At 46.1% G+C, this 288,358-nt stretch overlaps 2 protein-coding genes across 2 annotated transcripts; both read left to right on the top strand.

Annotated features, from left to right (window-relative positions):
* The first annotated feature begins 76,942 nt into the window (after nt 1-76,942).
* SLC4A11 (solute carrier family 4 member 11) lies at nt 76,943-215,666 on the top strand. The gene is made up of 19 exons (XM_063136068.1): nt 76,943-76,961; nt 77,175-77,327; nt 97,013-97,056; nt 109,275-109,506; nt 115,803-115,884; nt 143,439-143,562; nt 146,141-146,347; nt 157,890-157,974; nt 174,268-174,393; nt 178,000-178,113; nt 183,739-183,871; nt 186,789-186,862; nt 192,017-192,233; nt 194,862-194,968; nt 198,311-198,479; nt 205,430-205,603; nt 210,352-210,547; nt 213,493-213,662; nt 215,574-215,666. The coding sequence occupies exons 1-19, from the start codon at nt 76,943-76,945 to the stop codon at nt 215,635-215,637; spliced, it is 2,490 nt and encodes an 829-aa protein (XP_062992138.1). The 3' UTR covers nt 215,638-215,666.
* A 46,521-nt stretch (nt 215,667-262,187) lies between these two features.
* On the top strand, nt 262,188-270,483 carry LOC134404619 (5-hydroxytryptamine receptor 7-like). Its single transcript, XM_063135394.1, is given in 2 exon segments — nt 262,188-262,696; nt 269,712-270,483. Coding segments are annotated over 2 exon segments (1,281 nt in total).
* The last annotated feature ends 17,875 nt before the right edge of the window (nt 270,484-288,358 follow it).

Consider the following 288,358-nt stretch of genomic DNA (forward strand, 5'->3'; position numbering starts at 1 on the left):
GAACTTTTTGTAGATTTGGTTGGTTTGGTGCATAATGCACCTCAGACACACTGTGAACATGTGGTTTTTAAAATCCTTTCTTTCCTTTTGGTGGTGCAAGTTAACACATATTTAAATTATCTCATGCTAAACCTTCTTTCTTTCCTTCCACTTTCTTCTCCTTCCCCCATGATCAGCTACAAACACACACACACACACACACACACACAAACACACAGACGCACACACGTTAAGAGTCAAAACTTCTTTTGAGGTGCTGAAATGCACACACAGAGAAAAAAATCTGAGACACACACGCCTTGTTAAGAGTTAAAGTTGCTCTTATTTATTTATTTATTACACTTATATACCGCCCCCATAGCCAGGGCTCTCTGGGCGGTTTACAGAAATTCTAAAATTAAGATAAAAATGAGTATACAAAATTTAAAATTCTAAAACGCAGAACATACACACATAAAACATTAAAAACCGTTAAAACTAAGCATGTGGGTGATTAAGATGTGCCGCCATATGCCTGGGCAAAGAGGAAAGTCTTATCCTGGTTGTGCTTTTTATATTGTATTTTGTATTTGTGCTTTTAACCTGTTGGTTGTTTTATTATGGTTTTAATTTTTGTGAACCGCCCAGAGAGCTTCGGCTATTGGGCGGTATAAAATAAATAAATAAAATAATAATAATAAAAAAAACCTGGTGCCGGAAAGATAGCAGCGTTGGCACCAAGCGAGCCTCATCAGGGAGATCATTCCACAGTCTGGGGGGCACCACCGAAAAGGCCCTGTCCCTCGTTGCCACACTCCAAGCCTCTCTCGGAGTAGGCACCCGGAGGAGGAACTTAGATGTTGAACATAGTGACCGGGTATATTCACGTCGGGAGAGGTGTTCCGTCGGGTATTGTGGTCCCAAGCCGTGGTGCTGCACTTCTATCAAACCTCTTTTAAACACACACACACACACACACACACACACACACACACACACACACACACACTTTTCTATGCATCCCAGTGCACCTATACTTCCACTATTGACTTTGAATATGTGATTATCTGGAACTTTCTCACTGTTGATGTATGATTTCCCCCAAATGGGGGAGGAACAGACTGTTTGGGGGTGGGATGAGAGTTCTGGAGGAAAATGGGTGGCTGGAGAGGCAAAAAAGGAGTCCCAAAGCCAATGGAAAATGCAGTTTGGAATGGGATGGAATATCAGGGGAAAGGGAGGAAAAGAGAATAATTGGAATATGGATCACTTAGAAGGAAAATAGAAGACAGTGCAAATTCCCTCTCCTTATCTGCTGACTTGTGAAGTGATGGGGAGCTTTGCTGAGCATCTTTGGGAAGGAAGGGAGAAAGAGGGGAAGGAAAGGGGGGGGGTCTCTTGTGAGCAGAAAGGGTGGAAGAGGACCTCTGCTGTCCCTCCCTGCACCTGAGTAATTCATGGATCTGAGTTACTGTTTTTGTTGAGTTGCTGATTTAAAAATCAAAATAAAGTAAGTCTTTCTTTTAAGATTACTCTGGGGGAAAATGGATTTTTAGGGGAAGAAAGAGGACAATGGGCTCTTCTTTCTTTGCTGAAGTAAGGAAAAGATGGGAGTTGATGGGTACATATCTCTGGCTTTCACAGGTCCAAGTGAGCAAGACAGCTGGAGGGTCTTTGCTGATTGGCTTAAACAAAGGTGACAAAAGAGTCAAGTAGGCATTCCTGCTTACACAATATTGGGTTTTCAGCGTAAAAGGAATTGAATTCTTTATTTTCCTTTCAATTTTGGCTTAAACAGAAAGGTTTAGAAATCAACGAAGTATTTCATGGTGAGGCTTCTCTGTTCGTTTACTCATTGCAAGCAGAAAGCTAGCACAGCAGAGACTAAAGGTTTGGCATAGTCCTCTACGATGTGTTTGTTTTTACTTGCAAGAAGGATTTTGTCGTGTGTGTGTGTGTGTGTGTGTGTGTGTGTGTGTGTGTGTATTCCGAGCCGTGGCCGCACATGGAGATGATGCCTTAGTCTGTAATATTTTGGACCAGGGATAGGCAACTTGGTGCCCTCCACATGTTTTGAAGTACAACTCCCATAATTTGGCTCAGCAATACTACAAACGAGAAGGATCTTGGAATTGTTGTAGATCGCAAGCTGAATAAGAGCCAACAGTGCGATATGGCTGCAAGAAAGGCCAATGCTATTTTGGGCTGCATTAATAGAAGTATAGCTTCCAAATCACGTGAGGTACTGGTTCCTCTCTATTCGGCCCTGGTTAGGCATCATCTAGAGTATTGCGTCCAGTTCTGGGCTCCACAATTCAAGAAGGACGCAGACAAGCTGGAGCGTGTTCAGAAGAGGGCAACCAGGATGATCAGGGGTCTGGAAACAAAGCTCTATGAAGAGAGACTGAAAGAACTGGGCAGGTTTAGCCTGCAGAAGAGAAGATTGAGGGGAGACAGGATAGCCCTCTTCAAATACTTGAAAGGTTGTCACGCAGAGGAGGGCCAGGATCTCTTCTCGATCCTCCCAGAGTGCAGGATACGGAATAACGGGCTCAAGTGACAGGAAGCCAGATTCTGGCTGGACATCAGGAAAAACTTCCTGACCGTTAGAGCAGTACGACAATGGAACCAGTTACCTAGGGAGGTTGTGGGCTCTCTCACACTAAAGGCCTTCAAGAGGCAGCTGGACAACCCTCTGTCAGGGATGCTTTAGGGTAGATTCCTGCATTGAGCAGGGGGTTGGACTCGATGGCCTTGTAGGCCCCTTCCAACTCTGCTGTTCTATGATTCTATGAATTTCTGCTCATTGGCCATGCTGGCTGGGGCTAATGGGAGTTGTAATCCAAAACCAGTCCATCAAATGTTAATTTCAGATACACTGAATGTCTTACTTGTTCTTTAGTTCAGTGATTTTAACATAAAGGTATTATGTAGAACAAATTTGTCTTAATTGTGAGCTGTGGAACCAGACATGTGACCAAGGCCACGTCCCCTTGGGGACTGGACATGTCGTAGTGGGCACGCCTCCTTGAGTGTCGGCTATGTTGTCCTCCTTTTTGGTTTCCAAAATATGGTCACCCTATCCAAAGTTCTTTTCTGAAGAAAATACTGGCTTTATCTATCGGCAGTCTTTCTACCCATTCCCGTGCAGAAACGGGCTGGCCTTCAGTTTGGACTAGATTACAAGTCCATCTTCTTAAATTTTGTAACGGAATGTTAACTTCCCCATCTTCACATTTGGCCTGTGAAGTTTATGACTCTCCCTTAAATTCTCAGACGAGAGCAACCGCATTATGGACACTTGCTAGAGGACTTGATTGTCAACTGACTAAGGCCTTAGCTAGACCAGCCTTTATCCCGGGGCGAACCCTGGGATCATCCCTGTGTGTCCAGATGATGCACAAGGGATCCCGGGATCAGGGAGGGATCATCTCTCCCTGGCCCCAGGATACAGCCCTACACTTGGGGCCTTTTTCCATGGTCCTGGGCTGAGCCCAGGACCGTGGAAGGTGTGGCCTGTTGCCACGGCTTGAGCGCTGCACCCATCGGGGGTATGGTTGAGCGGATCAGGGAAAGTAGTTTAAATTAAAAAAAACACCTTACCTTTGCGCATGAGTGTTCGTGCGCTCCGTCCCCTTTACAAATTTTTTTAAAAATGGCGGGCGCGACACCTCTCTTCCTGAGGTCATCACACCTTACATGTAAACAAGGGCGAGATCTCACGTTAATCGCAACGTGGGATCACCCCTCCTCCATCCAGGATTATTCGGTAGGTCTAGCTAAGGCCTAAGATCCAGAATATCTGGATCTTAGTTAAAGCTTTTCATGTTTGGAAAAGATTTTCCAATTGATAGGCTAATCATCCACGCTTCTAGATTTTCAAGATTGTATCCATGTATCCTCAGAAAGCATTGATTGGACTCGATGGCCTTCCAACTCTACTATTCTATGATTCTATAATTATTTGGATCTTATTTATTATTATTATTATTATTATTATTATTATTATTATTATTTATATAGCACCATCAATGTACATGGTGCTGTACAGAGTAAAACAGTAAATAGCAAAACCCTGCCGCATAGGCTTACAATCTAATAAAATCATAGTAAAACAATAAGGAGGGGAAGAGAATGCAAACAGGTACAGGGTAGGGTAAGCAGGCACAGGGTAGGGTAAAACTAACAGTAGAAAGTAACAGTAGAAAGTAACAGCTGCACGCAGGAATGTTTTTTTTCTGAATTAAGATTTAATGTTGTTCCCTCTTAGAAGGGAACTTTCTTAGAAGGCTGTTACAAGCATTTATCGTTGGATCAGCATTCTTGTGAGTTTTGTAAAACTGTTATCCAAGATGTTGTCCATTATGATACCCAATATCCTCTTTATAAGGATCCATGTGAAAAATACCTGTCAGGTTGAGGAAGAATGCTGTTAAACCTAGTGAATTTATGTTTTCGGTTTTTTGATAATGAAAATTATGCTGCCTTGAATGTTTCCTTTTTGGCAGCCAGGAAATTGAGAGCTAAATGTGTTGCTCAACTCTGCTTGTTCTTTCTGTTTTTTTTTATGGCTTATAGCTAAACAATAAAAGTATTACTTACTATATAATTCACTTAAGAGTCTCGCTACCACAAGATAGGATGATTGCTGCTAGCATAGATGGCTTTAAAAGGAACATTGGACAAACTGATGCAGTAGGATAATGACAGATTTATCATTGGCTATTAGTACGGAGGAACGGCTATCATGCCTAGCTTATGGACTTCCCAGTGGGGCATCTGGTTGCCGCTGGGGAAAAGTGGATGCAGGACTGGATAGTCCTTTGGTCTGATCCAGCAGGGCTCTTCTTCTTATGTCAAACCTCTGTATCAAAAGCAGAATAAAAAGGTAATAAAACATCTGGGTTACTGCCGATACCACACTGGTAACAAAATTATTGTTTTGATGCCGTTTTGCTGCAGTGAGAGCAAAGGCAGTTGTTTTTCTGTAACTCCCTTATCGTTGTTAACAAGTAGATATTCTATCTTGCTGGTTTGCCCAATATTCATGGCTCCCAGGTGGTCAGGGAAGAAATGTACCCTATGCCTTTGGAAACAGAGAGGAACCAAAGATACATTTCAAGTGGGAAGTGTCCCCTAGGTTATGCAGAACGTATTCTCGCACAAAGCTCCAAAGAATGGCCAGATGTAAGCAATTCCCATCGTAATAGCAGTCTGGCAGGAAAAAATATGCATATGCGGAACTCTGGTTGCTTCCCTTGGAGCTTTGGAACTCTTCTAATAGGCAGAGTGTTGCAACCGTTGCCTCTGATCTCATGAAACCCATTATGAGAACATGTCGTTCCCATTTTATAGATGAGGGCCTGTGGGTGATAGCAGCTGGTCCAACGTTGTGATTGAGGGCCCTTTTACCCATTGGATCCCCACCCCAATGCATGTCTGCACCCGTGTCAGCTATTTGATACACTTATCATGCTTGCAAGTCCCGTGTGGTTGTTGCTGACTCACTGCCATCCTAGCTTCTAGCCTCAGTGGACACAGTGGCCCTTTTCACTTTGTTTCATAGGAAACAAAGCCCTATGAAGAGAGACTGAAAGAACTGGGCAGGTTTAGCCTGGAGAAGAGAAGATGGAGGGGAGACATGATAGCACTCTTCAAAGACTTAAAAGGTTGTCACACAGAGGAGGGCCAGGATCTCTTATCGATCCTCCCAGAGTGCAGGACACGGAATAACGGGCTCAAGTTAAAGGAAGCCAGATTCTGGCTGGACATCAGGAAAAACTTCCTGACCGTTAGAGCAGTACGACAATGGAACCAGTGACCTAGGGAGGTTGTGGGCTCTCTCACACTAAAGGCCTTCAAGAGCCAGCTGGACAACCCTCTGTCAGGGATGCTTTAGGGTGGATTTCTGCATTGAGCAGGGGATTGGACTCGATGGCCTTGTTGGCCCCTTCCAACTCTGCAATTCTATGATTCTATGACATATTCTCATTGTGAGGTATTTTGGTAGTTATTAGATGCATCTTTTGTTCACGTAATCGCTTCATCTTTTGCCATACAGTCTTAATGAATTCAATAAAATTCTATGATCCTACACCTAAGGATTATCCCAGGCAAATGGAGGGATGATCCCTGCCTGTTCCCGGGATCCCCTGTGTGTCATTTGGATGCACAGGAACGATCCCAGGGAAAAAGGCAGGTGTAGAAATGTCCAATGAGATTTACTTCTGAGTTAGCCTGCATACAACATCATAGCTACTCCCCTTGTAAGCAGTGAATTGATCTTGTGGATGGAAAACTCTGTTCAGAAGACACACTAAGCCATGGTTAGGCCACTAACACTTTTGCAGCAAATGGGTAATGAGCATGTTTAAACCATGGTTATGTAGCTGCAATAGTTAGGAAGGGTTCCCACGACACGCTAAGCCATAATGTTTAGCTCAAAATGCTTAACCACCATGGCTTCGGGTCTTGTCTGAACAGGGTCAGTATGTTTCCAGAGTATACCATTGTGGAAAACCATTCTGAGGAATGCAAATGCTGCACCCATCCTGAAGGAAGCCACTTTGAGACCAAGACTCTGAAGCGTCTCCAGTCTTTTCTCACCCTTGGAACAAGAATAGGCAGAAGATGGGTAGTGGCCCACTGCATGGCTGGTGTGTGCTGGTGGGCTTCTTGCAGAGGGCTGAGCTGGGCTGGGCCATGGTCTGATCCAGCAAAGCTCTTTGTCGGAACGTAGGAAGCTGCCTTATACTGAGGCCAAACACCTGTCTGCAGAAGGTCCCAAGCAAGTCCAGGTAGGACTAGGAAGGCATCCTACCTGAAATCCTGGAGAACTGCTGTTGCTGGCTGCCAGTCAGTGTCAACAGCACTAGGTTTGATGGACCAAAGGTCTGACTTGGTATTTATTTATTTATCTACAATATTTATATTCCGCTTCCCATTCAAAATTTCAGAGCGGTGTACAAGATAAAATAAATAAAATGATAAAATAAAATAACACATTAAAATAGGTTTTTTAAAAGGTCAAATGCAAAGTGAACCGTGGCTGGTCATCAAGGGAAGGCTTCCTGGAACAATGTTTTCAGGAGACGGTGGAAGGAATACAAAGTTGGCGCCTGCCTGACCTCCAGAGGCAGGGAATTCCATAGGAGGGGGGCCACCACGCTGAAGGCTCTTCCCCTGGTGGACTCCAATCGGAGGATGGGTCTATGTGGAACCACCAGGAGCAGGTCCTCGGATGACCTCAGTGACCAGGCAAGTTGGTAGGGGAGAAGGCGCTCTCTCAGGTATCCTGGTCCCAAGTTGTTTAGGGCTTTGTACACAAGTACCAGAACCTTAAACCTGGCCCAGCAGCGAATAGGCAGCCAGTGCAGTTCCCTCAGCAGAGGAGTTACATGCTGGAAAGGGGCAGCTCCAGGCAGCAGCCGAGCTGCAGCATTCTGCACTAGCTCCACCTTCTGGAGCAGAGCATGAGGTAGCTTCCTGTGTCTCTTTGACTTGCAGTAGCTATCTAGGGTTTCAAGGCAGGGGGTCTTTCTCAGCCTGACTTGGAGATGCCAGCTTTTGCCAGAGATTGAATCTGGGATCTTAAGAACATAAGAAGAGCCCTACTGGATCAGACTAAGGGCTTGTCTAATCCATATTTCTGTTCACACAGTAGCCAACCAGCTGCCCATGGGAAACCCACAAGCAGGACTTGAGTGGAACCGTACCCTTCCGCCCAAAGTAATTTGGTGTCATCAGCAAACTTGGCAACTTCACTGCTCGTTCCTAATTCCAGATCATTTATTAGGAAGTTGAAAAGCATTGGTCCTAATTCAGATCCTTGGGCCCACGCTATTCACACACCCGATTGAGAAAATGGACCATTGATTCCTACTCTCTGCTTTCTGTTCTTTAACCAGTTACTGACCCATAAGAGGACCTCTCCTCTTATTCCATGACTGCTAAGTTTGCTCAGGAGTCTTTGCTGAGGGACTTTGTCGAAAGCCTTTTGGAAGTCCAAGAAAACAGTGTCTACAGGATCACTCTTGCCCACACGTTTACTGAAACTCTCAAACAGCTCTAAAAAGTTAGTGAAACGGGACTTACCTTTGCGGAAGCCATGAAGATTCCTTTTTCGAAGAGGTTGTCCTTCTATATACTTATTAATTTTATCTTTAATAATACTTTCAACCAATTTACTTGGAACAGACATTAATCTAACTGGCCTGTAATTGTCTGGATCCCTCTTTAAAAAGTAGTGTTACAATGGCCATTCTCAAGTTCTCTGGTACAAAGCCTGTTCTTAGGGAGATCTTACATATTTTTGTTATAAAATTAACAATTTCATATTTGAGTTCTTTAAGGACTCTAGGATGGACACCATCTGGGCCCTGGTGAATTATTTGCTGATAATTTGTCAATGAGGCTGAGAACTTAATCTTTTGTCCCCGCTATTTGCCCCAGTTCCTCTTCCTGAAAACATCAGTTCTGGCACAAGTATCTGTTCTATATCTTCTGCAGTGAAGTTCAATGAGAAGAATTCATTCAGTTTCTCTTCAATCTCCTTGTCCTCCTTCAGTACTCTGTTAACACCATTGTCACCCAACGGTCCAACTGCCTCCCTAGCTGGTTTTCTGCCTCTGGAGCAATTAAAGAATTCTTTTTTTGCTAGCCTTGATGATGTTAGTGATAGGCGCCTTGAATTTATTTATTTTTTGCATCTACTACTGACTGCTTGCATTGCCTTTGTGCTCTCCTTTGCTTTCCTCATTTGGGCAAGACTTCCATTTTCTGAAGGAAGCCCCCTTTTCTCTAATAGCTTCCTTGACCCTGCTCATTAATCATACAGGTGAGTTCTTTGGACTTCGTGCTACCTCTCCTAACCTGTGGTGTACATTCTAGCTGAACTTCTATTATTGTGGTTTTGAGTAACCTCCAAGCATTTTGAAGGGATTTAACCATCTTGACTCTAACGTTCAACTTCTTTTTCACCAGTTCCCTCATTTTAGAGAAGTTTCCTCTTTTGAAGTCAAGTGTGACTTCCTTGCCAATTTTTCCACTTAAATATATATTAACAGAACATAAGAAGAGCCCTTCTGGATCAAACCAAGGGTCCATCTAGTGCAGCATTCTATGCACACAGCGGTCAACCAGCTGCCCACAGGAATCAGAATCATAGAATAGGAGAGTTGGAAGGGGCCTATAAAGCCATCTAGTCCAACCCCCCAAAAGCAGGGCATGAGTACAACAGTTGCCCACCCATGTTCCCTAGCAATTGGTGTACTTAGGCATACTGGTGATAGCACATAGCCATCAGGACTAGTAGCCATTGATAGCCTTCTCTTCCCATTGATAGCCTTCTCTTCTGACCCCCTTTTAAAACCATCGCCACATCTGTGAAAGTGAATTCCATCGTTTGACTATGTGCTCTGTGAAGAAGCCCTTTTAACGTGCAAAACATCTGCTCCGCCACTAAGGGATGGCCTCTCTTTCATGTGTTCTCACCCTGTTGTTGTTTTTAAAGCAAGGGTCTGCCACCCCTTCGGATCATTCAGTGTCCATCCATTTTGAGATTCGGCGCTCCACTGTGGTTGCTCAGCCTTCCTCAACCTGGTGCCCTCCAAAGACGTGTTGGGTATAACCCCCAACTCTGGGCCATGGCAGCTGGGGATGGTGGGATTTGCAGCCCACCAGCTTGGGGGAGTCTGAGCTGAAAAGTACCGGGCAGCCAATCCTCCGCGTGTCTACTCAGAAGCAAGCCTTACTTCTGAGTAGACACACAGAGGGTCGGCTGAGCTGAGCGGGTGCCGCGCTGCAGCCTGAGCAAGGCAGAGCCTCGACGGGGTGTGTGGGGGGGGGGGAAGAGACCAGCCCGGTGTTGCGCCGCGCAATTGCTGCCCCCGCGGAAAGCGCCCCCACGTGGCCCGGGGCAGAGCAGCAGCAGTTGAGGCGGGGGCGTCCAGGAGGGGCCCCTTTCGCCGCCGCCGCGGCTCTCCTCCGCCTCCCCGGGGAAGCGCGCTAGGACCGGCGCGGGAGGGCGCGCGGGAGGTGTGTCGCTGGGGCGCCGTCCCTTCCCCCTTTTCCCCCGGGCCGATGCGCGGCCGCGCTCACTCCGGGCTGCGCTCCTCCTCCCGACGGAGACGAGGAGCCGCCGCCGCCGCCGCCGCCAGCGCAATGGTGTGAAGCGCGCAGCCCGGGCAGAGCGGCGGCAATGATGGCGACCACGGCGAGGCGCGTCTTCCACCTCCAGCCATGCGGTGAGCGCGCTGGGGCCGGAGTGGGTGGGTGGGCGCTGCGCGCAGGGACGGCAGCCGGCCAAGCGACCCCTGCGCCCGGCCGGGTCCCCCGCCAGCTGCCGCCGGAGCGTTTGGAGCTCTCCGGAGACGCCCCGAGGGCGCACCGGGCTGCCCGTGCGCCGCTTCTCTCACCCCAGCCGCCCAACCTCGCGCGGGTTCCGGCTTCCTTCCTGGCTGCCTTCCTCCCCCCCTCCCCCCACGCTTAAAAAAGTAACCAAGCCTGAAGTTTCTTTCTCTCTCTCCCCCCCACCCTCTCTCCTTCCCTCCCCCCCCCCGGGCTTCCCCGTCTGCCTTTTTGGGTAGCTGCGCGGCTTGTTTACAGCTCCGTTGCCGCTCCTAAGTTTGTAAGCAAGCGGGACGGGAGGCGATCGCGTTTGCAAAGGAAAGAGAAGCCGAGATGATGCGTGGAGGGTGTGTGTGTGCGCGCGCGAGTGGAATCTGACGCGAGTGGGGGCCCATCTCACGTAAACAACCAGAGTGGGAGGCAGCTCCGCGGTCCCCGGCGTTTTCCCGGGGCTGGAGCCCGCGCGCGCCGGCTGCGGTTGGGGAGACTGACCCACGCGAAAAAGGGGCCGCCTTTTCTCGGCAAGGCGCAGCTCCCCGGAAAAAAAGTCGCGAGTGGGATGCAAGCGCGCTTTCTCTCTCTCGTAAGGGATCCGAGGTTGCAAACTGGGATGCTGCAACATATTTATTTATTATTTTATTTAAAGCATTTTTATAGCGCCACCTCACCATTTCTGGCATCGAGGCGCTTTACAACAACATATAAAACAATTCCATTAAAAATACTGGGCTTTTTATCTGTTTTCAGTTAATGCGCTCTCTCTCTCTCTCGCTCTCTCTCTCGCTCTCTCTCTGTTGTTTTGGCAACATCCGCCAGTATTTTCTGCACTTGGTGCTTAAAGGCCCCCCCCCCCTCGCCTTCCAGCCCTGCACAGGCTCCTTTTGCAAGCAGGCGGCCGATCCATTTCGAATTGTTTGCAAGCGGTCAAGAGAGAGAGGGGTGGCCGCGTGTTGCGCAAGGCGGCTTGTTTTGGGGCTATTAAAGCGGTTATCAGCACTTCCTTAAGTCCCTCTCGTCTGTTTTGTTTTGCTGGGTTCCTCCCCCCCACCCCTTTCCTTTTTCTTAGAAGCACAACGACAAGGGCATAATGCAGTGGAGGGAGTTCTCCAGCGCTCGCCTAGGCTTCTGCGCCCTGCACAAATCCCATCCCCTGCCCTGCCGGGGACTTCATTCCAGCCTCTTTGGTTCTCTTGAGCAAAAGGAGCTGTAGGCGGCAGAGCGACTCGGTGGCAAACTGGCAAACTTTGACAGCAACAAACCATTTCTCGAGTCTTGAGCACCTGTGCTGATGAACAATGCATGCCGCGCAAAGGGTTACCTTAATTTTAGGAGGTCCTTTCCAAACCCCCTCCCCCCAAAAGTATCTGTTCTCTTTATCGTCTTTAAAAGAATCCTTGCACTGACATCGCTTCTGTATCAGCATCCTTGTTTCTGGTATCGTGGGGGACTTCTGGGATTATCCAAATGAGCACCAGTGGAGCGTTTGAATGACGACTCCGAGGGCATCATATGATGTTTTCTGCGTCTCGTCCTTTGTGGGACTCCAGGTGGGCTCTTCAGCACCTGTGATTTGCTCCAGACCAGTTTGCGATTTCGTCCTCCCACTATGTGTTCAGGCTGCAGATGGGACAGGCCAGAGAGCACCTGCTTTACATACAAGAGGTCATCTCCACTTAAAAGGTGATGATGAGCAGGACTGGGCAGAGGGCGGAGGTGGTGGTGGCAGTTGGCATGGGCCTACGATTTTTTAGGGGGGCTACTCCAAGTCCCCCTGGTAAAGTAGAGGCAGAGGGGGACCCTTTGGTAAAGATTTGTTACAATGTAGCTCAGTGAGTGAGCAGTACCGACTCCATTTTGAGACAGCCAAAAAGCAGAATATGAATGAGTGATATCTTTGCCCGGAGGCAAAGGTGGGAGATAAAATTAAGCAGAATATGAATGAGTGATATCGAGTAATACTTAATGAGTAGTTTGAAATGGGGCCTACATTGCCCGACCTTGGATACTTCTGCCAATCAGAGACCAGATTCTCATAGTCAGGGAAGGGAGGGGGGAATAAGCCATAAGCCATGGTGGTTTATTTCCCAGCTGCACATTTCAATAATTACCCTCGCCAGCGGAGAGGGTCAGGTGTTGCCATGGTTAACCAGCTGCCAGAAACTATGGGCTGATTTAGGGTTCTGGGCTGGCTTGTAAAATCCCCCCAGCATGCGCAATGGGGGAAATGACCCACCGTGGCTTGTTTCCCCCTCTGTGATCGTCTGAACAGGCCCAGGCAACGCCAGAAAAACAACCTGGCTTGGTTTATAAAGCAGCTTCCTATGTTCTTGTGCACTTCTTTAAGTTTATTTAACTCTTGCTGGGCTTTAACTTCTTTTCATTCAGGGAAAGGAGTTAAAATGGATGTGGGGAAGGAGTACGTACGCCTCCTCTTCCAACATGTTGTATTTTTAATAAGACCTGTTGCCGGAACAGGACTCTCTTTGCCACATCCTAGGGTGCCTTGCTGACCCCAAGGGCGCAACTGTTTCCTTTCTAGGAGTCAAACTCTATGGCATCTGCTTCCTTTAGACGTGGGGGGGGGGCGCACAGGCCGTGAGAGAGTCCCACAAGACGAAAACAAAGACGAGAAGACCTTTAGGGTACTCAGTCCTGTTGCTGTGCATCTATCCTGCACCACCAGTGTGAGTGCTGTATACAGCAGCCTCCCCTAACCTAATGCCCTCCAGAAGTGTTGGAGTGCAAGTCCCATCATTCCCAGCCAGCATCTGGAGGGCACCAGGTTGTGGGAGGCTGCTGCAGAAGCAGCACTGCAATACACATCTTTTCCGTGTTCCTTCCATTCACAAAATCTGCTTTTAAGATGTTATTATTGAGAAAATTGTTGCTTCCGTGGTGGCATTGACAGTACAGTTGGATTTAGTTTCAGAGTGTGAAGATTGCTAAGTTTTTGGAGCTAGAGCTCCTAGCAGAACAGCAGATTAAAGTATGTGATCTTTTATAAGTCCAAAATCAGTAGTCCAAAATCTGTATTGGTGTAATACCTTTATGAGGCCAACCAAAATATCTCAAGAAAACGTGCAGGCTTTTGAGATCTCCAGATCTCTTCATCAGGTAAGGCATTGTACAAACCGTTTTGCTGTCCTCACTTGCAGTCATGAGGAGTTTTAGGTATTAGGCACTTTCCCCAATATTACCATTTCCACAAGAGTAACCCAGTCTACACAAATTGCCTGGTCTGTAGTACAAAATTTAAAAACTTCACATCTGTCAGTGCTTCTGGGAATATGTTTCAGACAAGCATGGGATGTGGGGACAACGGTAAATGTTCACTTTCAGACATGCAGTTTTTACTTTTTAAACAAAAGGGGCTTGCTGCCAGTCCATCTTCCTTTACTCCAAAACATAGAATCATAGAATAGTAGAGTTGGAAGGGGCCCATGAGGCCATTTAGTCCAACCCCCTGCTCAATGCAGAAATCTACCTTGAAGCATCCATGACAGATGGCTGTCCAGCTGCCTCTTGAATGCCTCTAGTGTGGGAGGGCCCACCATCTCCCTAGGTCATTGGTTCCATTGTCGTACTGCTCTAACAGACAGGGTTTTTCCTGATGTCCAGCTGGAATCTGACTTCGAGCCCATGATTCTGTGTCTTGCACTCTGGGATGATCGAGGAGATCCTGGCCCTCCTCTGTGTGACAACCTTTCAAGTCCTTGAAGAGTGCTATCATGTCTCCCCTCAGTCTTCTCTTCTCCAGGCTAAAGATGCCCAGTCTCTCCTCATAGGGCTTTGTTTCCAGACCCCTGATCATCCTGGTTGCCCTCCTCTGAACACGCTCCAGCTTGTCTGCATCCTTCTTGAAGTGTGGAGCCTAGAACTGGACACAATACTCTAGATGAGGTCTAACCAGGGCCGAATAGAGGGGAACCAGTACCTCGTGCGATTTGGAAGCTGTACTTCTATTAGTGCAGCCCAAAATAGCATTTGCTTTTTTTGCAGCCACATCAAACTGTTGGCTCATATTCAGCTTGTGATCTACAACAATTCCAAGTTTTTTTTCACTGGTAGTATTGCAATATTAAAGTGCCTCAAAGGCTTGGCGCCATTCAAAAAGGATGGAGATTGTTTGCTAGTGGAACTGAAGGGGCGTAGCTTTTCCCCTCTCCCAATAATTATGCACAAGAAGCAGATTAACACACCGCCCTCTTCCCTGCAGGACCCATCCCTTTTATATCTAAAGGTCATGCTCCTTTTATGCCCTTTTCTTTAGAACAAATGTGCTTGTGACGTTCAGAGGACTCACCAGGTTCGTCTGTTGCAGCGAAACCAACAAAGAAACTTGTGGGGCCTAAAAGCTTAACAAATGTATTCTGGCACAAGCGTTTGTGGACTGTAGCCCCCTTCATCAGATGAATGGAGTCTTATGGGCTTCCCATTGTCACTTTTAGGGAATGGACACATTTGTATGCGTGCAACTGACCAGCAGGATATTCTGTGAAATTGATGTGTTGCCTGCATGGCTCTCTTTGCCACCCTCCAGGCTGCAGAGAACATCAGAAGCGCCCTGATGCTGGATCAGACTGAGGGTCTATCTAGTCCAGCACTCTGTTCACACAGTGGCCAACCAGCCATCGGCCAGGGATGGAGGTTGTGGGTTCTCCATCTCTGGGGGATTTTAAGAAGAGGCTGGACTGCCACCATTCATGGATGGTTTATTGCAGAAGGTTGGACTAGATGATTCTTGTGGTACCTTCCAACTCCAAATTCTATGATTCTAAAGCAGGACAGGGTAGAACAGCATCCATCCCACCCATGTGCCCCAGCAATGAGTGCACACAGGCTTACTGCCTCGGATACTGGAGGTAGCAGGGCTAGTAGCCATGGATAGCTTTCTTCTCCAGGAATTTATCCAACCCCCGTTTTAAAGCCATCCCAATTGGTGGCCATCACTACATCTTGTGGTTGTGAGTTCCATAATTTAGCTATGCGTTGTGTGAAGAAGTGCTTCTTTTATTGTCCTGAATCTCCCACCAATCAGCTTCAAGGGGTTTTAGTATTGTGGGAGAGGGAGAAAAATGTCTCCCTATCCACATTCTCTACACCATGCATAATTTTGTACACCTCTATCATGTCTCCCCTTAGCCCCCTTTATTCCAAGCTGAACAACCCCAGCTGTTGTAACCTTCCCTCGTAGGGGAGAGGCTCCAGCCCCTTGATTATTTATTTATTTATTTATTGCACTTATATACCGCTCCCATAGCCAGGGCTCTCTGGGCGGTTTACAGAAATTCTAAAATTAAGATTAAAATGAGTATACAAAATTTAAAATTTCTAAAACACAGAACATACACACATAAAGCATTAAAAACCGTTAAAAAACTAAAACGTGGGTAATTAAGATGTGCCACCATATGCCTGGGCAAAGAGGAAAGTCTTAACCTGGTGCCGGAAAGATAGCATTGGCGCCAGGCGAGCCTCGTCAGGGAGATCGTTCCATAGTCTGGGGGCCACCACCGAAAATGCCCTCTCCCTCGTTGCCACACTCCGAGCCTCTCTCGGAGTAGGCACCCAGAGGAGAACCCTAGATGTTGAACGTAGTGACCGGGTGTATTCACGTCGGGAGAGGCGTTCTGTCAGGTATTGTGGTCCCAAGCTGTGTAAGGCTTTATAGGTCAAAACCAGCACCTTGAATTGGTCTCGGAAACATACAGGCAGCCAGTGCAAGCGGACCAGAGCAGGTGTTATATGGTCGAACCTTCTGGTTTCCGAAATCAATCTGGCCACTGCATTTTGCATGAGCTGCAGCTTCCGAACCGTCTTCAAAGGCAGCCCTACGTGGAGTGCATTGCAGTAATCTAACTTGGAGGTTACCAGAGCATGGGCAACTGAAGCCAGGTTATCCCGGTCCAGATAGGGGCGTAGCTGGGCCACCAACCGGAGTTTGTAGAAGGCACTCCGTGCCACTGAGGTCACCTGAGCCTCAAGTGACCATGATGGATCTAAAAGAACCCCCAAGCTACGAACCTGCTCCTTCAGGGTGAGTGCAACCCCATCCAGAACCGGTAGAACACCCCCCCCCATCCTGTCAGCGGAATCATTTTAGTTGTCCGTTTCTGCCCTTTACCCAGCTCCATAATATCTTTTTTTTTAGGTGTGGTGACCACCATGGCTACACTTCCTCTTCTCCTTTGGTGATTTTGTTCTGGCAATCCTATTCGTGATTAGCAGCTGGCAATCTTTGAAAAATATCACTCCTGCTTTCTAGGGCAGCTCCGATTCGAATCTTTAACATGCTAATAAAGCAAAATCAGTTTCGTTCCAAAGCCATATACGGTTTTGCAAGGCGTAGAGATGAAAACAAACCTAGTCGATTGAAGATGAGGGCAAAAATAAGCCGTGGCATGGTCCAAGCAACCTTTATTATTATTATTATTATTATTTATTTATATAGCACCATCAATGTACATGGTGCTGTACAGATAACACAGTAAATAGCAAGTAAATACACAGTAAATATACCTGTGTAATAATCATCAGTGGAAAGCTTCGAATTGACAATCAAGACTACAGAGCACTTACAATATACAATACATTACACATTTAAAAATACAGTAAAAAAAAAAGTGCTTCACAAGCTTGATTGCTTTGGCCAGACGCGTTTCGACTCGGAAGTCTTCTTCAATGGCCAGTCACACGGCTGATCCACAGTCAGAGAAATAACTGCAAAGCAGGGACTGACTGAAGAATTTCCAGGCGTAAAGGATAAAATATACCGTATTTCTTCAATTCTAAGACACACTTTTCCCCCATGTAAACATCTCTAAAAACGGGGTGCGTCTTAGAATCGCGGGTGCATTTATTATTTCTTAGAATCAAAGCCTTTTTTCTGTTGGTACTGAAATTAGTGTGCGTCTTACAATCGATGGCGTCTTAGAATCGAAGGTATTATTATTTATTATTATTTATTTAAAATATTTATATCCCGCCCTATATCACTAAGATCTCAGGGTGGCGTACAGATTAAAAACATACAGTATAAAACAATAAATATACACAGTTAAAAACAAATTAAACCATGATCCAAGTTAAAACAATATATAATTTAAAAAGCAATAGATGCAGTTAAAACAGTTAAGACAATGTGCCAGTGAGTTTAACCATCAAAGGCTTTGTTAAAAAGCCATGTTTTTACTTGGCGTCGAAATGCAGTCAATGTTGGTGCCAATCGGGTCTCCAAGGGGAGGGCATTCCACAGTCGGGGTGCCACCACAGAGAAGGCCCTCTCCCTTGTCCCATCATAACGTATATGTTGCATTGGTGCAGCCTTCCTCAACCTGGGGCGCTCCAGATGTGTTGGACTGCATCTCCCAGAATGCCCCAGCCAGCTGGCTGGGGCATTCTGGGAGTTGTAGTCCAACACATCTGGAGCCCCCCAGGTTGAGGAAGGCTGCATTGGTGGGATGCGGAGAAGGGCTCCTCCAACAGATCTAAGGTCTTGGGCAGGCATATATAAGGAGAGGCGCTCTCTCAAGTATCGAGGTCCCAAGCCGTTGAGGGCTCCTTGAATTCCGACCGGAAGCGTATAGGCAGCCAGTGCAGTTCCTTTAAAACCGGTCACTCCCCTCCAATTGCAGGTCAAGGGTAATAGCTTTTCAGCTACCCTGGACTTGCAATTGGAGGGGAGTGACATATGTTTTATCCTTTACACCTGGAAATTCTTCAGTCAGCCCCTGGTTTGCACTTATTTCTCTGACTGTGGATCAGCCGTGTGACTGGCCATTGAAGAAGACTTCCGAGTCGAAACGCGTCTGGCCAAGGCAATCAAAGCTTGTGAAGCACTTTTTTTTTACCGTATTTTTAAATGTGTAACGTATTGTATATTGTAAGTGCTCTATAGTCTTGATTGTTTATTTATTATTATTATTATTATTATTATTATTTATTTATTTATTTATTTATTTATTTATATAGCACCATCAATGTACATGGTGCTGTACAGAGTAAAACAGTAAATAGCAAGACCCTGCCGCACAGGCTTACAATCTAATAAAATTTCATCTTATTTTACTATAAAATTTTGTTGAAATCCATCACCTTAACCTCTTTGGTTTTCTAGTATACTGTTTATGGTTAAGGCCAACACCTGTTTTTTTGTGCAAGCTTCTAATTGAACCTAGGGGTTTTTTTGAGGGGGGGGATGGTTTGCATAATTAACTGGTGAGTAACACATCCACAGACCCGTGGCATGCCAATAAAACTGCATTATCTGACATGGTTATGACTTTGTGTTTTTGTACAGTGCGAGATAAAAATCTTTGCATATTTTTGCATATAGCAAAATGTCTTGTTCTTGTCACTTGCAAAAGTGATGTGTGAGGCTGTTCCTTAGATCCATATGCCCGGAGCAACCAAGGAGGAGGGAATGCAGCATACCGCTTGAAAAGTTCTGCGGCATAAGGGCAGATCTATACTTGTCTAACTTTTGTTTTCTTCTTCTTTTCTGTCTTTCATAATTGCAAAATAGTGGTTGCAAATGTTTGAAATCTTCGGGTAGTGAAGTAAACCCGATGTGTTTGAGCAGGATTAATGGCTAGTAGTATTCCGCAAATAGCACATTTCAAAACAAGCGTCTTTCTGATTCAATGAACACCTTTTAGAGGGGGTCATTTCCTTGTACAGGAATCAGTTGCAAGAGGAAGAAAACAAGAACTCTCTTCTCTTGCTGTTGTCTTAACGCCTTCGTTCCAAATTAACTTGTCCACCCTTTAATTAAAGGCATCAGCGAGGTGTGCCCCATAATATAATTTGGATGGTTGCATACGCAGTCACGCATTAGCTGAAGTTACTCTTTTTCTAAACTTTAGTTTTCCAGTCTATGAAATGGGAATAATGGGAATAATCAACTCCCAAATATAGTTCGCTCCATGCAGATGGTGAGAAGATTGGGACCTTTTTTGAGTTTGCCAGGAGTCTCCGGCCTTGAATGAGACATATGTCCCTCTGCTACAAGGAAGTGTCTTCATTTCAGACTCTGCCCACTTTCAGTTCTGCAAATGCAACTGGTTTTAGTTCTGTCTGACAGTAGAAGCTTGACGTGATGGTGATATTGTCTTGCTGGTTATTCCTGAAGCTCCTGGAACTGTCTGCAATTGTTTTGGGCTGTGTATGTGGCTAGTGTCACTTGTGAGTTAGCTTATGCCAACTGCCTCAGTGTTCATTGAAGGCTTTGACCCTGTTCAGACGACACACTATGCCACAGTGGTTAAGCATTTTGAGTTAAACATTACAGCTTAGTGTGTCTTGTGAACTATTCCTAACCATGGTGGCTACATAACCACGGCTTAAACACACTCACTAACCATTTCCTGCAAAAGGACTAGCGGCCTAACCATGGTTTAGTGTGTCATTTGAAAAGGCCCACTTTGTAAATAAAGAACACTTTTTCAGAATGGATGTAGCCTATGTTGTATTACAGAAGACTGAGTTGTCAGAAAAAGGGTTGCTTGGCCGCTTCTTTTACATCTAGGTTGTTATGAAATAAGGAATGTGAGTTGGCTTTTGAAGTTGGAAATTGCTGGTTGGGCAGCTGCTAATCCTTACATGGCTTGGGACCACAGTACCTGATGGAACGCCTCTCCCGACATGAACCTACCCGTACACTACGCTCAACATCTAAGGTCCTCCACCGGGTGCCTACTCCGAGGAAAGCTCTGAGGATGGCAGCAAGGGAGAGGGCCTTTTCATTGGTGGCCCCTCAATTATGGAATGATCTCCCCAACGAGGCTTACCTGGCACCAACATTGTTATCTTTTCGGCGCCAGGTGAAGACTTTCCTCCCAGGCATTTAACAGCATAGGCTGAGTTTTTTAACTGACCCCCAGAATAGTTGTTTTTAAATGGACATTGTCTGTTTTTGTTTGTATTTTATGCTTTTTATGGTTTTAAATTTTGTATATTTCTTTTTAATGTTCATTGTTTTTAACTTTTGTAAACCTCCCAGAGAGCTTCGGCTATGGGGCGATATATAAATGTAATAAAAGGTTGTTTTATTTATCGTTCCGTTTAGGGGTATCGTTCCGTTTAGGGGGGATTCTGACTTAGAGGCGTTCAGTCATAATCCCACAGATGGTAGCTTCGCCCCATTGGCTCCTCAGCCAAGCACATACACCAAATGTCTGAACCTGCGGTTCTGTGTGACAACTTAAAAGGTTGTCACACAGAGGAGAGCCAGGATCTCTTCTCGATCCTCCCAGAGTGCAAGACACGTAATAACGGGCTCAAGTTAAAGGAAACCAGATTCCAGCTGGACATCAGGAAAAACTTCCTGACTGTTAGAGCAGTACGACAATGGAATCAGTTACCTAGGGAGGTTGTGGGCTCTCCCACATTAGAGGCATTCAAGAGGCAGCTGGACAGCCATCTGTCAGGGATGCTTTAGGGTGGATTCCTGCATTGAGCAGGGGGTTGGACTCATTGGCCTTGTAGGCCCCTTCCAACTCTGCTATTCTATGATTCATCATCATCTTTTTTTTTTTTTTTTTTTTTTATAATAATTTTTATTCATTTTCAACACTATATAAACATAGATAAACATTTCCAAAATATAACTGAAACAAACACAATAAGAAAAAAAAATACATCAAATATCTGCTGCATACATATTGAATAATTGTTGAGTACAAATATCAAAAACTATTACATATGCCTTATCACACTACAACATCTTCATTCATCATCATCATCATCATCATCATCATCATCATCATCATAATATAGATAATAACAATAATCCCTTAAGGGTGCTTTAAGGAAATGGGCATGGCAGAGACAGTGCAGTGGGTTTTCCTTCCGGATTATGGCTTGGAATTATTTATTTATTTATTTATGTGTTACATTTTTATAACGCCCAATAGCCGAAGCGCTCTGGGCGATTCACAAAAATTAAAACCATAATAAAATAACCAACAGGTTAAAAGCACAATTACAAAATACAGTATAAAAAGCACAACCAGGATAAAACCACACAGCAAAATTGATATAAGATTAAAATACAGAGTTAGAACAGTAAAGTTTAAATTTAAGTTAAAATTAAGTGTTAAAATACTGAGAGAATAAAAAGGTCTTCAGCTGGCGACGAAAGCAGTACAGTGTAGGCGCCAGGTGAACAGACGGGGCTTGCAAAATGACAGGTTTGTGTCAATGAGTTTATCTGTTTTTAAAATGTTTAAAGCCATGTTCAGAAAACATTGTCTTTGAGACGTTCTCCTCAGCAGCATCTTCTTGGACCAGGCTTCCACAACCTGGTGCCTTCTGGATCTGTTGGAATACAACTCCGTTGTCCCAGACCTGAATGGCCAGGTTGAGGAGGGCTGTTCTCAGAAGATGCACAACAGGTTCTTGCATCAGCTGGTTTTTAGTGACCAGGATTAAGCTGTCTATGGTGACAGAAGTGGGCAGGGTTTGTGGATTGAAAATAATAATCTTGTTAGCGTAGTTGGGCTCTACATGGGGTGCTTAAAAGGAAAAGGCGTTATGCTTTTAATGAGCCCAAGCTGTCACAATAGGAAGGTGTAGAATCTACTTGAAATTTCTACTTGAAGCTTTGGAATCAGTTGGGTTTGAGATCTGTGCTTTTAAAATATGGGATGCCTGTCAGCTTGAATAAAGGAAGACATTGGGATTTTAACTGGGAAAAGATCAAAGGCTCATCTTTCTTGGCTGGTGCTGCTGTTCTCTTTAAGCGTTGGTATTCACTTTGATCCTACAGAAATCCCGGTATGTATGCAGAAAAATGTTATTAGTAAAGTTACGGGAGTGGAAAGCTATTTGTAGTGTGTGCACCCCAGTTCTGAGAGAGGAGCAGTTCCAGGGTTTTCTCTGGGGTTCAGCTTCCTTAGAAGGAGGTCACTGGAGGCTTAGGGCACTTCTGTGATATAAGGTTTGTTTTCACACATATTCCGACTGGGACTGATACCAACAGATGTCTAGAGGAGGTGGCCATAGTGCCATAGGACTCCTTCTAGAGTCAAATCAGTTCTATACCTAATCTTCAGATCTAGTTCTAGCACATCAGAGAATAAAGTCCCTGCTTCAGGTGGTCTAAAATCCTCACCCTCCAGTGTAGGGTCCTACTGTAGAATGGTTAAATTTAGCATTTTCCAGTAATGCCCCCTCCCTTCCACCACAAAAGTAGACTTGTTGAGCGTAACAAAAATCCCCAAATATTGTAATGCCTTTATTAGGTCCAACAAAAGATCACAGAAATTGTGCAAGCTTTTGTGGCAGTGTTTTTAATAAACAAAGGCCACTCACAAAACACTTTTTGGTGATAACGCCAACGTCCTAGCATTGGCAAGTTAATTAACACAAGTAGTGTGATTAAAAAGCAATGACACACCTTTATCCCAGTCCAAGCCGATGTTGATAGAATCGAACCTCTTGATGCACCATAATTCAGCTGTCTTCCATTGAATTTCCTTTGTTCAAGGATGGCTGGTTCCACAAGATCACTTGTAGAGCGGCCTGCTAGTTTGAAATCTCCCCCTCTGTTTTATTGAATATTGCCATTTCTGATGTCAGATTCATGCCCATTTATTCTGGGAATCTTATGCATATCACACACAGCAAAACGCACTGTCCAAGTTATTCCTGGAAGAGATTGGAGTGCTGTTGCTGCTTCAGTATTGAAAGATGCCTTAATCGATTCCTGGCACAGGAAGAGAGGATTTGGCCTTACCCTGCATGGCTTTTTCTTCTTTGCATATGCTCAGAAGCGTTCAGATACGGGTTGGAGAAGTGGTACTTTCAGATGCTGGTAGGAAAGCATAGCTAAGTGTTTGCTTCCTCCTCTACTCTTGAATCAAGAGCCTTGCGACATAGAATGCTCACGGCAGGTGAAAGGATCCAGCATGCGTTAAGAGTCCCCCAGCCGGTTTCTGAAATGTATTCCTTCGTCTGGACTACTATCCAGACCTTTCCTACATTCGCATGTATGCCTATTCCAGTCTCTGCTTGCCAGGTGGGGTCTACTTAGCATCTTGGCTTCAGTTGCGCAGAACGGGAAGAATGGCAGATGCCTGCTTGGCTTGGAGCCGCGAAATCTATCCAGTATTGCTGGCTGGTTAGAGGCTTAAAAGCACTTTACAGCATCTAAACGCACCCTAATTAATAACACAAGATATTTATTTTAAAAACACAAGACTCCCGCTGGCCGAAAGCCAATCTAAATTCACCTTTGCAGGTCGGGCTAGGATGGTAAATAAATCTGCTGATAAATAAGTTAAAAAACGGATCTGCGGCCAAGCATAATTTGGAAAGGATATGCAAGATTGACCAGGATGGCTGGGTTTAAGGTGAGCCTTTCCGGTAGATTTATGGTGCCCTCCTATGGTTTGCTTACATTGGCTTCCTCCCAGCCTGGGTTCCTCCAGATGTGTTGGATTACAACCCCCATCAGCCTCAGCTAGGAATAGCTGGGAAGACCATAGCAGAAAAGGCTTAGCTCACACATGGGGCTGAGATGGGCGGTTTACGGAACAAGCAGGCCAGCAGGGTCCACATAAACGTTGCGCTGTGGAGGGCTGTCCTAGGAAGCCCGTTTGCCCGAGACTGGTCTCTTTGTAAGGAGAAAGCAGTACTCATCGCCTTCTTCGTGGTATGTATTTGTCCATATCTACGTGTTGGAATTGTGGGAGCAGGCACGACAGCAGCCTGGCAGATAGGATGAGTTTGTAAGGTCACATTAGTGTCCCCTGCCAACTCTTCAAGACAAATGGCGCTTGCTTGGAGTTCCCAACCAGCTGCAACATTCTGACTTTACTCTCTTCGTTGGCTTCCTTGGACCTTTGAGTCAAGCCTTCACCCAAGTGTGCTCAGTAGCTTGCAGCCACCAGTCATCAAATGCGGTTTAAGCGAGTATCTTCTAGTTTGTAGTGCCCCTTAAAGAAACATCTGTGAGTCCTCCCTCTCTCTTTTCATGACACAAAACACTGGCCGGGTTCGCACATGTTGTGGTTTGTTGAATCCTGGCTTGTTCACCATGAACTCCTCAGAAAGAGAAGCTATGGTTTGTCATTGGAATATGAACTCTGGGTGTGTTTCAACCATGGGTTGTTCTTATGTGTGAATGCAGAACAGTGGGTTGTTTCGCCAACTACAGAGGTGGCAGGCAAGAGTGGTTAAAAAACCAACCACCACCCAGATTCTCTATGTGTCAGTGTTATGATGTTGCAAAGGCGTTTGAGATAGAGGGAGGGAGTGGGCGAAGGAGGAGGGAAACAAACAACCTTGGGATTGAGAAAACAATCCACAGTTTGTTCACTCATCTGCCAGACAGACTACGGGTTAAATAAACCATGGGTTAGTGTTATGTGTGAACCCAGTCTCTGATGTCAGTCTCCTCCTTGGCTATCTCTGCAACTTCAAGTCCAATTTCTACCCAAGTGTGCTCAGTAGCTTGCAGCTAACTGCAAGTCATAGAATCATAGAATAGTAGAGGTGGAAGGGGCCTATAAGGCCATTAAGTCCAACCTCCTTGAACAAAAGCCATTGAACAAGTATCTTCTAGATCAGTGGTTCCCAAACATTTTCAGGTCACCACCCCCTTGGTTCCACAAACTCATGGCCAGTGCCCCCTAACCTACACTATAAAAATCATTATTCAGAATAGCCGTTTTCAACAACCCACGAAGGAAGATAATAACGATAAAATTCAAAACAGTAACAATTAATTGAATATTTATTCAAAATCCGAAGCACCCGCCCCAGGCTTGCCGAGGGAGGGAGGGAGGGAAAAGAGAGCGAACGCCTCTGTTTTGCAGCCGGCGTGGCAGGGCACACCAAGCAGGGTATGTCTCTTCATTAGCGTTTTGGTGCTTTTGAAACACTTCAATTCACCGTTAAAAGGACTCTTCTTAAACGGTATTAATACATTTATTTATTTATTTATTTATTACATTTCTATACCGCCCAATAGCCGGAGCTCTCTGGGCGGTTCACATGTGTGGATTCTTCCCCTATATGGCTTGGGACCAAACTACCTTCTCCCATAAAAATGTCCCTGGGTTTTAAGACCTTCTGGAGAGGCGCTTCTCGGAAAAGACCACCTTGAGTGCCCCCCTGCTGCCCCTTTGCCTCTTAGCGTCCCCCCGCCGCCCCCTTGCCTCTTAACGCCCCCCTATCCAATCCCACAGCCCCCAAGGGGGTGGTACCGCCCACTTTGGGAACCACTTTTCTAGATGTAAGAGCCCATTAAAGAAACGTCTTTAGCGACCAGCTCTCCCTGGGCTTCTCAGTAGCTGTCTCTTTCCTGAATACAACACAACAACGGTTTGCCCTGTGTAGCTCTGTTCCTCGCTAAGCTTGTGCCTAGTCAACCAACCACCAAGCTGTGTTCTCTCTGGCACTCTGGTGGCACAATGCCCCTTGCCCCCACAACCCCCTCACCACTTCCAGCAGGCTCCCTTGCCCCACGTGCAATCTTGGAAGGAAAGGTAGAAGTTGCACCATAGATGTTAGCAGCTGCCACGAACAGCAGGCGCCTAGGATGGGAGTCCTGGAGCGGCACTGGCTGATCGGTTAATTTTTAATTCATCGCCTGCTGTTCTGCCCAATGCGGCGGCCGATAAAATACAGATTGGAAACGAAATCTTAATTAAAACAACGAAAAACAAATGAATTAAAAGGAACACAACAGTAGAAGAAATCCTCAGCACCCACTCCCTTAAACAACCCTCTGCCAACAAACAGGAAGGCTGTCTGAATAAAAGTCTTTGCTTGCCAGTGTAAGGACGACAGAGAGGGGGCCCAGCCTAGCCTCTTTCGGTGAAGAGTTCCAGATCCTGGGAGCAGCCACTGAGAAGGCCCTGCTTTTATGGCTCTGGGTTGGGGGGAAAAGCGTTGATACCGCATGTCTGGGTGGCAGCAAAGAGCTGCAAAACGACGCTGCGATGGTTTTCTGCCCTGCAGACGGCGGGCTGGAACCAAATTTTGTGTTTTCCAGAGTGGAAATCCCACTGGAGCAGCCTGTGTTAAAATGGTGATTGCAGTTACTGTGTTCTACAGTGTAGAAAGAAGCAGCGGCTCTCGGTGACTTTGTTTATCATCGTAGCAGAACTCCCCTTTGGAAGAAACAGGTCTTGGGGGTGGGTCCATGCGTCTATTAAAAAAGATTCTTCTGCAGGAGAAGACTGATGGTCTCTCATCTTTTGGCAAATGCATTGCAACCTGTTGTACCTCCAGTTGTGTTCGACTACGACTCCCATGTTGATGACCATGTGGCTGGGAGTGATGGTGGCTGTATTTATTTCGCTGTCTTATTACCAGTTTTTTAAATATCGCTTTCCTGCCCACCAGGGCCCTCGAAATGATGTAAGGTAAATCCAATGCATTTGGAGGGCGCTAATTTGGAGAAGACCGACGTAAACCCAGCGGGGTGAAGTTGTTGTTGCTGCTTTGTCATTTCTCCTGGAACCGTTGGCTCCATGCTGGGTTGCAAGCTGAGAAAAACGTTCTATAATTCATATTAAAAAAGGTCTCATCTCATCTCGCCTTTCTAGACAAAATGCTCGCTCCAGACTGCTTAGGATATCTGAGCCGAGCCAGTAACAGAAGAACAGAAATATAAGCACAGAATAAATGGGCAAAAATAAAGATGGCAGAAACAGAAGAGTGCAAAGAGACCTGGATGGGAGCAGAAGAAGGCTATTTAAAAAACACAAAAAAACACAAACGCCTTCCGGGATAGTTCCACTTTCGGTGTCAGTCCTCAGTGGCCGGGGTATGGAATCTGGGAGTTGTAGTCCAAATGCTTTGGATGTCAACTTGCATCTGCACCAGCCAGCATGAACAACGATGAGTAGGGATATTCATTGCCTGGAAATCTGCCCCTTTTTTGGGCTCACCAGATTGCCCTGGCGCCCCTGACTTGCATTTTCCAGCCAAGCGGGGTATTTCCCCCAAACTCCAGGGGCTTTTCTTAGGTTTTTTTAAATGATATTTGCGCAAATTGCAGCTGAAACATGCATAATTTGCGCAAACCGAGGCCTCAGTCTGCACGAATTACAGCCGTACTTTGTGCATTTTGTGCAAATTTGTGTGAATTTCACCCATAATTAGTGCAGCCTTACAAATGTAGGAAATCTGCTAGCTGGCCTGACATGCAGCAGTCCAAATCACAGCAGCTAGCAGAGGGTTGAATAAAGTCGGGGGGGGGGGGGGGGAGCCGACGAAAACCCATTGAGCTCCACCGCCCCTGGACGAATGTCTTCAATTTCTGTATATGGGAGTTGTAGTCACAAGATCTGGAAGGCACTAGGTTGCCTACCCCTTTTCTATGGGGCGAGTGTTTCGTAATCTGGTTGCCCTGATGAAAACGCCCATTGTGTTTGAAAAAGCAGGACAACTAACCCAGCCTGTATCCAGCTCCTGTATCTTTGCTTCCCCAAAATATGGCTCACTTCGGATAACACGTTAGTCAACGTAGTGTGAAAACGCAACTCAATGGTTGAGTTTTTAGGGGTCGCTCACTGCACAACGTGTTCTAACTCCACTGTTGTGTGACTGTGGGCTACCGTGGAGTTGAGTAAAATCCATTGCGACGTTTGATTGACAGATCCTTTGCCCTCTCTCCTCCCCCAGTCCTCCTGATGGTATCCCATCAGCCACAACTGTGAAAAAACAATCCCGGCGGCTCTCCTAGAGCTGCACTTGCTCCTTTGGCTGCTCTTGCCAAGGAACTCTGTAGCCAGTGGAAAAAGTCAACTCAGTGCATCGGGAAACTCCATGGAGCCATCCACACAATGCAACGGTTGTGCAGGAACTCTCCTCTGCGCAGCGTGGATATTCTGCGTGGAGTGTTCCCCCCCCCAAAAAAAAACCCAGCATGGGGTGGAGTTTTCCTGCCAGACAACACATTTCTCAACGGTGGTGTAAAAACTCCACCGTGGAGTTCTAAAACCACCGTTGAGGAACGTGTTGCCTGAACTGAGCCTATGCATGTAGTTTATCTGTACACAGCCCTTCCTTTAGGAAGCTCAAAGCAGTGCTGACACAGCCCTGCGTAGCTTCAGTATCCAGAGCAATTAGGCAATTTATTGGACTTCTGCGAATAAGGAACTTCTCGAGCAAGGAAATGGACTTGCTTCCTTCCTTCAGTCCGTAATTGGTATCTCAAGCTTTGGGTTTTAGCCCAGAATTTATTATGGTGGTAAAATCACTGGGAGGTAGTTGACCCTTGTCATTTTTAACACTGGACAAGTGGGACCTGCAACAAATTGTTGCAGCATGGAGTGGTCCTGTTCAGCCGTCTTCCAGGACGCGCTATGCCATTCCTTCTCCACATTTTTTCGCTCTCCCCCCTACAATCAGTTCGCATTCTATGCTCTGTTCTCATTTGGCAATTTTCCCCCTCGAGTTTTTGTACTTCTGCAAATGTTGGCTGATAGGTGTGTGGACGGTGCCACTTTGCTCCATGAGGATCCACAATTACATCATGAGTTTGCTGTTGGTATAGAGCAGGGGTGCAGAGCCTCAAGCCTGGGGACCAATTTAGCACACCGGGGGCCCCCAATCTGACCCTTTTCGATCAGAGCAAGCGCCTTTCTTCCCACACCTGCACAGCCTGATGGCACCAGGATGCACACCAGCGGTGCATGGGGGCCAGTGCCCTGCCCTGGTTGCCCAACAGGCAGGGCAGTTGCTAAAAAAATAACTAATCCCCCCACCCCCAGCTACCAGGCTTCACAGGTAGAACCCGGAGTTTCCATTTAACTGGCATGCCTGAGAATAGCTTTCTACCTAGCTTTTTTGCCTAATGCTGGGGTGCAAAAAGTAACGTAGCTCGTGGATCACATGCGGCCCACTGAGGCAATTCTAGTGGACACCCTGCATTTGCTGCTGCTGCTGAAGAAAATGGAAGCAGCACTGCCTGGAGTTTCCCTAGCTAGTGCTGGCAAGAAAAAACCCTGCCCTTATTTGCGATCTCTATTGAGACATCGAAGATAAGGAAGGGGTTTCCTCGCTACCGCTTGCTAGGGAATCCGTTCCCTTATCGCTGATCTCTCAGCCGAAATTGGACATAAGGAAGTTGTGTTTGTCTATGTTCAGCTTCCTGGTCTTACTCCATTATTATTATTATTATTATTATTATTATTATTATTATTATTATTATTACTACTACTACTACTACTGCTATAATATTACTAGCTGTACCCGGCGTAACATACACCGTTGTAGCATATTATTATTATTATTATTATTATTATTATTATTATTATTATTATTATTATTTATTTATTTATTTATATAGCACCATCTATGTACATGGTGCTGTACATAGTAAAACAGTAAATAGCAAGACCCTGCCGCATAGGCTTACATTCTATTAAAATCATAGTAATTAATTAAAGTTTATTAATTCAATATCATCGCGGGGGTGCGGGCTGCTTGGAGGCCGCCGATACAGCGCCGTCTGGCAGACCTGGGGGGCAGGGAGGTCGGGGGGAGGGGGAGCAGGTGTCCCCCTCTCCCCGGGGTTCTTGTCAGCCTTGGGCCGCCTGCCCAGCTCGCATGAGATTAGGCCGGGGCCTCGGCTTGCAGCAGGCGAGCGGCCTCTCACCCAGCCACCAAGGGCCCCGGCCGCGCCTCGCTCATGGTCCGGACTGTGGCGCTGCCCCCTTCATAGTGGTGGTGGTGGGGAAGGGAGCGAAGAAGCAGAAAGGGGGGTGGCATTACCTTGGAAATCCGGGAGGAGTCAGGCGAGGGGCTTAGCAACCTGTATCAGCTGACGTTACACGTTTTTACTGTTGCTTAGCAACCTGTATCAGCTGAAGCCTGTACGGAAACATACCTAAGCATTTTATATATAGATGATGATGATTATGATGATGATGATTTATATCCCACCTTTTGTCAAGGCGGCATTACAAAATTTAAAACCTATACATTTAAAACCTATACAGAGAGATATACAAAAGTTAAAACCATATTAAACATATTCCAATATTAAAACATTTAAAATGACAATTTTAAAAGTCCTTGGCACGGACGGAGGTCCAGATCATTCACCATTCAGCACTTGGGGCAAAAAAAAGGCGGCACATCCCTCGTCTAATCCTTTGGGGTTTCTGGAAGAGGCATGCTGAGGACCAAAGATGCCAGGATTGAAGGCAAAACGTCCTTGCCTTGTGGCTTTCTGTTACTGGCCTTCTTGGTGTGGCTTACCTTCTCTTCATACAGATATGTACAGAAATGCCTGCCTTCCCCCAGCGTTGCTGGTCTGTCTTCACACATGCCTACGTTAAGCTGGACTCTGGAGGAAGCACACTGCTTTTGCCCATGGTGGGGGGCTTAATGAGACATTTTTCTCCCTTTCTCATAATACTGGAACCCAATGGGGTCCTCCCATGGAGCTGTTTGGTGGGAGATCTGGGAGAGATAAAAGGAAGTCCTTGACACAGCGCATAGTTAAATTATGGAACTCACTACCACAAGATGTGGTGACGGCCACCAACTTGGATGGCTTTAAAAGGGGGTTGGATAAATTCCTGCAGGAGAAGGCTATCAAGGGCTACTAGCCCTGATGGTTGTGTGCTATCTCCAGTATCTGTGGCAGTAAGCCTGTGTGCACCAGTTGCTGGGGTACATGGGTGGGAAGGTGCTGTTGCACCATGTCCTGCTTTGTTGGTCCCTGGTTGACAGCTGGTTGATCACTTTGTGAACAGAGTGCAGGACTAGATGGACCCTTGGTCTGATCCAGCATGGCTCATCTTACGGAGGAGGGCAACCAGGATGATCAGGGGTCTGGAAACAAAGCCCTATGAAGAGAGACTGAAAGAACTGGGCATGTTGAGCCTGGAGAAGAGAAGATTGAGAGGAGACATGAGAGCACTCTTCAAATACTTAAAAGGTTGTCACACAGAGGAGAGCCAGGATCTCTTCTCCATCCTCCCAGAGTGCAGGACACGGAATAACGGGCTCAAGTGACAGGAAGCCAGATTGGGCTGGACGTCAGGAAAAACTTTCTGACTGTTAGAGCAGTACAACAATGGAACCAGTTACCTAGGGAGGTTGTGGGCTCTCCCACACTAGAGGCCTTCAAGAGGCAGCTGGACAGCCATCTGTCAGGGATGCTTTAGGGTAGATTCCTGCACTGAGCAGGGGGTTGGACTCGATGGCCTTATAGGTCCCTTCCAATTCTACTATTCTATGATTCTATGTTCTTATGAAGCCCTGCCATCCAAATTAGCTTCTAATTGCTTGTGGCTTTTTGAGGAAGATGTAGTGGAATGTAGCACAGGTGACTTTCGAACCTGATGCCCCAGTTTTGGAAGTGGTTGTGACTTCCAAAGTTATACATCATGTTGGGGTGCTGGGCGGGAAGAAAGGAGAAAACAACCAAGCAAGAAGCCAGTCTGCATTGGAGGAGAACTGTTATTTCGACTCCTCTGAATAACATACCTTGGTTATACAGAGAGAAGCTGTCAAAACCTCCTAATTGCTAACATTTTGCCCTTTTTAAGGTTCACACCCGCAACATCTTAAATAGCTAACATCCATATTTGAAATGAGTGTACAGTTAAAGTAAACACAGGATCCTTTGATCGTCTTGTAAGTCATGATTTGTCAAGGGCGGTAAGCAATGATTCCTATCTGGTTAACGTTTGTAACTAGCGCTGTGCCAAAAATTTCTCCTGCATTTTCCCCTTTCCATTCTCATTCAATTTGATAGAAAAGGGATTGCTTTCGAAAAGAATTGCGAAGGAGAAGAAAATTTTGGGGTACTCCTCATGGGTTGAGTTCTAGGTTCTTGCGTTGACCTTACTTATGAGGTGGCCGAGGGGTGTGTGTGTGTGTGTGTGTGTGTGAGGTGTCCTGTCTTTCAGTGTACAATCATATCTCTGGCAGCCTGTAGTCTCCTCAGCTTCCTGTACTTTAATGAAAGTCCAGGGACAGACATTATGAGGTAATTTCTCCCATGGGCCTTTTTCATGCCAGGAAGTGCAGGCAGCCTGGGTGGCTGCAGAACAATGGACAGATATATGGTCGAAAGATTGCACACACACACATACACACAACACCCTCAGCCACCTCGCAGTGATCAGGTGTGCTCAAAAACACTCCCCAAATCAATTCGAAATGAATGAGGCAGAACATTGAAGCCTCTTTCACGGGGTAAGAAAACTTTCAGGAAATTGGAAGACAGATTTGGAGCTGGACACTACGTTGACTTCCTCAACCAGCATTGTCGAGAATGCAGAATTGGGGCTAGCCGATGCGGTTGCAACTTGCAGTGCAACAACCCCCCCCCCCAAAAAAAAAACCTTTAGGAAAAATGAAAGAAGCACTGACCCCTCCCTGGGAGAAACTGTTGGGAGAATTTCTTCTCCCGCTGGAGAAATTTGTTGAAATTGTTCGCCCAGTTTCTCTGTCTACAAATAGGGTGGGGAATTTTGAGAGGGTGTTTGTGCATAACTCTGTTTATAACACAGCTATGCAAGAAATCTATCTGATCTATATCTATTCATCTATCCACATACATATATAGCATATATATCTTAGTTTGGAATTTGGGGTTTCGTATCATAGAATTATAGAATAGTAGAGTTGGAAGGGGCCTATAAGGCCATTGAGTCCAACCCCCTGCTCAATGCAGGAATCCACCCTAAAGCATCCCTGACAGAAGGTTGTCCAGCTGCCTCTTGAAGGCCTCTAGTGTGGGAGAGCCCACAACCTCTCTAGGTAACTGATTCCATTGTCGTACTGCTCTAACAGTCAGGAAGTTTTTCCTGATGTCCAGCTGGAATCTGGCTTCCTTTAACTTGAGCGCATGATTCCGTGTCCTGCACTGGGAGGATCGAGAAGAGATCCTGGCCCTCCTCTGTGTGACAACCTTTTAAGCATTTGAAGAGTGCTATCATGTCTCCCCTCAATCTTCTCTTCTCCAGGCTAAACCTGCCCAGTTCTTTCAGTCTCTCTTCATAGGGCTTTGTTTCCAGACCCCTGATCATCCTGGTTGCCCTCCTCTGAACACGCTCCAGCTTGTCTGCGTCCTTCTTGAATTGTGGAGCCCAGAACTGTACGCTATACTCTAGATGAGGCCTAACCAGGGCCGAATAGAGGGGAACCAGTACCTCACACGATTTGGAAGCTATAATTCTATTAATTAGGGTGACCATATGAAAAAGAGGACGGGGCTCCTATATCTTTAACAGTTGTATTGAAAAGGAAATTTCAGCAGGTGTCATTTGTATATATGGAGAACCTGGTGAAATTTCTTCTTCATCACACCAGTTAAAGCTGCAGGTGCCCTGCCCTCTTTTAAAACTTGTCACTCTAGTATAGCTCCTGCACCTTTAACTGTGGTGATGAAGAGGGAATTTCCCCAGGTTCCCCCCATATACAAATGACACCTGCTGAAATTCCCTTTTCTATGCAACTGTTAAAGATACAGGCGCCCTGTCCTCCTTTACATATGGTCACCCTACTATTAATGCAGCCCAAAATAGCATTTGCCTTTCTTGCAGCCGTATCACAAGCTGAATATGAGCCAACAGTGCGATATGGCTGCAAGAAAGGCAAATGCTATTTTGGGCTGCATTAATAGAAGTATAGCTTCCAAATCACGTGAGGTCCTGGTTCCTCTCTTTTCGGCCCTGGTTAGGGGTTTTGTTTTGTTTTTGGCTTTGATGCTTGGCTGTGGGTGACTTTTGTGAAATTACGTTAAAACAGCGGTTCTCAACCTATGGGTCGGGACCCCTTTGGGGGTCGAATGACCCTTTCACAGGGGTCGCCTAAGACCATCGGAAAACACATATTTCCGATGGTTTAGGAAACTGTATTGACTGAACTATGTCATGTATCATCTTTTGTATTATTAAAGCTATTGTTATGTATTATTTTCATTAGCAAACTATTCCATGACAATGGATCATGTAGAGAAGAACGAAAATAATTTTATGGTTGGGGGTCACCACAACATGAGGAACTGTATTAAAGGGTCGCAGCGTTAGGAAGGTTGAGAACCACTGTGTTAAAACAAGCGCTGACTTCTCAAAAACGTGATCTTCTTTGGGGCTGGGCCCCAGCACCAGCTTTCTGTTCTCAGGATGTAGCTCACCGGCACAAGAGTTCCTTGAGCATGCGCGGAGAGCCTTGCCCGCTCTATTATTTATTTATTTATTATTTATTTAGAGTATTTTTATCCTGCACCTCAGCCAAAAGGCTCTCGGAGCGGCTTACAATGTATCAATAAAGAAGACAGTCCCTACCCTCAGGCTTACATTCTAAAAAAGACATGACACACAAGGAAAAGTGGATGGGGAGGGAAGAGGGAGAAAATAAAAAGAAATTAAGGAGACTGCTTAGGCTGGTGGGAAGGCCCTTCTCCGTCCTCTCATCTCCCAATGGAGGGGCAAACCAACAGCTCCTTCTTCCCCAAAAGGTGAAGATGTTAGCCCTGTAGGGGAGGGGTCCAACTGAAGTAGGCTCTGATGGTGCCTGCCTGCTCCAGTCTCCCTCGCATCTTCTTCCCCACAGGATGAAGATGGCAGTTAGCCCTGGGGGGTGGGGGGGAGGTCCAACTGAAGCAGGCTCTGATGGTGCCTGCTTGCTCCAGTCAGAGAGGGCTTGTGGGGCTGCGTGCATGAGTGTGAGAGAGACCTCAGACAATCTGGGCCGGGCTTGTCCTCATGAGACATTGGAGCAGCTGGGGATGATGGGAGTTGCAGTCCAACACCTCGGGAGGGTGCCCGGCTGAGGAAGGCTGTTCTTGGGTCTTGTCAGCTTTATTCGTGCATCCTGAAGAGTGGCTGGAGGCGAGCGGTCCTTAACTTTGCAAGCTGCATCCGCATCGCAAGGTTTTCACCGGGCTGAATTCGCCCTGGGCGGCTCAGAGCTTCCCTCCAGTCTGCGAGATGGTTCCTCATGCGCCGAGTGTGTGTTAGTGGCTCGCTGACCAGGAGGCGTAGCGCTGTGTTTTCCTCCGCTGCGTTGCGCCGCTCGTTACGCGATGCACAGGGCTTTTGGGAACGCGAGCCGGCTGTCCTCGTCTTCAGCACACGGGGGGCTTCTGTGTGTGCTTTGAGTTGTAATGTACCAGGGTCAGGGGCCTTTTGGAGCAGCTCCGCCCCTCCATCCTCTTCTGTCGGCGCTGCTGTGTTCTCCTCCGGTCGGTGTGATCTCTCTCCTTTCGGCGTTTTGCCTCCCTGCTGCAAGATTTCTCTAGGAGCCCCCAGCTCCCTTGATCCAAGGCATCCAGCGAAAAGCGCAGGGTCACTTTAACTGTTCTCTTCCCCCCTCCCTTTCCTATATACCAGCAGCGGCAAAATAATGTTCAGCCACGGTGGAGCTCAGAGGCGGTACGGAGAGACAGGGCGAGAGGCAAGGAGAGAGATCCCAGGTTTCTGGACTGAGTGAACAACCATGCCGGGGAATGCAGATTGGCTTGGAGTCAGCTCAGCGAACCCCCGGGCATCAACCGGCTTCCTCGCTTTCTGAGCCCCTCTTGATCCAGAAGTTAGTCCTTCCTCCCTCTGCCTGCAACTGGAATTGAAGGCTGCCTTTTCTCCAATCTGGCGGGGTCGTCCTCTGTCCCCACCCTTTTTTGACTCGCCAATGGGAAGCGAGGGGTGGCGGTGGGAAGGTACCCCGGCTCGATTGATAGTCATATTGAAGCCGCCACCGAGACCACAAGCGACTGCTTCGCTTGGCCACCTGAGTGCGAACTGGCACCAGAGGAACAAGTGCTGTTCGCTTTAGGGAAAGCCAGCCGGCAAAACACATCTGGTGCTCCCTTTGAAAGCATCTCCCTTTAAAGTTGCAGCCTCGGTAAGTGATACATACATACATACATACATATATATTTAATAATCGCAGTCCCATCTCTGATTCGGGCACCGCTGTTGCTGGGCGATGGTTTTCGACAGCGAATGTCAGGCGCTGGTAATCTGGCCGCTTTGTAAATATTTAATCTCAAAAAGTAAGACGATACTTCGTTGGGCTTTTCGTTTGGCCCTTGCTCCTTTAATAATGAAGCATCTGGGGTTGCCTGTCTGTGTGTGTGTGTGTGTGCATGTGTGTAGGATTTTGGGGTGCGCCATGGAAAAGAACATGTATTTAGGTCATTAAATAGTTGCCGAACGGAGTGCAGTGTGTGTGTGTTTGTGGCAGGAAGAGAAAGTGTTTCTGCTAATACATTTGAACAGCCTGCCACACAGATTTTTTTGCACGCTGTTGAGGCTGCCCACGACGGCGTGGAAAATAAACTATCTATTATGGGATTAATTGATGGACAGCTGCATGTAAGGTGCCAGTCTTAGGGCCATGTAGCTGCCCCCGTGGCTCCACAGCTGTGCAAGCCATCTAATGAGTCTGCACAGGGAACGTAGGCGGAGGAAGAAAACGCTGAACTACCTGGCTGGGTTTTCTTTTTGCTGGAAAGGTATAGAGCTTTGAGTTGGCGCACAGGGAGGTAGATGCCAGCCCCGAGGCTTACCTGTCTGCCTGGCAGAACCTAAATGCCAACATATCCCACACCTGTTCTAGAATAGTTCAAAATTCCTTCTTGAGATCCATGACATGAGGGTCTGTGTGCATTCAGGCATATATTTCTGTGTATATGAATCTCTCTCTATGTATTTATCTGACCTGATGGATCGGTTTCCATCACTGCTGCCGTATCCCATTTCTTGGGCTGTGCTGAAGTTCCAGAGATCTTCCTCCTCCTTTTTGTCATATTTTCTCTCCTAAAACTGCATCAATCATTAACAGCTGTTCAGACGTCAATTGTTAGGGGACTGTTCTACTTTTTGTTACATTTAAAATAATAATGATTTTTTAAAAACAATCCTCCTCCTCCTCTGTTCCCATGTTTCTTGCCAGTACGAGGGAATGGCCTCTTTGAGAATAATATCTATTCCTCCCCCAGGTATGAAGCACAGTGAAGATGCTTTAAGGTAGATTCCTGCAATGAGCAGGGGGTTGGACTAGATGGCCTTGTAGGACCCTTCGAACTCTACTAGTCTATGATTCTATAATGCTCCAGCAGCCTATCCTGATGGGGTCTGTTGATTTAGCTCTACAGCAGCACCATTGCTGGGTGTTAATCCTCCCTAAATTCCCATTAATCAAACTCTATTCCCTCCAACCCCCAGGCTTTGTAGTTTACTTCTTCAGCCCAAGTTAAAATAGCGACAAGTTTGGACCAGGTATTCTGCCCTTTTCTTTTTCCCTTTGGGTTTATGCCTCCCACCTCCTGCTTAAGCGTTCCAGGGGCATATAGGAGGCCGCAGCTCATCAATAGACACCTTTACATGGAAAAGGTCTCAGGATTGATCTCCAGCATCTCCACGTAGGGATAGAAAAGACCCTTGCCTAAAACGCTGGAGAGTCATTGCTGCCACTCAGCATCTACAAGAGATGGGCCAAGGGTCTGACTCAATATAAAGTAGCATTTTACGTTCCTAGTTTTTAATCTCCTACCCTTAGAGCAACACTGGGGTGTGTGAGTGTGTGTGTTTGGTCCAAAATTTAATATGATGTGTTTTTGATTGATTGATTGATTGATTGGTTGCATTTCTATACCGCCCAAGGACCGAAACGCTCTGGACGGTTCACAAAAATTCGAACCATCAAATACAATCCACAGTATAAAACAAACCCCAATATGATACCACAATATAAAAGCCCAACTGGGAGAAAAACTGAGCAGCAATGCATATTTATACCGTTTTAAAATAGAGATTTAAAATGGCAAAGTTAAAAGGTTAAAATGATAAGCTGCTAGAATACTGGGAAAATAAAAAGGTATTCACCTGGCATTGAAAAGAGCATAACGTCGGTGCCAGGCGAACCTCTTTAGGGAGCTCATTCCACAGCCGGGGTGCCACAGCAGAGAAGGCCCTCCTCCTGGTAGCCACCTGCCTCACTTCCTTTAACAGGGGCTCACGAAGAAGGACCCCTAAAGATGATCTTAGGGTCCGGGCAGTGAAGTTTGTCAGCTGTTTTAAATTCTTGATTGTTTTTGTTTGAGCCAGCCATTTCCAACTCGGTGCCTATGTATTGGACTACAACTCCCAGTTTGGGGATGATGGAAGTTTCGGTCCAACACATTTGGAAGGCGCCAGCTTGAGGAAGGTTGATTTTGAGAGAACCTATTGCCGTGGTGTGACAAGCCCCATACCATCTAGAAGTCCTGGTGTCAGAGTGAAGTTCTCCAACGGTCGTGGCACGCTCTTGTGATTTTATTTATTTATTTATTTATTTATTTGCATACCACCTTCTTCAAGATAGAGTTTGCGGTGGAGTTACAAGGTGAAGGGAGCGCAGTCAGCAGAACGGATCATAGGATGACTGTATTTGGGGGCGAGACGTTCCCGTCACGGTGTTCCTGGATGATCCTGTGCAATTTTGAGGACAGTGTTGGTGAAGTTTCCCATGATTTTAAAAATACGAAAACGTTTAGGGCTGGAATGGTCTTTGATTGCTGATGCTCATTCTGTTCTGTTCAGCAGAGCGTCGTTAGAAGGTGAATCATATTCAGAGTATAATTTACAATTTACTTTGCCCTTAAATTTGCAAGCTCTTGTGGGGCCCTTACATAATCCTCCTTGGGCATCACCAGTTAGCGAGCTGATATTATTCCCATTTTCTAGCCAGAACACTGAGGTTAAAGAAGATGACCTAAATGTAGCTTGTTCACAGAGATCTTTTCGTCTGTGGATTCTATCCCAGATCTCCAAAGCTTCACCTCTTAATCTGGGGAGTACTTTAGGCTTAATTTGCCAATGTCGGATTTTATGATGCTCCTTCCCTGCTGCTTGTCTGGGATTATAATGTGAGCATCATAAGGGAAAGACCTGGAGATTCCTTTGGAATTGTGATGGCTGGAGCCACGTTTTAAAGCACACACACACACACACACACACACACACACAGAGAGAGATACAGAGAAGATTAAGGTGGCTGAAAGAATCATGCAATATGAGCCCATTAGGACCTAACTAAATATGGCTCAGTTTTGAATTTTTTATATGGACGATTATACGAAAGATTAGAACGTCTTGCAAGGGTTCATCTAGCGTAGTATTCCATCCTGGTCCACTTGTTTACTTCGAGCCATCAGAAATATACTAACCCTAACCATGATTTGTCAAGGCTAATGCCCACGAGCAGATGTATTTTCCAGTAATCTTCCCTTTCAAAAAATAAATAAAAAAGGAGAAGGTGACCAGTGTTTTCCCATTTACTGGACACATGCTAACTAACGCCTGCCTGTCTGTCAGCTAAACCCCGAAATGTCATTGTTCCCTGACTCTTCTTCCTTTCCTGATCAGCTTAACAAACACTTCTGTTGTTGTGCACAAAACTCTTCGCTGCAAAAAAAAAAAAAAAAAAAAAGTGCAGGAAGTGTGTGTCTGGGGGCATAGTTCCTCCCTCCGGAGTGGTGGGAAGGGGCGGGCGGTTTTTGCTTCTCCGTGACACCTGTAAGGGAAAGCTGGCCAAGGGTATGAAACTGGAGGGGGCGAAGAGAGAAAACAAACCCCCCAAACCCACTGCATCCTGCTGATTTTGACAGCTGCCGGGCCCGCCGGGTGATCAGAGCATTCCTCTGTAGGCTCACCTCTGGGAAGGCTGCCTTGTATGTTGATCCCTTTGGACGGCTTAAACTGTGGTACCGGTTTCCTACACCCCTCCAAAGCCCTGGGGTCTCCGTATGCGTTTCCTGGCTTGCTTATTATGGTGCTGCTTACGAGCATCCCTGGTGCTCGGCAGCTTCTGTTAGTGGGTTTCAGTGGCATCTATTGGTACGATCGCAAGGAAATTAAAAGCAGCGGCTTTGACTCTAGACACGGCTGATCTCCCCACCAGTGTGTGGGCGGACGCTCGCCTGCAAACGCTCAGCCGTCGGCGTGCTGCCTGGGATACGCCTCCTCCTCCTGAAGCCCCCACCCTGGCTTCCCGTCGCTGCCAAAGAGGATGAGATTAATTTTGCGGTCTGCGTCGTCACTAGTTCCTATAGTGGCCTTTAATTTGTTCGGCAGCCTTTCACTGTGTTCAGCCTCACAACCCCAAGGTGAAGGATGCCTTTTAATGTTCTAGTTGTCCTGATGAGGAACGGGGGGGACGAGGTAGCTGAGAGAGCTCCGGCTATTGGGCGGTATAGAAATGTAATAAATAAATAAATAAATATAGCGTGGCGTTCAAGGCGCTGCAAAAGGCCGGGGGCTGGACGTGCGTACAGCGGTGAACGCGTTGGACGCAATGGAAGCTTGAGCCAAATCCTCTAAACTGAGCCTACAAGGACAACAATCGCTTTGTGCCAGAGATTTCGAAACGTGCAATCCGAGGGCCAAATTCCATTTCGGAGACGCTCTTGGGGGCCACATTCCAGTGGTGGGCAAAAGGGGGTGGAGCCAAAGGCCTGTTTTGGCTTAAAGCCTTTACTGCTAAGCAGTTCACATCTGCTTGGCCACTGGAATAAATGGATGTCAGCGTAGAATGGGCCTTTGGTATGACCTATTTATTGGTTTATTTATTGCATTTCTATACTACCCATTAGCTGAAGCTCTCTGATCTAGCAGGCCTCTTCCTATGTTATTCTGAAGTATTCACTTCCCTGGTTTTGTGAGTCTGGTCTACTTTGGTGTCACTTCAACCCTTGCTTTCTTTTCATGTACCATGTGATTCCTCTGCTGAGGGAACTGCACTGGCTGCTTAATCGCTACTGGGCCAGGTTTAAGGTTCTTGTACTTGTGTACAAAGCCCTAAACAACTTGGGACCAAGATACCTGAGAGAGCACCTTCTCCCCTACCAACCTGCCTGGTCACTGAGGTCATCTGAGGGCCTGCTCCTGGTGGTTCCACATAGATCCATCCTCCGATTGGAATCCACCAGGAGAAGAGCCTTCAGCGTGGTGGCCCCCCTCCTGTGGAATTCCCTGCCTCTGGAGGTCAGGCAGGCGCCAACTTTGTATTCCTTTTGGCGCCTCCTGAAAACATCATTATTCTAGGAAGCCTTCCCTTAATCACCAGCCGTGATTCACTGTACATTTTGCGTCTTTTAAAATCTATTTTAAAAGTGTTTTATTCTGTTTTTATTTGCATCTTTTATACCGCTCCGAAATTTTCAATGGGGAGCAGTATATAAATATTATAAATAGATAAAGACGGAAGCCCTGTGGGTGAGTGGTTCCCGAGTCCGGGAGACAGGCTCATTGCCTGTTCCGAGGGCGATTTATCTAGGATTGCTGCCTCTTGCCGCCTTCAATTTGTATGGACCATTGGCATAAGCCTAAAATGGCTTTATGTTTGGTGCGCTTTCCTTTTCTGCTCCCTGGTACGTCTTTCTTTGTGATTTTTCACCAGACATCTGCAGGAAGCCTCTACCCTCCCTTCACTCTGAAAGCTGAACATCTTTTTTTCTGTTTTTGTTGCAATAAGAACTGAGTATTTATGCTTCCCGTTGGTCCCTTACATACGCACCTTTCAGCGCCCTCTTCCCTGTGAGGCTGCCCTTCTCTGCTGAGCCTCTGTCCACGGACACGGAAAAAGCTGGTTCCGTTCTTCCGCTCCTGCGGGTTTCGTTTGCAGACGTACAACAGCTGTTGTCATCAACTTCCTTCGGGGTGCCAGCTTTCTCTGTGACAAAAGCAAAGCATAAAGCGACCAGAATGATACTTTCTAATGGGTCCAGCTGGTGGCTTTTGGGGTGTAGCTTCTTTATTTGGGTCTGTGTGTGTGTGTTTAAAAAAGAGGTTGTTTTTGCCGTGTAGATGATAGTTAAATGTCTTGAGTCTGTTGCTCTTTGGAACAAAAGAACAGGAGACCTTTGCTGAAGATCTGAATTACATTGCAGGTGTTTTAAGCCTTGTGGCCCTCCGGAGGTAAAAATAGCAAGCGAAAGAGCCATTTTTTTTTACTTGGCATGGTTTGTTTTGCTCCATACTTAATGGCACCTGTTCCCCAAATAGGATAAGTGGCAATTCTTGTGCTCTGTTGGTGAAACTAGTTTACGTCAGAGAGCTCAGTGGTGCTGACCGCTAAACAAATTCCACGCAAGACAAAAGCTTTCAACTAGCTTCTTTTTTTTTATTGGCTCCCCCTTTTTGAGTCAGTAGGAAGCCAGATTTGACTCTGGGTGGCCCATTAAGACAGCCCTCCCCCAAGCTGGTGGCCTCCAGATGGGCTGGATGACCTCTTCCAACATTCCTAGCCAGCATGGCCCCATGATAGGAGTTATGGTAGAGGACACCAGCTTAGGCAGGGCTAAAAAGTCGAACAATGCTTGAAAGTCTGGTGAGGACTGCCATGACAGTTCCCAATGGCCAAGGCAATGAAAGGGAGAGTGATACTGTAATAACCATGGAACTGGATAGTTAGCAGAAGTTCTGTCTTGACACTGGTGGTAATCTAGATTTTGTAACATTTAACTATGTTTGGATCGTCCAGAACCATGTTAGGCAACCTGCTGGCTTCTAGGTGCTTTGGATTACAACTTTCACCAGGCCAAACCAGCAAGGCCAATGGCCAGTGTTTATTTATTTATTTATTATTTTATTTATTGCACTTATATACCGCTCCCATAACCAGGGCTCTCTGGGCGGTTTACAGAAATTCTAAAATTAAGATAAAAACGAGTATACAAAATTTAAAATTCTAAAAACACAAGAACATACACACATAAAGCATTAAAAACCGTTAAAAAACTAAAAGTGTGAGTGATTAAGATGTGCCGCCATATGCCTGGGCAAAGAGGAAAGTCTTAACCTGGTGCCGGAAAGATAGCAGCGTTGGTGCCAGGCGAGCCTCGTCAGGGAGATCGTTCCATAGTCTGGGGGCCACCACCGAAAAGGCCCTGTCCCTCGTTGCCACACTCCGAGCCTCTCTCGGAGTAGGCACCCGGAGGAGGACCTTAGATGTTGAATGTAGTGACCGGGTATATTCACGTCGGGAGAGGCGTTCCATTTATGGGAGTTGTAGTCCCAAATATCTGGCGGGCCTTGGATCGCCGACCCCTACTTTAAGAATTTTTGTATTGAATCACTTGGTTGTCCTTGTTGAAGATTAAGTCGGGCTTTTGTAGCTGTCCTGTAGCACTTCTAGGGTGTTGTTTTGAGTGTTTGTCTTCATTTTGTTACGGTACTTCAACCTTCTTTTCTACCTGGCTTGGCACTACCCCAAGGTGTGGTAGCAGGTGTTGTCTTTCGCTGTGCAGTACCTACACCTGTAGAAGGTGCCAGTCAAGGCAGTGTTGATGTTCTTCTCAGGGAAGCCTCAATGTAATTTTGATACAGGGGTTGTCTTTGGAAGGGAGCTAATTCCACTTCCTTTATTTGTGTGTGTGTGGGGGGGGGGGGGAATACCAGCCAGTTTTTGAATTCCTAATCCTGATAGTTTGGGGAGATTGGATATTTGATTTTGGGGGCTATTTCTTACCTTCAGTCGGTGTCTCTTAAGCTTCTGTTGGAAGTGGGCTTGGAGTGTTGATGTTTCCGCATATGTCTGGTCTGACATCTGCTACAGAGGAGGAAGCGCTCAACACCTAATACTCCTCTTGGCTATAGACCACCTCCAGTATCAGAGGCAGGATGCCTATGTGCCCAGTTGCTGGAGAACATGGGGTTGGAGGGTACTGTTGCACACATGTTCTGCTTATGGGTTTCCTGTGTGCAACCACTGGCTGGCTCTTGTGAGAACAGAATGCCGGACTAGATGGATCCTTGGCCTAATCCAGCAGGGCTCTTTTCATGTTTTTTTATGTTCTTACACATCCTGACCAGAGCCCTAATTCCTAAGATAGTCTTCAGTGCTGCGAATTCCTGGAATAAACTGGGTTGCTTAAATACATGATCCCATGTAGATGTTGGTGATGTTAAGCCACTATCCCTGGATCGTGAGTAGAAGAAGTTGCTACATATGTCAGCAGGAAGCTTCATCCTCAGAAGAGGAGGATTCATTTGCATTTGGTGTGAAATATAGATTAGCCATAGAGATTTAGCAGCTCAAAGTCTTTGTGCTGTCTTAAAAAGGGTCCCTCTCACTCTGAACGGCCAATTTTGGGTGACTCTCAACTTCAGTTTCCCGAAGCCAACCCCCAGACCAGCGCTTCGTCCCTCTCCCAAGCTTCACAGTTGTTTACTCCGAGTGAGTTTGGGGTTGGACTCCAGAAGAATCACTGGCCTTGTTTTGCTTGGACATCGAGGCCTTCATCGTTGTAGAATGACTGCAGGATGTCAAGTGAGTATTGGCATTCATGCCTTCCCGGGAATAACTGAGGATAAACTTGTCGTTTACAAGGGATGTTCCCTTTGGTGCTTTATAGGGAAAGCCTTTTCTTAGTGTCTCAAGCACGGTGAGAATCAGGACTGTGGCAAGGTTAAAGAGCAGAGGAGGCATGCTGGAAGGTGTGCTTTCTTTTCCCCCTTGCTGGGAACAGGGCTATTCTTTGTCTTGATCCGGATGTTTTTATAAGAGTCGGCCCCATTTTTCCTAGCACTTGCCCGAGTTATGTGATATTGGGAGACAAAGAAGACAAAGAAGTCTCTTTAGAAGCATCGAATTTGGAGTTGGAAGGTACCACAAGGATCATCTAGTTCAACCCTCTGCAATAAACCATCCATGAGAGGTGGCAGTCCAGCCTCTTATAGAATCATAGAATCATAGAACAGCAGAGTTGGAAGGGGCCTACAAGGCCATCGAGTCCAACCCCCTGCTCAATGCAGGAATCCACCCTAAAGCATCCCTGACAGAGGGTTGTCCAGCTGCCTCTTGAAGGCCTCTAGTGTGGGAGAGCCCACAACCTCCCTAGGTAACTGATTCCATTGACGTACTACTCTAACAGTCAGGAAGTTTTTCCTGATGTCCAGCTGGAATCTGGCTTCCTTTAACTTGACCCCGTTATTCCGTGTCTTCTTAAAATCCTCCAGAGATGGAGAACCCACAACCTCCATCCCTGGCCGATGGCTGGTTGGCCACTGTGTCTGATCCAGCATCAGGGCACTTATGTTCTCTGCAGCCCAGAGGGTGGCAAAGAGAGCCATGCAGGCAACACATCAATTTCACAGAATATCCTGCTGGTCAGTTGCACGCATACAAATGTGTCTATTCCCTAAAATGGGAAGCCCATAAGACTCCATTCAAGGGGGCTACAGTCCACAAACGCTTGTGCCAGAATACATTTGTTAAGCTTTTAGGCCCCACAAGTTTCTTTGTTGGTTTCGCTGCAACAGACGAACCTGGTGAGTCCTCTGAAGGTCACAAGCACATTTGTTCTAAAGAAAAGGGCATAGAAGGAGCATGACCTTTAGATATAAAAGGGATGGGTCCTGCAGGGAAGAGGGCGGTGTGTTAATCTGCTTCTTGTGCATAATTATTGGGAGAGGGGAAAAGCTACGCCCCTTCAGTTCCACTAGGTCTCTTTGATGATGTTGTCATGCATCTTCATATTTTCAGAGCAGTCAGTTGCTGCAATGAAGCTTTATTGCAGACCATTAATAAACCTTGGTGAATTCAGTCCCTTGCTAGTGGTTGGGCGACTAATCTTTTCCATTTTGGCAGATGTATGAAGACGGAATGGGAGTTTGGTGTGTGTTCTCTCAGACCTGGGACAACATTAGTCAACAGCTTTTTTGGACATGGTTCCCAGAGATGTGTATGTGTGCAAATAACTGAGCTTGTCAAACAAGGCACAGCAGAGGAGGTAGCTGGGATTCTGGTCCAGCTGCTGGATTGTCGTTCTCACAGTCGCAACCTTTTCCTTGGCGGTGATCTTAAAGCTACCGCCAATGGGAAGAGTAGATGGAACATGGTTGTTGGGTACGCCAGCCATGGAGACCTTTGACTCATGGTCAGTGGCGTTCACAGGGTCAACTTGTATAGTCATCAGTGGTGTTAATCTGGTAATTACTGGGACAAAAATTTCTAATAATAATAATAATAATAATAATAATAATAATAATATATTTATTTATTTATTTGTTACCCGTCTCTCCCTCCAGATCGAGGCAGGGTACAACATAAATGCAAATGCCATAAAATACATGTAATTAAAACATTTAAAACTAATACATTATTAAAAGCAGCACATTATTAAAAGGCATCTTAAAATTCAACTGGGTAGGCCTGCCAGAAGAGATCAGTCTTTATAGCTTTCTTAAAATCCGGAAGACTGTTAAGTTGACGAATCTCTCCTGGCAGGTCATTCCATAATCTGGGAGCGGCATTGGAAAAAGTCCTCTGAGTACTAGTTGTCAGCCTTGTTTTTGTTAAGTGGAGTAAATTCTTCCCAGAGGACCTGAGTGTGCGGGGCGGATTGTACGGAAGAAGGCGATCCCGCAGAACCCACAGCTCTGGGGCCGTTCATGATGTCACATGGGTAATGTCATGCTGAATATGAACTTGGAGGACAGCCTCCAAGGATCAGTAGATTCCTGTATAATGATACCTACACGTGCATGTGTATGTGTGAATATGTACCTAGCAACTTTCTACAACGCTTAAGTTATGTGAATAAATGGGCTCCACAACATATTTGTTAGATTTTTTTTAAGGTGCACCTGGTCCCTTTGTCATTTCACCAAATATCTTCAACTGCAAGCATCCCTTCATTCCGTGCTCCCCCCTGGTTGTCAGCTGCCTTGACCACGTCAGCCATCTGATAGAAGTTCTCTTCTCTTTAGAGATTCCTTCTGCTCCTACTTCCCCTGTCCCCCGTTGTCCTAGTCAGCTCAGAATGTGTTTCCTACCCCCATTTCATTGGCATTTAGGCAGGCGAGGATCCCTCCATTCTGTACTTCATTGAGTGGGATTTCTGAAGCATTTCTTCCAAAGCCTCTTCATTTCCTTTTATGTCTACGACCGACATGCCCGCAGGGGTTTAGCTTGTAGTAGTTTTCAAATCTCTGTTCCCTCCTGCCTTATAGCGTGTTCTCTTTTCTCTTGCAGCTTTCTCTCGTCATAAGATGTGTCTGGGTTTTTTTTTGGGGGGGGTATCTTCTGAATGTAGAACACAGATATGGTGGCAGTGGGCTTCAGGTTCCTGTCTCACTCTTAGTAATTCGGTTACAGCCTTCTCTTGGTTCAGTTTTAGGGTCATCCTTGAAAGTGGTGCTAACCAGAGATTGGCTTCTAAGGAATCCTCTATGCCCACTGCTGCTGTGATAGCTTGTTTGGTTGAACAGGAGTAGTGACAGCAGATGGGAGAGGCATTGATCAGATTTTCAGCATGCAATTACCAGGGCAGTTTACAAAAGTCGATGGGATATAAAAATACCCTAAAAGAGTGGTTTCCAATTGGGGGTCCGTGGACCCCAGGGGTCCGTGGCACCATTCACATATTCACCATTCATTTCTGGAGTCCATTTACAACGAATTCCTACCAGAAGTAAAATATTACATCACTGAGCACCTGCGACTAGCTTCAGAGATTACTTCCCTGCACCTAATCCTGAAAACTCATGGAGAAGGAATCCTTTTAAATGTGGTGATGTACAACTAACAACTCTATGTGCGGAAGAGCGAGATGCACTTATTGACGTGACTTGTGGTGGTTCATTGAAATCATTTTTCAAAGAATATAGATCGGACCAATTCTGGGTGAAGGTTTTTCCTGATTATAAGAAGTTAGGTGAAAAAGCTTTGAAACATCTAATTCCCTTTTATTCCACCTATCTTTGTGAACAAACATTTTCGACATTTTGTTATATAAAGAACAAGCATAGAAATCTGCTCGATGTTGATCCAGATTTGAGATTAAAAGTAGGAAATATTGAACCGGATGTGGAAGGGATTGTTCGGGACAAAAAGAGGCATGATTTCTCCCATCACATTTAGGTTTAATAGCTGTTAGGCATGTCATAATTTGTTCAATTGCAAACTAGACATTAGTAAAATTGAATTCGTCTTTATATTCCTAACTAAATCATTGTCATTTTTGCGTGGTAATATCACAAATATCACAAATTTTATGGTCTTTATTTTAGTATACCTAAAATCCTTTGCTTATTAGGGGCTACCCCTTATTTTCTCCCTAAAATTGCTTCGCGCAGGTAACTGCCATGGAGATAACAATTTTTTCAAAAGTAGGGGGTCCTTGGCTTGGCATTTGAAAAACAAAGGGTCCGCAGTACTTCGCTAATTGGGAACCACTATCAGCAACCTCATAAAAACAGCAGAGGAACAACAGCAGTACAGACCCAAGATAAAAATGGATTCAGGGAGGGGATGTTCTGGAGTCAGGACATACATACATATGTGGTGGTCTTGACCTAAGGTGAGTGGGTTTTTTTTTGGGGGGGGGGGAAGTGTTCCAGGAGATCAGTTTGATAACTGGACAATGGGTCCACCCATCTTCTCATTTAGCTCTGTTCAATTTATATAGGGGACTTGATGCCAAGCTCTTAAATAAGGAATTAATAAGCCACCTATTACTGGTGGCTACATGGTTGATAGGTAAACATTGGAAGGATGGCAAAGGCCTTACGATTGAAAACTGGTTTCAAAGCGTTTGGCAGATTGCCCTCTTAGAAAAGCTGACGCAAAAAAATGAGGAAAGTAAGAGGACAACAAAATGAAGATACATTTGAGGGGGTATGGTGGAAATTTATTAATTATGCGAATAAAGAAGGTGGGAGAACACCCCCACTGGCATACTTAGGAACCAGTTCCCTAGGGAGGTTGTGGGCTCTCCCACACTAGAGGCCTTCAAGAGGCAGCTGGACAACCATCTGTCAGGGATGCTTTAGGGTGGATTCCTGCATCGAGCAGGGGGTTGGACTCGATGGCCTTGGAGGCCCCTTCCAACTCTGCTATTCTATGATTCTATGATTCTAAATATTGAAAACATAGGTGGATGGGTACTGAGATTTAGTTCCGGAGGGGCCTAAATTAAATTGAATTGAATTGAATTTAAATGGAATTAAATTAAATCAATCAATGTTAAACACCTTATATCCAAGCTTGAATAAATGAATAAATAAGTAGATATATTTGTATGAACTCTGAATGTACGTTGGGGATGTATTATTTGACCCTTGTAACAGGAACTATGAAACAATAAAAAGAGGGGGGAAATGTATTTGGATGGTAAAACCCTGGGAAAATCAAATGATTTTAACTCTCTCCTTGGGAGAGAGTTCCACAGAGAAGGAGCATGAAAACAGAGGAAGCCTGATCCCCAATTTTCTGGGATGCTGTCAAGATTGCCTTCTGGGTCCCCAGCTCAGATGCTGTGAGGGTCCCTGAGGGGGCAGCGGTATTTTGGAGAGAGATATGCCACCAGCCTTCCCTGGGCAAGTATCAGTGCTGAAGCAACCTTGAGAAGTCTAGACTATTTTTTTGGTTTATTTAAAGTAATTTATATCTAGTCTCCCCCCCAAATAAAGTTCAAGTAGCTAACAAAGTGAGGAGGAGATTGGAAGCTTTAATTTTTAATTAAGTTTACTGCCGCATTCTATCCAAAACCAGACAAACCATGGTTAGTCTTAACTGTGGTTTGCTGGAAAATGCCAACTCCAAACTATAGCTGTTGTTTCAATAAACCATAGTTAAGACTAGCCACAGTTTATTATTGTTATTATTATTATTATTATTATTATTATTATTATTATTATTATTATTTATTTATTTATATAGCACCATCAATGTACAGTTTATGTTTCAGATGTGACATTAAAGTATGGTTCATTGAAGCCAAAGTTTCCAATTTCGTTCTCACGACTGTACCAGAGAAAGAGAAGGAACACATGGACCTGAGGCTTGTTCACATAACACTAAGCCATAGTTTAGTGTTACATCCAAATGCAGGCATTGTTTTAGCATCTTAATTTATTTTTTTATACGCTCTGTTGTATATTTTAGTGTTGTTGTTTTAGTGTTTGGGAATTTAAATTGCATTGCAAACTGCCTGGGAAGGGATGTTTTTGAAGGGCAGTACGTAAATGCTTTAGGTAAGCAATCAAACAATTCATAAAATATCCAGAAATGCAATTAAAGCTACAAACTCAAAGAGATGGCACATGGTCTAGGTCTTTGCTTGAAGGCAGTCTCTCTGGGGAGAAGAATTTTGCAGCAAAAATGGGTGGCTAGAAAGATAATCGCATTGCAAACGTAGGAGGAACAGAACAAGCGACGTGTTGAGAAATATGAGGGCAGTAGAGGCTGGTGGCCCCGAGATCGGCGGGGTGGTGAATCTCTTCCGGGCTTCAGTCAGAACCCCAAAGGAGTTATCCAAGGTTCCAACACAAGCTGAATCCCTATTCCCTGATCAGATTCTTCAGGCATTCTTCCTTGTCTTGCAAGGATCAGGCTCCCCTGGCTGGGAAAAACGGCTTCCTATCCGTTTTTGTTGGGTTTTTCTGCTTGCTCTTGCGCGGAGTGATGCTGCATAATATAAGGAGCTCTGACCTACTTTGTGAGTTTATATAGCACTGCTCATTTCTCATTAAGGGTGTCTTCTCTCTCTCTCTCTCTCTCTCTCTCTCCCCCCCCCCCCGTCCCCTTGTTTCTGTCCATTCTTCCAATGGCCAAAGGAGCAAAAGTGGGTTATGGCTTGAAGTTTTGTGATAAAGGTGTAGTGACATTGATGTTTGGCACCGGGGAGAATATTCTCATTGAACCTTTCAAGAGAATCCAGAATAGAATAAAACTATGATCATTCACATGAGTGTAGTGAGTGGGATTGTGATGGACAGCTCGATGGAAATATGTCCGCCCAGTGTGCGGCCGCTGTAAAGAAGGCAAACTCCATGTTAGGCATTATAAGAAAAGGAATTGAGAATAAAACGGCCAGTATCGTACTGCCCTTATACAAATCTATGGTGCGACCACACTTAGAATACTGTGTGCAGTTCTGGTCACCACACCTGGAAAAAGATATTATAGAGCTGGAAAAAGGGCAGGAAAGGGCAACTGAAATGATCAAGGTGCTGGAACATCTCCCCTATGAGGGAAGGTGACAACAGCTGGGATGGTTTCGCTTGTAGAAGTGGAGGCTGTGGGGGACATGATAGAAGTGTACAAAATTATGCATGGTATGGAGAATGTGGATACGGGGACATTTTTCTCCCTCTCTCAAAATACTAGAACCCAGTGGGGACATCCCATGAAGCTGATTGGTGTGAGATCCAAGACAAATAAAAGGAAGGACTTCTTCACACAGCGCATAGTTAAATTATGGAACTCACTACCACAAGATGTAGTGATGGCCACCAATTTGGATGGCTTTAAAAGGAGGTTGGATAAATTCCTGGAGGAAGAGGCTATCAATGGCTACTAGCCCTGATGGTTGTGTGCTATCTCCAGTATTCGAGGCAGTGAGCCTGTGTGCACCAGTTGCTGGGGAACATGGGTGGGAGGGTGCTGTTGCACCATGTCCTGCTTTGTTGGTCCCTGGTTGACAGCTGGTTGGCCACTGTGTGAACAGAGTGCTAGAGTAGATGGACCCTTGGTCTGATCCAGCATGACACTTCTTACGTTCTTAGGTTAGGCCTATGGTATTCCTAGCAGAGGTGGTGGAGTGGGTCTCTTTTCATGTGCTCAAGGATCAACCTCTCTCCAGTATGTACAGACTGTTCCGCTCTCTCCAATGAACTGTGGCAAAATCATCTTTGTAGGAGTCTGGATTTACTTCCTTTTGCTATGCGTTCGTATTACTTGTTCTTTAAATTGGTCTGATCCAGCATCAGGGCTCTTAGAATCATAGAATAGCAGAGTTGGAAGGGGCCCACAAGGCCATCGAGTCCAACCCCCTGCTCAATGCAGGAATCCACCCTAAAGCATCCCTGACAGAGGGTTGTCCAGCTGCCTCTTGAAGGCCTTCTTATGTTCTCTATCCTGTCTCCCCTCAGCCTCCTTTTTTCCAAGCTAAACGATCCCAGCTGTTGTAACCTGCCCTCATAAGGGAGATGCTCCAGCCCCTTCATCATTTTCCCTTTGCCTTTTTCTGCACCCTACGTTATTATTCTATGCTCTTATCCTCTTGCTGATTTTAAACCTTGCCTGCCACTTGCTGGGGAACATGGGTGGGAGGGTGCTGTTGCCCCATGTCCTGCTTTGTTGATCCCTGGCAGATGGCTGTTTGGCCACTGTGTGGACAGAGTGCTGGACTAGATAGACCCTTGGTCTCATCCAGCATCAGGGCACTTCTTAGCTACAGGCAAATATACAGTGATATCCTGACTCCTGGAAAAGCCAATGCCATTTTTCTGTTCTTCACAGCAATTACCGGGTTCCTGAGTAGTTCATGGTTATTTCCCCCTCATTATGCTAAGAAGTGGTCAGTGTTTGGGGGGAACTGAAGGGGTTAACCGTGACCAATTTTGGAGGAATTTGATGGCTGTAAAACATTCTGGTTATCAGAATGAAAAGGTGTGTGGTGTACAAATAATAACACGGGGGGTGGGGGGAAAGGGGGGCATCGCCTAAAGGGTGCCCCTGAAATGGAATGCTTTTGATCAAGTATTCAGGGAAAGCCAGGTTGTCTTTTAAAGTCAGAGTTATTGCAAAGCTCAAGGGAGTTCATTACCTTTTCTTTTTAATATCAAGTTGAAATTGGCTGGCAGAGTGATCGGGCTGCATGTTCTGAGGAATTTAATAACAGAATGTTGTTTCATGCAAATGTGAACATGTTAAGAATCTCAGAAATGAAGAGAGAGAGAGATGTAGCATCCTTCTAGTTTCACTCAGCTGCACTTGACCTCTTTACCTGGATGGGGTCAGGGTTTAAAGATGTTCCTGTGAAGCATCCTTCACGGGTTTGGTCCAACAAGCCTACCGTGTTCTGTTTTCTTCCTGAGCTTATGACTCCTGAACTGCAACATGCATGATCTCAGCATGTTGAACTCTCAGCGTGCATGATGCCACTAAACACTTGCAAAAGGCTCTGTTCTTGTAACCATCTTTGGAATGCTTCATATGTGGAATCCTTTGCGCTCCCATTCTGGGAACAGTTACAACTAGAAAGGAGGTCTGTGTGTAGACACAGGGGCATGTTAAACAACATCTCTTCTCGATCCTCCCAGAGTGCAGGACACGGAATAACGGGCTCCAGTTAAAGGAAGCCATGATTCCAGCTGGACATCAGGAAAAACTGTTAGAGCAGTACAACAATGGAATCATTTACCTAGGGAGGTGGTGGGCTCTCCCACACTGGAGGCCTTCAAGGCAGCTGGACAACCCTCTGTCAGGGATGCTTTAGGGTGGATTCCTGCATTGAGCAGGGGGTTGGACTCGATGGCCTTATAGGCCCCTTCCAACTCTGCTACTCTATGATTCTATGATTCAACTGGGAGGGATTTCCCGGCCAATGGATGCTCAGTTCCGCAAGTTTGGTGTGATGCATGTGTCATCTCCTGAACATGTGACTTACTGGTTTTGGTTGGATTTCCGGTGTTGGTTCTGGGGAGTGTCCCAACGGCATCTCAGCGCCGAGAGTAAATAGTAGGGATGGATGGACTCACCCACCACGTAAGCTAATTTGGGGCCCAGTGAGTGCCCAATGAAGCCATGAGGCAGCCTTCCCTCATCTGGATCCTACATTGTGCGCAATTGTGGCCACTCTGGAATTTGAGTATTTCACAAGTTGTGTAAATGGCTTTGGAAATAGGCAATTTCTGGAGCTGCCATTTTTGTGCTTGGTGGGGACTCCAGATGGGGGTAGATGGTTGTTGGGTGGTCACCGATCCGTGGGGAGTTCAAAGAGTGGGCCCGCAAATGTGCCATGGCCAAATGAGTGTGGTTTGAGAGGGGGCGGGAGTGGACAGAGTCCCTTGGACTCCCAGACCCTGCCAGGCACCCATGACATCCCAGCTAATTAGGGATGTATGAAAACTTTGTTTCAGTTCACAAATCATCAGACCTTGTCCCATTCGAGAAAGTGAATGCGAACAGGAGCACAGGTTGTGTTTTTTTTGAGGGGGAAAGCTAGTATTTTCTGGAACTTGCCGTCACGTTTGAATAGTTTGTTTTGCTCTTTGAAAACTACATTTTCATTCTAGTCAGTGTGGGGGAAATTGTATGGTTTTGAAAGCGCAAAGAAATGGGCACGTTCCCCGTTCGAAATGAAAAGAAAAATAAAGTCACAAACAAAACTCGGACCAAGGCAAACCAAGCTTCGAAGGGGAGATCGGAAGATCTCACGAGTTCAAGCATCTTTGGTTCTCCCAAACCTAGTACTAATGTAGTTGCATTAGCATAAACCAACACAACTGCCTTACCTAGACCTAACGGTCTAGTGGGACGGAGGGGTAAAGATCTCATGATCTGCAGCCCAGAACTGGACGCAGTACTCTAGAATCAGAAGGCATCCAAATCAGAAGGCATCCAAAATAAATTCTGCAAGCCTAGGGATATATTGTGTGGTGTGTGCATACTGACACAAAACTGGCTGTCTCGACTCAAAAATGGATGTATTTCTCCACCAGCGTTGCTAATCGATCGGCGGATTCTAAAACTGCTAAGGCGGCATTGTATCGCGCACATGTTCCGACAAATTATTTTTGACTGAGGCAGCATTGCACCGCTTGAAGGCCCATGTGGCAGAAATCATTGAGGACTTGGGCATTTGAAAATGCAGATGGCAATGAACCTGCCTGCTGTTGCATGGATGCTATTTCATGTGAGCTCTTGCAGAACCTGTCTGCTGGGGGAGGAGGCACAGCCAATGAGGGTACTGGAGCACCAAGAGGACCGCCCCCTCACTGCTCCTGTTCCCTCATTGGCTGCAGACCTACAAAAGCAACGTCAGATTGGTTCAACACGCTGCTAATGAAAGTTTGTAAAGAAAAACGCTAGAATTTTTAAAAAGCACAGCGCAGGGCTGCAGCCTTGATCAGCTGCTGCTGCGGCACATTACTTTAGCAGCCCAGCAGGAAGAGGAGGGAACATGGCTGCCTTCATGTGGTGGTGGAATGTAGCCCTGTGTAGGGTGACCCTATGAAAAGCAGGACAGGTCTTCTGTATCTTTAATAGTTGTATTGAAAGGGGAATTTCAGCAGGTGTCCTTGGTATGCATGCAGCACCTGGTGAAATGCCCTCTTCATCACAACAGTTAAAGCTGCAGGAGCCCTGCCCTCTTGACCAGATACAGAAGAGAACAGGGCTGTGATGAAGAGGGCATTTCACCAAGTGAAATGACACCTGCTGATCTTCCCTTTTCTATGCAATAGCCCTGTCCTCCTTTCCATATGGTCACCCTAGCCCTGTGCCCTGTGATCCGACCCTTGTGGCGCCTCTGAAGCTGAAGATGTGCAACTGCAGGTTAGATTGACCTCAGTCCTGCCATCCTTGCACCCCTCAAAGAGTGGAAGAATTTGGGGGATAGGGGGACTGGCACATACAGCGGTGGGCAGGTGCGTTCAGAAGCTCTCCCGCTTGTAAAGAATTTCAGTGGACTTGAAATTGAACAGCCCATAGACCAGGAGAAAGCAGCAGTTGCAAACACGCTTAAATATATAGCCTGTGCATAGAACACATTGTGATCTTTTGGAAAGAAATTTAAGTGTGTTGAAGAATAAATGTTTTGCTCCTTTAAAAGAACAAGATAATAAAAACCACAAAAGATGATCTTACTTACGTTCCTCTGTTTTCTTTCCCCCTTAGAAAGCCCACCGGCAGCGATGTCCAGAAATGGGTACTTCTTTGAAGAAACAGGCAAGTAGCATTCTGTGTACTAATACATTTGTTCTCTGTGTGTGTACCATTACAGAAGCAAAATGGCAGCCATGTACCCGCAAGAGGGTGGTTTCAGCAGGCTGTAGGAAAAGCCCATGTTTTGCAGAAGTTCAAAAAAGCACTTAGAGAGGGAAACCTCCAAAAACCTCCAAAAACAGTGCAAAAAGGACTAAGCATGCTGATTGACTGTTCATGAGGGGGGAATGGAAAACCCGGCCATGGAGGAGGGAGAATGGAATAGAGTTCCTGGAAGATGGTATGGCTGGCTGATCCCACTTGTCCGATTTTATCTCCCAGTGGCTGCTGCATTGTGTGTACTGAATAATTCCAACCATCTCCCTGTTAAGGGACAGTTCCCAAGTGCTTCTTTGCTGGAGGCAAATTTTATTTATTAAGTTTAAAGTATTTTTATCCCACTCCTCAGCCAACAAGGCTTCCGAGGTGGCTGACATGTAGTCAGTATAACCCGAAACCACACACAAGGAAAAAGGGATGGGGAGGGAAGAGGAAAAAAGAAGTAGTCTTTCAGCACAGCTGGTGGAATGGTCCTGCCTCTCCTTTCCTCTCCATCTGTCCAGCCTGCTGGAAGGAAGAACCTCATGGGGGAGGTCTTGAATATTCCTTCATTCAGAACTTATTTTATTGATTGATTATTGATTGATTGAGGGTGCAATCCTATGCATGTTTAGACAGAAAAAAGTCCCACAGTCCCAGCATGCCTCAGCCATGTAAAACTTTTTTCTTTCTAAACATGCATAGGATTGCACCCTAATGCTTGATATAACAAAAACTCTAAGCACTTTACATGCAAAAATATTGACATCCCTGTTAAATTACTCAATTAATAAACAATTACATCTACATCAAAGATATATCAGTTACAGAAATAATAAAAAAGATTAAAAAACATCAATTGAAAACAAGCAACGCAGAATCATGATAACAATTACAAGCTTTTCACAGGGGTGATTTTCAGTGCATTTTTTTTGGCGGGAAGGCAGGTTATAGATTTCATGAATTAATATTTTCACCTATCAGAGGAATGGTACCTCTTCTCATCTTTTGGGATAGGACGGGTGGGCAGTTTTGGGAGATCTGGGGGCCACTTTCCATTCCTGCTGCCATGTTGCCAAATTTTGGTGAGGTCTGGACTAGAGGCCAGGAGGATGCGTGTGGTCTGTGGCCCACAATTGCCTAAGCCTAGAAGATGGAGGATCAATGTGTTAATTAAAAGGCGGTGGCTCTAGCTGTCTCTGGCAGACTGGATACATCAAAGAGCATCCTGATTTTTGTGTCTCTGGAAGCCCTGGAAATATACGTGATATTCAGTGTGTTCTGTGGCTGCCAGCATCCTGGGCAAAGATGCTTGTAGATTTACAGAAATAGATAATGAAGGAGAGCTCGGTGTAGAGCACAAATGCACAGCGGTGTAGTGGCGAATTTTGGAGTGCAGGCTCTCATTATGATGGTCCCCACAGCCGCGCCCTCAAAGACAGTCCAAACATTCAGTCATTTGTGTTAATCAGTGTCAACAAACCACTTCTGGCATTTTTCGCTTCCACCCGAAGCAGGTTCTTTGTAAAGCTGCTGAGTCTTAATTGCCTACTCAAGACCAGGTCGCCCCAAAATACTTTGCATTAGAACAGGAAATCCGGTGCCTTTGGGGCTTGCTGGATTTGCACGGCGCCCCTGACTCATCTTACATTTGCAAGGCGAGTCACGGGCTTTTCCTGAAATCTGAGAACCTTTTCTGTTTGTATTTTTTTTAAAAAAACATTGTCTAAATAGAAATTTTCAATTGCATTGGTACTTTCTGTAATTTGCACAAATGATGGCCGGTATTTGTGTCATAGGTGGATAATTTACGCAAATTACACAATTGGTGTCTGAAATTTGCTCAGATTTCAGCCCCGATTGACGCAAATTATGGCTGCAGTTTGCACAAATTTCTATCTCCGCCAATTAAAAAAAAACCTGGAAAAATCTGCGAATTGGCCTGATTCAATGCAGATTGGGTCAAGCCAGCTTGCGGGAATCCGTCGGGCTGAGTTAATGAAAGCTCAGTGGACTCCATCTCCCAGATGGTTTCCTTCGATATCCCTAGGGATGGCATCTGACGTCTGCCTCGCTGCTAATAGAAAATGCTGGTGTTGGATCTGTGTGATCCTTGGCTCTGCTCCACCCCTGCATATGCATTCGGCCCTGGCTTCGTTCTCCGGTTAAATTGCGCTTGGACGCGGTGGTAGGTCTTGTGTCTGAGTGTGCCAGGCGAACTAATGGGCTGAGTCAGAATAAGTCTGCTCCTTCGATTCACCTGAGTGGGGTTGATAGACATTCTTCCCTACAGGGAAACGCCCTTCCACGCCTTAGTTGCTGCTTCCTGCCCACGGCATCCATGTGTGTCACCGCCTGTAAAGGATGGACGGGGGTGGCCCAAGCCAAGCTATGCTGAGGAGCGGGTTACAGATACGGAGGCTCTGCTCGGGGCGACCCCGAATCGTGGTTGCTTTGGGTCAATAAACAATCCAGTTTCTGAAAGACGTCCCTTGTGCTGCCATATAAGTCAGAACGGGCTGTGTCTCTCTAGCTTGTGTACACTCCGGGGGACCCGTTAATTGGTTTTGCTGGCAAGAGTAATCTGCTCTCTTGCTCCAGGGCATAGAGGTCCCCAGATGGTTACCAGTTCTTGTCTCCTCCCGCCTCGCTTCCTGGTGGTTGTTTTTCTTCAGTTTTGTCATTTGAGTTTGGTATTTGTGTCTTGTTTATAGCTTTCCAGATTCTTTGCCTGACTGTGAAATCAGTCCAAACGCTTTGCTGAAACAAATCCTTTCAAGATTGGGGGGGGGGGGGGGGCTAGGATATTTCCCTGCTGTATTGCTAGTCTGGCCATTTATTGAACGAATAGGCAAACTGGATTGTCGAAGCATCTCGTAGTGGACGCTCTTTGCTTCTAGGGCGAATTCAACTTGTTCACTCCATAAATTATTTTTTTTAAAAATTAACCAGAGGCAACGCTGTACACAAATATTGCATCGCTAATGTTGTTGGATAATGGCACAGGACAGGAGTGGCCAAAATTCCTACGCCTAAGAACATGCAGACAAAAGTCTCCATATGGTCAAGAACCACAAGATGGAATTTATGTGGCCTCTGCACTTTCCTCCCACACCAATAGCTTTCTTCCCCCCCTTCCTGCAAGCATCTTTTCTTCCAGTTTTGATTTATTTATTACATTTTTATACCGCCCAATAGCCGAAGCTCTCTGGGCGGTTCACAAAAATTAAAACCATAATAAAACAACCAACAGGTTAAAAACACAACTACAAAATACAGTATAACAAGCACAACTGGGATAAAACCACGCAGCAAAATTGATATAAGATTAAAATACAGGGTTAGAACAGTAAAATTTAAATTTAAGTTAAAATTAAGTGTTAAAATACTGAGAGAATAAAACGGTCTTCAGGTGGCGATGAAAGGAGTACAGTGTAGGGGCCAGGTGGACCTCTCTGGGGAGCTCATTCCACAACCGGGGTGCCACAGCGGAGAAAGCCCTCCTCCTAGTAGCCACCTGCCTCACTTCCTTTGGCAGGGGCTCACGGAGAAAGGCCCCTGTAGATGATCTTAAGGTCCGGTAGGTACATATGGGAGGAGGCGTTCTTTCAAATAACCTGGCCCCAAACCATTTAGGGCTTTAAATGTCAATACCAGCACTTTGAATCGGGCCCGGACCTGCACTAGCAGCCAATGAAGTTGTAGAAGGACTGGCGTAATGTGATCTCGCCAGCCAGTCCCAGTTAGTAAACGGGCTGCTCTGTTTTGTACCAGCTGAAGCTTCCGGACCGTTTTCAAAGGCAGCCCCACGTATAACGCATTGCAGTAATCCAAACGAGAGGTTATCAGAGCATGGATCACTGTAGCTAGGCTATCTCTGTCCAGATAAGGGTGTAGTTGGTATATCAACCTAAACTGATAAAAGGTGCTCTTTGCCACTGAGTTCACCTGTGCCTCAAGTGACAGTTCTGGATCCAAGAGCACCCCCAAATTACGGACCCGATCCTTTAGGGAGAGTGCAACCCCATCCAGGACAGGGCAAACATCACCTTGCCGGACAAATGAACCACCCGCTAACAGTACCTCCGTCTTGTCTGGATTGAGTCTCAGTTTGTTAGCCCTCATCCAGTCCATTACCGTGCCCAGGCACTGGTTCAGAACAGTCACTGCCTCACCTGGGTTTGATGAAAAGGAAAGGTAGAGCTGGGTATCATCCGCATATTGATCCGGGGTTCCTGCAAATTGCACTGTTGGGCCTCATCTACACCAAGCAGGATATTCCACTATGAAAGTGGTATGAAAGCGGTGTAAGAGGCAGGAACCACACTACTGCTTTATAGTGGTATTGAAGTGCCCTGACAACTGTTGGGGCCCATTGACACCTGCCATATACCGCTATATCCTGCTTGGTGTGGCTCCTACAGCAAGCAACAGGCACCTGGAATTTACTCAGGGTGGGTGCAGTTTGTCAGGGAGGGACCCTGAAATGGATGCAGGGGCTTTTTTTGTTTTTTTGAGGAGGCTTTTTGTAGAGTAATTGATTTTGTGAGGATGCCTTAAGAATGGCCTGTTTCGCACCTCACCCCCAATTTTTCTAGCATTGGCAGTGTACTTGCTCATTGAAGTTCTCTGAATTCTTCTTCAAAGCTTGCCTCATTTCCATTCCTGAATAAGAACATGAGAACATGAGAAGTGCCATGCTGTCTAGTCCAGCACTCTGTTCGCACAGTGGCCAAGCAGACATCGGCCAGGGACCAACAAGCAGGACGTGGTTTAACAACACCCTCCCGCCCATGTTCCCCAGAAACTGGTGCACACAGGCTTACTGCCTCAAATACTGGAGATAGCACACAACCCTCAGGGCTAGTAGCCACTGATAGCCTTCTCCTGCCGGAATTTATCCAACCCCTTTTTAAAGCCATCCAGATTGGTGGCCATCACTACATCTTGTGGTAGTGAATTCCATAATTTAACTATGCGCTGTGGGAAGACATACTTCCTTTTATTTGTCCTGAATCTCCCACCAGTCAGCTTCATGGGATGACCCCGGGTTCTAGTATTATGGGAGAGGGAGAAAAATGTCTCCCTATTCACGTTCTCCACACCATGCATAATTTTGTACACCTCTATCCGGTCTCCCCTCAGCCTCTTTTTTCCAAGCTACACAATCCCAGCTGATGTAACCTTCCCACATAGGAGAGATGCTCCAGCCCAGCACCTTTCTCCCTTTCCTAATAGGAAATCAAATCCATTTTAAAAAGGGGCATATTTCCACTGATTGAAAACGTGCATCCACCGCTATAGGCTGAAGCTTGAAAATGCAAATTTGGGGGAAGAGAATACACACTTAAGAACATAAGAACACAGAACAGCGATGCCGGATCAGACCAAGGGCCCATCACTGACTCTCAGCCTAGCCTACCTCACAGGGTTGTTGTGAAAATAAAATGGAGAGAATGATGAGGAACTTAAGAACATACAAAGAGCCCTGATGGATCAGACCCAAGGTCCATCTAGTCCAGCACTCTGTTCCCACAGTGGCCAACCAGCTGTCATCGAGGGACCAACAAAGCAGGACATAGTGCAACAGCACCCTCCCACCCATGTTCCCCAGCAACTATTGGAGGTAGCACATAGCTGTCAGGACAGGTGAATGCGTATTTTCAGAAGTGCACACTTTTGAATGTAAATGCAAGTTCAGGAAATTGTGGAAATTTCCCAAGGATTGCCTTGCAGGTGCGTTTGGGGTTGCAGGCAGGACATGTTTGCGAACAGGAACGACATTCTTGCGCAACCGTGATGCTACATGGTTATTCCCACTGGAAGCAGGAGTGGCTAAACAGCCCAGGTGTTCTGTCCCTCGATTGTTTAGTATCGTATCCAAACCCGGACCTCTGGCTTGCATCTCCCCCGACAAGCCAGAGAAACAATCCTAGAACAAACCAGACATTCTTTCTCTGGCTTGTTGGCGAAGAGACAAGCCAGAGGTCTGACTTGAAATGCAACTCTACATCTCCTGGCATTCCCGGAGGGAGGGGGGAGGAACTTGTGATATTCTGCTCACGAGATCCTCCCCTTTGGACAGATGCACGCGCGACATCTTTGGAGGAACGAGGGATGTCGCACCTGCCATTTTTTTAACAGACGATGAGTGCACGTGCGCTCTAGCACAAATGTAAGGCACCTGAAGAGCTCCTTGCCCTGTGCCTGGATCCCGCCTCTTCGCGTTTACTTGCGAGGAGCCAGGACAAAAATGGGATGGCCGCCCACACCTCCCATGGTCTTGGGACGATCCCAAGACCGAGGGATTATTTCTCCCTGCCCCCGGGATCCTCTGTGCGTCATACAGATGCACAAGGATGATCCCCAGTATAAGGCGTGGTTTAAACACACCCTAAACAACCGAGGGATAGATTCAGTGGCTCCCATTGCAAGTTTTGTTCTAGGATTGTTATTTTTTTGAGTATTAAACCCTGGGTCTTAGTTCCACCTTGCCTGGATGGAGTCAAGCAACTTCCTCCCATAAGACTGCAGATCTTCAATGTAGAGCCCTGAGCAGAACCTGCACCATCAAATCCTGCTGCTGCTGCTGGGCATAAACTAGTTTAAAATCCCTGCAACACTTCATTTTTTTAATCTCAAAAATAACTGCTGCTGTGCCAGGTATTTTGAAGAAGCATGCAAACTTCAATTGCCTGGGCCATTAGTGATTGTCTCAGAGCTTCTACTCTGCAGTATTATTATTATTTTACTGATGGTAGGGTATTGTATGAATCTATAATCTTGTTTTCATATGGAGAATGAATTGCATGCCAGCCTGTTATATCAGACGGCGTTCTCTTTTGCCCGTTCCAGTGTGTATCTCTTCCACCCTCCCCCCGGCTCCCCGGTGCTCTCTCTCTCTGCCTTGTCTAAACTTGTCAGTTCACTGGGGGCGGGGGGATGTTTTAAATACAAATCAGACGGAATTGGCAAGAGTTATTCCCAGGATCAACATTCCTTGATTCTAACCCCCCCCCCTTCACCGCCAGTATAAACATACCATAGTCTCAGTCTTCCTTGCAGGTCATAATTGAGACCCTCTATATGTTGTGCTATAGCCCAACATATAGAGCCCAACATATGTGCACCAGTTGCTGGGGAACATGGGTGGGAGGGGGATGTTGCACCTAGAGATGTGAAGGCCCGGAAAACGCCCAGAAAAAATCGGGAAAAATCCAGGTTTTTTCCCGAAAAATTGGAAAAAAATGAAGAAAAAACGGATTACGGGATGTTTTATTTTAGCATGATGAATAAAATGTCTAAGACAAGGTGTTCAGATTTTTACTTCTCCAAATAATTTCTAAAAACTATACAGCATCAGATTATTACAATTTCTGTGCACCAAGGACAAGCAAGTCCTAGGTTGCAAATGGAGACTACAACTCTCAAATGCAAGAGAAAGATGCATTTCTGCCTCTAGGGGGCAGCACTGCCATTGAAGCAGAGACTGAAACTAATAACTATAGGTCAGAAAATGAGTCTGATTAAATTTCACATATTCATTGAATCTTGGTGTGTGTCTCTCTCTCCCCCCCCCCCCCATTTTTCTCAGTTCTTTTTATGGGAATGGGGGATTTATGTCTTGACACTGGAGGACTAGCGGAGACATAAATAATTTTCTTTGTTACTAATGTTGGTGGTTTCTTCAGTTGTTGTGTTTTAAAATTGTTTTTTGCCTGCTCCTCATAAACTGGCAGAACCAAAGAGGTTCCCTATAGTTCAGGTGTTCCTAACAGTACCAAATGTAATAATTTTATGCCAAAGCAACTTGGACATAATTACATCTTATTTTCCTGAAGTAACAAAGTGACTTTCAACCTGTAAAAAGTGCTAATATTGCATTATTTCAATTTTTCCAAAAATTTCCATTTCCCCCTGAAAAAAACCAGTTTTTTCCCATGGCTTATTTATTTATTTATTGCACCTATATACCACTCCCATAGCCAGGGCTCTCTGGGCGGTTTACAGAAATTCTAAAATTAAGATTAAAACGAGTATACAAAATTTAAAATTCTAAAACACAGAACATACACACATAAAGCATTAAAAACTGTTAAAAAACTAAACATGTGGGTGATTAAGATGTGTTGCCATATGCCTGGGCAAAGAGGCAAGTCTTAACCTGGCGCCGGAAAGGTAGCAGCGTTGGCGCCAGGCGAGCCTCGTCAGGGAGATCATTCCATAGTCTGGGGGCCACCACCGAAAAGGCCCTGTCCCTCGTTGCCACACTCCGAGCCTCTCTCGGAGTAGGCACCCGGAGGAGGACCTTAGATGTTGAACGTAGTGTTTCTGGAAATTTTACATCTCTAGTTGCACCATGTCCTGCTTGTTCATCCCTGGCTGATGGCTGGTGAACAGAGTGCGGGACTAGATGGACCCTTGGTCTCATCCAGTAGGGTACTTCTTATATTCTTATAGCATTATCCATCTCATTTATCCAACTCGTTTATTTAAGCAAAACTGGGGCTGGGTGAATGAGCAATGTTTGGGGCACTAGGATTGTCCGAATGTCGTCTTGTCCCTGATGCCTGTTCACACTGGCCGTTGCTGCACGCACTGCAGAAACTGAGCCGCAGTCGAATGGGAAATTTGTGGAGACCTTCCCGAATTTGTGCAAATCTCCCGATTATCTGTACCGAGGAAACTTGCGCAAATCAAACTCAGAATTGGGAATGAGACAAACGCAAGGGTGTGTCTGACAATTTGAATAGTTTTTTAACCCGGATGGGTGCCTGCGTTCACGTTCAGCGCTTTGAACAGGGCGGGTTTGCACCTTTGGAGAGCATAAAAGGAAATTCTCTACATCACTAAGCAAAACCCCTCTGTGAGTTTTAACCTGCCCACGATGCTAGTTTACCTGTAGCTGAGATAACCACTGTGGGACAGAAGAGCTTTTCTTTGTCTTGGTTTTGTCAAATGGATTTATGGTGCAATCCTGTGTGTTTACTCAAAAGTAAGCCCCATTGAGTCCAGTAGGATTTACTTCCAAATAAGTGTGTGTATGGGAGTGTGGCCTTGAGTTGCCTTGCCTTCATGTTGCTATTTATTTATTTATTTATTTAATACATTTTTATACCGCCCAATAGCCAAAGCTCTATTTACTCACCAAATGCCTTTGGGCGCAGCCATGAACTCACGCTCCCTAGTTCTTAATGTTTGCACTGGTCTAGTTTCCAGCAGTGTGACAGTCATTCCGTGTCCAGAGTGCCGGATACGGAATAACGGGCTCAAGTTACAGGAAGCCAGATTCCGGCAGGACATCAGGAAAAACTTCCTGACTGTTAGAGCAGTGCGACAATGGAATCAGTTACCTGGGAAGGTGGTGGGCTCTCCCACACTAGAGGCCTTCAAGAGGCAGCCGGACAACCATCTGTCAGGGATGCTTTAGGGTGGATTCCTGCATTGAGCAGGGGGTTGGACTCGATGGCCTTGTAGGCCCCTTCCAACTCTGCTATTCTATGATTCTACGATTCTACTTTGCATTGGCTTGCCAACTGCTCAGGAAGCACTGATCCAAATGATCATGTGCGTATGCTTGCTCACACATAATCTGGTGCATGAAGAAGACCTCCAGATAACAGACCTAAAGTGAAGTTAGGTGAAATGAATGATGTTCTTCGGTGGAGTTTGTATCAGAGATATTGCTAGTGGCGGGACCCCATTTATTTATTTATTTATTTATTTATAATATTTATATACCTCTCCCCATTGAAAAATTTTGGAGCGGTGTACAAGGTAAAATGAAAATAAAAACAGAATAAAACAGTTAAAACAAAATTTAAAAGAAGCAAAAACAGAAATCCAAGGCTGCATGTTAAAGAAAGGCTTCTTGGAATAAAGATGTTTTCAGGAGGCGCTGAAAGGAGTACAAGGTTGGCGCCTGCCTGACCTCCAGAGGCAGGGAATTCCGCAGGAGGGGGGCCACCACGCTGAAGGCTCTTCCCCTGGTGGATTCCAATCGGAGGATGGACCTATGTGGAACCACCAGGAGCAGGCCCTCGGATGACCTCAGTGACCGGGCAGATTGGTAGGGGAGAAGGCGCTCTCTGAGTGTCCTCCAGATGTGTTGGGCTAAGCTGGCTGGGGATGATAGGTGTTCCAGTCCAACGCATACAAACCTGAGGGCACCGAGGTGGCGAAAGACCACTCTTTGCATTGAACGGAACCGTGTCTTAGCCTGACCTTTTTAAAAGTACGAGTCCAGTGCTACGATTTCACCGAAAGATCTCTATCCTAGTTCTTCTTCTAACGCTGGCACACAACAGTGTTTGAGAGGAAAACCAGATGGGATGGCTAAATTAGCAGTTCAACGAGTCCCAAGTTGATGTTGCAAGTTTACTCATGGCTTGGGTTACGTGAAGCCACTGGGTGCCATGCTAGACACAACCTGGATGATTCCTGTCCTGAACTTTCAGCACGTAAATGAGCATTTGGAAAAATAAAAATACATTTACAGCTGGCTTTAACGCGGCTAGCCTGTAGCCTACAGTTTTTGTGTTAATTGACCAACCCTTCTTCTAGGCACAGCAATGTTCGAGACTCCTGTCGAAAAGTGAACTTCTTTTCATCAGTGTTAATTTTCTTGGAATGCTTAAGGGTAAAAGGCAGCGTGGAAGGAATGGGTAAAAGCGACTGGCGTAAACATTCGTGGCATTTGCGATATGTTCAGATTACAGTGACATTCAAGACGCAAAGCAGCCATATGCTCCCGCTGCGTCTTGGCAGAGATGAATTCCTAGCATTTAAAAAGATGTATATGTTTTTAGTCCTTTTTCTTCTGGAGTCATGCAAAATCTTCTAAACAACTTTTGTGTATCGTTTCGACGCTGGTTGGGTTCAGCGCCTAAAATGTTGTGCAGTGAGGTCTAGGGGAACAAAGGGGAAAATGTGGCATAGATGAAGCCTGTTGCAGTGGAGGCTAGTGCCTTCAATGCCGGCGGGGCGGTGAATCTGCTCCAGGTTTCGGTCAGAACTCTGAAGGTTAAGCCTCTAGATGAGGCCTAACCAGGTCCGAATAGAGAGGAACCAGTACCTGGTTAGGCCTCATCTAGAGTATTGCGTCCAGTTCTGGGCTCCACAATTCAAGAAGGACGCAGACAAGCTGGAGCGTGTTCAGAGGAGGGCAACCAGGATGATCAGGAGTCTGGAAACAAAGCCCTATGAAGAGAGACTGAAAGAACTGGGCATGTTTAGCCTGGAAAAGAGAAGATTGAGGAGAGACAGGATAGCACTCTTCAAATACTTCAAAGGTTGTCACACAGAGGAGGGCCAGGATCTCTTCTCGATCCTCCCAGAGTGCAGGACACGGAATAACGGGCTCAAGTTAAAGGAAGCCAGATTCCAGCTGGACATCAGGAAAAACTTCCTGACTGTTAGAGCAGTACGACAATGGAACCAGATACCTAGGGAGGTTGTGGGCTCTTCCACGTTAGAGGCCTTCAAGAGGCAGCTGGACAAGCATCTGTCAGGGATGCTTTAGGGTGGATTCCTGCATTGAGCAGGGGATTGGACTCGATGGCCTTGTAGGCCCCTTCCAACTCTGCTATTCTATGATTCTATGATTCTAAGGCGTGCTCCAAGGTGTGAAGATTGGATAGGTCCTTTAGAGTTCTGGCTGAAACCTGGAGTGGATTCACCGCCCCACTGACATCAGAGTCGCCAGCCTCCACTGAATCATTTGCTTTGATGACTCTGCTCTGGGATCCCAGTGTGTTGGGGATTAAACCCATTTCCTGCTAGGCATGGATGAAATCACCCGCACCCGCCTCATTGGACGCTCGCCCTGCCGCGCCAGCCTCATTGGACACTCACCACTTGTCAGGCCACGCAATCCTCTTCTGAGGCTTGGTTTGGCCCGGTGAAATCTCGGCAGCCACCCACCCTTGCTGGCGAAATTGTGCACATCCGCCCCAGCATCAATGGTGGCCGCCGTTGACACAGGGGCAGAAGTGCGGCATTTCGCCAGCGAGGGTGGCCGGCTGCCGGGTGCTTGTAAGGGCCTCGCGAGTGCTCGAGTGGAGTCTGCGCTCACACCAAGTGTGCCTGGTAGGATCCGGTGGTGTGGACGTGTGTGTGTGTGTGTGTGTGTGTCCGCTGGACTCCTGGACACTTGTGACATCCCTGCTTCCTGCCCTTGGTAAGCCAAGCCCTTGAAAGTCTTGTCACTCCCTTCACAGGCTGAAGCTGATTGGTGGGAAATCCAGGACAAATAAGAGGAAGGACTTCTTCACACAGCCCATAGTTAAATTATGGAACTCACTACCACAAGATGTAGTGATGGCCACCAATCTGGATGGCTTTAAAAGCGGGTTGGATAAATTCTTGGAGGCAAAGGCTATCAATGGCTACTAGCCCTGATGGTTGTGTGCGATCTCCAGTATTCGAGGCAATAAGCCTGTGTGCACCAGTTGCTGGGGAACATGGGTGGGAGGGTGCTGTTGCACCATGTCCTGCCTTGTTGGTCCCTAGCCGATGGCTGGTTGGCCCCTGTGTGAACAGAGTGCTGGACTAGATGGTCCCTTGGTCTCATCCAGCAGGGCTCTTCTTGTGTTCTTATGATCCTGCCTTCTGTTTCCTGGTTGCACTAGGCCGACGATGGCCAAATGTTAGGGGTTGGCTTGTACATTTAGAACAGTTTACTGTGTCGGCTGTCCAGGTGCTATTAACTGTTGATGGACAACTTCAAGGCCCCTGCTGGTTTTCCCTCCTTCTGTGATTTTAAAGCAGACTTGGACTGAACAGTTCTTCAAATAGAGGACACCTCCAAATAGAAGACTGTCCCCTGCCAGCTCTCCAAGATAGAGTATGGCCCTCTTCAGATTAGGACACCTGGCCATCTGTGGCGATACCCACCTTTCTGTCCCTTAGGTATGTCTGAGTTTGTATGTCTAGTGAGTGCGGAATGTTTGACTGAGTGGGTGTGGCTAGTGATGCGGTGAGAAAGGGGGAGGGAGGAGTATAAATAGGTTGGTTGAGGGGATTGTGAGTTTTAGTCTGGGAGTTTTAGTCTGGCTTGTGCTTTGTGAGAGTGTTTGGTGTGAGGAGTGAGAAGAGAGAATTTTAAGGGACTTGGGGTTGTTGTTTTAAATATAAGAATATGCAGGTTTCATCTAAATTGAAATACTAAAGATGTGTTAAATTTCAATGAACTTTACTTTGTGTTCTGTTACCACAAACCACACGTCAGCTTGGATTTATTACCTGCTATATTACACAGGGTAAAAACATCTAACAATACACCTGCAGTTCAGTACCTCAGTAATAGAACCTATTTTCCAAAACCCTTTGCCTTGTTCCTTCACATATAGGGGAAAGGTTGTGTTGTTTTTACCCTTTCCTCAGGCTTTTCAAGAGGTGGTGCTTGGCCTGAGAAGGGTGTGCTAGGCAAAGCCTTCTGTGTGAGGTCGGTGCTGTTACACCATCCTACTTGGAGAAAACATTAGAACATCAGAAGTGCCCTGATGCTGGATCAGACCGAGGGTCCATCTAGTCCAGCACTCTGTTCACACAGTGGCCAACCAGCTGTCGACCAGGGACCAACAAAGCAGGACATGGTACAACATCACCCTCCCACCCATGTTCCCCAGCACCTGGTTCACACAGGCTTACTGCCTCAAATACTGGAGATAGCACACAACCAACAGGGCTAGTAGCCATTAATAGCCTTCTCCTGCAGGAATTTGTCCAATCCTCTTTTAAAATCATCCCAATTGGTGGCCGTCACTACATCTTGTGGTAGTGAGTTCCATAAGTTGCCTATGCACTGTGTGAAGAAGTCCTTCCTTTTATTTGTCCTGGATCTCCCACCAATCAGCTTCATGCTTTTCTGTGGAGAAGGAGTAGGTGAACCCCCTGAAAACCTGTCATCTGCACTTACCATCCACCAGTGTTTTGAACTGTTGTTCATCTGGTAATATCATTGTCTAACCTTATGGGGTTGGTGGAACAGCTCTCTCTCTCTCTCTCTCTCTCTGTGTGTGTGTGTGTGTGTGTTTAGTTTAGGAGGAAAGCAGCTGGCATGAGAAGGGTTAAATGTCTTCTCCTCCGCCCCCCCCCCCCCATCACAAAGCCCTCCCCTCTCCCAAGGCACTTTGCTGGATTCCAAAACAAAAAAATCCCCCTTTCATCCCAAGTTCCAAAAGAATTCAATGCATTTTTCTGCCTCCTGCTGTGTCATGTAGATTCTTGCAAGCCGGGTAGGAAATGTCACTCACGGCTTTTGGACTGTGGCCAGTGTTTGGCTTTGTTTTAAGTCAACTTTTGTGATTACTGAACCAGGACGGAAAGCAAACATAATCTGCTTGCCGGCAAAAAATAAATAAAAAATCTACTAAGGAATGGGTTAGGGAGATCCAGTCAAACATTGAACCCGCTAAAACTTGAGGAAGTGGCAAAGCCCTCTGTGCCAATAAGCAGTTTAGCAGATGGCTGTTGCTTAATTATTGCATCATGGAAGGTTCGAACGTTTAAGACCAACTCTGGCCTGCTTGCGTTGGCTGCCTGTATGTTTCCGAGCCCGATTCAAGGTGCTGGTTTTGACCTATAAAGCCTTACACGGCTTGGGACCACAATACCTGATGGAACGCCTCTCCTGACATGAACCTACCCGTACACTGCGCTCAACATCTAAGGTCCTCCTCTGAGTGCAACAAGGGAGAGGGCCTTTTCAGTGGCGGCCCCCCAACTATGAAATGATCTTCCCGACGAGGCTCGCCTGGCACCAACGTCGTTATCTTTTCGGCGCCAGGTCAAGACTTTTCTCCCAAGCATTTAACAGCATATGTTGAGTTTTTAACCTGACCCAGAATAGTTGTTTTAAATGGATATTATCTAATCTGTTTTTCTGCTTTTAGATTTTGTATATCGGTTTTTAATGTTCAGTGTTTTAATCTTTGTAAACCGCCCAGAGAGCTTCGGCTATGGGGCGGTATATAAATGTAGTAGTAGTAGTAGTAATAATAATAATAATAATAATAATAATAATAATAATTAATAATAATAATAATCCAATTCCCTAATAGGCTGCTTTCTTAAATTGTAAGCTCAAAGCAAAATGAGCTCTGGGTCCCATAGAGAAAGGAGTATCTGGTATAAAAAGGAAATCCATTTAGACTCCATACAAGAGGTCACACCCTTGTACTACTTGTTAGTTAATTGAAAAATAACCCTCACACATACAAGTACCATTACTAGCAGAGTCCCATGAAGAATCAATTGACAGCTCTCCAGTCATTTCCCATCTAAGGTAATTGAAAATGTATTTTTTAGCTTCTTTCGAAATCTGCACATTGTGCCACCAAACCATTTCATCTTAATTTCACATAAAAAAGGTAAGAAGAGCTGTGCTGGACCAGACCAAGGCCTATTCAGTCCAGCATTCTGTTCCCAAAGAGGCCAAACAGATGCCTATGAGAAGCCCACAAGCAGAACATGAGGGCAGTCGCACCCTCGCTCTCATATTTTCAGCAACTGGCATGTAGAGACGTAGTGGCTGTTCACACAACACGCTAACCCACCCTGTGGTTGAGTGTAGGTTGTTTTGTTGAACCATGGGTTAGCGTGTTGTCTGAACCCAGAACATTTTCTGCAGGGTGTCTCGTTAATCATGCAATGTGGCTTGTTAACCACCTTCAATGTGGCTTGTTAACAACCTTCAACAACCCAGCAACAAACCATGGGTTCTCAAGGTGGCTTGTTTGAAAACGAAGCCACACGGCATGGTTAACGAACCACCCTGCAGAAAATGTCCTGGGTTCAGGAAGCACGCTAACCCCCGGTTTAACAAGCAGCCCATGGTTCAGCAATGACCCACACTCAACCTCTGGGTTAGCGTGTTGTGCGAATGAAGTCATAATGACCTGGTTTGCATGAACGCCAGAGCTCACCACGGCTTATTATGCCGCAGTGGATTGCAGTGTGTGTCGGTGTGTGGATTCCGTGGCTTATCGTGATGGGGGGGTTGTTGCTATGGTTAACTCAGAACCCATGGGATCTTTTTGGATTAAATAAGCCACAGTGGACTCCAACGACCATGCAAACCAGCCCACTTCATGTATAGCCATCATATTTAGTAGCCATTGATACTGCATTGAACATTATTTATTTTATTTATTAAAAGATTTATATCCCATCCTATATCACAAGGATCTTGGGGCAGCATACACATAAAATCATACATATAAAATAGAATAAATATACAATTCTAAAACATTACGTTTTCACTTAATAATCCGCACAACTACCAGCAATCAGTTGTCGATTAATTCTACCTGAATATGAACTTCTGGGGTGGGGAGAGGATTTTTCTTTCTTTTTTTTTTTTTTGGCATGGGGTGGGGGGAGTTTTATTTCCCCCAAAGCATTAGGAAAAACTGAGGAATGTAAAAGAAACTCCCACCCACACACACACCTTCACATCTCTACTCATACCTAAACATATTCCTGTTGTATCCCAACCAATTCGCTCTCTTGTGTTATTTAAAACTAAATGAAGCTCAAACGCTAGCGAGCTTTTCTTGGAAGGGCTTTCTTGATGGAAAAGCCTGTAAACCTTGTATTAGAAGAATTGCACGTTGCAAGTTTTCTTAAACTGCTAATCGCCAGCTTACTGCTGCGTGTCTCGATTAAGCCAATAATTCGAGGTCACAAGAGATGCAGTTGAGACTTCTAATTAACTATTATTTATTTATTTATTTATTTATTTATATAGCACCATCAATGTACATGGTGCTGTACAGAGTAAGACAGTAAATAGCAAGACCCTGCCGCATAGGCTTACAATCTAATAAAATCGTAGTAGAACAATAAGGAGGGGAAGAGAATGCCAACAGGCACAGGGTAGGGTAAACAGGCACAGGGTAGGGTAAAACTAACAGTATAAAGTCAGAACAACAAGTTTTAAAAGCTTTAGGAAAAAGAAAAGTTTTTAGCTGAGCTTTAAAAGCTGCGATTGAACTTGTGGATCTCAAATGTTCTGGAAGAGCATTCCAGGCGTAAGGGGCAGCAGAAGAAAATGGACGAAGCCGAGCAAGGGAAGGAGAGACCCTTGGGCAGGCGAGAAACATGGCATCAGAGGAGCGAAGAGCAGGAGCGGGGCAATAGTGTGAGATGAGAGAGGAGAGATAGGAAGGAGCTAGACCGTGAAAAGCTTTGACGGTCAACAGGAGAAGTTTATATTGGATTCTGAAGTGGATTGGAAGCCAATGAAGAGATTTCAGAAGTGGAGTAACATGGTCAGAGCGGCGAGCCAAGAAGATGATCTTAGCGGCAGAGTGGTGGACAGAGACCAACGGACTGATGTGAGAAGAAGGAAGGCCAGAGAGAAGAAGGTTGCAGTAGTCCAACCGAGAGATAACCAGTGCATGAACAAGCGTCTTGGCAGAAGAGACAGACAAAAATGATCGAATCCTGGCAATATTATACAGGAAAAAATGACAGGATTTAGCTACTGCCTCAGTATGAGGAATAAAGGAGAGCGAGGAGTCAAATATAAAGCCAAGACTACGAGCTTCATTGACCGGAGTAAGCGTAACATCGTTGACAGTAAGAGAGAATGAGAGATGAGGAGAAGGTTTAGGAGGAAAAACAAGCAATTCAGTCTTTGCAATATTAAGTTTCAAACGACGATGAAGCAGCCAGGCTGAGATATCTGAGAGACATGCCGAGATATGATCGTGAACATCAGGAGAAAGTTCCGGAGATGAGAGATATAATTGTGTATCATCGGCATACAGATGATATTGGAGGCCATGAGATTGGATAAGCTTACCCAAGGGCAGCATGTATAAAGAAAACAACAACGGGCCAAGCACCGAGCCTTGCGGAACCCCTACTGAAAGGGGAAAGGAGGATTTGGGTGGTTTTCTGGGGTGTGTGACACTTCATCGCCAGTTTCGTCCTGCAATAAAAGTCCACGTGTGAGTGTTTCGAAATTCCTCATAGTTGGTGGTCAGGGGGATCCCCTGTTTGCTACTTTGGGGTTCTGTTGTTCAGCCCACAGACTTAGGGCTCATCTACACCAAGCAGATATTCCATTATGAAAGTGATATGAAAGCGGTATATAAAAGGCAGGAGCCACACTGCTGCTTTATAGTGGTGTTGAAGTGCACTGACAACTGTTGGGGCCCATTGACACAGACCATATACTGCTTTCATACCACTTTCATAGTGTTATATCCTGCTTGGTGTAGATGCATCATGGGCCCCAGCAGTTGTCAGTGCACTTCAGTACCACTATAAAGCAGTAGCATGGCTCCTGCCTTTTATATACCGCTTTCATACCACTTTCATAGTGGAATATCCTGCTTGGTGTAGATGAGCCCTTAGAAGTCCCGCTTGTGCTGCATGAGACCGGCTGTCTGTTCCAGTGGCCAGCGAGATACCCCTGGGGAAACTTGTATGCAGAGGAAGTGGGGAGATAGTTATCTTCTGTTGCTTGTCCACAGCATCTTAGAGGTGTTCTGACTCTGAATATGGAAGATACATTTAGCTATCCTGGCTGAAAGACCATGAGTTAATCCAGCCTCCGCCCACCCCTTTAAAGCCATATTGGCTGGAAGTGATCATCAACACCTCTTGCAGTATTATTATTATTATTATTATTATTATTATTATTATTAATTTATATAGCACCATCAATGTAATGACTTCCATGTACTAAACAGGCAGTAATTTGGGCAAGCGAGACACTTTTAAAGGAAATCTTGCAGCTAAGCAACATAATTTATCAAAACACGCTCAGAATTTGGCCAGAAAACACCAAAATGAATCATAGAATCATAGAATAGTAGAGTTGGAAGGGGTCTCTAAGGCCATTGCGTCCTGCTCAGTGCAGGAATCCACCTTAAAGCATCCCTGACAGAGGGCTGTCCAGCTGCCTCTTGAAGGCCCCTAGTGCGGGAGAGCCCACCACCTCCCTAGGAAACTGGTTCCATTGTTGTACGGCTCTAACAGTCAGGAAGGTAGTGCAAGAAAAAACATCCAGCCTGAAGCCCTGGAGAGCTGCTGCCGGTCAGTGTCGACAATACTGAGCTAGATGGACCAATGGTTTGACTCAGCTTCCAATGTTTCCCTAGTAGGGCTTTGAATCTGCACCTTTGTGTACATGCCCAGCTCTGTACTTGCGTTTATGTATAGCACTAGAGTATACTTCTGATTGCCAACATTGGGAGATGACCTATTTCCAGTAGAGAGCAGGTCCTGTGCAATTAGAACCACCCCCTTCCTAGCACCTCTACTTTAGGAAGACAACTGGTAAGTTGGCAACAGTGACAGGAAGGACCTCAGGTTGTAGCAATGGTATGCTGTATTTGTATAGACACTAACCCTTAGTGGTGGTAAAGCTGCGATCTGGCTGTTTCGGAGTCACTGGTCCTGTGCCAGAGCCCCCGATGAAAGTACTGCTTACCTCTCAAAAGACATCGGAGATAAAGGAAGGGATCCCCTTGCTAGATCCCTTTATCTCCAGTCTGTGATGAGAAATTGGAGAGAGAGGCTGTGGCTCAGCGGAAGAGCACCTACTTTGCGTGCAGAAGGTCACAGGTTCAGTTCCCGGTGTCTCCAGGTAGGGTTGGAAAAACCCCTGCTTGAAAGCCTGGAGGCACAACCCGTCACCTTATGCCTCGCTATATTATGGGGAGAGGCCATACCTCAATGATGGTGGAGATGATTTGCATGCCGAATGCCCCGAGATCAGTTCAGCTGAAAGAATCTAAATAGTCGTTGATGTGAGAGACCTTTGCTGAAGGACCTTGGAGAGCTGCTGGCAGTCAGAATAGGGTAGAATAGTACCAGAATGCATAGATACATTCGTTGATAAGGCAGCTTCCTATGACAGTCCTGTGTTAGTTGTTCTCTTGCCACCTTCCTCTGCCTGGTTGCCTCCCAGATGTGTTGGGCTACAAGTCCCATCATGTCCAGCCAGCATGTTATTGTAGCCCATCACAACTGGAGGGCAACCAGGTTGGGGAAGGGCGGGCTGGCCGCCCCTCTTTATAATGTGAATGTTATTGCCTCTTCCTCTTGGGCCTTTCTCGGAGCCTGAAACAAGATTCTGTTGAAGCAGTGAGACTCTCAACTTCCTTTTTAAACTTTCTAGGCCTCTTGGCTTCATGGAGAAAATTGAAAAGTTGGGTTTTGATATGACTTAAATCACAGAAACTGGTTTCTCTGGGTCATTTTCTTGCAAAATAGAATCATAGAATCACAGAATAGCAGACTTGGAAGGGGCCTCTAAGACCATCGAGTCCAACCCCCTGCTCAATGCAGGAATCCATCCTAAAGCATCCCTGACAGAGGGTTGTCCAGCTGCCTCTTGAAGGCCTCTAGTGTGGGAGAGGCCACAACCTCCCTAGGTAACTGATTCCATTGTCGTACTGCTCTAACAGTCAGGAAGTTTTTCCTGATGTCCAGCTGGAATCTGGCTTCCTTTAACTTGAGCCCGTTATTCTGTGTTCTGCACTCTGGGAGGATCGAGAAGAGCTCCTGGCCCTCTGTGTGACAACCTTTTAAGTATTTGAAGAGTGCTGTCATGTCTCCCCTCGATCTTCTCTTCTCCAGGCTAAACATGCCCAGTTCTTTCAGTCTCTCTTCATAGGGCTTTGTTTCCAGACCCCTGATCATCCTGGTTTTTCCTCCTCTGAACACGCTCCAGCTTGTCTGCGTCCTTCTTGAATTGTGGAGCCCAGAACTGGACGCAATACTCTAGGTGAGGCCTAATTAGGGCCGAATAGAGAGGAACCAGTACCTCACGCGATTTGGAAGCTATACTTCTATTAATGCAGCCCAAAATAGCATTGACCTTTCTTGCAGCCATATCGCACTGTTGGCTCATATTCAGCTTGCGATCTACAAGCTGAATATGAGGTTTCCACGAGCGGGTCAGGACATTGCCTGTTCCTTCTTTCCCCCCCAAAGTCTGATATTCCGTTGGCCTGCTCAGAGAACCTGCCTGTCAGGAAGAACAAAACCCACAGAGAGCAAAATAGCCGTTTTGTTCTGCCTGCGGAAAGACCTTGATAAGGCTTTGCTTGGGTTTCTTGAGGCAAATAACAGAGAGCGGACAATAATAAAAAAAGATTCTCTTGTTGCAGGTTACCTTAAATGCGATACGGACGATGGCTGTGAGAACAAAGAAGAAGGAGGAGGAGAAGAACTCTTTGACACTGTAAATTCCTCAATCGTATCTGGGGACAGCATCAGGTTCTTTGTGAATGTCAACTTGGATGTACAACAGAATGATACAGGTAAGGATGCCGTTGGCTTTGGCGGTGTGTGGCCAGTGTTGTGCCAGCTTTCTGTCTTTCTCATAAAATCCTGTCCGGTTGCAATGTTGTGTCGATGTCCACCCTATAGAATGCATGAACCAGCGTGTCTTGACGTTGTGATGATGATGATGTTGTGATGACTTTAACAGAACTCTCTGCCTGGTTTTCAAAAGTGTCAGGTATCGGACGGGTTTCTGATGGACTCGGTGGAAGTCGGTTTTGAAAACGCAAGCGGCTTTATATCGCAACAGTGCTACGAGGAACTGTAGTTGGATTTTGATTTGAAATTCTCTTTCTCTCTCTGTATGCATATGTGTATATATATATATATCGATAATACAATATATAAAATTCATAATAGTACAGTTGATCGTGTAAACAGAAAAACAACACAGCTGGAGCAAACGCACAAAACCTGGTTGGCAGAACTTTTATGGTACATAATTCTCTCATACCGTTCCACTTGTGTTCACTTGCATCTGTATATCTGCTGGCTGTGTTGGTGTAACAACACATGCCTGAGCCACTGGGAAGGTATTCTATAGAAGACCCACTTGAGGTGAACAGGAAATGAATGAAAAACACCCCAATCTGGGGCTGGTTGGCAACAAGTTGTCATGCATTGCGCATATTGTGCAGAATGGTCCAGGAATTCGTCTGCCAATGGCCCTTCCGTTGATGTCTCCTGAGATGGAGCAAGATGCCACATTCTCTCTCAAACACGAAACGGTGTCACGGTGATGGATGTATTCTAAGGCACCAAGTGCAGCATTTTGATTCTTTGTGCAAGCCACGTGGCCCTGACCACTGGAGAACCTATTCTTCATCTGCCCATTTATTTATTTATTTATTACATTTTTATACCGCCCAATAGCCGAAGCTCTCTGGGCGGTTCACAAAAATTAAAACCATCATAAAACAACCAAGAGGTTAAAAGCACAAATACAAAATGCAGTATAAAAAGCACAACCAGGATAAAACCACACAGCAAAATTGATGTAAGATTAAAATACAGGGTTAGAACAGTAAAGTTTAAATTTAAGTTAAAATTGTTAAAATACTGAGAATAAAAAGGTCTTCAGTTGGCGACGAAAAGAGTACAGTGTAGGCGCCAGGCGGACCTCTCTGGGGAGCTCATTCCACAACAGGGGTGCCACAGCAGAGAAAGCCCTGCTCCTAGTAGCCACCTGCCTCACCACCACTGACCTACCAATATTTTAAGATTGTGCCAATATTTTGTATGCAAGGATGACCTTTTAGGGGGGCTCAAAATGGGCCCTGAAAATGGGTCGCGCGTCTTCTCCTGCCCTCACACTCCCAGATTTGGTCTTGCCTCTCTAGGGAAGCCCATCTCTTTGGTTCTTCTGTCATAATTAAGGGTAGCATCCGCCCGTGTTTCAGTTCTGGTGACGTTGTGTTGGTGTCAACCAGCTCTTGCTCCACATAAGTGGTGCTTGCTAGAGCCATGGGGAAAAGCAGGGATTGCTGCTCCTCCCCACGGCCCTAGCAAGCGCTAACCATGTTTTGGGAGTGGTGGTTTCTTCTAGTTCAGTGGTTCCCAAACTTTTTCAGGTAACCGCTCCCTTGGTTCCACAAACTCATGCCCAGTGCCCCCTACCCTACACTATAAAAATCATTATTCAGAATAGCCGTTTTCACCGACCCACTAAGGAAGATAATAACAATAACATTCAAAACAGTAACAATTAATTGAATATTTATTCAAAATCCAATTACTACTTTTCCCTCTCTTCCTCGGCAAGCCCGGGGCGGGTGTCTCCCATTCAAAGGGGCCGCGCTCCTCTGGGTCTTGCTGGTCTGGGCACCCAGGCTGAGCAGCGGCGGCCAGGCAGAGGAACTGAGCTGAGGATCTGAGAATGAAAAAGGGGCTGTGCTGCACCAGGACCCTTTAAATGGGAAGCACCCGCCGCAGGCTTGCCGAGGAAGGGAGGGAAAAGAGAGCAAACGCCTCTGTTTTGCAGCCGGCGTGGCAGGGCACACCAAACAGGGTATGTCACTCTATTAGCATTTTGGTGCTTTTGAAACATTTCAATTCACCGTTAAAAGGACTCTTCTTAAACGGTATTAATACATGTGTGGATTCTTCCCCTACATGGCTTGGGACCAAACTACCTTCTCCCATAAAAATGTCCCTGGGTTTTAAGACCTTCTGGAGAGGCGCTTCTCGGAAAAGACCACCTCAAGCGTCCTCCTGCCGCCCCTTTGCCTCTTAGCACCCCCCTATGCAATCCCACCACCCCCAAGGGGGGAGTACCGCCCACTTTGGGAACCACTGTTCTAGTTCAATGCCCTTCGCACCGGGGACAGGTTCATTGCTGCTCTCTTGCTGCATTTCTCTCGTCTTCCTCCAACAACTCTTTGGAAAATTCCACCTAATATTCCAAGCACATCTTCCTACCACACAAAATATTTTGTCTCTGAATATCCAATTCTCTGCTGCACCTTGAGATATGTAGAAGTTGACAATGAAATAAGGCTGATGCCGGAGGGAAGAGGGGGAGGGTGAAGGGGGGTGATGCGAGGCAAGACTAGTAGTAACTAAATTTAGCACATGGCAATTTGGGGACCGGAGTGGGTGGAGGAATGCCGGCTCCTTATTGTGCCGGTGTCTTGTTTTTATTGTTTACGCAATCCATGGTGCCATTATTTGCCTCTCAGCTGTTTGAGAATTCTTGCCCTTGTGTGTGCCATTGTTCCGTTCCAGAGAAAACGCCCCACTGGATTGAATAGAGGCCTGCCTGTACCTCGCTCGAACCCTTCCCTGCTGCCTTAGGGCCATTTCCCCTGCTGCGTTTGGCAAGGGGGCCTCCCACCGTTTGGAAGTCTCTGAAGGGGAGAAGCGTGCTTGAAACATAGAATCATAGAATAGCAGAGTTGGAAGGGGCCTACAAGGCCATCGAGTCCAACCCCCTGCTAAATGCAGGAATCCACCCTAAAGCATCCCTGACAGATAGTTGTCCAGCTGCCTCTTGAAGGCCTCTAGTATGGGAGAGCCCACAATCTCCCTAGGTAACTGGTTCCATTGTCGTACTGCTCTAACAGTCAGGAAGTTTTTCCTAAAATCCAGCCAGAATCTGGCTTCCCATAACTTGAGCCCGTTATTCCGTGTCCTGCACTCTGGGAGGATCGAGAAGAGCTCCTGGCCCTCCTCTGCGTGACAACCTTTTAAGTCTTTGAAGAGTGCTATCATGTCTCCCCTCAATCTTCTCTTCTCCAGGCTAAACATGCCAGGTTCTTTCAGTCTCTCTTCATAGGGCTTTGTTTCCAGACCCCTGATCATCCTGGTTGCCCTCCTCTGAACACGCTCCAGCTTGTCTGCGTCCTTCTTGAATTGTGGAGCCCAGAACTGGACGCAGTACTCTAGATGAGGCCTAACCAGGGCCGAATAGAGAGGAACCAGTACCTCACATGATTTGGAAGCTATACTTCTATTAATGCAGCCCAAAATAGCATTTGCCTTTCTTGCAGCCATATCGCACTGTTGGCTCATATTCAGCTTGTGATCTACAACAATTTCAAGATCCTTCTCATTTGTAGTATTGCTGAGCCAAGTATCCCCCATCTTGTAACTGTGCATTTGGTTTCTATTTCCTAAATGTAGAACTTGGCATTTATCCCTATTAAATTTCATCTTGTTGTTTTCAGCCCAGCACTCCAGCCTATCAAGATCACTTTGAAGATTGTTTCTGTCTTCCAGGGTATTAGCTATCCCACCCAATTTTGTGTCATTTGCAAATTTGATAAGTGTTCCCTGCACCTCCTCGTCCAAATCATTAATAACAATGTTGAAGAGCACTGGGCCCAGGACTGAGCCCTGCGGTACCCCACTCATTGCCTCTCCCTAGTTTGAGAAGGTTCAATTGATACTCTTTGAGTACAATTCTGTAGCCAACTGTGAATCCACCTAATAGTTGTTCCATATAGCCCACTTTTAGCTAGTTTGTTAATCAGAATATCATGGGGCACTTTGTCGAAAGCTTTGCTGAAGTCAAGATATATGACGTCCACAGCATTCCCACAGTCCACAAGGGAGGTTACTCGATCAAAAAATGAGATCAAATTAGTCTGACAGGATTTGGCGGAACATGCAGGCTGGCAGAACATGCGGGAGACGGCCCACATCTGGAAAGGAGTTCAGCAAATGCACATCTTTCCTCTGGAGTAGGTGCAGATGTTGCTATTGTTTTTGTATCTCTTCCGAAAGAAAGTTGGATGGGCACCCTAAGCATAGTGGGTTATTGGGCCTACCAGGGCTGGAGTGGGTGGGATGGTGGATCCTCAATGTTGTGGGCATCAGTAGCCCTCTGTATATACTTAGGGCGGCTTTTAATGAGTGGCCTTCTCCCTTCAATATTGTTAATCTTTATTTGGTCTGCGGACATGGATTTGGGAGTTGTCTTTAAAGCATGCACCTGGGGCAACACACACACAAAAAACTCTTTCAGGCCAGATTTTGAATATGTATTAATTTATTTAAATAATAATAATAATAATAATAATAATAATAATAATAATAATAATAATAATAATTTCATCACTCACCTCTCCGTCTGGATCAAGGCGGAGTACTACGCCAAACACAATACATAAAATTAGTTAAAAGCGCATATAAAACCAATACAATATTAAAATAACAATCACAGCATCTTAAAATTCTTAGGTTTAAAATTCATCTGGGTAGTCCTGCCGGAAGGGACTAGTGTTTATGGCTTTCTTAAATTCTGGAAGACTGTTAAGTTGACGGATCTCTTCCGGCAAGCCATTCCACAAACTGGGAGCGGCAGAAGAAAAGGTCCTCTGGGTAATAGTTGTCAGCCTTGTTTAGGTTGACTGGAGTAAATTCTTCCCAGAGGACCTGAGTGTGCGGGGCGGATTGTATGGGAGAAGGCGATCCTGCAGGCACCCTGGACCCAAACCATGTAGGGCTTTAAAGGTGATAACCAACACTTTATACTTCGCCCGGAAACTAATTGGCAGCCAGTGAAGAGATTTTAAGACTGGTGTAATGTGGTCACTCGTAGGTGTACCGGTGACCAGCCTGGCTGCCCTATTTTGAACTAGTTGAAGTTTCCAGACTAGGCGCAAAGGTAGCCCTATGGAGAGCGCATTGCAGAAGTCGAGCCTCGAAGTTACCAGCGCGTGCACCACCGTCTTGAGGTCCTCCGACTCTAGGAAGGGGCGCAGCTGGCGTATCAGCCGAAGCTGATAGTAGGCACATGGTGATATCACTAAGGGCAAGTGAAGGTAATTGTACACAATTACATAATCAAAATATTCACAAGGAGTGTTGGACCGTTGCCAAGAAGAGGGAGGCATTTTCCGGCATTACTGACGACATTTGCGAAAAAACCTTTGCATAGTTTGGCTCACGGAATTAATCTTTGATTTTTTTAAATGTGCGTCCAGAATGCTTGACTTCTCTTTGCTCAGCGCTTAGATTTCTTGCCTGACAGGCGGCTCTGGTATACCAGAGCCGTGTCAGCTGAGGACCAGCTGCAGTGAGCCTGGCGGCTTGAATTATGAAACATCCATCGGGGGCTTTCTCATTTTCCACATGCCGATTCCTCTATTTCAGTAGATAGAGCCAACCTAACGCTGTGCATACTTACGGCAAAGGGATACTAATGTACAAAAGCCCCTTTAGGCAGACCTTTTGGGTTTTGAATGTGAGAAGCACATCCATTTGATGGCAGAACATCCATAAGAACATCAGAAGAGCCCTGCTGGATCAGACCAAGGGTCCATCTCGCCCTGCACTCTGTTCGCACAGTGGCCAACCAGCCATCGGCCAGGGATGAACAAGCAGGACGTGGTTTAACAACACCCTCCCGCCCATGTTCCCCAGCAACTGGTGCACACAGGCTTACTGCTTCGAATACTGGAGATAGCACACAACCGTCAGGGCTAGTAGGCATGGATAGTCTTTGCCTCCAGGAATTTATCCAGTTTGTTTAGTTTTCATGTGCTACTTCCAGTTGCTTTAAAATGGCTAGCGGTTAGGGAGGTGATAGTCACCTAGGCCGATTAATGTTTTAAAAGGGGTAGGCTGCTGCTTGTACAAGCCAATCCCAGATTGAAGTTGGCTTGTTTCAGTAAACCATAGTTAAGGCTAATCACAGCCTGTCTGGGTTTGGACACAATGGTGATCTACAATTAGTTAGAAACATAAGTGAAAACTTCTGGTCTCCTCTTTGCACCGGAGGAGAGGGGATTTCGTGAAGTTCATCCATGGAACAGCTTACCACTTCGTCTGAACACATTCAATTGGGGCCCAAGTGAGTTGCCTTCAGCTTAGGTGCACATTTCTGAGATGGTCCAGGCCATATGGGAAAGGTTCACGGTGACTGGTTCTCGAGCTCCGTGGGGTTGCATTATCAGTGGCTCTGCTTGGGCTGGAATGCGGCCCATGGTCCAGCAGCCCCGGGGACCCCCAAATGACCACTCAGAGAGCAGCAGATGATGGGGACAGTGGCAAACAGTTTATTTATTTATTTATTTATTTATTTATTACATTTTTATACCGCCCAACAGCCAGAGCTCTCTGGGCGGTTCACAAAAATTAAAACCATTCATAGTATAAAACAACAGTTTAAAACCATTCGTATAGTCCATATGATGGTGCTAGGGTGGTTTAAGAGTTTGAAAATGCACGTGCTCAGAGTTATTCCTTTCTTTTATTGTGGTGGGCAATTTTTGTTTTGTTTTGTTCTAATAGATCGGGCATGTAGAATCATATAATAGTAGAGTTGGAAGGGGCCCATAAGGCCTTCGAGTTCAACCCCCCACTCAATGCAGGAATCCACCTCAAAGAATTCCTGACAGCTGCCTCTTGAAGGCCTCTAGTGTGGGAGAGCCCACCACCTCCCTAGGTTATGGGTTCTATTGTTGTACTGCTCTAACAGTCAGGAAGTTTTTCCTGATGTCCAGCTGGAAACTGTCTTCCTGTAACTTGAGCCCGTTATTCCATGTCCTGCACCCTGGAAGGATCGAGAAGAGATCCTGGCCCTCCTCTGTGTGACAACCTTTCAAGTATTTGAAGAGTGCTGTCATGTCTCCCCTCTGTCTTCTCTTCTCCAGGCTAAACATGCCCAGTTATTTCATTCTCTCTTCATAGGGCTTTGTTTCCAGACCCCTGATCATCCTCGTTGCCCTCCTCTGAACCCCCTCGTGCAGTTGTAACGCATGGAGTGCAGTGATGGGGGGGGGGGGGAAGGAAGGTTCATTGGAGGCTTCCCAGAATCAATACACATAGGTGTCTAAAGTCATAGAGTCATAGAATAGTAGAATTGGAAGGGGCCTATAAGGCCATCGAGTCCAACCCCCACCACCTAGTTGCACCACTGTGCATGATACTGAAACCAGGCTTACGGATAGGCCTGGATGGTGAAGCATTGGTCCTATTTCTTTTAAGGGAGCACCTTCTTTGCCTTCCCTGCTGGCATGCCCATCAAATTAATGATCCCCAAGGCAGTATTTCTATTAATTTTCATCCCTCTTAAAACTATGATCTGATTGCACTCTCCACTGAGCTATCTGGAAACACTTGATCATAACAGGCTCATCCATGCTGTGAAGAAGGGGGAAAAAGCCATTGGTGGTGAGGAATCTGTTCCGTTATTATTAATTAGGTTTAGAAAGCATGGCCAAGGCCTCAAGGCAGTTGGATGCATGTACGTAATGCAAGGATAATAAATCTCGCACTCTACAGCGCTATTTTTAAAACTGCCAATTTGCTCGAGCATATAAGCCAGCCTGCGGGGGAAAAGAAACCCTGACCTTGCACAATTTCTCAGAGAGAATCATGAATGGGGCAGTGGGATTTGAGAGAAGGAAGGGGGTGCATCATATTTTTGAATATCTCTCCCCCCCTTCATGGAATTATGTGCATTTGGAAGAGAGCTACACCAGACCCTATGCAGGAAGGCTTAGGGTTGCTTTTTTTTTTTTTTTTACCAGCGAGAGCATTCAAAAATTTGACCTAAATCTGCCATCGTATCTCCAGCCTGAAATGGGAGATAGGAATTTGAGAGACCGAGACTGCCCTGCCAAATGTACCTTGCAATTGTAAAAGAGAGAGGGTTCTTTTTGTGTGCTGTTGTTGTCCTGCACTCTGGTTCTTATTTGTGGCAGGGCTGGCTTTCGCTTGCTCAGTTCTTGCCTTACCTCCCAAATTATATAGGTCTTGGAGCATCATCACACGGGGCGGTGTGTGTGTGTGGGGGAATTGCGTTTCCTTATCGTCGCTTCTCTGCTCCCGCATTTGCCCCTCTTTGCTTCCTCATTCAGCCCTGAGGGGAAAGAGGAAGTAGACAAAGACGGCAAGAGATCGCGGCACATTCCGTTTAAAAACAAAAAAAGTCGGATTAAAAGGAGTCTATTTTTGCGATGGAAAAACGAGCGGAAGGCGGACGTCGTTGTCTAAAGGACGCACGCACATCCGTAAGTGGGCAGTAGTGAGCGTACGATAAAACGCTTGTCCGCTGAACCTCTACGACATCAACTCCCAGAAGCTGCTGCCAGCACGGCCGGTGGTCAGGAAAATTGGAGCTGAAGTCCGTCATATCTGGAAATATACTTTCTGCCCACCCCAGGGGTAGACAATGCTGACCTTGATGCACCAGTGGTCTGACGTTGATGGTGTCGGTCTCCTAAGTTTCTAGTTCTCTTTTAAGTTCTCCTCCCAGTGTGCTCACCATCCTTTCACTAATTGTGTGTTTGCTAACAGCAACTGTTTCTCAGTGTGCCAAATTTCAAGGGGGGGGGGGCCTGGACCATCGAAGTCTGGTAGTTCCCCACCATCTTCTCACCGCCCCCCGCCCCCGGTTAGTGGTTAGTGATTTGGTGAAAAGCCAGTTAGAAGGCAGGATGCGGCTTTTCGTTAGCTGTCATAATGGGGCAGAATTTACACTTCTGCACACAAATGCCAGTTTATACGGACTGTCCCGCCCTCGACACAATAGATCATTCCTAGATACCAAGTCAACAGTTTCCTGAAAGGCACTCCAGACACACGCAGGCGTACACACACACAGCTTGACCAGCAAAATAGAGCTTCCAAATGCCGCGTGGCCCCCCTGCTAAGGTAATTTGTTTAAGGGGGGGGCGTGAGGGCATGAGGAGGAATCCACTGCAGTGGCGCCAAGGAATTCCAGAGAGAACTCCGTCCGGAGACAAGTGGTCTGGCTCTGAACGGGGTACCATTCCACACACAATAGTTGCATTTCCTCGTATTAATACAAGGGTCTGTTTTATGTCGCCACGCACAATACCGACCCCCCCCAAACTCCATCTGATAAATCTTATTTTAGGAACCTGATGTCGCGGGGGCGGGTGTTGTCCGCTTGCAGCTTCCTACGCCGAGAATGGGAAATGGATGCATCGATTGTGTTCCTTACAGGCTGGGCCTCCGTATGAGCTTCCTGGTTTTAGGGTATGATTTCAAAGCGGTGTTTAGAAATTAGCTCCGGCTTAACACTTTGGAATCATAGAATAGCAGAGTTGGAAGGGGCCTACAAGGCCATCGAGTCCAACCCCCTGCTCAATGCAGGAATCCACCCTAAAGCATCCCTGACAGATGGTTGTCCAGCTGCCTCTTGAATGCTTCTAGTGTGGGAGAGCCCACCAACTCTCTAGGTAACTGATTCCATTGTCGTGTTTGCATTGGTGCAAAATTCTTTGTGTGTGTGTGTGTTTGTGTGTGTGTGTGTGTTAGATGGCAGGAGGAAACAGGGTTTTTTCCAGGATTTATGGGCCAGGATAACCTTGAAAAAAGTCACCCAATGGGCCGTGTCCAGAGTGAACTAAATTGTCTGTCTTGTCTGATCTCCTGAGAACATTTGTAAGGGAGTCCCTATACGTTGGAATTCAACATGCTGCACAGATTGTAGAGCTGCTTTGAGCGCCCCATACGGACATGGAAAGCTGCTTTATACTGACTCAGTTCCTTGGTGCGTCTAGCCCAGTATTGTTGGCACTGACTGGCAGCAGCTGCTCTCTCCAGGGGTTAAAGCAGGAGTTTTCCAACCCTAGCTGGAGATCGAACCTGAGACCTTCAGCAGGGCTCTATCACACGGAGCTATGACCCCATGCTGTAAGATCTGACACGGCTTCTTCATCTAAAGCAGTGGTCTTCAACTGGTCCAGACCCGAGGTCCACCTCGGACTCCCAACCTGCAACATGGGACCCACTTACGCAACTGCTCAACGTGACGGCAACAGCTTTGCTGCGACTCATCTGGACTGATCTCCTGACCCACCAGTTGAAGATCACTGATCTAAAAGATCCCTCTCAAATGGTACAGATAAAAGTGAGGTGTGGCTAGGGATGGATGAGAATTTTAATTATTATTATTATTATTATTATTATTATTATTATTATTTTCTAAACTTCACACATTTCTTCATGAAAGAGACTGAAAGAACTCAAGATTTTAAAACAATTGAATGTAGGAGAATCCTAAACCGACAGGTTTGTCCATCCAGGCAAAGGGTGTTGAATCTTTAGCTCTTAAAGGCTGACTCTGAACCTTGGTGTATTCAACCATGGTTGTGTTGCTAAATGTGGGTGGCCACCTCATTTTTTTCTTCCTGATACTCTGCATCATTCACAGCTAAATGGCTCATGTTCAGCACAATCCTCATCATGAGACACGATAGCACTCTTCAAATACTTAAAAGCTTGTCACACGGAGGAGGGCCAGGATCTCTTCTCGATCCTCCCAGAGTGCAGGACACGGAATAACGGGCTCAAGTTACAGGAAGCCTGGACATCAGGAAAAACTTCCTGACTGTTAGAGTAGTATGACAATGGAACCAGTTACCAAGGGAGGTTGTGGGCTCTCCCACATTAGAGGCCTTCAAGAGGCAGCCGGACAACCATCTGTCAGGGATGCTTTAGGGTGGATTCCTGCATTGAGCAGGGGGTTGGACTCAATGGCCTTATAGACCCCTTCCAACTCTACTATTCTATGATTCTATGCTGGGAATAGCCAGACCTATTGAATTTGGCCAGTGCAGAGGGGCGAGGATTTTAGTTCCCTTCACTTTTGAAAAGAACTTGCCATAATGAACAAATGTCTTCAGAGAAGGGATGGAAATTACTTGAGATTTTAAACAAATTCAGTATGAGAGAAAGTGGAAATGACAGATCAGTCCATCCTTCGTCTTGGCTCTGCATTCTTTAATAATAATGAGTCTCAAGACACCTTGTATATATGATGGGCAGAAGGTCAGGCTCTCTCGGCACGGTGCTCCCGAGACGTGTTGGACTACAAGTCTCAGTATTCCCAGCCATTATGACCAATGACCATGTTGACTGGGGGTGGTGGGAGTTGTATTCCAACATATGAAAACATTAGAAGTGCCCTGATGCTGGATCAGACCAAGGGTCCATCTAGTCCAGCACTCTGTTCACACAGTGGCCAAACAGTACCTGCCCATGGGAAACACACAAGCAGAACATGAGTGCAACAGCACTCTCCTGCCCATGTTCCCCAGCAACTGGTGAATGAACATGGGCATACTGCCTCTGATACTGGAGGTAGCACACAACCATCAGGACTAGTGGGCATTCTCCTCCAGGAATTTATCCACCCACCCCCTTTTAAAGCCATCCCAGTTGGTGGCCATCACTACATCTTGTAGAGAATTCCATATTTAACTGTGTGCTGTGTGAAGAATTCCTTTTTATCTGTCCTGAATCTTCCGCCCATCAACTTCATGGGATTGACCCCTTTGAGTTCTAATATTATGCGTGAAAGAGAAAAATGTCTCCCTCTCCACTTCTGGAGGGCACCATGAGGCTGGAGAAGCTATCACAGGCTACGGTCCACCTCATCAGATCCACAAAGTATAATCTTGCTGGTTAACTAGGGATCAGTTACCTAGGAAGGTTGTGGGCTCTCCCACCCTAGAGGCCTTCAAGAGGCAGCCAGACAACCATCTGTCAGGGATGCTTTAGGGTGGATTCCTGCATTGAGCAGGGGGTTGGACTCAACGGCCTTAGAGGCCCCTTCCAACTTGACTATTCTATGATTCTATGTGTTTTGCCCTCCAGATACTTGCAAATGCTTTAAAATGCATTACTAAAGTGTGTGTGTGTGTGTGTGTGTGTGTATATACATCCACATCCACACATCCACCATAGAATCATAGAATAGCAGAGTTGGAAGGCACCTACAAGGCCATCGAGTCCAACCCCCTGCTCAATGCAGGAATCCACCTTAAGGCATCCCTGACAGATGCTTGTCCCACAACCTCCCTAGGTAACTGGCAGGTGCAGTGTTCCTTCCTAGCCTGAACGGAATCAGCAGTTCCTTGGGAGCGGGAGGAGGCAGTGAAGAAACGAACAGTCTTCCAGGGTTTTGACGTTTCTGTTTCTCGGCGAGCGAGATGGCTGTGATGTGTAATCAGGGCTGCAACTGCTAGCTTTGATGAGAAAGCAAACGGGCCGGCTATATTAGAGAGCAGGTGATGGCGAACAGTCCGGGCTCTTTGTCGGATGTGGTAGGCTAGGAAGTGCAGAGAAGCACAGCGAGGGACTCCAGAGGGCAGCAGGGGTGTTATTGAATTTTCACAGCTCCTTAAACAAAAGACCGAACAGAGACCACGGGCAGCGTTTGGGGTTTATCAGAGTTTTTCCCCCCTAGGGTTGCTTCTCTCTCTTTCTCTCTCTGTCTCCCACACACACCCCTGAAGTCTCTTGTTCTCTGCATGTAGATTTCTAGACAGTTCCCCCATCACCCACCTTCTTTCCTTTCCTTCTTTCCTCCCGACATGAATTAATTCTAGCAATCAAGACTGCAGTAAACAAAAATCCATAAGGAATAATGATGACGTAATCTTAATAGCTCAGAAAAAGAAAAGGAAAGAACCCAAAACTTCAGTATGTTTGGATTGTATACTTGTTTTTATCTTAATTTTAGAATTTCTGTAAACCGCCCAGAGAGCCCTGGCTATGGGGGCGGTATATAATTGTAATAAATAAATATTCAGGTGGGCGTTATTTTCATCTTTTAAACAAATTCCAAAATGTATCTTATTTCTCTCTCTCTTGGGAACAGAAGAAGGAGACCCACCCCACCCTGAGAGATACCTGGACTTTTTGGACTGCTACTTCCATCAAGGCTAGCCAGCATGCCCAACAGTCAGGGATTATGGGAGTTGTAGTAGAAAATATCTGGAGGGCACTGAGTTGCCCACTCACGGTTTAAGGGATTTGGGGCAGGACATGGTGCAACAGCAACTGGTGCACACAGGCTTACTGCCTCTGATACTGGTGGTAGCACACCACCATCAGGGCTAGTAGCCATTGATAGCTTTCTCCAGGAATTTATCCAACCCCCTTTTAAAGCCATCCCAATTGGTGGCCATCACTACATCTTGTGGTAGTGAGTTCCATAGTTTAACTATGCGCTATGTGAAGAAGTCCTTCATTTTATTCCTCCTGAATGTCCCACCAATCAGCTCATGGGAGGACCCCATTGGGTTCTAGTATTATGGGAGAGGGAGAAAAATGTCTCCCTATTCGCATTCTCCACACCATGCATAATGCTGTACACATGATACAGGTATACAAAATTATGCATGGTATGGAGAATGTGGATAGGGAGACCTTTTTCCCCTTTCTCAAAATACTAGAACCCAGTGGGGACATCCCATGAAGCTGATTGGTGTGAGATCCAGAACAGAGAAAAGGAAGTACTTCTTCACACACTGCATAGTTAAATTATGGAACTCACTACCACAAGATGTAGTGATGGCCACCAATTGAGATGGCTTTAAAAGGGGGTTGGATAAATGCCTGGAGGAGAAGGCTATCCATGGCTACTAGCCCTGATGGTTGTGTGCTACCTCCAGTATCCGAGGCAGGAAGCCTGTGTGCACCAGTTGCTGGGGAACATGGGTGGGAGGGTGCTGTTGCACCATGTCCTGCTTTGTTGGTCCCTGGTTGACAGCTGGTTGGCCACTGTGTGAACAGAGTGCTGGACTAGATGGACCCTTGGTCTGATCCAGCAGGGCCCTTCTTACGTTCTTAGGTTAGGCCTATGGTATTCCTAGCAGAGGTGGTGGAGTGGGTCTCTTTTCATGTGTTCAATGATCAACCTCTTTCCAGTATGTACAGACTGTTCCCCTCTCTCCAATGAACTTTGGCAAAATCGTCTTTGTAGGAGTCTGGATTTACTTCCTTTTGCTATGCGTTCGTATTACTTGTTCTTTAAATTGGTCTGATCCAGCATCCGAGCTCTTAGAATCATAGAATAGCAGAGTTGGAAGGGGTCCACAAGGCCATCCAGTCCAACCCCCTGCTCAATGCAGGAATCCACCCTAAAGCATCCCTGACAGAGGGTTGTCCAGCTGCCTCTTGAATGCCTTCTTATGTTCTCTATTCTGTCTCCCCTCAGCCTCCTTTTTTCCAAGCTAAACGATCCCAGCTGTTGTAACCTGCATAAGGGGGATGCTCCAGCCCCTTCATCATTTTCCCTTTGCCTTTTTCTGCACCCTACGTTATTATTCTATGCTCTTATCCTCTTGCTGATTTTAAACCTTGCCTGCCACTGAGTTTATCAAATGGAACTCCGCTTGTTTAATCTTCTGATTGAACTCTTGCAGCGCTGATCAAAATACTTTGATCCGGCAGTGAATCACAGAAGCAGGTTGTTGTTTTCACGTCTGTCGCCTGTAACCCCAAAGCCATCTCATTGCAGGCCTCCATAAATCTGCTGCCCAAGTCAGCATATAATTACATCAATAGGACGGGCATTTTGCCGTCCGGGTTACAAGAAGGCAACTTTTGATTCATCAGCAGAGTCATGTCGGATTTCTCTGAGGTTGCAGCTCATTATTTACATCTCTTTTTTATTGAATTCCTCCATAGTAGTAAAGAGACTCCAGCAGAGGAAAAATGTGTGCTGTGCTCTGAGAGGAGAAAAGAAAGGGTGGAGGCTAGCCATATTGATTCCTTATCTGTTTGGCCGGTGGCAGGCATTTTAGCTGCGGTGTTTGATGAATATCTGGCTGAAATCCATCAGAATTCTTACGCATCATCATTGCATTTATTGCATTTATATCCCGCCCTTTTTCCTCCAAGGAATCCAAGGCGGCGTACATAATCCTCCACCTCTCCATTTTATCCTCACAACAACAACCCTGTGAGGTATGCTGGGCTGATAGTCTGTGACTGGCCCAAAGTCAGCCAGTGAGCTTCCATGGCCGAGTGGGGACTAGAACCCAGATCTCCCGACTCCCAGTCCGACACTTTAGCCACTACACCACACTGGCTCATAGAATCATAGAATAGTAGAGTTGGAAGGGGCTTATAAGGCCAGTGTAGGAATCCACCCTAAAGCATCCCTGACAGATAGTTGTCCAGCTGCCTGTTGAAGGCCTCTACTATGGGAGAGCCCACAACCTCCCTAGGTAACTGGTTCCATTGTCGTACTGCTCTAACAGTCAGGAAGTTTTTCCTGATGTCCAGCTGGCTTCCTGTAACTTGAGCCCATTATTCCGTGTCCTGCACTCTGGGAGGATCGAGAAGAGATCCTGGCCCTCCTCTGTGTGACAACCTTTTAAGTATTTGAAGAGTGCTATCATGTCTCCCCTCAATCTTCTCTTCTCTGGGCTAAACATGCCCAGTTCTTTCAGTCTCTCTTCGTAGGGCTTTGTTTCCAGACCCCTGATCATCTGGAAACAAAGCTCCTTCCTTATGCCACCAGCCTCTAGATCTTCTCCACTGAGGGATCTTCTCTTCACTGTTGGATTTTGATGCTCCCCATCTTTGTGCCAGTGTCTAGTCCAGCCTTCCTCAACCTGGGGCGCTCCAGATGTGTTGGACTGCATCTCCCAGAATGCCCCAGCCAGCAGCTGGCTGGGGCATTCTGGGAGTTGTAGTCCAACACATCTGGAGCGCCCCAGGTTGAGGAAGGCTGGTCTAGACCTTGTGCAGGCCTGGCTTGGTTCGCCTTATTTTCTGGGCCCCTCTGCAGAGCAACCCACTCTTGTAGCTCTGCACCTCAATCTTTCTAGCCCCCATGCCTCTTCCTCCCACTCCTGTCCTTCATCTTCAACTCCAACCTCTCCTGGTCATGCTGTCTTCTTACGGTCCATTTTTATTCACTCTGCCTCCTGGCTCCACATTACCCTCCTCCACCAAGGCCTCCTCCCCTGTGTCATTGGCCTTCCTCTGCTCTAAAGTTCCTTCCCTGGAATGCCCACAGCACAAGATATTTTTGCATAGCAGCCTGTTTGGATTAATAACGTTCTACCAAAGGAAGTGAGGCAGGTGGCTACTAGGAGGAGGGCTTCCTTTGCTGTGGCACCCCAGCTGTGGAATGAGCTCCCCAAAATCATAGAATCATAGAGTCATAGAATAGCAGAGTTGGAAGGGGCCTACAAGGCCATCGAGTCCAACCCCCTGCTCAATGCAGGAATCCACCCTAAAGCATCCTTGACAGAGGGTTGTCCAGCTGCCTCTTGAAGGCCTCTAGTGTGGGAGAGGCCACAACCTCCCTAGGTAACTGATTCCATTGTCGTATTGCTCTAACAGTCAGGAAGTTTTTCCTGATGTCCAGCTGGAATCTGGCTTCCAGCCAGATTCAGCCAGATTCCAGCCAGAGAGGTCCACCTGGCACCTACACTGTACTCCCTTCGTCGCCAGCTGAAGACCTTTTTATTTTCTCAGTATTTTAACACCTATTAACTTAAATTTAAACTTTGCTGTTTTAATTCCATATTTTAACCTGTATCAATTTTTGCTGTGTGGTTTTATCCTGGTTGTGCTTTTTATATTGTATTTTTGTTTTTCGATTGTGGGTTGTTTTTATGCTCTTCGTGGTTTTAATTTTTGTGAACCGCCCAGAGAGCGTCGGCTATTGGGCGGTATAAAAATGTAATAAATAAATAAAATAAATCTAAAATTAATTTACAATCAAGTAACTTCATCAGAGGTTGTTTTCTTTCTTACTGCAAAATTGTTGCATAAATACGGTAGGTGAGGTCAGAAACGTGCTATTGAGGAATTGCTGGCATTATACTATGATTCATAATGCTGGGTGTAATTTATTTTATTTATTTATTTATTTATTTATTTATTTATTACATTTTTATACCGCCCAATAGCCGAAGCTCTCTTTACTGCCCCCAAAAGCAGATTGGCCTTGGTCCCATGTGCCATAAAAAGTGATTTACTGTTAGACCGCAATAGCGCCAGCTGGCCGAAGGGACAGGCATGGGAGATTGTGCTGTGCTGAAGCACCGTCCCTGTCTCCCTTGCGCAGGTGCCTTTTCCATGGCGTTAAAAAGCGGTGGGTAACGGTATTGCATCCAGTTCTGGGCACCACACTTCAAGAAGGATGCAGACAAGCTGGAGGGGGTTCAGGGGATGATCAAGGGTCTGGAAACAAAGCCCTATGGGGAGAGACGGAAAGAACTGGGCATGTTTAGCCTGGAGAAGAGAAGATTGAGGGGAGACATGATAGCACTCTTCAAAGACTTAAAAGGTTGTCACACAGAGGAGGGCCAGGATCTCTTCTCAATCCTCCCAGAGTGCAGGACACGGAATAACGGGCTCAGGTTACAGGAAGCCAGATTCTGGCTGGAGATCAGGAAAAACCTCCTGACTGTTAGAGCAGTACGACAATGGAATCCGTGACCTAGGGAGGTGGTGGGCTCTCCCACACTGGAGGCCTCCAAGAGGCAGCTGGACAGCCATCAGTTAGGGATGCTTGAAGGTGGATTCCTGCATTGAGCAGGGTGTTGGACTCGATGGACTTAGAAGCCCCTTCCAACTCTACCATTCTATGATTCCCACACTAGAGGCCTTCAAGAGGCAACTGGACAACCATCTGTCAGGGATGCTTTAGGGTGGATTCTTGCATTGAGCAGGGGGTTGGACTAAATGGCCTTAGAGACCCCTTCCGACTCTACTATTCAATGATTCTATGATTCTATGAGTGGTTCTGGAGGGTTGGGGGGTGCTAGCAAGCAGATCATGGGGGTTTGCCCACCATGCCAGCCCTGGGGCTGGTTTCATTAAGCCTGGCCACAGCCCTGATCTCTCACAGGGCAATTTATTGCTCCAGCATAGATGCATTTTAATTCCTGGTTCCAGATCTGTATCCTGTCAGTTCCTTTTTGCAGAAGAATTTTATTGGGTAACTTTTTCTATAGTAGTTGAGATGCTTGTATTTTTGTAACCCTCAAGGAAATGATTCCCCTTCACCTGACTCACTAGTATTGCACATTTATTTATTTATTTATTTATTTATTTATTTATTTATTTTATTAAGACATTTATATCCTGCCCTATATCACAGGGATCTCTGGGCGGCGTACAGATAAAATCATACAACCAATATAAAACAATAAATATAAACAGCTAAAAACAAATTAAACCGTTAATAAGCTAAAACCAGTACAAAATTTTAAAACGGTAAAAACGATTAAAACAATTACAACTATGTATAGGCTTGGTGAATATTCCCCTCCACCTGTCTCACTAGTATTGCGCTACTATTACAGGTAGAGACAGTCAGTGTTAGGGTGTTACCTATTGTAAATATGTTGATTTGGTTCTTGCTCTCTATTTCTTTCTCTGTTATGTCCTTCAAATGTACTCTCAAAATCTACCTTCCCTCCTTTCTCAACCACCCTAGTTGCCACGCCAACTGCAACAGTGTGTGTGTGTGTGTGTGTGTGTGAGTGCACTTGCCTACATTTTATCTATGCTATCCTATTTCTTCGATTCTAAGACACACTTTTTTCCCCCCATATAAACATCTCTAAAAACGGGGTGCGTCTTAGAATTGCGGGTGTGTCTTAGGTTTTTTTTTTTTCTGTTGGTGGTACCGAAATTAGTGTGCGTCTTACAGTCGATGGCGTCTTACAATCGAAGAAATACGGTACATTTCCTTCTGCCGTTCCTCTGTTCTCTCCTCAATCTCAATTATATTGTAAGCTCAGTGGAGGCAGGTGTTGTGTTCCTCAGAAAACTCCTGCTTTGCTAAGTAATCCACAAAGCTTTTATTAAGCAACAAACGTCTCTTCTACCTGAAGAGAGTCTAACCTCTTGGAAACGTCCCCCTAGGCAAAACTATGCAAACTAAGCAAGACAATTGTTCACTCAAGAAAGAATAGGAAGCCCCTTCCCAAACACAGGTAACTTCAGAGTGCCTGGTGCGGAGGCAGGTTCTGGCATAATCGAACTGACTTTCTCACGCCTTCCTTCCGCCCCGTGCGTTTGAGCTTCCGGCGGACCCTAGCATCAGCTAGCTTGTCGGGATGCTCTCCTCCGGAAGAAACCTCACTTCCCACTGAGTGTGTAGGATTTGGCCTTGAGGAGCTAAGCTCTGGAGAGGGCTGACTCCCAGCTGGGGAATCGCCCGTGAGAGCTTCCTCCCCCACTGGTACAGGCTGGCTGGGTGTCTGGCGCCGCCTCCTCTAGTTCCGAATCTGAGTCTGATTGATTACTTGAAACACCTTCTCCCAAAACAGGGGCAGTAGGGTTAGACATGACAGCAGGAACTGATGCTTTGGGGTGTAAAGTGCCTTCTGCATTATTAACTTGACAAGCAAAACTGACAGTTCCAAGCGTCCCCCAATGCTTCGCGTGTACCTGCAATTGTAATTTTTCTCTTCTTTTCCAGCAGAAAGTGAAAGCGCTGGCTGCGTTTTACTACACACATCAAGAAAAGTAAGTACAATTTTACGTTTACTTTTCTGACTTAATAATAATAATAATAATAATAATAATAATAATAACCAAGCCGTTAATTTGTCTTTACCGTATTTCTTCAATTCTAAGACGCACTTTTCCCCCCATATAAACATCTCTAAAAACGGGGTGCGTCTTAGAATCATGGGTGTGTCTTAGGGTTTTTTTTTTCCTGTTGGTGGTACCGAAATTAGTGTGCGTCTTACAATCTAAGAAATACGGTAATATATTTGCAGTACATAAATGAGCTTAGTCTTCGCCTGGCTCAGCCTTGTGTTGTACTACGATTCCCATCATCCCCTACCAGTATGGACCATGCTAGCATGGGAAAAAGGGATTTGTAGTCTGACACAGGGCTGGAATGTTGGGCTGGTCATTGCCATATGTAATCTAGGAGTAGATAGAATGTATGTATCTTCCTGTCTCTAAATCTCTTTTTACAGTTGTGTTCTTTGGTTGTTACTGAAATACCTCTGATGTTACCATCTTCAATGCAAAAGTTCGTTTCACTTAGAACAAGGATGGGGGACATGTGGCCCTCCAGATGTTGTTGGACAGTTCCTCCTTTCAGGAAAAATGACAACCTTAAAAATTAACTCATTTATCCTGGTGCAAGCTTTCGTGAGCAGTGTTTACTTCATCAGAGGCAATCTGACAGTGTCCACAGAAGCTTATGCAGGAATAAATTCATTAGTCTTTAATGTACCACAAGACACAGTGGGCCCATTCAGAAGACACCTTAAACCATGGCTTTAACCATGGTGGTTAAGCCAGAAAGCCGGGCTGTGTTCAGAAGACAGCTTAAACCACGGCTTTAACCATACCGAACAAAGCAAAAAGCCTTATTCACCGTGGTTAAAGCCGTGGTTTAAGGTGTCTTCCGAACACAGCCTGGCTTTCTGGCTTAACCACCGTGGTTAAAGCAGTGGCTTAAGGTGTCTTCTGAACACAGCCTGGCTTTCTGGCTTAACCACCGTGGTTAAAGCCATGGTTTAAGGTGTCTTCTGAATGGGGCCTCTGTTTTTGCTACAGCAGGCTGCCATCCCTACCCCTCTGGAAATGGATGTACAGAGAAGTCTTCCTTGATTAGTTAAACGGAATTATCTGTACTAATATCCTGACTTAAGCCATTTGTAGATTCTGCATTAAGGTGTTCTTGTTTTTTTTAAAAAAAGGGGAACGCATGTAACTTATGCATCAGTTTTTTGTTCATCCTATGGGTGGTTCAGGGGTTGTGATCCCTTGGGATATTGACATGGAACTGGATTATCGCCTGGTTATCTCAGAATGTGTTCTACAGCCCATGATGGTTTCAACCAGCCTTCAAAAAAATCTAGTTCACCGAACATCAAGCAGCTGCAAAGTCCATCATGTGTGACTCGCTTCAGATGCCCAGGCTTCCGGTCATGGGATGTCCTGGCCACCTCAAGGCCTCCTTCCCCTACCTGGTGCTGTCCAGGTGGGTTGGACAGAAACCAGTGGCCATAAGCTCCCTTTATAATGGTGTTGATCAGAAAGGATTGTTACTATGTCATTCTGAGGGGTAGATGAAATGTTACGCTATGACTTCACTTGCTGTTGTGGCTGCTGCTGGTTTTATCGTTGGCTTTTATCGTTGGTTTTATTTCTATTTTACTGTGTTAATGGTTTTAGCAGTGTTCATATTTTATCCATTTTTGTGTATTTTATTGTTACAAACCGCCTTGGGAGGGCTTCTCCTCTGAAAGGCCGCCAAGGAATATTTTAAATAAATCAAGAAATATGTACAAATGCCTGCAATGCAGCCTTCATAGCCACTTTATTAAATAAAACAGACTTACAAATGGGGCAGTTTGAGCAGAAAAGGAGCAGGTTAAGAGAGGCTTAACCGTTTCCTCTGTTCAGATGGCTTGTATGCAGGCACCACGTAGGAAAAGATGGAAAATGATCCAGGGGTTGCAGCATCTCCCCTATGAGGGAAGGTTACAACAGCTGGGACTGTTTAGCTTGGAAAAAAGAAGGCCAAGGAGAGACATGACTAAGATGTACAAAATTATGCATGGGGTGGAGAAGGTGGATAGGGAGACATTTTTCTCCTTCTCCCATAATACTAGGGCCCAGTGGGGTCAATCCCATGAAGCTGATGGTGGCAGATTCAGGACAAATAAAAGGAAGGACTTCTTCACACGGCACATAGTTAAAGTGTGGAATTCACTACCACAAGATGTAGTGATGGCCACCAATTTGGATAAATTCCTAGAGGAGAAGCCTAACAATGGCTACTAGCCCTGATGGCTATGTGCTACCTCCAGTATCCGAGGCAGTAGTACACCAGTTCTGGGGAACATGGGTGGGAGGGTGGTGTTGCACCATGTCCTACTTGTGGGTCAGCAGCTGGTTGGCCACTGTATGAACAGAGTGATGTGCTAGATGGACGGTCTGATGCAGCATAGCTCTTCTTATGTTCTTATGACTGTGGCCCATGGGTGGAGCGCATGGTTTGCAAGCAGTAGGTCTCAGGTTTAACCCCTGGCATCTCACAGGTAGGGCTGGAAAGACCTTTACCTAAAGAACCACTTCCAGCCAGTGTAGAATAGCTATCTCCTCCAAACTAGGGTCTTCCAGGTGTGTTGCACTAAAACTCCCATAATTCCCAGCCAACATGGCCAGGTGTTGGGGGTTGCAGTCTGACACATCTGGAGAGGAAGGCGGGGGTAGAAGAAAAACACTGATCAAGATGGACCTGTGGTTTGACTGGGAATATGGCAGCTTCTTTTTTGTTGCTTTAAAACACACACACACACACACACACACATTTTATTGAATTTTACATTTATAACAAAAGTATGTAACATCCAATCCCATCAAACATAACACAGTGATCAAACATGGATATACTGGATAAACGCAATCATCATCAAACCAAATTAATTAGGTGACACAATAGACTGGTTGCAATTGTAGAGGAAAATATATTGATTTTTTTTCAGTATATGGCAGCTGCTTCTCTCTCTCTCTCTCCCCCTCTCTCCTCTCTCTCTCTCTCTCTCTCTCTCTCTCTCTCTCTCTCTCACACACACACACACACACACACACACACACACACACACACACACCCCTGCACGCACACACCGTTCCAAATGCATGAATTTTATAGCCCCATTGCCAGACTCTTCCGGCTACATCCTGGTAGTCTTATATCAGAAGAGCAGTTCTTTATTTACGGATTGCTATATTATAGCCATAGTAACATTTGCCCTCTATGCCTGCCGTGAATCGTGCAGCAATTACCCTATAATGACTGTAAAGGAAAGTTAAACTTCCTGGCTTGCACATGCTGGTGCCAGCTTTCCAGTCTGGCACATTAAAGCTGGCCTTTCCAAAGCTTTCATCTTTTCATCCAAGATGCTCCCACTTAGTCCGCTTTCTGGAATGGAGGACGATGCCTTTGACGTACATTGCTGCCCTATTAACACATCCCAGGCCCTTCCTCCCACAGCTGGTAATGGTCACAAGGCTCAAGGAAAGTGCAAAATCCCGTCACGTACCTACTTGAGCAGCTCCACCGGTTGGGTGAAGATCCCGGCTGGCATTCAGGGCTCGCTTTTGCCTCTCAAGGGTGGAGCTGGTCAAACTAATTGGTAGCAAAGGCTGGAGAGGATTTTGATTTGAGCCTTGCCTGTCTAGGGAGTGGCGATCCATGCCCAAAGGCGAATGGACCAAACACTTCTCCGTGTCTACCTTCTTTGCCGTTGTAACCCTACTTGCCCATTCCAGTTTCACAGCTGGGAAGCTGAGGCTGAGAGACAACGGCTCAGTTCAGACAACACGTTTCTCATCGTTGGTTTTAGAACTCCATGGTGGAGTTTTTACCCCGCTGTTGAGAAACGTGTTGTCTGGTGGGAAAACTCCACGCAATGGTGGAGTTTTTTTGGGAAAACGCTCCGTGCAGAATATCCACGCTGTGCAGAGGAGAGTTCCTGCACAACTGTTGTGCTGCGTGTTGTATGGTGGGCTCCGTGGAGTTTTCCGTTGCGTTGCATTGCATTGACTTTTACCACTGGCTACAGAGTTTCCCTGGCAAGAGTGGCGAAAGGTGTGAGTGCTGCTCTAGGAGAGCCGCCGGGATTGGGTTTTTTGCAGCAATGGCTGATGGGATACCATCGGGAGGTCTGGGGGAGGAGAGAGGGCAGAGGAACTGTCAATCAAACATCACGATGGATTTTACTCAACTCTGCGGTAGCCCACAGTCACACAACGGTGGAGTTAGAACATGTTGTGTGGAGAGAACCCCCTGAAAACCTCAACTGTTGAGTAGAGTTTTCACACTGCGGTAACTAACGTGTTGTCTGAACTGAGCCAGTGACCGAGTTTGCACAATCATCAGCGTGATTAAGAAGCCACGGTGGGTTGTTAACCATGCTTTATGTACCAGTGACACGGCAGCCCAATCTGCTTAATTATCCTCGTGGGCACGGCTTACTATTGCCCATTTCAGACAACACACTGAGCCGTGGTGCTTAAGTATTTTGAGCTAAACATGATGGTTTAACGTGTTGTGTGAACCACGACTTAGCATGTCGTGTGAATCATTCCTAACTATGGTGGCGACACAATATGGCCGATAGGCTGCTAACCGGATATTGTCACCCCAGTACTGAAAAACCTACACTGTTTTCGAGGTTCAATTCAGGTTGTTGGTTTTTTTTTTTTTTTTTTTTATTTTTTTTTCTAGATATTTTTTTTTTTTATTATTTTTTTTTTTATTTTTTGAATATTTTTATTATTAAAACAACAAACACAAATCAAAATCACTTAATACAAGATATTATCATACCTTACTATCATATATTCAATATTAACCTATTAAACATAATATAATAAACATAACAGTGCTCCCCCCACCTCGGGATCTCATTCTTGTTTCCAAAAACTCATAGTTTCATCTGTTGGTGGAACCCCCCTTCCTTTAGAAAATACAAACTCCAGGAACTTTTTCCATATACTCTCAAAATCATTCGTTTTTACTATGCCTCTTTGCATTTTTATATTACATGTCAATTTATCGTTTATAGCAATGTCCCACACTTCTTTATACCATTCTTCAATACAATAATCTCCTGTAATTTTCCAATTCCTAGTTACTATCAACCTCGCAGCTGTCAGTAGGTTCGTTATCAATTCTTTCATTTCTTTATTACATTTAGGATCATCATGCAGTGAGAGTAATGCAATCCTTGGTGTAACTTCTACTTTAAATCCCACAATCTGTTCAATCTCATAAAACACCATCTTCCATAACTTTTGCACATGTATACAATCCCACCACATATGTAAATACGTTCCCTTTTCTCCACAACCCCTCCAACAATCTGCTGAAAGCTGTTTATTAATCTTATTTAATCTAACCGGAGTTAAGTACCACCTCCATACAAGTTTATAATAATTCTCCTTTATTCTTACTGACATATTTCTCAACACTCTCTGTCTCCATAGTCCATCCCACCTCTGTTGTCCTATTTGTATCTTCAGATCAGTCTCCCAAACCATTTTCCCAGCACTATCCAGCCCTCCTTTCTCAACTAATATATTATATATTTGACTCACTAACCCCTTTATCCCTATGTTTTGTCCCTTATCTATTTCTTTTTGTTCAATTAATTCCTCAAATTTCGTCCTCTCTTTACATTCTCCATTTTCTCTTATCCAATTTTTAGTCCATTGTTCTAATTGAAAATAATTTAACCACGTTAATTCCAAATCTCTCAAAACTTCTTCCAACCTCTCTCTTGTATTCATCCCCCTTAACCACTCTCCTAATTTCATTTTATTTCTTTCTTTTAAAACTTTGCTTAACCTCATCTTTAAATTTTCAGGAAATTTCTTTAACATTATCACCGGTGTTAAGGGGGAATTACTTGAAAACAATTCCTTTTTATAATTATCCCAAAGTTCCCAATGGAACTTCAGAAATTGGTTATCTAAATCATTAAGCCATTTACCCTTCCCTTTTTGCTTAAAAAACACATTTTGCAATTTCAACTCAATATTCCCTAGCGTATTTTCCTCCATCCATTTCAAATCCCCTACCCCTATAATTGCTTCAACAACATGTCTTAACCTATTAGCTAGATAGTAGTACTCAAGGTTTGGGAGACCCAGTCCGCCTCTCTTTTGGCTTAAATACCATTTACTTTTATTAATCCTTGATCTCTTCCCTTCATTGCAGTAATTATTTATAAGATTCTGCCATCTTTTTAATTCTATCACTGAAATTCTTATCGGTAACATTCTAAAGAAAAAATTAATCTTAGGTAAAATTTTCATCTTTATTAAAGCTATTCTTCCAAACCAGGAAAGATTCAGTTTCTTATACCTCTTTAACTCTTCCTCCAATTCTTTTTTCAATCCATTTAAATTCTCACTTCCCAAATCTTCTAAATTTTTTGTAATCTTAACACCCAAATATTTAATTTTCTCTTTGCTTTTCAAAACTGAAGCCTTCCCTTCCCACTCCCTTTCTTCCTTTTTAGTATAGTTGAATAACATCAAATCCGATTTTGCCCAGTTTATCCTTAACCCCGTAACTTCCTCAAAATCATTCAACTGCTGTTTAATTCTTTCCATTTTACCTAAAGGATCTCTGATAGTCATCAATGTATCATCTGCAAACATGTTCAGTTTAATTTTATTACTATTACCTATCCCCTCTATCTCTTCATCCTCTCTTATTGCATTTGCCAACAATTCCATCACCAATACAAACAGGACTGGCGAGAGTGGGCATCCTTGTCTTGTCCCTCTAGCTAGTCGTATCTTGTCCGTTATTCCATCATTTACTACCACTACAGCTGTGCTTTTAGAGTATAACTGTTCTATTATTGTTCTAAATTTAGTACCAAATCCCATTTTATTTATAACCAACTTTAAAGTTTGCCAGCTCACACAATCAAAAGCCTTAAATATATCTAACGCTAAAATACCCGCCTTAATCCTTGATTTTTTTATCCCCTGTATTACACTCAAAACTCTACCTATTAATGTGTGCATCTGTCTACCTGCTATAAAACCACATTGATCTTCCCCTACATATTTAGCTATACATTTATTTAACCTTTTAGCCAAAATGCCTGAAAAAATTTTTGCATCTTGGTTTATTAGTGAAATTGGTCTATATGAATCGGGGAGAGTTAGATCCTTATCTGGTTTCGGAATTAAAATTATTATAGAATGCTCCCATGACTCTGGGATCCTCTCCCCCTCCATTATTGCATTATATAATTTCAGCAACTTTGGCACTATTAAGGTTTTAAATTTTTTGTAAAACTCTGGTCCTAAACCATCTGCCCCTGGTGATTTCCCTGCTTTAAGCTGGTCTATAACCTCCTCTATTTCACTTTGCGATATTTTATTATCCATTATTTCCTTATGTTCTTTTTCTAATCCTTTCTTCAAAAATTTATCCACATATTCCTCCATCCTCTTCATTTGGATATCTCTTTTCTTGTATAACTCTTCAAAAAAATCCTGAAAAATTTTTATTTTATCCTTCATCAAATGACAATCATTACCCTGCTTATTTTTTACTAACCCTATCCCATTTTTGGCTTTTTCTTTCTGTGTGAGTTTGGCAAGCATCTTAGAGTTCCTGTTACTATTTTGAAAATATTCCCTTTTCATATAAATTAAATTCCTCTGTACCTCTTCTAAATTAATATTTTCTAATTCCTTTTTTTGTGCCATTAATTCTATTAATTTATGTTTGTTCTTAGTTTGCCAATATTCTTTTTCCAGCTTTATTATCTCTTTTTCTAAAGTAGCCTGCCTTGCCTCTTGTTGTCTTTTTAATTTACACGTTTCCCTAATACAGTTCCCCCTAAACACAGCCTTCATGGTATCCCAAACCACTGCTGTTCTTGTTCCCCCTTTCTCATTTATTTCCCATGTTTCTGACAATTCCTTCTGCATTTTCTCAATTACTTTATCATTCTTAAATATCTTAGTATTCAATCTCCACCTTAATGCTTCTTTATATTCCTTACTAACTGCAAAAACTAAGCTTACCAGTGCATGATCCGATACCTTGATTGTCCCTAATTCCATTCTACATGTCTTGGTTACAAAATCTCTAGATACAAAAATATGATCAATTCTGGAGTATGTATGATGGACTGAAGAATAAAACGTGAATCCTGGGTCTGCCCCTCTGAGAACTCTCCAAGAATCAACAAAATCCTTCTCTTTAATTAATTTGCTTAAAATAGTAACATTGTTTCTCTTTTCTGCTTCAGAGGGATTTGACCTATCTACTCTATTGTCCATAACCATGTTAAAATCTCCCGCCATAATTACATACCCCTCCTTGAATTCTTCCATCTCTCTTAATACCTCCTCATAAAATTCTTTTTGTTTATTATTTGGTGCATACATGTTAATCAAAGTATATTTTTCCCCCTCCAGTTTACCTTTAATCATGAGGTATCTCCCATTCTCATCTTTTTTAATATCCTCCATCATAAACCCAGTTCTTTTTGAAATCAAAATGGCCACTCCCTTTTTTTTTGATGTCCCCAACGATACTTCATAATAGACTGGCCATCTCAATCGAATAACGTTCTTTTTCTCCTTAATTTGATGAGTCTCTTGCAGAAATATCATATCAGAACCATCCTTGTTTAACAATTGTTCAATCCTTCTCCTTTTTACGACTGCCCCCAGACCTTTGACATTGAGCGTTGAGATCCTTAACTTCTTATCCATATTCATCTCTCTGATCTTCTATTCGATCCCGATCGTGTTGAAAACATAACATACACACATATACATACAACACCTCTAACATACCCTTCCCTCCCACCCCACTTCCCCCTTCCCTCCCATCACTTTTCCCCCCAATATATACCCGGAAGTCTAATACTTCCGCCATTTTTTTTTTACCCTTTGGGGGGGGGGGAAAGAAGCCAGGAACCCAGAGCCAGCAGGAACTAATTAATATATTTCTTATCATCGCTATATTAACCATCTACACCACCCCCCCAACTGCTCCTCTTTCTTCTTCATCACCGCTTTTTGCACCGCCACCAGCATCTCTTTGAGGACCCAAACCTAAGCTCTCAAGAAGCTCCATGCCTTGCTGGGCGGAGAAAACCCTATGATTTTCCCCGTTGTATGAGAAACGCAGGAAAATCGGATATCCCCATGCATAAAGAATTTTCTTCTTTTTCAATTCCTCCGTTATGATCTTGACACTGCGTCTCCATTCCAAAGTCTGTTGGCACAGATCATTAAAGACCTGCACTGATGCTCCTTGGAACTTCAGCTCACCCAATGCTCTTAATTCTTTCATCAATTGCTCTTTCTTGTGATAGCTTAAAAATTTCACCAAAACATCTCTGGGGGGTGCACCACTTCTGAAACCCCCTACCCTGTGAGCACGCTCCACATCTTCTTCAGCTAATTGCAGGGTTGGGACTAGTTCTTTAAACCAGCTTAGAATATTCTTCCTGAGGTCCTCCCCTTTCTTCTCCACCATATAACGAACGCGAACGTTTACTCTTCGTGCGTTATCTTCCATAACAATCAGTCTCTTATCTAGATCTTTAAATTTCACCTCTTGATCATTTTGAGTCTTCTTAATTTCTTTAACTTGATTTTTCACTTGATCAACCTCTGTCTTCAAAAAGCCTAGTTGATTGTCTCTTATAGCCATTTCTGCAGCCAGCTTATCCACCCTCTTATTATTTTTGTCAATTTCCGTTTCAATTTTCATAAATAGTTCAGCTTTAAGACTTCTCAACATAGCTGAAATTTGATCCACCATTTCCCCTTGCCCTGCTGGCTCTACGCCAGCTCCGGCAGCCATCTTCAACTCCTTTGTCGTTATTACAGATTCTTCTTGTTTTTCTTCCGTCTCCAGCTCTGGATCAACAACTCTTTGAGGTCTTTTAATGGTATTGTTGGACGCGTATTGAACCCAGCGTGGCTTCACCACCGGGGCAGTTTTTTTGGGTGGCATAGGCTTGTAAATACTGCTGCTGCTAATTAGTTTTGCTTTCAAATCCAACAAACAGCGAGCTCAGAAGGGTTTTACTGCCGTGCTTAACGAGATTTATTACTTGCTACTGAAAAGGTGGCTATTAATCAATCTCTCCTGACGATGGCTCTGCAATTAAAATTCCTTTCAAGATAAGCTCTCCGTCTGGGAGATTCCTTATACAGCCGCTCTTAACAGTTCAAGGAGGGGCTACTTCTCCACTAGCCACCTTCCTTCCACTTCAAATACACTCGTTAAGCAGCAAAATACTTTAATCTTTTAAATCCCATTCTGTAGCTCAAAGTTTCCCATTCAATCTTCACCGTTCTTCACTATTTCCAGCCCAGATAATTAGATGATAAGGCTTAAAAACCTACCGGTCCATCGGCAGTTCTTTTTTTTCCTTATTACTCCATTGGCACGCTGGCTCCTCCCCCCCCAGGTTGTTGGTTTTAACTATTAAAGCTCTATCTAGCTTTAGGGCCTGGCTATCCGACGGACTCCTATGTTGGTATGAACCTGTTTGATTATTAAAATCACCTGGAGAGGCCCTTTCCTCACATCAAGAGGCCCGCTTGTCGGGATCCAGGAAAGGGCCTTTATCCTGTGCAGCTCCCAAATTCAGAAATACACACCTGCTGGAGTCATGACTAGCCCCTGCTTTCTCTGCATTCAAGACCCATCTCTTTAACTTTGCTTTTTAAATTATTGTGGTTTTTAAGGTTGTTTTAAATGTTTACTCTGTTGTGGTTTTTATTTGATTCTGGTCTTTATTTTCTGAACTTTTTGTAAAGTGCTCTCATGATTTCAAGGTCTCCCACCAAGACGTGAGACATTAAAGAGGTCTGCCGTGCAATCCACAAAGCTTTATTCGGTAAATAGACGTCTCTTCACACCTGAAGGGGGTGTGAAAGCTAGGAGGTATCCTCTAAGCTAAATGAACTTAATAATTCAAGGAGGTTGCCTATCAACTCAATGGACAGTTTCCCCACAGCGCTCAACAGACTCAGGGTGGTCCCAGGGTGGGTCTTGAAGGTGAAGCCTCTGCTGAGTGGCCAGCCTCGCAGACCGCCTCCCACCTCCTCTGAGCTCTGCCCTCTTAACCCTGCAGCGAATTCTTGGGTTTGTCAGTTCTGATGCTCCCTCCCCCTCTGATAGATACTGAATTCCCAGGGAGGGGAGGGTGTTCTCTGAGCTTGGGAATTCTGTCCGATAAGCTCCTGGGAAGATTCCTCCTGGACTCCTGAAGAGTCTTGGAGAAGTTCCTCCTCCACGTCTTGGCATACATCTGCTTCTGCTTTTTCAGCTTCCGAATCCGATTGAGGCTGTGAAACCCAGGGCTCAAGCAGGATATTCCACTATAAAAGCGGTATATAAAAGGCAGGAGCCACACTACTGCTTTATAGCGGCATTGAAGCGCACTGCAGGATCTACACTACCGCTTTATAGTGGTATTGAAGTGCACTGACAACTGTTGGGCCCTATGACGCATCTACACCAAGCAGGATGTAACACTATGAAAGTGGTATGAAAGCGGTATGTGGTCTGTGTCATGGGCCCCAACAGTTGTCAGTGCACCTCAATACCACTACAAAGCAGTTGTGTGGCTCCTGCCTTTTATATACCTCTTTCATACCGGTTTCATAGTGGAATATCTGCCCCCAGTCCCTTGCAATAGGGAGAATGAGCTTGATCCTGACAAGTGCCTGGGTTGGTTTCAGAAAGGCATATATAGGAAGATAAATAAGTAAATAAGTAAATAAATAATGAAATGTGGTGTTGTTCCAGGCGAGTCATGAAACATCAAGGGAGTGAGCAAGCAGGAAACATGCCCGTGTAAAACGGCCTGCAAGGCACCCCAAAATGGAACCTCTTTATGGAAAGCAAGAAAGCATTAATGATGTTAGCAACACATAATGGTAGAATTCACCATGAATGAGGAAATCAAAGTTTTCCTCTGTTGCTGCTTGTACCACCCAGGTAGACCTTTGGGAAATATTCTTAAGAGGGTGCCGTTGCACCCGTGTCCTGCTTATGGTTTCCTGGTCAACACTAGTTGGCCACTGTGTGAACGGGGTGCTGGACCACATGGACCCTTGGTCTGATCCATTTTCCCTTGGTCTGATCCTTGGTCTGATCCATTTTCGTGTTCTTACATTCTTGCCTTGTCCTCTTTCTATTGCAGTACCTAAAATTAAAGAATTTTGAGGAGGAAGTCAGAGCTCACCGTGACCTCGATGGGTTCCTGGCCAGAGCCAGCATCATCCTGGATGAGACGGCAACCTCCCTGGACGACGTCCTGCGGGAGATGTTGAAACACTTTGCCGAGGACTCTGACAATGCGGAGCCAAGCTGCAACTTTGACAAAATCATGAGCACTTTATTCACCGATTCAGGGACCCCCAGGGAAGGGAATGGTAAGATGCATGACAGTTCTTCCCTTGCGTCTCAGCTGAGAGTTGTGAAGATTGGGCAGAGTGACTTTCTCATGACCTTGCTGCCTTTGGCCATTATTCCACAGTTGCCTTGAACTTCATATTAGTATAGTTCAACCTTCCCCATCCTGCCTCTGTCCAGATGGGTTGGACTGCAGCTCTCAGAATTCCCAGCCAGGCCATGCTGGCTGGGAATTCTGGGAGCTGCATTCCAACCCATCTAGATGGAGACAGGTTGGGGAAGGCTGGTGAAGTTCAGTCCCATGCAGCGTCTTAAGATCTTAATGCAACTGTTTATGGGTGAGTCTTTGACTTGACGCACAAGCACACATGGGTCTAAGTCCTTCCAGAATAAAGAACGAATGCATAGAGCCACCTGTTGTCCTTCTTAGCGGGCACTTGTTGGCCGAACTGTTGAATAGCTGCCTGTTGTTCGTGGTGGTGCCTGAGCAGTATGGTCTTTCTTGGTGATTCTCCAAGAGAAAATTGAAGCTTAAGAGAACACCCTTCGCTCTATAAGTCTCGTAAGGATGCTTGAACATCAGCAAATAGCCCGGGAGACTGTAAACATGGAGGGGTCATTTTGATTTTTTGTTTTCGTTTTAACCCGAGACATGTGTCCTCTTTTACAGAGGACCGTCCTCTGTTTGAAGAGCTATGAGAGAACCGTCTTCTATTTGTAGATTTTCTCTCTCTGAAAACCCTTCTGGTCCAAGCCACCATGAGGGAGGAAGCAGCAGCCAGGCACCTCTCCACCGTGCCTGGGTCCAGCTCCAGCTGAGAGCCCCCTCCCTCCTGCTACCAACTGCCACTGCAGAGGCCACCATGAGGGAGGAAGCAGCAGCCAGGCACCTCTCCACCGTGCCTGGGTCCAGCTCCAGCTGAGAGCCCCCTCCCTCCTGCTGTCCCCTGTAACTGCTGAACTTTTCCAACTAAGATTGTAGTGCCTGAATTTGCTTTCCTTTTCCCCCTCCTCCTCCTCCCTCCCAATCCCCTTTCCTTTTGTGTCATGTCTTTTAGATTGTAAGCCTGTGGGCAGGGACTGTCAAGAAATACTTTTGTAAGCCGCCATGAGAGCCTTTTTTGGCTGAATGGCGGCATAAAAATACTTAAATAAATAAATAAATAAATAAGTCCAGTTCATCCGTAACAAGCCATAAGAATTGTTGCCCATCAACAGCGGACACCTTTGTGTCTGAACAGGCAGGTGCACAGGTCACCTGATTACAGGTGTACGGTGTCTCTATTGATATTGCAATAATTTCTTCTACATTTTCATCTATACATTTAATTTAGCATATGCAAATGTCACACAGCACGTAACTGAACTATGGAATTCGCTAGTACAAGATGGAGTAATGGCCACCCATTTGGACGGCTTTAAAAGGGGGTTGGATAAATTCCTGGAGGCGAAGGCTATCAATGGCTACTAGCCCTGATGGCTAGGTGTTACCTCCAGTAGCAGAAGCAGTAAGCCTGTATACACTAGTTGCTGTGGAACATGGGTGGGAGGGTGCTGTTGCACTCATGTCCTGCTTGTAGGTCCCTGGCTGGCCACTGTGGGAACGGAGTGCTGGACTAGATGGACCCTTGGTCTGATCCAGCATCAGGGCACTTCTGATGTTTGTATACGTTTTTAATGTCCACTGTTTTTAACTTTTGTAAAGCGCCCGGAGAGCTTCGGCTATGGGGCGGTATATAAATGCAACAAATAAATAAAGAAAGAAAGAAAGAAAGAATTGGGTCGCCACAAAAAAAGAGGGCACCTGTTTGCATAATAATTGCATATGCTAATTTGCAATTTGCAGTAAGCCTATGTACACCAGTTGCTGGGGAACATGGGCAGGAGGGTGCTGTTGCACTCACGTCCTGCTGGTGGGTTTCCCATGGGCGGCTTGTATGCCACTGTGTGAACCAAGTGATGGACTAAATAGAGACTTGGTCTGGTCCAGCTCGGCTCTTCTTATGTTCTTTACCCAAACCAATGTCCTGTTTTCTTTTCTTTTTGTGGGGTAGGGTGTCCGTGTGATGTATTCCCTCATTTGGGGTGTTTCGTAAGTGGCCACCCTACCTGGGACCCATTCCACCTTAGCTATGAGTCTGGGATAAGGGGTGACAGGGGTGGACCCAGGGCCGGGCAAAGCTGGTCATAGGCCCATGCCAGATGGGAAATGTAGGCCCCATTTCAAACTGCTCATTAAGTATTTTTTAATCAGTTCGAAATACATAGGAACTAGAACGATTTGTAAAAAAGGTAATGGCAAGCACTTTTATTCAAGATGTATATAAGACATCACTTCTTCACATTCAGGAATGCTTTACGTGCTTTTCTTTGGGCAAATTCATCCTCAACAACAGAAAAATCAAGCAAATTCGTAACAAATCTTTACCAAAGGGTCCCCGTTTGCCTCTACCAGGGGGACTTGGAGTAGGCCTCCTCAAAATCGTAGGCCCATGCCAACTGACTCCACTGCCCCCCTTCCCCCCAGCCCCCGGCCAGCCCTGGGTGGACCTCTGCCTGTGCTTCTGCCTCTTTATGCACTACACTAGTCCATGCCACACCGCTTTGTGCAACAAAGTGTATATTACACTGGCTCAATCAAAAAGTCTTCCATGAAGATGTGTACATGGCAGGACAGGTGGCAAATGGCACCTGCGGACTTCGTGCCTGACAGAACATTGAAGGGAGGAGAAAGAAGGAGGAGGCAAAGCTACCAAAGTCTTGATGTAAACACACTTACTCAGAAGTTGGCCCGATGCCTTTGGGAAAAGCAATGGGAGGTTGGAACTGCAGCTAGTAAAAACTATACTCCTATGCAGGTGACTCAGAAATAAAACCTACTGACAGGGTTGGTCAGGTTTCTGGAGCGAGCCACCTCCGCCCCAAATTTTCTTACTCAAATGTAAGTTGTATTTGTTTAATGGGAGTTAGTGTCTAGTCAAGCAGAACAGAATTGCTGCCTCAGTTTGCCACCCACACTTTTCATTATGAACTGCAGGAGCGGGTTTGAATAAACCCTTATTTATATATATATATATATATATATATATATATATATAATCAGCACAAAGAAGCTGCCTGCATAACTCAAAAGCCTACTCCCTACTTTGTGACTTCGGGTTATTCCTAATAAAAGCGTTGCCCTGCTATTAAGCTTTTGATTTGTTCAAATTAGCAAAAAATGGCCTGTTTGTGGTGTACACCTAAAAAAAAGGTTAAGTGAAATGGAATAATAACCGTCAGCTAATTCCATATATCATATGGGTTGACTTGCAAGAAAGCAGTTTCAAAGACATTAGGGAGAGGGTGGGATTGCCAGCATTAATGCTAAATTTCCTTTTTAAAAACCAGGGGAATTCAGTTATCAAAAAACGTGCCAGTTTAGCCTCAGAGCGAAGGCTATTTCATGTTGGCTCCACAAAGCCAGGAAATTGGAAGCTGAGGCGGATGACTTCCCAGACACATCCTGTGATCTGTAATGATCTTGTGCAATGTCAGAAATGGTGCTTGCTTATGCTGTTATTATTATTATCATTATTTATTTATTTATTTATTTATTTATTTATATAGCACCATCAATGTACATGGTGCTGTACAGAGTAAAACAGTAAATAGCAAGACTCTGCCGCATAGGCTTACAATCTAATAAAATCATAGTAAAACAATAAGGAGGGGAAGAGAATGCCAACAGGCACAGGGTAGGGTGAGCAGGCACAGGGTAGGGTAAAACTAACAGTATAAAGTCTGCACAACATCAAGTTTTAAAAGCTTTAGGAAAAAGAAAAGTTTTTAGTTGAGCTTTAAAAGCTGCGATTGAACTTGTAGTTCTCAAATGTTCTGGAAGAGCGTTCCAGGCGTAAGGGGCAGCAGAAGAAAATGGACGGAGCCGAGCAAGGGAAGTAGAGGCCCTTGGGCAGGCGAGAAACATGGCATCAGAGGAGCGAAGAGCACGAGCGGGGCAATAGTGTGAGATGAGAGAGGAGAGATAGGAAGGAGCTAGACCGTGAAAAGCTTTGAAAGTTAACAGGAGAAGTTTATATTGGATTCTGAAGTGAATTGGAAGCCAATGAAGAGATTTCAGAAGCGGAGTAACATGGTCAGAGCGGCGAGCCAAGAAGATGATCTTTGCGGCATCTACCCTGGTCCCAGGCACTCCCCGTCTGGATTTGGGCCTGAAAGACCAAGGGAAGGTGTAGATGCCTGGAGGGTAAGTTGTAAACAAGCACAAGTGGCTCAGTTCAGACAACACGTTTCTCAATGGTGGTTTTAGAACTCCATGGCGCCGTTTCTACACCACCATTGAGAAATGTGTTGTCTGGCGGGAAAACTCCACGCAGCAGTGGCGTTTTTTTTGGGGGGGGGGAAATCGCTCCACGCAGAATATCCACGCTGGGCAGAGGAGAGTTCCTGCACAACCTTTGTGTTGCGTGTTGTGTGGAGGGCTCCGTGGAGTTTCCCGTTGCGTTGAGTTGACTTTTCCCACTGGCTACAGAATTTCCCTGGCAAGAGCGGCGAAAGGAGTGAGTGCCGCTGTAGGAGAGCCGCTGGGATTGGTTTTTTTTTTCCCAGCAATGGCTGATGGGATACCATCAGGAGGGCCGGGGCAGGAGAGAGGGCAGAGGAACTGTCAATCAAACATTGCAATGGATTTTACTCAACTCCACGGTAGCCGGCAGTCACACAACGGTGGAGTTAGAATATGTTGTGTGGGGACTACCCTCTAGGAACTCAAACTTTCAGTGAGCTTCCACACGGCGTTGACTAACATGTTGTCTGAACTGAGCCGTTGTGACATTGCACAACATCTTCACTGATCACAGCATATGTCTAGTAAGGCGGCCACTCATCTTCCAATTTCCTGGCTTTGTAGAGTCAATATGAGATTATTTCCGGTCTTAAACTAGTTTATGGGTTGCTGTGTTGTTGTTGTTTTTTAATTCTTTTTATAAACTAGGCTTAGTTTATGACTGGGTTAGTGCTCAGCTTCTTCTCTCCCCGTGCATTCCTCAACATATTACAGGTCGCTCCCTTCTTTGAAAACTTGTGGCTTTGATCCAAGGTACGCTTGACTGTTTTTTCCATATCTCAGTTGAGCATGAAATTGCAAAGTCTTCTACAGAGCAAGAAGAACAAAAACCTGCCTTCCTAAGGAAACCTACCAAAGCATCTCCAGCACATTAACCATCCTCTCTCTTTCTCTGGGCATGGCTAGACGGGGCGATATCCCGGGGTCGGTTTTGGATCGTCCCTGTGCGTCCACATGATGCGCAGGGGATCCCGGGGGCAGGATCCCCAGGATATCGCCCTACTCTTCTATCCTGACTTTTCCCGTGGTCCCGGGATGATCCCGAGACCACGGGACATGTGGCTGGGCATCCCGTTTTCGTCCTGGCTCCTCGCGAGTAACTGCAAGGAGCCAGGACGTGGGCACGGAGCTCTGTGCCCATAGGGGGTGGGGTGGGCGGAGCTGGATTTTTTTTTTAAAAAAACCCCACTTTTGTACAGGAGCGCTTCTGCGCTCTTTTCTCATAAAAACAAAATGGCAGGCATGACATCCTCTTCCTCCCACCCTGCGACGATCCCGGAAGCATGTAAGTCCGGGATCGTTCCACCTCCCTTCCTCTACACCAGTGGTTCTCAACCTTCCTAATGCCGCGACCCTTTAATACAGTTCCTCATGATGTGGTGACCCCCAACCATAAAATTATTTTCGTTCTTCTCTGCACGATCCATTGTCATGGGATGGTTTGCTAATGAAAATAATACATAACAATAGCTTTAATAATACAAAAGATGATACATGACACAGTTCAGTCAATACAGTTTCCTAAGACCATCGGAAATATGTGTTTTCCAATGGTCTCAGGCGACCCCTGTGAAAGGGTCGTTCGACCCCCAAAGGGGTCCCGACCCACAGGTTGAGAACCGCTGCTCTACACCGTATGGTGTAGACGTGCCCCCCTCCCTTCCTTCCTTCCTTCCTTCCTTCCTTCCTTCCTTCCTTTCATGTAAGAGGGTGGGAAGTCACACCTTGAGACTGAAGTAGGTTTTCCAAGAATAGTGTTTCATTGATTTGTAACTACTATTTTTTTTAAAAAATAAATAAATTCTTTCATCTTCTGCGCCAGGTTGTTCAGCAACTGAGAGAATGCAAGAGCAGTCTGTCCTGTTCAAAGCCTTAGACAATAGTTTCCAGGCGCACGATGGGCGGATGAAGATGGGATTCCTTACGTGGGAGTTCTGGAATATAATTCAAAGTGTCTTCTTTTTTGGGCAGTTCACCTCTTGTCGGATACAATTCAGGGTGTCACAGCGACAGTCACCGGGGTACAGTATCAGCAGTCCTGGCTTTGTATCATGTAAGTACAGCGTGTTCCGTTGAAACCTGTTGAAATGTAGTGCTTGTTGAAAACACATTTATCCTGCTCTTGAGCCGAAAAGGCTCCCGGTGTGGCTTACGTACAATCAATAAAAATGACACAGTCCCTGCCTGCAGCGTTGCAATCTAAAAGAACATGACACAAAAGTGGGGTGGGGGTGGGGGGAGTGGTTTTTCAGCAGGGCTGGTAGAATGGTCTTCCTTTCCATCTCGTCTTCCTTTGCTGAAGCATGATGGGATGGCTTATGGTGGTGCCAGTTGCACGAGGAACCTGATAGTATGGAACTCACTATCACCACGAGATGTAGTGATGGCCACCCGTTTGGAGGGCTATAAAAGGGGGTTGGATAAATTCCTGAAGGAGAAGGTTGTCAAAGGCTACTAGCCCTGATGGTTGTGTGTTATCTCCAGTATTCGAGGCAGTACGCCTGTGTGCACCAGTTGCTGGGGAACATGGGCGGGAGGGTGCTGTTGCACATGTCCTGCTTTGTTCATCCCTGGCCCATGACTGGTTGGCCACTGTGTGAACAGAATGCTGGACTAGATGGAGCCTTGGTCTGATCCAGCAGGGCACTTTTTAAGTTCTTATAGACTAAATTGTCCTGGTCCTGTATTGCATCATCATCATCATCATCATCATCATATTTTTTATTTACTTACCCGCCTCTCTGTTTGGATCGAGGTGGGGAACAAGCATCTGAGCCTTATTGTATTGCTAGAAGAATTCTCCTGTGAGCTGAACCATTCCTGTTTGTTGCTTACCGCAGTGGCTGGCAAACTGGGTTATACAGGGGGAGAGGACCCCTCTCCTGGCACCTGGCTCAACACAGAAGAGGCTTTTGTAGAGCACTACGCTAAGATGGAACAACGTCTTAGAGGCTCGGCTTGGCCCAGTGAGTGTTCGGGATCTGCCCAGACCTGCTGCTGAAATTGCGCACTCCCCCATCAGTGGGGCTTTTACAGCCTCCGTTGACACAGCGGAGGGAAGTGTGCAATTTCCAGGGGCACTTGAAATTACTCAGTCCCCCCGTTACGTCAGTGGAAGCTGTAAAGGCCCCATTGATGCCGGGGGGCGGGGTTTGCACAGTTTTGGCAGCGAGGGCGGGCGGCTGCCGAGCGCTCATAGAGGCCTCTAGATCGCAGGTCCATGCGTGCACCAAGTGCGCCTGGCTGAGTCCCGGGTGGGTGGGTGCGCAGATGCGTGTGTGTGTGTCCATCGGACATCTGGACTCCGTTGTGTGCTTGCGACATCCCTATGACAACTCAATCCCATGTTTAGGCTGTATGCTGTGGAGTTCATATCCTGAAATTATTCAATGTGCAGTAGAACGTTTCCCAGGGCAGTGGTGCTTTTAATAGGTAGCTGTCAGCATTACGCTGAAGAAATAAAACTAGCCCACTAGGAAATCTTAATAGCCCAGGCCCGCCAGCTGCTGTGGCACTCGAGTAACAGAGCCCATTCTCTCCCCCGAACCTTTCACACATCCCACGGTCTCAGGACGACCCCAAGACCACAGGAAAAGTCGGGATTAAAGCTAATGGAAGGTGGTGTCCCCCTAATGCCCTTGTATCTCAGAGTTCTTCTGGTGATTCGCTCAGAACTTTGGGAGGAAATAAAGATTCCTAGACTCAGGATAAGCCTCAGAAATTGGGAATGTTCAACTCTCAAAGAAGAATTTGCTAGAAGAAACTGGCAATGCTGCAATAAGGAAGGGGCCGCTGTCCTCATACAAACCTACCTCCCAGAAGGCCTTTGCCAGAGAGATTCATACCATACCTGTTTTGGTTTCCTTCCCTTCTTCCCACACTCTGCTGTGGGTGATTTTATTTTTATGTTCTGATTAATTGTTCTGATTAATTAGATGCACATGGTAGGCCTGCCACCAATTCATATATTCCCTTCGGACTGAGTAATGCAGCTTCTGAGTAATGCTTCTTCCTAGAGTAAGCAGGGCCCAAGAAACGAAACTTTCCCCCAAAGGTGCCTCGTATTACTGTGGACAGTTTTCTACACTGTGTCCCACGGCAATGCTTTTGTGTGCTGGGATTAATTGTGTGTATGTGTTTGGGGTGTGTGCAGTATTCTCGGATAGCAGCAGCAGTGATGGCTCTTATGCAGGCATTTCGCCGTATCTTATTCCTGAATGTAGAAAAGCTTTTTAATAACACAGTGACGGGTGTTCCCTGTGGGGACAGTGTATAATTTTGTCTTAACAGTTATAAACGCAGGGCATAAAAGGCAAACATTTTAAAGGGCACTTGCAACGTGTCGGGTGAAATAAGCACTCGTCTCTGTTTTTTAAGACCCTTTACGAAAAGGGAGGGAAAGTTTGCAGAATGCATCTTCCACTCATTGGGGTTTTGCAAGACATTCTCTCTTCTGGCACATTTTAATGAGAGCAGAACTGCTCCATTTTTTTAAAAAAATGCTCTTATCAGCTCTGTTATCGACCAAGGAACGGTTCAGCATGGAAAGAGGCCATCGCTCTGCGTTTGCGAGAGGGTTGCATTCATCGATTGGAAAACGGACAAGAGGATTGTTTCGGTTGCAGCACGAAAGCCGAACGGCAAACCTCTTAAGATCTTGTTTAAAGCCTCCCTGCCAAAGCGCGAAAATTCAACTTTGCCGCAAAGCTTGTCTTCCTTAGCCCATCTGGGGAAAACGCTACCACGGGTGTAGATTTCTTCAGAGAACAGATTTTATTATATCTTCAGAAAGGGACTTGCAAATATAGATGACTTCACTTTAGCTTTCTCTTCCCCCCTCCCCCTTCCCCCCCCCCCCCCGGGTTGCTCTTTGGTACGGTCTCTGTTTAAGATGTGCACATTCTCTTGGAATGTTCCACTGAATTTTTGCATAACCGTCACTGGCATTAAAGAATGCGCCGAATGGTAACATCTCTGAAAGCCTGCCCAAGAAAACACCCTCTATTTCTTCTCCATAAAGTCACCTCTGGACCTTCAGCTAGAGCAGGGGGTGAGGGGCAAGCTGGTGTCCTCCTGAGTATTTGTACTACAACTCCCATCGTTCCTAGTAGACATGGCCATTGGTCAGGATTGCAGGAGTTGTCATCCAAAGCATCTGGAGACTAGCAGGTTTCCAAACCCTGATTTGGTTCTAATGTTCCCTCTTCCTTACCCCAGTCTCCCACAGCATCCTTGACATCCTCCAAATGTGTATTTTATTTATTTATCTGGTTTATATACCACATTCCTGCCCAAAGTGACTAGTGATAAAAAAACAGGTTAAAAACAAGATCTTCATAATGTAAAAACAGATCCGTAGAACACCATTAAAAGTGCAACTATAAAATAAAAAGACAGCACCCATCCTGGCTCTAGAGGATCATAGAATCATAGAATAGCAGAGTTGGAAGGGGCCTACAAGGCCATCGAGTCCAACCCCCTGCTCAATGCAGGAATCTACCCTAAAGCATCCCTGACAGATGGTTGTCCAGCTGCCCCTTGAAGGCCTCTAGGGTGGGAGAGCCCACAACCTCCCTAGGTAACTGGTTCCATTGTCGTACTGCTCTAACAGTCAGGAAGTTTTTCCTGATGTCCAGCTGGAATCTGGCTTCCTTTAACTTGAGCCCGTTATTCCGTGTCCTGCACTCTGGGATGACTGAGAAGAGATCCCGGCCCTCCTCTGTGTGACAACCTTTTAAGTATTTGAAGAGTGCTATCATGTCTTCCCTCAATCTCTTCTTTTCCAGGCTAAACATGCCCAGTTGTCTCAGTCTCTCTTCATAGGGCTTTGTTTCCAGACCCCTGATCATCCTGGTTGCCCTCCTCTGAACACGTTCCAGCTTGTCTGCGTCCTTCTTGAATTGTGGAACCCAGAACTGGACGGAGTTCAGGCGGGACGCACGCTTCCCAGCGCGGCGGCTGGAGGGGGACCCGGTGCTTGGGGGGGGTGAGCCTCCTGACTCTTGGAGCCGCGTGTCTTCCTGGCGCGGCTGACGAGGGCCGGAGCTGCACGGGGCGCACTGTAGGCCCCAATCAGCCTGCAAAGCAATCTTAAAAAGCCCTGCTTGCTCAGCTTTCTAAAAGCAATAAAGCTAGACAGAATGGATGTTTCAGACCCTTTTTTAATAGGATAGAGTCTTTTTGCATCTACCATATTGCTTCGATTCTAAGACGCCATCGATTCTAAGACACACTCCATTTTTAGAGCTGTTTATTTAGGGGAAAAAGTGCATCTTAGAATTGAAGAAAGATGGTATTTGTCATTTAACCGAAATCCTGTGGATTCCTAGCCGTAGTTGGGTGTAGAAGTGCTGAATGGAGGCTGAGTCCAAACAAGGCAGATGGCACATCCTTCCTTGATGTGCTGGCAATGGACTGGTTTGAACTAACACGCGGTGCAGCCCTTAATATCGCTTCCTTAATATCAGATACTCCCAGTGTCTCATTTTCCTTTCCGAGGTGGTGCACATTAGGAATGGACGGACTCCCCCCACGTCCTATTCACGCTCTGCTTACCAGACTCAGGAGTGTGTGAGGAGCAAACTGCCAGACAGTCTGTGGGCGCCTGGCGAGAGTTTGCACCCCCTTTTTTTTTTTGGTCCACGAGCTGCAATTTGCACAAATTTGCAGCTGGGAATATTGACAGAAATTGGGATTTGAGCAAAATCACGGCCATAAATAGCGCTATTTGCATAAAAAGGCAGGTGTAAAGAATCATTTACGCCTGCAATTTTGTGCAAATTGCACTATTTACAGCCGTGATTGTAGACAAATCCCGATTTCCGTAAATGGTCTCCGCCGCAAATTCACACAAATCCCGATTTGTGCAAATCCCATTTTCACAAATAATAATAAAAAAAGTCGAGCCAGCTCAGGGATCCTCGAGCTGGCTTCCAGGGGGGTCAAGTTGGCAAAACCTCACTAAGTGCCAACTCTAAAATGGATTCCTCCCCATCTCTCATGTCATTTTGGCACACCAGGTTCTGTGTTGGCAGGTGATAAAGCCTGGCTTATGGTGCAAGAGAAAGAGGGCACCCAAGAATGTGTTGACGTAGAAGTCCACCTGCTCTTTAATTTGGCCCAGTCTATGTGCTGGCAGTGGCGTTACTATGAGTAGAAATCTGGGCAAGAGGGTTTATTTATTGCATTTATATACCGCCCCAATGCCGAAGCTCTCTGGGCAGTTTACAAAAGTTAAAAACCGTAATTAATGATAAGTTGACACAACATAGCAGGTTAGCAAGAGGAGAAATAACATCAGACACATTTGTGGAAAACCGGTTGGACTTTTTCACATTTATTAATGTGAATCCTGGCGAACCTAGACCCCCAATGACTCAGGAATCTTTTTGGTCAGAGGTTCTAACTTAACCTGCATCTTTTTCTGTACCAAGTGCTTATTGAAGGAATGAACACCCGTGCTTTTTTATAGTGGTGCTGTGGGAACATTTATATTGTTGAGTGTTTTCTTTTACTCTGTGTGTTTATTGTATTTGTCCTTACTTGAAAATCAATAAAAAGTTTAAAAAAATAAAAAGCATAAAAACAACACTATCCTTATAAAACAGCTATTCTGGGGTCAGTTAGAAACAAAATCTGCACGAGAGGGTTGGCAGCTTTATACATATAGGTGCTATAAATAATAATATACATGTAGCTGTGAGCACATTATGTTAAGCAAGGGACCAACGGCATAAGCTTTATGGCTTGTTTGTTTATTTTTAAGACTCCACTATCCATGTTTTTTCTGCCTCTGCTGCTTTCAATTTCTTGTTTTATTACTCTGCTTTTGATTTGATTTATATGGCTTTGGGTTTTATTTGTCTTTTTTATTGTATGTTGCCCTGGGAGCTATTAGCTCTAGAGTGACTAACAAATCTTAGAAATACTAATAAAGTCAATAATGAATTACTAATAACAACAAGATGATGATAATGCATCAAAGTTTTGTTCACTTTAGGCTAGGATTGGAGAAAGTGGACGCTTCTGCAGTAGTCACCATGATTGTTGGGAGTTTAGATTTACAAAGCTAAGATTCTGGAAATCGTGATGTTCAGCAGAGAGACACTCTAGGATTGATAAGCGTTCCAGTGAACAATATCTGCCATTGCTCTTCTGCTTGCGCGATAGTGGCCCACACGTTGGTCACTCTAGAAATAAGCAAATGGCAACAATCCAGAATGTGCTTGTTTGCTTTTAATTTTCAGACGATCCTGCCTCCTTCTTTAGCCAAAAGTCAAACAGTGAGATGAAAAGCGCTGTCTCCTTCTGTTGCAGCTATTAGGCGTCAGATGAGAGGGAAATCTTCATTTAATTTGATAAAGCCACAGAGCTGCGAAAGCAGAGGCAAAAATAGCCCCCGGCGAGCTAAACGCAGGCAATGAAGCTATGCATTCGCTCATTACTCTAATCTGCAAATAAAGTTGTCCTCGTGGGAAACGTGGCTGAGCGGTGACACACAGACGACAGAGACAGCAGTCAGAGTAGCTGTGAGGCGGAGAAGCCGCGGCGGTAGAAACTGGCAAACGGCCGTCCGGCTTTAATACAACAACTCATCTTCGGATGACACATTTTCCCATCTCTGCGCTAGCTCTAAGTGTGGTGAGGAGCACTGAATTATTTCTGCAAGTGATTTAAAAGTAATTTTCTGCCTGGACTCGAGGCCACTTCAGTGTTTTGGGGCTTGAATTATGGTGAAGGATCCAGGTTGTTGCCATGCGATATTTTAAAAGGTGTGGGCGTTTTACATCTAAGATGCTTAAAATGCCATAATAAATCTGTGTTCCTCCCCCTCCCTCCCCGTACACTGGTCACTCGCTGATAATTATTTAATCCCTGTTCCCACACTTGCAGTATAAAACCCTTTGCAATAATGCTGAAAGACATTATTCAGCAGAAATCTCACGTGGGTCTTGAGCGCAGCTGAGCCACTCCCAGAAATTCATGTATTTATTTATGTTTACTGATTATATTTATACCCCATATTCCAACTGGCTCCTAAAACAGCTTCCGGTGAGAAATCTACACCGAGTTCTGATACTTTCGACAATGTGTTGGTTAGTAGGGCTGTGCATGGACCCCCTCGATCCGATCCGCAAATTCCGGATCGGGCCTGCTCTGAATCGGAGCTCCGCAGTAGCGGCACCAGAGTAAGGCCCCCCTTCTCCCCCCTTACCTGCGTCCGTCGCGTTTTGGCGGCTGCTTCAACTGAGCCCGAGGACTCAAACCTGAAGACCAGGCCTTCCAGTTTGAGTCCTCGGGCTGAGGTGAAGCCGCTGCCAGAATGCAACGGACTCAGGTAAGACCCTTCCCCCCTGACCCCTTACCTGGCTCCTCCGCTGTTGCTGCATGGACTGCAGTGACAGCGCCGGTGCCAGATAAAGCCCCCCTCCCTCCTCCCCCCTTACCTGTGTCCGTCGCGTTCCGGCAGCAGCTTCACCCGAGGCCAAGGCTCAAAGCGGAAGGACAGGCCGTGGTTGCGGCCTGGTCTTCCAGTTTGAGCCTCAGACTCAGTTGAAGTCACCGCCGGACTGCGACAGAGGCAGGTAAGCCCCCCTCCCCTCTGCGCCCTTACCTGACTCTGCTGCCGTCGCCACACAGACTGCAGCAGCGCCAGGTAAGCCCCCACTTACCTTTTTTCGGAGCTCTGGATCGAGGCGAAGGATCCACTTGGTCTCGATCCTCTTCACCTCGATCCGCACCCCCCCACACCCGCTTCGTCTCCGCCTTTGTCGGAGGCGAATCAGGCCGCCCCGGTATTGCTTCTACGCTCCGAAGTGAAGCGGAGCACAGCCCTATTAGTTCGGGTGGGGGCAGTCTCTTATGGCCCCCAGTGATTGGGGAACAGAGTCCAGAATCCAGGCCGTTTTCACTTTTGACCTGTTTTTCAGCTTGTTTGAACAGGGAAAGTGTGCATTTCTATATATTTCTCAAAAACATTCACTTTCCTCCATTGACTAATGCATGAAAGTGTGTGTGTGTGTGTGTGTGTGTGTGTGTGTGTGTGTGTGTTTAAAAAATCACATTTTGGAGTGCACATTTTTTTTAAAGGCGCATTTGTTGAATGTGAATTTGCTATTATTTCTCCCCCCCCCCCAAATGCTCCTGCTCGCATTCAGGATTGCGAGCAGGAGATGTTCGCATGATTTGCGAACGAAAAGTTAATTCTCGTACGTCCCTATTTGGAGTACTCTACTCCAACCAGCCCCAACCTGGTGCTCTCCAGATGTGCTGGGACTGCAACATCAGATGTGTTGGATTACAACTGGCTGGGGATGATTGGAGTTGTAGTCCAACGCATCTGGATGGCGCCAAGTTGGGAGAAGGCTGCTCTGTTCCATCCTCTCCTGCCTGATTTTCCGTTCTACTGAATTCTGAATTTAGCTCTCGAGGTGGACAGTCATTGATAGCCCTTTTCCTCCTCCGTGACTCTGTCTAATCCCCATTTAAAGGCCTCTAAGTTAGTGGTCTTCAACTGGTCCAAACCGAAGACCCACCTCGGACTCCCAACCTGCAACATGGGACCCACCTTCACAGCTTTCTCCATGCCTAACATGGCGGCGGCAGCTTTGCCGCGCCCCATCTGGACTGATCTCACCACCCACTTTTGGAACCCGACCCACCACTTGAAGACCACTGATCTAAGCCACTGGCCTTCTCCACATCCTGTGCCAGAGAGTCCCCTAAATTAATTGTTCATTATGTAAAGTACTTTATCACACTATGTGTACGTGTGAGAGAAAAGAAGCTGTCTCTGGGTCATTGATGAGAACTAAGCAGACGGTGCCTCGCTTGGATGAAGTTTGAGGCTGTCATGGCTAACCCTACTGCCCCTGTTTTGGGAGAAGGTGTTTCAGGTAATCAATCATACTCAGATTCAGACCTAGAGGAGGAGGCTCCAGAAACCGGGAGGAAGCTCTCACGGGTGATTCCCCAGCTGGGAGTCAGCCCTCTCCAGAGCTTAGCTCCTCAAGGCCAAACCCTACACACTCAGTGGGAAGTGAGACTTCTTCTGGAGGAGAGTGCCCCAACAAGCTAGCGAATGCTAGGATCCGTCGGAAGCTAGAACGCACGGAGCGGAAGGAAGGCATGAGAAGGTTGGTCTGGCTAGAATTGCGCTAGAACCTGCCTCCGCACCAGGCTCTCAGAAGTTACGGGCGTTTGGGGAAAGGCCTCCTGTTCTCCTTGATCGGACAATTGTCTCGCTTAGTTTGCATAGTTTTTCCTAGGGGGAAGTTTCCAAGGGATTAGACTCTCTTCAGGTGAAAGAGATGTTTGTTGCTTAATAAAAGCTTTGTGGATTACCTAGCAGGCCTCGTCGTTTGCCTCCCATCGAAAATACGGGTTTGCAGAGAAACACAAATTCATGCGGACTGCAAGTCATTGTGAGGAAAGTTTTTTCCTGGTCCACATTTGTTGCTGTTTTCTGTATTGACACGTTCCGATGACATTTTGGCAGGGCAGTGAATTACATCAACATTTGATTGTTGGGTATTGTTGCCTCATGCAGTAGTGCTTGTTCCACCAGGAAAATGCCGCGCACTCTCTGACTGATCATTCATTCAGGATTTTTTGGCTCAAGTAGCTGTGTACACTTTCTCTTTGGAAGTTGTTTTCCTGTTCTTTTAAGGCACCTGTGTTCTCTTGCCCCCAACCAACTGAGTTCCTCGCCCGACCCTCGTAGTGACGTCCCAGTGGAGATAGGCCAACTGTTAAGGGAAGTGAAGAGAGCCTCTGTTTCCTCAGAGCCCTGAGTCCACCGGCAACATCATGGCTTGTTCTTGTTTTAATAAACAGCAGATGAGGGTTCAATTGTTCTTAACAAAATACTTCCTACAACATGTGTCTAACAGTATCACAAAGTCGTTTGGGAAATGCTGCATTAAATAGAGACGGGCGAACTCTAGCGACGTTCGAAATTGCTAGGATTCTCCGAGTATTATATCATAGAATCATAGAATCATAGAATAGCAGAGTTGGAAGGGGCCTACAAGGCCATCGAGTCCAACCCCCTGCTCAATGCAGGAATCCACCCTAAAGCATCCCTGACAGATGGTTGTCCAGCTGCCTCTTGAAGGCCTCTAGTGTGGGAGAGCCCACAACCTCCCTAGGTAACTGATTCCATTGTCGTACTGCTCTAACAGTCAGGAAATTTTTCCTGATGTCCAGCTGGAATCTGGCTTCCTTTAACTTGAGCCCGTTATTCCGTGTCCTGCACTCTGGGAGGATCGAGAAGAGATCCTGGCCCTCCTCTTTGTGACAACCTTTTAAGTCTTTGAAGAGTGCTCTCATGTCTCCCCTCAATCTTCTCTTCTCCAGGCTAAACATGCCCAGTTCTTTCAGTCTCTCTTCATAGGGCTTTGTTTCCAGACCCCTGATCATCCTGGTTGCCCTCCTCTAAACACAAGATCAGTGCTCATCTTGTCCCCAATTCCTGTTTGCATTTGCAGTCATGGCTTGCTTTGTGTGAATGGGAGATTTGCACAAATAGACCAGCAAACAAATAGGAGATTTGTGCACATTTCCAACTTTGCACAAATTTCCTCCCTGGACTAGAGTGGGGCTGATTTACTCTACTGAGGAAATTTGCGCAAATCAAATTGGGAAATAAATGAGAACGTTTGCGCAAATCAAACTTGAAATTGGGGACGAGACGGACGCGAGCACGTCTTTGACAATTTCCAAACATCTCTGGTGGAACCTGTTTGCGTTTGGGACTTTGAACAGCGCATGTTTGGCGAACAAAACCGAAATTCTCACAATCCCCAGCGTTGAAGGCACAACTCAAAGAAGTGTCTATGACCTAGAAAGAGATATATAAAATTTCCAGAAATTTTGAGGCCATGGGAAAAAGTGTAGTTCTTTTCCAAAAATGTTTTTAAAAAATAAGCACTCTTTTTTTAGCGCTCTTTATAGATCTAAAATAAGATGTTATTTTAAGGCAGTCTTTCTTAACCTGGTGGCCTCCAGATATTTTGGACTTCAGCTCCCATCAGCCTCAGGCAGGATGGCCAATGGTCAGGAATGCTGGGCACTGTAGTCCAAAATGTTTGGAAAGCACCAGGTTGAGGAGGGCTGCTTTAGAAACGTAAGTTTCTAAAGTTATTTTATGTATAACTGAGTTTGCTCCAAAAATTATCATTGTATTTTAAAACATTTAAATACATAGTCAGTTATTAAATTTGTAATTATTGTCTGAATAGATTAGAGCTACATTAAATGACTGCTACAGGACTCTATGGAACAAAACTCAAACTGTCAAGATTACACATTTGTTGTCAAGAATGCACAATGCTGAATCTACTCATCTGTTGGGAAACTCCGCATAAATGTCTATCAGTAAAATATAATTTAATTCACTGATTTTAATAAGGAATTAAATAAATAACTATGCTGGAAATCTTACAGAAAGGATTCAAAAGCATTCCCCCCACCCCATGGCTTCATTATTTCCAGATATTTTACATCTCTAGTCTTTCTGTAAAAGTGTTCTTATTACATAGTTTATTAGAAATTTTTGAGGGAGTAAAGGCTGAGTAACAATATATAAATACTTTGTCTTAAGTTCTAAAAGCAAATATTTCATAATCCAAAGCTTTTCAGTTTTTCAGAGGGAAAAAAATTCCTCAGAAGAACTCACTTTTTTTTCCTGAATTTCCTGGGGGGTTTCCAGGCCTTTAGATCTCTTAGAAATCCCTAAATGGCTCTGTGACTAAGTTATCTGAAAAAGCATCTTCTCCCGTATGAGCTTGTCCGGATCCTGCCACCATTTTTTTCCTTCCATTCTTTTATTACAATACCACCCAGTAGCTGCCTGGGCAGTTCACAACATGATAAAACATAATATAAAAATGTTATCATTCAAGAAATTAAAACAGTTTAAAAACGGATTAAAAACAATCAACAATAAAATTACCTGCACAAGGTACAAAACTAAAACGCCCCATCATATGCTGTGAAATGCTTGGGAGTAGAGGAAAGACTTAACTTGGTGCTGAAAAGAGGACAGCATTGGTGCAAGATGGACCTCACTGGGGGGAACATTCCACAGTCGGGGGGCCATCACTGAGAAGGCCCTCTCCCATTTTGCCATCCTCAGAATGGGAGGACTCTGATGTTGACCCCATGTTCGGGTAGGTTCAAACCCAGAGAGGCATTCCATCAGGTATTGTGGTCCTGAGCCATGTGAGGCATTATAGGTTGAACTGGACTCAGAAATGTGTAATTTTGGATGTTCTCCAGTTTTGTCTGACTTTGGAGATTGGAGAGGGCCTTCTCAGCAGTCACACTGAGAAATTGGAACTTCCAAAGGAGGTTCTCTCTCCAATATGTTTCCACCAGTGGGGTGCAAGTGGCCAGCCACTGCTCTCCATGCGGCCCAGGAAGCCCCACCCATTTTTCCCCACAAAAAAGAGGAAGACAGTGCATCCCACCCACCCCCACCAGCAATCCCAGTGCAGCAAAGATTGGTGCTACCCAACCATTCTAAAGTATATTTGTTGTGATTTGCTTTTATTTGATCAATGTTATTGTTCAGTGTTATCCACTTTGGAAAGGCAGGATATTGGTAGATACATGAATAAGAACCAGTGTGGTATAGCGGGCAGTGTTCGATTTGGATCAGTAAGCCCCAAGTTCAAATTCTTATACAGCCATGAGGCTCAGTTGGATGACTGGGCCGGTCGTGCTCTCTCAACCTAACTTAGTAACACCGCTACCAAGCAGTCACCAAACCTGATTTGTCCAATCAGAGGGACCTTGGCTTGACCTGTAACAAGGAGAGAATTTCCCGTAACCGTGTCAGAACCATCTGACTGAAGCCATCCTGTCAACTCTCTGGCCCCCACGCAATAGGGTGCTTGTGAGAGGGGGGAATGGATAACATACACCCACATACGCCACCCTAGGCTCCTTACAGGAAGGGTGGAATTCGAATGAGAGCGTGAAATAATAAAAATTAGACCTTCAAAATGATACATTTTGGGCATTACCTTATTATGCAATCAAACCATTGCTTGTTAACCACTTTAGATTGGATTAGGGGCTGTGTGTTACGGCACCCCAGTTTTATTGCCATGGCAAAGATAATTAGCGCAGAGAAAGTCATTACTTATGTATTGTCTCTTAATGAAGCCGCTCAGAAACCTTTCGGTCCCCCCTCTCCCTGGAAAAAAAGAAAAGGAAAAAAGCCCCTAATTTATAATCAGGATAGAGCTAAAAATATTATCACTGTATTCTGTTTCTATCTCCTCAGTGGCGAACCCTTTCCTACACGCATAATTGCTTTTGAGTCATGCATATCTTGTGATGGTGCAGAACTGTAGCCGAAGGCTTAAATGCTCAAGTCAGTCGCCACTTGATGATTTTCTGCTCTTCCCTTGCCCAATGTTTCCCCCTCTCCCAGCTGCCTAGAAAACAAAACAACAACAAAAAATGGATCTTACAGCCAAGAGATGCCTCAGTGACTGGAGGCAATCGTCCGCTAAGACATTTTCCAGGTTTTCTTTCCGTGAGTGTTGACTAGGCTGAGGCAGTCAATGCAAGGGCCCTGGAATCATCCCAGCCATGTCGTCTTGCTAACGTGCAAAAAGGATGTCAGCTGGATTGCTGGTAACCTCACCAGCAATCCAACCGGCATCCTTTTTGCATGAGAAGTGGCCACGCCGGCTGCTGGTAACAGGAGTTGTAGTCCAACAGATCGACAGAGGAAGGCTGATATAACTGATAGGTAGTAGGCATGTGCTCCGCTCCGATTAGAAGCGCAGAAGCAGGAGCGAATTGGCCTGCTCCGCCTTGCCCAGAGGCGGAGTAGAAGCGGACCGCGGACCCCTAGAAGCAAGGCAAAGAGAAGCGCCCATTTTCGGAGTGCTCCGGTTTCCGCGGTCCGATCCGATCGCCATCTTGAAACATTTCGCCCATAGGATTGCATTGCGGAAAAGAAAGGGGGATAACTGTGTTGTTTTTGAAGCTGTCTTTCTGAAAATTCTTGTGCTTGGGGAGTCGTGGATGGGGGTCATTTTGAGCCTACTCTCAGCTCTCTGCGTGCTGCAGTTCGTGTGCTAGAATTTTTTTAAAAACTGGCGGGAAAATACCTTTTCCGAAGGGCTGAGGGGCAGAGTCAACTCCCAGTCATGATCCCATGATCCCAAAGTTGGAGGAGGGGATAGGCAAAACGGGTAACTTGGGATTCTGGGAACTTCTCTTTCTTAGTCTGAACGGACTTTTCCCAGTGTTTTTTAAAACAGTAGCCCCACCAAATGCACAAACACAACCTGAAATCATATACTAAGCCAATAATAAGAGATAGAAACACAGTACTGCTACCCACCCTAACTTTGGGGAACAACTGAAAAGATGTGGTGCAAGGGGATGAGCTCCCCTAGGGCATCCCATGTGGACGTGCCCCCACTCTCTCCTGTACTTGGAGGGCCATCAGAGCCCTCCAAAGAGAGTAACCCGGTGGAGCAATGCCTATCATGAGTTGAAGTGAGAGTTCTACTCCTCAGCTCTCGTGGTGAAGCAATGGCTTTCATGAGTTGAACTGGCAGCTGCTTCCCCCTCCCCTGGGCACGTCCCCCTATTGCTGGTAAAAGACAGATATAGCCTTTTTAAAAAAGTTCTTCTTGTTGTTTATTCAGCAACACTGCTGCTTTTAATTCCACCCCTCCTTTGTTTATTTATTTATTTATTCCATTTTATATGCATTACTGGCTTATCCTTGGCTCACTTCCTTATGCCCCCAGAAATGTCTGCTGCCTGCCTGCCTTCCCTCTCTCCTCCCCTGCCCGCCTCGCAGGGATGTTGTGTGTGTCTGACTTTGACTCAGGGGAGAAGTCCTTCCTGCGCTCACTTGGAGTTTTGGAAGTTCCAAATCCATTTTTCAAGTGTGGAAGAAGATTCATATAGGTTTATCTCTACTCCCCAATTCATGGCATGTTGGGATTTCCTTTGAAATGGCCCCATTGAGATGTCTGCAGGTTTAAGCCCCGCCAAAAATCAGGGGATGATGGGACTGTCTTGAGTCTGGGCGTGCGTGTGTATCCCTGGATAAGCTATCATGGTGGCGAGTTTGAGGTTTTTAACGTGCAAATTGACTGAGCTATCGAAAGGGGTGTGAATGGGGTGTTGGATTTTCATAAATTCCCCAAAATTCAGGGGATGATGGGATTGCCTTGAGTCTTGGTGTGCGTGTGTATACCTCCATGAAGTGTCATGGTGCCAAACGTGAGGTTTCTAACTTTCACAGAAAAAAAGTTGTATACTTTTTAAGCTTAATGCAAGCCTATGGGGTGGGGGGAAACGGAGCTCCGATCCGGATCCGGAGCTCCGCAGCGGAGCGGAGCGGACATAGGCGGAGCGGGGGTGGAGCGAAGCGTCCCGATCCGCAAATCGCGGATCTGGAAGTGAAGCGGAGCGGGGGGTCTGTGCACACCCCTAATAGGTAGGCTGGTAGCCTGGAGAAGAGAAGATTGAGGGGAGACATGATAGCACTCTTCAAAGGCTTAAAAGGTTGTCACACAGAGGAGGGCCGGGATCTCTTCTTGATCCTCCCAGAGTGCAGGACACGGAATAACGGGCTCAAGTTAAAAGAAGCCAGATTCCAGCTGGACATCAGGAAAAACTTCCTGACTGTTAGAGCAGTACGACAATGGAATCAGTTCCCTAGGGAGGTTGTGGGCTCTCCCACAATAGAGGCCTTCAAGAGGCAGCTGGACAACCATCTGTCAGGGATGCTTTAGGGTGGATTCCTGCATTAAGCAGGGGGTTGGACTAGATGGCCTTGTAGACCCCTTCCAACACTGTGATTCTATGATTCTATGATATGTAGTCCAGCAGCTCTAGAGAGGATCCTAGATCTGTTGGACAATAGGCCTCTGCTTCCAGGGGGCTCTAGGTGCCGCCTTTAATGGGCATGGAATATACACAGCTAATTTGTTTTTAGCTGTGTATATTTACTGTTTTATACTGTATGCTTTTATCTGAGATCTTACTGATATAGGGCGGGATATAAATGTTTTAAATAAATAAATACTACGGCACACTACCTTTCTGTGCTGTTGGAAATCCATCACTTGAGTGCAGGCTGCTTTTCCCATGTGTGGGACATAGAATCATGGGCTCAAGTTACAGGAAGCCAGATTCCGGCTGGACATCAGGAAAAACTTTCTGACTGTTAGAGCAGTATGACAATGGAACCCATGACGTAGGGAGGTGGTGGGCTCTCCCACACTAGAGGCCTTCAAGAGGCAGCTGGACAATCATCTGTCAAGTATGCTTTTGGGTGGATTCCTGCACTAAGCAGGGGGTCAAACTCGATGGCCTTAGAAGCCCCTTCCAACGCTGCTATTCTATGATTCTATGAAGAGGCACTGAAATGGGAAGGCTCCACGGTATGGACTCCTCTCGCTTGACCATGGAGTTCTAATACCACTGAGAGATTGGGAAAGGAGCTACACTCCAGCAGCTCCCGTACCACTAAAGGAAACATCACAGGGGGCTTCCAATAAAGTATAGGTGCAGAGACCTCAGGCCCTGGGGGCCGAAGACCCATGGACTCGCCAGGTGTGCTGTCTCCCTGGAGCACAGATTAGAGATGTGACTGAAGGGTTACCGAAGCTCATAAAGCCCACGGACACATACCCCTTTCTTCTCATCCATGTGGGAACAAATGATGTCGCCAAGCAGAGCTACGAAGAAATCATTTCAGACTTTGAAGTTCTGGGAAGGAAACTGAAGAACTTTGGGGCCCAGGTAGTTTTCTCATCCATCCTTCCGGTTCTTGGAAGAGGATTAGAAAGGGAAAGAAAAATACTCCAGATGAACGACTGGCTTCGAAGGTGGTGCCGTCGTGAGCGTTTTGGATTCTGGGACCACGGGCTACGCTACTTGGGACATGGACTGCTGGCAAGGGATGGGTTGCACCTCACAAGGGCTGGAAAGAATGAGTTCGGCCACAGCATGAAGAACTTGATCAGGAGGGCTTTAAACTGAATCTTGCGGGGGTGGGAGACGTAAATTTCGAGGCAACAATGGATAAAGGCCAATGCACCACAGTACAGAGAACAGCTCCAACAGTGTCCCAAAATAGTGTCTGCAACAAGGTAGGAACAAAGCCAGACTATAAAACACATGGTCTTCGATGTCTATATACTAATGCCCAGAGCATGGGAAACAAACAGAATGAACTTAAACTCTTATTACATGAAGGCAAATACGACTTGATAGGTATAACTGAAACTTGGTGGGATGACTCGCATGACTGGAATATAGCAATTGAAGGATATAACTTGTTCAAAAAGAACAGAAGAAATAGAAAGGGAGGTGGAGTTGTACTATATGTTAAAAATACCTATCCCTGCACAGAAATACAGGCGGATGAGACTGGGAGTCCCGTCGAGAGCGTCTGGATTAAAATAAATGGGGCTAGGAATAAAAATAATATGATAATCGGAGTCTACTACCGACCACCCAATCAAGGAGAAGACGAGGACAAAACTTTTGAGAAACAAATTACCAGTGTTTCAAGGAAGTGTGATGTAGTAGTGATGGGGGACTTCAATTACCCTGATATCTGTTGGGAGACCATTACTGCCAAAAGCGGCCCTTCCAAGAAATTCCTGACATGTATGGGTGATAACTTTCTCCTACAGAAAGTGGTGGAAGGAACTAGAGGATCGGCAATCCTTGACTTGTTATTGATCAATAGGGATGACTTAGTGGATAAAGTGGCAGTTACGGGAACTCTGGGGGAAAGTGACCACGTCATACTTGAATTCTTGATTATGAAGGAGACAAAAGTCGAGCGTAGCCATACACGTACTCTGGATTTTAGGAAAGCTGATTTTAATAAACTCAGAACTATAATAAGTAAGGTCCCATGGCAAGGGAGCCTAATGAGAAAAGGAGTGCAGGATGGGTGGGAGTATTTAAAAAATGAAATTTTAAAGGCACAGTTACAAACAATTCCAACAGGGAGAAAAGATAGAAGACAACAGAGGAAACCAATGTGGCTCCACAAAAAGCTTAGAGATGACCTGAAAACAAAAAGGGATACATATAGGTAGTGGAAGGAAGGCCAGGCTACAAAAGAAGAGTACAGACAAGTGGCGCAGAAGTGCCGAAATGGCGTCAGGAAGGCTAAAGCTGTGAATGAGCTGAGACTAGCGAGGGATGCTAAAAGCAATAAAAAGGCTTTCTTCAGATACGTGAGTAGTAAAAGACAGAGGAAAGAAATGGTGGTTCAACTGCTTAACGAGGATGGCAAATTGATAACAGATGACAAAGAAAAGGCTGAAGTGCTCAATTCCTACTTTGCCTTGGTCTTCTCCCAAAAGCGGGTCTATGACCCCCCTGGAAAAAGTGAAGCAGAAGTTGAGGGGGCAGGATTGCAGTTTGAGATTGATAAACAAATGGTCAAAGAACACCTAATTTCCTTGAATGAGTTTAAATCTCCAGGGCCCGATGAACTGCATCCTAGAGTAATGAAGGAGCTAGCAGAAGAACTCTCAGAACCTTTGTCTATTATCTTTGCAAAATCATGGAAGACGGGTGAGGTGCCGGACGACTGGAGGAGGGCTAACGTTGTCCCTATCTTCAAAAAGGGCAAAAAGGAGGAACCTGGGAACTACAGACCAGTCAGTCTGACATCCATCCCTGGGAAAATTCTGGAGCAGATTATAAAGAAGTCAATCTGTAAACACCTTGAAATCAATGCAGTGATTACTAGAAGCCAACATGGATTTGTCAGGAACAAATCCTGTCAGACTAATTTGATCTCATTTTTTGATAGGATAACCTCCCTTGTGGACTGTGGGAATGCTGTGGACGTCATATATCTCAACTTCAGCAAAGCTTTTGACAAAGTACCACATGACATTCTGATTAACAAACTAGCTAAAAGTGGGCTAGATGGAACAACTATTAGGTGGATTCACAGTTGGCTGCAGAATCGGACTCAAAGAGTACTTATCAATGGAACCTTCTCAAACTGGGGAGAGGCAACGAGTGGGGTGCCGCAGGGCTCAGTCCTGGGCCCAGTGCTCTTCAACATTTTTATTAATGATTTGGACAAGGAGGTGCAGGGAACACTGATCAAATTTGCAGATGACACAAAATTGGGTGGGATAGCTAATACCCTGGAAGACAGAAACAAACTTCGAAGTAATCTTGATAGGCTGGAGTGCTGGGCTGAAAACAACAGAATGAAATTTAATAGGGATAAATGCCAAGTTCTACATTTAGGGAATAGAAACCAAAGGCACAGTTACAAGATGGGGGACACTTGGCTCAGCAATACTACAAACGAGAAAGATCTTGGAATTGTTGTAGATGGCAAGCTGAATATGAGCCAACAGTGCGATATGGCTGCAAGAAAGGCCAATGCTATTTTGGGCTGCATTAATAGAAGTATAGCTTCCAAATCACGTGAGGTACTGGTTCCTCTCTATTCGGCCCTGGTTAGGCCTCATCTAGAGTATTGTGTCTAGTTCTGGGCTCCACAATTCAAGAAGGATGCAGACAAGCTGGAGCGTGTTCAGAAGAGGGCAACCAGGATGATCAGAGGTCTAGAAACAAAGGCCTATGAAGAGAGACTGAAAGAACTGGGCATGTTTAGCCTGGAGAAGAGAAGATTGAGGGGAGACATGATAGCACTCTTCAAATACTTAAAAGGTTGTCACACAGAGGAGGGCCAGGATCTCTTCTCGATCCTCCCAGAGTGCAGGACACGGAATAACGGGCTCAAGTTAAAGGAAGCCAGATTCCAGCTGGACATCAGGAAAAACTTCCTGACTGTTAGAGCAGTGCGGTGGTGGAATCAGTTCCCTAGGGAGGTTGTGGGCTCTCCCACACTAGAGGCCTTCAAGAGGCAGCTGGACAACCATCTGTCAGGGATGCTTTAGGGTGGATTCCTGCATTGAGCAGGGGGTTGGACTCGATGGCCTTGTAGGCCCCTTCCAACTCTGCTATTCTATGATTCTATGATTCTATGAATCCAGCCTGCCTGGTGTCCCAGTTTGGCCTTGCAGGGTTCCCTAGATGGCCACACCCCTCTCCCCTAGCCCCACCTCTTTGGTGGTTCCTGAGTGCTGTGCAATTTTTTAAAAGCCCATTCTAAAAAGTTGAAATGCCTCTCCAAAGGCTTAGTTGTTGACAGTGAGAGATTTAAGCTATAGTATCCTGGTATTTTGTACCTGTTTCTTTTGCCTTTGGCCCCTCCCACAACTGGAATGCAGCCCCCGAGAGCTTCTCTGAAATTGAATCCAAACCTCCAGCAGAAAGTGGTTCACCACCTCTGCAAAAAGCTTTGCAGTGATAACACCTTACCCTAGGGTCTTTTCTCAGGCATTGTTTTGTTCTCCCAAAATTTGTGCATCATCACCTGTTGACAGAGCCTAGATTGATAACAGAATCATAGAGTTGGAAGAGGCCCATGAGGCCATTGAGTCCAACCCCCTGCCCAGTGCAGGAATCCACCTTAAAACATCCTTGACAGCTGGTTGTCCAGCTGCCTCTTGAAGGCCTCTAGGGTGTGAGAGCCCACAACCTTCCTTAGTCATGGGTTCCACTGTCGTACTGCTCTAACAGTCAGGAAGTTTTTCCTGATGTCCAGCCGGAATCTGGCTTACTGTAACTTGAGCCCGTTATTCTGTGTCCCGCACTCTGGGATGATGAAGAAGAGGTTCTGGCCCTCCTCTGTGTGACAACCTTTCAAGTCCTTGAAGAGTGCTATCATGTCTCCTTCTCAGCCTTCTCTTCTCCAGGCTAAACATGCTCAGTTCTTTCAGTCTCCCCTCATAGGGCTTTGTTTCCAGACCCCTGATCATCCTCGTTGATCAGTTTTCCAAGAACCACCGGCTCGCCTCATACCTAGGAAAGCTCAAAGCAGCCATACACTAGAAAATCAGCCTCTGGAGTTGCCATCGCAGATGGCCTCTGAGCATTCCAACTGTTGTGTCTTACCGTTGAAGGTTCAAGGGGCTTTGCTTCATTATCTCAGGCCATAGCTAGACCTAAGGTTTATCCCTGGATCATCCAGGGGTCAAACCTGTTCATCTAGGTGACACACAGGGGATCCAGTGCTCAGGCAGGGACAAACCCTGAATGATCCCAGGATAAACCTTAGGTCTAGCTGTGGCCTCAGTAATGCAATGGAGATAGAGTTGTGGGCCAACACATCTGATAGCCACCATGTTGGGGAAAGGCTCCTTATGGTAATCCCGCAAGTGAGGTCCATATTGTCATGCTCATATTGCAGATATGAGGCTGAGATGGAGAAAGGCAGTAGCACAGGGACAAAGCACATATTGTTGCTTGCAGAAGGTCTCAAATTCAATCCTCAGAATCTCCAGGTAGGACGGGGAACACCCCTGTCTGAAAACCTGGAGAGCTCCTGTCAGTTAGCATAGGCCAAGGATGGGGAACATGTAGCCCTCCAGAAGTTGTTGGACTGCAACTCCCATAATACCTCCCCTTTGGCTATCCTGACTAGGGCTGATAGGAGTTGTAGTCTGGAGGGCCACACATTCCCCATCCCTGGCGTAGGCTATGGCTAGACAATTGGTGCCCTCCAGATGTTTTTTGGGGAAAACTTTCATAAGCCCCGCCAAGCATAGGTTGTAGTCAAGGGTTATGGGAGTTGTAGTCCAAAACATCGAGAGGGTCCCAGGTTGCCAAACCCCGGTGCAGGCAATACTGAGCTAGATGGAGGAATTGCCTGACTTGGTATAGAATTATTTAGGGCACAATCCTGTGCATTTTTTAGACAGAAAAATGGCTGGGACATGCCGGGAGCTGGATGCCTATTTTCTGTCTAAACAGGCATAGGATTGCGCTGTTAATTAGTATGTGGCACAGATGAGATTTGAATGGGGGATTTCCCGGTTTGCAGACGGACACGTGGCGTGCCGTGCCAGGCCTCTCTGCTTGAGTTGACATTGCGAAAAGGAGTTCCATGCATTTCCCCAATAAATGAATAGCGGTCATTGGAATGCACGAAACCTTCTGAAGTGTAAATCTTATTTTCCGCCCTCCTGTTAGTTTTTTCAATTATTTTTATTGCCCTTGAATGTTTAAAAATGAAAACACTGACTCACTGAATACACAGAATCAAATACCAAGTTGCAAACAATACATTAGCTGCTCACCTCTCAGTTCACGCATCAGCGTTGCTGATGAATATGCATGAGAGTTTAAATGATCTACAAAGCTAGACAATATGACAGATAACCGTAATCGTCCTAGAAATTCAACGCTCTGTTTATATGGCGCGTCGTAGTGAAATAAGTACGAATACGCACGAGAAGGCGGAAGCCCAGAGGAACTTCAACACATTGATGACGCCTTGTGATTGAAATTAAAAGAGTTTGGAGGAAATTACATTCATGTTCTGTCATTTACTCATTGACAGAATTTCACATTAGATGTTAAACCTTTATTCATGTATCAAAGACTACAAGCTAGGGTCTTCAAACTGGTCTCTAAGAATTGCTTCTCATACCATGTTTGTTTCCCCCTGATCTCCCTGGATGTAATCCTCGTGCTCATGGCATGCATATATTGTGTTTTTGTATTTGTGAAGTGGTCTTGACTAGCAAGCCACGGCAAAGAAATTGGCTGATTCCGTAGTGATGGTACAGAGCGGGTTTTCTGTTGGGGGAAAATACTTTGTTCGTGCATCTTAGTTGTCAGGGGAATACGGAGCAGGACCTCAGACGTTGAGGGGAAAATGGAAGAAGGAATATATAGGAGGAGGAGGAGGAGGTGGCACATAGGCTATCCCGGTTCCAAGCCGTTTAAGGGCTTTAAAGGCAAGAACCAGCACTTTGAATAGGCGATAGATGCTGTTCAAATAGGATGAGAGTTACATGTTTTGTTCCATCCCAGACTCTGGCTGTGTTCGGACCCCACGATAGTCAACAGTGGGTTAATAGTCAACTCACAGTTGGTTATCTTAAGGGTTCTCCTCACACGATCAGAGAAATAACCAACCGTGAGTTGGTTATACGCAACGGTGAGAGGATTATTAATCCACAGTGTGTTGACTAACTCGGCCCCCACCACCACTCCTGCTCTCAGTCCTCCTGCTTGTATCCCATCATTCCTTGCTGTTGACAATAGAGTTCTGCCAGCACGAGTAGAGTGGCACCCACCACTTTGATCGCTCTTGCCCTAGTGACTCTGTAGCTGGCCAAAATAACGAACAGTGCCCTCCAGCAGTGGTTTAAATAACCCACTCTGCACATCATTGGTCATTTGCATGGGTTATTTTCGCAAAATAATCCACTGCAGGTTAAAAAAAAATCTCACTACACGACCCGACAACCCACGTGGGTTATCATGTCATCCGAAGCCACGAATAACTTGGCAGTAGCATTTTGGACCTTTTAAATGTTTCCAGGTGCTTTAAAAATAGTTCTGATGATTCTGGACACTTCTTCAAAATCCTGAAGTACTTCCATTAAAAACCAAAGCACGAATTTATTTATTTAAAACATTTGTATCCCGCCCTATAACACTAGGATCTCCGGGGGGGAGGGGTACAGATAAAGAATTGAACCTCATAGTTTCAGAAAGTCTGGTTTTATCAAGAAATATTACTGGGGTAATGGAGGATCCCTTGCACCTTTTCAGTTGAGAGAGAGAGAGAGAGAGAGAGAAAGAGAGCATGTGATTCCACAAAGCGTTCTTGATGGCTGGCCAAAGATAGATAGGCCGGAAATTGTGTGGGAGGTCCTATTGTGTGTTTTCATTGTCTTTGATATCCAGATTGTCCTTGTGTTGATATCCAGAGTAGGATAGACTTGACGCTTCTCTTAGAAAACTGGGTCAAGACGACAAAAACAGGCCATGTGAGCGGGTGACATTTTTTGCATGCCGCGGAAACTTAAACTGTTCCTTGCGATATAATGGAAGCGAGCTCACCTCACAGGCCCTTGGCTTTGTTTCCCCGGCAGTTTTATTTCGCAGAAATCTAGTCAACCGAACTATCGGCGTGTCAATCCAAAAGGCCCATTCACCGCTCAAAACTCCCATATGGATTCACTTACATGGTAATTAATGACACCTCTGTGGAGCGAATGAATTTAACCTGGCGGCAGGAACAGCCTCCGTCCAAAGTCTCGGGAAAGCTCACCCTGGGCAAATCCCAGTCCGGATGTTTGCGGAGGGGACGCTGAAGAATAATGTGTGCCAGGAAAAGCAATGGCGACCCTGGGTCTGAGGGCTGCAGCCTCTCCTTCCCAATTCCTTTACTCAGGAGCTGTTGTTTGATTGGCAAAGGCTTTGCGTTTGAGAAACAGGTTTGTGAATTACTGCAAATGCCTTTTCGATCGTGCGTTTTCAAATTAAGTGGGGGGAGATTCTTTGCAACTGACCTCTGGACGTTAAGAAGAAGGGAGAGAGAGAAATTCTCAGAAAATTATTTTAAAGCCCAGCTTCTGAATTTAATGCAATTAACAGGATTTACATATTCTCTCCCCCACACCCCGAATGTGATAGATGGGCACTTTGCACTTAATCTGTCATTCTTACCCTAGCATTATTTCACTCAAATGCTGAAATCCATAATTAAAGCCTTCAGACAATGTTGTTGCATAGCCTTGAGAAATGACGGGGAATGGTGAGCGCTAAAATCTTGCAATCCTGAGAGGAGTGCCCCTGTTAACGCGTTTCGGGCAAACATTCCCTGCAAGAAGGGCAATCCACTGTTTCCCATTCTTCTTCTCCACCTGATGGTTGTGCATTCTGTTACAACTGAGCACACTCAGTTCTTATTGGGTTGTTGTTGTTTTCCGTCTTCGGGGTTTTTTTTAAAAAAAATTGTATTTCTGCAAGTAGTGGCTCCATTTCTGTGGGCTCCCAACCCATTTGAGTTCGTTATTAGAGGCCTGGTTCAGACAACATGCTAAACCATGCTGCTTAACCAGCATGGTTTAGCACAGCGGTTCCCAAAGTGGGCGGTACCACCCCCCTTGGGGGCGGTGGGATTGCATAGGGGGGTGTTAAAAGGCAAGGGGGTGGCAGGGGGGTACTAAGAGACAAAGGGGCAGCAGGGGGGCGCTCGAGGTGGTCTTTTCCGAGAAGCGCCTCTCCAGAAGGTCTTAAAACCCAGGGACATTTTTATGGGAGAAGGTAGTTTGGTCCCAAGCCATATAGGGGAAGAATCCACACATGTGTTAATACCATTTAAGAAGAGTTCCTTTTATGGTGAATTAATATGTTTCAAAAGCACCAAAATGCTAATAAAGAGCCACACTGGCTGCAAAACAGAGGCGTTCGCTCTCTTTTCCCTCCCTCCCTCGGCAAGGCTGTGGTGGCTGCTTCCCATTTAAAGGTGCCACGCGCAGCACGGCCCCTTTTTCATTCTTAGCTTCCCAGCTCAGATCCTCCACCCGGCCGCCACCGCCAGACCAGCAGGATCCAGAGGAGCGTGCCCCCTTTAAATGAGAAGCCCCTGCCCCAGGCTTGCCGAGGGAGGGAGGGAAAAGAGAGCGCATGCCTCTGTTTGCAGCCGGCGTGGCGGGGCACACCAAGCAGGGTATGTCCCTTTATTAGCGTTTTGGTGCTTTTGAAACATTTCAATTCACCATTAAAAGGACTCTTCTTAAACAGTATTAATACATGCGTGGATTGTGGAGGGGGCACTGGGCATGAGTTTGTGGAACCAAGGGGGCGGTTACCTGAAAAAATTTGGGAACCACTGGTTTAGCGTGTTGTCTGAACCAGGCCAGAGTGAGCAACTGGAGAAACAATTCGTACAAATGTTGAAATTTTCTTTTTTGTTTCTCATTGGCCCCGTTCAGAAGACACTTTAAACCATGGCTTTAACCATGGTGGTTAAGCCAGAAAGGCAGGCTGTGTTCAGAAGACAGCTTAAACCACGGCTTTAACCATACTGAACAAATAAAAAAGCCTTATTCACCGTGGCTAAAAACATGGTTTAAGGTGTCTTCTAAACACAGCCCGGCTTTCTGGCTAAAACCACGATGGTTAAAGCCATGGGTTAAGGTGTCTTCTGAATGGGCCCACTCTCTAGCTTCTCACTTTTAAGCAACTCTCTAGACTCTTAGTGTTTTGAAACACTGTTGGCATTGTTGGGGTTCTACATTCCTGGCCTTAAAACTAAGCCTGCAGAAGATGCTACAAGATGATGAAATCATACAACAAATTCCATTTATAAGTTACTAAATGTCCAGGGAGACTGAAATGCTCCCCACTGTTTTGTGAGTATTACTAAAGGAGGTATTTACAAAGAGGAAGATTTTATTATTACATTTATATCCCACCTTTTTTCCTCCTTCAAGGCACCTGAGGTGGCTTGCATGGTCCTCCTCCTCTCCAGTGGTTTTATAGCTTTCCAATAGAATCATAGAATCATAGAATAGCAGAGTTGGAAGGGGCCTACAAGGCCATCGAGTCCAACCCCCTGCTCAATGCAGGAATCCATCCTAAAGCATCCCTGACAGATGGTGGTCCAGCTGCCTCTTGAAGGTTTCTAGGGTGGGAGAGCCCACAACCTCCCTAGGTAACTGATTCCATTGTCGTACTGCTCTAACAGTCAGGAAGTTTTTCCTGATGTCCAGCTGGAATCTGGCTTCCTTTAACTTGAGCCCGTTATTCCGTGTCCTGCACTCTAGGAGGATCAAGAAGAGATCCTGGTCCTCCTCTGTGTGACAACCTTTGAAGTCTTTGAAGAGTGCTCTCATGTCTCCCCTCAATCTTCTCTTCTCCAGGCTAAACATGCCCAGTTCTTTCAGTCTCTCTTCATAGGGCTTTGTTTCCAGACCCCTGATCAACCTGGTTGCCCTCCTCTGAACACGCTCCAGCTTGTCTGCGTCCTTCTTGAATTGTGGAGCCCAGAACTGGACGCAATACTCTAGATGAGGCCTAACCAGGGCCGAATAGAGAGGAACCAGTACCTCATGTGGTTTGGAAGCTATATTTCTATTAATGCAGCCCAAAATATCATTTGCCTTTCTTGCAGCCATATTGCACTGTTGGCTCATATTCAGCTTGTAATAGTTCTCCCTCAACTGTTCTGTAAGCTTTTTAAACAGATCTAGTGTGTGACCACTTCATAAAGCCCCTTCTGTGAAATTCAAATTGATGTAAAAGTTGCATTCACGAGAGCCAGTGTGGTGTAGTGGCTAAAGTGTTGGACTGGGAGTCGGGAGATCCGGGTTCTACTCTCCACTCGGCCATGGAAACCCACTGGGTGACTTTGGGCCAGTCACGGACTCTCGGCCCAAACCACCTCACAGGGTTGTTGTTGTGAGGATAACATGGAGAAGAGGAGGATTATGTACACCGCCTTGGGTTCCTTAGAGAGAGAAAAGGTGGGATATAAGTACAATAATAATAATTAAAATAAAATATTTTTTTGTGCACCTTTTGAGGCTATTCCTCTTTTGATCTACAAGTTACTAGCCCACATGCATTCTCCATTAGCTCTCTGTGATGGCAATGGCCCTACTATCTTTTCCTGTGACGCTGTTTTGCTTCAGTGAAGGTGATTCTATGCCGCCTGATGGATTGCTTCCTCTGCTGAAATAATCCTATTTTGTTTGACAGTTGCACTATAAAATCCCTTCAGCGCCGTCACGTTTGCATCAGCCGGCTGGAAAGGCCTCAGAATTGGGGCGAGAACTCCTGCGAAGTGAGATTCGTCATACTGGTGCTTGCCCCTCCGAAAATGGTACGCTTTCCTCCTCCTCCGTTAGGCTTACATTCCTGTCTCCTGTTTTGAGTCCTGTCAAAGCAGAAGAACAGCCAATTTAAATAAAATTATGCAGGAATAGAAATGATTCATGCTTTCTTTCCTATGCAGTGGTTAGAGTAAGATTCTCTCTGGCTCAGTTCAGACAACACGTTAGTCAATGCAGTGTGAAAACTCTACTCAACAGTTGAGTTTCTAGGGGATTCTCCCCACAAAACATATTCTAACTCCACCATTGTATGTCTGTGAGCTACCGTGGAGTTGAGTAAAATCCATTGCGATGATTGATTGACAGTTCCTCCACCCTCTCTCCTCCCCTGGTCCTTCCGATGGTATCCCATCAGCCATTGCTGCAAAATGGCTGATGGGATATGATCGGGAGGACCAGGGGAGGAGAGAGGGTGGAGGAACTGGAGTGCTCTCCTAGAGTGGCACTTGCTTCTTTCACCACTCTTGCCAGGGAACTCTGTAGCCAGTGGGAAAAGTCAACCCAACCCAACGGAAAACTCTACGGAGCCCTCCACACAACACAATGGTTGTGCAGGAACTCTCCTCTGCCCAACGTGGATATTCTGCGTGGAGTGATCCCCCCTCCCCCCAAAAAACCCTCCACAGTGGGGTGGAGTTTTCCTACCAGGCAAGACATTTCTCAACAGTGGTGTAAAAGCTCCACCTTGGAGTTCTAAAACCACTGTTGAGAAATGTGTTGTCTGAACTGAGCCTCTCCTCTCTCTCTCTCTCTCTCTCTCTCTCTCTCTCTCTCTCTCTCTCTCTCTCTCTCAAACAGGACTGAATTGAACCTGAATTCAGTTTCGGAGAAGCTCACGGAGGGTGCATTCCAATGGTGGGTGGGGCTGAAGGCAGGGAGGGTTGGGCCGGAAATACAAAAAATACCACCAGGGTATGACTTAAAGGTCTTACTGCCAGTAACTCATCCTTAGGGGAAATATTCCAAGGTTTTAGAATGGGGAAAAGTGTACAAAACCCAGGAAATCAATTAACCAATTGGAGGTTGTGGGAAAGGGGGCGTGGCCGGGGAAAGGGGCGTGGCCATCCCGGGAACCCAGGCGGGCTGGATTTGATCCCTGGGCCCGACGTTCCCCATCCCTGCCCTAAAAATTCAGTGTTCTAGACTTGTGTAACCCGTTCTACAGATTATGCCGAATAAGGCAATTGAACAGTGGTGAGGGCAGCTGAATTCTGAATGATAACCCACTTAAAACAACAACAGCAATGTGCCCTTCCCTTCAGGTTTAGCAGAACCCTTTCCCTGAGGTGCTAACCTACTACATCCAAGGAGCCTTTTATGTCGGAGAGCGTTCAGAAATATGACCCAACATGAACGTACCCCACCCCTGTAAGCTGGAATGGAATAAACTTGATTTCTCATTTGTGGGTGATAACTGCTAATTTAGATCCTTTTAAAAAGGAATGAGAGTAATTCCTAGAACAGGCGAAGCCTATGGTGGAACCTCCAGATTGAGGGGCAGTAAGCCATTAAATGCTACTGCTCAGGTGCAGCAGCGAGGCCGGGGATTTTGCCCTGCTTTGGGGCTTCCCACGGGCTTCTGGTGGGCACTGTAAGAGACAAAATGGCCTGGAAGACAAATCCAGCCCTCCTGGGGTCCCAATTTGATCTTCTGGCATTCCTCGGATAGCCACGCCCCTTCTTCTTGCCCCACCCCTTCCCCTTGCTCTGCCCCTTTCCCGACCACTGATCGTTTGATGGTCCCCCAGCTCTTGCGTGGATTCTTTTTCCTGCATTCTTCAAGGAAAGGTTGAAACACTTTTCCTGAGGCTTCGTTATTGGCAGTCAGAGCTTAAAGCTGAAATGTACTGGTAGTTTTGGTTCCACCTCTTTTGCCTTCAGCCCCGCCCACCACTGAGATGCAGCCCCTGAGAGCTTCTCTGAAATGGAATCCGGCCGTCGGGCAGAAAGTTGTTCAACACCCTTGGACAAGATGGACCATTAATCTGATCTCGCTGGTCCCTTTTTACGTTTCACCACCACCATCTTCCGTGTAGAAAAGTCTCCGAGACATGTAGATTTGAAGTAGCAATTGGTATGATTCACCTCTTGCTGAGTTAGCAAACTCCTGATTGGTTCTTATAGCTCTGGATTGTCCAAGAATCTGTTAGATGCTGTTCCTGAGAACTTCAGTAAGACCCAATTTTCACAGGTTATTTATTTATTTATTTATTTATTTATTACATTTCTATACCGCCCAATAGCCGAAGCTCTCTGGGCGGCTCACAAAAATTAAAATCATACTAAGACAATCAACAAGTTAAAAGCACAAATACACAATACAATATAAAAAGCACAACCAGAATAAAAACCATGCTTGAAACACCACATTCAAAATCAGCTAGGGCAGCCCCCCCACAGCCTGGTGCTCTTCGATTGTGTTGGATTACCATTGCCATGTTGGCTGGGGATTATGGGAGTTGTAGTCTAAAACAACTGGAGGGCACCAACCGGAAAAGAACATAAAACTCAAAACCCTAGTACAGATATCTCAAACCGTCCATAAACATCTTGAGTTTTTCCCCTCAGAAAAGTACTAAAACCGCCACAGAAGTGGGCCGGACGTTTGCCACGATGTTCTCAGATATCACCTTTCGGCAGAAGCTTCTAGAAACGAAAACGGAAGAAGAGTTCAAAGAAGCTTTGGTCCTCCAGCGTCATCTGTTGACAGTAGTGAACCAGAGGCCCTCGGCAGTAACAGATGACCACAAAACACAAAGCCACAAGCCTCTCAAGGTAGGTGTGATGAACGCCCGAACAATGCATTCCCCACTGTTTCAAATTAATCTCATAAAGCCACAGCTCTTGAGATGGTGAGGCAGGGTTACTGGGTGGTCATCCAAGAAGACCAAGGCTGGGAAAATCCAGACAGTGAGGTATGCGTTCCCTCAGGGCCACTGTCTCTTTGTCACTCCGGCTTCGCAGAGCTCCAGAGACAGGAATAGGCGGCAAGATATTTCCTCTAGCCTTCAGATTAGCATAGAGCCGCTGCGTGAAGAGAACTACCACCCCAACAAGTTTGGGACCTAGTCTCCACCAAGTAGGATATTGCACTATGAAAGTGGAGTAAGCACTCGGAGGAGGATCTTAGATGTTGAGCACAGTGTATGGGTAGGTTCATGTTGGGAGAGGTGTTCCATCAGGTATTGTGGTCCCAAGCCACAATACCTTTATAGGTTAAAACCAGCACCTTGAATTGGGCTTGGAAACGTATAGGCAGCCAATGCAAGTGGGCCAGAATTGGGGTGCCTGTTCTTCAGTGCATAGTCAAATATGGAATTCACTACCACAAGATGGGAAGTGATGGCCATCAATGTGGATGGCTTTAAAAGGGGGTTAGACCAATTCTGATGGGATTGTTAATGTTTGCACTCCAAGGGGGACTTATAGCTCAGAGGTTGAGCGCATGCCTTGTGAGCAAAATACCCTGGGTTCACTCTCTGGCGTTTCCACTACAAGGCTGGGCAATGATAGACCTCTGCTTGAGAACTTCGATAACTGCTGCTAGTCCGAGTTGACCATTTTGAGTAGGTCATCCTTCCCCAACCTGGTAGCCTTGAGATGTGTCAGACTGCAACTCCGATAAATCCGAGCCAGCATGGACCCATTGGTCTGGCTTGGCATGAGACAACTTGGGACAATGATATAAGATACCATTCCTGCTTTCTTCATTTCCAGTTCTCCCCCACTTCCCACCCCCATTTTTCTGAATGCTTTCTGACAGGGTGGATAAAAATCAATGTTTTTATTAAAAAACAAATTAAAAAGATGGATTTTTTTTATTTAAATCGGATTTTTTAAAATTTAAATCGGATTTTTTTAAATTTAAATTGGATTTTTTAAATAAAATGCTTTTTGAGGAAAAATCTATCTAAAGATAGTTTTCTGTTTAAGATACATTATAGTCCAAAGGTTATTCATCATGAAATAAAGATTAGTTTTTAATTATGTATTATTTATTTATTTATTACACTTATATACCAGCCTCATAGCCAGAGCGCTCTGGGCGGGTTACAGAAATTCTAAAATTGAGATAAAAACAAGTATACAAAATTTAAAATTCTAAAACACAGAACATACACACATAAAGCATTAAAAACCGTTAAAAAACTAAACGTGGTTGATTAAGATGTGCTGCCATATGCCTGGGCAAAAAGGAAAGTCTTAACCTGGCGCCGGAAAGATAGCAGCGTTGGTGCCAGGCGAGCCTCATCAGGGAGATCGTTCCATAGTCTGGGGGCCACCACTGAAAAGGCCATGTCCCTCATTGCCACACTTCGAGCCTCTCTCGGAGTAGGCACCCGGAGGAGGACCTTAGATGTTGAACGTAGGGACCGGGTATACTCATGTCGGGAGACGCATTTTGTCAGGTATTGTGGTCCCAAGCCGTGTAAGGCTTTATCGGTCAAAACCAGCACCTTGAATTGGGCTCAGAAACATACAGGCAGCCAGTGCAAGCGGACCAGAGCAGGTGTTATATGGTCGAACCTTCTGGTTCCTGAAATCAATCTGGCCGCTGCATTTTGCACGAGCTGCAGCTTCCAAACCGTCTTCAAAGGCAGCCCTACGTAGAGTGCATTGCAGTAATCTAACTTGGAGGTTACCAGAGCATGGACAACGGAAGCCAGGTTATCCCTGTCCAGAAAGGGGTGTAGCTGGGCCACCAATCGGAGTTTGTAAAAGGCACTCCGTGCCACTGAGGTCACCTGAGCCTCAAGTGACAATGATGGATCTAAAAGAAGCATGAGGCTGTTTACATTTTTTGGTAAATGAATTCCATTAATCCATTCACAATGTCATGCTCTTCCAGAGGTTTCTGTAAGATTATTTTTCTCCTTCCAATAAGGCACAGCAGAAAAGTTGTCCAAATATGAAAGATTAATCTATTAAACTGGAGGTAGTTCACCTCGCAATAATGTCAAAATGATCTATCTATGATGTGTTTCTAATAGTATAACCAAATCAGTATTTTTTTTTATATAACTGTAAAACTAATCTGAAAAGCTGCTATTCTAAAAATGAAACCTTCATATGGTTGTAAATATTAAGATTATACCAGCAAGAAGGAGTCTTTGGTAACTCTTGAGTTGTGTAAAATATAGCGAGGAAGAGTTCACCTTTCTTTGGTGGTTGGGAGTCACATGATTAAATCGAGTCTTTCTGAGTAGTGATTTAAATCGTGATTTAAATTAAATTGATTTAAATCAAATCCACCCTGCCTTCTGAGCTTTTGCCTTCCTCTGGGTCTGCTGCTGTGCCTTGAGCTGGTGCTGTGTGCAGCCTCCGTTCCTAAGCGTGGGTGCTGTTGATCGCTGCCAGAGGCCGGCAGAATCTGCTTGGTGAGCGGGAGGTTAGGCTCTTTTCCCTCCCCACCAGCGCTGAGATCACGGATCCTCCTGCACGCCACAGACAGATGAGTAAGCAAGCAAGCCACTTCCTAGAGGCAATTGGGTTCTCCCTTTGAACTCGTCCACTGGGGCTACTTCCTCTTTTCTGTTAAGATCTTAAAATCCAACCTCCTTCTCTCTCTGTGTTTCTGCTCTCCTGGCCCTGTGAGACATTGTTTTCAGACACAAAGGAGCAAAAGCTAAATCCCCAGAGGGAAAAAGAGGTGCAGAAGGTTAGGAATCCCAGCAGCCATAATAGGTCGTCCTCGGAGAAGCCATAGTGATGGGTGATTGACAGGCTGGAAGGAACAGGCAGGTGGCCGAATAGCAGAGGGCAAGCGAGGCCAGGCTGATGGCAAATGCCACTGGAGCCAAATGTTCCACCTGCTGTGTTTAAACAAAAGCGGGAGGCACATGTGGTAAACCATGTTGACAGGTGTATTCTGTGTACCCTTTTGTCCCAAAGTACTGCTAATAATAATAACAACAATAATAATATAATATATTTATTTATTTGTTACCTGCCTCAATCGAGGCAGGGTACAACACAAATGCAAACACCATAAAATATATATAACTGATTTAAAACATTTAAAACTAATACATTATTAAAAGTAACATATTATTAAAATAACATCTTTAAATTCCACTGGGTAGGCCTGCCGGAAGAGATCAGTCTTTATGGCTTTCTTAAATTCCGGAAGACTGTTAAGTTGACGGATCTCCATAATCTGGGAGCGGCAGAAGAAAAGGTCCTCTGGGTAATAGTTGTCAGCCTAGCTTTGGCTGACTGGAGTAGATTCTTCCCAGAGGACCTGAGTGTGCGGGGCGGATTGTACGGGAGAAGGCGATCCCGCAGGTAACCAGGACCCAAACCATGTAGGGCTTTAAAGGTGATAACCAACGCTTTATACTTGCCCGGAAAGTAACTGGCAGCCAGTGACGAGATTTTAAAACCGGTGTAATGTGGTCACCCCTAGGTGTACTGATGACCAACCTGGCTGCCCTATTTTGAACTAGTTGGAGTTTCCAGACTAGGCGCAAAGGTAGCCCTATGTAGAGAGCATGGCAGAAGTCGAGCTTCGAAGTTACCAGTGCGTGCACCACCATCTTTAGGTCTTCCGACTCTAGGAAGGGGCGCAGCTGACGTATCAGCCGAAGCTGACAGCAGGCACTCCTGGCCGTCGCATCTATCTGGGCTGTCATTTGGAGCGACGGATCCAGAAACACCCCCAAGCTGCGGACACAGTCCTTCAGCGGGAGTGTAACCCCATCCAGAACTGGTTGACACACCTTCAAACCGAGGTTGTGGCCTTTGACAGCAAGCACCTCCATCTTGTCTGGATTCAGCTTCAGTTTGTTTTTCCTCATCCAGCCCATTTCCGCAGATTTATATACTGCTTATCGTATTTAAAAATAAGCGGTTCACAAGTTAAGATTAAAATACATTATACTAGATCATCTAAATCATTTACAAAAGCAATGTGAGGTGGCCAGTGGTCAGAGATAAGGCCTTCTTAGCCGTGGCACCCCGACTTCAGAACTGTCTCCCCAGGGAGAGTCACCTGGTACAGAGTCTGACTATAAGTCGTTTCCATGTCTTTGATTTGGATCTCTGCTGTTTCACTGGATTTAATGCTGTATTCAATTTTGAGGTATTATTTTTGAGTTTGCCAGGCTGCTTTTATTGTAAGGCATCCAGGGAAATTTTACTATGAATGTGATTTAAAATTGATGATGATGATGATTAAAGCACTGGTAAGTATATTAATAAAATGCCACAGCCATAGATCATAATGACAGAGAAATAATAAATAATCCCACCATAGTGGAGGAAAACTTTACAACCTGGAAAATGATTGGTAACACTTCTGACACTATGATCCTCCACCCAGAGGACCGCCCCACACACTACTTGTCCTGCTGTAGCTCCTTCAGCAAAGCCTCAACGGCACATCGCTGCTTGTGCCAGAGCCTCTCTGGCAGGCAGGGAAGTCTCCCAGTGGGGTGCTTGCAAAGGCGACCTTTTGTGAGGCTTGCATCTTATTATTATTATTATTATTATTATTTATTTATATAGCACCATCAATGTACATGGTGCTGTACAGATAACACAGTACATCTGCTCTGTCAGGGAATCAAGGAGAGGTGTGCAGCCAACAAGTGTCTTCTTCCAGACTTCATGCTGCTCTTGGAGGACACAAAAACACTTTTTCAGCAAGCAGTGGATGGTGTGCCAGACAGCTGAGCCTTCAGAAGCCATCCTCACAGGGCTGTTGGAAGGCGGCCGGGCTGGGCTGCCTGGGCCGCTGGTGCAGACTGACCGGCCCTGTCTTGCCCCTCGCTCGCCTGCAGAGGGCTCCGGGGGTCGGCAAGCCCTGCCTCCTTCCCGCACTCCACGGAACGCAGGCTTTGGCCGCGGTGCCTGCTGGGAAATGTCTATTAATAAAATGGATAGTAGCCATATGCTGCTTTAAGTGGAATAATAAGCACATTTTAGGTTCACTGACATACTGTAGACACATAGTCCCAAATTACAGTTTTCTGTGAAGCACGTTTCAGGGCTGCCCTTACTGAGGGCCGTGAGGGAGAGAACGTTCAACTTCAAGGTGGGAGGGGACTTGGGTTCAACTCCACATGCCTCAATGAAGCTTTCTAACTGGCTTCTGGGATTTGCACCCTCCCCATACCTGCCCCATAGTCTTTATACAAATCGATGGTGCGACCACACCCAGGGCTCATCTACACCAAGCAGGATATTCCAGTATGAAAGCGGTGTATAAAATGCGGGAGCCACACTACTGCTTTATAGAGGTGTTGAAGTGCACTGACAACTGTTGGAGCCCATGACGCATACTATATACCGCTTTCATAGTGTTATATCCTGCTTGATGTAGATGTGTCAATGGGCCCCAACAGTTGTCAGAGCACTTCAGTACCACTATAAAGCAATAGTGTAGATCCTGCAGTGCACTCAATACTGCTAAAAAATGTGGCTCCTGCCTTTTATATACCGCTTTTATACCACTTTCATAGTGGAATATCCTGGATGGTGTAGATGAGCCCTTAGAATACTATGCATAGTTCTGGTCACCACATCTAAAGAAAGGATATCGTGGATCTGGAAAAAGTGCAGGAAAGGGCAACTAAAATGATCAAGGGGCTGGTGCCTCTCCCCTAAGAAGGAAGGTTAGCTTGGGAAAAAGGAGACTAAAGGGAGACATGATAGAAGGGTACCGAATGGTGCATGGTGTAGAGGATGTGGATAGGGAGACATTTTTCTCCCTCTCCCATAATACTAGAACCAGGGGACATCCCATGAAGCTGGTTGGTGGGAGATCCAGGACAAATAAAAGGAAGGACTTCTTCACACAGCACAGAGTTGAAGTGGTGGATTCAATACCACAAGATGTGGTGATGGCCACCAATTTGGATGGTTTTAAAAGTGAATTGGATAAATTCCTGGAGGAGAAGGCTATCCATGGCTACTAGTCCTGATGGCTATGTGCTATCTCCAGGATCAGAGGCAGTAAACCTATATGCACCAGTTGCTGGGGAACATGGGTGGGAGGGTGCTGTTGCTCTGTGTCCTACTTGTGGGTTCGGCAGCTGTTTCGTCACTGTGTGAACAGAGTGCTGGACTACATGGACCCTCATTCCGATCCAGCAGGTCCTTCTTACGTTCTTATGATAGTCCTAAGGGTGAAGTAGACAAGAATTGAAAGTGCTTTGTGCACTGAAAACTGGTAGAGGAAATTATGGGCCATCTGTGCCTGGTGTGGCTGAAGCTCATTTGACCCACTTCTGTCATCTGCTACTGACACTGTTTTTTGACAGAGTTCATGTCAGGGCAACCAGGATGATCAGGGGTCTGGAAACAAAGCCCTATGAAGAGAGACTGAGAGAACTGGGCATGTTTAGCCTGGAGAAGAGAAGATTGAGGGGAGACATGATAGCACTCTTCAAAAACTTCAAAGGTTGTCACACAGAGGAGGGCCAGGATCTCTTCTCGATCCTCCCAGAGTGCAGGACACGGAATAACGGGCTCAAGTTAAAGGAAGCCAGATTCCAGCTGGACATCAGGAAAAACTTCCTGACTGTTAGAGCAGTACGACCATGGAATCAGTTGCCTGGTGAGGTTGTGGGCTCTCCCACACTAGAGGCCTTCAGGAGGCAGCTGGACAACCATCTGTCAGGGATGCTTTAGGGTGGATTCCTGCCTTGAGCAGGGGGTTGGACTCGATGGCCTTGTAGGCCCCTTCCAACTCTGCTATTCTATGATTCTATGTCCTTGTAATTGTGCATTAAAATGCTTAAGAATGTAGCATTGAAAGGGCGATGCCAGCATCTCTCCTCACAAGTAGATGCAGGGGAACAGCTTTGAGGTGGGTGCCAGAGTCATGCATCTGACTTGAAATTAGATGCACAATAGTCTTTTCAATTGCATTTCAATGTTACCTTAAGTATTTGTTTTTTGTGTTCGAATTACTTTGAATATTAAAAAAAAAACACCCAAGGCTAAATGACTAGTAGAAATCAATAACCAATAACTCTGCTAAATACCCAATAAATAAATTCTCAGACCTTCATAATACCTCCCCTTGAAATATGTATTCTTAAAATTCTTCTGTTTTCCATTATGCCCAAATACCACTTTCAAGATTAAGAAGTCAGTGCTGCATTTATCTGAGGTTCTTTCCCTTTCAGCACAAAGCTGATTCAGAAAAGAAAAGAAAACAACCTTCTCCGTTAGAAATGGTTAAGTGTTCGTTTCAGGTGCACCTTCCTGCTTGTCTCTGGGAGAGTTCACATGTAAGGCTAAGCCGGGATTTAGGAGTGCGCACATGAATTGAAGCTGACACGCTCCCCTCGTTTGCTTCTGTGTGGCTGGAAGAAGAATTTCTACTGAGTTTAATTTCGCTTTCCAGGAGAGCTACCTTGTACTTCCATTCAAACCAGAGACTGTTTTAGAACAAACTCTGTTTGATTTGAAATCAAGCCAACTACAAACCCTGGGCTGTTTTGCTGGTTTGTTTGACGAACCAGAGCTTGTTTGAAAGCACGATTTCTAGTTTGGGCATAACAAGCTATAAGATAAATCTAGCTTCTATACGATCATAAACTATACAGCTTGAGACCAGGCTACCTTCTAAGACCGTTATCTCTCTTATGAGCCTACCCAGATCTTAAGATCTTCGGGAAAGGCCCTTCTTTCGCAACCACTGCCTTCAGTGGTGATTGGAATAAGGGCCTTCTTGGTGACTGCTACAAGGCTGTGGAACTCCCTGCCAAGAGAGGCTATGCTTGCTCCAGGAGGCATTTTATTCAAGCAGGCCTTTGGTGTGTAAGCGAGTCTGCTGGGTTGGGTGATGATTTATTCTATTAGCATTGTGTTTTTGATTGTGTTTTAATGCATTTGATTTATTCTTGTTATAATCCAGCTTTATTCGTGATTGTAAGTGCCATTTTTCTTGGTAGAAAGGTGGGGCACAAATAAGGAAAAGCGATTAAACCATTTATGCCTGCAATTTTGCATAAATGGCACTGTTTACGGTCACCATTTGCACAAATTGTGGATCTATGTAAGAAGCTTATCTGCGGTGTTCTACAGAACGGGAGCTCGCGGATAAGCAGAGATCCCCACATTTGCCCCACTCGGCATACATGGGGGTCCACAGAGTGGTGTCCATGAGGCTGAGCTGGTGGAAACCCGCCCAGCTCGAACCCTAACCGGATATCCTCCAACAATTCCTAGGTACAAATCAAATTATTTATTTATTATTGCATTTATATCCCGCCTTTTTTCCTCCAAGGAACCCAAGGCGGTGTACATAATTATTCTCCTCCTCCTCTCCATTTTATCCTCACAACAACAGCCCTGTGAGGTGGGTTGGGCTGAGAGTCTGTGACTGGCCCAATGTCACCCAGTGAGCTCCCATGGCCGAGTGGGGACTAGAACCCGGATCTCCTGATTCCCAGTCCAACACTTTTAGCCACTACACCACACACAATATGCAATGCAGGGAGCAGCTACAGTATCCCTGACAGATGGCCATCCAATCACTGTTTAAATACCTCCAGCAAAGGAAAATCAGTCTGTTCCGCTGTCGAACTTGTTGCGTGAATCATTAGGGTTTTTGTAACGAGAAAATCTGTTACAAAATGAGGTTTTTTTTGGGGGGGGGAATGGATTTAGGGCAAGAAATGCTACGTTAGTTCTGGGGGAAATGCCACATCTTCTGACATGATCAACTCAGTGTAGATACCCCCCAGGGAGATCACAGAGCCTTGTCTGGAAGGACTAGTTTGTGATCTTTTGTGAGTGCTATCAGTAGAAAGATAATTATTTTTATTTATTTATTTATTTATTACATTTCTATACCGCCCAATCGCCGGAGATTACAAGTGTCACATTTTTAAAAAATTGATCATCTGGTATTTATGGTTTTGTTACCGGAACTGGCTGCTAGGCATATTTAACTAGTCACATAGGTCTGCTTTTTCCAAGGCATTTCATGTCTGAAGGAGGAGACTCCAAAAAGATGGCAAATCAGCTTCCATGAGCCGGGATTTCAGAGCACAAGGAAGCTGATCCTTTGTCTTCCACCAGTTGGCTTTTTATTCTGAATGAATGAAATAATAATAATAATAATAATAATAATAATAATAATAATAATAATAATATATTTCTTACCTACCTATCCATTTTGATCAAGGCGGGAAACAACAATAAACAATAAAATACATAAAACTGAATTAAAACATAAAATAAATTAAAACAACAGAATGAAATTTAATAGGGATAAATGCCAAGTTCTACATCTAGGAAATAGAAACCAAATGCATAGTTACAAGATGGGGGATACTTGGCTCAGCAATACTACAAACGAGAAGGATCTTGGAATTGTTGTAGATCGCAAGCTGAATACGAGCCAACAGTGCGATATGGCTGCAAGAAAGGCAAATGCTATTTTGGGCTGCATTAATAGAAGTATAGCTTCCAAATCATGGGAGGTACTGGTTCCTCTCTATTCGGCCCTGGTTAGGCCTCATCTAGAGTATTGTGTCCAGTTCTTGGCTCCACAATTCAAGAAGGAGGCAGACAAGCTGGAGCGTGTTCAGAGGAGGGTAACCAGGATGATCAGGGGTCTGGAAACAAAGCCCTATGAAGAGAGACTGAAAGAACTGGGCATGTGTAGCCTGGAGAAGAGAAGATTGAGGGGAGACATGATAGCACTCTTCAAAGACTTAAAAGGTTGTCACACAGAGGAGGGCCAGGATCTCTTCGCGATCCTCCCAGAGTGCAGGACACTCTGTTAAAGGAAGCCAGATTCCAGCTGGACATCAGGAAAAACTTCCTGACTGTTAGAGCAGTACGACAATGGAATCAGTTACCTAGGGAGGTTGTGGGCTCTCCCACACTAGAGGCCTTCAAGAGGCAGCTGGACAAGCATCTGTCAGGGATGCTTTAAGGTGGGTTCCTGCATTGAGCAGGGGGTTGGACTCAATGGACTTGTAGGCCCCTTCCAACTCTGTTGTTCTATGATTCTGTGATTCTATTGGAAAGCTATAAAACCACTGGAGAAGAGGAGGACCATGCAAGCCACCTCAGGTCCCTTGAAGGAGGAAAAAAGGTGGGATATAAATGTAATAATAAAATCTTCCTCTTTGTAAATACCTCCTTTAGTAATACTCACAAAACAGTGGGGAGCATTTCAGTCTCCCTGGACATTTAGTAACTTATAAATGGAATTTGCTATACAATTTCATCATCTTGTAGCATCTTCTGCGGGCTTAGTTTTAAGGGCAGGAATGTAGAACCCCAACAATGCCAACAGTGTTTCGAAACACTAAGCGTCTAGAGAGTTGCTTAAAAGTGAGAAGCTAGAGAGTGGGCCCATTCAGAAGACACCTTAACCCATGGCTTTAACCATCGTGGTTTTAGCCAGAAAGCCGGGCCGTGTTCAGAAGACACCTTAAACTATGGCTTTAGCCACGGTGAATAAGGCTTTTTGCTTTATTCAGTATGGTTAAAGCCGTGGTTTAAGCTGTCTTCTGAACACAGCCCGGCTTTCTGGCTTAACCACCATGGATGATGACGATGATGATGATTTGTATCCCGCCTTTTGCCCAATGCTGGGCCTCAAGGCGGCCTTACAAAGTTTAAAATATACATGGGGGGGGGGAGGGAAACAAAACATAAACAATTAAAAAATAGGCACATTTGGCAAACAGGTTGGTCAAGGACATTACATTTTCATAGAATCATAGAATAGTTGATTTGGAAGGGGCCTATAAGGCCATCGAGTCCAACCTCCCACTCAATACAGGAATCCGTTAATGCATTCCCTTAACCATTTTGTGGTTAACCAGCATGGTTTAGCGTGTTGTCTGAACCAGGCCAGAGTGAGCAACTGAAGAAACAATTCGGACAAATGTTGAAATGTTCTTTTTTGTTTCTCATTGGCCCCATTCAGAAGACACCTTAAACCATGGCTTTAAGCATGCTCTGGAACTCTCTTCCCAGGGAAGCTAGGCTGGCTCCCTCCTTGATGGGCTTTTGGAAGCAGGCTAAAACTTTTTTGTTCAAGCAGGCCTTTGGAGAGTAATCCAGCCCTATATCTATGTTAGTCTTATAATTTTGTTGTGTTTATGGAGCGAAGGGCGCACTGGGGCCAAATTGCAAGTTACCATCAGGTCATGTTAAAATGAGCTGGCTGTTTTGGAAAACCATCCGTCTAGGTTTCTTCCAAGTGTATTGTCTTATTTAATGACTCCGACTTTTAAAAGAAAGCCGTTGGCTTTTACTGTCTTGCTGCAAGCTCTCTCTTTCTCTTTCAACAATAGATGAGCACTTTTGAACTGAAATAACATTTCCTTCCTTTCTTTAGCTCCACGAGTTCTTCAATGTTGGCAAGGGAATTTTTGATGACATTGCGCGAAGATTTCCAGTGTACGCTCTGGACTTCACTGATGGTAGGTGAGCCATTGTTTATGGAAACGCCGGCCGGATCGGAGTCCTCGTAGAACCATGTCCTGTTTACAGAGTGCTCTCTTGGGATGCCTGCAGTAGCTCTGTTGCTTAAAAGAAAAATTGAGCATCGAACTCTGGTGCAACAGAACGTTGGGTTTATAGATGCTTTCCAATGTCCTCAACCAAAGCCACTGCTTATGTCATTGCATTGGTCCAGTGACAGTAAAGCGTGCATAGATCGATTTTTATGCACAAGCAGAGTATAACAGGCAGCTGTGCATGGGAAGAAAGCCTGACAGTAATAATATTATCATCACATTGTTGAAATGAGTGCTGTGTCTCACCAGCCATTCTCTCTTCAAACATGGAACACCAATAGATGTCCCATTAAGAGGCAAATAGTTAAAGCATCCTTACCCAACTGGTGCCTTCCAATTGTTTTGGACTACAGCCCCATCATCTACAGCCAGTGCAGCCTTTGCCCTGTTGTCTGGGGATTATGGGAGTTTTAGTCCAACATTCTAGAAGACACCAGGCTGAGGAAGGCTGAGCTGAAGGAGTGTTGTGTATCGACAGCTCATCGTCTTCTGTCTCCTTTTCCTCGAGAAAGTAATATGCCCCTTGGAAGAGCTGGCATCAAAGCGAACTTCCCCACGGGCTGGTCCTAAATCAGCCAGTGACAACCAGCTCAAATCAGCTAATAGGCCAAGAGAACCAAAGGAAAGCAATGCTCTTGAAAATGAGTTGGGTTGGGTTTTGGGGGCGGGTTGCTAGAGAAAGATTTACAATGGTGGGGGTTGGAATTTTCCCATCCAGGGAAGACACCGTGCATCACAAATAAAGCCATGTAGAGGGCGTGTTGTTTTTCAGCCCCGCCATGAAGTGTGTTCAGACCGTGCTCTACAAGGCTACCATTCATGTAGAGCCAGCATCTAGATGTTAAGAGATATATCTGACCTGTTAGATTTGTTGCGCGCTTTGTCTCGCTACATTTACAAATTAATATACCATGATTATTATTTTTTGCGTAAGTGACTCAAGTAATCTTGAAAGCAAAAACCCCAGATGTGCATTTAATACAACTGGCCTGGAGAGAAGAAGGCGTAGGGAGAGTTGGAAAGATTTGATCGTTCCTGCAGAGAGGTCCTTCTTGAGGTCTCCCTTCCTAAGCCGTATCTCAAAGACATCAGCCACCTTGGGAGGAGAAGCAGCCTCTCAGGAGGTTTTTGTAGTTAGAGCACACAAGACCTGATAGAAAGCTCTCTCTCTCTCTCTCTCTCTCTCTCTCTCTCTCTCTCTCTCTCTCTCTCTCTCTCTCTCTCTCTCTCTGTGTGTGTGTGTGTGTGTGTGTGAGAGAGAGAGAGAGAGAGAGAGAGACTCTTTCAGGTGAGCAATTGTGCAGATATCCATATAAAGCAGAGATGGGGACATGGGACTCTCCAGATGTTGCTGGATTGCACCTCCCTCCATGACTTATATTGGCTATGCTTGCTAGAGTTGATGGGAGTTCAAGTATACCAACACACATCCCCCATCCCAGATACAAAGGAACATACTCGGCCTGGCTCTCTGGGTGCTCGTTCTTGATACTGGCTGTGCAATCGGAGATTAGCGTGATCAAATCTATCAGCTGCAGTAGCTACGTGGAATGGCCATCATGAGACACTAATGCCACTGTATTTATTTATTTATTTATTTATTGCTTTTATATACCACTTCCATAGCCAGGGCTCTCTGGGCGGTTTACAGAAATTCTAAAATTGAGATAAAAACTATACAAAATTTAAAATTCTAAAACACAGAACATACACACATAAAGCATTAAAAACCGTTAAAAAACCAAACGTGGGTGATTAGGATGTGCCGCCATATGCCTGGGCAAAGAGGAAAGTCTTAACCTGGCGCCGGAAAGATAGCAGCGTTGGTGCCAGGCGAGCCTCATCAGGGAGATCATTCCATAGTCTGGGGGCCACTACCGAAAAGGCCCCGTCCCTCGTTGCCACACTCCGAGCCTCTCTCGGAGTAGGCACCTGGAGGAGGACCTTAGATGTTGAACGTAGGGAACGGGTATATTTACGTCGGGAGAGGTGTTCCATCAGGAATTGTGGTCCCAAGCTCTGTAAGGCTTTATAGTTCAAAACCAGCACCTTGAATTGGGCTCTGAAACATACAGGCAGCCAGTGCAAGCGGTCCAGAGCAGGTGTTATATGGTCAAAACTTCTGGTAGCTACATGGAATGGCCGTCATGAGACACTAATGCCACTCAACGCAGGAGCTACGTGGAATGGCCATCATGAGACACTAATGCCACTCAACATCATGTGAAGGGTGGAATGGCCATCATGAGACACTAATGCCACTCAGCAGAGGAACTACATGGAATGGCCATCATGAGACGCTAATGCCACTCAACGCAGGAGCTACATGGAATGGCCATCATGAGATGCTAATGCCACTCAACATCATGTGAAGGGAATGGAGGGGTGTAAGCAGTGGGATCCCACAAGGATCTGAATTGGGACCAATGCTTTCCAAATTCTTCATAAATGATCTGGCAGTAGGGATGAGCAGTGAGGTGGCTAAGTTTGCTGATGATGCCAGTTTATTTAGGGTGGCTAAAATTGTGAAGAGCTTCAAAAGCATCTCTTAAAACAGGGAGAATGGGCATCAAAATGGCAAATGCCTTTCAGTGTAAGCAGGCGTAAAGTGATGCACGTTGGGACAAAAAATCCCAACTTACATGAACATGCTGGTGGGATTTGAGCTAGAAATGACTGATCAGATCTCGGGGTTATATGCCTGCCCAAGACTTGAGAACTGTTGGAGGAGTCCTTCTCCATGTCACACCAACACGAGACATACGCTATGGTGGGAGGTGGGAGATGGCTTTCTCTGTGGTGGCCCCCCGACTGTGGAACGCCCTCTCCTCGGAGGCCCAACTGGCACCGTCACTGGCTTTATTTCGGTGCCAAGTAAAGACATGTCTTTTTAACAAAGCCTTTGATGGCTAAATTCACCAAGCTTGCACATAGTTTTAATTGTTTTTTGCTGTTTTAAAATTCTGTACTGGTTTTAGCTTGATTAATGGTTTAATTGGTTTTTAGCTGTGTATATTTATAGTTTTGTATTGTTCGTATGGTTTTATTTGTACCCTGCCCTGAAATCCCAGTGATGTAGGGCAGGATACAAATGTTTAAATAAATAAATGGTAGACAGGTCAATGAAACGGTCAACTCATTGTTCAGCCGCTGCACAAGAGGCAAATTCCTTGTTAGGCATTATTAGAAAAGGAATTGAAAATAACACTACCAATATCATACTGCCTTTATACATATCTATGGTGCATCCCACTTATGAATGCTGGCCAGGCCACCTAGAAAAATATTATTGTAGAGTTATGGAAAAAGTGCAGAAAAGAGCAACCAAAAGGATCAAGGGGCTGGAGCATCTCCCCTCTCAGAGAAAAGTTGCAACATCTGGGACTGTTTAGCTTAGAAGAAAGGTGAATACGCGGAGACATGATAGAGGTTTACAAAACTATGCATATTGTGGAGAAAGTGGACAGGGAGAGAGGCTTTCTGCTCTCCTAATTCTAGAAATTGGGAACATCCAATGAACCTGAATGGTGGTAGATGGAGGACAGATAAAAGGAAGGACTTCCTCACGCGGTGCATAATCAAACTATGGAATTCGCTACCAGAAGATGTTGTGAAGACCACCAATTTGGAAGGCTTTAAAAGGAGATTGGACAGATTCGTGGAGGAGAAGGCTTTTAGTGGCTACTAGCCCTGATGGCTATGTGCTACCTCCAGTATCGGAGGCAGTAAGCCTATGTACACCAGTTGGTGGGGAACATGTGCAGGAGCATGTTCAGAAGAGGGCAACCAGGATGATCAGGGGTCTGGAAACAAAGCCCTGTGAAGAGAGACTGAAAGAACTGGGCATGTTTAGCCTGGAGAAGAGAAGATTGAGGGGAGACATGATAGCACTCTTCAAAGACTTGAAAGGTTGTCACACAGAGGAGGGCCAGGATCTCTTCTCGATCCTCCCAGAGTGCAGGATATGGAATATAAGGGCTCAAGTTAAAGGAAGCCAGATTCCAGCTGGACATCAGGAAAAACTTCCTTACTGTTAGAGCAGTACGACAATGGAACCAGTTACCTAGGGAGGTTGTGGGCTTTCCCACACTAGAGGCCTTCAAGAGGCAGCTGGACAACCATCTGTCAGGGATGCTTTAGGGTGGATTCCTGCATTGAGCAGGGGGTTGGACTTGATGGCCTTGTAGGCCCCTTCCAACTCTGCTATTCTATGATTCTATGAGAGTGCTGTTGCACTCATGTTCTGCTTGTGGGTTTCCCATTGGAGCCTCTGGTTGAACACATGTGAACGGAATGCTGCACTAGATGGACCTTCGTGTGATCCAGCAGGGCTCTTCTGATGTTCTTATGAAGCAGCAGGCACCTGTGTGTTCTAGATCAAGAGCAGTGGATGGCAAGTTATTGCTGCTTTTTGTATTGCAATAAAATGATCTTGGGAACAACTTGTAGGTGGAAGCAGTAGGAGGAACAATTTAATTCCTAGTCTATTGAAGTCGATAATTTCATCTATAAATGAGACATTTATCTCAGGAAAGAGGCTGTTTCATAAATGTCTGGAACAGATTCTGGCATACATACTTGCAATACTTTCTCGAGGCTTCCCTTTATTTATGGCCCTTGCATCCTGCTCTTCCTTTGGGAAGCTCAGAGCAGCTTACACGGGGCTCCAGGCAGTCTCTCATCTGTACGCTGCAGCTAAGCTGAGGCTTGGTTTACTTCGATAATACAAGAGTGATGTCACTTTGCTAGGTGAGTTTTAGACAGATGGCTGGGTTGTCCTATGGATAGAATTATAGCTTCCAAATCACATGAGGTACTGGTTCCTCTCTATTCGGCCCTGGTTAGGCCTCATCTAGAGTATTGCGTCCAGTTCTGGGCTCCACAATTCAAGAAGGACGCAGACAAGCTGGAGCGTGTTCAGAGGAGGGCAACCAGGATGATCAGGGGTCTGGAAACAAAGCCCTATGAAGAGAGGCTGAAAGAACTGGGCATGTTTAGCCTGGAGAAGAGAAGATTGAGGGGAGACATGATAGCATTCTTCAAATACTTAAAAGGCTGTCACACAGAAGAGGGCCAGGATCTCTTCTCGATCTTCCCAGAGTGCAGGACACAGAATAAAGGGCTCAAGTTAAAGGAAGCCAGATTCCAGCTGGAGATTAGAAAAAACTTCCTGACTGTTAGAGCAGTACGACAATGGAATCAGTTACCTAGGGAGGTTGTGGCCTCTCCCACACTAGAGGCCTTCAAGAGGCAGCTGGACAACCATCTGTCAGGGATGCTTTAGGGTGGATTCCTGCACTGAGCAGGGGGTTGGACTTGATGGCCTTGTAGGCCCCTTCCCACTCTGCTATTCTATGATTCTATGATTCTATGGCTGTTCCTCTTCATGTTGGCCTCAGGTACACATGCACAAGGTTTAAGAATAAAAAACAGTAGGGCTAATATACATCAACTAGCCGTGAGGAACTTGTGGTCCTCCACATTTTGTGAAATGCAATTCCCATCAGCCTTAATCAGCATTGTCAATAGTGAGGAATGATGGGGACTGCAATGCAACAACACCTGGAGGCAGGAAAGCTACCTTTATTTATTTATTTATTTATTTATTTATTACATTTTTATACCGCCCCAAAGCCAAATCTCTCTGAGCGGTTCATAAAAATTAAAACCATGAAAAGCAGAATAAAATAACCAACAGTCCAAACACACAAATACAAAATACAATATAAAAAGCACAACCAGGATAAAACCGCACAGCAGAAATTGATATAGTTTAAAATACGGAATTAAAACAGCAAAGTTTAAATTTAAGTTAATAGGTGTTAAAATAGTGAGAAAATAAAAAGGTCTTCAGCTGGCAAAGGAAGGAGTACAGTGTAGGCACCAGGCGAACCTCTCTGGGGAGCTCGTTCCACAGCCGGGTGCCACAGCGGAGAAGGCCCTCCTCCTGGTAGCCACCTGCCTCACTTCCTTTGGCAGGGGCTCATGGAGAAGGACCCCTGTGGATAATCTTAAGGTCCGGGCAGGTACATATGGGAGGAGGCGTTCCTTCAGATAGCCTGGCCCCAAGCCATTTAGGGCTTTAAATGTTAATACAAGCACTTTGAATCGGGCCCGGACTTGGACTGGCAGCCAATGAAGTTGTAAAAGGACTGGCGTGATGTGGTCTCGCTGGCCAGTCCCTGTTAGTAAACGGCTTGCCATATAAGCATTAGTGTTTATTAGCAGAACATCTATATACACTAAAACAGAGTAGTTTCTGGCTGCTGGCAATCTTTGTGATTATGCTCTAGAACAGCCTTTCCCAACCTTATGCCCTCCAAATGTTTTGGACTACAACTCCCAGCATTCCTGACCATTGGCCATGCTGAATAGGGCTGATGGGAACTGAATTCCAAAACGTCTGGAGAGAGCATCCAGGTGGGAAAATCTGAGTTCAGCTTTATATTCTGCTGCTACATTGGTGTTGGGCACACCATTCTTTGCATCAAGCTGTTGCTAATGTTCAGTCCTTGGTGATGGTTTTTGTTTCTTCAAGGGTTTATAAAAATGACCCTGAGGGCTGGCACTCAACGGCAGCAGCCCAAACACGTTTCCTCCCCCAGCCCAGAATATTAATAGTTGCATCTTGAGTTCTAGGAATAATGGGACCTTTCCGCTTACTACTTTAGGCTATTTGCGGCTTTGTTAATCTCCCAAACGGTTTCCTGTATACAGCTAGATGTTGCAAACTGTACACAGCAAAATTGTGTTTCTTTTCGTCTACTGAGCTGGTCTGCCTTTGCAAACAAAAGGGTAGCTATTTGTTCGTCGTTGTCCTTACCCACCCCACCCAAAAACCCTGTGTAGTACTTTAGGCCTGTTTCTAACTCTTAGAATGATTTTGTAATTCTATAAACTGGCATCTATAGATGATCAGGAGTCTGGAAACAAAGCCCTATGAAGAGAGACTGAAAGAACTGGGCATGTTTAGCCTGGAGAAGAGAAGATTGAGGGGAGACATGAGAGCACTCTTCAAAGACTTAAAAGGTTGTCACACAGAGGAGGGCCAGGATCTCTTCTCGATCCTCCCAGAGTGCAGGACACGGAATAACGGGCTCAAGTTAAAGGAAGCCAGATTCCAGCTGGACATCAGGAAAAACTTCCTGATTGTTAGAGCAGTACGACAATGGAACCAGTTACCTAGGGAGGTGGTGGGCTCTCCCACACTAGAGGCCTTCAAGAGGCAGCTGGACAACCATCTGTCAGGGATGCTTTAGGGTGGATTCCTGCATTGAGCAGGGGGTTGGACTCGATGGCCTTGTAGGCCCCTTCCAACTCTGCTATTCTATGACGGACAGACAAACAGACAGACACATGCTTAGGGTGCAATCCTATGCATGGTCAGACAGGAAAAAGTTTTACAACTTCTAGCTGGCTGGAGTATGCTAGGAGTTGAAGGACTTTTTCCATGTCTAAACATGCATAAGACTGCACCCTTAATTTGATTTTAAAATCAAACCTAAAAGATGGAGGAGCAATTTATGTAGTAGTGTGAAGGACAGAACAAGGATGGGAAACTCTAATGCTGGAATCTTTCCTAACTGATTTTGCATGTATTCCATTAAAGGTTTAATATCATGCCAGATTGTGGATTCTAGGCAGCTTATGAAGTCCATAAAATTCCTAAAAATGAGAAACAGTCATTCAAAACATTAGAAATGATTGACCTGATTTGCACAAAGCAGTAACTCAGAGTATGAATTAAGCATGGGGTTGTCATTAAATCATGGGTTCTTGTTGAATCGTGGGTTGTCATTACATGCAAACTGTGCTTTATGGTCGAACTATGGGTTGTTAACAATGAGCAACTCAGAGTTTCCTCCCCAAGACAATATCATGGGTTCTCTTCCCGTTCATGCAAAATGAACAGCGACCATAAATGCAAACATAAATTGAGAGACAAGTGAGTTTATGTTCAGAAAATCTTAGTGAGCTCAAACATCGCTTGCTCACCCATCCCTAACTACAACTCCCATCATCCCTGGGCATGCTGGCTGACAGGAGTTGCGATCTGACAGATCTGGAAGGGGCAAGCTGATCTTGGCACATTCCCATTTTGCCTGAATTGCTGCCGTTGTCTCCGGACGTGACAGCTCTTTAGCTATTTTTCTTTCTCTTTCTTAACGAGCTGGAATGAGGAAGTAGTACCCTCTTGAAACTTGCCTATGTATTAAATCAGTTTCTCAGGGCTAGTTTCTGGATGGATGGTGTAGACCAATTACGGCCAAAGAGCATAAAAGCAAATTATTTTCCCAAGTGTGGGCCAGTCATAAGCGTAGGCGCTTGCTTGCGCTATGCAGCGTCGAGATCACAGGTGGGGTGTGTGTGGCTTCCACTGATGTGTACTATTGCCCCTTCCCTGTGACAGGCTGCTCTTAGATTTGTCACTTCCTTGTCTCATTTTCTTCCCAGAGGGGTGTTATGTCACGTAATTAGTGCCTGCGCTTTTTCAGAGTTCTGCAAGCTCTAGGATTGGCAGGCGCTGCAAATGAAAGAACGAGCCGGCATTTCATAGAATCATAGAATAGCAGAGTTGGAAGGGGACTATAAGGCCATCGAGTCCAACCCCCTGCTCAATGCAGGAATCCACCTCAAAGCATCTGTCCAGCTGCCTCTTGAATGCCTCTAGTGTGGGAGAGCCCACCACCTCCCATGGGGTTGTCATTAAATCATGGGTTTTTGTCGGTGGAAACAGATGTTTTCTGTTTCCACCAAAGCTACAGCTGCTTACGAGGCACAAGTGCCCTTTAGGAGTCACGCTGGGCCTCCCACTGTTTGTTGAATTGGTGGATCCCTGGAGTGTCACATGCACTTGTTGCTGTAATGGACCTCTTTGGGCAAAGGGACTGTACCTGAGGTCTAAAAAGCCCCAAGTAAGTCCCTGTCACCTAGGAAAGGCTGCATACCCTCTGCTGATCACTGTAGAGGCAAGTGGGCTGGATGGACTGTTGATGTGATTTAAGGTTAATGCTTGCACTCATTTATCCCCACCACTCCAGTGCATAAGACTGTGCAGGCATAGGTGGCTAATATACCTACTGCCTATCCACCTTTTGGATACCTTCTCTGGTAGCCTTCTCTGCTGAAGACCACAAGATGCTGGAGCCTCTGTGGTCTCCAAGCTGCCTCCCCGCTTTTTGGGAGTGGAATTGGATGGTGCAATCTGTAGGTTTTTTGCTGTCCAGCCTGTTGAGCTTATTTGGGAGGTGGATGTCAGGGAATCAAGAGTTTGTATCCAAGCCTTGTTGTTGTTTATTCGTTCAGTCACTTCCGACTCTTCGTGACTTCATGGACCAGCCCACGCCAGAGCTTTCTGTCGGCCGTTGCCATCCCTAGCTCCCCCAAGGTCAAGTCTGTCACCTCCAGAATATCATCCCTCCATCTTGCCCTTGGTCGGCCACTCTTCCTTTTGCCTTCCACTTTCCCTAGCCTCAGCATCTTCTCCAGGGTGTCCTGTCTTCTCATTATGTGGCCAAAGTACTTCAGTTTTGCCTTTAATACCATTCCCTCAAGTGAGCAGTCTGGCCTAACATACCTTAAATCGGGGGCACCAAACCTTTTTCATTCTGAGGGCTGAATTCAATTTCAGAGAAGCTCTTGGGAGGCCTTTTCAGCAGTGGGTGTGGTGGGCCAAAGGCAAAGGGCGCAGGGCACAAAAGACGAGCCTGTTTGCCCTTCCAAACTTTTAGAATTGGGATGGGGGGGGGGGAGACACAAAAGCCAGGAAAGCACCAAATGATCAGCAAGTGGGGAAAGGGTCTAGATCAGTGGGTGACCCTGGGGAAAGGGTCTAGATCAGTCCAGGTGGGTTGCAGCAAAGCTGTTGCCGCCATGTTGGACATGGAGAAAATTGTGAAAGTGGGTCCCATGTTGAAGGTTGGGAAGTCCAAGTGGGTCTCAGGTCAAGACCAGTAGAAGACCACTGGTCTAGATGGACTCATAGTCTGATTCAGCAAGGCTCTTACGTTCTTATGTTCTAAAAGGAATGGGCTAGGGGTAGATGGCATGGCCACCTGCAGAGCCCCGATCGTCTGGATCTGGCCCCCAGGTGGGCCTGAAGTTCAACACCTCTGCCTTAAATGTCATGGAAGGCAACCCATCAGTGGGTACCATAGGGCAATGCTTCACTTGCAGAATTTCCCAGGCTCAGTCCCTAGGACCTCCAGTGGCAGGGATGTCAGGTACCCAGGCTGAGAGCCCAGCCTGACTAGACAGTACTGAGCTAAATGGACAAATGACCTAACCGCCTACATGCTGCCCCCAGCATCAGAAGCCGTGTGCCTCTGAGGACCAGTTGCTGGGAAACAGCAGCAGGAGAGGTCTGTTGCCATGTTGACCTGCTCGTGGTCTTCCGCATGGCATCTGGTTGGCCACGCTGAGACGTCGGATGCATGGACCGGGCCGGCCCTCGGTCTGATCCAACTCTTATTATGCTCTTAGTGCAAGACGGTGTTTCATAAATTCGTAACGATTTTTAAATTTCTGAGGCAGCATTTATCTCCCTCAGGAAATTCTTGTTTTTCAGCATGTTAAAGCAGGAGGCTCCAGCCTCGAGTGACTTCACCCTCCGGCCCACGCATCTGTCCGTTGAGGATAATCTAAAAGAATACCAGAAGACAATCCAACCTATAAATCATGAGCTGGCTTATGCAGTCACTCATCACTGGTGTGCAGATGCAAATTGAATGCTTTTAATTTTTGTTTTGTTTTAAAGCTGTCTGCATGAGTGTGCGTGTGTGTGTGTATGTGTGTGTAGAGTGAAGGTGTCTCCTCTCTGAGAGATAGAATCGCTGGAAGGAATAGCAGCTATTGAGTCAGTGAAATCCCGCAAGTGCTCTGTTTATTTTCTCAAATTTAGCTTCCTTGCCTAAGAGCATTTTCCTTTACTTAAGAAGAAATGTTATCTGGCGATGCTGCAGAGCCTTGTTCAGCTGTTTCACGGGTAATCTTTGTCCAAGGAAGAGGAAATCCTTCATTCTGATCCCGTGCCCTGCGTTTGTTTATATTCAGGAAAAGCAGGCAGATTCGGGTTCAGCTGCTCCAAATTATTTCTCCTTCCTGCCTCCTGCCAGCTCCAGGCCAGACTGTGGAATACTCGCCGTATGCATGAGTCCACAAGCCAAAGGGTTTCGTTCTTTCTCAGGCATCCATCTTCCAATCAGGATCCCAAAGAAATCTACATTGTGCCTTCGCACGGGTCCGCTTCTGATGTCTTTTTGTCTCTCCGGGGGGTGGGGAATTAAATGAAAATTGGCTCGTGTCTCGGGAAATGAATGCCAGCGCTTGTAGCGAGACACGAAAGCTGCTTTTGAGGTGTTTGCTGTTACGGTTTTTTTTCCTTTGTAAATTTCATCATGCCTGTAGCTAAGCCTCCTCCTGCCACATGTCAACCCCTGGAGGCTTGCTACCGGGGCGACAAGCTGTGCCAGATTTAGTGTTCATCAGGTTTCCCCACAGGGACTTGATATTCTTTCCCAACCTCAAACCTCTCCCAACCTGTTTGTATATTTGTAAATCGTGCTGGTGCTTTCTTTTAAGATTTGCAATAGATGCAAACTCGGTATTTGAAAGAAAGAGCACCGGTGTGGTGTGGTGGGTTTTGCATTGGACAAACCAATCTTTTACAAGCAAGGTTTTCAATTAGAACTGTTGTTCCAGTTTAGATTTTCAGGGCATGTGCCTAGTCAACAGCGGCTACGTTAATTAGGGATGCCAGTGAATTTTGTAATTCGGCCATTCACAGTGCCTGTCTTTGTAGCAAGCCTGGATGTGTTAGGAATTTGCTGTTGTGTTCAAAATTTATTGCGAGCTTCAGTGCATGCGCAGTAAGGCCTTGAGTTCATGATAGCACTTTTCAAGGACTTGAAAGGTTGTCACACAGAGGAGGGCCAGGATCTCTTCTCGATCCTCCAAGAGTGCAGGGCACGGAATAACAGGCTGAAGTTACGGGAAGCCAGATTCTGGCTAGACATCAGGAAAAACTTCCTGTCTGTTAGAGCAGTACGACAATGGAACCAGTTACCTAGGGAGGTTGTGGGCTCTCCCACACAAGAGGCAGCTGGGCAACCATCTGTCAGGGATGCTGTAGGGTGGATTCCTGCATTGAGCAGGGGGTTGGACTCGATGGCCTTGTAGGCCCCTTCCAACTCTACTATTCTATGATTCTATGAAATACTTAAAAGGTTGTCACACAGAGGAGGGCCAGGATCTCTTCTCGATCCTCCCAGAGTGCAGGACACAGAATAACAGGCTCAAGTGACAGGAAGCCAGATTCTAGCTGGACATCAGGAAAAACTTCCTGACTGTTAGAGCAGTACGACAATGGAACCAGTTACCAAGGGAGGTTGTGGGCTCTCCCACACTAGAGGCCTTCAAGAGGCAGCTGGACAACCATCTGTCAGGGATGCTTTAGGGTGTATTCCTGCATTGAGCAGGGGGTTGGACTCAATGGCCTTGTAGGCCCCTTCCAACTCTACTATTCTATACACAGATCCCCTCCCCTGAATTTTCGCTTATCCCACCACTTAGACACCCCCAAACTAGACTTGAAGCAGCCTCATTTGCTGCTTCCTTTGTTGTCATCACTTCCGCAGATTTGCTCCCGAGGAGGAGGACTCTGCAGGTCCTTTTCCATTGGTGATGGCGAGTGAACATCCCATGACATCATCACACAGGTAGGCCATGTGAAAACAGCCAATCAGAAAGCATCCATAGAACATGGTGACACATGATGTCAGGCTGCGCTACGCGATTCCAAAATGCAGCTCCCAAGATGCACCTTGATATTGCTGATATATATGGAACAAGAGTTTGTATTAAAGGAGAACTCTTGACCGAGCTCACATGGACGTGTTTAATTTACTTGGGGTGACTTTGCCCATGATTAGTGCTAATTGCAATTAAATAGCCCTTAAAAAAAAACACAACTTCACATACATTATCTTGGTAATCTGCAGCCATTTGACTAGCCCCCAAATCTGTAGCTTTTCTGAAGAAAAAGCAAAGGCTGAAGAAGACAATGCACTCCTTAGGGTGCTTCCAGATGGACAAATTGGGGACAGCAACAAGCAGGAGCAGCCAGCCGGCCTCTGCTTCCTGTGCAGAAGGTTGCAGGTTCAATCTCAGGTGCCTCTTAAAAAGGATGAGGTGATGGGAAAGAGCTAGGATGCATGAGACATTTCATTCCCAATAGTGCAGGTATGATGCGTAGATAAGAACGGCCTACCACCTTCCCTCGGTAATTGGACCATGCTTGCTGGAAATGATGGGAGCTCCTTTGAAGGGAACAGATTGGGAAAGCGTGATTACATTAATTCATTAGTTGCATTTCTGTATCGCCTGATAGCCGAAGCTCTCTGCATATATGTATAGCAGGGCCATTACATAATTTTAAGATCTGAACTATGTGTGTGTGTGTTTGGGGTGTTCTTTAGGTGATGTGTATTATTTTACTTCCTTCAGTATGTAAGTGTGGTAAACCAGACTTCTTGCATTTGGCGGCCCCTCCTATTCATTCTACTAGGTGGGACCCTGCACTTATTTATTTATTTATTTATTTATTTATTTATTTATTTATTTATATAGCACCATCAATGTACATGGTGCTGTACAGAGTAAAACAGTAAATAGCAAGACCCTGCCACATAGGCTTACATTCTAATAAAATCATAATAAAACAATAAGGAGGGGAAGAGAATGTAAACAGGCACAGGGTAGGGTAAACAGGCACTGGGTAGGGTAAAACTAACAGTATAAAGTCAGAACAAAATCAAGATTTAAAAGCTTTAGGAAAAAGAAAAGTTTTTAGCTGAGCTTTAAAAGGTGCGGTTGAACGTGTAGTTCTCAAATGTTCTGGAAGAGCGTTCCAGGCATAAGGGGCAGCAGAAGAAAATGGACGAAGCCGAGCAAGGGAAGTAGAGACCCTTGAGCAGGCGAGAAACATGGCATCAGAGGAGCGAAGAGCACGAGCGGGGCAATAGTGTGAGATGAGAGAGGAGAGATAGGAAGGAGCTAGACCGTGAAAAGCTTTGTAGGTCAACAGGAGAAGTTTATATTGGATTCTGAAGTGAATTGGAAGCCAATGAAGAGATTTCAGCAGTGGAGTAACATGGTCAGAGCGGCGAGCCAAGAAGATGATCTTAGCAGCAGAGTGGTGAACAGAAACCAATGGACTGATGTGAGAAGAAGGAAGGCCAGTGAGAAGAAGGTTGCAGTAGTCCAACCGAGAAATAACCAATGCATGAACAAGTCTTGGCAGAAGAGACAGACAAAAATGATCGAATCCTGGCAATATTATACAGGAAAAAATGACAGGATTTAGCTACTGCCTCAATATGAGGAATAAAGGGTAGGACTTTGCCCCAAAGTCCTACCCTGGCAGCACCATTCTGCGTGCAGCGTAGCTCCAAACTAATCCAGATGCTTCTTAAGTGCCTCTCCCTGTGGGATTACAAGGGTTCCCTGCATAGTCAAATCTATTGGGTGCCAATGCAAATTTTCCATGTTTGAAACAGCATTGAATTGAAGCTGTTGCCAAGCTGATGATGTCTGTGTTTTGTCTTCTAACACAAAATGCTCCTCGAGTGCAAAGCCTTTCCTTCCTAGAGATGAATGTCCACCAGTCTTCTGTGTGGGAGAAAGCAAAGGGACACACTCTGAGAATCGATGGCTCCCTGCTCCTGGTGACACCCCGCCCCAAAGCCACTGGGAATCAAGGCTACTCTTTCCTGCATAGCCCCATTCTTGGTTCTGTTTCTTGGTTCTCACTGGAGCGTGACAGAATGTTGGGGAAACCAGCATTATAATAGAATAATTACAGGTGGACCTCCACAACAAAATGTTGCAGTGTATCTCTTCCCTATTATGAGCGCTCCTGTTCACGGCTTCAGCCAGCCTGGAAAAAAAGAGCCTCGAAGCTAGGGTTGCCATATTCTGAATCCACAAAACCAGGACAATTTTTGGGGGGTGGGTGGGTAGGATTTATTTTAAAGAACCGAGCAATATGTAAAGGTCTAGGGAAAGAAAGAAAGCTATCTAAGCTTTAGTTATCTAACACTGCAATCCTATGTGTGTCTACTCAGAAACAAATCCTATTAAGTTAAATGGGACTTATTCCCAGGGAAGTATGCATAGGATTGCAGCCTAAAGTACTTAAGCACCTGCAAATAAATAATAGGCAAAGAACAGTTTAAGCAAACAAACAGAAAAAAATGACACTAAATTACATTTCTCCACTAGTTCTCAAAAGCTAGAGGAGGCTTCAGTATGGAGGCTTACACTCCACTGAGCAGGCTCAAGGCACCATTTTGGAGGTTGGAATTTCTCCGGCCGGCTGGAACAGGAATTGGGGATTCTTGACTGATTGGCCGGGACATTTTGGAAATGCTTGGAAACCGTGACATTCCGGGTTTCCGGGGAAAATGGCAACCCTACTTGAAGCACTGATTGGGGATAACAGAGAACACCCTTTTCTTTCCCACCTGTCTGAATGTTTTCTCCATTGTATTCTACAGTGTTAAAGAGGTTGGGGGAAGCTGCTCTGGGTAGGGGGAGAGTTTAGCACGGGGAGGAGCATTTTTAACCTTGGCATACGTCCCCCCTGATCCTCGTGCTCACCTCTTGGGAACAGGCTTCCCCAAACTGAACATGAGAAGAGCTCTACTGGATCAGACCAAGGGTCTATCTCATCCAGCATTCTGTTCACACAGTGGCCGACCAGCTGCCCATGGGAAACCCACGATAAATCAAAAGGTAGCGGAAACAAAGATGGCTTCCTCTCCTTGCGCCTCAGTGTGTTCTCTCTCCAGCCAACCTGTTCTATTTTCTATACCTGCAACATGTTGTAGGTCCTGAAAACACACAGGGCCGTTTTATTTATTTTCTGGGGTTTAAAATGTCTTTTAATTTACAAGCTTAGATACTTCTCTGTGCCTGAGAAGTCTCCCAAGTATTTACCGGGCCCCTGTCTTATTTTGGGGTGCCCCCGTTTGACAGACACACCGCCGCCAGAGTTTACAGTTACAGGGAATAACGCCATTGTTCTTCCTGGGGCTTTTTAGGTGCTTCACAGGTGCGTCCCTTTTATTAAAACAATGGAGTTGAGTGCGCGTCCGTCCCTACGGGATTTTCATACTGCTGTTTGGGGTTTGTTTTTAGGCATTATTGGCAACAACAAAGCCATAGGCAAATATATCACCACCATGATCTTTCTCTACTTCGCCTGCCTCCTGCCATCCATCGCTTTTGGTTCCTTAAATGACGAAAACACAGACGGGGTCATTGGTGAGTCTGTCCTCCTTCCCTCCTCCCAGCCCCCCACCCCACCCCAATTAAACTCATTGCTGGGTTCGGACGACACGATAAGCAACGGGTGATTAATTAGGCGATTGTCCGTTGCGCTACACGTCGCGTCTGGCGGGCAACACACAACGGACACACAACTCCCGGTGTGCTATTTTGTCGATTTAACCAACGGAGGAAAACAATGGGCTGCTCTGTTGGCTATCCGGAGACCCGTTGCTTAACACGTTGTGTGGCGGGTTCTGTTGTCAAATTTAACGCGTTGAGTGCACTATTTCGGGAGCACATGGAGTCTTCTACAGCTGGCAGAACTTGCAATGGCTGTTGGGATAGAGCTGGGAAGACTGAGGGAGGAGGGAGGGAGGGCTGGAATGTCACTCAACTGCTGCGGGGAGCTTCAGCCACGCAACGGCGGTGGGGCATCATGTCGTCTGGGGAGTCCTGCGCAATAGCGCATGGTCGGTTGATCATTCCGCCCTACGTTGCCTAAAGTGTTGTCCGAACTCAGTCAATGACTTGCTAGTCACCCTTGTGGCAAGCCTGCTGTGAATGAACATCAAGAGAAACAAGTGAGGCGGGCTGAGCGCACGCCTTAATGGGAGAAGCCATCTTGAGTGTGATTTCTTTTTCCCTCCCAAGTGAAACTATTGTTTAGATTTAACTAGCGGAGAAGTTTTTCACAAGACCCTTTCGGGTATGATGCTCGCCCGGCTTTGATCCCGCAAGACTCCCGTCTCAGTGCGGTGCTTTATAATACATAATCCAGGTGAGGCAGGTTATGAGGGTGTAACATCCACCATGCCAGCTTGGAAAGATATTGCATCTACGCTAAAAGCCTAAAGGGTAGCCTTGCCCAAGCTCGTGCTCTGTAGATGCCTTGGGCTACATCTCCCATCATTCCTAGCCAGCATGGGCAATGGGAGTTGCAGTCCAGCACATCTGGAGGCACCAGGTTGGAAAAGCTAACAGTTACATACCAATATATCTATCGTGGCTTCTTGCCCCAGTGAATCCTGCGAATTGTAATTTAGTGAGGATGTTGAAAAGCCTCCATTGGACATGTCTAACCTCCAAGCCCTTCTCCACAAAACTGGTTCCCTGAGAAGAAGGCATGACTCTTAGGGCCGGTCTAAGTTTGTGGCGCATTAAACAATCGCTCCTGCACATCAGTTGCATAAATGCCACTTTTCCCTCTGCCGGTTCTGTGCCTTTGGTCTCTCAAAAGGCCCTAGTCACAGCACCCCCATAGGGAGGTACCCTTCCTGGGACTGGCTGCCCTCTGCCCCACTGGCCTCAGAGGGGTCTCGCCTCACCTCTATGCCCGCTCAGGCAATGCTTAGAGCCAGGGAAGTTAAAAAAATGGGCCTGCCTCATTTAGCCTCTTCAGCTCCATTTCTTTCGCCTGCCCTCCAGCTGGCATTCTTAAATGAGATGTTGAGCTCTCTGTGCATGCCCCGAGGAGCTTTCCAGACTCTCAGTGTCTAGACCTGACCTTCCCTGGGCCTTTCTAGATGTATAAGCCTGGCCTGGTTTGTGCACCCAACCCCAGCCTCCTCTCTGTTGCTGACGGGGCTGCTGCACTCTGGAATCCCTTGCAAACAGAGTTCCTGGTGCAGTGGTGCATGCCGCACGCTTGCAACTTGTCTGTCACACCTTCCCAAGCCACGCTGAGCTCTGCGTAAAGGCTTTGGCGCTGGAGGCAGAGAGTGAAACATAACAAATGGTTCCTCATGTTGGTGGGGGCACCTGTGGTCCAGGGCTTGCTTCTCACTGAAGTGATCGACCTGGATTCGGACCGATTTGAATGCTGCTCCCTAGAAAACTGTCATGTCACAAAGACGGGCTCTAGACTAACTTTCTCCGTCACACGCTAGTTCTCTGATATGGCTGAATGTCCAGTCCTATGAGGGGGCCCCACCTGCACTCTTGTGGTGGGTGGCCAGATACAGGCCAACCACCACAGTTACAGCTAGGCCTCATTATTAATTAATTAATTAATTAATTAATTATTGAACTCTGAAGTAGTACAAGCTAGACACAGGATGACCACAGTTAAAACTAGGCCTCGTTGTTGTTGTCTGAAGTAGCACAAGCCAGACACAGGCAGATCACCTCAGTTAAAACTAGGCCTCATTACAATTAATTATTGCATTCTGAAGTGGTACAAGCTAGACACAGGATGACCACAGTTAAAACTTGGCATCATCATCATCATCATCATTATTATTATTATTATTATTATTATTATTATTATTATCTGAAGTGGTACAAGCCAGACACAGGCCAATCTCCTCAGTTAAAACTCGGCATTATTATTATTATTGTTATTGTTATTGTTGTTATTATTATTATTAAATTAATTATTACATTCTGAAGTGGTACAAGCTACACACAGGATGACCACAGTTAAAACTAGGCATTATTATTATTATTATTATTATTATTATTATTATTATTATTATCTGAAGTGGTACAAGCCAGACACAGGCCGAGCATCATTATTATTATTATTATTATTATTATTATTATTATTATTATATTAATTATTGCACTCTGAAGTGGTACAAGCTACACACAGGCCGATCACCACAGATAAAACTAGGCCGTAGTAGTAGTAGTAGTAGTAGTAGTAGTATCCAAAGTGGTACAAGCCAGACACAGGCTGATCTCCTCAGTTAAAACTAGGCATTGTTGTTGTTGTTGTTATTAATTAATTAATTAATTAATTAAATTAATTATTGCAGTCTGAAGTGGTACAAGCTACACACAGGATGACCACAGTTAAAGCTAGGTAGTAGTAGTTAGTATCCGAAGTGGTACAAGCCAGACAAAGGCCGATCACCACAGTTAAAACTAGGCCATTATTATTATTATTATTATTATTATTATTATTATTATTATTATTATTATTATCCCCAGCCAGAATGGTACACCGTTTTGTCACCATGTTCTGAGCTGGGAAGAATTCTAAAAGCCATCAGCAGGCACCCTTTCTCCTCACTGCAGATCTCTTGATAAGAGCACTGCAAGCGACTTCTGCATGCGAAGCATTCTTTGTTCTGGGGGTGGGAGACGGCAGCCCTGGCCCAAACTAGTGGAAATTATATTCAGCCAGCCTTGTGGGTTCTGAGATTAAAGCACTCTTTGTCACAGTCATATGGGCAGGAAATCTGCTTTAAAAAGAAAAAAAACCCCCAAAGCGTGAGGAATCCAAACATGAAGTGTTGTACGTAGTTGGGAGGTTCTTTTTGAGGTCCTTTTAAGTTATATACTGGCACCACTGAGGCAGCGGTTTGAAGAGGAAGTAGGGTGATTTTGTAGACTTCTCCTCTCACGTCAAAAGATGCATGCGTTGAGTAGTTCGGCCCTGAATTCAAGGTGTGGCGTAACAGCCTGCATTCCCACAGAATACCCAGCCTTGCACATAGTTAATGAGGGGAGGGGATGTGCTGTCACTGTGCGTGGTGGATTGCACCCCTATTCTAATCCATGGTTGAATCACTTCATGCAAGTTCACTTCAGCAGTAACCTCATTTTTAAGATTTCATCTTCCCCCCCCCCTTCCCTTCTCCACAATTTTGTTTCCAGATGTGCAGAAAACCATAGTTGGCCAGTGCATTGGTGGTCTTCTTTATGCGCTCTTCTCGGGCCAGCCTCTTGTTGTGCTCTTAACGACGGCTCCTTTGGCACTGTACATCAATGGTGAGTGGATCCCACCAGCTTGCTTCCGTATGTGTGATTTGGGGTTTCCGGACCTCAAAAAGTTGCGCCTCCCGTGCACGTACTCACATGCTCTGATCCCTGACACCACCAGCCCTAATGCTCACTTTGGCTCTCTTTTTCTCCCCTCCTCCTGCTCAACTTTGCACTTCCAGGCTTAGGCTCATATCACGCTCAATTCTGCCCCCCGTTCTCCTCTGCCCCATATATCGCCTTGTTTCCAAGGGGAGCAGGAGAGGAAAACAACACCAGGGATGTACCGGAATTTCGTTTCTGCTCACAAAACCTTTGAACAAGTCCCGTTCGTGAACCCAAACATGAATGTGCACACGTTTTTGAATCAAGTGCCTTTTAGCAGCTTCGCCTCTTCTGGACAAGGATCGCTTAGCCACAATGGTACAGGCGTTAGTAACCTCAAGACTAGATTACAGCAATGTCCTCTATGTGGGGCTGCCCTTAAGGCTGTTCCAGAAGCTGGAGCTAGTGCAGAACGCAGCAGCTCGGCTGTTGACGGGAGCTGTCCCCTTTCCAGCCTGGTAACACCTCTGTTGAAGGAACTGCACTGCCTGCCTGTTGGTACCAGGCCAGGTTTAAGGTTTTGGTAATCGTGTACAAAGCCATAAACAGCTTGGGACCAGGATACCTGAGAGAGCGCCTTCTCCCCTACCAACCTGCCTCGTCACTGAGGTCATTAGAAGGCACACCTGGTGGTTCCACATGGACCTATAGCCCAATTGGAGTCTACCAGGAGAAGAGCCTTCAGTGCGGTGGCCCCCTTTCTGTGGAACTCCCTGCCCCTGGAGGTCAGGCAAGCACCAACACTGCGTTCTTTCCAGTGCCTCCTGAAAACAGACCCCACAATTAAGGTGTTCCTGCAGTGTTCAACATTGGGAGTGCAGGCTGAGGGTCATATATTTGAATGCTCCTTGAAGGGGGAAAAATCCCCTCCCTGCCTACATGTGGAAAACTAGCATTTCAGATGAAGGGTTCTAAGCTAGCATTCTCCCTGGTGTGCAAATTTTCTCCACGCAGAAAACAGGATGTGAGAACGGTTAGCAGCAGGGCAGGATGCTAACACTTAAGAACATAAGAAGAGCCCTCACGGTGGATCAGACCAAGGGTCCATCTAGTCCAGCACTCTGTTCGCACAGTGGCCAACCAGCTGTCAACCAGGGACCAACAAAGCAGGACATGGTGCAACAGCACCCTCCCACCCATGTTCCCCAGCAACAGGTGCACACAAGATTACTGCCTCGGATACTGGAGGTAGCACACAACCATCAGGGTTAGTAGACATGGATAGCCTTCTCCTTCAGGAATTCGTCTAACCCCCTTTTAAAGCCCTCCAAATTGGTGGCCATCACCACATCTTGTGGCAGTGAGTTCCATAGTTTAACTATGCGCTGTGTGAAGAAGTATGAACCAAACACTTCATAGTTTGGTTCACACTTCTAATTCACTGCTGGTTGAACAATCTGGTTCCTTTGAGACTCAGCTCTCATGAGCATCTTTGATGTCTTCAGAAGGTTTCCCCTCATCAATTTCATTGTTTGGTTGTTTGTTACATTTATATACCATCTTTTCTTCCAAGGAGCCCAAGGTGGTGTACATGATCCTCCTCCTCCGCTCCATTTTATCCTCACAACAATCCTGTGAGGTAGCTTAGGCTGAGAGTGACTGGCCCAAAGTCATCCAGTGAGCTTCATGACTCTTACCACTGCACCACACTGCCTTCACTGGCTATTTGAATTCGCTATCATGGAGATCTGGCATTCATAAGAACATAAGAAGTGCCATGCTGGATCAGACCAAGGGCAGCTTCCAGTGTTCCTAACTGCTTGCAGAATCTGCCTGCAAAAACTTGTTCTCCAGGGAGGGCTAGGAAAAAATTCTGCCTGAAACCCTGGACAGCCATTGCTGCCAGTCAGTGTCAACAGTACTGGCATAGACGGACCAAGGGTCTGACGCAGTATAAAGCAGTTTCCAATATTCCTATGATGGTGGGAGTTATTATGCAAAACATAAGAACATAAAAAGTGCCATGCTGGGTCAGACCAAGGGTCCATCTAGTCCAGCACTATGTTCACACAGTGGCCAACCAGCCATCGGCCAGGGATGAACAAGCAGGACATGGTGCAACAGCACCCTCCCACCCATGTTCCCCAGCAACTGGTGCACACAGGCTTATTGCCTCGAATACTGGAGATAGCACACAACCATCAGGGCTAGTAGCCATTGATAGCCTTTGCCTCCAGGAATTTATCCAACCCGCTTTTAAAGCCATCCAGATTGGTGGCCACCACTACATCTTGTGGTAGTGAGTTTCATAATTTAACTATGCGCTGTGTGAAGTAGTCCTTCCTTTTATTTGTCCTGGATCTCCCACCAATCAGTTTCATGGGATGACCCCATTGGGTTCTAGTATTTTGAGAGAGGGAGAAAAATCTATCCACATTCTCCACACCATACATCGTTTTGTCCACCTCTGTCATGTCTCCCCTTAGCCTCCTCTTCTCCAAGCTAAACAATCTCAGTTGATGTAAACTTCCCTCATAGGGGAGATGCTCCAGCCCCTCCATCATTTTAGTTGCCCTTTTCTGCACTTTTTCCAGCTCTATAATATCCTTTTTTTAGGTGTGGTGACTAGAATTGTACACTGTATTCTAAGTGTGGTCCTATGCAGGAGCCCACTGTAGAGGAGCCAGGCAGATTTCAAGAGATCTCGATAGTGGCAACCCAGTTATGGGAACCCAGTTATGGGAACCTATCCCCATAGAAGCTCCTTTGGCTCCTACTCTGTTGTCTTTTAATGGCATTTGCTGCCGCATATTCCGCCTGCCTTCAGCTCTTGTCTAATTCTTTATTCTTTGACTTTGATCTTGAGCTTGTCTTATGTATCACTTTTTATTGTATTGTCTTACTGATGGAGTTGTTGTATTTTATTTTATTTTTTTAAAAAAACTTGTTTTGTTTTGATCCTGTAATTGTAGGGAGGCCTATAAATATTGTTAATAAATAAATAGACTACCTTTTTCTTTTCTTTTCTTTTCTTTACTAGCACACTGAGGTCCACCGACGTGAGCCAGGTGGAAAATTGTAGCTCCTATCGGCCTTTCAACGCCAGCACCACTTGGAACTTTCCATGGTGCTGATCTTTTCCTGTCTTGTTTCTCTTAGACACCTGAACTAACCTGACCTGACTCCTATTAAAAGATCCGACCATAGTAGTACCTTGCCATACAGGCACCATTGCAGAGAATTCTTAGAACTCAGAGCCTGAAATGGTATAGGACAGTGGTCTTCAACTGGTCCAGACCCAAGACCCACCTCGGATTCCCAACTAGCAACATGGGACCCACTTTCATAATTTAAAATTGCCCAACATGGCGGCAACAGATTTGCTGCAACCCATCTGGACTGATCTCGCGACCCACTTTGGGGTCAGAACCCACCAGTTGAAAACCACCAGTATAGGAGATTAGGTTTGCGGTTGTCTTTTAGGCAGGCATTGAAATCATTTCTGTTCTATCAAGTGATTCTATTAGGGAGGTGATTCTATTTGGGAGGTGGTGGGCTCTCCCACACTAGAGGCCTTTAAGAGGCAGCTGGACAGCCATCTGTCAGGGATGCTTTAGGGTGGATTCTTGCATTGAGCAGGGGGTTGGACTCGATGGCCTTGTAGGCCCCTTCCAACTCTGCAATTCTATGATTCTAAGTTTTTAGTGTACGGTATATTTATTTTGTCTGTTGTTGAAATTCCTTTTTTAAAAATCAGTTTTACCTCACCTTGTTTTTAATGTTATCTGGAAGTGTCTGTGCATGCATGTTAATTTTACAGATTTTAGTGACTGTAAACTGCCTTGGGGGGACCCTTTTTAAGGTGCCACATTATGTTTTTGTAAACAAATAGTGCAAAACTTCCCAGAGATCTACCAGTGGAACCCAACCCATCCTTGATGTAGTGGATATAGTATTCCTCTTGGAACAGGGAGATCTGGAATGAAATCCCAGCTCAGCCATTATTATTATTATTATTATTATTATTATTATTATTATTATTTATTTATTTATTTATATAGCACCATCAATGTACATGGTGCTGTACAGAGTAAAACAGTAAATAGCAAGACTCTGCCGCATAGGCTTACATGAAGTTTACTGGCTGACCATGGGCCTGTCCAGCCAACTTCCCCCACAAAGCTACTGTGAGGATAAAATGAGCATAACCCCATGAATGTCAGCCTGCATGACTTGGAGGGAAGCGTGGTGTGAAAATGTAGTAAACAACCATTTTCCTGATGTGGCAGATGCCAGATATGCCCCATAAGAAATGCCTTGGAAATGAAACCAGTGACTGTTAACATTAGTGTTAGTTTCATATTTGTTTCTAGAAGGTTGTCTCTGGGAGTTATTAGGCAGAAGCAAAACCATACACGTGTGTGTGTGTGTGTGTGTGTGTGTGGTATTTCTCAAAGAGAGTGAGAAAGAATCTGGATAAAAAGATTCTCCCTCCCATAATACTAGAACCTGAGGTCATCCCATGGAGAAGATTGGTAGGAGATTCAGGACAGATCAAGGGAAGGACTACTTCATGCAGCACATAGTTGAACTCTGGAACTCACTACCACAAGAAGTGGGGATGGCCACCTATTTGGGTGGCTTTAAAAGGGGGTTGGATAAATTCCTGGAGGAGAAGAATATCCATGGCTACTAGTCCTGATGGCTATGTGCTACCTCCAGTATCAGAGGCAGTAAGCCTATATACACCAGTTGCTGAGGAACATGGGTGAGAGTGTTCTGTTGCTCTGTGTCCTGCTTGTAGGTCCCTGGTTGACACCTGATTGGCCATTGCTTGGACAGAGTGCTGGACTAGATGGACCCTTGGTCTGAGCCGCCATGGCTCTTCTTATGTTCTTAGTGTCAGTGTGGTGTAGTGGTTGGCGTTGGACTCAGGTGTTCCAAGTTCTATTCCTCAACTCAGCCATGAAGCTCAATGGCTAACTGTGGGCTAGTCACAGACTGTCGGCTTAACCTACTTCACTGGGTTCTTGTATGCCACCTTGGGGTCCTTGCAAGAGGATATAAATGTAATAATAAATACGTTATTTTTATTTATTTATTATATTTCTATACTGCCCATTAAACCAAAGTCTCTGGGCGGTTTACAAGACAAATTAGTAAGCTACACACGTTTACATCTGAACCAAAGTGGGACCCGCAATAAAACGTTGGCAGCGTGGGATTCCCCTGTTACGTATGCCAGCCAGGTCCTCTTCTGGGATAATCCATTCCATTCCACCTTGTGTATCCCACCTCCCCAACCCCGGAAATAGTCAGCACTGTGGATGCTCCATCTTCATTGCCCGCCCCACCTAGGATATTTTGCCTAAGATTTTTTATATATATATATATATATATATATATATATATATATATATATATATATATTTCTGTAATCCTTGGTGTTCCTCCAAGATTGCTGTTGCCTCCCTCTTCTGTGTAGATGGTGATCTTTTGACTAAATAAGAACCGGCACTCAAAAGAATTGAAAAATGGCTATTACAGTATTTATATACACACACACGTGTGGTGTTTTCTTCCTTTCAGTGATCAAAGGAATCTGCAGCGACTACAACTTGAAGTTCAGTGCTTTCTATGCCTGGGTTGGACTCTGGAACAGTTTCTTCCTCGTTCTGTACTCCCTCTTTAATTTCAGCCTTGTAATGAAGCTCTTTAAAAGGTAACACTGGCTTACTTCCTCCGCTGTTCCAGCTCCTAGAAAATTACCTCATATCGATAGCATCGCACTTTGGTGCGAATTCTCTCGGAGCAGTGGTTTGACGTGTGGACAATGTTGGGAAAGGTTGTGTAGTTGTGGCCTAGTTGTCAGAAGATCAATTCTTGTTTCCAGGATCATTTCATAAGGGCTAGCAACCCTTCTGCAGTTTTAAATGGGCGTTTGTTCACGCAGGCCTTAGCTAGACCTAAGGTTTATCCCGGGATCGTCCCGGGGTCATCCCTGTTCATGTAAATGACACATAGGGGATCCCGGGAGCAGGCAGGGACGACCCTGGGATAAACCCGGGATAAACCTTAGGTCTAACTAAGGCCACAGTTGATATAGTTAACCTGTACTAAAAAGGAAGGATTCCCTCCTGAGTGCACGTTTCAGTAGTATTCCCACCCCCGTCTGGTGTTTTATTGAGATTCTCTAGGAAAGTATGGCAAGTCTCTCTTGATTATGCTTTGTACCAATTTGTGTGAACAAAATAGGAGGAAAGGAACCTCTCGTGCAAGCACTGAGTCATTACTGACTCTTGGAGGGACGCCAGCTTTCACTGATGTTTTCTTGGCAGGCCTTATAGCGGGGTGGTTTGCCATTGCCTTCCCCGGCCGTTGTTACCTTTCCCACAGCTAACTGGGTACTCATTTTACCAACCTCGGGAGGATGGAAGGCTGAGTCGACCCGAGCCGGCTGCCTGAAACCAGCTTCCGCTGGGATCGAACTCAGGCCATGGGGAGAGTTTCAGCTGCAGAAACTGCTGCTTTACCGCTCTGCGCCACACGAGGCTTTGATGTGAACAAAATAACAGGGTGTTAAATAGCATTTAAAGAGCAATGTATCCGTACTGAGTGTTCTTGCATGCAGCCCCTTTATGGCCCTATTTCAAGAGTGGACAACACATGGTCCATGGGGCTCCCCTCCCCCAGTGCTCTCTGCAACCCCTATTTTATTTCTTTTAAATTCAGTAGCAAATCCCTACGGAGTCTTAGAAAAGACACGTTTCGTTTGTTTTTCCACTCCCCCCTTTTTGTGGTACAGCAACGGCCGAGGGGAGGGGATGCAGCCCATGGTGACCCAGAGAGGGGAGGGGAATTGCCCGCCTCCCGGACTACCCGAAGTTGCTCACCCTTCTGTATTCAGGTGTGTCAACCAGTTCTGGATGGGGTTACACTTCCCCTGAAAGACAGCGTTCGCAGCTTGGGGGGTGGTTCTGGATCCGTCGCTCCAAATGACAGCCCAGATAGACGCGACGGCCAGGAGTGCCTACTCACAGCTTCAGCTGATACACCAGCTGCACCCCTTCCTAGAGTCGGAAGACCTAAAGACGGTGGTGCACGCGCTGGTAACTTCGAGGCTTGACTTCTGCAATGCGCTCTCCATAGGGCTACCTTTGTGCCTAGTCTGAAAACTTCAACTAGTTCAAAATAGGGCAGCCAGGCTGGTCACCGGTACATCTAGGGGTGATCACATTACACCAGTCTTAAAATCTCTTCACTACCAGGCGAGGTATAAAGTGTTGGTTATTTCCTTTAAAGCCCTACATGGCTTGCGTCCAAGTTACCTGCGGGATCGCCTTCTCCCATACAGTCCACCCCGCACACTGAGGTCCGCTGGGAAGAATCTACTTCAGTCAGCAAAGACTAGGCTGACATCCATTACCCAGACGACCTTCTCTTCTGCTGCTCCCAGACTGTGGAATGCCCTGCCGGAGGAGACTGGTCAGCTTGACAATCTTTTAGCATTCAGTAAAGCTATCAAGACTGATCTCTTCCAGCAGGCCTATCCAGTGGAATTTTAGGATACTTTTAGTATGCTTTTAGGATATTTTTTTAACAGTGTATACAATGTTTTTAATCAGTATTTTATGCTTGCTGTTATTCCCTGCCTCGTTCCAATCGGAGAGGCGGGTAAGAAATAAATTATTATTATTATTATTGTTATTGTTATTGTTATTATGCACAAATGGATGAGGGAGCTTAACTATGGTTGGTGTGATGTTTGAAACTGAACTGACAAACCATGGGTTGTAAATTAAGCCAGCAAACCAGAATCAAAAGTCATAATTTAAAGTGGGTTTGTGAACTCTGGCTCTTACGAAATACGGTTGAGCACTATGTCTTAATTGACTTTCACCATAGTTGCAGCCATCTCTTTGCTTCCAGAAGCTGCTGCCTCATGGTGATGGGAATGAAGTTATGAAACCAAGCCTGGAGACGATGGAAAACAGGAGCAGAGAAGCCACTGTAAACCGTGGTTTCCTGTTGTGTGCTTGGTAGCTCATTATTATTATTATTATTATTATTATTTATTTATTTATATAGCACCATCAATGTACATGGTGCTGTACAGAGTAAAACAGTAAATAGCAAGACTCTGCCGCATAGGCTTACATACTGTCGTTTGGGTTTTGAACTATGATCAGCCCAGACCATAGTTTAGTGTGATATATAAACTGAACCTTAACATATAGTTGTGTGTGTGTGTGGATTTCTCTGTGAGAATTCCAGCAGTCCAGGGTCAAGTAGGCACAACTAAAATTTAATAGATGATTCCCAACATGTATCAAAGTTTCATGACTAAAAAACAAGACAAGTTTGAAGATGCCAGCTTCCACAAACGAAATATTAGAAGGGGAGGTAGTGTTGTGTCCATTTAAGTGTTCATATAACTTCACCTTGAAGATATTAACAAAATGTGTTGGGATTTTTCAGAACATGTTGGGATCCATATCCCGTTAGCTTCACCTGGTATAGTTTTCTTTTTGAAAATATTTGCTTTATAATATAAAAAGAAATATAATGCAGTGGCGATAGCATTGTAGTTTTCTGTGGTGTTGATTCTTCTCCACTCCATTTGTGTGTCTTTTTCATAGGTCAACTGAAGAAATCATTGCTCTTTTTATCTCCATCACATTTGTGCTCGATGCCCTTAAAGGGATAACCAAAGGTACGTTTCAGGGCAAGTGCCTGTCTTGTCCTTGTAGTTAAGTAAGAGCATCAGAAGAGCCCGGCTGGATCAGACCAGGGGTCCAAGAGTCCAGCACTCTGTTCCCACAGTGGCCAACTAGCTGCCAACCAGGGACCCACAAGCAAGACATGGTGCAACAACACCCTCCCACCCACGTTCCCCAGCAACTAGTGTGTACAGGCTTACTGCCTCTGCTACTGGAGGTTTCACTTAGCCATCAGGACCAGTAGCCATTGATAGCCTTCTCCTCTGGGAATTTATCCAACCCCCCTTTGAAGCCATCCAGATTGATGGCCATCACTACATCTTGTGGTAGCGAATTCCAGAGTTTAACTATGCACTGTGTAAAGAAGGACTTCCTTTTATCTGTCCTAAATCTCCCACCAGTCCTCTTCATGGGATGACCCTGGGTTCTAGTATTTTGAGAGAGGGAGAAAAATGTCTCCACATTCTCCACACCATGCATAATTTTGTACACCTCTATCTGGTCTCCCCTTAGCCTCCTTTTTTCTAAGCTAAACAATCCCAGCTGTTGTAACCTTCCCTTATAGGAGAGATGCTCCCATCCCTTGATCATTTTAGTCACCTTTTTCTGCACTTTTTCCAGCTCTGTAATACCTTTTTTGAGGTGTTGTGACCAGAACCGTACACAGTATTCTAAATGTGGTCGCACCATAGCTTTGAATAAAGGCGGTACGATAGTGGCAGTTTTATTCTTAATTCCTTTTCTAATAATGCCTAAAATGGAATTTGCCTTCTTTAGAGTGGCCGTGCACTGAGCTGATATTTTCATCAAGGTGTGGGAACTGAGGCGATAATTTCAGTCTTGAGTTTCATTGCTAAGCAGAAGGCCATGTAGGATGCGGCCTAAATATACCAAAAAGATACCTGTCTGTAGCCATGAGCTCTGATCCCAAGAGATTAACTGGCATCCTCAGTTAAAGAGAATCGGGCCTTCCCTCTCTGGACATGAAAGATTCTTGAGAGAGCGAGAGCTAGTCAGTACTTGAGATAGATGGCCAAGGAATGTGACCTATGGCATGTCTATACGAGGCGGGTGGAGGCGATTTTATGATTGCGAGATCGTCCCCCTCATCTACACATGGCGCGCAATGTCCTGGGAGGAAGAGGACGTCGCGCCCGCCATTTTGTTTTTTGTTTTTTTAATCAGAGAAGAGCACAGGAGCGCTCCTGCGAAAAAAACGTAAGTGTTTTTATTAAAAAGAAAAACCTCCCACCCACCACCCCCGATGGGCACAGAGCTCCTGAAGAGCTCCAGGTCCTGGCTCCTCACAGTTACTCGCGAGGAGCCGGGACAAAACCGCAACAGCTGGCCGCACGTTCCGCAGTCTCAGGATCATCCCGAGACCGCGGGGAAAATCGGAACTAAACTGTAGGGCGATATCCCGGGCTAAGGGCGGGGTCGTCCCTCGCTGCTCCCGGGATGCTCTGTGTGTCATGTCGATACACAGGGATGATCCCGGGGCGATCACTGGGATTTCACCCCATCTAGACACGGCCCTAGTTCAAGGCACGTTCCTACTTTCTCAGCTGGATGGCCATTGTAGGAGACTAGGATGCAGGGCCTTTGGTCTGCTCAAGCAGGGTTCTTCTTGCGTTGTGTTTCCCAAGCTATGGGAAACATCCAACCTATCAGCTCTGCCCACATGATTACATCATTCGCACAGAACTCCTAGCGACCAAAAGACAAACAAAGAGATGGCAAGCAGAAACGGGAGCCAGCCGAACTGGGCTTCTGGGTGAAGTTTGCAGAATTTCGGCAAACTCAAACATCTGTGGTTCTCCTGTCCCTAAATTAGGCCCCTGCCACCTGGGAGGAGAGGTCATGTTTCCGGAGGCTACAGCTGATGGGCACTGCATTTGGTATATTTTTAGTAGAGGATGCTGCTGCTGTATGAACCTGCTCGGAGTCTGTGTTCATCATCTTAGGTCCTGTTACGTCTCCCGCCTCCTAGAGAGGTGATGTCGGCAGGGACTTGAGGCAGGGCCTTTTCTGTAGCAGCCCCCGCTTGGAGAACTCCCTTCCCAGGGATGTTAAGTTGGCTCCCTCATTTCTGACCTTTAGATGACAATTAAAAACTATACCGTTCCACCAAGCATTCTATGATTAATGCCACTCCTTGACTGTCGAGGGTTCTCCTGTTTTGTTGTAATATATATATTTTGTCTGTTTTGCTTTTAGTTTTTAGTTTTTTTTTAATTTACTGTGTTTTATTCTTCTTGTGGCTTTATTGTAAATTGCCTTGAGCACTCTTTCAGAGGTAGGACGTTTCCAAAATACACTAAATAAACAAAATAACTTCAGAATTTTCTCCCGAAAAAAGGGCTAGAAATGCATTCCCCCCCCCTCTTTAAATCAAAGCGCTGCATCCCCCCCCCCCCGGGTCTGGAGCTGCCCAGAACGACCCAAAACTTGCCCTGGTTAGTCCCTGATCTTTTTTGTGGAGCCGTTAACTTTGGGTGAACGTTCTTTCCATCCCTGCAGATGTCCCGTTTCCTTCTAAAGCGAAGATCAGTTGAATATTTCTCTTAATTTGTAAAGCTGTATTGCTCCGGGAGCTATGCAGGAAAGGACAGGGGGAGCGGTTTTATCGCTTTGCGGGGGCGAGGGAGAATGAGGAGTTCAAGTCACACATTCGTTTCAGCAGCCTAATGGCACTTTGTTTTTCAAAGTTGCGATGCAGCCACCTAAGCTGTACTCCTGTTTGATCTTGACTTCTGCACTTTACAGGAAACAGCCAGGCAGCAGCTGAAGCAAACAAGAAAGGCAAATAGGATCAGAGGGACCTTAAATAACTCCTACGGCGAGGACAGTTCTGCGTTAGTTAGGATATCGCAGCTGCCTGTGTTGTTTAAAGGGCACTCTCTTAATCACTTTTCGTGCAGAGGGATTCATTCAGCTGCCGCTTTGGGCTGCGTCCACCAAAGTTACTAAACAGGCAGCGGCAGAATATTAAGTGGCAGGCTGCGATAGCTAGCTGCCAATCATAACTATACAAAATTGGAAAGGGCCGGAAACACTTGTTCAGATCCTCAGCCATGAAACTTATAGGTTTTCGTAAATCATAGAATCATAGAATAGTAGAGTTGGAAGGGGCCTACAAGGCCATCAAGTCCAACCCCCTGCTCAATGCAGGAATCCACCCTAAAGCATCCCTGACAGAGGGTTGTCCAGCTGCCTCTTGAAGGCCTCTAGTGTGGGAGAGCCCACCACCTCCCTAGGTAACTGGTTCCATTGTCGTACTGCTCTAACAGTCAGGAACTTTTTCCTGATGTCCAGCCAGAATCTGGCTTCCTGTAATGTGAGAAATCAACTCTGGTGCTTGATAAATGTATTAAAAACTATTTTATTCTTAAAATCCAAAAACGCTCTGCTCAACACCCATGTTGTTTTGTTATTTTTAAAAAGAACTGTATATTTTATTATAGCTCCTGACGAAGGACGATATGTCCGAAACGTTGAGCAGAGCATTTTTGGATTTTAAGAATAAAATAGTTTTTAATACGCTTATCAAGCCCCAGAGTTGATTTCTCTTTTAGCATCCATACTTATTGGTGCATTTCCCCCCCTACATCAGCATTCCTGTAACATAAGCCCGTTATTCCGTGTCCTGCATTCTGGGAGGATTGAGAAGAGATCCTGGCCCTCCTCTGTGTGACAACTTTTCTAGTCTTTGAAGAGTGCTATCATGTCTCCCCTCCATCTTCTCTTCTCCAGGCTAAACATGCCCAGTTCTTTCAGTCTCCCTTCATAGGGCTTTGTTTCCAGACCCCTGATCATCCTGGTTGCCCTCCTCTGAACATGCTCCAGCTTGTCTGCGTCCTTCTTGAAGTGTGGAGCCCAGAACTGGATATCAAATGTGTGCACTTTAGTTGTTGGGATACATTATCTATTAGCCTCAAAGCATTGCATATTTGTATTCCGTGTAAGATCCGTGTGATTACACTTTGTAATAAAATGTATACATGACATTTGCATACATATTAGAACCTAGCGGTTTAACTCAGTTGTGTGCCTTTTCAGCACTTTTTGTATAGGTATAGACTCTTTTCCTATCTTTGCCCTCATTTTGTTGAGTTTATAACAGATAACAGATGTGACAACCGATGTGAAAAGCCTTTGAGCAGGCAAGATGAGACACTGTTGGCTTTAGGTCATACTCCAGACACGCCTTTAAGATTGATTTTATAATATTGAGAGCCAGTGTGGTGTAGTGGTTAGAGTGTTGAATTGGGAGATCTGAGTTCAAGTCCCCACTCGAGCCTGAAACTCACTTGGGTGACTTTGGGCCAGTCACACACTCTCAACCGAAGCCCTCATAGGGTTGTTCTGAAGATACAACAGAGAGGACTGTGTAATCTGCCCTGGGGGGAAAGCAGAATATACATTTACTAATAATTTAAAGAACAAGTAATATGAATGCATAGTAAAATGAATCATAGAATCATAGAATAGCAGAGTTGGAAGGGGCCTACATGGCCATCGAGTCCAACCCCCTGCTCAAGGCAGGAATTCACCCTAAAGCATCCCTGACAGATGGTTGTCCAGCTGCCTCTTGAAGGCCTCTAGTGTGGGAGAGCCCACGACCTCCCTAGGTAACTCCTACAAAGATGATTTTGTCACAGTTCATTGGAGAGAGTGGAACAGTCTGTACATACTGGAGAGAGGTTGATCCTTGAGCACATGAAAAGAGATCCACTCCACCACCTCTGCTAGGAATACCATAGGCCTAACCTAAGAACGTAAGAAGTGTCATGCTGGATCAGACCAAGGGTCCATCTACTCTAGCACTCTGTTCACACAGTGGCTAACCAGCTGTCAACCAGGGACCATCAACGCAGGACATGGTGCAACAGCACCCTCCTACCCATGTTCCCCAGCAACTGGTGCACACAGGCTCACTGCCTCGAATACTGGAGATAGCACACAACCATCAGGGCTAGTAGCCATGGATAGCCTTTGCCTCCAGGAATTTATCCAACCCCCTTTTGAAGCCATCCAAATGGGTGGCCATCACTACATCCTGCGGTAGCAAGTGCCATAATTTAACTCTGCGCTGTGTGAAGAAGTCCTTCCTCTGACAAGATCTCTTCTGTTCCCTTTTGTTTCAGTTTTTACAAATTACTACCATGTCTCCAGACCACACAGCGAACCTATCAATAATACCACCTTCTTGTTGAATATGTCAGTGGAGCGGAGTGCCCTAGGCAACCAGACGGACAGCCACGCTGCCACCACACAGTACGGGCGCGAGACGGCCGTTCTCAGCCTCATGCTGATGCTGGGGACGCTGTGGCTTGGACACACGCTGTATCAGTTTAAGAAAAGGTACCTTCTCTTGGTTTGTTGCATCTCAATATGTTCCCTGCCGCGTGTTCCCCTTTGGGCAATTGCCTGCAGTTCCATTTAGAAGAATGGAAAATCAACAGGGTGCCAATTTATGGCAAAGCTACCTACAAACTTATATGTTGCCTTGAAAGAGAGAGTCATAGCAGGTCAGTTCAACGGCGGAGTTTTTACACCACCGTTGAGGAACATGTTGTCTGGTGGGAAATCTCCACGCAACGGTGGAGGGGTCTTTTTTGGAAAACACTCCATGCTGAATATTGACGTTGTGCAGACGAGAGTTCTTGCACAACCGTTGTGTTGCATGTTGTGTGGAGGGCTTCGAGGAGTTTTCTGTTGCGTTGCGTTGACTTTTCCTACTAGCTACAGAGTTCCCTGGCAAGAGTGGTGAAAGGAGCAAGTGCCTCTCTAGGAGAGCCTATGGGATTGGTTTGTTTGTTTGTTTGTTTGTTTGTTTGTTGCAGCAATGGCTGATGGGATACAATTGGAAGGACCAGGGGAGGAGAGAGGGCGGAGGAACTGTCAATCAAATGTAATAGGTTTTACTCAACTCCACAATCACACAACGGTGGAGTTAGAACACGTTGTGTGGGGAGAACCCCTAAAATCCTCAACCTTTGAGTGGAGTTTTCACACTGCATTGACTAACGTGTCGTCTGAACTGAGCCATTGTCTCCAGTTAAAGGAAGATGTCTATAGCAGGGTTGGGGAAGGACCATCAAACTTCAGCGAGCTGCTGTTGATCAGAATTTGATTGATTGATTGCATTTTTATACCAACCAATAGCCAAAGCTGCCTGGGTGGTTCACAAAAATTAAAACCATTCAGTCTAAAACAATCCGTGAAAAGCTTCAAAGCTTTTCACGGTCTAGCTCCTTCCTATCTCTCCTCTCTCATCTCACACTATTGCCCCGCTCGTGCTCTTCGCTCCTCTGATGCCATGTTTCTCGCCTGCCCAAGGGCCTCTACTTCCCTTGCTCGGCTTTGTCCATTCTCTTCTGCTGCCCCTTACGCCTGGAACGCTCTTCCAGAACATTTGCGAACTACAAGTTCAATCGCAGCTTTTAAAGCTCAGCTAAAAACTTTTCTTTTTCCTAAAGCTTTTAAAACTTGATGTTGTGCAGACTTCTACTGTTACTTTCTACTGTTAGTTTTACCCTACCCTGTGCCTGCTTACCCTACCCTGTGCCTGTTTGCATTCTCTTCCCCTCCTTATTGTTTTACTATGATTTTATTAGATTGTAAGCCTATGCAGCAGGGTCTTGCTATTTACTGTTTTACTATGTACAGCACCATGTACACTGATGGTGCTATATAAATAAATAAATAAATAAATAAATAATAATAATAATAATAGTATAGAAACATGATATAAAATACAATATAAAAGCACAACCAGGATAAAATTAGCAGCAGTGCAGAAATACAAATTTAAAACAGCAAAGTTAAAATTAAATTTATAGACTGCTAATATGCTGAGAATAATAGATATGTGTGTTGTGAATTTTTAACAAAATTTTAAAAATCATAAAAGAAAATAATAATAATAATAATAATAATAATAATAATAATAATAATAATAATAATAAAAAAAACATATGTAAACTACATACCGTATTTTCCGGCATATAAGACAACTGGGCGTATAAGATGACCCCCAACTTTTGAGAAGATTTTCCTGGGTTAAAAAGTAGTCTTATACGCCAGAAAATACAGTACTTCAAAAACCCCAGTTTCAAATATCACAACATTCTAAAAGAAAAAAGGGGAAGCTTCGGCTATTGAGCGGTATAAAAATGTAATAAATAAATAAATAGCGTCAATTACACATAAACGTCCGTGAAGGAAGACCAAATGTCTCAGTATAAGTCCATTCATAAATGGCACCTGTATACCGTTCCTTCAGATGCTGCTAATGTTGTTAAGTCTTCAATCCATTGCATTATAGGCAGTGTGGTTTTATCTTTCCAACATTGCAGAATCAGTCTTTCGGCAGTCAAAGGGGCGCGAAAAGTCCATTGACGTCCTTTGGAGTTCTGAGTGGTACTGACTAAAACCCGGAGCAGATTTACCACCCCACTAACATTAGAGTCATCACACTCCACTGATGGGTACTGGTGGTGGACTGTAACTCAGGATATGATCAGCCAGCCTGTCTGTGTTCTGGCTGATATAACAGCTCAGTCTTCAAGCATACCTGGAGTCCAGGGTACCATGTGGAGAGCCAGTGTGGTGTAGTGGCTAAGGTGTAGGACTGGGAGTTGGGAGATCCCAGTTCTAGTCCCCGCTCGGCCACGGAAACCCACTGGGTGCCTTTGGGCCAGTCACAAATTCTCAGCCCAACGTACCTCACAGGGTTGTTGTTGTGAGGATAAAATGTAGAGGAGGAGGAAGAGGAGGATGTATGCTGCCTTGGGTTCCTTGGAGGAAAAAAAAAGGCGGGCTTCTCCTGGAATGCTGCAGCTAGTCCCCAGGTGGTCCCTGCACCATCTTCCAAGCATCACAGCTGCATGTTTCATGTCATGTTATAGCTGAGTCCTGATGTTTTAAAGGTCTGGAACAGAGTAGCCACGGACGCCTGCCCTCACTGAGTTTCTATTCTCGTTGTAGCCCTTATTTGCACTCCAGAGTCCGTGAAATCCTCTCCGATTGTGCCTTACCCATTTCTGTGCTAACATTCTCCATTGTTGGATCGTATTTCTTCAAGGATATAAAAAGTAAGTTGGCACCTTTGTTCTTCTTAATTTACTAGTAGAGGGGGTGATGGGGCCGGCGGAGTTGGGGGTGGTGGATTTGGGAATCACACGCCCAAAATAATCGCTATGAAGTCGGGACGTGTGTATCAGCAACAGATGTGTTCATCAAGGTGCTCCGAATTCTGTCTCGGGTCTGATTTTGGGCTTTGCACGGAAATTTCTGTGTATTTTCATCAGCATTTCCCCATATGTGTGCATCAAATGTGCACGTTTATGAAATGTATCCATTTTCCTCCCGTTGATTAAAGCATGTTTGTGCACATTTCCCAAAAATACGCATTTTAAGCGAATTCCTCAAAGTTCCCCGTTTTAGAATTTAAAAAGAAATGTACAGATTACTACCACACAAGCCTAGGAGATGTGAACCTGGGTAAACTGTGTTAAAAAACAACAATGAGCTGAAAGAAATTGTTCATACATCCCTACTCTGAAGATATTTCCCAAACCCCAGGGCTTCAATGTTTGTCCTGTCCTGGCTGTGTAATTACAACCCAAGTTCACAATCAGGATTAATTCATGCAATGAGCTAATCAAATGAGATTGTCTCAACAGGGTTTGTTTTGTCCCTGTGAGTTATTCCAGTCCCTAATTTAAATTGAATGTAATTAAAATGTCTCCCATTCTCTCCCTCTCTCTCTCTCTTTAAAGAGTTGATCCTTTTGATTATTATGGCCAGGAACAAAAGGGCCGCATAATTATCAGAGGCAGGAAGGGCTGTTGGCAAACATACAGATGCAGTGGTGATGATTTTGACCTGTGCTTTTTTTTCCCCTGCTACTTTATATTTTCCTAATTAAAACGTGCTAATGGTTTGGAACATCTGGTAGGATTATCAGATACACAAGGCGTTTTTTTTACCCACGGTCCCATTGGCTCAATGGATCACCTTTTCCACATCAGGAAGGGAGAAGAGAGACAGGAATTGCATGTCCTAGTGATGACGTGAATGGGAAATGAATGGAAGTGAATTAAGAAATGCCTGTCCCATTTCCCCACCCACCCCCAAATGACCATCACTCCATCCATTCAGAAGTGGAAAGTGGCAGGTTTTGTTGCGTGTGTGTGTGTGTGTATGTGGTGATTTCCTTAATGACAATTGCTCCCTTGCCATCTGCCAGAAAGCCAATTACGTAGCTTTCAAAGGAAGAACTTCAGAAATGCCTCAGCTGCTAAGACTGGAATTGGCCCATGCTTTGGAGGGATGAAAGATTTAACTCTGGTGTTTGCCCTGAAGCTGTCGGCCACCTTCTGAGTGTTGCCATAGTCTTTGTGTTTCCATTGACGCATCTCCTCTTGCCAAAATACATCAAAAACAACAACAGCACCCAGCAGGTGGTCTTTTTGCTGTGTCCAGTATAAGCGGAGAAAACATGTTGTCTGCTCATTTACTATATGCAGACTTCAGGCTTACCCGATTTACTTTGCTTTTTACTGGAACTCAGACCCACCAACTGGGGCCTGGTGCAAAAAAGCCACAGAATTGAAGAAATCTTTGACCATGGATTTGTTTTGAGAATGAGAATGGATAGGAGGTCGCAGAAAAAGCTGTCGCTATTTACCCGAAGTTTCCGTTGTCCTGCTGTGGCTGCTGTTGTTAAATAATTGGGTGTCGGTAATCCTTGGCAATCTACCACAAATCACCCAGAGATCTAGTAGATTCAGATCTAACATCTGCCCAGCCCTGTACCAGAGGACCTGCTTCCTCGTCTAGCACTATTGCAGGCCATGGAGTTTCAATCAATGTGAGAAGGGGGGCGGGCGTTTGTTGTACTGATGGTGTAGGTCCTAAAGGGAGGGTAAGAAAGAGTTCAGATCAATTCCTTTCATTACAGTCAACAGACCAATAAAACATATAAAAACACATAATAAATACTTAAAATGCATGAAATTAAAACAGAGTGTGATTGCATGAGCCTCCTTAAAGTTCTGTGCTAGAAGCAAAGGAAAGTCCTGCCACCATAACTGATCTGGTAAGGATTGCGTGATTAAGAAATTTAGCAACTTGTTCGGTGGTGTGCTTGTGTTGAGCCTGTAAAAGGACCAACATAAAGGTCACGGACGATCGTCCAGGTAATCATTGCGTGAAAGGATGGATTAGGGCTTTTCTTGCCTCCTGACAGAAGCTGCAGTTGAATAATACGTGGGAGATAGATTCCACCTCCTCGTTGTTACAGGGGCAGCATCTATCTGATAGTGGGACTTTCCCAAATCTGCCCTCCATTACCCTAGAAGGCATAGCATTGAGCCTTGCTAGGGAAAATGACCGCCTATATTTGGGTATAGATAACCAGCTTAAATACAGGGGTACACTGTTTTGGTCGTGATCCCGTAGCCCCAAGGCATACGGGGAACATGGGCCCCGTGCAGCTTGCTGTCATTCCTGAGTATCAATATCCAGGAGTCTCTGCTTAATGATCCTTTTGGTGCTACCCAGGTCCAGGGATAACAGATGGTCTTGGGAGAGCCCTTTGGTGGAAAGTTTTAGCTGAACTGCTTTCAATTATAAGAGTCCGTCCAGACCATGGAGGTGAGCGAATTAGGGACAGGACTTAAATTGCAACGCAGCCAGAAATAGAGTGTATGTATCCACCCTATACAGTTGCAGAGTTGGTGCCTTAATCAAAGAACTCCTGGGGGGGTCTGGACAGTAGAGGCTGGTGGCTCTAACACCAGCGGGGCGGTGAATCCATTCCGGGTTTCCATCAGAACCAGCCAGAACTCTAAAAGAGCTACCCGAGGTGCCACCAGCCTCCACTGGGTCCAAAGCAGACCATGGCTAAAGGACACAATTCCACGGAGCAGCTATCTTCTGAACCAACTGTATGATTCCATCACCAAATGTGTGCCATAAAATGGTACGGTGTGAGGCGGGAAGCAACTTTTTATCAGCGCCAGACTCCAAATTGCAAATCGATCCAGGAGCGCTAAGGGCTGCAGACGGGTTTGCGCACTTTGGTTGTCCCAATCGCTATACGATCGGCACGCCAAACTGCTGGAAGTCAGAGCTGCAGTTCCAGAATGGCAAACCGTAAATGAGGAGGTTTGGGCCTCCCCCTCTGAGGCAGGGTCATTGGCTAAGGGGGGGGGGGGGAGTTCACGCGACTGCGCTTTCCTTACTGGTGACTGCAGTTTTACCGCCTTGCCGCCTCGTCACGTGGAGCTGCGTGCTTTCCACGAGAGTTGCACGGACGCTTTGCTCGGCTGAGATTCCTGCCAAGTCAGACGTCGCCCTCCCCAAAGGTGTCCCTGAGCACGGCGGTAGTGAGACAACCTTCCTTGTGTTTTGTGTTTTTTTCCCCCCAGTGTTTAAATTTAACTACAATCAATCCGAGAGCTTGTTCGTGTTGGCTCCTCTCTGGCAACTCTCCATCGGCTCAGTAATGAGCGCCATGGGCCTGGGATTCCTGCTGTCTATGCTATTCTTCATAGAGCAAAACATAGTGGCATCGCTCACCAATGCCCCAGAGAACAGGTAATGGTTTTTGTGATCTGTTCCGCTGCCCTTCCTCCACTTCAAGCAAATCTAGCTCCAGATGGATGGACGCACAGAGAGGCAGGGAGGGCATCGCATCAAGCTTTACTCCTTAACTATGAGGACTAGATACTTAGCTCGGCGTTTATTAAAGAAATAACACTTTTAAAAAGTTAAGTTTAAAGCAGATCCACTCAATCAAACACAAATCTGAGTTAGAGCTCTCTCTCTTGATCCTTGTGTGCTTTTTTTATCTGTTTTATTCATAAGCCACTTTTCCTTTCCACTTCAAATAACGCTCGAGGCAGTGTACAACAACATCTAAGATAACGTACAAAATTACAATAAAAAAGTAACATGGTTTCACAATTAAACCAAAATTACATTTTAAAAATTAAAGCCACTAATTCTGTAACCAGTTACAGAGTACAGTATCTCAACAGAGATGATATTTTGGATTCCAGCACGGTAACTCCGGCAAATAACGGTTCAGAAAAGTCATCCTAAATATATCGCCTGAGGTGAACATAGATCTTTTGCAACTCCGAGCATCGCTTCTCAGAGGCTGCTTGGATTTAAAAAACAAAAACTGCCTAACAGCGCGCACATTTGAAATCTGTATGTAATTCAGTACTCCCTTAACTTCAGTAAAATAATAATACTGTATTTCTTCGATTCTAAGACGCACTTCCCCCCCCATATAAACATCTCTAAAAACGGGGTGCATCTTAGAATCGTGGGTGCGTTTATTATTTCTTAGAATCAAAGCTTTTTTTCTGTTGGTGGTATTGAAATTAGTGTGCGTCTTACAATCAATGGCATCTTAAAATCAAAGAAATACGGTAATAATAATAATAATAATAATAATAATAATAATAATAATTTATTTCTTACCCGCCTCTCCATTTTGATCAAGGCAGGGAACAACAGCAAATATAAAATACATAAAACTGAATTAAGAACATAATATACATTGTTAAAACATCCTAAAAACATCCTAAAATTCCACTGGATGGGCCTGCCGGAAGAGATCAGTCTTGATAGCTTTCTTGAATGCTAAAAGACTGTCAAGTTTATTTATTTAAAACATTTGTATCCCGCCCTATATCATTAAGATATAGTACAACAATGGAACCAGTTACCTAGGGAGGTTGTGGGCTCTCCCACACTAGAGGCATTCAAGATGCAGCTGGACAGCCATTGGTTAGGGATGCTTGAGGTGGATTCGTGCATTGAGCAGGGGGTTGGACTCGATGGCCTTATAGGCTCCTTCCAACTCTACTATTCCATGATTCTATGAAGATCTCAAGGTGGCGTACAGAAAAACGCATACAGTATAAAACAATAAATATACACCGCTAAAAACAAGTTGACGACTCCCCACAGTCTGGAAGCAGCAGAAGAGAAGTTGTTTTAATGCTTTCAGGTAAGGCTTTGTGTTGGGGCAATAGCAGACTATTCCTGCAGATGCTAAATGAAGGGGGAAAGAATTAGTATGTCCCTGTTCTGCACCAGGGAAAGGCAACTGTTGCATTGAGACGAGGATGGCGCTACAACGTGCCTCGTAACGTGCCGGCAGTGAGTGTTCTAGGATGCACCTGCACTTCTTCGCCATCCAGCCCTGGATGCTTGGCCATCTGTGCCATCTGGGTTGCATGCCAAGTGTACATCCTGCATACAACGCACCAGCGTCAGCTCTGGGCTTTTGAGGGCGCTTGGGCAAGACACCCTCCCTCGGTGAGCCTCCCTTCTCAGTGTCATGACCTTGCTGTCGCTCTCTTCTCTCTCGTCATTGCCACCGCGTGTTTGTTTGTCAGGCAGAGAGCTAGCAAGCAAGCTGGCCATGGCGTCTGCTGCTCCTCCTTCCCATCACCTCCGCTGACTGGGCCGGGGGGAGAGGCAGGTGAACAAGCAGGTTGCATTGGGGAAGAGGAGGGGCAACTCCAGGCTCTTATCAGTGGGCCCCTCCTACTTTTGATGCCAGCCCTGCCGCAAACCCATATTATTTGTACTGTGAGGAGGTGCAACTTAGGAGGCAATTTGATGTGGGCTTCCTAACTGCCATGGGGCCAGGTGGAGGGATATCTGTGGCACGGAGGCCATTTTATGACAGATTGGCCATTTTAGGACGGAACCGCCATTTTCTCGCATAGCCCTGGGTCCCCCATACAGCCTACAACTCCCAGCATGCAGCGCCTGGGAGGGCTGTACTTACCAGGGCCCAGGAACAGAGGGCATACATGCCCTCGGCACTGCCACTGCCCACTCCTTGGCGTGATCACATCCTTCTTCCTGGGAAGCCGGCGATCACGTCGGGAAGGACGTGATCGCACCAGGCCCAGGGAAGAAAAACGTGATCGAGCCGAGGAGCAGGCAGTGGCAGCGCTGAGGACACATAAGCTCTCTGTTCCTGAGCAGCCCTCCCAGGCATTGCATGCTGGGAGTTGTAGGCTGCATGGGGGCATAAGGCTATGCGAGAAAATGGCCGATCCATTACAAAACTTTTGTAAGCCGCCCAGAGAGCTTGAGCTATGGGGCGGTATATAAATGCAATAAATAAAATAAATATAAATAAAATGGATCCATCATGGCCTCCATGTCTCGGATATCCGAATCTGAGGTTTGAGGCTTGCACAGCCCTATTAGAAATATGTATTCACACAACACACACAGAGAGAGATACACACACTAAAATGTCACTTAGAGTATGTAAAAGCATATGCTAAAAACGCAACCCAAACGAAGCCCAGATTTTGGTGTGCCTTCGGGGGTGGTTGGATGGAGATGCTCCATGCTGTAGGCGGGGGTTTCAGTCTCTGCATTGCGCCAGAAGCAGCAGCGGCTGGTTGGATCCTCTTGGGTTCATTCATATTTATCCTGTGACAGTGCCCAAGAACATGATAGAGTAGTACTATGGTTGCGGTAGAAAGGTCTGCATAAGTAAGTGAAGGGCAAAGAAAGGGATTTATTTATTTATTTATTTATTTATTTATTTATTTATTTATTACATTTTTATACTGCCCCATAGCCGAGACTCTCTGGGCACTGCACAATTAAAACCATAACTTATCACAAGTCAAGATTTAAAACTTCAAAAAAATATCATATAAAACCAGAATAAGTGATGGTCCAGGGAAAGCCTGTCTAAAATGATTTGTTTTCAGGAGGCTTTTTAAGAGTGGATCATGGGGGAGGGGTTAGGGTCCATCTGATGCATATCCAATGCGCCACCCCTACCCTCCCAGTTTATACATGCCTGAAACTTCATTCTACGCTGGTCCGTCCCCCAACACTCTAGATGCCAAACAGCAATGAGAGAAGGGCAAACTCTTGACTACAGAGATGAGTATGTATTTCTTTCAATCAGAGGTAGGGTTGTATACAGGCCACCCTTCCCACTGAACCCGGTGTCGTCCCTAGGATTCTTGCTTCAAGCCCATGGGAAAAGGTGCATCCTTTCCCCCAAACTTCCATTTAAAGGGTGCGGGGGGAATCCACCTTGGATTCCTACAAGGGGTAAGCCTTGGTCTCAAAGCCCTGGTCCCTGGAGCAATCTCCACCACCACCTTGGAGGAATCCCAACAAGGGTGTTGGGAGGAACAGCTGCTCTCACCACCGGCCAAGTCAGTTTATGTGGTGCATGAAGCCGGGGCTCACTCACATCACGCCTTTCGCCATCGGGAAGGATGTGGTGCACCGGTGTGGGCAAAGTCTCCCTGGCAAGGTCTGGAGTTTTCCGTCCATCCACCACCTGAGTTGGGGAAGCTTCGCCTACTGCACCGAACTCAACAGTGCCAACGTGGGGAGCTGCTGTCCAGACCTTCCCACCCATGCCGAGTATTGAAATTTTTATTTTATTTATTTATTGCATTTCTATACCACCCAATAGCCGAAGCTACAAATCACACCAAAATCACACCAAAATTTTGGGTCTCTTTTCCAGATGGTGCCGACATTATTTTCACGACTTAATTCCATAACCACGAGACTTTAAAAATAAAATAAAAACCTGCACATTTCAGGGTTTGCCTCCACAGTGCCACAAGGACTCCTGGGAAATGGAGAACCGGGTGTCGTGATGCACTCACGCCTTTTCAAGGCGGCCTAGGGGCGTCCCGACCCACCAACCTGCAAAGCTGCAGCATCCTTAGGATGGTTTGGGGCCCTGCGCTGCTCTTGCGGGAAGCTGCTATGTTCTTAACGTTAAAGAAGGAATTCCGAGAGGCGGTCTGCCCCGATGCTCGCATTTCCCTCTGTGTGATCCAGCAGGCACAGGTGGGGTGAGCTCAGAGGAGAAGAAGACGTCATAGATCTTGACTTCAGCAAAGCTTTTGACAAAGTACCACATGAGATTCTGATTAATAAACTAGCTAAAAGTGGGCTAGACGGAACAACTATTAGGTGGATTCACAGTTGGATACAGAATTGGACTCAAAGAGAGCTAATCAACGGTACCTTCTCAGACTTGGGGGAGGTAACGAGTGGGGTACCGCAGGGCTCAGTCCTGGGCCCAGTGCTCTTCAACATTTTTATTAATGATTTGGATGAGGAGGTGCAGGGAACGCTTATCAAATTTGCAGATGACACAAAATTGGGTGGGATAACTAATAACCTGGAAGACAGAAATAAACTTCAAAGTGATCTTGATAGGCTGGAGTGCTGGGCTAAAAACAACAGAATGAAATTTAATAGGGATAAATGCCAAGTTCTACATTTAGGAAATAGAAACCAAAGGCACAGTTACAAGATGGGGGATACTTGGCTCAGCAATACTACAAACGAGAAGGATCTTGGAATTGTTGTAGATCGCAAGCTGAACAGGAGCCAACAGTGTGATATGGCTGCAAGAAAGGCAAATGCTATTTTGGGCTGCATTAATAAAAGCATAGCTTCCAAATCACGTGAGGTCCTGATTCCTCTCTATTCGGGCCTGGTTAAGCCTCATCTAGAGTATTGCGTCCGGTTCTGGGCTCCACAATTCAAGAAGGTCGCAGACAAGCTGGAGCGTGTTCAGAGGAGGGCAACCAGGTCGATCAGGGGTCTGGAAACAAAGCCCCCTGATGAGGGGCGGAAAGAACTGGGCATGTTTAGCCTGGAGAAGAGGAGATTGAGGGGAGACATGAGAGCACTCTTCAAATACTTGAAACGTCACGCAGAGGAGGGCCAGGATCTCTTCTCGATCATCCCAGAGTGCAGGACACGGAATAACGGGCTGAAGTTACAGGAAGCCAGATTCCAGCTGGACATCAGGAAAAACTTCCTGACTGTTAGAGCAGTACGACAATGGAATCAGTTCCCTATGGAGGTTGTGGGCTCTCCCACCCTAGAGGCCTTCAAGAGGCAGCTGGACAACCATCTGTCAGGGATGCTTTAGGGTGGATTCCTGCATTGAGCAGGGGGTTGGACTCGATGGCCTTGTAGGCCCCTTCCAACTCTGCTATTCTATGATTCTAAGAAAGATAACGCAGCCTCCCTTTTATCTAGCGGCAGCCCTAATTTATGCACGGCCTCAAACGCGAGATTCTGCTGCGCTCCAGTATTCCCTTTGATGTTTCAGTGTCAGCTAGAATCAAGGGGGTGTGTGTGTTTTCCTCCTCTCTGTTGAGCAGGGGGGTTGTCGTTTTTTTCTGGGTGTTTCCTGTATTATTTTATTAATTGGATACTGGCATGCAAAGGTTCTTCCTTTTTTAGCTTTTCCTTTTAGTTCACTGTTGAAATCTCCTCTCCCCCTCCCCCCGCCACCCCAAATTACCAAATTCCTACCCTCCTCTTCCACACATTGGCAGCTTTTCACACATGCATCAAAGACCTTAGCCATTGCAGTGGGGCAGGGTGGGGGACTTCCAGGCCTTACTGCAATTCCAGCTGCCCATCACCCTGATCTTGCGTACTCCTAGAAAGGGCTCCATGGAGGTTTACTAGGAGGAGGAACATCAGAAGTGCCCTGATGCTGGATCAGACCAAGGGTCCATCTACTCCAGCACTCTGTTCGCACTGTGGTCAACCAGCTGTTGATCAGGGACCCCCAGCAGGACATGGTGCAACAGCACCCTCCCTCCCATGCTCCCCAGCAACTGGTGCACACAGGCTTACTGCCTCGAATACTGGAGATACTGGAGGTTGTGAATCTTTCTGTCGCACAGTTCAAAACATTGCTCCCAAAAAGCATCCGGGGAAATGCACGCTCCCGTAATACCGGAACAGTCTAATGCAAGCATGAGACTCATAGATTGCAAAATTCCTGAGGGCAGTTTTGCTCTGGGGCTTCAGTTGCGAGCCTGCTTTTAGGGCCAGGATTCAATCTTAGACCCTGTCACATAATAAAAGAGGAATTGCCTCTGAGCATGTGCAGTGTTTCCTTTGCCGTCACCAGCGAGAAGCTGCAATGCATCCCAATTCATCTGGGGCCAAGGGTGCAGGGGCCCTGAAGCTCCCCTGAGCCAAATGCACCTTGCCTGTCGGTCCGCTTCAGCAGAACAGAGATGTGCCTCCCCAGCCATTTCCTGGCCTCTCACTTAACCCCAGATGTTTTAAAAAGTCAAGCAGTAGCAGCCTAAAAAAATCAAACCCTGAGAATGTTTTGCAGTTGAAGGCAAGCAGACTGCAAAGCAAGTGGCCAGGAAGCCCTGGTTTTTAGCTGCGTCCCGAGCTTCGGTTGTGCAAGAGCTATTTAGGGCAATAATATTAAATGTTGTTGAACAAGCTCAGATGTCATTATGGCTCCCATGCAGACCGGATCGAGAGCTAGGCTCCTTTTTGGCCATCTCTCGCATCCGAGGGGAGCGTTAACCGCTTCTCAAATGGTTGCCCTGTGGCTCGTTCAACGCGAAACACTGCGTGTGCTGTAGCTGACTCTGCATTTCATGACTGTTTTGACTCTCGGCTGCTTGGTCCTTAAGACCCGGCTAATATGCCAACATCAACACTTTACTAACAAGAGTTTATTTCAGGTTAGTGAAGGGAACCGCTTATCACTGGGACCTCCTCCTCGTGGCTCTGATTAACACCGGGCTGTCCATCTTTGGGTTGCCATGGATACACGCCGCGTTCCCCCACTCGCCGATGCACGTCCGCGCTCTGGCCTACGTGGAGGAGAGGGTCGAGAACGGGCACATCTATGAAACGTGAGTCACGGGCAGCCATTTTGTTTGGGTTCTGTTTCACGGCCCAGCCCGTCCCGCCATGTTGAAGGGGTTGGACACCAGTGCTTGGAATCAGTATCAACAACAGGGTAGAGGTGGAGTTTGGAGATAATCCTTTAGAGTTTGCATGGATGCAGGATTGGGGACGGGAGACGTTCTGACACCCCTCTCATTTGTTCGCGCAAACGGGGTATTGTATTCTCAGCTGTTGGAGGACTTGCACCTATGCCTGAGGTGCATTCTGTGCAGACAACCGGCTGTTGACTTGTACGCGCTGTCGGAATATTCCAGATGGCTCCTCAAGAGTTCTTCCCGCCCCACCGCCCACCTTCTGAAAGTTTTAAATCCTGACCGAAATCCTCTTGTCACACGGCACATCTCAAGCGTGCCTTACCTAAGCCTGGCTAAGTCGCCCTGAGCTCTGAGTCTGTCCTGCGTCCGGAAGCTTCTGCACTGCCTCATTATAAAAACATCCAGGTTGCCTCTTTATGACAGGAGCTCTAAGGCAGTTACTGCAGGGATGTGGGCGAAGGTATGGGTGTGGATTTTTTTGTTCAAAGATCCTGCAAGGCTTCTTGTACAACCTGCCACCTTCTTGACACCCTGCAAAGACCTTATTCCTCTCCTTAAGCCTGAAGCAGCCCAGCCATGTGGTATTCTGGGAAAGCGGGAATAGAACGGTCCCACAGGGTGCCGTGGAGTTTCACTCAAACACCTTCTCCTGGGGTCCGAAGCTCACTTCTCAATTTTATAAACGAAACGAATGAGTAAGTGGAGAAAATTGCTCTCCACCGTTTAGAGCAGTGTTCAATCAAAAGGCGGATTCATGTGCCATTTGGTAAAAATTAATATTCTTTCGGGAGCCTGACAGAACTAGAGCTGGGGTGCTTTCAGGTGAGGTTTCCATCATGCCATTGCCCTATCGCATTCACGCAAGTGAGGGGAGACATTGTCGTCTTCCATTCGTAGTCCAGCGTCCATCTTTTTCTTTTACTGTTAAGGGAAACGCTGCCTTGGGAAGGTTGCACCCATAAACGGCGGCCTCTAAATAACTTTAGATACATGGTTAAAGAGGAAAAAAAACTGGAATGTGCCGTTGGACAGGTAGCAGTAGGGACCATACATCTGGAAGCTGTTATGTTGACAAAGACGGACACCTCAGGTGAGGAGTGAGGAAACGGAAGCATGATGGGAAAGTGGGAGAAGGAGTGAGGTTTCTGTTTTAGAAAAGAGAAGGAGGAGAAGCCAAGGAAGAGAAACAGTGTTGCATAGTGGTTAGAGTGTTGGACTGCTAGGCAAGGGGTTAGCCCGGTGCGAGGCCCGGGCTCGTCCCTGTGCATCCAGATGACACACAGTGGATCCCAGGCTCAGGCAGGGGTCAAACCTCCCTGGCCCTGGAGTAACCAGCACCACTTGTGGCCCGGTATTTCCCGCGGTCTCAGGCTGAGCCTGAGACTGCGGGCGTGTAGCCCATTCCGCCGCTTTTCCCAGCTACTGCATTTACTCGCGAGTAGCTGGGAAAAGCTGCGGCCATCAGGGCAGGATGGGGAGATGGGGGGGGGAACCATCTGTCAGGGATGCTTTAGGGTGGATTCCTGCATTGAGCAGGGGGTTGGACTCAATGGCCTTGTAGGCCCCTTCCAACTCTGCTATTCTATGATTCTATGAATCGGAGCTGGGGGGATGGGGGAATCGGAGCCGGGGGGGGGGAATGGGGTGAAAACGGAGATCGCGGGTGGGGGATCGTGGGCGGGGGGGGAATGGAGATCGCGGGCGGGGGGGGAACAGCCAGGGGGAGATGGGGGGAAACAGAGCCATGGGGAGAGGGGGGGACATCGGAGCCAGAGCAGGGGGACATCGGAGCCAGGGGGGAGCGAGGATCCCTTTTTAAAAAACAACAACAACCTTACCTTTATCGTTGGTGCGCTCCTGCACTCATGGCTCTTTAAAACTAAAAAAAAAAAAAATGGCAGACGCGACGGGTCCTTCCTGCAGCCCGTTGCATCTTACGTGTAGACAGGGGCGATGGCCCGCGCTACTTGTAGCACAGGCTCGCCCCTCCTCCTGCACGGATTCCAAGGTAGGTCTAGCAAAGCCCTGGGAATCGGGAGATCTGGGTTCAGGTCCCTACTTGGCCATGGAAGCTCACTGGATGACTTTGGGCCCAACCTACCTCACAGGGTTGTTGTGAGGATAAAATGGAGAGGAAGAGGATTATGTATGCTGCCTTGGTTCCTGGAAGGAAGGAAGGAAGGAAGGAATATTGTGGTGTTGGGAAGGAATTCTAGCATTTAGGAGGAGCTGTAGAAAACTGGGCTGCCCCTTTTTTCTGGAGTAGCCTTACCCATCTTGGTGCCCTGTGTTGGACTGCAACACAGCTGACTGTGAGGTTATGGAAGTTGTAGTCCAAAGCATCAGGAGGGCACCAGGTTGTGGAAAGCCAATCTAAAAACTGTTTCAAACCACCCAGAGAGCTTTGGCTATGGGGCGGTACATAAATGTAATAAATAAATAAATAAAACTGCATTTGCACAACCGCATTTGCACAAACAGAACTTCAGGCGGATTCTCCTCTTGCACATAGTTCAAAGCCTAGTTTCCACGAATGCAACATCATTTGTGATCATGGAATGACCCAGTTGGATAGTGCTTACGGTGCCCTCCAGTTGTGTCGGAATGTACCCTATTTCTTCGATTCTAAGGTGCACTTTTTTCCGCATATAAACATCTCTAAAAATGGGGTGCGTCTTAGAATCGCGGGTGTGTCTTAGGGGTTTTTTTCCTGTTGGTGGTACTGAAATTAGTGTGTGTCTTACAATCGATGGCGTCTTACAATCGAAGAAATACGGTAATTTCCATCATGGCAATGCAGTCATCGTAGTCAAGTGCATCTGGAGGGCCTGGCTTATACCATGCTGTATGACTGGCTCGCTTAACCTGCAGTTGAGTGGAGTTTTCAGAGAGATGCTTAGCAAAATAATAACGTTGATGATCATAATTAGCGTTGTCCTTTAAAAAAAAAGAATATCGCGAAGAAGAACACACCACAAACGCAACACTTCTACACCGAGGAGTGTGTGCGATTATGTTTTAAAAAAAAGACTACCGATGCGCACTGTCGGTCATGGTCGTTTCTAAGTGTGTATTTCCCCAAATCCACCTGGGGAACCAAGTTCCGAATTGCTCCTTTTCAAGGTTCACTTCACACGACCTCGTTTTGAGGCATCAATGAGGTGGTCCTGAACGTTGTTCAAAATAACTGGCTCTTTGCAGCGAGATTTCGCACACGAAAATAGTCACTGGTTTTGTTTCTGCTGAGCTTCTCTTTGGGAAAAAAAAACACGGGAGGATTCCACAAAACCAAAGGAAATCCAGCACTCTGAAATCAGGTGGCGGTTGCTATAGAAAGGATTAAAAGGTAGAAAGGAGGATTTGGGCTGCTTGAAGAGATTTTTATTTAGCAGGCTGCAGAGCCTAAATTACTTTTACGCTCCGAAGGGGGAAGAGAGACTACGGGAATAGTTGGGGCCGTTGGTGCTAAAGAAAACACTTTAATTATGCCCCAGGGAAAGTGGGATTTTGCAGTGTTACACAAATTCTGTCACTTGCTAGTTAAGGGAGCAAAGGGCTGTGCAGGGCTCCCTGTGAAACTGGAAATAATAATAATAATAATTAATAATAATAATAATAATAATAATTTATTACATTAGTATACCGCCCCAATAGCCGAAGCTCTCTGGGTGGTTTACCTAAGATTAAGACACTTAAAAACAACATACAAAAATTAAAAAACGCAAAAACGTACAATATACACATACGTTTAAAACCACTATAACAACTTTAAAAAACGATGAGCCGAAAAAACGGACCCAGGCTCATCACATATTGCTAAATGCCTGGGAGAAGAGAAAAGTCTTGACCTGGTGCTGAAAAGATAACACAATTGGCGCCAGGCGGGCCTCGTCGGGGAGATCGTTCCACAGTCGGGGGGCCACCACAGAGAAGGCCCTCTCTCTTGTTGCCGTCCTCCAAGCTTCCCTCGGAGTAGGCACCCGGAGGAGGACCTTAGATGTTGGACATAGTGTTTGGGTAGGTTCCTACCAGGAAAGACATTCCATCAGGTATTGTGATCCCGAGCAGTGTAAGGCTTTATAGGTTAAAACCAGCGCCTTGAATCGGGCTTGGATACATACAGGTAGCCAATGCAAGCGGGCCAGAATCTGTTTTAGCCCCACACCGGCTCTGGAGATTTCTCCAGAACGCTTTCAAGTCCTTATTTGCTGTTTTAGGCAACACCAAATTCCAAACTTGGATGTAGTGCCTGAATCACCACGGTCCTCAATAAGACAGGATAGATAGATGGAGGGAAAAGGCCTCATGGGAGGCCCAGTGCCAGGGCTCTTGAACGCTCCTACAATGTTCAGAAACGTTCACGCGTGGTGATAGGTCGCTCGCTTCTTGTCCTATTATGGCCTTAAAAGTGTCCCATTGGAACCCGTTGCAACTGAAGTAGCAGGACGTAATGTGGGTCCCTGTGTTGTTTGGCCCACGGCGCCCCACTCGCCTGTGCGCTGCCACTTGACGCTGCAGCCTGCCAGTGATGGCTGCTGAAGAGCCTTTGTGGTTCTGTGTTCCCATATTTGCGTGCCCCCGTTAGGGGACCGGGGTAGGGTGGGGGACGGTTTTCTGCTCAGTAGGAAACTGATTTGTGCGTTGTTGTCCCTGGCCAGGATCGTGAGCGTGAAGGAGACCCGGCTGACGACGTTGGTGGCCAACTTCTTGGTGGGCCTCTCGCTCCTGCTCCTGCCTTTCCCGCTGCAGCTGATCCCGAAGCCCGTCCTCTATGGGCTCTTCCTGTACATCGCCCTGACCTCCATCGATGGGAACCAGCTTTTCGAGAGGGTGGCCCTCCTGCTGAAAGAGCAGGTAAGCCTGGGGGCATTGGGGGGGGGGAGAGTTTGCAAGCCGGAGCGTGGCCGCACAGGATAAGGAGCGCGGGCCGAGCGGCGCTCCAGCCTCTGTTTCCTGAGGAAACTCATAATAATGAGCTGATTGCCGCAGCTTGAAAAACACGGCCGTTCAATAGCCTCTGATTGCTTTTTATGATCTCCCACCTCCTCGCCCACACCCTGTTTTGTTGTCTTGAATGTGCTCCGGCAGCAAAACGCAGCGGGCAAAATGCCACCGGGGTTGCCAGCGAAAGAAATCCCGGCCAGCCGCTCCAAGGGTGGGGAAGGAAACCTTTCGCCGTCTGGCACGGGAAGCGGCCTCGGCCCTGCCCTTCGATTACCCAAGAACGTAGCCGCCGCTGGGATTTCGAGCAGCCGGCTCCCGCTCGCGCCAGAGGCTTTTCAAAAGAGTGCCAGGGACGACGCTTCCTCGCAGCCTGAGCCAACGCGGCAGCAGGCAGAGGGCTTCGTTTGCGTGGGTTTTCCCTTACGCCGAGCCAAAACCCAACCCAGCGGTGCCGATCCGGGGAGGAAGCACTCACTGCAATCTGAATCATTTGCTTGCAGCTGCATGTCGCCCGGCAGAAGCAGCGCCCAGCGCCCTTTGTTGACGGGGGGGGGGGGGGGTTAAGAAGCTGGCAGAAAGACAGGCAGATGTTGTGGCAAAACGTCCCCGGCAGAAAAATCCTCTCTCGCCCGGCAGCAGACGCCGTCAACCTGACAGCCCAGCTCCCGTGGGGGAATTTTCTCTCTTTCTGAAAAAGGGACACCGTGTTTTGTTTAGTTTTCTTTTTAAGCAAGGAGCGTCGTGAATGCCCACGGTGCCTTCCGGAAGCTCTGTCGGGCCCATAGGAGGGATTTTCCTGCAGCCTCCCAGGCTGGCTGTTCCTGACTGTCCCTCAACATTCAGGAATAAGCTTTTGCAGGGGGGGAAGAAACACTGAAGAGGGAGTAGGAATTTCTGGATAGGGACAGACAGATCTGTCACTCCTGGTCGTTCCGTCCTGTTTCCACACGAGTGCCTGTGTTTGTTTTGTTTTTTAAAAGACCCATATGGAAATCTGTAAGCCTTTTTCAAAATCACACATTCACACATTCCTTTGCGCGTTTGGAAGCATACGCTTTTTGGACTGATGCGCCCATTGACCAGAGCGCATTTATGTGCAGTGTTTGGAAATACATCATGTATTTTCCTAAATGTGCACATGCTGAATTGTTTTTGTGCTTTTTTTAAAGGAGACACACCCTGCAGGCTCAGAAACATGCGGATTTCTGACCTCAAGCTGCATTTAGGCCAAGGAGGTGCGAATTGGGTAAATCTGTAAAAATAGAAGAAGAGAAAAGACCTTAATCATAGAATCATGGAATAGCAGAGTTGGAAGGGGCCTACAAGGCCATCGAGTCCAACCCCCTGCTCAATGCAGGAATCCACCCTAAAGCATCCCTGACAGATGCTTGTCCAGCTGCCTCTTGAAGGCCTCTAGTGTGGGAGAGCCCACAACCTCCCTAGGTAACTGATTCCATTGTCGCACTGCTCTAACAGTCAGGAAGTTTTTCCTGATGTCCAGCCGGAATCTGGCTTCCTTTAACTTGAGCCCGTTATTCCATGTCCTGCACTCTGGGAGGATCGAGAAGAGATCCTGATAATGAAGCACATTTCTCACCTTCGCCACCGTCCCTGGGATGCAAGCAGCCTCAAGCCTGTCCTTTGTACCTCTGCAGCAGAAATGATTGTTGCTGTTTTGAGTGCCATTATTATACATGGCGCTCTACGGAGTAACAAGAAAAAAAAAAGGCCCAACTCCTGTCACAAGAGGGTTACAGTTTACATTTTAATGGCAGGGAGACAGAAAAAGACAGTGGAAGGATACTAGGGATTGAACGGAGGCCGTCCCGTGCCCAATGCCCCGTTTAAATCCTGTCCCGTAACGGTCTTGCTGGTGTTCGGTTGGAGCAGTCAAAAGCCTTTCTAGGAAGGAGGAAGTAGCAGAGTGGAGCTGGCATAGCACAGCTGTGACCCACAGCATCTGGGGCAGGAGGCACGGATCACCAGCTTGGTGCCTCTGAAGGAAGCAGCTGCACAGGTGTGGGAATCTGGACACGAGCTCTCCTTTTATCTGCAGCCACTTCAAAGCAACGCACAGGATGAGGCCAGGCGGAATATATCAAACGGACGGCGCTTTGTTCTCAAAGACGGAAATCTAGCGGTGACTTGAGAGCAGGGCTTGGGCCGCCCGGCCCGGCCCGGCCCGGCCCCCACCTTCCCTCTTGCTGCAAAGAGCGGTTCGTCCAACCCAGGGGTGCTGAAGCCCTTCCAGCCCATTTCGGAGAAGGTTTTGGCAGCAGCATTCCAGCAATGGGTGGAGCATAGGGTGAACATAAGGAAAAGAGGACCAGGCTCCCGAATCTTTAACAGTTACATTTAAACAGTTGCTGTTTAAATGGATACTGTTGTTTTGTACTGCTGTTTTTATATTTTTGATGGTTTTAAATTTTGTATACTTTTTTTTAATGTTCACTGTTTTAACTTTTGTAAACCGCCCAGAGAGCTTCGGCTATGGGGCGGTATATCAATTTAATAAATAAATAAATAAATAAATGGGAATTTCATTGGTATGCATGCAGCACCTGGTGAAATTCCCTTTTCATTGCCACTGTTAAAGCTGCAGGAGCTATACTAGAGTGACCAATTGCACTAGAGGGCAACTAGAGCTCCTGCAGCTTTCACTGTTGTGAGGAAGAGGGGATTTCACCAGGTGCTGCATGCGTGCAAAGGACACCTGCTGAAATTCCCTTTTCTACACAACCAGCCATCATGACAGAGGCCCTCAGGGCTGTGTGTGTGTGTGTCATGTGCCCTTTGTGGCTACCGTTTCCTGCCGAGAAGCGTTTGCTGGGCGCTAACCAGTTTGTCCTTTCCAGACGGCATACCCTCCGACACATTACATCCGCCGGGTCCCACAGAGGAAGATCCACTATTTCACAGGCCTGCAGGTGCTCCAGCTCCTCATCCTCTGTGGCTTTGGGATGTCTCCTCTACCCTATATGAAGATGATCTTTCCCCTTATCATGATCGGAATGATCCCTATCAGGTATGCTCTGCGGCTGCTTGGCTTTGGGTTGCAGAAGAGCCACGGGGGGGGGGGGGGGCAGCTTTGGATAGGGCCTTGGCCTCTTTGGGATCTGAAACTTCTCAACATCTCTCAGGGTTCATTGTGCCGCCACCTCTTGGTCTGCCTTCTGTCACAGGCTAGCAGCTCTTCTAACCTGCAGCGGCCAAACTGGGCGTCTTCTCTGCCAGGCTAAGTGGGAAACGGATGGAGACTTAATGCGACAATCCAGCCGACCCCTACCCCAGCACCCTCTAGATGTCTTAGACTGCAACTCCCATTCATCTCCAGCCCAGGTGGTAGACTGGAGATGATGGGAGTTGCAGTCTAAGGGGTCCCCATCACACCTCCCATGGCACCCACAAAGCTTTTCCTTCCCTGGCCCCTTCTAAACACCTTGCGGCTGATCAGCTGTTCAATGGACAGGAAGCGAAAACAAGGGAGAGGGGAGAGAAAGGGGCGAGGGCTAGGAAGGGGGAGAAACAGCGAGGTAAAGAGGCTGAAGGGAGAGAAAGAGCGAGGCTAGAGGCTGGCAGTGGAGAGAAACAGTAAGATAAAGGGGTGAGTGGGAGAGAAAGAGCCAGGCGAGGGGCTAGGAAGGGAGAGAGAGGAGAGGCTGGGAATGAGAAAGGGAGAGAAAGAGCCACTAGAGAATGGGAATGGAGAGACAGATGGCTGAGGGGAACAGTCTGTGTGGGCAGAAGAAGACTGGGGGGTGGGGGCGCAAGAGGCACCTCTGTCCATTTCCCCCCTCCCTCCCAGCCTTTAGCCCAATGGTTCCCAAACTTTTTCAGGTCACCGCCCCCTTGGTTCCACAAACTCATGCCCAGTGCCCCCTGTAGGTGGCCCCTTTAAATGGGAAGCACCCGCTGCAGGCTTGCTGAGGGAGGGAGGAAAAAGAGAGCGATCGCCTCTGTTTTGCAGCCGGCGTGGCGGGGCACACCAAGCAGGGTATGTCTCTTCATTAGCGTTTTGGTGCTTTTGAAACATTTCAATTCACTGTCAAAAGGACTCTTCTTAAATGGTATTAATATATGTGTGGCTTCTTCCCCTATATGGCTTGGGATGAAACTACCTTCTCCCATAAAAATGTCCCTGGGTTTTAAGACCTTCTGGAGAGGCGCTTCTCGGAAAAGACCACCTTGAGCGCCCCCCTGCCGCCCCCTTTCCTCTTAACGCCCCCCTATGCAATCCCACCCCCCCCAAGGGGGCAGTATCGCCCACTTTGGGAACCACTGCTCTAGCCTCTCCATTTCCCTCCCCACTCCACCCCCCCCCTCAGCAGCCATGATGTGAGCAGCCACATTCTCCAAGGGAGCCATTTTGTGGTGGTGCCCACAACAGCTTCTCAAATTCCCAAACGTGCCCACGGGTCCCAAAAGGTTGGGAATCTCTGGTCTAAGGCTGGAAGCTTTTAGCCCCACCCCCATTTTGCCTTCAGCCCCGCCAATCACCGAATTCGGCCCTCGGACTAAAAGAGGCTCAAACACACACACACACACACCGGTCTAGACGGCCGTTTACAATGCCGTGGCTTTAGACGCGCTGAGTGCTGCAGAGCGCAAAGGAAAAACGCTGGAAGTTCACGGAGACCTGGAACTATTATTTATTTATTATAAACAATAAATAAATCATAAATATTAAAATATTTCTAACCCTGCCCTGCATCGATAGATCTCAGGGTGGGATGCAGTAATAAAAACATAAAACCCCAACAATGCAAAATCAGCTTGAGTAATCCGAACGACCGAATCAAAACCAAGCTACAATCCCGAAGACCCAAAGGCTCGGGTGAAATGCCAGGTCCTACGGTGGCACTGAAAATCGTCCCTTCTAACAGCGCTTAATACTTGGGGAATCTAACGGCGCCCTTCCTGTTCTTCCTCCGCCCAGGTATAACTTGCTCCCCAGGATCATTGAAGCGAAATACTTAGATGCAATGGACGCTGAGCACTAAGCGCTGGGGGGAACAGCCCCGCATCCTGGCAACGGCGCTCGCCATTTTTCGAACGGAAAGGAAGCCGAGTTACCCGTTTGACGTTGGTTTGTTCTTGAACCTCTGTGACTTTTGTACCTCTGCACTACTACTACTAATACTTACTACCCAAAGGCATGTTGCCAGAGACCGACCAAGTGCCCGTGTTTTGGGGGGGCGGGGGGGAGGGGGCAATCTATTCTCTTGTGAGCTGAGCAAGCAAGCTAGCCCTATGGAAATCCCAAAGACGCAGGCTTTGAATTGCCACCTGTTTTTTTTTTCATTTTAGGGGGCGTCCCCCCCTTTTTTATATACACTTTGATCCCTCCCTCCCCCTTTCCCAAAATGTGCAACTCTGCAAGAGGAACAGCGACGACCTCTTCATATTTGGCAGAATGACAGTGTGACACGGAGCCATAATAGCAGTTTCTCACCTTCTCAGTACCCTCAAACTGACTTCATTCTGAATAAACCACTCCCTGTCGCCTGTCTGCTGTCTGCGGCAACGATTCGAGGGCCGATCAGGGTAGGGGCAGCCAGCAACCGCTGGAAAACCAGACGGGGTTTCCGGTACAGGTTTCACCCCCGAAACCTGCAATTTTGGTATTGTATTCAGTCTGGGAAATCCAACAACATTCAGAAATGGATTCACGCACCGGGTGAGGCGGAGAAAAACCTCCTTTCAACTGGAACCAGAGACAGGCGGGAATTCTCCAAACCCTTCTTTTATGCTTACGATTTTGGCAGAGCTTTTCCCAACTTGGAACAGTAGATTTGCACGATGGCAACAAGTGTGTACAGTACTACTTATGTGTACATATATACATAGCTAACCTAGATTTGTGTATATATTTTGCATATAAATGTCCTGGATATAGATGCCTGTACTGAAAGGGTTTTTGTGCAATCAGTGTTAACTTGTACTGTATCTTACACTCGGATTCGTTACTATTTCCCCCTCCCCGCCCTATTTCCCCCCTTCCTTTCTTGATCTTTATTCACTTTATTTTCTTGTTTACACGTATTGCTGTGTTTGGTCATTTCTCTGTTTCATCTCAGCCCTTTCACTCCATCACTTCTGATAGCTCTTGGCATTTAATTTTACTGTACAGTACATAGTGAACATTGGGTTTGTTTGTTTGTTTGTTTGTTTGTTTGTTTGTTTTTGTTTTGTTGTTTTTTCCTAGGCTGTATATCGGTTGCTAGTCTCTGCACTGTTTCAGTTTTGTAGATAACCTCCCTGTTTCTCCCCCACAAAGCATTACATTATATTTCTGGAAGAATTCTAATGCTCCTGATGTCTGTTTATATATATATTTATATATATTGTGTCACCTAATGATCATCTGTGTATTTTCCGGCCTTTTTTTTTTTTTTTTTGCATTAAGTGCTGTGAAAAATTCCATATTGTATTTGAGATCAGTGTCATTTTATTTTCTCTCCCTCTCAGCGTTCCTCTGCTGTGTAGGAAGTTGAAACCCCTTTTGCAAAAATGAGGGCACTGAGATTTTAGAATACTAGATGCGAGAGGTAGCAGGATTGTGCCAGAAGCTAGGCTGTTGGTTGAAGAGAGTTTACATCTGTAGATAGTTTGATGATTCAAAGAAAAGACGGTCTAAGGACGGTACTATACCAGATGGGGCAGTACTATATCACTTCAGTGGGGGAATTGCTTGATACAATGGTCTCCTTTGTTTTTTGGGTGGTTTTTTTTTTTTATAAGAAACTCCCTGCATGTAGAAAACTAGATGTCAAGGGAAAATATTCTTCCCATCTCTTCTCACTGATATGCCAGTCGTTTGTGTAAGGTGGTGGTGGTTCTCCCCAGGAACAGTGCTCAAACAATCTTGTGCGCACCCCTCACACTGCCACCTGCAGTCTGAAGCGGCATGGATCGCGTCCTCTGTTGTATAGACCAAGTCTATGTTTACAAGCAGTTGAGACGTGGGGATTTATTTGTATATACAGAGTGGGGGGAGAGAGGCAGCTCTAAGCTTCATTCTCCGCTCCATTTAGTAACGCAGCTTAGCAAAGAGAAGCTGATGGGCTGCAAGAAATGCCTTTCTGTGGAAATGTCCCGAAACAGCCCAAATAGAAGAGCAGCGAGGTCCTCCTTGAATGGGTTGGCTGTCTTCAGAGCAACACGGGCAGCCTCCGAGCAAGGGCGGGGGAAAGGGATTCGCCTTTGAACAACAGTGACTATTCCAGGTGGCTTCACGTGCAGAGCCTTCTAAAGACTCCTGTGTATTATTAATCTCTTTTGCTCAAACACACACGCTAGCATCTGGCCTACAAGAAGCAAATGATAGACGTGTCAGATGCAAACTGTAGGGCACTTCCAAAATCTTGTGACTCCCAGTTCTATCTGGAAGCTGCTTACTCACAGGAAAGTCTTCTGGATATGTTGTGTATTCAGACATGGGAGCGACTTTGAGGAATGTTTTGTTTTTAATATGGAAAGTAGACGTAGTTGTTGCATCTGAGGTTCATTACGTTGGTTCATCAATACTGTCTGTTTTTTTCCTGTTTTTTTTTAACCCAGGGCTCTCCTCTTGGACTTGAGCTTCACAAGGCGGGTAGGACACACAATATATAGTTTGCAGGTAGCTCCGTGAGGTCTTGTAACTCATTTCTGACATTGACACTGGGGTTGTGGGCTCATGGCACTGGCGTTCCTGCATAGAGAAAATTAAGGCTGTTGACTGTGGAAGGGAGAAAGCGCCGTAAAGCTTTCCTGGTGCATAAAAGCAGCGGGAGCCATGTGTGGAGTAGCTGACATTGTTTTTTGACATACTAATGGTGGGACTATGTGTTACGTCACACTCAGGGCTGCCGCCAAAAAGCGGTAGCCGTGTGCCAAGGTGTCACCCTCCTTAACTCCTAGTGAGTCTTGAAATAATTGCTGTAAGTCTCCCCACCCTTCTAGAAGCAGCTGATGATGATGTGGAGCGAGAGTAGTGAAACAGACGTGTGACAGTGTTAGGATGAGGGATGCATTTACTACATGTAACGGGGGGTTCGGGGGAACTTGATGCAAAGCTGCCGTTTTTGCTGGCAGCTCCGTGTATATTACAGCAAATGATTTGTTTACAAATGACGCTCGTGTTTTTGCCATTGTAAAGGGAAGAAACCCATTGACTGTGCAAGCAAAGGGGAAAAGCCCTCCTGTTGTTACTTTTAAAACAACCCTTAAAACACCGATAACTTGAATGACCTGTGATTTTTATATGATCACGGTTGCTGCAGATAGTAGAAACCTTTACAAACAAAGCAGCAACCCCAAATCTCTTAGGTTTCTCATCTTACAGGCTATAGCAGGCTGATGTTCAAGGTTTAATACGGACAGGGCAATGAGAAATGTCAACAGACAATCACTTTTAGGAAAACAAACTTCACCGCGCTAAAAGGAGTATCCCAGATTGTTCTCATGCGGAGTTTTAAGAAAGCTTTTTAAGAGCGGCTGTCTGTGCTTCTTATTTGCGGTCCTCAAGACGGAACCTGCATACTGCTTAGTTGTGGCCCATAAAGGTCGCCAGTTGTACACCTGGATGTAGCATAGAACATCCATTTGCCAAGAAGAGCAGGTTGGCAGTTAGAGCAGACGTTTGCTCTGTGATAATGAACCTCTTCCTCAGCCTTGCTCTTGGTTTTATGGCTTAGGGTGCAATCCTATGCATGTTTAGACCGGGGTGGGTGGGGAAGCCCTAAACTCCCAGCATTCCACAGCCAGCCACTGGGACATGCTGAGAGTTGCAGGAATTTCTTCTCTCTAAATATGCATGGGCTTGACTCCTAGTTGCACAATGCCTCCTTGAATGACATACATTTCCCTCGAGCGTGCATCATATTCATTATCTCTCAGTTTTAGTACTTGGAGATCTGTGCAACACAGCAAATAAATCAAAAGAGGCCAGTAACCTTACAGCCAAACGCTGGTCTTGCATTTGAATAAACAGGTGGCAGGCCAGGATTCTCTCTTTCTCAAAATATGTCTTGGATCAGAAGGAAGCATGCCAGGAGTCCCCACCCCACCCCACCACCCCGCTTTCCTCTTTTCCTGCTGCAAACGGGTCCCCCCCCCTCTCCTGTCTTGTTTCTACTGACCTCAGCTCAGGTTACCAGGAAACAGACTAGCGAAGGAAGCGTTTCTGTCATGGACAGAACAGATTCTGCACTTTCAATACCACTGTGAAGGTTAAGACAGTTAGAATGTAAATAACAAATGCTTTTACAGTAAGCTCTACAGACTGATTGAATTTTCTTGCGTGTGAATCTTGCCAAAGAAAGGGATGTGAGAAAGATGAGGGTCTCTCTGTTGTATTCCGCTTGTCGGAAGGGTCCGTAAACACCCTTTTGAGGCCATGGGCTGTTGTTCTTCTAACCTAACTTAATATGAACAGAGTTTGCCAAAACCAGAACATTCTGCGGGTGGATTTTCTCACTTGTTTTGACATAGTAAAGCAGCGTTCCCCAACCTGATGCCATCCAGGTGTGTTTGCCTACAGTCTCCATCGTGCCCAGTCTCTGGGCCCTGCTCTGGGCTAGACTGACACATCTGCCGGCACTGGGTTTGGGAACGCTGAAATAAACTCACAGGTGACTTCTCCTCTCATTCCGTTTTGCACATAGTGCGCAAACATTTCTTCTGACCATCGACGCAGCGATATCTTAGGTTTGCCTTTTCCCGGAAAAGGATCAAAAGCTAAAACTGGAGACAGATAATCTACATGCGCGCACACACACACACACACACACACACACACACACGAGTGTTGAAGGTGCTTTGAACAAGCAACCCCTGCTGACGTGTGCACGCTTATCCCACTTTTACTTCTAGTGAACAGGCTTGCCGCTCTTGTCTCCTTATTACCGTGGCTTTAAAAATCTGCCAAACCTGTTCGATCCGGAGCAACAACAGGCCCAAGAAATACATGTTTACATCATGGGAAGTAGAGAGACCCAGAGTTCTGTGCCCGCTAATGGGCCCCCCGTGCCCCAGCTGGCTCCACCCCGATGCCGCCCGGCTTTAGTTTCCCCTCAGAGCTCCTACCAACGCCAGGCGGAGGGGTCTGCGAGCTGCCATCTTAATTTCCCATAATGCACTTGAACAACGCTATGTTGGGGGCTTTGGGGAAATGTTAAATGGCAGCTCCCACGCCCAGCTGGGTTAGGCCTGGTGCTCTCGTTGCCATGTGCACCCACAACAAGGCACTTTGCTGTGGGCTCCCTGTTCTCCCTTCAAACCTGGAGCCTGCCCCTCAAACCACTTTCCAGTCTCTTTTAAATCTTAATCTTCCAGCTGCCATCTTAACAACTTGGCCATGCTGAAGCATTTGGGCTCCTCCAGTCTCTGAAACAGACTTCCGGTGCAGGGATTGGTTTGCGTCCCATAAGCACTTGGGGCTGTTTAAGGCTTCCCATAGGTCAAAAGGGATATCTGAAGTTAACATAGGCCACAGCTAGACCTAAGGTTTATCCTGGGATCATCCAGGGTTCGCCCCTGCCTGAGCACTGGATCCCCTGTGTGTCACTTAGATGAACAGGTTTGACCCCTGGACGATCCAGGGATAAACCTTAGGACTAGCTATGGCCTAAATCTATTCACAGCAGTGAGCTTCCCCAGCAAAAGACTGATGGGACTTTGGGTCTACACACATGGGCCCAGCCAGGTCAGGCTAACTCCAAGCAATACCCAGACACAGTGAGAATAGAAAGGCAATTTGCCCCTTGTGCATCACAGCTCTGTTTTCTACATTTGCACAGCAGACATTAGGAAAATAGGGTCATAGCGCTACATAAGCAAAGTTCTTCCCCGCGAATCCAGACTAGCACCATAAACACAGCCCAGCGTGGTTTTTAGTACACCTAAGTGATGGTGTGAATCATCCCTTTCTCTCAAGGGATTGGGGTTGCATGATCTTCTTTACACATATACACCAATTATTATCTTCCATCAGCTCTTGACGCATCCAGGTACATTATGGTACCATGAATTGTTCAATGAAGATTCAGGCCGTAGGTTGATCCATTTCTGGCAGCCTTCATAAAATAAAAAGTTCAGAGTGGTCTACAAACTGAACTATTCACCAGACCAGATCAGGATGAAAGTGTACATTTCTCAGGAAGTGACTGAAACATAAATTGTCATATGGCAGTGGAACTGGTCATATCCAAGCATGGGAATCTGTCCGAAATGTTGTCCCAAATAAGAGGTTTCATCCAGATGGGTTAATCCAATCAAACAATCCAGAAATAATTATTGGGGAGATTTTACTAGTTTTTCAGCTTTAAAAATCCATAACTACTTCACTTCCTGAGTAACAGGGACTTGTCACCCATTCATCTGAAGTAGCAGCGAATGGCGTTTCATACTCGCACGTCAGCCAGCTGAGAGTTGCCTTCAGATTTATTTCATGTTAGCTCCCAGGTGAAGCTAACCCAGTCTATAAATTCCTCCTTACCCATATCCACTTTGAATTCGACTCCTTTCCTCAACTGGAATCCTAAAACTCTCACACTGCTCATTTCCACCCAACTCTGTGCATTCACTGTTCATATTGTCTTCTGACGATTTCGCCTTACCCGTCCCATGGCCTAACCTTGGAAGGAAATGTCAAGGGTGTGTGTGTGTGCATGTCTGCACCAACCATGCTTGGGGAGGGGGGTGGAGAGAAAGGCACCTGCCTGCCTGCCCCCCTCCCCAGGTGGGTTGTTACGCAGTTTTCCTGTGCTTAGAGCATCTCTGTTTTTCTAAGACCCGGCTTTTCTCACATCCCTGCTTCTAGCAATTTAAAGCCCAGCAATTCTAACCTCCGATGACGTGCTGCTGATTTTGAATCTTAATTCACTTAATTCAGCACCAGGGTTTTTTGTGGGAGTCAGGTGCACAAATATTTGCTCACCTGATCCCCTCAAACAATGTTCACCTCCTAAAGCTGAGATTGCATTAGTCTCCTGCTCATCAATAGGCAAGGAGTTATTGCAGGCCCATTGGGTTTTACTCAAGAGTTCATTTCCTCTGATACCCAGGCAGGCGATGAAGCACCAGAATGTAAGGGAGCCATTGGTGAATGGGAAGGTGTTAAAATGATAACTTGGGGGGCAGGATCTGTAAACAGGTTGAAGGCTTGACTTATTGGGGAAAACGCCTAGATTTATTTATTTTTAAATCGATCGATTTTCCTTGCTCAGTTTGTTGTCTGGTACAATGGACTCAGCTATTTAGCCGAACAGAGTTTTTAGCCAGTATTTGAATGTGTGTAATTATTTAGCAATTTTCCTTTGTAACCTTTTTAGAGCTGTGGAGATAGTTTTGAAGCAAATGGGTTTCCAGCGTTTGTAGTGGCGACGATTTCGCTCAGCTGAAACGCGCATTTTCAAATGCGATGGCGTATGTGCATTTGAATTATTCATTCTTGCTCCCAGCCTTTCAAAGTGAATTTTTTTTTTAATCCATGTGGTTTTCAGGCTTGTTCATCAAAGAGTATTTGACACACACACCCCCCAAAAAAACCCTACCAATCAATTTAATTGATGGGTAGCCAGATTAAGATCTTATCAACCTATTCCACTGATTGTGTTTGAACTTCTTTCTTTTTTTAAAAAAAAAATTGAAGTTATGTTTGCGTTGACTTCTCCATGTTTTGTTTTAGATGGTTTGGGCTGCATCCTATGCTAGTCCTATTTAGAGTAGACCTACTGAAATGAATGGGATTTAAGTTAGACTAACATTGGATAAAACCCAATTAGAAAATGAAATAGTTGTGTTTGTGTTCTGAACCGCAGGTTTAAATTGTAGTATTAATATTCATATCAGTGAAGCGATCCCCTATTTGTTAGAAGTCTGTTAAGAGCAGATGTCCAATGGAGGCCTACTCTATTGGATAGGTTCCTCTCCCTGCTTCCTGCCCACGGGCCGAATTAGGTATATGGGCTAGAGGCCACCCACGGCTCTCGCCTTTGGGTAACCATTTTCTAGGAACTCTGGCAACTTAAGCCTGCGGGAATTCATTCAACCATCTCTCTTTTTTCTAAAATGTGGTTATTGCAGGATGTATAGTATACTATTTTTGGTCATCAAATGTTCAGACACCTCATGATGCCACATCTCTCTGCCATGTGACTCCATCCAAAAATCTGAGCGTTTTCCAGAAGGTGGGGAATATAATTTCGATGCATCATGTTCCCCAGTCCAGTTGTGGGGGGTTTCTGTCACACATAAAATGGTAGTATGAAACATCTCGGGGCAAATTCGTTGCGCACAACTGAACTCAATTGGAATGGAGGCATTATCCCTGGCCTTTTGAGAGATACAGAGCAGCTAACAAGACTCAAGGCAGGGTGATGGCAATTGAATCTCCTAATTTACCCATTCTTCCCTTCCTTGATACAGACGGCACAAATCCCGCAAATTGTGTGCCCTACGGTGGGGCCAACCACAAGGAGATGTTGCGTGTAGACAATCTAAAACACACGGGGCGACCGCTAGTTTGGAGGGATGGGGGTGGGGGTGGCATCGCTTTCACCTCCCCCTTTGCCTCACTCTTAATTTCGGGTTTGTTTGTTCGTTTTTCTATCTGTTGCGTGGAATGTATCTGGTTCTTGTTGCTGCTATAGTTTGTCGTGAGAAGGGGGGTCCCTTATCAGTTTGGACTGGAGGTCGGCTCTATTAACGCTTATTTCTCAAGTAGCCAAAAGCAGCCGGGTTTTGGAACCTCTGAAGAATACGAGGGGGGGGGGACAGCGCCTCCCTCTCCTTTGCACTTGCTCTGTTGGGATTTGAAAATGCATGCCTCTTAGCTCGTGTTGACGACTTCTTTTCTTTTCGGTGAATGATTTTCTTTTGATAAAAGAATTGCTTCTTGGAAAAACAACAGAAATTCCTTTATTTGTATAAGGAACTTGGTTGTATTTTAATAAAGAAAATAAATATATAGAGATCTCTCTTTCTACTCTTTGCCTAAAGGATCCTCCTTCCTAGACCTTTAGAGGTGTCCCCCTACACCTAGGTAAATCTTGAGCATTGAAATGCCCCCGTTAAGCTGTTGTCTTCCTGTGTCCAGTTTTCTTTTTATACAGGAATCTCGTGGACATTTTCAAGCTGGCTCGTGACTATTCAGAAACGTTTGCCCCTGCTTCAAGTATTGCCGTTCTCAAGTTTATGCTTTCTCTACAACCCTCTTGGTAGTGCGGGAGAAGACACTCCTCCTTCCGTAGCAGGTCTATACCGTCGATGCTAGCCTATGCCACCCCTATAAGGGATAGAGCTGGAATGCAACCCCATCATGACCTAACAGGTGTGTCAGCCTGTGGCAAACACAAAGGTGGCCCCAGAAGAGATGCACCTCCTTAATCATCCACTTCTGTGGCTGTGAAGCATTTCAGAGCTATGCAGCTTCTCAAGAGTAGGGCAGTAATGCTTCTCAAGCCCACCTGACCCTGCCAATGAGATTCAACCCTGCGGTTGCATCCAGTTCTGGGCACCACATGTCAAGAAGGATGCAGACAAGCTGGAGCATGTTCAGAGGAGGGCAACGAGGATGAAACAAAGCCCTGTGAGGAGAGACTGAAAGATCTGGGCATGTTTAGCCTGGAGAAGAGAAGATGGAGGGGAGACATGATAGCACTCTTCAAATACTTGAAAGGTTGTCACACAATGGAGGGCCAGGATCTCTTCTCAATCATTCCAGAGAGCAGGACATGGAATGACAGGCTCAAGTTACAGGAAGCCAGATTCTGGCTGGACATCAGGAAAAACTTCCTGACTCTTAGAGCAGTGCGACAATGGAACCCATGACCTAGGGAGGTTGTGGGCTATCCCATGTGAGAGGCATTTAAGATGCAGCTGGACAACCATCAGTCAGGAATGCTTTGAAGTGGATTCCTGCATTGAGCAGGGGGTTGGACTTGATGACCTTATAGGGACCTTCCAACTCTACTATTCTATGATTCCCATTCACTTTCCCTCAAAAAAAATCTAGAGCATGGACCTGGTGAGACAAATCCTGAGCTATGCACCCAAGTCAGTTAACCATGGGCTTCTAATTCAAGGTGTATCATTAAAGGCATGATCCTGTGCATGCTTAGACAGAGAAAAGGCCTACAACTCCCAGCATGCCCCAGCCATGCATGCTGGGAGATGTAGGCCTTTTTTTTTAGAGCAGTACGACAATGGAACCCATGACCTAGGGAGGTCGTGGGCTTTCCCACACTAGTGGCCTTCAAGAGGCAGCAGGGGGTTGGACACTATGGCCTTATAGGCCCCTTCCAACTCTACTATGCTGTGATTCTATGGGTGTCCCAGGACAAAGAATTGAGTTCACAATGTGATTGGGCTGCACCAGAGAATGGAAGCTGGCTGAAAAGCCCCAGTGGGTTCTCTGCAAAGGGTGAAGTTTCATTTGGGAACTACAAGGCTTCAAGGTGTTCCAAGGAAGGGGGGAAATTCTGCCCCAGAACCTGGGCTAGGCAGCAGAGTAGGAAGAATCATGAGGCACAGGCTAAAAACCAGTTAGCGTAAAGGACACTCAGGTCCTGAACTCCAGTAACAATGAAGGCATGAAGTGGAGCATACTTGCGCTAGGACCTTTTTGTTCCTGCCTGCCTTTGCATCTCTGCCGCCTTCCTTAGAATAAAAATACACATGAGACAAGTTCCACAGCGATGCCAAAATACAGACTCTGTGTGTGCCGAACCTCTCAGAAGTGCAAATCAGGAAAGAAGCTTTGCAAAAGATGCTTTGCTTAAGATACAGCAACGAATGTTGCACCCTCTTGGAGTGTCTTGTTGAGGTTCGATAGAAAGAGTCAATATCGCCTCGCTGTTCAATGTATGTATTCGAGGTATTCCCCCAGCCCCCGCGCTTTATGTGCCCTGGTGTATAGGTAGAATTGATGAGACCGTCTGGCCATCTGACTTCACGTTTACAGTGCATTTGTCTGCAAAGTACCAATCTGACACAAGGTCTTATACCGGAGGCCTTCAGCAGTCTTGCATACTAATAGTGATCTCAATTCTCCAAGCGTTGGTCCTCACGTAGCCGAAATGGCATCATCTACGCACAAGAGGAGGGGGGGGTAGCAGAAGGAGGGGAGGGGGCAGGAGCATGTTCAGAGGAGGGCAACCAGGATGATCAGGGATCTGGAAACAAAGCCCTATGAGGAGAGACTGAAAGAACTGGGCATGTTTAGCCTGGAGAAGAGAAGATGGAGGGGAGACATGAGAGCACTCTTCAAATACTTAAAAGGTTGTCCCACAGAGGAATGCCAGGATCTCTTCTCGATCCTCCCAGAGTGCAGGACACGGAATAAGGGGCTCAAGTTACAGGAAGCCAGATTCCGGCTGAACAGCAGGAAAAACTTCCTGACAGTTAGAGCAGTACAACCATGGAACCAATGACCTAGGGAAGTTGTGGGCTCTCCCACACTAGAGGCCTTCAAGAGGCAGCTGGACAACCATCTGTCAGGGATGCTTTAGGGTGGATTCCTGCCTTGAGCAGGGGGTTGGACTCGATGGCCTTAGAGGCCCCTTCCAACTCTACTTTTCTAGGATTCTATGATCCTAAAGTCCAATGAAAACCTTTAGCTCAGTGGCCAAAAGAGGTGGTAAACAGCATGGGAGGGAGAATGGAATCATGTGTCCTAAATCAGAGCGCTCAACAATGCAATATTTTCCTGGATTCCCCAGCTGCATAAACTGAATTTGATTTAAGGCAGATTCCTCGGTAACTGTTGATTTAACATAATACAATGAAAATCCATTATTAAATGGGGGGGGGGGCAGGGCAAGCGCAGAGAATACAGTAAACCACTAAGCAAGGTGGATGCTTTAACAATAATTTCCTTCAAATTGATTAGAACAGCCCAACAATCCAATCATGCAGGGTTGCCTTTGAATGTTTGCAGTGAAATCAGTAAGTCGCATGCAAAAATCCAGATCTTGGCCCTGGATTGCCCCATCCCACCCACACCCCGTTTAGTTCCAACCCACCCAGGGGAACATGTCTCGAAAATGCAGAGAGATTTAATTGAATGTGACTTGCGAGGTTATCGTGACTTCAGGAGTTCAAGGATAATGGGAGACAGAGAAAATGAAAGAGGCTCAGGGCTAAAAGCGTCTTGAGGAAGGGAAGAGTCATTGTCAAGATGAGCTTGGTAGCTCTTCAACAGAGAATCGTGGGAGGAATGAGCAGATATGAAACCTAGCCAAAGTGGATGGGGATATTGGGGGTGGGGGGTGGGCACTTAGCACATGGATGTGTTACAAACTCTTTTCTGCATAGTAAACTTCCCATGTCTTCTATTACACCAAATGCATGATTTGCTGAAAGAAGTTGCCATCTGCTGTCTGTAGGGAGAAATGCAGATATTCAATGACTGCTATTGAGTATTGCGTCCAGTTCTGGGCACCACACTTCAAGAAGGACGCAGACAAGCTGGAGGGGGTTCAGAGGAGGGCAACGAGGGTGATCAGGGGTCTGGAAACAAAACAGTAGAGACTTAAAACATGATTCAATGAGCTACAGGAGTTGTTGTGTGAGGAGAAAAAACGTGCCGTGTCTGAGTTTTAACCTTGACATTCATTGACTCAAAACACACATGAATGAAGGGGTTGTATCCATTGCATTGAGCAGGGGGTTGGACTCGATGGCCTTGTAGGCCCCTTCCAACTCTGCTATTCTATGATTCTATGGTGCTATCATCAACGGTGGCAGCAGGGATGTCTCCAGTCAAGGTTTTCCCTCTACACACACACACCTCTCGGTTTCACCCAAACTGCTTTATTAGCACCTGTTTATCTCCTTCTGCAACTTAGCAGCAATTGCAGTAGTAGGATTTCAAAGTCAGCTTTGGCAACTCATCACTCCTGTGCTGGAGATAAGGAAGCTCTGAGCAAAGGCAGCTTTGCCAGCTACCAGGACAAGCAGCCTGCTCACCTCCCTAAGGGCACCGCTAAATGTGGCTAAATTGGGCAGGGGGTTGGACTCAGGGGCCTTATAGGCGCCTTCCAATTCTATGCTAAATGAATATTTGGAACTGATTTCTAGTTCCTTGTTTGCTCTTCCTCGCAGGGTTGTCAATCCCACCACCACCCTGGTCCTGCTACTCCTCGTCTGTCTTTACCAACAACCTGCATAAACTAAGCAGCAGGTGATGCTTTTCCTGACACATTGCTGGGCACACTGCTGCAAAAGTCCCAGGAAGAGTTCCAATTTTTTTAAAAAAATGCAACCTGGATATAGAATTGGGATTTGAACCCCAAATGAGCTTTGAGGAACCCCAAATTATATGTCCGTGCTACCGAGATGCTCTTTCACTTACCATCTGACCTAGCAAGACGCTTGCTTCAAAGAATCACTTTGAAGGGCAGTGTTCTCAAATACTCACTGGAGGAAGCTTAAAGGAATTTGGATTTGCAAAAATCCAGAGAGGGAGGAGAAGTAGGGTAGCTACGAATGGGTGTCAGGGCCCTGCAGCCCCAGGGACGCCCAGAGAGCAGGGGGTGATGGTCAGTGCAGCAGCACAGAGGTTATGGTTATGCTGAGACCCACCAGGACTGAATCTGCTACCTGCAGCATTATAAAAAAAAAACATTTTATAGTCAGGGGACATGCACATGGTTATGGTGGCTCGTTCTGTCCTTTTAATTAAAAGAACTACTTTTCTACCACAAAGTAGGGCTAATTCCCCTGTAGATGTGTTTCGCATCAGGGCAGCAGTAATAATGGTGCAATAATTCAGGATGCAGTCCTATGCATGCTTAGGCCTATAACTCCCAGCATTTCCCAACCAGTACATAGTTGCTGACGTTGCCACTTACAGCGGCAGCAAAAAGTGCAGGACACGGAATAACGGGTTCAAGTGACAGGAAGCCAGATTCTGGCTGGACATCAGGAAAAACTTCCTGACTGTTAGAGCAGTATGACAGTGGAACCAGTTACCTAGGGAGGTGGTGGGCTCTCCCACCCTAGAGGCGTCAAGAGGCAGCTGGAGAGCCATCTGTCAGGGATGCTTTAGGGTGGATTCCTGCATTGAGCAGGGGGTTGGACTGGATGGCCTCACAGGCACTTTCCAACTGCATGATTCTATGATTCTAAGTTGCTGGGAGGAGCCGTGGCTCAGTAGTAGAGCATCTGCTTTGTATGCAGAAGGGCAGGTTCGATTCCCGGCATTTCCTGGTAGGGCTGGGGAAAATTCCTGCCTGAAACCCCCGGGGAGCTACTGTCAGTCAGTGCAGACAGTACTGGGCTAGGTATCCCCATGGTCGGTCTCCGTATCACACAGCTTCTTACGTTCCTGGATTCTTACGGAAAAAAGAAAGTAGCTGTGCCATTTGCCAAAGCTAATGACAAGCTGTACCCTTGAACTTTGGGGGAAATTGTCCTCCTCTCTGAAAAACTTGGAGCAATGTCACCCACACCCCCCCCAGAGGCCCGCAAATACGGTGGAGAATTCCGAGGGTCTGTGTGCACAAACGGCTCCTTGCTCAGTCCCTGCCTCATTGAAGGTTCAGTGGGTGCCCTCTGGTGGCTACCTCCTCCCAATCTGAACAATTCTCTTTAAAATGCTCTTTATAATGGAATACAGACTTAAAACATGATTCAATGAGCTACAGGAGTTGTTGTTTGAGGAGGAAAAAAACATGCCGTGTCCGAGTGATAGCCTTGACATTCCTAGGCTCAAACCACACAGGAATGAATGGGTTGTATTCAACGTTAGCTGAACTTAGAGTAGAACCATTGAAACAAATGGGACTCAAGTTAGAGTAACATTAGATATAAACCAATACAGACATGGAAAGAAAAGCAATTAATAATATTATTAACCATGGGTTGTATCCAATGTTAGTCCTACTTGAAATGAATGGAACAAGTCAGTCATGATTAGCTTGTGTCCAATAGATATCCATAGGTCTACTCTAAGTGAGGATGATCAGAGGTCTGGAAACAGAGCCCTATGAGGAGAGACAAAGGGCATGGCTAGACAGGGCAATATCCCGGGGCTCATACCTGTGCGTCATGATCCCTCCTTTTCCCCCGGGATAACTGGGACAGCTTTAATCTCGGCTTTTCCTCTGTGCCCATTGGGGGGTGGGAGGGGGGAATGGGGTCTTTTTTTTAAAAAAGGGAAAAAAAGCACTCACCTTTTTCTCTGGAGCACCCCTGCACTCACTTTCGCTAAAAAAAAAATTAAAATGGTGGGCACGATGTCCTCTTCCTCCCGGGACATCACGTGCCGCGTATAGACTGAGGGGGATGATCTCGTGATCAGCATGTCACCAGAGCCTCCCCCTCCACCCCTCTGGTCTAGACATGCCCTGAAAGAACTGGACATGTTTAGCCTGGAAAACAGAAGATTGAGGGGAGACATGATAGCACTCTTCAAATGCTTAAAAGGTTGTCGCACAGAGGAGGGCCAGGATCTCTTCTCGATCCTCCCAGAGTGCAGGACACGGAATAACGGGCTCAAGTTACAGGAAGCCAGATTCCTACTGGACATCAGGAAAAACTTCCTGATTGTTAGAGCGGTATGACAACGGAACCAGTTACCTAGGGAGGTTGTGGGCTCTCCCACCCTAGAGGCATTCAAGGTGCAGCCATCTGTCAGGGATGCTTGAAGGTGGATTCCTGCATTGATCAAGGGGTTGGACTTTATGACCTTATAGGCCCCTTCCAACTCTACTATTCTATGATAAGCATGCCTAAGTTTAGAGCCAACCCTATATTTTATTTTTCTTATTTAGTGTCATCAATGCACATAAGCAACGTAAGTCAAACTCCTTCAAGAGATTTAAATTCTACATTTCACTGAAGAGCGTGGGAAAGAGAAAGATGCAAGGATTACAGATCAGAAGGAAGTGAGCAAATGCAGTTCTAGCACGTGTTAAAAGTGTTTTTTCAATAGGGGATGAGGACGAAAGTGTTAAGTCAACAGCTTTGCAGGAACATTGGTATTGGGGGTGGGTGGGAGGTGATAGTGTATAGGTATTTATTCTGGGTGAAAATTCTGGGCACTTGACAGTATAGGAGAATGGTTGGAGTTGTTTAATGGAGCATGAGACATTCTGGGGGTCATGTGGTGATGTGGTTGGAACCAAGGTCACAGACAGACAGAAATATCTAGATATTGTGAGTGGTCTGACTAGTTGTGGTTGAAGTGCCATTTTGCGCATTTTTTCCATAGGTGCAAAAAGTTTGTACGGGGGCACAGCTAGGCTCCCGTTGCCTGACCTGCCCCATTTTTTGCACAGAGACAGCTCTGGTAATCTGCTAGAGCAGCCTTCCTCAACCTGGAGTGCTCCAGATGTGTTGAACTACAACTCCTGGCTGGGGCATTCTGGGAGGTGCAGTCCAACACATCTGGAGCACCCCAGGTTGAGGAAGACTGTGCTAGAGGATTAACTAGGCTTGGTGCATCACAAAGTTTATTATGGGATGTTCTAGGGGGAAAGGATTAGCCCCCACTGTCGGGCCTCATGGATTCAAGTTAGCATTGCCTTTTGAGATACAGGTCCGTGGGGAGTTCTAGCGCACAGGTTGTGGTAGTATCAACAATTTTGAGTTTGAGAATTTGAGAAAAAGGTGAGAAGGGGTGACCAGTCACCTGTCGCTTGAAATGTGGATGGAAAGTCACCAAATTTGCCGTGCTGGCAGAGAATAGCCCAATGAGCAGCAAGGTCAAAATCCAGCAAGATCAGTCAAGGACTGGGGGAGATATGAGCTCCCCCCTCCCTACACTGTCCTCCCCCAAAGCCCATTTGTACGGAGGGATGTCAATTGGAGGCCTCTGAATATTCGCACTGAGCTGCAGTGATTTAGGGTCCTGCTGGAGCCCCATGGAAAAGCAGGTATGGTCAGGTCAATCAATCCGGATTCAAGGCATGGAAGGAAGGAAAGGAACCTCTCATGCAACCACTGAGTCATTACTGACTCTTGGAGGGACGCCAGCTTTCGCTGACGTTTTCTTGGCAGGCCTTATAGCGGGGTGGTTTGCCGTTGCCTTCCCCGGCCGGTATTACCTTTCCCCCAGCTAACTGGGGACTCATTTTACCGACCTCGCGAGGGTGGAAGGCTGAGTCGACCTGAACCGGCTGCCTGAAACCAGCTTCTTCTGGGATCGAACTCAGGCTGTGGGGAGAGTTTCAGCTGCAGAAACTGCTGCATTACCACTCTGCGCCACACGAAGGACTGTGCCCCCGCCCCCCTGCAGAAGGGTGGTTGATTTGCTTTTGCTTTGCTTTTTTGCTTACCAAAGTCAAAGTATGTGTTTTTTAAAAAAGTTTGCTACAGAAAGCTCAGGAGGTGCAGCAGTCAAGGGGGGTGACAGTGAGGGCTCACATCGGGTGAAAGTTGGTGTCTGGGGTGGGGGATCGGAGGTGAAAACACACGCTGGGGCTGAGTTTCTATGGATGGGGGCTCAGGGTGGGGGTTTGGAGAGCAGTTGAGAGCCAAGGTGGTGTAGTGGTTAGAGCGTTGGACTGGGAGTCGGGAGGTCCAAGTTCTAGTCCCCGCTCGGCCATGGAAACTCACTGGGTGACTTTGAGCCAATCACAAGCTCTCAGCCCAACCTACCGCACAGGGGGGCTGTTGTGAGAATAAAAATGGAGAGGAGGAGGAGGATTATGTATACCACCTTGGGTTCCTTGGAGGAAAAAAGGCGAGCCTCGTGTGGCGCAGAGCGGTAAAGCAGCAGTTTCTGCAGCCGAAACTCTCCCCACGGCCTGAGTTCGATCCCAGAGGAAGCTGGTTTCAGGCAGCCGGCACGGGTCGACTCAGCCTTCCATCCTCCCGAGGTCAGTAAAATGAGTACCCAGCTAGCTGGGGGAAAGGTAATAACGGCCGGGGAAGGCAACAGCAAACCACCCCGCTGTAAGGCCTGCCAAGAAAACGTCAGCGAAAGCTGGCGTCCCTCCAAGAGTCAGTAATGACTCAGTGCTTGCACGAGAGGTTCCTTTCCTTTCCTATAAATGCAATAAATAAATAAATAAAACTTGTGCCTGGGTCTGCATGATGAGCGCTCAGTGGGGGGTGATGCCTGGGGGCACGGTCAGGGGGTCAGAAGCCCCATGAACTATCACCCCTATCCTGAAGCACTCACCCCATGCCCCAGAGCTCCTTTCCCACATATCACCCCACCACAGACATTACCCCCTTCCATGCCCCCACTGCAAATCTAGGCATGAACTCCTAAACCGCCTCTCAAATTGCCCACCCCAGTCTGGAGCCCCTAACCAAGCCCCCCCCCTCCCCTCCCAGTTCGTCCAGCTGAATCGTTAACCCTTGTGCTGCTGGCTTTCCGTCAGCTGCTTCCATTCAGGTATGACGGGGCAACTTCGACACGGCAGGCGTAATAATATCACACCGATCCTAGCACTCGGGCTGTTGACGGACAGGTCCCGGGGCCCCTGTGGTTGAACAGTCATACGTGCGTCCCCAGGGGCTCCCGTCCTTTGTTGCTTGTCACGCGTGTGCTGGTGCCTGTGCCCAAGGCGTGTTGCGGTTTCAAGAGGGGCCGGCCTTGCAGCTGGGGAAATGATTTCCCAGCTTTGGTGCGTTCAGTTCAACCGTCACTCATGAACCACCAGAGAGGTTTTGCCACCGATAAAGATGCTCAATGCACAAGGATACAGGGATTTATTTATTTTAAACGTTTCTTGGCTGCCTTTCCGGCCAAATCCCGCACGAAGCGGCTTACAATAGAATACACAAAACATTAAAAGCAACAAAACATTCAAAACATTAAGCAGCAATTAAAACAATAAAGCCAGCAGGAAATCTGAGTATAGCAAGGATGAGCAACACACTTGCTTTTTTTTTTTTTTTTTTTTTTTTTTGCAGCCTCCTGTGTTCCGCTGCTGTCACCGCGGTGGCAATAATAGCTCCGATTTTGCAGGGCAGCAAGGTGCGTGCAGATGGCGTCCCTTGCTTGCAAGCAGAATTGTGCTCCTACAAGCCTCCCAGAAGCTCAGTTCTGCTTGAGAACAAGGCACACCTTGCACACCTGCCTTTCCAGCAAAAACACAGGGATTCTGCTCTGCTGTTGCAGCAAATGAGGTGGCAGCAGTGGGATGGGGGAGTCCTGTGTAATTGGGGCGGGCCGGCAAAATGCTATCGTTGTCCGAACCAGACCCCTGCAAGTAGCCACGCGTGTTGACAAAAGAAACACTCCAGTGGTGGTTTGAAAGAAACTTTAGGGATAAGTAACTTTCCATCCTAGGATAGGATGGCTTAGGTCAGCCATGTGGTCAGCAACCCATGAGGCAGGGATCAAGAAGAAGAAGGACGTAGAGCAGCCTTCCTCAACCTGGGGTGCTCCAGATGTGTTGGACTGCATCTCCCAGAATGCCCCTGGGAGTTGTAGTCCAACACATCTGGAGCGCCCCAGGTTGAGGAAAGCTGATGTAGAGGGAGGAGCCAGGAAAGGGGAAAGCAAGGATCCCAGTAATCCCCTCTTACCTTGATCAGGAACACATTAATTCTTTAGCTCCAGGTTCAGTGACTTGAGTTCTGCTAACAAATACAAACCCCACATCCCCCAGACATTGCCCACCACCGGTGGTGATATGACTTCACACTTAGTTTCAAAAGGAGACATTTCTAACACAACAACAGTTTTAAAGCAAGGGTTGAGAAATTCAGCTTAACATCATACAGCCCTCAGCACCACTTCAAAATCCTTCTGCCTCCAGCCCTCTTATGAGAGTGGTTCATTGCTTGCTTGGATAACAGCTGGAGAGGGGAAGGGAGAGGGAGGGGAGGGAAAGGGTCTATGGCCTCCCCCACCACTGGCTTCAGCCCTGCTTACTTCATGTCCTGCTCTAGACAGAGTCTTGGCTCATTACAAGCAAATGCAGGGCAGTCTACAGTAAGAGTCATCCATTTAACACGCAAATACTCAGACACAAAGGTTTCGATCAGGTGGGGTTTAGGATAAAGCAGGAATGGTTGAGATAGCAGGCAGAGATCGAAACACAACTAGGTACATCACATAGTCAAGAAAGAGTCCAAGAGTCTGTAGCACAGAGCATCAATCCTAGGGCAAGACAACATAGCAGGATAAAAAAGACACTGCAGCTGAGTTTGGACGACACGCTAATCAACGGTTGTTTCCCATTCTGTTCCGATACTTGAAAGGGTGTCACACAGAGGAGGGCCAGGATCTCTTCTCAACCATCCCAGGACACCGAATACTGGGCTGAAGTTACAGGAAGCCAGATTCCGGCTGGACATCAGGAAAAACTTCCTGACTGTTAGAGCAGTGTGACAATGGAATCAGTTACCTAGGGAGGTGGTGGGCTCTCCCACACTAGAGGCCTTCAAGAGGCAGCTGGACAACCATCTGTCAGGGATGCTTTAGGGTGGATTCCTGCATTGAGCAGGGGGTTGGACTTGATGGCCTTGTAGGCCCCTTCCAACTCTACTATTCTATGATTCTATTACCCCCCCCCCCCAGTTGATAACGTTTCGTCCAAACTCAGCCATTGTTTCCAGCAGCTCTCAAGTTACCATCGAGAGCTGATATAGGTAGAGCTACTACAGCCCCACCCAGTGCTCAGCTGCATCACATTAGAAGTCTCACTAGCTAGTGCTCCTCCATCTGGCTACCATACTATCATGGTTCTTAAGGCACCAGTATTTCCAGGGGCTAGGTGGTGGCCCAGCATCGCCCTCTGCCTAAGAAGGTGAGCTCACTGCCTCACTAGGAGACAGATTCATAGGCATCACTCCTGAGGGCCCCAGACCATCTTGGCTAGTGCCAAAGGCTCTTGAGGGGGCAAACAGCTCTGAAGATTCTGGCTCCTCCTCTGGAGATGACTCAGGACACTGGCGGATTAACCTGTAAGAGAAATGCAGCTCTTGATGAAAAGAGGGTTGAGGTCAAAGCACTTTAAGCTGCTTGGAAGTTGCAAAATGAGATTTGTTGTTAAAGAAGAGCTCTTGCCGGAACTCCCTTGGAGTAAATAATGAATTCCCTTAGGGAACGTTCGCCCATCACTAATTGCTACCACCCCTGAAACCATTTCCATTACTTTGGGAGTGTTCATTCCCTTTGCTTCAGGGTGTGGAAATTAGGGCTGTGCTTCGGTTCGGTTCGGAGAAGCGATAGCAGAGCGGCCTGATTCACCTCCGACAAAGGCAGAGATGGATCGGGTCAGGGGGGCTGCGTATTGAGGCAAAGCGGTTCGCCTCAATCCAGAGCACCGGATGCAGGTAAGTGGGGGGGAGGGGGACACCTGGCGCCGCAGTCTGCATGCTGACAGAGCCAGGTAAAGGGGGAGGGGGGCTTACCTGTGTCCGTCGCGGGCTTCAATTGAGGCCCCGGCTTGAAGCCAGAAGAGGCTGCGGCCTTCTCTTCCGGCTTGAAGCCGGGGCCTCAATTGAAGCCTGTGATGGACACAGGTAAGGGGATGGGGGGGAGTTGGGCTTACCTGGCTCCGCCGCCATCCATGCAGTGATAGCAGCGGAACCAAGTAAGGGGGGAGGGGGGCTAACCTGCCTCCGTTGCGGTCATCGCGGGCTTCAACTGAAGGCCAGGCCTCAAAGCGGAATGGCCCGCTTCCGCTTTGAAGCCTGGCCCTCAGTTGAAGCCCACGACGGAGGCAGGTAAGGAGGTGGGGGGAGTTTTGCTTACCTGGCGGCGGCGGCGCAGTCTGTGCGGCAATGGTGGCGGAGCCAGGGAAGGGGGAAGGGGTGCTTACCTGTGTCTGTATGACCTGTATACATAGAAACGACACCTGCTGAAATTCCCTTTTCTATGCAACTGTTAAAGATACAGGAGCCCTGTCCTCCTTTCCATACGGTCACCCTATAATACCAATTGTACAACCCCCCATTCATCCTGTTTATCAGTCTATGGGCCTACCACCCCGCCCTGACCCACCATGCTGCCACTCATTGTGCATTCCAAATGGAGAAGGTAAGGCATTTTGCACATGCGCTGTCCTTGTCTATTTTTAGAAGTAAAACGTCACGCTCCCCTTTTCACGTTCTCAGAGGCACCCAAGTCTGGCAGCCAAGTTTTTGAAGAGGAAATTGGCAATTCCTCTCCTAATATGGTTCCTTCGCTGTTTGGCCCAGTGCTGAACATCCGTCTGTACAAAGGACAGACATTGCATTTTTTTTTCCTGATCTGTCTTTGCACTCGAAACACCTTCCTGTTTGTGATCTGCGTGTGAGCGGATGAGAGCTTTGAGGGGCGATTGCACTGGAAGGTTTAAGGGCCTTGCCAGTTAATGAGTTTTCGGAACATTTGCATAGTCATAACAGAGCATGTTATTCCAGAACATGCTGGAACGCTATTAATGCCAGTGTGTCTGTCAACAAGGGGACCATGTACTAAATTTACTGGCTGAAGGCCAAGAGGGGGAGCTGAGCGAAGACGTTGTCCTAGGAAATAAACTGTTGCTGCCATCTCAGCTGGGAAATATTTCAGGACATTTGGTGCAAAGCCTGACAGATGACGTGTTATGAGTGAGTTTGGAACCAAGACATCTGCAAGGCCAGCAGAAGGGGTAACAGCAAATAGTTCTTCAGCTTGCAGCAAAACCATCTTGAGGCAAATTCAGTTCTCCTTTAGCTTTTGGGTTCTGTTTCAGCAAACTCGCAAAAGCCACGCCGACGTCAATGAAAGCCAGTTCTGGGTTAGGATCAGCTCCAGGTTTAAGGGGGTCCCATGGCTGAGCACCCACTGGTGGATCTCCTCATCGGGGCTGCCATTTAAATTTACCCACAATGCCCCAGAGCGACGTCATGCCTTAGGAACTGGGGGAAATTAACATTGCGGCCCTGACCCAGATTCCTTGCCCCACTGACCACGGAGCCACCAGGGAAACAGAAACCTTGGAGGCTCTCCCACCATGTGGAGAGGGGCCTCACGGAGGCACACTTTTTTCAGACATTAAAATGCATATTATTTTTTATTTACAATGTTTAGATACCGTTCCCCATTCAAAATTTCAGAGCGGTGTACAAGATAAAATAAACACAGAATAAGAACACATTGAAATAGGTTTTTAAAAGAAGCAAAAAGCAAAGTGAACCGTGGCTGGTTATCAAGGGGCGGCTTCCTGGAAGTCCAAAAGGAATACAAAGTTGGCGCCTGCCTGACCTCCAGTGGCAGGGAGTTCCATAGGAGGGGGGCCACCACACTGAAGGCTCTTCCCCTGGTGGAGTCTAATCGGAGGGTACCACCAGGAGCATGCCCTCGGATGATCTCAGTGACCTGGCAGGTTGATAAGGGAGAAGGCACTCTCTCAGGTATCCTGGTCCCAAGTTGTGCATGGGTCAGGAGGAGAGCCTGCCTCATCACACCCTCCACGTTGCTTTTCTGTGGAAACAAAAACACATCCAGAAATGCAAAGGTAACGTTCAACAAGAGAGAACAGTTCCAGACCCTCACACATCGCATTTGGGGCTAGCCAAAGTATCGGCAGTACTAATTATAAGCCGTTGTTGCGAAAGGAAGCCCTGTGGATGTTAAGATTACAGCTCCGGTACCTTAAGAGGCCATTAAATGAAGCTCTTGAGCTGTTGCAATTGATCTAATCTTCGCGGTGTCCTTTCTCATTTCTTTTCTTCCAGGGATCTCGGCCAGTCAATACCAGCCTCCCAGTTAGAAGGGCTAGCGCACATGTTTTACCTGTAGCTGGCCCCCATTTCAGTCCACAGCATCTCTAGGTAGTAAAGGGGAACATTCCTGTCGAAACCCCCTAGAGAGTTGCTCCCTCGCTCTCTCTTTAAGTGAAAGTCAACATTCACTTAAAAGCTGAGTTCTGCATCCACCACTACAGAATTTCAGGCCTGGTTATGACTATGGATGCCCCAGAGGAAATCGTACCACAGCGCAGAAGGGCTTTTATGGGTTTTCTATTTGGGCTTGAGAAACAACAGTATCATGGAGGGGAGTTGCATACATTTTCACAGATTCTTGCCATTGGGGTGGCGTTACCTCTGAGCATCTCCAGAGAGTTTGTTTGTATTTTGCCAAAGAGGGAATAAGTCATAGAATCATAGGCCTGGTTCAGATGACACGCTAAACCATGCTGCTTATGGTTAAGCAGCATGGTTTAGTGTGTTGTCTGAACCAGACAATAGAAGAGTAGACTTGGAAGGGGCCTATAAGGCCATTGAGTCCAACCCCCTGCTCAATCAGGAATCCACCTTAAAGCATCTCAGGTAGATGGCTGTCCAGCTGCCTCTTGAAGGCATTCAGTGTGGGAGAGCCCACGACCATCCTAGGTCATTGGTTCCATTGTCATACTGCTCTAACAGTCAGGAAGTTTTTCCTGATGTCCAACCGGATTCTGGCTTCCTGTAACTTGAGCCCATTATTCCGTGTCCTGCACTCTGGGAGGATCGAGAAGAGATCCTGGCCCTCGTCTGTGTGACAACCTTTCAAGTATTTGAAGAGTGCTATCATGTCTCCCCTCAATCTTCTATTCACTCAAGTAACATGCTGATCCATGAATCAAATGCATGAAAATATCACAGAATGATAGAATCATAGAATAGTAGAGTTGGAAGGGGCCTCTAAGGCCATCGAGTCCAACCCCCTGCTCAATGCAGGAATCCACCTTAAAGCATCCGACAGATGGTTGTCCAGCTGCCTCTTGAAGGCCTCTAGGGTGGGAGAGCCCACAACCTCCAATTCTGGAAATGGACAGAGGGATAAAATTCTTGTCAGCCAGTGCGGTTCTGGCTGAGTGATGACCTTATCAATGATGTGCATTTCCCTTTTGCCATATCACTGTGTTAGGGTGGCCGTATGGAAAAAAGAGGACAGGGCTCCTGTACCTGTAGAAAAGGAAATTTCAGCAGGTGTCATTTGTATGCATGCAGCACCTGGTGGAATTCCCTCTTCATCACAACAGTTAAAGCTGCAGGAGCCCTCCCTTCTTTTGTATGACCAAAGCTGAATACACATTCACACGCATATGTGACATGCTCTAAAATCAGAATAGAGATGCAGTGATATGCTCCCCCATCAAGACTCCCCCAAGTGGGGTACCACTGAGGAAGAGGGAGCTGAGGAAGGGGGCCAAGCCAAAATAGTTTGCTGCCGGATGCAAAGGAGAAGATGTTGCAGCCTCGCTGTTCCATGTGCAGATGTTGCCTGGACTGGCCAATGAGACATACTTCCAATACTTCTGATGGAATAGTGTCCTCTACCATACCTGAGGCTGAAGCTACTTTAGGGGGGTCCTGAGGGTTGCCTTGACAATGGCGAATTGGCGCCGTGAGCCCTCAACCCCCCACATTTGCGCTCCTGTGGGATTGTCCCCACGTGAAGGGGCGAGTGGAGGGGATGTTGTATCAACAGGAGGGTTTGGAGGAGCCTTTCTGCTGCGTCTTCTCAAACCGGCAGGGAACTCTGGCTTACCTCCTCCGGTTGTCGCCCAACCCCCATCGCTTTCCATGGAGAGAGATTGCTCTCCGAGTAGCCCTCCTTCTTCCTACCTTGTGCAACTTAATAAATAATAATAATAATAATAATAATAATAATAATAATAATAATAATAATTTATTACCCACCTGTCCCTCTAGATCAGCCTTCCTCAACCTGGGGCACTCCAGATGTGTTGGACTACAACTCCCAGAATGCCCCAGCCAGCTGGCTGGGGCATTCTGGGAGATGCAGTCCAACACATCAGGAGCGCCCCAGGTTGAGGAAGGCTGCTCTAGATTGAGGCGAGGAACAACATTAGACACAAAATACCATAAAATACATAAAACTGATTAAAACATATAAAACTAATATGATATTAAAATAACCGTCAAATATCTTAAGATTCAACTGGGTAGGCCTGCTGGAAGAGATCAGTCTTTATAGGCTTCTTAAATTCGAAAACACTGTTAAGCTGGCGAATCTCTCCCGGCAGGCCATTCCACAGTCTGGGAGCGGCAGAAGAGAAGGTCCTCTGGGTAACGGTTGTCTCCAAGCGAGGAGGCGTTCCAGTGGCCACTTGGCCCCCTGGCCTGCCCCTTCCTTCCTGTCCAGACGACAGTGACCAATCATGAGTCCCCATCGGCCGGCCATGCCTCTGCTGCAACACCGGAGCAAGGTGACAGACATAACTCAGCCGGCGTCGCCTTGCTCTGCAGAAAAAAGTCCCCAACGTTTTAAATTCGGATCTTTGGAGAAAAGACCTTGGATGGCTCCACAATGGCTGCTGCGTCGTATAAATGACCTAGTGCCACTGCAGAGACACCCCGCGTATATAGACACACACACACACACAGGACAGGTGATGTGGCATGCACACAGCTCTACCTTCCCACGCATATGAACAGGTGGGGAATTCAAGAGGAACACCTGGGAGGCTGCCTCTGCCTCCACCCCACATCTGCCGTCTGAGGCTCACCTCACTCTGCTCCAAAGTAGGGCCGGCCCTGCGCTGCGTTGTGAACTTTCAAATATCCAGGCAAGATGTGAGATGTCTTCTGCAGAACACGTAAGCTTCCTTCCAGCCCTTTGAACATGAGTTTTTCCAATAAAGGAATTGTTTCCCTTGCCCACAAATAAGTTGCTTGAGACCACAATACCTGACGGAACGCCTCTCCCGACATGAACCTACCCACTCACTGCGCTCAACATCTAAGGCCCTCATCCGAGTGCCTACTCCAAGGGAAGCTCGGAGGATGGCAACAAGGGAGGGGGCCTTTTCTGTGGTGGCCCCCCCAATTATAGAATGATCTTCCCAATGAGGCTCGCCTGGCGCCAACATTGTTATCTTCTCGGCGCCAGGTCAAGATTTTTCTCTTCTCCCAGGCATTTAACAGCATTTAATAACGTGTGCTGGGTTTGTTTGTTTTTAATGGGCCCCAGAACTGTTATTTTTAAATGGATATTGTTGTTTTTATGCTTTTGATGGTTTTAAATTTTGTATACTTTTTAATGACCACTGTTTTTAACTTTTGTAAGCCACCCAGGGAGCTTCAGCTATGGGGTGGTATATAAATGTAATAAATAAATTAGGGTGACCACATGAAAAGGAGGACAGGGCTCCTGTATCTTTTAACAGTTGTATTGTTATTATTTATTTATTTATTTATTTATTTATTTATATAGCACCATCAGTGTCATTTGTATATTTGGGGAACCTGGTGAAATTCCCTCTTCATCACAACTGTTAAAGCTGCAGGTGCCCTGCCCTCTTTTAAATCTGGTCCCTCTAGTATAGCTCCTGCAGCTTTAGCTGTGGTGATGAAGCAGGAATGTCACCAGGTACTCTATATATACAAACGACACCTGCTGAAATTCCCTTTTCTATGCAACTGTTAAAGATACAGGAGCCCTGTCCTCCTTTTCATATGGTCACCCTAAATAAATGTAAATAAATAAATAAATAAAGTAAAGGCCAACGAGACGAGGCCTAAGTAAGACTGGCAGAAAAATGCAAAGTTTAGCTAACATCCAGCTCATAAGTGCCATCATAAAAGCTAGTATGATCTAGTGTCCTTTTGTGGCTCAGATTTCTGGATCCCTTTTGCAATCAAGTTTGATGCTACTGTCAGCTGGGCTCCTTTCAGCCGCATCCCCAAACATGCTCAGAACAAGCTCCGCTTTGCCGCAGCGTTGACAACGGACATCAAGCTGAGAGAAGTTTCAGAGAGCAATTCTTTCTTAAGAACAAGAAATGAATCAGAACCCTGTTCACCGCTGCTTCCGTAGACGGCCCACATTTCAGAAAGAACACCGGCACGGTGGCTTTTGGGAAATCGCTGCTGCGTAAATGCAATGCTTTTTGCGCAACCATTGTGAGCACGCTCTGGGTGACAGTGACACACAGGAGATGTTCTAATGGGATTTCACTGTCAGGATGGCAATGCGCAGGAATTTGCCTTCCTTTTTTATTTATATTTTTTATGTTGGGGACAGGGCTGCAGTAGGACTCAGTGATCTAAATAGTGGGGAAACACCTGTATTGAAGGTTCTGTTCACTTTGACCTTGGAACCTGCTCTCTCTCTCTCTCTCTCTCTCTCTCTCTCTCCCTTTAACTGTGCTTGCTGGTTCATTTGTGTGTTTAAGGGATTTATACCCACTCTTTGACAGCTCCCAGAGGCATCTTACAAAAAGTTTACAATAAAACAAATTAAAAACAAAAAACGTTATGGCGAAAATCCTACGGCTTCCCAGGTTCCACAGGAGAGATCAGGTCCCCAAGGTCTGGTCTAATATCAGTCACAGTGGCAGGGAAACTGGTGTTTTGTTTTTTGAAAAGCCTCACAGCCAACCGTCACAAACTGCTCACCTTGAAACTCCTTTCTACCTTTTTCTTTAAAAGATCCTAACCATGAACACAGTCGGTATATGACTGCTCAGTCTGTGGATTATTTTGCCTTTCTGTGGCCACCTCTGGGCATCACCTCTACCTCTCCCACTGGTTCTGTGATTCTCTGACCCCTTTTTGGTCCCACAGCTACCAGCCTGGCACTTTGTGCACCTTTTATTCATCTTCTACCTTACTGCTACCACCATATAAATCAGTACGGCTGTGCAGCCACCCCCCCAATCTGCCTCAGAGGCTGAACTGGAGTCCCCTAAACAGCCCTGAACTACCTTGGGACTGCCTCGGGGGTTGCCCGACCCGCCTCGGCACCTAAGCCGAGGCGAGATTCGGGCCCTCCGAGGTGACTTGGACTTTTCTGGGTGCCCCGCCCCCCCCAGTCTCCTTACCTGCTGCCTCCTTCGCCCTATGGCCACAAACTTACGGTGGCTATAGAGGTACTAATCACAGCAGAGGCCACACGATATCTTTAAATTGCGCGGCCTACTCCCTTTCATTTCCGGCGGCGGCCCCAAAAGCTGCCAGAACCAAGATGGAGGCAATGATGATGGAGGCAGCAGTAAGGAGACTGGGGTGGGGGTGGGGCCGGCTCCGAAGTGCTGAGGTGGCCCGAAGCTTCGGACCCAATTGGCTTCGGCTTCAGGCTGCCTTGGTCTTCACCCGAACCGCCTCGGATCAGAGATTTAGAGGTCCGAATCACCCTGATCCACTCCGGGTTCGGATCTGAGGCGGTGCACAGCCCTATAAATCAGCACCTTTCCTCAAGTAGTTAAAGAAACCAATCCAGTGTGAAACAAAATAACTTTTACTTAACAAGAAGTTCACACATTTGATCAAGCTTATGGTTTCATTTGTTTCAGTAAGTTGTTACAATAAAGATGTCTTGTATCCTTGCCTACTCTACACTCTCAATTCCTAATCTAGCGCCTTCTGCTTCCTCTTATTCTCAAAACAATAAACCACAGACCCTACACTAATCTATCCTCTACAGCAGACTAACCCCAACTCTCTCCAACTAATACCAACTGACTTTAACTGTCATTCCCCTTCGCACACACAAATCCAACAGCCAATCAGCTACTTCTGGGCAACCAGTGGGCCTACGGGAGCCCGGAGTGACGATGGGGAGTGTGCCCATACTGATGCGCTCTTTACGTAGTTTCCAACACGAGTGTGCGAGATGTGGTTCTCAGACATCTGTGCTCTGGCTTCATTTGCAAAGGCCTCACCTCAGGAGTCCCTTTCTTAATTCTCCTGCACTCTAGCTTAAAAGAAAAACCGGACGCTGTGTTCTAATTGCGTCCTGCTGCCAGGCAAGGAACGGAGCGGAATAATTGCCCGGGTGATTTTACGCAGAACGGCAACGTTCTGCCTTTTATCCTTAATGCTTCGCCCGTCCATTTGAGAAGCCATTTCTCTAACCCACTTCCCACTCAGTTCCTACACACACACACACACACACACAGAGTTTTCTTTCTGCTTCACTGACACCAGACAAAGCCTATCTTTGCATCTTTTAGCTGCAAGGCAGACGCCAAGGTTCAGCTCAAGACTGGGAAATTTTCTTTCCCTTTCTCAAATTCGGGGATTCCCTGAAGCAGTGAATTGGCGGCAGGTTCAGAGACTGACTAAAAGACATCCCACGTCACACAATGCGTAGTTTCGTTTATTAAGCCTTATTGATTATTATTTTTAATATCTATATACCACTTAAAAATCTCAAAGCAGTTTACAGCAAATTATAAAACAATGCACCGTTATAAAAGCACAGCGACATTTAGACAAGTTAATGGTTCGGAAAAGCCAGGGTAAGCAAGTATGTTTTTATTCATCATCAAAAGCCTGTGCCTGCCATATCACAGAGGGGAGGTCTTTCCAGAGGGGCAGTGCCACCACAGAGAAGGCCGAGATGCAAAACATTGCAAGATGTGACATGGACACCAAGACCTCTCTTGTGGATCATTATGGTCTAACATGGCTGGCTGGGGGTGATGGGAGTTGTAGTCAAATGTCAGCTTGGGGAAAGTTGGCTTAGCAATTTCTACACCGCAAGATAGGTATGTATTTTATGCTGTTTTTATTGTACCCTGCCTCGATCCAGAGGGAGAGGTGGGAAATAAATATTATTATTATTATTATTATTATTATTATTATTATTATTATTATTATTGCTGCTCGTTTAGATGGCTTCAAAAAAAGTAGTAGTAGTAGACAAATTCTTGGAGGAGACCAGCTATCAGCAGTTCTTAGAAATGACAGCTAAAGTAAACCTAGGATGACCATATGGAAAGGAGGGCAGGGCTCCTGTATCTTTAACAGTAGCATAGAGAAGGGAATTTCAGCAGGTTTCATTTGTTTGCATGCAGCACCTGGGGAAACTCCCTCTTCAGCATAACAGTTAAAGTGCAGGAACAATACTAGAGTGATCAGATACAAAAGAGGGTAGGGCTCCTGCAGCGTTAACTGTTGTGATGAAGAGGGAATTTCACCTGGTTCTCCATATATACAAATGACACCTGCTGAAATTCCCTTTTCTATGCAACTGTTAAAGATACAGGAGCCCTGTCCTCCTTTTCATATGGTCACCCTATATTGGGCAGTATAGAAATGTAACTAATCAATTAAATAAACAAATAAAACCAGATCTTGGGTTATCCATGGGGGGGTGGGGGCAGGGGCAGTCTGACCTGCCTTACCTTTTGTGGTAGCTCCCTTAAGCAGCAGAGGCTGGTGGCTCCAATGTCAACACAACAGGTTTCTGCCAATGGGACTCATTACATTTCCATCCCACTGAACCTTTGGAGGCTGGTGGCTCCAATGTCAGTGGGGCAGTGAATCTGCTCCAGGTTTCAGTCAGAAGCAATCAGAACTCTAAAGGAGTGTCCACCTTGGACAAAAGCAAAACTGGAAGATCATATTGTTATGTAAAGAACCTGTAGACAACCATGAGTAAGGAATCACGATTGTACAATAAATGCTTCATGTAGAAAAACATTAAGACACACAGGGGTGCGGTGGGGAGAGATGTATCAACACAGCTGCCGGCATTTTTGGACTCTCCTTGGGCATGTGGCTATGGGGGACTGTCATGATGAACAACTACCCTTCAAATGTGCCTCTACACCACTGGTCAGCACTGCCTTGTTAATGACCCTGATCCCGTTAGACATGTGACCCCTCTCTGGCTATGGTCCTGGTGCAGTGACAATACACAATCTGAGTTAGACAGGAGAACTCCGATAGTGACGTGGGACAGCCTTCAGAAATCCAAAGCTGGAAACCTTAGCTGAACCCTATAGTCAACAGTATTATGACGCTCTGAATAGAGTGTGACAGACATGGGGCTACTGAAGACATGACAGCACTCTTCAAATACTTGATGACACACAGAGAAGGGACAGGACCTCTTCTCGATCATCCCAAAGTGCAGGACATGGAATAATGGGCTCAAGTTACAGGAAGCCAGATTCCATCCGGACATCAGGAAAAATTTCCTGACTGTTAGAGCAGTACGACAATGGAACCCGTAACCTAGGGAGGTGGTGGGCTCTCCCACCCTATAGACATTCAAGAGGCAGCTGGACAACCCTCTCTCAGGGATGCTTTAAGGTGGATTTCTGCATTGAGCAGGGGGTTGGACTCGATGGCCTTAGAGGCCCCTTCCGACTCTACTATTCTATGATTCTGTGAAACCTGGGTTCAAATCCACACTGAGACATTCTCTCTCTCTCTCTCTCTCTCTCTCTCTCTCTCTCTCTCTCTCTCTCTCTCTCTCTCTCTCTCTCTCAGCCTAGCCTACCTTGCAGGCTTGTTGCGAAGATAAGATGGGTTTGGTCCCTTGAGTGCTATGGAGGAAAGATGAGCTATAAATAAATATGATAAATCACCTCTAATTCCCCAAACAGTTTGGATGTTCTGCAAGCCATATGGGATAGATGAATCATATCGTACATTTTAAAGCGATAACAAAATGCATGGTAATAAGTCAGGATATTTTTGGGTCCACATCTTATCTTACCTTCCACTTCCTCTCCTCTGATTTCTAATCAGAAAAGCGCTTGGCAAACAGCCAATGCTCACAACAGGAGGCCATGAGTGTATTCTTAATGGATGTCTTTAAGGCGGAGAAGGGAATGTCTCCTGCCTCTCTTGGCTCGAACAGATCCTTGAGAAATAGGTTTGCTCATTCTCCGACGTTATGCCTCTGATTTAATAATGGTCTGATCCAAGCCATCACTCTTGTGGTCTTCCGTTATGGGCTAGGAAGAATTCCCACTGGGGGACCCCTTCTTTACAAGGGCTCCTCCCCGTGAAAGAATTACTGATGGGCTGCTACCTATTATTATTATTATTATTATTATTATTATTATTATTATTATTATTATTATTTATATAGCACCATCAATGTACATGGTGCTGTACAGCGTAAAACAGTAAATAGCAAGACCCTGCCGCATAGGCTTACAATCTAATAAAATCATAGTAAAACAATAAGGAGGGGAAGAGAATGCAAACAGGTACAGGGTAGGGTAAGCAGGCACAGGGTAGGGAAAAACTAACAGTAGAAAGTAACAGTAGAAGTCTGCACAACATCAAGTTTTAAAAGCTTTAGGAAAAAGAAAAGTTTTTAGTTGAGCTTTAAAAGCTGTGGTTGAACTTGTAGTTCTCAAATGTTCTGGAAGAGCGTTCCAGGCGTAAGGGGCAGCAGACGAAAATGGACGGAGCCGAGCAAGGGAAGTGGAGGTCCTTGGGCAGGCGAGAAGCATGGCATCAGAGGAGCGAAGAGCACGAGCGGGGCAATAGTGTGAGATGAGAGAGGAGAGATAGGAAGGAGCTAGACCGTGAAAAGCTTTGAAGGTTAACAGGAGAAGTTTATATTGGATTCTGAAGTGAATTGGAAGCCAATGAAGAGATTTCAGAAGCGGAGTACCTAACGTATCCTAGCCTGTCTAGCTGTGTGGGGAGCCTATCTGAGCCCTATTGACACAGATCTGTCCCTTTAGCTAGGGTGACCATATGAAAAGGAGGATAGTTTCCATTTCAGCAGGTGTCATTTGTATGCATGCAGCACCTGGTGAAATTCCCTCTTCATTGCAACAGTTAAAGCTGCAGGAGTCCTGCCCTCTTTTGTATCTGGTCACACTAGTATAGCTAGGGGCAGGGCTCCTGCAGCTTGAACTGTTGTGAAGAAGAGGGGATTTCCCCAGGTGCTGCATGCATACAAATGACACCTGCTGAAATCCCCTTTTCTACACAACTGTTAAAGACACAGGAGCCCTGTCCTCCTTTCCATATGGTCACCCTACATCAGCCCAGTGCTAGGAAAGACATTAAATGAAAGGGGCTTTGGAATTTTTATTATTATAATTATTATTTGCCCCTATGCCCAGAAACACAGAACTCATAAAAACAAGCAAACAAAAAAAGGTTGTGAAAAACCAGGGGAAGGCCACAATCACACACACAAAATTCCAAATAAAATCAAAATCTCAATCTAATGCAGCTAGTTACATGTTACCTACTTAAGTAATGTCTTGGGTTCCAGACAATACACAGAGTTGATTGTAGAGGAGGTGATTTGAGAAAGAACATCTTGGCCTCCAGTTAGATGATAAATAGAAGGTATTTGGGGAGTGAGCAAGCTTTTACTTGCATGAGAATCTGAGTTTAGCAAAAGCCAGCCCCTAATAGCACAGGCTGGTGGTTGTTTTTCCCAATAATGTGACAACCGCCATTTCTGATGTCAGGGGTCTAGCCAGCAAATAAAAACATTACTTAGTGGTCAGACCTACCTTCCTAAGGACTCTAAACTTACATCTCAAAAGGCTGGAGCAGTTTGAACCAATTAGCCTATTCCTAAAAAGAGCTTAATTTTTCAATCCATATGGGGGTGGAGGGGAGAGATGAAATGAACTTGTTCAGGCATGCCAGCATGGCACCAACTTACCAGGCGATCTAGTGTGGATTCTTGAGCTAGATCACACCCACCAAGGCAAATGTGTCTCTGCTGCCTTGTATTGTGGCAAAAGGTGCTTAGCAACCTAGCCTCCCTTTTAGGTAGTCCCAAACAGCTAGCAAATTCAGGAGGTGTTTTTTCCCCTTCACCTTGTGAGCCACTGTACATTTAGGTACTTCCTTTCCTTGCGGTGTTTTTTTAGTTTTGCTCGATGGGTCACAAGTGGAGCAAGCTTGCGTGAATCATTCACAGTCATTGTGCCTCGCTGTGAACTGAGCAGCACTGTCGTAGCGGTCCCTGAATGTTGTGTAGCCTCCCTTTCACTATCCAGGTTTGCTGCTCCGTGAGTGCCATAAAAGCAGGGAGGGCAGATGAGGAACTAAGTGAAGTCTGGTGGGCACCCGTTATCCACAGTTCCTAGGCAGCTCAGTATAGACAGGGCAGCTCAATACACACTCCATATAGACTGAGTTCCTAGGGAATATGCAGTTCTCTGTCCTTGCTCAAGTTCTACCACCGGCTGCAAGAAGAGCTCAGGATTAGACCCACAGATCTGAGACTCTGGCAAGGCACGAGCACTTGGAGTAGACAATGCTGAGCTAGATGGAGCAATGGTTTGACTCAGTAATGCAATGTAAGAACATAAGAAGGGCCCTGATGCTGGATCAGACCGAGGGTCCATCTAGTCCAGCACTCTGTTCACACAGCGGCCAACCAGCTGTCGATCAGGGACCCACAAGCAGTACATGGTGCAACAGCACCCTCCCACCCATGTTCCCCAGCAACTGGTGCACACAGGCTTACTGCCTTGGATACTGGAGGTAGCCCACAACCATCAGGGCTAGTAGCCATGGATAGCCTTCACCTCCAGGAATTTATCCAACCCCCTTTTAAAGCCAATTGGTGGCCATCACTACATCTTGTGGTAGTGAGTTCCATAATTTAGTTATGCGCTGTGTGTAGAAGTACTTCCTTTTATTTTTTCCTGAATCTCCCACCAATCACTTTCATGGGATGACCCTGGGTTCTATTATTTTGAGAGAGGGAGAAAAATGTCTCTTTATCCACATTCTCCACACCATGCATCATTTTGTACACCTCTATCATGTCTCCCGTTAGCCTCATTTTTTCAAAGCTAAACAATCCCAGTTGATGTAACCTTCCCTCGTAGGGGAGATGCTCCAGCCCCTTGAACATTTTACTTGGACCCCTTGAAAATCCGTGAGCAGAAGGAAGGCATCTCTGTCTGATTTGGGGAAAGTTTCCTGCTTCCTCTTCAGCCCGCCTCCTAGGTGCCAGGCAGTCTCCCAACCAGGGCTGGAATGAAGGTCGGCATAATCGGGTACTTGCCAAGGGCCCCCACACCCCTTGGTGTAGACCTTCCAAGGGTCCACACTGCCTGGACATGTTCCTCCTCTTCATCACTGCAACCCACCTGTTCACCTGCCTCTCACACTGGCCCAGACACTGATGGAGTCAAGAAGGAGATGCCCACGGCCTGCCTGCTTCTTGGCTCTCTTCCTGGCAAGCAAGCAGGTGGTAGCAAGGAGGAGGAGGACCAGCAGCTCGTGACAATGGTGGTGAGAAGACAGACTCACTGTGGGAGGGGGGGTCTCACCCCTCAAAAACCTGGAGCTGGCGCTGTTCCCAACCTTCTGGAGAGGCTTTGGGCCACCTCAGGGGACTTCAGGGAGAGGCAGGGATGGGAAAATACAAAAAAATGTCCTTCTGCTCCCGCTTCTTGGAATCAAAGCCAGTGCGTGTGTCATGCCACACGTGTAGTTAAGCACAACAACCCACCTTGTATCGCCTCCAAGCATTTAAAGGTGCAATCCTATGCAAGTTTAGACAGGGGGGGACACACTACAACCCCCAGCATCCCCCAGCCAGCCATGCTGTACCCCACGTGAGCTGGCAACCTGGCTCTGTAATCTATAAAACAAGAATAGGTGATGTTTTCCTGATGTCTGTTCCTCCTCTGATGCTTATGATACAAGCCAGGCGGCTTCTATGCATTGTTCAAACACCCTTGGGAAGCTCTCGCTTATCCCATTGTGTTTGCCGATTTTCTTCTTAACACGATGTGGATGCTGTAGACGAAGAAGCAGGAGGACTTACCTGGAGTAAGGAGGCTGATTGTTCTGCCTTGATTTTTCTGCTTAAAGGCAGACAGGGACATAGCTGAGGCAGAGCTGCTGGTCTGCAGGCAGGAGGACCAGGTAGGGCAGGGAAAGAAGCCACGGAGAACCACTGCTGACTGTCAGAGTCGACAATACTGGGCTAGATGGACCAATGGTCTGACTCAGTAGGTGACCATATGGAAAAGAGGACTGGGCCTGTGTACCTTTAACAGTTGTACTGAAAAGGGAATTTCAGCAGGTGTCATTTGTCTGCATGCAGCACCTGGTGAAATTCCTTCTTCATCCCCAGAGTTAAAGCTTCAGGAGCTATATTAGAGTCATAGAATCATAGAGAATCATAGAATAGTAATGTTGAAAGGGGCCTATAAGGCCCAGATACAAAAGACCTTTAACAGTTGTACTGAAAAGGGAATTTCAGCAGGTGTCATTTGTCTGCATGCAGCACCTGGTGAAATTCCTTCTTCATCACCAGAGTTAAAGCTTCAGGAGATATATTAGAGTCATAGAATCATAGAGAATCATAGAATAGTAGAGTTGAAAGGGGCCTATAAGGCCCAGATATCAAAACGGCTTTAGCTGTTGTGATGAAGAGGGAATTTCACCAGGTTCTCCATATATACAATTGACACCTGCTGGAATTCCCTTTTCTATGCAACTGTTAAAGATACGGGAGCCCTGTCCTCCTTTCCATATGGTCACCCTAGTATAAGGAAGCTTCCTATGTTTCTATAGCAACTTGCTAAAGTTAAAATGCAGAACAAACAAACAAATAATACAAACAATAAAAGCAGACCCTTTAAAACAGCAGCCCGATTTAAAGCAGAATACATCAGATTAGCAACGTACACTCAAAGACATGTTGCTTCTCTACTGGTTTGCTGCTTCTAAGACAGGGATGGAGAATGTGTGTGTGCCCATTCAGATGTTGGACTACAACTTCCATCATCCCTGAACATTTGCTATGCTGGCTGGGGCAGATGGGAGTTGCTGTCCAATAACATCAGAAGGGCCACATATTCCCCAACCCTGTTCTAAAAACTATAGTTTAAGGCTGCAATCCCATAGCCGCTTACCTGGGAGAAAACCTCCTTGAACTCAATGGGGCTTACTTCTGAGCAGGCCTCAAACATCTGCACGACAAGAGGAGTATATATTAAGCTTCAATATTGTTGGACTATAGATCCCATCATGCTTGACCATTATCCATGCTGGCAGGGGTTTATGGGAGTTGCAGTCCAGAAAATCTTCAGATCAACCTTCTGCCCATCCCTGATGTAGGTGATTCAGCAACTCAACTAGGGTGACCCTATGAAAAGGAGGACAGGGCTCCTGTATCCTTAACAGTTGTATTGAAAAGGGAATTTCAGCAGGTGTCATTTGTATATATGGAGAACCTGGTGAAATTCCCTCTTCATCACAACAGTTAAAGCTGCAGGTGCCCTGCCCTCTTTTAAATCTGGTCACTCTAGTATAGCTCCTGCACCTTTAACTGGTGTGATGAAGAGGGAATTTCACCAGGTTCTCCATATATACAAACGACACCTGCTGAAATTCCCTTTTCTATGCAACTGTTAAAGATACAGGAGACCTGTCCTCCTTTTCATATGGTCACCCTAACACAAATCACTTGGTAAGTTGAAACCTGGGTGCATTTTCTAAAAGCCCTCTCTGGAATTCCATTATTTTGAAACACTGATGCCTACTTCTTTCAGGAAGAACCATTTCTGGTTGTCTGTTTAAAATACACTTTTAAAACATGCTCAGAAGGGAAAGAAAATCAGGGGGATATAAATGGGGTGATTAGCTTGCTTTCTTTACTCAGACTACGGGCCTTGGTAGTGGGAATTTGTATTATCTCAGAGTGACTTCCCACTTTAATATTACTTCACATTCTTTTTGGCTCAGCATTAGAATTGGAAATAGGTTATTGAATGGAGATTTGGCTTAGATTCAGTCCTGGGGAAAGGCAAAGGCAGATGCATATAGAAATCAATCTACGTTGTAGGTTTTACAAAACCCTTTTCCCTGTGACACATTGAAATATCATTTTGGGGTGAGTTTTTTGTTCATTTTTAAAACTGATTTGAAAAGAAAGAGGATGGATAATTCATTTAGGAGGAAAGGGGAAAAAACACCTAAATGTCTAATCACTAATAAATCTTTTGCAAACTTACCTAGGAGTAAGTCCTGTTGAAATCCATGGTACTAACTACCAAGCAGAAATGGACAGGAGTACGCTGTAAGACAACCTCAGAAGAAAATAAAAAAATACATTGAAATCATAAAGATATATTCTTGGAGATTCAGAAATTCTGTACCCATAATGCATAGCAGGGTTCCCATGATTTAAAATTTCCCTATATTTAATGCTGGATGTTTGATCTGCTGATAAAATTTACCAAATTTAAGTAGCTCCCATATCTTACTAATGAATTCATTCCTTCTACGTTTCTGTTGCGTTTTCTGATACTTTGCGTCTACGCTCTGTGCGTAGATCTAGCTTTACTTGAAGATGGGAGATTGGATCATATTAACCACTGTTTCCCAAAATCAACCAATATGATCTTGGTGTAAATTTCCAGAGACCTTTCCATGTGAGGCTTGCAGCAAAAACGACAGTGTCTTATAGCACCTTAAAGACCAACTAAAAGCTTCTGGCGCTTACGCCAGAATACGTTTTGTTAGCCTTTAAGGTGCTGCAAGGTTCTGCTGTTTTTCTGCTGTTCCTGCGAGGAATCCCAACCTAACTCTCCTTGAGATTTACAACGTCGAGAACAAATGAAATATGCACACGCCAGATGACTGCACATATTGCAATGTTGGCAACATGTCTCCCTTTGAGTCTAGAGCGACACAAGGAGGGGGATACCCCAGCTTAGGGTGAGATAAATCCAGGCCGACAGGGTTTTGATTTGCAGCTACTTTCTCCGTTACAAAGAACGGGTGAGTTGTTTTGGAGCTCTCTGAAGCTGTCCCTCTTCCAGACTTTCACAGCCGTGGTATAGCTTTGCCTGGTGTTGCCTTGCCACTCACTCTGTGACTGCAGCAGCAGGAGGAGGAGAGGACTACGAATGATGCTTGGGGAAGTGATAAGGGATGGGCGGTGGAGGAAGCCTGCCTTTTTGCATCCTGTCCTCTTGCTGTAGCAAATTTGAGGAGGTTGCCCAGGAAAGAGGCAGCCGCGAAAGATGGATCTGAAGTTGGTTGCTTGCAGCTTGGAGTCCCCACTGGATCCGTCTTGCTTTTGGAGGAAGGAGGCAGCTGTGATGGTACCCATGTCTTCCAGGCAATTGAAGGTTCAGCTATAAAAAGAAAAGGGACGCTGAGATGTCCCTGTCAAGAGACCAGACCAAGGGCATCTTCTGCCTGTTTCTTCCCTCCGGCTGCCCTAGAGGTAACACTTTTCCCCATTCTTTTGAGGAAGACTGTATTAAGTTCTCCAAGGGGCAGACTCGTGTGCTTTGTGGAGAGAGAGTGACCCAACCTCAGCCTGAGATTTTTGCAGAACAGAGTTGGGGAAGCCGGTGGGGGTGTGGGGAGGAAGGGAAGTTTCTTCTGCGGCATCCATTTGGCATTTAAGGTTGAAGTGTTTTAGTGGGGGGGGGGGGGAGAGAGAAAGGAGGCATTTTTTAGACATCTTTTCAAAGTACTTCTCTCCAAAAGAGCCCGATGGATTGTTAACAGTCCAGGGAGAAGGAAGGTCTGAACAATGGGCACTTAAAAAACAACTAACCTGAGGGTGATACTAAAGACAGAACACATGTGAATGCGCAGAACTCTTTTAAGTGGGGCAGGTTTCAAGGCTTTTGATGTGCACCGTGCATGTAGCGGGCTTCGTGCCCACAGTTTTAAAGTCATGGATGTGTGAACAAGATGTCTGCAGCTCTTGGTTGTATAGGAATCCCAAGCCTCTTAAGAGAGGCAGGGGGCTTCGGAAGCCTCTAGTCTGCACTTCTCAGTGTGGTGTAGTGGCTAGAGCATTGGACTGGGAGTCAGGAGATCCAGGTTCTAGTCCCCACTCAGCCATGGAAGCTCACTGGGTGACTTTGGGCCAATCACCGACTCTCAGCCCCAACCTACCTCGCAGGGATGTTGTTGTGAGGATAGAAATGGAGAGAAGGGTTATGTACACCGCCTTGGGTTCCTTGGAGGAAAAAAGGCAGGATATAAATGTAATAAATAAGTACACTCTCTTAGACAGACACTCTCACACACCATTTAAAAATCATTACGTTGGATGAAAATGTCTAGTCAAGACTTGTAGGTTGCGAGATTGAATTCCACCCCCCTTTTCTTGACAGTCAGTCATGCAGTCTGTTAGTTTACAAAAAATATGCTCCTACATCTATTGTCCATTTCTCCAGCTGTTGGCTTGTGTGAGTTATATATGCCTGTGGGGTTCCTTTATGCATATTTCATAGTCCCATCAATGTACGGTGAGACCTCTGCCCTCAAGAAGCTTCCAATTAAAAGATGGGTAAATGAGGGATGGCAACAGAGGAAGGGGGAAACAGACGCTCATCACCACGATGCAGTTATCGGAATATCGTGATTACCTGAATCCATTGTGTGTCCACTATATCTAACAATGCAGCACCTTGATTTATCCACACTTCTGATTATCTTAACAACTTGGTTTTCTGTGAGGCTATTTTGGTAAAGGAGTGTGTGTGTGTGTGTGTGTGTGTGTGTAATATGTGTCAAACAATTCATACAGGGAATTTATACATGATATATATTATGGTGAATGGATTAATAAATCATAGAAACATAGAATCATAGAATAGCAGAGTTGGAAGGGGCCTACAAGGCCATCGAGTCCAACCCTCTGCTCAATGCAGGAATCCACCCTAAAGCATCCCTGACTGATGGTTGTCCAGCTGCCTCTTGAAGGCCTCTAGTGTGGGAGAGCCCACCGCCTCCCTAGGTAACTGATTCCGTTGTCGTACTGGTCTAACAGTCAGGAAGTTTTTCTTGATGTCCAGCTAGAATCTGGCTTCCTTTAACTTGATCCCGTTATTCCATGTCCTGCACTCTGGGAGGATCAAGAAGAGATCCTGGCCCTCCTCTGTGTGACAACCTTTTAAGTATTTGAAGAGTGCTCTCATGTCTCCCCTCAATCTTCTCTTCTCCAGGCTAAACAGGCCCAGTTCTTTCAGTCTCTCTTCATAGGGCTTTGTTTCCAGACCCCTGATCATCCTGGTTGGACTAATCTAACATTAGGTTTATTAATCCGTTCGCCATAACTTTCCAATCACTTGGTAGGACATTTCATCTGGTGCTTTAATTATGGGGATGGGGGCAGTGGGGGAGAGAGATGAAATCTACAAGCCCCATCACTTGGCTCCCTCCAATTTTAGCCAAATCACCCCCTCTAAGCCTTCTGAAATGGTTAGTTTAGGGTACAATCATATGCATATTTAGACAGGAAAAAAAATCTGCAACTCCCAGCATTTCCCAGCCAACATGGGAGTTGGACTTCTTTCTGTCTAAACATGCATAGGATTGGACCCTAAGGACAGTGGAGGCTGGTGGCTCTGGTGCCAGTGGGGCGACAAATCTGCTCTGGTTTTTAATCAGAACTAGTCAGAACTCTAAAGCTCCCTGCAAAGCAGCTGGATCACTCCTTTAGAGTTCTGACTCGTTCTGAGTGAAACCCGGAACGGATTCACCGCCCCACTGACATCGGACGCACCGGTCTCCACTGCTTAAAGGAGCTACCACGAAAGGTAAAGCAGGTCAGACTGCCCCACCACCACCACCACCACCACCACCACCGACGGATCACCCAAGAACTGGTTTTGTTTATTTATTTATTTATTTGATTGATTGATTGATTGATTGATTGATTGCATTTCTATACTGCCCAATAGCTGAAGCTCTCTGGGCATTTTTGTCTTTTAAGCGTAGGAAGAGAGACAGAAAAATGAAGTTAAAATGTATTTAGGACATGGATAATACTTGTGTAGAGAAATTAATGGAATTGTTAGAGAAATAAAGCACAATCCAGAGGAACGTTCTTCTCCTAGGAAACCCACATCGAATTGGATGGGAGCTGTGTATGGAAAACACAGCAGACAACCTCCGTCTGGGGTATTCTTATTATCGGCTGCCATTAATTGGCATTTGTAGGGGGATGCCGCGGGGGGAATCCTAGAATTTGTGCACAGGGAATGTCAAGTTCTCAAAAGGGAAAGGGAAACATCAACATCATCATCATCATCATCAGGAAGCCATCCTTTCTATCACTATACAGCAATCAACAATAAAATTACCTGCACAAGGTAATATCTATCCCCCTAACCTGGTGCCCTCCAGAACCCAGGGTCATCCCATGAAGCTGATTGGTGGGAGATCCAGGACAAATAAAAGGAAGGACTACTTCACACAGCGCAGAGTTAAATGATGGAACTCACTACCACAAGATGAAGTGATGGCCACCAATCTGGATGGCTTTAAAAGGGGGTTGGATAAATTCCTGGAGGCAAAGGCTATCCATGGCTACTAGCCCTGATGGTTGTGTGCTGTCTCCAGTATTCGAGGCAGGAAGCCTGTGTGCCCCAGTTGCTGGGGAACATGGGTGGGAGGGTGCTGTTGCACCATGTCCTGCTTGTTCATCCCTGGCCGATGGCTGGTTGGCCACTGTGTGAACAGAGTGCTGGACTAGATGGACCCTTGGTCTGATCCAGCATGGCTCTTCTTATGTTCTTATTTTTTGCATAACTCCCACCATCATAGGAATATTGGAAACTGCTTTATACTGCATCAGACCCTTGGTCCGTCTATTCCAGTACTGTTGACACTGACTGGCAGCAACGACTGTCCAGGGTTTCAGGCAGAGTTTTTTCCTAGCCCTCCCAGGAGAACAAGTTTCTGCAGCAAGGTTTTGCAAGCAGTTAGGAACATCGGAAGCTGCTTTAAACTAAGTCAGACCCTGGGTCCATCTAGCTCAGTATTGTCGACACTGACTGGCAGCAGTGGTTCTCCGGAGGTTCCAGTAGGAATTTTTCCAGCCCTCCCTGGAGATGCTGGGGATTGAATCTAGGACTTTCTACATGGAAAGCAGATGCTCTACCACTGAGCTATGGCCCCTCTCTTGCTGTCTGGGGCTGATGGGACATGTAGTCAGATATATCTGGAGAACACCAGGTTGAAGAAGTCTACTTTGTACGAACAGGAAAGGCTTCTTTTAAAAGTGAGGGCATTTGGGGGATGGAGTATTGTCACGAGTGTACTGAACGGTGAATCACAGGTGTACTTAACAGTGAATCTCTAAACTATCACCGTCAACCCTAATGCAAAGTAGGATTCAAATCGAGCTCTCCTGAATGCCTTACAGCTGCTTCTTATATTACCTTTTAATACTGTTTTACAAGGGCTGTGATGTTCAACTGATTAATTGCTTAAGATTTTATCCACATGTTTGATCTACTAAAAAGCTGCCCCAGGCAGGTCATGTTAAAAAACGGTATTATTTTTAATACGAGCGTTTCTAAAAATTGCAGGTGGCAGCTGCACCATCCCACATTTCACACTGGAAAGAATGGCTCAAGTGCTTTGCTGCTTTTTTTTTTTTTTTTTTTTTGGTTTAGGAAGATTGCTTTTACTCACTTGCTCATTTGCACAAATGTAATCAGTTGATCAGTCAACCATTCAATTAAGATTAGCTAGAGGACTGCTCAGTTTTCTTTTGTTATTGAACGAACAGTACTGCACATGGGAAAACTAAAAAAAAAATCTGATTGAAGGGGGGGAAAAGAAAGGTTGAAAAAAAACGTTGTGTAGGTCTATTTGCATGAACTGTCTTAACTCTTAAGAAGAGGACAGGTACCCCAAGGCGGATAGGTTCTGAAATAGAGTAAACCCAGTTTATAAAAATTGTTCTGCAGTATTAAGTATGGAACATATTGATTTACAGAAAGAAATGGGAGCCTTGGAAGGTGGCAACAAGGGAGAGGGCCTACTCAGTGGTGCCCCCCCCCGCAACTAAGAGGCCCACCTGGCACCAACACAGTCAGCATTTCAGCACCATGTAAAGAAAGATCACTCTGTAATTCCAGGCGATTAATGGTATATTATGAGGTACCTATGTCTGCTGTTTTAGAACAGGTCTTTTAGGAAAAGCATTGTTTATTTATATTGTTTTAGCTGTTTATATTGTTTTTAAAATTTTATGTTGAAAAAAATTAGACTATTTTTTATTATGTTATACTTTCTCTTTGTATGAATTGTTGTAAACCACCCAGAGAGCTTTGATTATGGGGCAGTATAGAAATTAAATAAATAATAATATGAATGTTGTCAGTTTACCTTCCTCATCCCAATCTGATCAATGCAAGCTGCGATCTTTGAAACCTCATCCACTACAGGTTGCAGGTGTACTGGCTTCATTTGATTGGAATGAGCCCTCCTTAGCTATTGGCTCAGCTGCTGAGACGTTACAGAATGTTTATGAACATTTCCCAGTTGCTCAGAAATCCCCCAAACTCTGAGCCAATGAAGCCCAGGGACAAATGGCACAGTATGACCTTGATGGTAAAGGGTGAATAGAATGATTTGGCAGCTGGTGAACGTTTAGGGCTCATCTACACCGTGCAGGAAGTTGCACTATGAAAGTGGTATGAAAGTGGTATATAAAAGGCAGGAGCCACACTACTAGGGTGACCATATGAAAAGGAGGACAGGGCTCCTGTATCTTTAACAGTTGCATAGAAAAGGGAGTTTCAGCAGGTGTCATTTGTATATATGGAGAACCTGGTGAAATTCCCTCTTCATCACAACAGTTAAAGGTGCAGGAGCTATACTAGAGTGACCAGATACAAAAGAGGGCAGGGCACCTGCAGCTTTAACTGGTGTGATGAAGAGAGAATTTCACCAGGTTCTCCATATATACAAATGACACCTGCTGAAATTCCCTTTTCAATACAGCTGTTAAAGATACAGGAGCCCTGTCCTCCTGCTTTATAGTGTTATTGAAGTGCACTGCAGGATCTACACTACTGCTTTATGGTTCTATTGAAGTGCACAGACAACAAGTGGGGCCCAGTGACACATACTATATACCGCTTTCATACCACGATATCCTGCTCAGTGTGGCTCCTGCCTTTTTATATACCCCTTTCATACCGCTTTCATAGTGCAATATCCTGCTTGGTGTAGATGAGGCCTTAGATTGTGCATTTAGCGTTTGTGTATGAGTGCTGCATGCAAGTACTCCGAACAGTGATGTAGTGGAACCAGGGCTCCCAAGGACGCAGCACCGGCCCTTTTTTTTTTATTGGCAGGGATGCTGACATCATCTGACACCCCCTCAGACTTCCCTCTGAGTTCATCTGTGATCCTCACAGTAGCTGGGGAGAAATGAGCCTCCCCAGCCACAATATTTTGTTCCCTGTTGCAGTACAAAGTATTTTGGGGGTGGGTGGGGGTCTGGAATGGGCTATTAAGCTTTACAAAAGACTTGGGGTCTGTCTATATGTACTCAAATCCTCACGGTAGCTGTGAATCTGTGCAGCGTCACTTCCATGACACAGCCACAGAGCTGCAGCTGGGCTTTTCTGTGAAACTGTGCAGTAACAACGTTGGGGACTTACCCTGACTTTTGCGGTGAGAGCTGGGTCACCCTGACTCTTCCGCTATCTGACCTTGCTCCGTGGCCAATCTCAGGGGCAGCCCTAGCAGATGTCGACCAGCGATTGGTCGCCAGAAGCCAGGAAGGCCCCCCCCCCTCCAGTAGCTGGATCACCGCTGGAAGCCCTGCGCTCCCTCTTTGGGGGAGGGGATTACCCAACGCCACCCTGGGTAAGTGAAACTGCGGTGTTTAGAAGGAATGTGGTGCCAACTGGGCGCCATGAAGACAGCCCCCTGCTCCTAGTGGAGATGAAACTGCTAGAACTCCTTTGGTCATATGGACTCATATTTTGGGACTCTCCTTGGGGGTGTAGTATTTATGGGGACCCTACACCCCTGACTGCTAGTGGGGAAGTGTCTGGGGACTGCAGGAGGCAAGGACAAAATGCATCTGTGAACTTACATTGGGCTCTATTTGCTACATCTAACTGCTGGCTGTTTATTTTTGCAGCAGTAGACGTTGACTCCAAGCAATACAATTGGTTCATGTCTGTTCTCCATGCACCGGTCAGTTGGAAGCATGTTACTCAAGTTTGGCCCCAGTCAGTTTTCAGGGCAGCAGCGTCTCTTTGTGGGGAACACGGAGCAAGAGTATCCCATCCAGAAGTGACCCCCAGCTCCATTCATGACTGAGGGACCTTCTAAGTCATCTGAGCCAGACCCACCATCCCTCAATGCCACCAACTCGACGGACTGTGGGGAGGATCTCTTGCTGTATGGGGACACTGAGAAAGTAGTCATTGGGACGGTCCTCTCCATCATCACCCTGTTGACCATTGCTGGCAACAGTTTGGTCATCATCTCTGTGTGCACTGTCAAAAAACTCCGGCAGCCCTCCAACTATTTGGTGGTCTCCTTGGCGGCAGCTGACCTGTCCGTGGCCTTTGCAGTCATGCCCTTTGTCATCATCACAGACCTGGTTGGAGGGAAATGGCTCTTTGGGGAGGTCTTCTGCAACGTCTTCATTGCCATGGACGTCATGTGCTGCACAGCATCCATCATGACTCTCTGTGTCATCAGCGTGGACAGGTAAGTATGTGTTCATGCTCATGATTACGGATCTTAGAGTTGGAGTGGCCCATGAAGGCTGGGGTAGACAACCGTAAGGGGCCATTTGGCAATTTGAGAAATTGTCCTGGGCGCTACCACAAAATGATTGCCATGGGACCCAAACAACTTGGGACCAGGATACCTGAAAGAGCACCTTCTCCCCAATCACCCTGCCCGGTCACTGAGGTCATCCAAGGGCATGCTCCTGGTGGTTCCACATAGACCTATCGTGCGATTGGAGTCCACCAGGGGAAGAGCCTTCAGTGTGGTGGCCCCCATCTTATGGAATTCCCTGCCTCTAAAGGTCAGGCAGGTGCCAACTTTTTGTTTCTTCCGACGCCTCCTGAAAACATCATTGTCCCAGGAAGCCTTCCCTTAGCGACCAGCCCCAGTTTATTTTGCACCTTGTTTCTTTTAAAATGGACTTTTAATGTGTTTTTATTCTGTTTTTATTCTTATTTTATTTTGTCCACCACTCCGAAATTCTGATTGGGGAGTGGAATATAAATACTGTAAATAAATCAAGGATGACAAGAAACCAGCCCAAAAGATGGAAAACATGGCGGGGGGTGGAGGGGCGGGGAGTACAAACTCCTTTAAACTCCTTTAAATTCACAGTTTTCAGCGCCAACAGAAATCTATTTCACAGCAATTCCAGCTGCCAGTAAGAAAATATGTTAACTGAAAAAATAAAGTGGATGGGATAGGTGGATGCCCAGGAAAGGTGCACCAGGGCTATATAACGACTTAGAAGGCTTTCCATCTTGAAAGGCGCCCAAGAAATATTTTAAATAAATAAATAGGCATGAGGACATGGTGCATAAGTAAGGTAATATTGACAGGAGGCTCTGAGACCCGCGTCAAACCCATTCAAAACTAGGCTTGAAATTTAAGGACGGAGATTTTAATTTTACCAGCTTTTGGCCTGTCCCTAGATATTCCATTCTTGGTCTACAAGAGATGACCGAAAGCAGCAAACACTGTTTGATAAGGAAGATCATCGAATTACAACTACTGCTGTTTGTGTTGTTGTTGTTATTGTTATTGTTGTTGTTCCTCTTCTAATAGCATACACATACACACACACACACACACACACACACACACACACACACACACATGAGCTACAGACACTGTTTCTTTGATGGGAATGGAGGCCTAGCTAAAGATGGCATATTAAATGGAAGTTAGACATGCTTAATAGCTCGCTTAATTGAGGTCACAACCTGCCATAATTCTTCTGTGAAAGTAGAGGAAAAACCACTTCAAAAGTCCAGGGTTCACAGTGTCTCCTGTGTGTTAGTAAGCGCCTGTTACTGAACTACTACTGCAAATTACTTCTCAGATAACTAACGGTGGGTTGATGTTCGTTGAAGTGACTCTCCTCTCCTGCGCTTCTTCTGCAGTTCCTTCCTATGATTTTATTCTGGGTTTATTATTATTCATTTGCAGCCTTTTACCCTGTTCTTCAGCACAGAGAGAGAGGGAGAGAGAGAGAGAGAGGCTTAACAAAAATTAATAATAAGCCAATCCCCAGGGCTGGTGCCAGACTATTCTGTGCCCTAGGCAAGGCGAGCTACTTGCACATACATACACACACACACACACACAAATTGCCAACTTCAATTCAGCTGTTCAAGCAAAGTTTCTGAACTATTATGTTTTCCTTTTATTATGCTTTTTTCTTTAAAACAGCTCATTTGTATAAAACTGTGACCCTTAAAGGGCCGTACTGTGTCCCTCTGAGGTCTGCGCCCTTGGCGGCCACCTAGTTGGCCTAATGGTAGCGCCGGCCCTGCCAATCCCTGCCCTAACATTTGCAGTCCAAAAGAAATGACAAAAAAGACAAGGGACGGGGGAATCAGGAGTTATTCATTCATTCTTAATTACAAAGGTGTGTGTGTGAGTGTGGGTGTGGGTGTTTCTGATATGGATGAGCAAAACAAGGTCTATGCAGCTGTCATTTCTCTGGCCAATATATGGGGCTAAGATGGTCTTCCCTTTGCATAGAATCATAGAATCATAGAATAGCAGAGTTGGAAGGGGCCTACAAGGCTATCGAGTCCAACCCCCTGCTCAATGCAGGAATCCACCCTAAAGCATCCGTAAGAGATGGTTGTCCAGCTGCCTCTTGAAGGCCTCTAGTGTGGGAGAGCCCACAACCTCCCTAGGTAAATGGTTCCATTGTCGTACTGCTCTAACAGTCAGGAAGGTTTTCCTGAGATCCAGCCGGAATCTGGCTTCCTGTAACTTCAGCCCATTATTCCGTGTCCTGCACTCTGGGAGGATCAAGAAGAGATCCTGGCCCTCCTCTGTGTGACAACCTTTCAAGTATTTGAAGACTGCTATCATGTCTCCCCTCAATCTTCTCTTCTCCAGGCTAAACATGCCCAGTTCTTTCAGTCTCTCTTCATAGGGCTTTGTTTCCAGACCCCTGATCACCCTGGTTGCCCTCCTCTGAACACGCTCCAGCTTGTCTGCGTCCTTCTTGAATTGTGGAGCCCAGAACTCGATGCAATACTCTAGATGAGGTCTAGCCAGGGCCAAATAGAAAGGAACCAGGACCTCACGTGATTTGGAAGCTATACTTCTATTAATGCAGCCCAAAATAGCATTTGCCTTTCTTGCAGCCATATCGCACTGCAATATCACATATTGCAGTGATGTTCATTCCCCATGGCCCTCGGTTCTCCGACCGATGGAGGAGACCAGAGTCTGCAATCCCAGGGAACTGTCAGTGGCAGCTGTATGTTCTGGTGGGGAGCAGGAAGCAAGGTCCCTACAGTTGCTTCCTCTCTGGCTGTTCTATAGGGCCAGGTTGGTCTCCCGTTTGCTGTGAAGTTCTTCCTGGGAGGCTGGGGATGCAGCCACCCAGTGGCCCATCATCCCCTGGCTGATCAATGAGGCCAGAGTCTGTAGTGCCAGGGTACATTTATTTAGGGAGCAATCCTATGGCCACTAGGAATTGTCTGAGGGGCCATAGGATACTGGGAATTCCCTCCTCTGAGGTCAAAGAGAGTACTCTGACCTTGGAAAGGGGAGTCAGAGAGCCACCCCCTCTCCCCCACCCCCATGAAGCCAACATGGGGGGGGGGAATCTAAGTAAGCCCAGACTAAAAGCTGTAAAAATTGAGGCAGAGCTCAGTAGGTAAAATAAAATATGTGTTGTACTTTGTTCAGACCAGCTGCAAAACTGTCACTTGCAAAAAAATATCAATTTAGCAAACATCTGTGCCAACGCGGGAACATTCAGGTGGAGATTTGGTAAAATGAACCCAAAACTTTGCATAATATCCAGATGCTATTTCTGTGCATTCCACAGGCGGTGGACAAAGGCCAGCACCCAACCGATTCTTTGCGGCTTTCAGAAATTCATTGCTACGTCCAAAGTATTTTTATCCTTCCCAACAGATTTTCTCACAAATGACTGCTCTGAAAATCAACAACAAGGCAATAGTCATGAATGTTAATGACGGATGCACCGATTAAGGATTAATGCAAAAGAAAACCAGGAAGGCAATACCTTAAGACTGGTGAAATTTATTGATTCTGTGTTTGGGAGGAAATCCTAGCTCTATGAAGACACAATGGGTTGGATCCGGATTTAGTTGTGTGCAGCTGGGGTTGTGGAAGTTGTTTTTCCTACCTTCTCCTCACCACAGCAATCCCTCCAGGCCCTTGGAAATACTACATGTAAGAATATATGAGAATTTCATTTTTGCTTGCAAAACATGCGAGCCTGCCCCATTCGAAGACATGAACGTGTGCGCAAGCGCACACTGCTGAAAATATTTACAAATCGTCAAACCTGTGCTCACGTTGATCTTGTTCCCGCTTCCAAGTTCAATTTGCCCTAATTTCCTAATTTGTGCGAATTTCCTCAATAAATGAAAGCAATCCTGCTTTAGTCCATGGAGGAAATGTACGCAAATTTCAGGAGATTCGCACAAATTTGGGGAGTTTGCGCAGATCTCCCATTTCATAGAATCATAGAATAGCAGAGTTGGAAGGGGCCTACAAGGCCATCGAGTCCAACCCCCTGCTCAATGCAGGAATCCACCCTAAAGCATCCCTGACAGGTGGTTGTCCAGCTGCCTCTTGAAGGCCTCTAGTGTGGGAGAGCCCACAACCTCCCTAGGTAACTGGTTCCGTTGTCGTACTGCTCTAACAGTCAGGAAGTTTTTCCTGATGTCCAGCTGGAATCTGGCTTCCTTTAACTTGAGCCCGTTATTCCGTGTCCTGCACTCTGGGAGGATCGAGAAGAGATCCTGGCCCTCCTCTGTGTGACAACCTTTTAAGTATTTGAAGAGTGCTATCGTGTCTCCCCTCAATCTTCTCTTCTCCAGGCTAAACATGCCCAGTTCTTTCAGTCTCTCTTCACAGGGCTTTGTTTCCAGACCCCTGATCATCCTGGTTGCCCTCCTCTGAACACGCTCCAGCTTGTCTGCGTCCTTCTTGAAGTATGGTGCCCAGAACTGGACGCAATACTCTAGATGAGGCCTAACCAGGGCCGAATAGAGAGGAACCAGTACCTCACGTGATTTGGAAGCTATACTTCTATTAATGCAGCCCAAAATAGAATTTGCCTTTCTTGCAGCCACATCGCACTGTTGGCTCCTATTCACCTTGTGATCTACAACAATTCCAAGAACCTTCTCATTTGTAGTATTGCTGAGCCAAGTATCACCCATCTTGTAACTGTGCATGTGGTTTCTATTTCCTAAATTGATCACAGTTTGGCTTGCACAAATCTCCTGTTTGCGCAATGTGAGCAGCAAACGTGAATGGGAATTGGGCACGAGATGAGCAGTGAGATAATGTCCGGAGAATCATAGCGATCTTAAACATCGCTTGTCAACCCATCCCTTCACATAGTCTTGGGGGACCTTCCTCATTGGGGGTGAACTGTGGTGCAAGGGAGGGGCAGGAGGGTCCCCCTCCCCCAAATCAGGCAGGTTTTTAACCTGTTGGTTGTTTTATTATGGTTTTAATTTTTGTGAACCGCCCAGAGAGCTTCGGCTATTGGGCGGTATAAAAATGTAATAAATAAATGAATAAATAAACGAAGATACTTTCTGTAAGTTGATCCCTTCTTTCAACAGATCCTGGATCCAACTCATTGGATCATATTCTAGTCCATCCTCGCCCCACACCATAAGCATAGGTTTTCCCCCAACCTGATACCTTTCCGTTACTTTGGACTACAGCTCCCAGAATTCACGACCATTGGTCATACTAGGTGGGGCCGATAGGAGTTGCAATCCCAAAGATCTGGAGGGCACCAGATTGGGGAAAGTTGCCAAAAGAGGATGTTTGCACTGCAAGTTTTAGCTAGTTCCAGTTGAGTCAGTCTTATGGCCGTAGCTCCCAACCCAAGAATCTACTCAAGATCATTCATGGATGGCCATCGCTGAAGACTTTATATCCAGCCTGCTGTACTCCCCACCATGTGGTTAATTTTCTGGGTAAATGACTTTGTTTCAAAGCCTTCCCTTAACAAAAGAAGAAGTCTGAGCAAAAATAGAAAGGAGCTGTTTAAAGTTAATTGCACAGAGATTACAGCACCGTCTAGGAATGCAAGGGCGACTGTGGGGAACTCAAAGTCAATTCCAGTCTGCATATATTTAATTTTTGAAGCTTCCATTAGGAGGAGCCAGAACATCTGAGATATGGAGGTCTGTTTTATTTATTCAAATCTAAAATGCGGATTCTGCCCTTTGGTATAAATATCCTCAGAAATTAAAAGGAACAGCCTGTTCAGTGAAGGGCACCTATGGTAAAGCCGTCAAGTTTATTATTGCTTGTAAAACATATCCATAATGCCGGAGCCACTTACTCTATAGGAATCCCATAAGGGGCCAGTTGGACAGGTGTTCAGTGGCTCCCATGGACCCAACAGTCATGAGTTTTCTGGAGGTTTGGTCTCCCCCACCCAAATTTATTGTAAAACAAACACACCCTAGTAGGAGCTTTGGGGGTATTTGTGGTAGGGTGACCATATGAAAAGGAGGACATGGCTCCTGTATCTTTAATAGTTGCATAGAAAAGGGAATTTCAGCTGCAGAAGCCCTGCCCAGTGTTGTATATCTGGTCACTCCTGCAGTTTTAACTGTTGTGATGAAGAAGGAATTTTACCAGGTGCTGCATGCATACAAATGGCACCTGCTGAAATTCCCTTTTCTGTGCAACTGTAAAAGATACAGGAGCCCTGTCCTCCTTTCCATAGGGTCACCCTAATTTATAGTTAACTCCTATCTGATCATCCCCCTCTAAGACTGGCCCGGGTAAGACCCTCATGCAATCTGATCCTATGCGCCTGGGCTTGCTGAGGTGCATGGACTTAGATGCCCTCATCAGAGCTGTGAAGGCCCTCTTGCCACCGCCCTCAGGACTTATCTCGTGGTGCCTCCCTCTCTCAGACCTGTGGCAGCTCCCAGAGGTCTCCTCCAGAGTCAGTGGCACAGCCAGGGAAGTCGCCAACCAATCCAGGAATCAGCTAAATCAGCTGCAGGGCAGAGACCAGGAGGACAGGGGGAAATGTTAACAGGCAAGGAGCCAGCTCCAGAAACACAGCTGAGGCCATTTCGGGAGGCCAGGAAAAGAAACTAGGCTGTAGCAGAGAGATAAAAAGGAGGCAAGAGGGTGGAGGTGGCGGAGATGTGAGCGAAAGAAGAGGAAGTTGCCATTCCAAAGATAGCAACAAGGGAACATGGGTAAGAACAGAAGAAGTTCCACAATGGATCAGACCAAGGGTCCATCTAGTCCAGCACTCTGTTCACACACTGGGTGACTTTAAGCCACTCGCTGACTCTCAGCCCAACCTACCTCACAGGGTTGTTGTTGTGAGGATAACATGGAGAGGAGGAGGATTATGTACGCTGCTTTGGGTTCCTTGGAGGGAAAAAGGCGGGATATAAATGTAATAAATAAACAAAGAAATAAATAAAAAACAAAATCCAGCCCAGCCTAGCAACCATTGATGATTGTTTTTCAGGTACCTGGGAATAACCCGACCGTTGACATACCCTGTGAGACAAGATGGGAAGTTGATGGCCAAGATGGTGTTCATTGTTTGGCTTCTCTCTGCATCCATAACTCTCCCTCCGTTGTTTGGTTGGGCTAAGAACGTCACCGTGGAACGGGTCTGCCTCATCAGCCAGGACTTTGGCTACACTGTGTACTCTACTGGGGTGGCCTTCTACATCCCCATGACGGTGATGCTTGTGATGTACAACAGGATCTACAAGGCGGCCAAGGCCAGTGCTCAGAAACACCGATTCATGGACTTCCCCAGACCCTATGAGCAAGATGGGGCCTACTCCATTGAGGCCGGCGTACGTCGCCAACACAGCACCAAGCGCAACAAGGCAGCGGAGGAGTGCGCCACTTTGTCCAAACTTCTCCGTCAAGATCGCAAGAACATTTCCATCTTCAAGAGGGAGCAGAAGGCAGCCAGGACCCTGGGCATCATCGTCGGGGCCTTCACGTTTTGCTGGCTCCCCTTCTTCTTGATGTCTACTGCCAGGCCGTTCATCTGCGGCAGCCACTGCAGCTGCATGCCGCTGCGGCTTGAGAGGACACTGCTGTGGTTGGGCTACGCCAACTCTCTCATCAACCCCTTGATCTACGCGTTCTTCAACCGGGACCTGAGGACTACCTTCTGGAACCTGCTGCGGTGCAGCTATCGCAACATCAACAGGAGACTCTCGGCTGCAAGTATGCACGAGGCCTTGAAGGCCACAGAAAAGCATGAGGGCATACTTTAAAGCTAAGGGCCGTTTGGGTCTTCAGCATTAAAGATGTTGACATTGTGACATGCCCCCTAGTGGAGACAGCCTGTACCACAGCCGCCCATGTGCTCAGAAATATACATTGGGGCGGGACTCATAAACCTCATGGGCATCTCTAATGCAGGGAGCCAAGATTTGGTCCTCTCCTTGGAACAGCTTGGCAAATATGTCTGCCAAAGGTACTAATTCACGAAAATGCCAACCCCCTCATGATATCTTCCTATGCTAGCTGTTTGTGGTGCAAAGAATCCAAACGAAAAAGAAGACCAAATCTTAAGAGCATTTCCTGCATGGCCACCTAGTGGTGACCCAGCTCCCCAGAGGTAACTGTCATGTCTAACCCTAATGCTCCTGTTTCGGGAGAAGGTGTTTCAGGTAATCAATCAGAATCAGATTCAGAACTAGAAGACGCAGTGTTAGACACCAGCCAGCCAGTGCCGGTGGGGGAGGAAGCTCTCACAGGAGAGGCCTCAGCTGGAAGTCGCCCCCCTCCAGAGCTTATCTCTTCAAGGCCAAATCCTACAAGCTCAGTGGAAAGGGAGGGAGCTTCCGGGGGCGAGCATTCCAACACGCTAACGGATGCTAGGGTCCGCCGGAAGCTAAAACGCTCAGCGCGGACAGAGGCCGTGAGAAAGCCGGAGAGATTACGCCAGAAACTACCACCACACCAGCCGCTTTGAAATTATGGACATTGTAGATGCTATTTCTTTTCTTTTGAACGGACAGTTGTCTTGCTTCGTTGGCATAGTTTTGCCTAGGGGGTCGTTTCACAGCGGTGGCCTCTATACAGGTTAAAGAGACGTTTGTTGCTTGAAATAAAGCTTTGTGGATCACTTAGAAAGTTTTCTCATTTCTCCTCCCATTGAAAGCACGAGCGACTGAGAGACACGACAGTAACCAGGCAAGTGGCTCTTTACAAGGGTGCTCTAGTTAGTAAAACACCCAACAAAAGAGACAAGGTTCTGTGTGTGTGTCCCCCACACACTGGTAATCAGCCCTGGAAGCCAAGCGAGCCAAGCACAATTGGGGAGAGACCCCCTAGCCAGTTTGAAACTCCTCGTAAGAGAGAAGGAACTAGCTTGCAAGCAGATAGAGAGCTGTGCCTCGTGGACACGCTGATGATCAATGTGAGACCAAGGCACGCCATCTTCTGTATTGCTCTTTATCAACAACAATAAACATTATTTCATGTTCATTGTCTCAATGAGCCTTACGGCCCTGTAAGATCGACCGGGTGTCCGTAAGGTTTGCCTGCATGCAATGGCTTTTTAAAAGAAACTAGCTGTACCCGGCGTAACACACGCCGTTGTAGCATATCTTAAAGTTTATTAATTAAATATCATCGCGGGGGCGGGGGCTGCTTGGAGGCCGCCGATACAGTGCCGTCTGGCAGACCTGGGGTTCCCCTCTCCCTGGGGTTCTTGTCAGCCTTGGGCCGCCCGCCCAGCTCGCATGAGATTAGGCCGGGGCCTCGGCTCGCAGCAAGTGAGCGGCCTTCCACCTGGCCACCAAGGGCCCCAGCCATGCCTCACTCATGCTCCGGACCGTGGCGCTGCCCCCTTTGTGGTGGGGGGAGCGAAGAGGCAGAAAAGGGGGTAGGATTACCTTGGAAAGCCCAGAGAAGTTGGGCGAGGGGCTTAGCAACCTGTATCAGGTGACATTACATATTGTTACTGTTGCTTAGCAACCTGTATCAGCTGAAGCCTTTACGGAAACATACCTAAGCGTTTTATATAGAGAGATGTTCTCACGTTCGAATAAGGGTGATTGGGGAACGGTTATCCATTACTACAGGGCTCTTGAACCTCAGGACCGTCGGCCCAACCTAGCAAACTGCAGCTCCAGTTCAGTCCTGCAGGGGCCCCAAAAGGTCATGACCCCTGAAGCTGAGTTACTGCCATTTAAGATGCTGGTGGTTTTGGCCCTGCCCCTTTCACCTTAGGCCCACCCCTTTTGCCTTCGGCCCTGCCCACCATTGGATCGCAGCCCTCAGGAACTTTTCAGGGACTGAATTCAGCCTTCGGGCTCAAAGAGGTTCGGATGACCACCACCACCACCCCGGTGTTACAAGCAGCCAATGCAAGAGAATAACGATTAGTGCTCTGATAGTGTAGCCTATTAGCAAGTATATTTGTCCTGTCACAGAAGGGAAGAGAGTCAAACCGTTCTAAGAAATCCATGCTGATTTCCCTCCCCTGTCTCCAAGGCAAAGGCTGGTGGGTCTTAGACGTGAGGGCCCCTTGAATGACAGGATCTAAATTGAAAACTTCAACTCACTCATGTGCGTCACACCTAATTTCTGGATTTCAGATTTCAGTCCAACGCTCGACCTATGGAAGGAAGATGTAGGTGACAGATTTGCTTTTAAGCGCAGGACGTGGTGTCCTGGGAATCAAGGCTTTGGCAGTGTTTTCAGCGAGAACAAAAAAATGACAAATTACTCTCACTTGCTGCCATCTTGTTCAAACCGGCAACCTGCTACACCAGACACACTCTTGAAAGGCTGTGCGTGTGGTATACTTTTTCCTGTGGGAATAACCCAGAAACAATCCTGAATAAGATTCTCTTTCTCTCTCCGATTCAGTGTGCCAGATGGCGCTGAACTCGTGACACCTCACTCAGTTCCACATCACCTCCACATGTTGACTCACTTGCTCTTTGGCTCTTCCTTCTTTCCAACCTTGGGTGACGCTCCAAGATTGAAGGGGCCCCTGACCAAGTAGCTGTTGGTGAGCGCCCTCCTAGGTCAGTAGGGTGGCCTCTTCTCAATCGCTGAAAAAGAGGAAATGCGTCACCAAAACAGAGGACAGCATTGTGCATAAAATTTGAAAGTCCTAATTTTTACATAGACTTGCAAATTTAGACAGAATTATTATGCTTTAAATAGAAATTATAACACAATTCAAATACAATTTAACGTAATTTAATTATCATCATAGGGTGGAAGGTTGTGACCAGGTCACCTGTGTGCCAATTCCTCAGTCTGCTGTCCAGGTGTTGATGGGAAATGCCAAGGCCCGGCAACTCTTCCTACTAAGGGTTCTTATCTCTAAACTCAGCTTGGGCAGGTCAGCTTTTCAAATAAAGGACACCTTTAGAATAGAGGACAGTCCTCTGACAGCCCTTCAAAGAGAGGACTGCCTTCTGTCAAAGAGGACACACGGCCACCTTATGTCAGTGGGGCTCCTACTTCTCTTGGAGGGCAGAGCACTAGTGGAACCGTGGGCAACACCTGCTGTCCCTGGGAGCTCTCCAAGGTCCTGAAATCCCACCCAGCAGTATAAATGCTGGCTCTCTAATCTCCCAGATCTGCTCTCTCTTCCTCTGAGTGCTGATGCCTACTGCTGTTTTATCTCTGCTTTGTGTTTGTACTCTCAAACATTAACTTGCACCCTGGAGACTCTCGGCCTGTTACAGGAGACCCAGACCTGAAAGTATGTGATGATGATGATGATGATGATGATGATGATGATGATGATGATGATGATGATAGGATTTCTAGATTGTTTTTCTCCCCACCACCACCAAAATTGTGTACTGAGCAATTCCATGAAACCACACATTTGGCTAAAGCCCAAACAATCATGAATTAAAACAACAGCAAACCATCTAACACAGGGCAACGTCCAAAAGCAGAATGAAACGGATGTCACCCCCACCCCATCCCTGCATAGGTGGCAAATGTGTGAGAAGTGTTTCTGTGTGTACTGGATGTGCATAGGGGGAAAACACACAGATGGGCCAAAGTGTGGGGCAGTTTCTACATGCTTAGGGTCTGTCCTGACAATCTGTTGAATGCGTATTGTAGGGTACATGGCCTGTCACCATGATTCTATCCCCAGCCCCGCCTGCAATCTGCACATCCAACCTACACCGATTGCTCATCTGAGCAGGGTCTAGAGCTCTTGCACATGCCCAGACTTCCCATAAGACATGGGAGAGGGCCTTCTCGGTGGCTGCTCCGATGCTCTGGAACTCTCTTCCCGGGGAAGCTAGGCTGGCTCCCTCCTTGAGGGGCTTTCGGAAGCAGGCTAAAACTTTTTTGTTCCAGCAGGCCTTTGGAAAATAATCCAGCCCTCCATCTATGTTAATGTCTTATAATTTTGTTGTGTATTTTAAACGTTTATGGTTTTGTTTCCCTCCCCCCGCCCCATGTATGTTTTAAACTTTGTAAGGCCGCCTTGAGGCCCAGCATTGAGCAAAAGGCGGGATAATAATAATAATAATAATAATAATAATAATAATAATAATAATAATACAGAGGGCAGGCTGGGGGGAGGATTCATAGAATTATAGAATCATAGAATAGCAGTGTTGGAAGGGGCCTATAACGCCATCGAGTCCAACCCCCTGCTCAATGCAGGAATCCACCCTAAAGCATCCCTGACAGATGGTTGTCCAGCTGCCTCTTGAATGCCTCTAGTGTGGGAGAGCCCACCACCTCCCTAGGTTATGGGTTCCATTGTTATACTGCTCTAACAGGAAGTTTTTCCTGACGTCCAGCCAGATTGTCGCTTCCTGGAACTTGCGCCCATGATTCCGTGTCCTGCACTCTGGGAGGATCGAGAAGAAATCCTGGCCCTCGTCTGTGTGACAACCTTTCAAGTATTTGAAGAGTGCTATGTCCTGCCCCAGGTGCCTTGCCCTCCAAAACCCATTGTTGTGTTTCCTGTATGCAACTCTTTCCCAGAACTACATTCAAATAGGACTTTGAAGAATCCCCATACACAGCGATGTATACCTTGGAGTACTAGAGATGTAGGTTTAAATAGCAAGGTAGGATCTCTTCTCGATCATCTTCTCGATTTAAGGGGCTTAATTCATCCCAACAAGGAGCTGTGAGAGGCGATGGATTGCGTCATCCATCCTCAATTCCCTTTTTGCCTGCTGGTGCAGATTGCATATCGGCTTTTTGTTTACTGTATTGCCTATATTCTGCATTCACACACAAACACACATCCATGAATACTCCATTTCTCCCCTTCTCAAACTTAAGAGACCTGCAGTACAAGAAAAACAACGAGAGGAAGCGTTCCCGCCCCTCTCCATTTTCCAAGTTGTCCTCTCCGCTGCCATGCTAAAAGATTAACATGTAGCGCACCAGGCCTATTGTTGCTATGCAAATCACCCTGTCCTGGAAGACTGGCGATATTCTTCTGGCTCCCATCTGTTCTGTGAAAGGCACAGCTTGTGGTCTCGTGGTCTAGCAGAATAGAACACGCACAAAGTGACAAGGCAGTGAAGCAGTGTTTATGGAAAGAGTTACAAACTCAATGGTCGAGGAGGCTTTGCTTGAACCCAGGACTATATAAACTGAGAGACAGCATCATTCGGTAGATAGTGACTGGGTTCACACGATGACCAATGGTGTTTTAAATAGTCATTGGTTATTTAACCCACCGTGGGTTGTGGTGTTGTGCGGAGGTGGGGTTTTTTTTAACCAATAGTCAGTTATTTGGCTGAAACAACCCACGCAAAGAACCAACGCTGTTCAGTGTTGGCTATATTAAGTTAAAGGAAGCCAGATTCCGGCTGGACATCAGGAAAAACTTCCTGACTCTTAGAGCAGTGCGACAATGGAATCAGCTACCTAGGGAGGTTGTGGGCTCTCCCACACTAGAGGCATTCAAGAGGCAGCTGGACAACCCTCTGTCAGGGATGCTTTAGGGTGGATTCCTGCATTGAGCAGGGGGTTGGACTCGATGGCCTTGTAGGCCCTTCCAACTCTGCTATTCTATGATTCTATGATTCTATGATTCTATATGAACCACCGTTGGGTAGCATGTGATGTGGCAGGCACAGTCGGTTATTTCATCAGCCACCATTGCTAATTTTTCTCAGCCACTGAGTCGCAAGGCAAGAGCGGTCAAAGTGGCAGCTGCCTCTCTAGTCCAGCCAGCAGGATAGTTTTTCAGCAGCAATGGCTGATGGGATACTAGCAGGAGGACTGAGGGGGGGAGAGAGGGCAGGGGAACAGTGCGTCAACTCAGCACGGACTAACAGACAACTCCACACTGGTCCTAATCCACACCATGGTTGATTATTATCACGTTGTGTGGGGAACACCCCCTAGATAAACAACTGACAAGTTGCTTATTACCCAACTGATGGATCCAGGAGATGCCTCGTGCACACATAAACAGGACTCAGCAGTGATGGCCCTACCTTGCTATTTAAACCTACATCTCTAGTACTCCAAGGTATACATCGCTGTGTATGGGGATTCTTCAAAGTCCTATTTGAATGTAGTTCTGGAAAAGAGTTGCATACAGGAAACACAACAATGGGTTTTGGAGGGCAAGGCACCTGGGGCAAGACACTTTCACTAGGTCTCCTCCCTCAGGGAGTATATTTTCCCTACACCATCATCACCATCTGCTTTGCTCTTCATCTGCTTGCTCATCCCCAAGCAGAGAGCCAGTGATATGGTGACCATATGGAAAGGAGGACCGGGCTCCTGTATCTTTAACAGTTGCATAGAAAAGGGAATTTCAGCAGGTGCCCTTCCCTCTTCATCACAACCGTTAAAGCTGCAGGTGCTATACTAGAGTGACCAGATACAAAAGGGGGCAGGGCTCCTGCGGCTTTAACTGTTGTTTCTGCTTGCATACAAAGGACACCTGCTGAAATTCCCTTTTCTATGCAACTGTTGAAGATACAGGAGCCCTGTCCTCCTTTCTGTATGGTCACCATAGCCAGCAAACAAGCAGGCTGTGGCATCTCCTGATCCTCCTTCACCAACACCATTGTCTGGGCCAGGGTGAGAGGCAGGTGAACAAGCAGGCTGCCTTGGTGAAGAAGAGGAGCCAGTGTGGTGTAGTGGCTAGAGTGTTGGACTGGGAGTCCGGAGATCTGGGTTCTATTCCCCACTCAGTCAAGGAAACCAACTGGGTGACTTTGGGCCAGTCACAGACTCTCAGCCCAACCTACCTCACAGGGCTGTTGTTGTGAGGATAACATGGAGCAGAGCAGGAGGGTTATGTATGCCGCTTTGAGTTCCTTGGAGGAAAAAAGGTGGGATATAAATGCAATAATAAATAAATAAATTCCAGGGGAATTTCCATGATCTCTTCTCGATCCTCCCAGAGTGCAGGACACGGAATAATGGGCTGAAGTTAAAGGAAGCCAGATTCCAACTGGACATCAGAAAAAACTTCCTGACTGTTAGAGCAGTACGACAATGGAATCAGTTACCTAGGGAGGTTGTGGGCTCTCTCCCACACTAGAGGCCTTCAAGAGGCTGAACAACCATCTGTCAAGTATACTGTAGGGTGGATTCCTGCATTGAGCAGGGGGTTGGACGATGGCCTTTTAGACCCCTTCCAACTCTACTATTCTTTGATTCTATGATTCCCTTTGACACAAACATCCCATGACAATTTGCAAGAGAGGAAGGGAGAGGGGTGAGTTAGATAATGAAAGAAACAGCCGGAGAGAGGAAGGAACTATTTGAGTGTACTGCTGTCAACAATACCCAGCTTCATGGAGGTGGGAGTGGGGAGAAAGTCTCTTTTGTGATTCATCAGAGAAGCCAATGTGCAAAAATATTGCTTTTATATGGGAACGACAGTCAGATCAACAGTCAGATCAATGGGTTACAATCAGGACACACAAACAGCAGCCAAGTCCTAAATCGCTAGACATCATAATACAGGACCACTTAGGCTATGAGCAACTCCCTACACTATGCTAGACAGCTGCAACTGGGTGTTCCCTGGACAACATGAGTGGCTGGTTAAGCCACCCCCTTAGGGTGGGTCTTTCCAGAGTGACCTTCTCTGCCAACCTTTGTATTGCTAACTCCTCTTCCTCCTCCTTAAGCTCCAGCTATCCATGGCTGTAGAGTCCCCCGGCTGGCTGCCTTCCATCTGATTAATTTGCAGTGGGACAACTCTGGGACAGTTAGAGCTTTATCACACCAGCATTATACTGTGCAATCACTGCGAATTGCATGCAAAGGACTCAGAAGTTTTCCATCTTATAACCTGCTTTGATTGTGAAAGACTCCCATGCATCCTTCCTTAATTGTGCTATAAAGCCAAAAGATTCACTGTATTTAGCCCCTACATTTTGAGCGTATCTTCCGAGCCGCCGCTGGGGCGCAGGAGCAGGATTTTAAAGAAATGCTTACATCTGCATAAGCTTTAAAGATAGACACCAAAATTGGCACAGTAATAGATATTTGGGAGAACTTTAAGCATACCAAATTTGAATTGAATTGGGACATCCGCTGATTTTTAATGATTTTTTACATTTCCCCCTTAAACTCACTTCCTGGTATGCAAAGGATCGCTGTCGCCCAGTAGCAAAAACAACAACAACGGCGAAAGCTTAGCGCTCCAGGATAATCCGAGGGAAGCAGGTACGTGGGATGAAGCTTTTAGTCTCCTGCAACGTTGATGTTTCAGCAACCCCTTCCATCTCTCCCCCCCCTTTTGATTCTGAATCAGTTCCCATGACTTCTGGAAGTGCCTCTGCATAGGTGCTGGGACCAAACCCTACAACTGCAGGTGATCAGCTGAGGTAGCACACATGAAACAGCTGTAAACAGCTGTGAACTACAACCCTATCCCTATGGCAGCTAAGTATGTGTCAACAAACACAACAATGGAGGAATTGGACAACTGGAGCATCTGAGAAGACTCTCCACTTAGTCATCAACTACCTCTTCTAAGAAGGTGGGGACATCCAGACAAACATTAAATAACATTCTCTTTGTGTGAGCAGGTACATCTTTAGGGTCAAAGAAGCCACCAGGGAGGGGGCAATTTTCAGAAGAAAACTGGTGTGGGGCCCTAGTTCAAAGCAGGAACGTACTCCAGATCAAAGCTCCATTCTCTTCAAAATAAAAGTATCCAGTGCTCCTCTTAACCAGACTAGGGAGGTGAGGAAGCACATTTTCCAAGAGAGAAAGGGAGCTGTCCAGCAGATCAGGAAGCAAAGATTCTGCAACAGCACCACTGTCCAACTACAGCATACTGAGCTAGAGGAGATGTTCCATCAGCAACCCCTAGACACCAAACAAAGAGCTTTATTTATTTATTATTTATTTATTACATTTTTATACTGCCCAATAGCCGAAGCTCTCTGGGCGGTTCACAGCTGCACCACCTCTTTGTAGAGCATTCTCTTTGTAGAATGCTTGTAGAGCATTCCAGAGCATGTGAAGGTTCAGGGTTCCTTTTCCCGAGTAGGGCTCAGAAAAGTGATGTTCATGTTGCTGGGTGGGCACTCTGCCTTCTGATCTGGGCCTCTGCTTGGATTTGCAACCATAGCTGCTCCTAGAAGATTTGGAGTTGGGATATGGAACCAGTGGGTAAACTGGGGCTTCCAAACCTATAACCCCCTAAGTGGGCTTTCTTCCTGGGAGGGCTAATCTCAGGGCGTTTGCCAAGCCCTTCTCACACCCATGGATTCCCTACATGCTAGGGATAGCCATAGGATCCTCTGTGAGAAGGTGATCCTGTCTGGTTCCAATTCTGATCCATGGTGGGGCCAAGTTTTGTCATTCCTGGTTTGGAATATGGAAGGGAGTCGCTCCATCACTAATTGTGGCTAATATCAGCTTTATTCCTGCTTCATGCATCCATGGAAAGTCTTTTGGAAAAAGAAAGTGGCATGTTTCTTTGGAGTTAGCCTCCACCCAAAAACCAACCTCACACTTGCTACCCTAAACAGAATGCCCTGCATGTTAAGAACATAAGGTGCATCAGACCTATGCACTGTCTGGTCTAAGCCCTGTTCACAACAGCAGCCAGGCAGATGTCTCCAGGACATCGTCAAACAGGGCAGGGATGCAATAACCTTCCCCTATTGGTTGCTGCCCAGCAACTAGTACTCTAAGGTACACTCTCTCTGAATCTGGGTGTCCCCACTGGCATTTTTGGAGGATTTGTCTGAGGGCCTCTTTAGCGAAATAGTTATTCTGACTCTGCTCTTCATGAAGAAGCCAGAGGAAGGGGCTAGAACTCTGGAGATTCTCGAAATGGAGACACCGATGGTTCTCTTATGTTAGGGAACTTCTGTGACATGGCCTTGGAGGTCTGTGGACTTCGTAGGAGTGAGTTAAGGTTGTATTTCCTTAGGCAGATGCTGGAACTAAGTTGTATCTATTTTTGAACATGTCTCTAACACAATCGCTGTTCTGGGAGTCCAGCCAAAAAGGTAAATGTTTGAAAGGCAAATCAAACAACTGCACACAGCTTTAGCCGGAAAGTGGAATGATCTAGTTACATATTTATTTTTTTTAAAAAAAGAAATAACAAAATGTTTCTCAAGTCTTAAGAGACCGTGCTATCCTGAAGGCACTTCAAGGATCTACCCTTCCTTAAACCTTTGCATCCATATGGTCCTTTCCCCCCCCCCCAAAAAAAAACTACATATGTTTGTCGGGTTACATAAAAGTCATCTGTTTCCCAATGGGACCTCACTCTCCAGGTGAAACAACATCTGTCTTTCTGCCTCAGCAAACCTTAATGTCATCCCGGAATAAAACAACATGAAATGCAGAAACGTGTTTTTTTTTCTTTTTAAATGTTCATCTGGCCAAAAGGAAAGCCCTTGGTCTCCATTCTGAAGTGAAGAGTTGTCTTGTGCACCAACTCAGCCAAAAAGAAAATGTCCTGTCTTGTGAAAGTAACAAACATATGGAGGGTGCAGGACGGCTGGGAATTATTAAGAGAGGGGCTGAAAATAACACAGCAAGCATAATCACGGCGTCTAAGCACATGGCGGGGAAGTTCAGATGGCTTCCAAAAGCACATGATGTAGCAACCTTGTGGAAGCTACGCAGGGCTGGGTCAGGTAGGTGCCTGGATGAGAAGCCGCCGGAGAAATGTATGGATGCAGCCTTGGGTTCAGTGCCGTGTGAAGTGTAGATGAAGGCCAGAGTCAATCTGACCTCCCTGCAAGGTAGGCCTGGGACCAAACATCCTGATGTCCTCAGCCGCCCCTCGCCCTAACCCTTTCCCCAATCAGGGGGAGCCAGAGATTCCTGGAATAAGACACACACACAGCGTAAGGGCCAAAGCAAGTTTAATACAAATCAGCTAAAACTACCGCGTAAGGCTTCGGCCGGAGGTAGCAGCATGTATAAAAGAAAGAGAGATAAAAAGGGGGAATAGGAAAAGGGAATTAAGGGAAGGATGACAAAAGGAGGAGGCACGAACAGCCAGCGCTCCATCTAAAACCTGCAAACACACAACCCTCCCCTAGCCATAAAAGCGGCTAGCCTTGTCTCAGGAAAACCAGACCTGTAAAAATAAACAAAGACTCTAGCTCACTCCAAGCAACCATCCTAGGCTGCTTTTGATGTTCTTCCTCCAAACCCCGAATAGAAGACACCCTCCTAGGCAGTATACCCTTTTTATCTCCTTTTGACTATAGGGTCCCATGTCCCTGCTGAACCAACCCCTAACTCAGCCTGGCTGTTAATGCCCCTCCCTTCTTGGAGAGGGCTTTGCCCTCTCTCACACACTGAACCCAATTATTCTAACGACTAGGGAGATAACCTGCAGGTGCAAGGCCCAATCTGACCTTGAAGTCCCTTGGAGTCTTGGCGCCTAGAGTCCCAAACTCCCACCTCCACTTAACATACCAGCATGACTACACAACACATACCAGAACAGATACACAGCAGAAAGAATAATACAATTAAAATCCAGTATACTTAAAGAGCCAGTACATTCCATAAATCAGCAAAGCCCCCATGTCCTTCACATGAAGCTCCTTGGACCACTCCTTTAGAGTTCTGGCTTGTTCTGATTGAAACCCGGAGCAGATTCACTGCCCCACCAACATTGGAGCCACCAGCCTCCAATGGTTCAGTGGGATAGAAATGTAATTTTATTTATTTATTTATTTATTGCATTTATATACCACCCTGTAGCCGAAGCTCTCTGGGCGGTTTACAAAAGTTAAAAACAGTAAACATTAAAAACAAATATACCAAGTTTAAAAACATAAAAAGCATAAAAACAACAGTATCCTTATAAAAACAGCTATTCTGGGGTCCGTTAAAAACAAACAAACTCAGCTCATGTTGTTAAATGCTGTTAAATGCCTGGGAGTCCCATTGGCAGAAACCTGTCATGTGATGTTTATTTATTTATTATTAAATTTATATACCGCCCCGTAGCCGAAGCTGTCTGGGTGGTTTACAAACATTAAAAGCAATGAACATTAAAAACAAATGTACAGAAATGTAAAAGCATAAAAACAGCAATATAATTTAAAACAACTATTCTGTGGTCAGTTAAAAACTCCGCATATGTTGTTAACTGTCTGGGAGAAGAGAAAAGTCTTAACTCGGCGCTGAAAGGATAACAATGGCGCCAGGCGAGCCTCATTGGGGAGATCATTCCATAATTGAGGGGCCACCACTGAAAAGGCCCTCTCCCTTTGGCATGAGTAAGCTAGGAGTTGGTTGGAGAATGTGGTTGGTCCTCATTTCTCCTCTGGGAAGAATTTCTGGGAGAAGAGAAAAGTTTTAACCTGGCGCCGAGAAGATAACAATGTTGGCATTTGGCACAGAATGAGCCCTTCTTGTTGACACATCTCACGAAAGCTGTCCTAAGAGATGGGAAATGTGGGAGGTAATGGAAAGCCAAGAAAGGAAAGGATTTTCCTTTTAGGAAATAAAGAGATGAGATGGGCAAAGGCGGGTGGGGGGATGCATAATCAAAGTTCTCCAATCGGCCATGCAGTCCCCCCAAGACCCAGAGGATGCTGTTGCCCTCATGTTCTGCTTGTGGGTTTCTCATCGACAGCGGGTTGGCCACTGTGTGAACAGAGTGCTGGACTAGATGGACCCTTGGTCTGATCCAGCAGGGCTCTTCTGTTCTTCTGAAGTCCTTCTTCAGAGCAACTCAATGAGGGTGAGGTGGCCTTGGTGGCCACCTGTACCATAGCAGCAGAGAACCTCAGGTGATGGGACATCTTGTGCCATACCTGGCAATAACTTACACAATACACTGCCCAAAATGAAGTAGGGAAGGTACGTTGAATTCATGCCCTGCTTGTGAGATTCCCACTGTTGGAATATGGGATACTGGAGTACGTTACCCTTTGGGCTGATCCAACAGGATCTTCTGTTTTTGGCTTCAGAAACACACTTATTTTAGATAAAGGGATTCCCGAGCTGACCAAGTTGCCTGCAAAATATCCTTAGATCTACATGGGGCAGCCTTTGAAGACAATTCGGAAGCTGCAGCTTGTGCAAAATGCAGCGGCCAGATTGGTAACTGGAACAAGGAGGTTCGAACATATAACACCGATTTTGACCTGCTTGCATTGGCTGCCTATACGTTTCTGAGCCCAATTCAAGGTGCTGGTTTTAACCTATAAAGCCCTACATGGCTTGGGACCACAATACCTGATGGAACGCCTCTCCCGACATGAGAACCTACCCGTATACTGTGCTCAACATCTAAGGTCCTCCTCCGAATGCCTACTCCAAGGGAAGCTCGGAGGATGGCAACAAGGGAGAGGGCCTTTTCGGTGGTGGCCCCCCGACTGTGGAATGATCTCCCCGATGAGGCTCGCCTGGCGCCAACACTGTTATCTTTTCGGCGCCAGGTCAAGACTTTTCTCTTCTTCCAGGCATTTAACAGCATTTAACAACACTGAGTTTGTTTTTAACGGACCCTAGAACTATTGTTTTTAAATAGATACTGTTGTTTTTATGTTTTTGATGGTTTAAAATTTTGTATACTTTGTTACTGTTTACTGTTTTTAACTTTTGTAAACCCCCCAGAGAGCTTCGGCTATGGGGTGGTATATAAATGTAATAAATAAATGAATGAGCAAAAATGACCCTTTCCTGCTATGGAGGATAATTTTAGCAGATGCAGCATTACAGTCCATTAATGGGCTGTTCCAACATAGCTGAGCAGCGTCTTGTAATTTCCGATGTCCAGGCTTGCCAAAGACTTTTCAGCTTCCTGCCAGAAAATGAAATGTACGTTCAGCAAGCCAGAGTATAATTAAGAAGTCTGTCATGTGCCGTGATCTCTTGAGTGTGCCTCATGAAGGCAGAGAGAGACCAGTTGCGGGAGCACAACCCACTCCTTGCTGAGCCTGTGGGGCGCCGCTAAAGCAGAAAGGACGGGAGCTTCCTGTAAGAAATAAATGTCATTTGACCACATGCCACTGGTGGTGGCTCATCTGGGTTAGTACAGTAAATGAATGTACAGACCGTTTGAGCCAATGGCTGAATGGGTCCATCATAGAATCACAGAATAGTAGAGTTGGAAGGGGCCTCTAAGGCAGTCCCGGATTAACCTTTAAGCAATATAAGCACCTGCTTAGGGCAACAAGGGAAGGAAGGCACCCCCAAAATTGAAAAGTATGCTCTATCCTTTCAGTAGAGATAATATCAGATCTTATTTTGTCTTACAATCTTTTGGAGGGTGATTAAAAATCATTTTCAATAAGTTTTTGCTTTTGCGTTTCCCCCCATATAACAGTTTTATTAAAAATGCATAAAACAGCGATGAAAATTTGTATTCCCCCCCCCCCGTCGCCCTAGTTATAAGTAAGTAATTGGCTTATATTGCTTGCTGCTATTTAGTGTTAATAAAAACAGTTTGTATTTAATGTAGTTGTGTGTTCTGGCGTGGGGGGATGGCCTTGAAGAATATTGAGTTTTTAATGTCTTGTTTCACCTTCAGTGCTTATTGAGTCTTTGATGTCTTGCTGGCTGAGCAATGGACGGGCCAAAGGGGCGCCAATTTGGGGCTGTGCTTAGGGCATCAGCTGGCCTTCATCTGGCCCTGCTCTAAGGCCATTGAGTCCACCCCCTTGCTCAATGCAGGAATCCACTGACAGATGGCTGTCCAGCTGCCTCTTGAAGGCCTCTAGGGTGGGAGAGCCCACCACCTCCCTAGGGAATTGGTTCCATAGTTGTACTGCTCTAATAGCCGGGACGTTTTTCCTGATGTCCAGCTGGAATCTGACTTCCTGTAACTTGAGCAGGACACGGAATAACGGGCTCAAGTTAAAGGAAGCCAGATTCTAGCTGGACATCAGGAAAAACTTCCTGACTGTTACAGCAGTAGGACAATGGAACCAGTTACCTAGGGACACCAGGTAACCTTCAAGATAGGTAACCTCTACCACATTAGGTAACCTCTCCCACACTAGAGGCCTTCAAGAGGCAGCTGGACAACCGTCTGTCAGGGATGCTTTAGGGTGGATTCCTGCATTGAGCAGGGGGTTGGACTTGATGGCTTTGTAGGCCCCTTCCAACTCTGCTATTCTATGATTCTATGATTCTATCTTGCAAGGTTGTGATGGTTGATATTGCCCAAGCTTTATCCACTGGCAAAATCACCTGGCCAAGCCTGAGGTGGAGAACAGAGGAACCTTGAGATTGGCATAGGGGGTGCGGGAGGAGATTCCCAGCAAGACTGAAAGGCTTGCTCTTGGCAGTGGAGGCTGGTGGCGCCGATTTTGGTGGGGCTGGGTTTTTTGTCAGAACCACCCAGAACTCTAAAGCAGCTACCCAAAGTGCTTAACCCTAGCCCCCAAAAAGGTCCAACATGTTGGACAGCTCCTTTAGAGTTCTGGCTGGTTCTGGCTGAAACCCAGAGTGGATTCACAACCACACAGAAATCAGAGCCACCAGCCTGCACTGGCTCTTGGATATATTCTAAATTTCAAAAGACAAGAAATGTGGTTTAAGAAAATTGGTTATGCTTTGGCATGCCTCGTAAAAACTCTATCAGCCTTCCCCGACCTGGTGCCCACATTGGACTACAACTAGAAATGTTGGAGAAATTTGCAGTGACGCCTGCTAAAATTCCCTTTTCTACACAACTGCTAAAGATACAGGAGCCCTGTCCTCCTTTCCATATGGTCACCCTACATTAAAGGTTTATACTAGCTTATTTTTGGATTTTTTTAAAAATGTAATAAGGGTGGGGGGATAGGGTTAGGACCCTACGAGATATCCTGGCTGTTTCCGACATCGTAAAAAGGAATCGTAACTTCCGGGAGCGGCCAGTCACGAGAGTGCCTTATCTCGCTCATTTGATGAAGCCCCGAGTCTGAGCGTGCTCGTCCACACTTCGTTTTTCAAGGAGCACAGTGACATGTGCTTCTCCAGAGCCTTCAAATGAGTAATGAGCAAATTGACCCTGTCATAATTTGTAACTTGCTTGCTGAATTACAAATCCAACCTTCTAAACACAGACAAACGCTCTCTGTTATTATGAGATGTTGGTGGCAAGACCAGTGGTCATTATGGGACTTGTCCATAAACACACGAAGACCACTGGCTCACCTCCCCCTGGTCTAGTGCCTTGGGTGATTGTCACAGTGGGGCCTTTTTTGTGGTGGCACCAAAACGATGGATCTCTCTTCCCCAGTCAGTTTGCTATCATTTAGGCAACAAGCTGAGCCTGTCCTGTTCTCTTGGGCCTTCAATAGCTTTGAAACTGACACACACCCTGCCTCATTTCCTCCTTTTATCTTGGCTTATAATGGCTGGCTCCATTGTGTGTGTTTTCTTCTCTTCCTGTCGTGCTGCTCTTATATGAGTGTTTTCGGGTTTCATTGCATTTTTAATGATTGGAAAAAGGGTGTGATCCAACTGCAATCAAAAGGGATGTTTATTTCTCCTTTGGGGGAGGCAGCCTTATTGAAGCTTTCTTTTCTTCCATTCAGACGCTTTTCAGAATTTTGCCTTGGGATCTTGAATCATTTCCCAAAAACAGGTCATATCCCATTTATTCAGGCACCCTACAGCTCTCTTGTTCTCTCTTTAAAAACACACACACACAAATGACTTCTTTTGCACTGTAAATGCTTCCTCTTTCCTCTTCTTCAAGATGACAGCTGTTCTAATAACCAGCATCCTGACTGTCTTTCAGAGATCTGCTTATTTCCCCCCCTCTTTGCTGCTGCACATTTATATTTATAGAATTCCATTATTATCTGTCAATCACAAATTATATCAGAAGCTTGGAAGAGCAATCACTAAGCATATTCTATGTTTAATGCTCAGAGCACCTCTAGGAAAGTCTAAGAGGAATCTTGGAACAGATTGTTCTGGTTTTAGCACGCAGAAAGAAGAGAGAGATCAAATAGACTGAGAAGAGTGTCTAATGAATTATTGTAAACTGCCCAGAGAACTTCAGCTATTGGGCGGTATAGAAACAAAATTAATCATGATTTATTTATTTTATCATCACAATTGCAGCCTCATAAGAGAAGTCAGAGAGGGAGAAAAATGTGTGTGCTAGTAAAGGGGACGAGAGGCCAGGATACCCATAGAATCATAGAATCATAGAATAGCAGAGTTGGAAGGGGCCTACAAGGCCATCGAGTCCAACCCCCTGCTCAATGCAGGAATCCACCCTAAAGCATCCCTGACAGATGGTTGTCCAGCTGCCTCTTGAAGGCCTCTAGGGTGGGAGACAACACAACCTCCCTAACTAACTGATTCCATTGTCGTACTGCTCTAACAGTCAGGAAGTTTTTCCTGATATCCAGCCAGAATCTGGCTTCCTTTAACTTGAGCCCATTATTCCGTGTCCTGCACTCTGGGAGGATCGAGAAGAGATCCTGGCCCTCCTCTGTGTGACAACCTTTCAAGTATTTGAAGAGTGCTATCATGTCTCCCCTCCATCTTCTCTTCTCCAGGCTAAACACGCCAAGTTCTTTCAGTCTCTCTTCATAGGGCTTTGTTCCCACATATCTGGCTTGGCTGTGTCACCCCTCTGGAATAAAACTCTGCTTGAATGCCACACAGGATACAATAAAAGGAGCTTTTTCTTTTATGTCTACCCTATCTGTCCAATTACTTCAACCCAAACAGAACAGATCTGAAACAACATGTTAAAGGGACATA

The sequence above is a fragment of the Elgaria multicarinata genome, chromosome 10, assembly GCF_023053635.1.
Source record: "Elgaria multicarinata webbii isolate HBS135686 ecotype San Diego chromosome 10, rElgMul1.1.pri, whole genome shotgun sequence".
NCBI lineage: Eukaryota > Metazoa > Chordata > Lepidosauria > Squamata > Anguidae > Elgaria > Elgaria multicarinata.

Excerpts from the sequence above, each read along its gene's own strand:
- SLC4A11 (XM_063136068.1), top strand. Across the intron at positions 178,114-183,738 it reads TTTGGCACTGTACATCAATG|TGATCAAAGGAATCTGCAGC; the intron begins GTGAGTGGATCC and ends TCTTCCTTTCAG. Across the intron at positions 210,548-213,492 it reads CCCTCCTGCTGAAAGAGCAG|ACGGCATACCCTCCGACACA; the intron begins GTAAGCCTGGGG and ends TGTCCTTTCCAG.